At 47.3% G+C, this 271,350-nt stretch overlaps 13 protein-coding genes and 1 long non-coding RNA gene across 42 annotated transcripts in view; 4 read left to right on the top strand and 10 right to left on the bottom strand.

Annotated features, from left to right (window-relative positions):
- Positions 1-2,334, bottom strand: part of FAM89B (family with sequence similarity 89 member B) — an 11,972-nt gene extending 9,638 nt beyond the window's left edge. Inside the window, exon 1 of the mRNA XM_028710320.2 lies at positions 1,221-2,334. Within this exon, the coding sequence (XP_028566153.1) occupies positions 1,221-1,478 (258 nt within the window). The 5' untranslated portion in view covers positions 1,479-2,334. The remainder of the gene's footprint in view (positions 1-1,220) is intronic.
- A 2,784-nt stretch (positions 2,335-5,118) lies between these two features.
- On the bottom strand, positions 5,119-8,365 carry ZNRD2 (zinc ribbon domain containing 2). Of its 2 annotated transcripts, XM_028710205.2 has the most exons (4): positions 8,231-8,365; positions 7,931-8,079; positions 6,259-6,343; positions 5,119-5,651 (listed from the first exon to the last, which is right to left on the bottom strand). In XM_028710205.2, exons 1-4 carry the CDS (start codon positions 8,247-8,249, stop codon positions 5,257-5,259), a joined length of 648 nt encoding a protein of 215 aa, XP_028566038.1. In that variant the 5' UTR covers positions 8,250-8,365; the 3' UTR covers positions 5,119-5,256. The 2 variants fall into 2 exon arrangements, with proteins under 2 accessions (XP_028566038.1, XP_077776399.1); XM_077920273.1 differs by lacking the exon at positions 8,231-8,365 and having other exon boundaries at positions 7,931-8,224.
- A 21-nt stretch (positions 8,366-8,386) lies between these two features.
- On the bottom strand, positions 8,387-24,159 carry LOC114586574 (RNA-binding protein 4B-like). Of its 3 annotated transcripts, XM_028710197.2 has the most exons (3): positions 23,729-24,159; positions 15,614-16,964; positions 12,687-14,689 (listed from the first exon to the last, which is right to left on the bottom strand). In XM_028710197.2, the coding sequence occupies exons 1-3, from the start codon at positions 24,075-24,077 to the stop codon at positions 14,464-14,466; spliced, it is 1,926 nt and encodes a 641-aa protein (XP_028566030.2). In that variant the 5' UTR covers positions 24,078-24,159; the 3' UTR covers positions 12,687-14,463. The 3 variants fall into 3 exon arrangements, with proteins under 3 accessions (XP_028566031.2, XP_028566030.2, XP_028566032.1); XM_028710198.2 differs by lacking the exons at positions 12,687-14,689; positions 15,614-16,964 and adding an exon at positions 8,387-8,526; XM_028710199.2 differs by lacking the exon at positions 15,614-16,964 and having other exon boundaries at positions 14,596-14,689.
- Positions 24,160-26,018: 1,859 nt separating this feature from the next.
- Positions 26,019-35,301, bottom strand: CCS (copper chaperone for superoxide dismutase). 2 transcript variants are annotated; one of them, XM_028710203.2, is made up of 8 exons: positions 35,162-35,301; positions 34,228-34,300; positions 32,677-32,814; positions 30,764-30,944; positions 30,600-30,660; positions 29,530-29,607; positions 28,276-28,379; positions 26,019-27,268 (listed from the first exon to the last, which is right to left on the bottom strand). In XM_028710203.2, exons 1-8 carry the CDS (start codon positions 35,204-35,206, stop codon positions 27,115-27,117), a joined length of 834 nt encoding a protein of 277 aa, XP_028566036.2. In that variant the 5' UTR covers positions 35,207-35,301; the 3' UTR covers positions 26,019-27,114. The 2 variants fall into 2 exon arrangements, with proteins under 2 accessions (XP_028566036.2, XP_028566037.1); XM_028710204.2 differs by lacking the exon at positions 35,162-35,301 and adding an exon at positions 34,764-34,910.
- Positions 35,302-35,576: 275 nt separating this feature from the next.
- On the top strand, positions 35,577-38,563 carry CCDC87 (coiled-coil domain containing 87). The gene has a single exon (XM_028710196.2). It carries the CDS (start codon positions 35,577-35,579, stop codon positions 38,172-38,174), a length of 2,598 nt encoding a protein of 865 aa, XP_028566029.2. The 3' UTR covers positions 38,175-38,563.
- A 3,092-nt stretch (positions 38,564-41,655) lies between these two features.
- On the bottom strand, positions 41,656-57,036 carry LOC114586575 (RNA-binding protein 4B-like). Of its 3 annotated transcripts, none has more exons than XM_028710200.2 (4): positions 56,799-56,919; positions 50,843-51,265; positions 44,847-45,504; positions 41,656-42,250 (listed from the first exon to the last, which is right to left on the bottom strand). In XM_028710200.2, exons 2-3 carry the CDS (start codon positions 51,252-51,254, stop codon positions 44,855-44,857), a joined length of 1,062 nt encoding a protein of 353 aa, XP_028566033.1. In that variant the 5' UTR covers positions 51,255-51,265; positions 56,799-56,919; the 3' UTR covers positions 41,656-42,250; positions 44,847-44,854. The 3 variants fall into 3 exon arrangements, with proteins under 3 accessions (XP_028566033.1, XP_028566034.1, XP_028566035.1); XM_028710201.2 differs by having other exon boundaries at positions 56,804-56,912; XM_028710202.2 differs by lacking the exon at positions 44,847-45,504 and having other exon boundaries at positions 56,799-57,036.
- Positions 57,037-59,359: 2,323 nt separating this feature from the next.
- On the bottom strand, positions 59,360-154,468 carry SPTBN2 (spectrin beta, non-erythrocytic 2). Of its 4 annotated transcripts, XM_077920272.1 has the most exons (39): positions 154,339-154,468; positions 127,684-127,787; positions 118,516-118,702; positions 113,440-113,450; positions 110,435-110,528; positions 103,197-103,348; positions 97,811-97,984; positions 96,383-96,474; positions 96,018-96,098; positions 95,550-95,665; positions 94,607-94,719; positions 93,297-93,484; positions 90,750-90,867; positions 89,652-89,810; positions 88,493-88,795; positions 87,692-87,845; positions 86,538-87,408; positions 85,650-85,787; positions 83,239-83,995; positions 81,442-81,644; positions 80,711-80,801; positions 79,997-80,143; positions 79,269-79,532; positions 78,824-79,048; positions 77,807-77,896; positions 76,808-77,080; positions 75,862-75,992; positions 75,129-75,333; positions 73,294-73,668; positions 72,566-72,810; positions 71,908-72,046; positions 71,090-71,174; positions 70,429-70,625; positions 68,842-68,981; positions 67,939-68,014; positions 66,159-66,394; positions 65,148-65,321; positions 63,829-63,871; positions 59,360-62,869 (listed from the first exon to the last, which is right to left on the bottom strand). In XM_077920272.1, the coding sequence occupies exons 3-39, from the start codon at positions 118,670-118,672 to the stop codon at positions 62,636-62,638; spliced, it is 7,251 nt and encodes a 2,416-aa protein (XP_077776398.1). In that variant the 5' UTR covers positions 118,673-118,702; positions 127,684-127,787; positions 154,339-154,468; the 3' UTR covers positions 59,360-62,635. The 4 variants fall into 4 exon arrangements, with proteins under 4 accessions (XP_077776398.1, XP_028566028.2, XP_077776396.1 ...); XM_028710195.2 differs by lacking the exons at positions 110,435-110,528; positions 113,440-113,450; XM_077920270.1 differs by lacking the exons at positions 110,435-110,528; positions 113,440-113,450; positions 127,684-127,787 and having other exon boundaries at positions 154,339-154,447.
- Positions 120,454-121,013, top strand: LOC144325805 (uncharacterized). The gene is made up of 2 exons (XR_013390987.1): positions 120,454-120,540; positions 120,787-121,013. It is a non-coding gene; the product is annotated as an uncharacterized LOC144325805 (long non-coding RNA).
- Positions 154,469-158,763: 4,295 nt separating the features above from the next.
- On the bottom strand, positions 158,764-192,280 carry LOC114586219 (acylphosphatase-2-like). 8 transcript variants are annotated; one of them, XM_028709349.2, is made up of 6 exons: positions 191,909-192,280; positions 183,513-183,633; positions 166,220-166,418; positions 164,042-164,058; positions 162,801-162,910; positions 158,764-159,413 (listed from the first exon to the last, which is right to left on the bottom strand). In XM_028709349.2, exons 3-6 carry the CDS (start codon positions 166,272-166,274, stop codon positions 159,299-159,301), a joined length of 297 nt encoding a protein of 98 aa, XP_028565182.1. In that variant the 5' UTR covers positions 166,275-166,418; positions 183,513-183,633; positions 191,909-192,280; the 3' UTR covers positions 158,764-159,298. The 8 variants fall into 8 exon arrangements, with proteins under 8 accessions (XP_028565182.1, XP_028565181.1, XP_077776904.1 ...); XM_028709348.2 differs by lacking the exon at positions 191,909-192,280 and adding an exon at positions 191,283-191,421; XM_077920778.1 differs by lacking the exons at positions 164,042-164,058; positions 191,909-192,280 and adding an exon at positions 191,283-191,421.
- Positions 170,198-190,420, top strand: TOP6BL (TOP6B like initiator of meiotic double strand breaks). Of its 10 annotated transcripts, none has more exons than XM_077920771.1 (15): positions 170,198-170,230; positions 172,449-172,593; positions 173,672-173,725; positions 175,085-175,185; positions 176,823-176,906; positions 178,759-178,814; positions 180,804-180,875; positions 182,266-182,457; positions 182,742-182,896; positions 184,292-184,429; positions 185,971-186,092; positions 186,320-186,430; positions 187,329-188,248; positions 189,426-189,694; positions 190,292-190,420. In XM_077920771.1, the coding sequence occupies exons 3-13, from the start codon at positions 173,716-173,718 to the stop codon at positions 187,443-187,445; spliced, it is 1,158 nt and encodes a 385-aa protein (XP_077776897.1). In that variant the 5' UTR covers positions 170,198-170,230; positions 172,449-172,593; positions 173,672-173,715; the 3' UTR covers positions 187,446-188,248; positions 189,426-189,694; positions 190,292-190,420. The 10 variants fall into 10 exon arrangements, with proteins under 10 accessions (XP_077776897.1, XP_077776898.1, XP_077776894.1 ...); XM_077920772.1 differs by having other exon boundaries at positions 170,209-170,230; positions 172,479-172,593; XM_077920768.1 differs by lacking the exon at positions 170,198-170,230 and adding an exon at positions 170,381-170,504 and having other exon boundaries at positions 172,479-172,593.
- Positions 191,433-199,336, top strand: RCE1 (Ras converting CAAX endopeptidase 1). 3 transcript variants are annotated; one of them, XM_028709343.2, is made up of 8 exons: positions 191,433-191,569; positions 192,387-192,489; positions 193,898-193,981; positions 194,851-194,929; positions 195,694-195,861; positions 196,906-196,977; positions 197,748-197,810; positions 198,745-199,336. In XM_028709343.2, exons 1-8 carry the CDS (start codon positions 191,433-191,435, stop codon positions 198,990-198,992), a joined length of 954 nt encoding a protein of 317 aa, XP_028565176.2. In that variant the 3' UTR covers positions 198,993-199,336. The 3 variants fall into 3 exon arrangements, with proteins under 3 accessions (XP_028565176.2, XP_028565177.2, XP_028565178.2); XM_028709345.2 differs by having other exon boundaries at positions 191,548-191,569; positions 193,902-193,981; XM_028709344.2 differs by lacking the exon at positions 195,694-195,861.
- A 1,825-nt stretch (positions 199,337-201,161) lies between these two features.
- ACTN3 (actinin alpha 3) lies at positions 201,162-242,917 on the bottom strand. Its single transcript, XM_028710022.2, has 21 exons — positions 242,604-242,917; positions 222,739-222,853; positions 222,268-222,387; positions 221,447-221,533; positions 220,229-220,316; positions 218,309-218,387; positions 217,632-217,713; positions 216,283-216,368; positions 214,133-214,225; positions 213,483-213,713; positions 212,589-212,736; positions 211,575-211,725; positions 210,158-210,266; positions 209,914-210,054; positions 209,174-209,356; positions 207,742-207,876; positions 205,902-206,081; positions 205,032-205,178; positions 203,381-203,446; positions 202,901-203,059; positions 201,162-201,929 (listed from the first exon to the last, which is right to left on the bottom strand). The coding sequence occupies exons 1-21, from the start codon at positions 242,736-242,738 to the stop codon at positions 201,771-201,773; spliced, it is 2,694 nt and encodes an 897-aa protein (XP_028565855.1). The 5' UTR covers positions 242,739-242,917; the 3' UTR covers positions 201,162-201,770.
- A 6,828-nt stretch (positions 242,918-249,745) lies between these two features.
- On the bottom strand, positions 249,746-255,672 carry CHCHD10 (coiled-coil-helix-coiled-coil-helix domain containing 10). Of its 2 annotated transcripts, none has more exons than XM_028709634.2 (4): positions 255,520-255,672; positions 252,268-252,493; positions 250,662-250,812; positions 249,746-250,045 (listed from the first exon to the last, which is right to left on the bottom strand). In XM_028709634.2, the coding sequence occupies exons 1-4, from the start codon at positions 255,564-255,566 to the stop codon at positions 250,026-250,028; spliced, it is 444 nt and encodes a 147-aa protein (XP_028565467.1). In that variant the 5' UTR covers positions 255,567-255,672; the 3' UTR covers positions 249,746-250,025. The 2 variants fall into 2 exon arrangements, with proteins under 2 accessions (XP_028565467.1, XP_028565468.1); XM_028709635.2 differs by having other exon boundaries at positions 252,268-252,490; positions 255,520-255,666.
- Positions 255,673-258,229: 2,557 nt separating this feature from the next.
- LOC114586330 (phosphatidylethanolamine-binding protein 1-like) lies at positions 258,230-264,577 on the bottom strand. The gene is made up of 4 exons (XM_028709633.2): positions 264,335-264,577; positions 261,726-261,835; positions 260,680-260,780; positions 258,230-259,122 (listed from the first exon to the last, which is right to left on the bottom strand). Exons 1-4 carry the CDS (start codon positions 264,467-264,469, stop codon positions 258,905-258,907), a joined length of 564 nt encoding a protein of 187 aa, XP_028565466.1. The 5' UTR covers positions 264,470-264,577; the 3' UTR covers positions 258,230-258,904.
- Between the last annotated feature and the right edge of the window lie 6,773 nt (positions 264,578-271,350).

Raw genomic sequence — 271,350 nt, forward strand, 5'->3', positions numbered from 1 at the left:
GGATGGGTGAGGTTTGGCCTGATGGGGTCACACACCTCTAAAGGAGCAGGCGTGTTGAATGGGGCTACTTCTGGGTCCACCAGCGTCACTTGAGCTGATGTCTTTCGTCAGCTTCAGCCGATGGCCCAGCTTATATTTCTCTCTCTATCTGGACAGGGATAGCCTAACTTCTGTTGTCTGGTAAACCTCTAGGTTAGATCACATTATGCCTACATGGGAATGCCTTCAAAGAGAGTACCGAAATGGTAGCTGGTGCAGCATTAGGCAACCAGATTGCGGACAGACGGCTTTCTTGGTACAACTGCATTGACTGGCATTAGCTTCTCAGCTCAATCCTGAGTACTGGTATGACCTATAAAAAGTTCAGGACCCCAGTGCCTCAAGGGCTGCCTCTCCACACATGAACCATCCTAGGCCCTGCATTCCTCATCTATGAAAACAGGCCTTCTCCGTGGTGGCTCCTCATTCGTGCAATGCTCTCCCTAGTGAGGCATGCCAGGCACCATCACTATGCATTTTTAGGCACCAGGCAATACCATCCTTATTTCACCCAGGCTTTTGGCCCTTACTTTTGGAAGTATGTTTGGGACCTGTGTGGGTTTTTTTTTTTTACTCATCTTTTCAGTGGAGTGCATTTTAGCTTTGTTTTACTCTTGATCTTAGTGTTTATTTTGGTACATCGCTTTGAGTCACTTTTGTGAAAAAGAATATGCGTAACTGCGCACTCATCTGCCCTGTGTTATTTATTCAGGTTCTAAATGGAGAACAAAATTAAGTTGTGCCCTGCCTTGCAACCAGCTAGAAACCTTATTCAGTGTCTTTCTGGATTCCTGCAGACACAGTCATATCCTTGCAGTCAATGAGGACTAAAAAACCTGCAGAATTTCGTAGCCCAATGCCACTATCTATGCAGGTGGCTTGAAAGGACCCGAGAAATGCACATTCTGGTGGAACCCAAAACTTGAGTAGACCAAGACAATTTGTTGCCCAAGGCAGAATAGTAAATTACCCCCTCCAGTGACAAGGGACACAGCACCCAAGGCTGGCCCAGCTATGTTGGCACGTGAGCTCGAAAACCCCACAGGTGCATCTCCCTGCTGGCACATACACAAAAGTAATACTACATCAGATAACATAACAACTTCCTCCTCTTTCATGCCATCCCAAATCGGCCTGCTCCTTTTGCCCCGTACCAGGTCCGCCTGAGGGTCCCGACTTACCATCTCCTTGCGCAGCACCGCCAGGGCCGAGTCGAGGTTGGCGGGTTTGCTCCGGAGCAGCAGCTTCTCCGAGGCGGCCTGGGACTTGCTCAGGTCGTCCTGGATGCGTGTCTTCTTGCTGTAAACTTTCTCGATCTCGCGCCACGAGCCTCCGCTGGAGTTGAGGATCCCGCTGAGTCCCTTGGGCAGCGGGGGGAGACCCTCGATGGCGCACACGTTCCCCGCCAGGCTGTCCTGGGAGGACTGCAGGCAAGTCATGGCGAAGGAGAGGAATATGTTTGGGGGGTGGGGGAGGAGAGGAGAGAGAGAAAGCGGGGGGGGGGGAGTCGAAATCAGCCCCCACCCGCGCCCGGGGATGGAGAGAAGAGGCCGGAGGCCGAGAGGGAGCGCCCACCGGACGGCAGAGCTAGCCAGCCCCCAGCCATATACGGAGGTGAACAGAGATGGCGGGTGGGGGCGACGCTTCAAAAAGGAGAGGTTCGGGGGCCCAGGCCTACCGGTCTCCACGCCGATTTGGCTGCAGAGAAAAGGCACTCTGGCTATGCTCAGAGGCCCCCTCGAGACTGCTGGCTTAGGGACCTATGCAGGCTGGGCAAACAGGCCCGCGCTGTCCTGCTCTCCCTCGGGCCGGCTAGCTTACCGAGGCCGGCTCGGAGGCGACCCAGCTGGCTCCCCGCATCCCGCGGCCCTGCCCCGGCCGCTCCCGACACCAGACGGCGGTGCCCTCCCGGCCGACCCGCTTGGCGCAGGAGAAGCGCCCCGGCCGCGAAGAGAGCAGCTCCGCCCGGCGCCCGTCTCCGCCTTTGTTCACGCTCTGCCCGTGGCGGCGGCCACACCCGCAGCGCTCCTGCCTGCCTCCCCGCTCGCTTGCCTGCCGTGGCGGCGCGGCGCGCACAAGGACGCCGCTTAAAGGGGCGGCCGCCGCAGCGGGAGGCAAAAGGACGCGGGCCTCCTTCGCCGCTTGAGCCCGTTTTCAGGGCCGGGAGGAGCTCTCGGACGTGGAGCACGTGCAGAAGTCGACGCCCTTCCCACTGGCGGGGAGAGCGCAGGTGCCGCGTCTCCAGGTTGGCAAAGGGGCTTGCTGAGCGCGGCAAGGGACTGCAGGGGCGCTGACGCAGGGCTGCGTTTGCTTGGAATGAAGGTCAGCGGAGACCGTGGTTTCTTTAGCTTATATACCTAGGGTGGCAGCTTGAATAAAATATGGGGGGGGGGGAGGTAAGCCCCGCCCCGCATAATCGATCACAAGACGCGGCACACGCACACCATTTGAAATACTTTCTGGGAAAGGGGGGGGGGAGGGACCTCTGCCCCTAGGAGTTGGTTCCTATGCTATTTCAGGCCCTCCAAATCCCAGATTTACAGGAATTGTCCCAGTTTCTGATTGGATCCCGGAATGTCCTGCTTTTCCTTAAGACGTCCCTATTTTCATCGGAGAAATGTTGGAGGGTATGGAGTTATGCGACTCCGGAACCAAGGGAATAAGTAATTATACAACCTTTAGAAGACAAGCTATATTAGGGAAATCTGACCTGGTATAAGCAGCTTCTTAGATTCCTAAGAAGTCACTGAGGATGCACAGAGTACCCCAAACCCTCAGGCTGCTTCCAGCATCGCTAAACGCATAGTTCTCTCTGCCTCTGTGTGGCGCCAGAGCTCTGATCTTCAAACGCCATCCCTGCAGGTACCGTATATCACTTCTAAATATTGTCCTTGCCTTTCATGGAGGAAATATCAACCCATCTCCCCTGAGCAAATAATTTGCTTTATCAAGAATGGTCAGTTCAGAATTTCCCACCTGTTAACCATATTCACTCTGTGCCATCTGTGAGAGGCTACTTTGCCTAGCCAATGGTAGAGCCCACCCTGCTTTTGGCAATGGCTAATGAGCTAAAAACCAAGCCATGTTCCTTTTCTCCAGCACTGCTTTACTGGAGTCTGAGACCTAGTGAGAAATCCGCCAGAGGTTACCATATCCTTGTTGTGTCCTTCCAAATGACAAGCTAATATTTTCACCATTGTGCTTCACACATCCTGACCCTATGTAGAATGCTAAGCCTGCCGATTTTGATATGCTTAGGTCTGCCTAACTCTGATTAGGAAAAACGCAGTTTGTTTTTATTGGTGGGGAGAGAAGCTTGGCACCTTTCCGCTATCAGACTGCAGCTCTGGAAGACTGCCACTGACTGATCGTTTCTCAGTGCATCCTTTCTCTTTCAAATGACACCCAACTTCCCAACAGGAATCATGATAGGGCAGGCTACGGTTGCCTGCTTGTGGCAACATTCTCTACTGGATTTGTTTACTTCCAGTGCAGAACGCCAGGGTATTACGCCAGGCTGGGGCTTAGTGTTGCGTAACTGGGGAGGACCATACTTTGGTAGCAGAACACATGTTTGTATGGAGGCTCCATCTTTGGCAACTCAAGAGAGAAAGCATCAGGACAGTCACAGGAAATGCTGCTAGGAAGCAGCTCATAGTCAACATAGGCCAACATAGGTGCCCTCTGTTTCTGGCCACAGACCGGGGCAGCTTTAAAATAGGATTGGCCAACTTCAAGGACAAGGCCATCAGTGGCTACTAGCCACAACAGGTATGTTCTACCTCCACTGTCAGAGGCCATACCCCTTGAACGCCAGTTTCTGGGAATCATGTATAGGGAAAGTGCTGTTGTGCGAGGGTTCTGCTTGCAGGTTTTTCATAGGCATCCAGTTGGGACACTGTCAGAACAGAAGGCTGAATTAGATGGGCCTCTAGCCTGCTCCATCAGGGCTCTTGGGTACACAAGGCAGCTTCTGTTCCTGTTGCATTTGTCTGTTGTCAGGAAGCATAAAAACAGACGCATTCCAAATTCAGCCCCAGACTCATAATGCAAATGCAGAGAAACCTTGGTTGAATACTGTTTCACATTAGGAAACCCGTATCACTTTCCCAAGGGCTACATTATGCCAGCAACTATCTTTGGAGCAGGCAAGAACCCAGAATTCTCACAGCAAGATGTACAGTGGTGCCCCGCAAGACGAATGCCTCGCAAGACAGAAAACCCGCTAGACAAAAGGGTTTTCCGTTTTTGAGTTGCTTCGCAAGACGATTTTCCCTATGGGCTTGCTTCGCAAGACGAAAACGTCTTGCAAGTCTTGCGATTCCCCCCCCCGCTCCCCCCCCCTTTTCTAAGCCGCTAATAGCCTTTAATAGCTGCTAAGCCGCTAATAGCGCTAATCCGCTAATAGGGTTGCTTCGCAAGACGAAAAAACCGCTAGATGAAGAGAATCGCGGAACGGATTCTTTTCGTCTTGCGAGGCACCACTATATGTTCATGTTTCTCTGCTGTGTATAAGGATCCAACTCTGCCAGTAGAAGAGGACTAGAACATGCTATCTTCAACCCCCTCATAAAACCACCCAGTCAGGGAAGATGCCAGATTTCTCCTGACTTTCTGCAGCTTCCAATAAGCATAGGTGAAGCTATTAGTTTAATTGATCATTCATGAAGGAGAAAGCAAGGCCTATCAGAATCCACATGGATTTAGGGATCAGGAACCAGCAACATATGGAGAGTCTTAAGTCTCATCCTGACCACATTGTCTTGCCTAAAAGCAGTTGCTGAACAACACCTGAAAGGCCATGGGTGTCCTATCTCTGCTCTACATTAATGTTTGTATAGCTTGTGACTGCCCCCCTCCCCTAAGCTAAACCCTTGACAACCCTAATTTTAGAGTATCATGCAGGCAACAAGACCAGGACGTTTACTGAGTGGGCCCAAAGTTCTGCAGGATGGTTCTATGTACCCTTGTCAGAGGGGAAGTCTAACTCATTTCCCTTCCTCATTTTGTCCCAAATGAGACCCAAATAGTTCAACAAAGATCTCCAGGAACCTTTCCCAAACTTCAAGACAACCAGAATGAGACAAAAAGCAACACATTTTAATCGGAAGAAAGAGCACAGTCTTGTTTGAACTGCTCAGACTCTAATCTAGCCTCTAAGAGACACATTGCTTGGTGCCATAGGCAAGGCTGTGCTCCTATGGCTTGCCAATGCTCCTATACATCAGGGCCACCTCCCTGCAACAGTTCCTTAATTCCTTTGAGGGATTCTGTGCAGGACCGGATAAGTGAGCAGAGCTGTATGCTTGTTTCAACGCAAGTGCTCTGCTGGAGCTCGTGGACAGCCCAGTTGATCTTCTGTAGTATGGCCTCCTCTGCTGCAGCCAGGACACCAGTGGAAGGTGGGCAGGCAGGCACTGCAACAGGGGCTGGGAGTGCTGGAGCAATGGCAGAAGCTCTGAGTCCTGCTGCTGCCCCTTCACAGTGTTCTGGGCGTGGCACATGGCGAGGAGTTGGCAGAGAGGAGAGGTACTCAGGTGAAGTGGAATCATCCGAGTTAGCAGCTAGCTGTCGTTCACGCACTTGGGATAGAGCAGCTTGAGCATTCAGGGCTGCAGAGAAGAAGCACATAGGCATCACCACAGGGCCCTGTTTCTCTTGGGCCTCCCAGAGCCCCTGCCCCAGTCCTGCACACACACACAAGCCTCCACTGGAAGATCTAAGCAGCAACTAACTTGTTAAGTGAAGCAGAAAAGGTTCTTTCCTGGCACACCCAGAGGCCCACTATAATAATTTTACAATAATAATATTTTTATGATTTATATGCCGTCCATCTGACTGGATTGCCCCAGACACTCGGGACAGCTCGGGACAACATTTAAAACTTCCCTGTACAGGGCTGCCTTCAGATGTCTTCTAAAGGCAGAATGAACAATACAAACATGAATATAGGGATTATCCCAAGTTGCCAGAGCATCAATGTGTAAGCATTAAACAAGTGCTGCAGCACCAGTTATGGTTTATAGCAACTGCAGCATTTAAACTGCCAGAAATGGAGTCAGGCTCATGAATTATTTCCAGCTAATTAAGAAATACCTCTCCCCACCAACATATAACGGGAGGAAAGCCCTAGTTCCTAATTCCCACCCTCTAGTCCAAGACTCCTGCCCTTCCCAATCCATCCCAGTGAGGCAACCTCCACACACTGCCAAAACATACCCGGATTGTCCTTGTCAACATCAGAATTAAGTTCTTGGCAGGCAACACAGTACAATTTCTTCTGCTTGTCTTGCAGCAAAATGGTCTGAAAGGGCAAGGTTATAGCAAGGAGAGAAAAGTGTCAGAGCCTGCAAAAGGAATGTGATGTGTGTGAGAGAGAAAGAATGGTGTATGGGGGTGGGGAGGTGAGAGAAATGACACCAGCGAAATAAATAAAAACCTGGATTCTAGGCGCCAAAATTCTAACTGTGAGCTAATGTTTGATAGAGAAAAGATTGTCACAAGATGTCAGGTGCTGAGGAGAGAAGCAGGAGCTTCCTCCACTTTAAAGACACAGATGCAAAATACTGGGTGCTAACCTGGGCACAATTTACCTCATTGTTTTTGCAATTACATTCAGGGACATATAAAAAAGCATTCTGCACTTGCTTAAGACCAACAGATATCCCTTCTTCAGAAAGCCTCCAGCTCTCTCCAAGGAAAAGATTAGGGCAAAACTATTGTGTGCATGTGTGTGTAGTGGTGGGGATCACGAATGATATGCAGGTGCTGCTTTCTGGATCCCTCCTATCTTCTACTGACCATATGACTGCATATTGAAACCAGTGCTCTGATTACTGGAGAGAGAGGAGCTGTCTTGGCTCCTGTTTTTAGAAAACTACAGGAGAAAAAGATTTGGCTAAAATCTGGGTGAAAACTCAAAGGCTTGTTGATCTCATTATTCCCACCCCAACTTTCTCATCAACTTTCTCAGGCATCATATTTTTTCCCATGGTTTGAGCATAACTTGCCATTTCTCACGGTTGTTGCAGACTTGCTGAGCCTATGTGTGGCCCTCTCCCACAACCTCATAAATAAGACCCAAAAGTCTTAGTTGCCTTCTAAAAAATAGTTGGCAGAGGCTAGCTAAGGAAGGGCAGAGAGCTCTGTTTCTCCCACAACAGCCTTTCTTTGGATGAGTGGCCTTTTCTCTCCCAGTAGCCCACTTACCTTTTATGCTGGGATCAGAGGAAGGATGGAACCTTCTGTTTCTCTTCCACCAGCCTACTCGCTAGCCTGTGGCACCAGGTGAAAGCTGAAATATGCTTTGCAGGCCAGTGACTGCCATAAAAACAGCATATACAAGCCATAATAATACTCAACACTGCCACAAACTATTTCAAGCATTCAGAATGCTTCTCATATGTTATCTCGCTGTATTCAACAGCCCTGAAAAATGGAAAGCATATTGTATGAATGAAGTGCAGCTAGGAGACATGGCAGTGCTAAGATTCAGACCAGTGACTCCACAATTCAGAGCTCAACCTCAGCTCAACCTTCAGCAACCTGCTACCCTGATGCCTTCGTGTAGGCATCAGGTTGGCAAAGGCTGTCTTTGCCAGTCACTACACCAACTCTTCATTATTATATAAAAGCACCGCACTTCAGGGAATTCTCCTGCCTTTAAGGCGCTTGAGTTTAAGAATGGTTTTTTATTATTATTTATTAGAAGCCCTTAAACTCCTCTCAGATGTTCTGCAGCTCCGACCTGCCCAGAAATTCTTCCTTGGCGGAGCAGGGAGAAAAGGATGACAGAAGATAGGGCACTCTGAGCGTGCTCAGAGGTCCCCTCGTTCTCCCCCTCGGGCCTCGCGCTCTGCAAACATGACCAGGCGCCTTCGCCTCCTCTCACCCCGCACTCCTCGCAGCAGTCGCCCAGCATGCGGTAGCCCTTGAGGAGATAGTCGCTCATCAGCTTGCTGATCTTGTCCTGCCGTTCGCGCCGGGCCTGGATCACCTTCAGCTCCGCCTCCGACGGCGGCTGCCACTCCGGTTCGTCGCCTGGGCGAGGGGGGGGGGAGAATGGGAACAGCGGCGGTGGGGAAACAAGCCTTCGCGGTCCCCGTCCCGCTAGCCGATTACTGGGCCAGGCTCGCCTCTCGCCAGGGCCTGCAGGCCCGGTTGCCATGGTGATCCCTCCTCCCTCACTTACCTGCCGCGTTCAGCGCCATGATGTTTCCCGGACGCCGCAGCTTCCGGCTTTGGCCACGCCTCCTCCCTGCTCGTCCTGCGCAGAAACTCCGCCTACAAACCTCTCTGTCCTCCTTTCTTTCCCTCCCCGCACGAAACTGAGGCGTTAAAACGAAGGTTCCGGCGGGACGTTTGCTTCCACTTTACGTGCACGCACGGAAATTGGCTAGCGGGCAGCGTAGAGTCTAGTTTCAAGCTTGCCTGGAATCCGTAGGTTCTGGCACGCACAGGCTTCCCGCCCATAAACCCACGATGTGTCTGCGGAAGAAAGTTTGCAGCCGCTTCAAGGGAGAGAAGTCACTCCGCACATGCTCAGTGGGAGGCAAGGTTCAGTGGTAGAGGACATGCTTTCTATGCAGAGTGCCCCAGGATTTGGCAAGGCATTTGAATGAGAAAATGGAAAGCTGCTGCCCAGTGGAATACACAGTGCTGGTCTAGGTGAATTAAGTATGGGTGGGATCATAGTTCACATCTTTGCATGCAAAATGTTCTAGGTTCAATTCATGGCATCCTCGGTGAAACCAATATCAGGTGACAGGTGATGTAGAAGAGCAGCTGCCAGTTTGTGGGGGCAATAATGGGCTAAATTGTTGCTTCTTTTCTTTCTGACTGGGGTTTCCCAGAGATATATGGCCATCTAACCAAAACACAGATATCTTGCAGTACGATTCTCTGCATGTGTACTCAAATTTCACTGAATTTAATGGGACATACTTCCAGGTGTGTATAATATTGCAGCTCAACACTAATAACTCATTTACCTGCAGGACTTACAAGTTCCTCTGGGATGCCCTTAAGTTCTAATTAAAGTGAAAACTACTTCTGGAGATGGTGGAGAAACCCAGCAGTTTATTGTTGCAGTCAGTTGGCAGCAGCCTGGGTATGCTGACCTCTCGCCCTCAAGTAAAGGCAAAAAAGAAAGGAGTTCATGCTATTCAAAATCAACTTATTTGGGATAAATGTGCCTGAGGGTTTTAAAAAAACTGAAATGCAAATATAGGGCAGATTTTTATCTCCATACAGACAGTGTGCACAACGTATATTTAAATCACATTGCTTTCCCCAAAGAACCTCAGAAACTAGTTTGTTGGGAGTTGTAGTTCTGTAAGGTGGAAGTTTCAGTTCCCAGAACTCTTGGGGGGAAGCCATATGCTTTAAATGTAGGGCATGTATGCAGTCCAAGTGGTGGGGTAGGAGGGTGTGATGTCTATGACAATCCAACAGTGTATTCCCCCGCTATGATCCCCAATCTGCACGTTGGGGATGAGGTCATAACCATCTTGTTTCATGATGCTGATACCAACCCGGTAGATGGGAGACTGAGCTTGATACTCTCTAATAAAAGACTTCATATTATTGCCATTTTGCTCTTTATTGATGAAATGCAACAGAACAGATCACGGTCTGCAGTGAAATATTACAGAGATCACTCGCTATTAATTTCCAAATAGAAACAATAATGTAGCAGGATATTAAAAACATTTCAAGTGTACTCTTTCGGCTAGCTTTGTTCACATGGTTGTATCTTCAGACAGACCCAGTTCCCGGGGTTCTTTTCTTTGCGGGCGGCGGGGCGGGTTGTCCCGTTCAAACGAGACAGGGAAGCAAAAACCAAGCGATACCATGTCAGAGGCAGCAAAAATAAAATTGCTTGGTGGTTTTCTTTCTCTACCTTTCCCCCTCCGGTCACAGCAACGCCGAAACTCTCTTGATTTTCTTGCAATAGGAAGCCCTCGTGTCCCGCGGGCGACTAAAAATGATTTACAAAGCTACCCCGGAAGTTTAAGCTAACGACAATTCAAGAGCGCCCACTAAAGGCGGGCTGACCCCAGAAAGGAAAATACAGGCTGGCCCAAAGCAGGATTTCTGTTTCTCGGTGGACTTTTCTCGCCCCACTATACAGAAGCGAACGCTGGGCATAGAAATCATTGGGAAAATCCAGACTTAAGTTGTGGTTGGTCAAAGATTGCAGCAAATATGAGTAATTTTTGTCAATTCTTATTTTTTTAATAATTTCAGGAAAATGTGAAAGCGCAACTCTTCTATGCGCGAGGTAGCGGAGCGTGAGACTCCTGTAACGCAACTGATTGCTGAATTAGGGCTGTCAGAGACTCAGTAAGACTGAAGCAACGCTTCAAGCAACATAACCACCATGCTGGCATTTGCACTGGCAGGATGTTTAAAAGCAAGCAAAGCAAACAGTGGGGTTTTTTTCATACGAAGACTCAAGCTGGAAAGAGGACGAAGAGGGCTAGAGTCGCACTTACAGTAAAACGCCGGATTTTGCAACACAGTTCCAGCTCGGCATGTAGTAGCTGTTTAAAATCCATGCGAGGTGCGCTTCTCCGTTTTGTCGTTCTGTGGTTACGACCAATCGCGACTAGGGAGCGCTGAATTTTAATACCTCCCCACCCGCGCGCCCTCGGCTGTCGAAAGGACCAGAAAGCAGCTAATGGCGATTGGCTTAGGTCTCGGAGAAAACCGGCTTCTACCAATCGACGTAGAGTATGTTAATGAAGGCGGAACTTCCTGCCACCGTTAAAAAGTATCGCCCGTTTCCGCCTCTGAGGCGGTTGCCGTGGCAACGGGTGGCACGCGCTGCCGCTGCTCTTGCAGCGGCTGCGGGATACGGTGGGGATGGCCTAGTGGCGGCGTCTACCTGGGCCGCCGCCAACCTGTCTGCACGCCGGCCTCGGGCTCCCTCCAAGCGAGCACACATTGGCCCGCCACGACTAAATGCATAGCCCGAGTGCAAGAGGCTTTGCAGCGCCTTCTCGGCTGCCTCTCCTCTGTTCGCCGGCGGTGTGTAGTGGGCGCCCAGCGCAACTGCCCCCTCCTTGAAGACGCATTTGGTGTGCGACCCGCGAAAGCAACCTCATCATCACCCGCCGCCGCCACCCTCAAGAACTCCGTGTTGGCTCGCCTCTCCGAAGGGGCCGAGCTCCACCAGCTGGGGGCGCAGGGCGAGGCGGGATTCTTAAAAAGGCCTACTAAACTCTGCCAAAGGGCTCGAACCTAGTTTTATGCTGGAATTTCTCGCAGAGACCTATCAGACGGGGTACAAGTCTGACGCCGCAAACGGGTTGACACCTGGAGCTGCAGATACCTGTGCTCCATTTGTCCCGCAGTCGCAAAGCTTCCGGGGGGAAGTCGGTAACGGGTCCTAACCTCTTAGGGTTCCCAAGGGAGTCGGCGTAGGAAGGGCAGGTTACAAAGGGATATGTAGTGACACCTGGGAAACTAGGCTTGATGATGTGTCTGCTTAAGTGACCTGTGATGCACAATATTGACACCTGATCCGAGGTTTGCTGAAGGGTAAGTGTAAGCAGGTGTGTGACTAATCAGTCTTTTCAATAAAGTTTGGCTAGCACAACAGGCCAATTCATGCTAGAGGAAGCAACAGAATTCTCTTCAACACAGAAAGTACAGCAGGCCCCTCTCAAAGCTACGATTTCAGTGTTCTTTAAAAGGAAGCCGATTCAACCTAAATGAGATTAAACCTGAGGTTGGGACACAACCCAGGGATGGACACACTGCACTGAGTGAAATGGGCAACTTATAAGGTACATACTATTTTAATATTTAATTCAGGACGTCAGAGTGCTTAAGGCTACAAACCCCAGAAGGAAACAGCAATTGCATTCGTGTTCAGGAAGCTGAACTGAAAATCCTTGGTTCAGCAAGGCTTGACCACTTGGATATAGGTTTTCTGCAATACCTCTAATGCACTTTTTACACACTTAACACAGTTCACATTTCCTCTTCTGTCTGCAGAGGAATGGAGCAGACTTGTACTGTCTTAAACTACTTCCCTGAGGCAGTAGGGAAGTGTTAGATTGTTTTCTAGACCTATTTTTTAAAATGCCCCACCACACCATTTTTAATAAATGGGAGAAGAGACACGGTGTAGATGGGCAGTAAGCTCTTGAAGGATAGAAACTGAACATTTACCAGGAGAAACACATGCTGTCTTACTTCTACCACAGTAAAATCAGAGATCTGTTCCCTTTGCATTGATGCACATCTTGACCAGCCCATCGACTCTCAAGCCCATAATTACCTTTCCCCCAAGGGGCACAGAAGGCAGATGATTGTGTAACTACAGGCAGCATAAAAACAAAGAGCGCTGCTCCTTTTTAAATTTCCATTTGTGGTCTCATTGGGAAAGTTCAATGTAGGCCTAATTATATGTAAGACTGTGCCCTTTGGTTTTAAGGAGCAATCCACTCGAGACTGGAATTGCATCTCATCTGACACAAAGGGACCAAGCAAAACACTATTTAGAGCTTGTTGATGTGTTCTTGGGTGATTCTGTCTGTGTCATAGGGAAACTAAGAGGGCAGATCATGCAAGTCACAAGAAGTATTTGCCCCAAAACTCAAGAGCCTTAAAAACATGGAACAGATTCAGGCCAGGAATACAGCAAGTTTGCACATTTTAATCAGTTGCCCAGAAAGCATAATCCTATAAAAAGCAGTACAATTATTTATTAACTACCTACTTGGAAAAACACAGATAAGATTGGCTTCACTCCAAGCATTTTTGTCAAATTATTACTAGAAAATGAGCAAGCGTTCAGCCAACATTGTCAGTTGACAATGCTGCTTTTTGCTTTGTGTAGCCACGCTTACTTAAAACTCTGATTAGATTCTAATTGCTACTGCTGTTCATAAACAGTTGTAATGAAATGGAAAAATATAAAGAGGGGGGAAATGTCTCTTTGCAGTTGCACTGTGAGTTAACAGTGGCAGAAAAAGCCATTCATTAAAAAAACAAAAAAAGTTATGCTGCAAGAGATGAAAACAGGTTTCCTGCTACAAAAGCAGCAGCACTTGGGGAGAGTACAACTACCTGCCAATAATGTTCTGGAAGATGTCCAGCTGTCCTCACCCTTCAGCATTCTGGCACTATATTTTGTGCAGAGATAGCAGTAGTAGGACATGGCACAATCTAACAAATATAGTAGGCAACATCAAGCTGAACTCCACACTTGCTCCTGACAGAACCATCACTTCAGCCCTTCACGGCTTCATGAACATCTCTCTCAATTTCTCCTATATCTTGGGGTGTGGAGCCCTCACCTATCCATGGTATTCCTCTACTTGAACCCCTGTGAGAAACCTGACTTCTCCCACTATCTGAAAAACTTAACACCATGAAAGACAAAGAGGACAGATATATTGGTTGAAGTGGGGAGAGAGAAGGAGAGGTTCCCAAAAAGATTATAAGGGAGCAGTCTTAAATATTGCAGGAATAACAAACACTGGAGACAGAGACCTCCCAGTTCTAGGCCTGAAGAGTGTTCCAGGCCTGTAAATATCCTCTGCAACTAAAAAGGGGAGTATTTTGATAGCATTGATCACTTATCATCATCACTGTGTGATGATCACCCACCAGCAGGGATGGTCCTGAGTTCTGCTGTTTACATACACACTTGTATGTAATATGAAAGGAATAACAGCAACACACACACCCCACCAAAACCACCAGGCAGCTGGATTTCCTAAACTATCAGTCTGCCTACTTTTTATTTACAGTTAATACAAAAAATAAAATCTAAACTCACTTCTAACTTCAGGTTTACTTGTGCACTCTATATTAGCAAAAATCAATGGATGCTGTTACATAAAAGCAACTGAGCTCACTTGGAAAGGATACAAAGTGATCCTTTCAACAAGCACATTAAATGAGGATTTCAATGCTAGAACAGTTTCCTTTCTAACAGGTGGGACATGGCAAGAGGCAGGACCAAGGAACCAGAAGCAAACGTTCACCATGTTGCCATCTTCACCCAGGGACTTTGGTTTCAAAATGACTGAATATACAGCAATTTACAGCAGTCCTGAGGCTGAGCACAGAGCCCTAACATTGAAATTAAGATAGCAACCACAAGACTCTCCTAGAAAACTGTTTATCTTGGATGGCCCCATATGGCTCGCTAAAGTAAATAACACCCTTTACTTGGTATAGGAAAAGACAACAACAACAGAAGATACAGGAGCTACAATGACAAGCTGCTAAGGGCACTGTGACAAAGGGTGAGAAGAAATGTAGTGACTAAAAGGATATTCTGAAATCAAATGGCAAAGACTTCTCATCAAGGATGCAGCAGCCGGGGTTTATGCTAGACGTGTTACAACGGCGGGCGCCAGAACAATGACGCAGTCCCACCCCAGGAAAGACGGGGGAAATCCTTTACAGGCGGCGCTGGTAACTAGCATGCAGCTGCAGTTGTGCGTTACGCATGTAATCGCCATAGGCACCCGCATATCGGGCATAATCAGACTGTGTTTCTGGGAGACGGCGATAATCCAGTTGAGCTTTTGTCGGCGAATGGCGGTACGCGTGGGGGGAGTCTGTTAAATGGCGGAAATCTGAGAGGTCAGATAAACGGCGGTCATCTGAGAGGTCAGAACCGTACCTGGTTAAGAGAAGAGACATTAGATATTTGATAAATAATAAAAACCCTCATGGCCGATGCCTTACATTATATACACACTATGATTGAGATGGCCCCCCCTCCACCCGCACAGAAGATGACTGCTGAGCTGTAAGCACAGAAAAGAGCCTGCTAAAGGAATCCAAACAATAATCTTTCCTCCATTGCCTGGCTGCAACTGGGGCCATTTTACATCTCTCAGACATGGGGAATAATCTCTCAATGGTTCAGCTGTCCTGTAATACTAATTATACTTCACCATTTAAGCAGAATTTTGAGCCTCCCATCAGAACAGTGATAAAGCACAGTACCATGCAGGAGGCCCAGACCTCACAAAACTACACTTAATAGTTTCTAAGATGGATACAAGAGCTAAGGCGTATCAAGGCTCAAAAAGACTTGGAGGTGTTGGAGGTGACCGAAAACGATGGATTATGCTCATCATTGCCAGGAATTAAAGCTGGTGCAACTCTTATTTGCAATCTCAGTCAAGTCTCAAAGGTCTAGTTTGCCATCTCTGTGGTGGGATCTGGTCAGGTAGCAGAGCCTTCTCGCAAACACGTGCTCACAATTATCCAGAGATATGTGCAGGCGGGGGGGAAAGGTAAGAGCGCAGCCCATATTTGCTCCCTTCCCCACAAACAGTAAAGCACAGAAAAGATTTGAAAGATCTGATAGAGAGAAACTAATGGCACAGCCAGTGTAGCAAAGGTTAAGCAAGCCCCACTCCTGACCCATCCTTGCTTTTGAATAAATGCCAATTTAAAGGCATAGCGGGAACTCTGCTCCCTCCCATGGAACCACAGAATGAAGTTGTCCTTTGAACCCCTCTGAAAAGTTCAGGAAAATCCTTGGGCAGAAGGTGCGATTGGCGTGAAAAGCATTACAACTGGTCTAGCTGCATACCTCTTATTCATTGCAGCTGCTTTTCTGTAGAGATCCTCACGGTTGCCACGCGGTGGAGAGAGGCGAGTGCGTTCATACGGCGGATGGAGAGCTGCAGCTTCTGACTGGGACAATGCTGTATATGAGGCTGCCTGTTGGGCAGATTGAGTCAGCCCATTGTATGATGGCTGAGCTCTGTAACCTGCAGCTAAGGGAACAGAAGTGGATTGCTGTGCAGCATAAGCTGTCTCTGCTGGGTTTGAGACTTGTGCTCTGTAGGCTGTTGACAGTGAAGCAGAGAGCTGTGTTTTATAGGAAGCAGCAGCTGCTGCTGCTGCTGCTGCTGCATCCTGCATACCATAAGCGGCCGCCAAGTTTGCTGCAGCCTGTGCCCCATATGCAGCTGGCAGGGCAGATGCAGCCTGGGCCCCATAAGAAGCTGCATGGCCAACAGCTGACTGGACTCCGTATGAAGCTGTCTGTGTTGAGAGAGGGTGGGTACCATACAAGGCTGCTTGGTTGGCTGCAGGTTGGGCCCCGTAAGATGCTGAGAGGGCAGCAGCGGCAGCTGCTGCCTGGGCCCCGTAGGAAGCTGCTGCATATGTTGCAGCAGCCTGGGCCCCATAAGTGGCAGCGTATGTTGTTGTGGGCTGGGCCTCATAAGAAGGGACTTGAGAAGCAGCCACTTGTGCTGCTCCATAAGCAGCTGCTTGGGCACTGTAGGATGTTAGTGCTGAGGCTGCTGGCTGGGCCCCAGAAGTTGCCAGGGGAACAGAGGACTGGGCTCTATATTGATTTCCAAGCATGGCTGAGGACTGGGCTCTGTACATTGCAGCCTGCCCAGTTGTAGGCTGGGGTCTGTAAGCCATCCCAAGTGATGCTGCAGGCTGGTCTCTGTAGGCTGTCCCGAGGGAGGCAGAAGCCTGGTCTCTGTAGGATGCTTGCTGGGCTGCCATAGGAATTACGTAACCTGCTCTTGTTGGTGAGCGTCTAATGGGGCTTCTGTCCCTTCCAAAATAGGAAGGAGATACCTGCCTAGCCTGACTGTCTTGGGAATCAATTTTGGTTAAATTGTTGTTCCCCAGGCGCTGCTGATAGTCATACTCCAGTGAAGAATAAGTTGATCCTCCCGCTGGGAAAGCAAGATTACTGGATCTCAAAGCGTCATTCCTGGGCTGGAGTTTATCCAGGGTTGGTATTTTGTTCTTTTCAGCTCTGTTGCCCAGCTGGCCGGTGTGCCCAGCTGGCCCCCTTTTATGAGCCTTATTAGAAAGTTCCACATTAATTCTCTTGCCCTTGACTTCCCTTCCATTAAGATGTTCAATGGCGGCTCTGGCATCCTCATCCTTCTCCATGTGAACGAACGCATAGTCTGATAAAGCAGCAGACAGAAGGTTATCAATAAGGAACATATGACATTTAATTACTGGAACCCACTCATACTTCGATGTGCCCTAGAAAGGCTTCAGCCTGAAACACATCTGTTTGATACCAGAAGAATGCAGAATGAATCAGCTGATGTGGCTTGCTGGGCAACTCTTTAAGCGCCACAAGGAAGGAACAGGCCACTGGCACCTATTAAGGTACAAGGAACTGGCCCCCGTCTTAAAAGTTTGAAGGCTAAGCATCAAACTACCCATCCTATCCCACAGCTCACTCCGCCTCCTGCATGATTTGCACATAATTCACAGTGTGCCAAAGCATATCAAACTCTCTCTGTGCTGCTTGATTTCTCATCTTCAACGTATTAATCCTCAGCAGGACTTTCCCCCACTGCCCCCAGTCAAAATGCTGAGAACATTCCTGTTGCGCATTAAAATGTTACAGTTTCATTTATACCTGAACATCTTGCATATGGATACTACCCTACACAAATGTAAATATTTTCCCCGCCCTCAATAGTTCTGGCATTCTGCTTCTAGAAGCAATATGAAAAACTGCATTTAGGATGGTGGCTTGAAACTGAAATTTAAGGAAAAGATTAACTCTGATAAAACCAGAGGCTGAACTTGTAAAGCCAGTGAACCATGATATTTTATATGATTTTAAACACCAGAATTATGCACTACTTTAGCAAAGGTGGGTTTCAAATGACAGCACAAAATATACAAGGACAAAGGCCACAATTTTATTCTGTATGGTTTCCCTCCACCCACTGAATTCCACAAGTTGTAACAGAATGGAGAACATACTAACAGCTTTCTCAAGGTGTGTTCCCTATTGCATCTTTTCCATAGCAGGCAAAGGACAAGCACCTCTGTTGCAAAGGTTGCTGCCTAATGGACTCCGATAAGAAGCCTAAAGGACTCATGGTTATAAGAACTGCTGGAGCAAACTGTCAAGACTGTTGAATACATTTAAGACTTTCTGATGTTTCAACCTAGTACTTATTATAAATCTACATGGCTGGATCCTGCTGATGCAAAAAAGCAATTTAAATCTAGGGAGCTTAAAATAAGGGGAATGAATCTGAGGTTCTATTCTCTAAAGTTGCTTCTTAGCTTCAATAAGCAAGTCTGTGCCAGTTTCACAAACCACACACTTTTCTTTAACTGCAAATCCAGACAATGGAAACAGGCTGCTATGCGCACATCCCCTCATAGATCTGAAAAAGAAAATATTAATCTGCTGGTATATCTTTGGGTGATTTGAAAGGATTTCTGGTTCTGTGTTTAACTACAGAAGCAACAAAATTCCTCTCCCCCTAATTATGGCTGCTGAAATGAAGAAAACCTGGGGTAACCAGGAGAGGATTTTTGTGTGTAAGGACTGAGCTGTGTCCACATACAATCAGAATTCTTTGATTCTAAGTTTGTCTTTTGCACCAGGTTCCTGGATCTCAAGAGTCTAGTAAAAAAACAAACTCAAAATAAACAGATCCTGCAAGTTTGAAGTCTGCTCATCCCTGCCCATTCAAATAGCTAGAACAAATAAAGCTGAAATATTAGACTACTATTTCTTTAACTGTATGCTCTATGATATCAGAAAAGCCCTATCTAAAAGGTTTTCGGTTTGGGCCAGTATGAAGAAAACGGGAGCACTCACTGTTGATGAAGACTGTGATGTACTTACTGTTATAAGAATTTAAGGTCTCAAATATATAAATTAAATGTACAAGGCAAACATGTACATAAATATATAAACCACATGTCTGAAACAGTACAGGAAGACAGTCCTGAAACCATTTTGACTCTCCCAAACTGACCAAATGTTTCTCTGCAAGGAGGGAGGAAATGAAAAAACCTCCCCATTGTCTCTGTGCTCACAAAGCCTGCCTTAAGGGCACATTTAAGGCGTGAATAGGGTGAGCCTGTGACCTGGATTCAGGAATTAAGTAGTTATAATAACAAAAGAGTGGCCAAAACCCAGATAATGCAATCAGGTAACCTGGCAGACAGGAGATGAACAACACACAGGATTCTGTTTTAGACTGCCCTTTGATGTATTTCTGCTGGAGAAATACTTCTATACTTCTATACACCTCTTCTATACACCTCTTTCTGTGATGTATTTGGGGGGGGTCCTGGGCTACACCCCTTCCATGATGTACATATGATGTTTCTGGGGGTGGTCTTGAGTTTGAGGGTGTGCAATTTCAAAAGTCTATATAAGGGCTGGCACACCTTTTTTATGGGTCCTCCTCCTCTCTCCTGCGTGTGTGGGGAGCACCCTGTTGCAACAGTTTTAATAAAGATCGGGCTTACTAGCTGCTTTGCTTCTCAATATTCCCTGGTTGGACTGTTATTTCCTCCTACCGATGGAGAACCTACAAAGAACTCTATATGGGCTCTTGTGTACCCCATTAGGGAAAAGGAGTAGATTTTGTTTGCAACATTACAAATAGATGTATTTTACATATCTGGCTGCAACAACTAGCGCAAATTTCTTGACAATGCTTGTCAGTTCTATGAGTGGCATTTCAGTGTTTAAGCAGCTGGATTTTGAAAAAATATAATAAAATGGAAGACTGCTAAACCAGCAAGCCATTCATTCTGCAGCACACAACAGATTCTGTTCTAACCCTCCCTATCAACTGGAATGGAGATGCACACAAACATAGAGGAGTATGTATCTGTTTTCCCCTGGTGAGATACATTGCTGACCTAGCCCGAACGCAAACTGAATTTTCATAAGTCTTCACGTTCTCAGCCAAAGTACTTAAAAAAAACAAAAAACTGATCCAGAAGAAGAAACAGAAGGGAGGAAATGATTAACAGAGCTGACAGAGACAGAGTCAAGGAGATAGCATTAGACCAAACAAAAGAATCCATCCAACAACAGTTTAGAGAAAGAGAGAGAGGCAACCATTCCTGGGGATGTGAAACCCAAACCTCTGACCAGTCTCTGAGGAAACCCTATATATACTACCCTCCAGAGCACTCAGTTGAGTCTCCTGAGGTGCAGTCTGCTTCTATACACCCCAGCCTACACAGGAGGCTAATGGGAAAACTTCAGGATGGGTTTAGCTGTCCTGGAACAAATGAGATGTTGCATTTGATTACATGCTGCAAACAAGACCTGAAAGTGGCATTCAGAAGGATGTGTAGACGTAAACGCAAATTAAAGATACTGTCATACGACTTACTGGAAATACAGGAGAGGAACAAAACATGAACCTTCCTCCTGACCCACTTAAATGATAAAGTTGGGGCTGAAGAGACAGTTGCCTCTGACTGACAGCTCTGTACAGCATGATGCACCGCCGGGTCCTTTAAAATTATGGAAGATTCAGGAAAGCTCTAAGAGGAATGCTTGACACATCATAGCTCAAGTGACAGAGAAGAGGAATATGCAAACTCTTTGAAGCCAATGACTACCCAAAAAGCACGACGCAAGTGCATTTGGCAGTAATAGTTGGGGCTATAAAGGAGAGAAAGGTGGGGACTGCAGCTTGGGGTGACAGCTTCAGATTTAAAGAATTTACTTACCAGCTTTAGGACTAAACTACTTGGTGGGGAAAACCTCTCCAACCATAACCATTAAAATTTTTTAAAGCTCTGTATAGCACACGTTACTATTAAAAATTACAAATTAATGTCGACTAAGAAATGAAGCGAGGGCTTTTAGTTGCAAACAAAGTGGCTGAAAAATGTGTTTAAGAAACGGACATTAAAGCTACACAAACTGTGAGGAACAGTTCAAGACTCACCAGCTACAATTGTGGCAACACCTGATACCTTGGTTCAGTTATCAGTTGATACATTTGCCCATGACTGAAACGCTGGTTGGCACTCAAAGAATTTATTATGTCATTTTTCTTAAATATCTGTTTACTGTATCTATTTTGATTTGGAGATACAAGTAGTCTCCACAGGGGACCCATCAGATTGAATTTTATCCCCAGATTTTTGTCTGGTATCACTGGAAAAAATTCTCCTTATTTACAGATACTTGCATATAAATTTTAAAAAGGGGGAAAAGCCAATAGAAACCTAAACACTAGACCAGAAGAACCCTGGCTTATTAGAGGCTGCACATATGGGCATGGAGTCTCAGACCTGAGGAGTAAGGTGCGACTGCCTTAGGCACATCAGCAATAAGCACGGCAGGGATGTTTACCAAAAGTCTAAGGAAAATGAAGTGGGGTCTTTTCCTGCCTAGGCAGAGAATATAAATGTTACTCCTTTCTAACACAGCAACAGGACCTTTTCTTTTTAGCACTATAAAATCCTGCCAATGGATACTTGGGCAAAGGGATACCCATGACCACACCACACCACACACAGTCCTAGCAGTATCCACCACGCAAAATTCTACCTTTGACTCTGCTCTAAGAAGAGCACTTCTGGTATCCTTATAGTACAGAAGGAGTGTATTGTACTTATTAGGCAGTACTTCTCACAGCATGGGTGTACTGGAGGGGGGGAATAAACTTTAGTACTAGCAACAATAACTTAGAAGCAAGTCTCAGAGAACACAGTGAGACTTACTTTTGAGTAAAGTGGCATATGATGCGGCTGCTTATGTCAAATATAAATCTATGGTGCACCTGCATTTAGAACAATGTAAATAATTCTGGTCATCTGCTGTCAAAATGTATAGAAAAGTATCCATTGAGAAATAAATCTCTCAATTAGTCATAACAAATGGAACTTGAAAGAAAATGTTCAGTGTTGAGTGCTGCTGTTCAGGATTCCAGTCACACCATCTCATCCCCATATATCCCCCTTTTCTACCCCTCACTGTGTGCCTACCAAGCATTGAGTTGTTTGGAGGGGATTTTTTTCAGGGGTGTGTGTGTGTGGAAGAACTTTCTGATGGAAAGAGCTGTTTGACAGTGGAATGGGCTGACTCGGAAAGTGGTGGACTCTCCTTCATTGGAGGTTTTTAAGCAGAAGTTGGATGGCCTTCTGTCACTGATGCTTTAGTAGAGGTTCCTGCATTGCAGGGAGTTGGGACAGATGACCAGCAGGGTCCCTTCCAACTCCACAATTCTATGATTCTACTGGTGCCCAATCCCTGCTTCATTAAAATCTTGGATTTCTCCATTGATTTTTATGGGCAGCTTTACAAATAGTTTCTCAGCATGAACCAAAAGACCCCAATTCAAACAAAGAGATAGTTCTCTCTACACTTTTTATATCTATGTCTCTTCCTTCATGCTTCTTTTTCAGTAACTCCCATTAAATCTTCCCTCCCACCCAGTTTCTCCCATCAAATACAGCAAGTTCTCCACAGACACAAGGCACGCTCAGTTCTTATTGGACTGTTTTGGGACTTCTCCCACTTAGGCCTTTTTCCCTTGAAGTTTTTGTATTTGGTACTTTTGCAAGGCTTATCCAGAGTCTGCCAATACCCCCCTCTTGTGCGTGTCTGTTGCCATTTTGGCTATATAAGTGGTAGCTGTCGATGAACTAAATATAATTTAGAATACAGGATATTTAAGAAGGAAATGTTCATGTTTAGAGATTTTGGGGATGCTGAATCCTAGTGATAAACAGTTCCATGGTACTTTGCTTGTGAAGTTCCCAGGGGCCAGTTGGGGCTGGAGAAATGTTTTAAAGTAGATGGACCAATGGTCTGATCCATCACAGTAAACTATATACTGGTTAGGAAACTTAATGGACTTGCTGATAGGCTACATGAGGGTCAATGAACTGAAGCTCAGTCCTGACAAGATGGCAATAATGTGGTTAGATAGTTCCCTACTCAGGAAAAATTGTGTCCCACATATTGCACTTGCCCCAAAGGGTAAAGTGATACTTTTTTCTTTTTTTACACTAGACTGGTATGCCAACTGTGACCACCTCTGCTGGACAAGAATAGTCTAGCTACAATGACCCATGCTCTGGCAACTTCCCATTTACACTACTGCTGGATATTGTGCATGGGGCTGCCTTTAAAAGACAATCTGGAAATTGCAAGTGGTAAAAAAATGCAGCTGCTAGCTGAGCTACTGGGTGCATTACTGGCCACGTTTCTGAGCCTGTTCAACATACCAGCCTGGCTCTTTAAAATACTGCACAGCAGCTTGGGATAAACATACATTATGGAAAGCCCATGCCTCCACCATCCTGTCGTGCGAGTACTACCCTTCTTCACATTAGCCCCACCGTCAGGAATAAGGCTTCTGTCAGCGGTGTGCGCGTTACAGAGTTGCCTTCCCAAAGCATGACGCTTTTCATTTAGGTGTCCAGGAAAAGAACCCCAAGTCTACTGTCCCGGGCTTTTCAGCTACCGTTAAGCGCAGCAAGTTAGTCTTTGCAATCATTTAACAGGAAAAGGCGCGCTCCGCACACGTTTACAGGCGCTCTTTACCTTCTCACTCAAACCAACTTTTTTACGCTCTCACGAGAAGAACTAGGCGATTTCTCGCGGAACAAGCCTACCGAGAAGCATTAGCAAGGACCAGAACCTCCCCAGCTGGAGGCAGTCTACCTCCAAGTACCTCCAGCTACTGAGGAGGCGGGGGCGGGGAGAGAGATACAACGGCAGCGGACGGGGGACGTTGTCGCTTTCAACACCTGGCGAGCGAGGCGGATCCGGAGCGGCGGGGGCGACTTAGGAGGGGGAGAAGCGGCCTCCTTCGCAGCCGAGAAGGGGAAAGGCACACGCCGCCCGCCTCCCCGGCGGCGCCGCGGTTCGGGCGGGGCGAGGCGGACGGTGGGGTTTTGAGGCCGAGGCCGCCTGCCGTACCTTTGACGACGTCGCACTCGACGACGGGCCCGTACTCCTGGAAGAGGAGGCGGAGCTCGCCGCTGGTGCAGGCGGCCGGGACGTTGCCCACGAAGATCTTGACGGTGTGCGTGGGCCTGGGGCGGGAGGGCTCCACGACGACGCGGTGCCCGTGCAGGAACTGCCCGTTGAGCTTGAGGATCGCGCGCTCGGCCGACGCGTCGTCGCGCATGTGCACGAAGGCGAACTGCTTCATGAGGGCCACCCGCAGGACCTCGCCCGGCTCGGCCGCCTCGAACAGCTCGCGCAACTCCACCTGCGAGGTCTCCTCGGGCAGGTTGCCCACGAACACCTTCACGCCCGGGTGCATCGGCTCGCCCTTCTCACCGAGCGGAGCCAGGCCGGGACAGAGAGAGAGAGAGAGAGAGAGAGAAAGAAAGAGAAAGAGATAGGAAGGAAGGCGAGAAGGAAAGACGCGTAAAATGGCGGCCCCGGCGGTGACTGTGGCGATGACCCACAGGAAAGGAGGGGCCCCAAGTCGCCGCGCGTGCGCAGTGTGCTCCGCGCATTGGCGCTCCCCTCCCCCTCACAAACCGTAAGGCCCTGAACTCTGAGGAAAGGATGCGAGGCGCGTGCGTAGTGTTCCGCTAACGTCGCGAGGCGCGTGCGCACGAACACCTCCCCGGGGAGATAACAGCAGTGTCTTTTAACCCTTAGAGCGTCGAGGCTGCATCTTTACATGAAATGCGTACACGTGTCTAAGGGCGACATGTTATATTGATGGGTCCCTGTAAGGCATGGGAGTAGCCAAGGGGGGGCAGCTGCCCCCCAGATCAAGTAGAAACACTTAACTAACTTGACCAATCACGTCGTTTCTGCCCCCCCAACAAAAATCCTGGCTACGCCTATGCTGTAGACAGAGCACAGACTTAGGTAAAAATATAAACTACACTGTGGGTTGCACTTCTGAGTTAAATGGAGCATTTCCTCCCCCCGCTTACCTAAATTCCCCTTGGATGGAAGTTAGAACTGCAAATCGATGGTTATTTATCACATTTATATGCCACTTTTTCCTTCAAAGAGCACATGGTCCCCATGAACCCAGTCAGGTAAGTTAGGCTGATAGGCTGGCCCAAAGTCACCCAGTGCACTTCACAGGCCAAGGCGGGATTTGAACCTTGGTCTCCCCAGGTCATAGTCTAACCATTACAGCACACTGGCTTGTGACTGGCCTGCTGAAAAGTTAGTAGCAAAGATGGGAGATTCTATTGTTTCTAAAATGGGTTAAACTTAAAAGTGCAACGTGTCCATTTTCAAGTTAATGTCAAACTAGACGACCGGGTAGGGTGTATGCCTGAGTCCTCTCTGATTCCTGCACCCAGCAAGGATTCAATTGCTGGAACAGATTTTTGTTGACGTAGCGGCCCCCTAAGTATGGGTCCTTAAGGTAACAGAAGGAAGTGGCTCTGAGCCAGACTCGCTGGCAGTTAGAAAGACAACAGCCAGAGTTGAAATGTGCATATGAGCTAGCATCATAGAATTGTACACTATTACTTTTTCCTCTCTAGAGGAATAGCTGTGTTAACATATTGTAGTGTGATACCTTAAAGACCAACAAAGTTATTATGGCATAAGCTTTTTTGAGTCAGAGCAGAGTGGAAGCAGCTTTACCCCCCAAAATGAGAAATCCAAGAATGTAGCATACCTTTAACTGCATGTCCTCCCCCCACCATAAGACCATTCTCTGATGCACTTTATAATTTGCACCTTACTAGTGGGACCTTCAACAGAATGTTGCAATGTTCCCTTACCTCCTAACAGGAGTTCTGCTCAAGGTTCTAGCCATTCCTTACCACAGGATATTCCAGTCAAATTCCCAACCTCCCCTTTCCCCCAAATCAGCATGACATTCTTCAGCTACAGCAGGCACTGTCCTCAATGACATTTTGGGGTGCGGGATTCTTCTGCAAACAGGGTTCCTTAGGGCATACCAGTACCTCCATCTTGTTTGTTTCTGAGTTATTAAATGGTCTCAAACTCCTTCCCTTCCTAGCTCAAATTCAGTGTTCAGCTGAAAATCCCGCAAACTTGAGTGACTTCTATGCAAGGAAATTCCTGATAGGTAGAGTTGAAAGGGTCCCAGACCCTGCTTCGCTTTGCACATAAGGCAGACATGTTATGCTCCTGTCCCAGGCAAAGCATGAAAGAAAAAATGCAAACTTCAGGAATTCTCTGAATACACCACAAAACATTGCTCTCATGCCAGATATACACACCAATGAACATGTCAAGCCAAATAAGACTGGATAGCTACTAAAAATAATTTTAAGTTTTAATGGTTCTATTAAGAGCATAATGGCACGGGTCTAGAGTATGCACACCTCAGAAGTCATGGATCCCCCTTCCCATCTCCCCAAAACATGCAGTGTAGCACATAAGGCAGCCACAAACCCAACATGACAACTACTGTGCATTTATTTATTAATTCACAATAACGCCCCCTGTGTTTCCATACAATTATTAAGCTGGATTAGTTTCCCTATTCTGCTCATTAAACATGCACTGAAAGAGGGGGGGATAGCCACCCATTACCTTTCCCAACTCTGTGTCCCAAGGGCAAGGATGGGAAACCTGTGGGTCCCTTCAGGTGTTCTGGGACTTCAACTCTCTACAGCCCCAGCCAGCACTGGCCAATGGCCAAGGCTGATGGGAGTTGGGAGTCCAACAAGACCTGGAGTACCAATGGTTAAGTGTTGTGTTCATTTACCCTGTATTATATACAGAATCACAGTGAAGGTTTATCGCAGGAAACACCACCTCCAAAGTTCAACCAAGATCCTTAATTGGCAACAGAGAAGGTCAAGAAAGTGAGAAGCAGCCAGCGAAGTCCTACCAGAGTAGACCCATTGAAACCAAGGGCCATGATTAACTTAAGTCCACTGATTTCCAATGGATATACTTGAGAGTAGGACTCATTGGCGACAATCAAAGTGAGTGTGTCTGAAAATAAGGCACTTGAAACACCCAAAGATAAAGCTAGCAGACTTGTTTATGGGTGGCCCAAAGACACTGGAAGAGCAACAACACTTTCCAACAAACTCTTTGCTCATAAATGACTATTTTAGAATTCAGACAAGGGATATAATTCATATGAAACATACCTCACAAGGACTGATGCTTTACCATGTCACTGCAGAATAGGCTACATTTCCTCCTCCAGTGCCTTTTAAGAACTTCACAATTAAGACATTCAAAGGGCTAAGCGCTTGCCATTACTACGCCACTACAAAGCAGCACCTGTTGAACTCCTGCCTAACACATTGCACTTAGGACACACAGGAAAATGAAAGCAGCTGGAACCCTTGGGATGTCCTAGCCCAAAGAGAGCCTGGGCAGAACTTCAAAGCCTAGAGATGAGGGGTGGGTTGGCCAGCAGCTTTCCGGTCTGGCCTGGCTGCAGGCCGCTCCCGTTCTTCCCACAGCGTCACTCCATCGCAGGTGCATATTTTCTTGGGGTTCTGGAAGAGGCTGGCAGAGCGCGCAATGATTCCACAGGCCACTCTAGGAAGGAAAAGGAAGGCGGCTTAAGTCCTTAGCTGCAGAAAGGACCACTAGACCAGGTCTCTGCATCCCATTATTGCAGCCTTTCTCAACCTGTGGGTCCCCAGATGTTGTTGAACTACAACTCCCATCTCCCCTAGCTAGCAAGGCCAGAGCTCAGGGATGGGAGTTGTAGTCCAACAACATCTGGGGACCCACAGGTTGAGAACCGGTGCATTATTGACTTAAAATAGTTTTGCAGCTGCCTTCCCACAGCTCAAGCTCTGGAAAGACTTGGGTATGTTTAAAAAATGATATTAAAAAACCATCCACACACACAGAAGAAGACCCAGCAGACTAGACACAGTCAAATCCAACTCCAGAGATGCACTGCATATCGTGGTGGGTGGGAAAACGATCTGGCTGGCAAGAACAGGATCCTTATCTCCCCTATACCTCCTACCCCCGCAACAAAATTTTACAAGTGGTTGGGGACACCTACTGGATGTCAGAATGTTATCAGGTGCCCTGTTTTTGCAAAGCAGAAGTTTGAACCGGTGGGAGGCTGTGGGTGTGAAGGAGCACTCTTATGGGTGTACCTTGCTTGACCAAAGAACAACTGGGAGCTTTAAGCTCCCGATTCCTCCTCTGAAGTTTCGCCCTTTGCCCATGCCATATGGGTGGCGTGGCCTACTGAAAATGGCCTCATGGACCGAATGGGGAGGCCTGGAGGTCTACATGCTGACGGTTCCTCATCCTGCTGTACCTGTTTAAATGGAAAACCAGTTGTGCGATCAATCACTGGCTAACCTTTTCCTCTAGGCTCTGAGGAGTCCAGGCAAGCAACACCTCCAGGTAGCAGGAAAGACTTGGGTCTGCCAAAGACCCTGTTGGTTTTCAGTGAGCCAGAGTAGGCAATGCTATGTCTGATGGACAAAGAATCTGCCCTGGTTTTAGACAGCTTCCTAGGTCAGGTGCCCCACCTTGCAGCAGACAAAGAGAACTCAATAAACTCTAATCCTTCTTACCTCTCACCCGAATTTCCAGTGACTTTTGAGAGCGGGTGGCTTCCGCGGCCCAAGTCGTCCTGCCCTGCATCTACCACCAGTGAGCGGCCGATGATGTCATGAACCTAAAATGGAGCATAGCAATGCATGTGCAACCAGTCCTTATCACTCTAGTGATGGTGGCAGCTCCCAGCAATGCTCCCCCCCCCCAATTTTTTTTATTGGTTTTCACAATATTATAAACAAACAAACAAACACACAAGACAAACAAACATAACAAACATAAATCATAGCCTTATTGAAAATTACAGTTATTAACTTTGTTAAGTGACTTCCTCGCTTCCCCTTGGTTGAATTTCATTGCAGCGCCCAGCAATGCTGGCCGTGAAAGGGGCACTATTGTACTTGATCCTAAACTGAAAACAACTCTGCCCAAACTATTGTGTCATAACAAAACTGTCTGGCCACTGGATGAAGTGCTGCAACACGGTGTGTTCCTGACCACTCTCAATGCTCTGAGAGAAGCTGCCAACAACAGAAGAAAACTGACAAGCAAAGCAGGTTTCATGAGCAACACCACAGAAAGGTCATTTTGACTGGGAAGTGCGTCACACAAAGCCTTGAGGCAGGGGTGGGTGTGATGTGCATTGATAGGAGGGAGCTCAGGAAAGTCTGTTTAATACAGCACAAGGTTTGCTCTGTGGAAAAGATACTGGAGTTTGTAGACATAACAGAGCCGACACGGGAGTTGGGATGCAAGTGAGCTGTGCAGGACCAAGCTGATTGCTAGCTTAGCAAAGGCTCTTTTTATCAGCATGATATGCAAAACCAGCAAGATACATTCAGGGCTTTGCCCTTTATACTTCTCCAATCCCGAGCCTCCTGGGTGTTGCCTAGTTATCTACACAACTTGCTCCACTATGCCATATTCCCATTACAGGGGGAAATGAGCGATACCTTTGCAAAGGAGGTAAAGGTCAGGACATGGAACACTGTTGAGGAGACAAAAGGTCAAGGAGTGGGCATGGCGGCTAGACAGCTGTGGCTTGTCTTATGCTGCAGAGGAGGGTGTGCCCTCACCCTGCGACGCCATCCCTACAGGAATTAATGAACAATCAAACTATAAAATTTTCCTACACTGGAAGAAGGGATCTATTGATTCTGAAGAAAGGGGAAGGGAAAAGGAATCAGCTGCCCTAGTGTCCTGTTGTTTTCATCAGTTTTTTGATCACAAGCCCACTCACTGTGCTCCTCACATCCTCTAGGAAGCCTCACCTTCAGCTGGTTGTCTTCCATCCGGAAGGAAGCCCTTCCATCATCAGCTGCCAAGATATTTCCAAGATCCCCAGCATGCTGCAAACAGAGCCCCAGGAAGCACAGTTAGATTCTGGGCAGCTCAGCCCAAAACCACTATGTTCGTTCCCTTTCTCTCTCCCTCCCTCTCATACACACAACACAATGTTAATCCCTTGCCTCCCTGCACGCCTTTCTCCCCATCACAACCATGCTCCCAGCCAGCCCATCAATTAACAGTTGGAGGAGTGCAGTTTACATGGCGAGGGACCATGCATGGGCTTAGGCAGGGATCTCCCCATGAGCTTGGCAGGGAAGCAGAAAAAGTTGTTGGTGGAAGTCAATTTGGCAGCCCAAGGGAACCTGCGAGTGCTACACCAAATTCGTCTGATTCTAAAGAGCTTTCCCCAAATGTTGCCTTTCCCTGAAGAAGGCAAAAGGTGCTTGCCTCTCCTTCAACGCTAACCCTCTGCCCACTTCTTGGGTTTTTTAAAGAAATTAAAGTTCACACCACTGGATCATACCCACAAATGGATGCTTAGCCTGCCCTTAACTCCCAAAACTGGAAGTGGATCCCAAATCAGGATTTCATTTCATTCAGTTACTTTATTATTAATTGGTGCGGAGTAAATTTTAAATCACTATGGGCAGGTTTTAACTGGAGACGAGAGTTCAGGACACGGTTCTTTATTTTTGAGGTTATTTCTGAAAAGTTATTGCAATAGGGAATGAAAGAAGGATGCCCCTTCTAACAAATGAGCAATAGCTTGTATATTATCGATATTCAATCAGTTACACGCTTGGTTACCGTAATTAATCAACTGAAAGTTCTTTAAACTGGCTCATGGTCCTGGTTAACAATTAATTTAATTTATCAGTCAGCTAGTTAAAAAACAGTCTTTTGGTGACTTACGAGCAGAACAAAAATGCAGATTTAGAGCACAGCACTCATCAATATGAAAACAAGACAACCACCTCAACACCAGGAGGAACCTGGAGGGTTCCCACCCCTGCCTTAAGGAATTTAATACCTGGCGATGCCACAAACTCACCCTATGAACATCCTGGGGCCCCCCGTGACATTCCCCATGAGGATTGAAGTGGTCTCCACAGCTGTTTGAGACACAAGAAAAGTTTTGATACCGAGAGTCAGTGAAAGAAAGGGCTCCCTAAAGCCGAGGAGACGCCTCAGAAGGTGCCCGTCAATGCCTCTCACCTGTCGCAGGAATTGGTGACATCCCCAAACTCATGCACATGCAGGCCGTGCAGCCCCGGCTCCAGACCATCAATGGCGCCATCAATGAGGCAGCTTTGTGGGGACAGCTGCAAGAACCTCACCACACCCTGGACCAACCCTGGGCCAGACACCATTGCCACAGCGGCAGCACCGAGACTCCCTATAAAGGGAAGAGGTCGCACAAGTTTGCTGCTTGCTTCGAGGAGTTCCCTTGCACATGTCACTCTCAGGACCAAGAGACTTCCAGGGGAGGAAATGGTGGACTGCCTGCCTCTCTGTCTACTCTCTGCTGACAGAGGTTAATTTTGTGGTGACTGATGGTAATCAGACGAAATCACAGTGGGATAAAGAGTGATCAAGGGAGTAACCTCAAGTGCTCTGATCAAAACTGTTTTCTGCTGTCTGAACTGACACTGCATCCAAACTCATAAGAACCCTTCATAAGTTCTGCATCCTCCCTTAAACATTTTTGGGACAGGATAGCCTATAACTTAGCGAGATTTATCAGCCGGCAGATGAAAACTCACTGTCGGAAAACTTGCAAGAGCCACTTTCTGTCTTTAATAAGAGAGAGAAAACTGGTCGTTAAAGTGTCTAAGGCAGAGCAAAAAGCCCAATTTATGGTTGACGATAAAGATTAAGCAACTGAGGGAAAATCAATCTTTCTTTTTTTCTTCTTGTGGCTGGGAAACCGAAAGTAAATTGGCCATCACTTCCTCTGTGGGGGGAAAATATTGTGGAAAAACAATGTTGCTGTGACTGTGATCTTAGGGTGGAACCTTAAGGCAGAAATCTTAAGTTAAAGTTGGAACTTATAAAGAAACTGTGTTGTTAATAATGATGCTTTTACACATAAGCAGGGAGGGTGAGAGAATCTGCAACTCCTGCAATCACGACGAAGGCTCTAGAACAGGGGTAGGCAGCCTGTGGCCCTAGGACAGGGGTGAGAAACTTCTGACCCATGGGACACCCTTAGCTTGCTAGGGGTTCCCATTTTTGCCTGCAAGGCTGTGGTGGTTAAACCACGGCTACCTGTCAATCAGGTGACATCATCACAATGTTTGATGGGTGCTGTCAACTCCTGTGAAAAGCCTATGGGTACTGAGCAGGGAGTTTTCTCTTGCTTGACTTTCCAGGACTTAAAGTGGCACGCAGAGCTGATCCCTGCATCTCACTGGGATGAACCTGCAGATGGGCAGAGGATTCAGTCCTGCTAAGTTCAGCTGCATATGCCAGTTCCTGGTGGGGAACTGACACATGCAGCCCATCTGTGTAGAAAGCAGAATTGCAACCCTCCACCCATCAGATGGTGCACAGGGAGTTCAACCCCGCTTGGTCACTATCTTCCCCATCCCCACTTATCAGTTTTGGTGGTGGTGGGCAATCATGGGTGGTATCCAACTAAGTTCTACTTAGAGTGGATTGTTAAAATTAATGGCCTTAAATTAGTCATGTTAATTAATTTCCACGAGTCTACTCTGATCCAGTGATCTAGCCCAAGGCCTAAGGTCAAAAGTCCTCTGCAAGTTACCCATTTAGGCCTTTGGCAAGGATGGCTTGTCGATCCCCCACACAGACTGATGGGTGGAGAAAGAGAGATGGCAGACAGCCACTGACAAGTTGCCCATGAGCAAATGTCACTCTCGATGGCAGGAGGGGAGGTTGACAACTCCTGCTCTAGCCACTGTTCTTCTCTGCACCAGCACATTTTCTGATAAAAATCCTTAGCCCGCCCCTCCCCCAACCCCCTGGTTAGCTAAAATTGCCAATATTCGTTTGGGAGGAGATGAAGAAGCCATGATGCTTGGCACCTATTGAAAACCAGTTTTGAAGTTTGTTGTGGAGATATTCTAGGTGGGAAGCTGGAAGGAGGTGAGGCAGAATCAGCTTACCAGGCACAGCAGCCCCCATCCCTTTCAGCACAGCACTGCGTCCGGTGCTCTCCAATAGGCTTTGGACCTTCTCAGCACCAAGGCTAGTCTCCACCAGCACACTCTGTGATTCCAGCTGGACGTTAAGCACCTGGAGGCCTGGGGAAGAGGTAGGAGGTAGAAAGAGATAGGGAAGGAGAAGGTGAAGTGCAAAGACAGAAGTCACTGCCATGATGCAACTGTTGTATTCCACACTAGTCCATTAAACTGCCCTGCTCCCCTGACAAGCCACCACTTCTACTCATAACAAGAGCCTCCTCCTTTATCCTTAACACAAAACATTCAGAAGACCTTCCTGATGGCGTAGGTGTTCTGGCTGTGGAACCAACTGCCTTGGAAGGTGGTGGACTCCCAACTTTGCTGGAGGTTTCGAAACACAATCTGGATGGCGAGTGATCAGGGATGCTGCAGTAATAAATTTCCTACACTGGCAGGGGGTTGGACTAGATGACCCCTGAGGACCATTCCAACAGTATGATTCCTCCCACACAAACCTGCCTGTTGAGTACCACCAATCTGCTATATATTTTAGAAAGTGATTTGTCTGTCTTTCTATCTGTTCTCCATAGGTCTGGCTACCTCTTTTGCCAAATTTGGCACTAGGGTTCCCACGCTGGGGGTAGGTGTTGTTGTCAATGTTTGGGCATTGGCTGCCATTCTGAAGCAAGACAGCAGACCAAAATGTCACTTTGGCGTGACTTTGTCTGGATTTTTTTGGCATAGGTTCAGTGGCCTTATGAGATATCTTTACCCCTGCTTCTTATTCTCACTGTTCCTTTTTTAAATGGATAGCCATATGTTTTAGCAATGTCACAAGGTAGCTAACAATTAGAATAAAAAACAGCACAAATCAAGAAAATGATACAAACACCTGGTGGGGAGAGTGGGGAACAGTTTATCAGAGAAAAGAAGAACAACCCAAAAACTCAGGAATTAACCTGGCACCTGAAGCCAGGGAGTATCTAGGTTTGATGGACCTCCCTGAGTATATTGTTCCATTAAAAAGGCCCTTCTGCCAGAGGAGGTGTGGGAAACCTTTGGTTTTCCAGATGTTGCTGATCAACAGCTCCTATCAGCTCCAGCAAGCACAGCCAGAGATGATGGAAGCTGTAAGTTCAGAGATATATGGATGGCCAAAGATTCCCCACACTTATCTTGGCAGATTTAGACAGAAGAACCTGGAGAAAGGCTTTTGATGTTGTCTGGTAGCTGTAGACAAGATGAAGACCTAGATGGACAATTGTGCTGATATTGTAACACATTTTTTTAGTACTGCTGCGCTTTCTGAGGAGTGTCAATGTCAGCAGTGGGGAAAAATAAAATTGCAGTGCGCCCAAGGAAGAGGAAAAATGCCCACTCCCTGGACAGGGTTTAGAATTGTCACTTCAGATGTTGTTCCAGCTTCAACTACCATAATCCTTGCTGGTTAGGGCTGATGGTAGTTGGAGTTCAACAGCATCTGGAGGGCCATAGGATCCTGACAAATGCCACAGGCCTTCATCATCTGATCACCTGGTATTCCCTGCAGAGATGACTGAATGGCCTCAACACAATTCTGACACACCATCTGGACAGCAAACTCCAGCTGTAAAAAAGCGAGAGAAGCTCATATGAGTCCAAAGCTGCTTATTTAAAAAAGGAAAGGAAGAAAAATGTCGTTTTATGTAGAATGCAGAATATCTCTTACTGATCTGCAGCTGGAACATGATTTCAAATTACCAGACACTATTCAAGGAAAGCAGGGGGAACAGTGCTGAACCTGGTGGGCAGGTGGTCCTCCTTAGCACATTATGTTCACAGGATAAGGTTAGTACTATGTTAGGAACAGTAGTTTGAATCCTTCACCCATTCAACAGTCTTTCTGCTTCATACCCTATCCATGGACACCCTAAACCTGCACGTTTATCATCATCATCTTTATATCCCGCCTTTCCCCCAAACCGGTAATCAAGGCAACTTAAAAGATAAAAGCATGAAAAGATATTCATTAAAAAGCAATTAAACACTAAAGCTATATCTTTATTGTGTATATGTAAGCTGTATTTCACCATGGCAGATTATGTGTCCATCTAGTTGAGTATTGTCTCTTCTGACTGGAAATGGCTTTCCAGGGCCTCAGGCAGAGGAGGGCCTTTCCATTCCTCGCTGCGCGATCCTTCCTAACTGGAGCTACCGTTGGAGGAGGACTTTGCACGTCTGTTCTGCCGCTGAACGATCCCCCGCCCGTTTCTCCAACCATCCGATAAAAGGTAACAATTCCACCCACCCTCACGGAAGGCTTCCTGCATGTTTGCCATAGCAGGCAGAAACACAACAGGGGCAGACGCGGCGAGGAAAAAAACTTCCCCTGCTGGATTTCTGCATGTCATGCCTCTGCTTTTTAAGGCGAGATAACGGCTGGGCAAAGAAATTAATGGCCCACCCCCGGCGGGGGATTCTATCCCACCTTGCAGCTGCTGCTGCCTCCACCGCTTCCTGGAGGTGCTTCCATCGCCGCCGCCGCCTCCTTCTTCCTTTTCCTTCACGGGGAAATGTTGCCCACCGGACCCGCTTGTACAAACACAAAACAGGAACCCGGAAGACGCTGACCTGCCACTCTAGCTCATCTCTATGATCGGCGACCGACTCGTCCTGTAAAAAGAGCAGTAAACGGAGTTGACAACGTCACTTCCTGCCCCCTCCTCTTCGGAGTCCGCGCGCCCTTTTCCCAGGCCCGGAACCAAACTCTCGCGCTCAGCGTCCCTCGGGGAAGCCGATTGGCGCCGAGTAGTCCGTTGTGGAGTAACCATGACGACCGCTCCATAAGCCACCCTGGGGTTGCTGTCGCTGCTGCAGCTGCAGCTTCCGCCGAGCTCCCCGCCATGAATTCGTTTGTCGCGCTTCCCCGGCGCGAGGTGTACGCCCTAGACAACACGGAAAAGGCCAACCAGCAGCTGCATGACCACTACCAGCGGATCCTCGCCCCCCTGTCCCTCTTCCCGGCCACCGTCTCCAGGTTGAGGAGCTCGATCGACAAAGGGTCCTCTGCCATCTCGTCCCTGCAGAAGCCTGTGCCTGTGCCCATCTCCCTGGCCAACCTCATGCAGCTGCTAAAAGGCCGGATGGAGATGGGGACCCAGTGGCAGCAAATACCCAGCCCACACCAGCGGGCCTTCCAGCAGGTCATCCTAACCGAGGTCAAGCACATCTTTAAGGATGTACAACGTTCCCTGTATGACCCAGCCTTCAGTCCCCAGGAAAATAGGGAACTCTACCAGCACCTGGTGACTTACATTGGATTGGTATGCCAGCACCTTTTCCGTCGCTATCTGTCTGTCATGGAGCGCCATCGTGCACTGTCTGTCTTCACGGACTGTGCTAACGTAACTCGCTTCTCTGCCCAACTCTCTCTGGACTGTTCCAGGCTCCTCAATGTAGCAGCCGTCCGCCACCGTCTAATAATGGACACGAAGACCTTGCAACTCCGCCAGACCGAAACGTCCAGGAAACGGATTAGTATGGCGGGTTGGAGGTCAACGCAGATGGACACATGCAATCTGCGTTTCAGCATTGACTACTTCATCAGGCTTATGAAACCTCACATACCAACGATGAGACAGAAGATAGCGAAGGATATCAAGGAATTGGAGGACTTACCTTTGTTAGACATGAACAAAATAAAGCAGTTAAATCTACCAAGACCGAGCTCTAGTAGCCACTTTAGACAAATGCAGTCTGATGTGATGACAATGCCATGCTCACGCACCAGTACTTTAGGAGATTGGCCTAAACTCCAGCGGGTTAAGCATGCCATTTCCAGCAGTCTCAAGAGGAGCCAGTCGTTGCCCAATATGAGAGTTGGACAGCTCCTAGCAGATGAACTTGGAATTCGTTTATCTGTGCGCCCTATCAGCCCTGATCTGCCTTGTCATTATGGTGAGACCACTGAAGATGAAGGGCTCAAGGGAATGGCCGGGCTGGCTGAGGACCTCCGAAGGCTAGCACAGAGAACAGTCCTGAAAAGCAGCCAGCAGAAAGGAGAGCAGGATGAGGATTTAGAGCTCCCTCCCCTCATTAAAGCCTTGACACGGCGCAAGACTAATGAGGTTCGCCTTGAGCAGCTTCAGCGAATACTTTGCTCTCTGCAACGAGAGGAGTCCTTTGAGATGTCACGGAAGAACACCATGATTGCTGCCCCAGCCACACATCCTCAGGCTGCAACAGTGAACTTTAAAGTCAACGAAAGGATGGTTGTGAAGGCAGCTGATATGCAAGTGTCAGAAAGAACCTACGTAGAAGCTGTGTCTATGGAGATATGCCCAGTAATTTACAACCACCTCCTTGGAGAGATAGATAATGCTACAGTGAAGTCTCTGGATGCAAATCTTTCCACTGGTGAAGAGGTCAGGGAGATGTACAAGGAACTAATGAATACTATCCCAAAAGACCACCTGAAATTCGACCTAGGGCCCATGATAGAATCCCCTGCAACCAACATTCAACTGGCTGGGTGCTTTGCTTCCTCAACATTGACTAGGGGGAAAAGTGAACAGGTCATTAATAAAGAGCTGAGTAACATCCTGCCACCTGGACCATTTGTCCCTGAGGAAGTGTCAGAGAGCCCAAATGTACCCTTCAAAAAAAATACTGGTAAAAAAACCTCTTGGCTTAAATGGTGGAAAGCAACATTCAACACTGATGATTACTTGAAATACATTGGCACCAAGGAATCTGACTATTTGCCAGTGATATTTCATTTATACAGCGTTAAGGAAGATGAGGAGCAACAGCCTGTATTAGATGAGGTGCAAGTAAAGAAACAAGTGAAAGTGAAGAGAGACGTGATAAAGAAAGCTGCTGAAATTCAAACCAAGAAGGAAGAGTTTGAGCATGGGAAGTGGAATTCCAAATGTGCCATGCTGCGGGGGTTGGAAAATGTTTTTTGCTCTGACCACACATCTGAGGATCTCAAGGTCTTTCAGAGAAGGCTGGAAAGACTGTGGACAGTTCTTCATTTCTCTGAACAGGAAAGGCTGGATATGGCAATTAAGTACAGCTCCAACCCATATTACTGGCTGCTCCCAGACATGCTCCAAGCTTGGGAGACAGCAGCACGGTCTATCCAGGACCGAGAACTCCTGCTGGCTGATTTGGAACAGTTTGAAGAAACTGCTTCGAATCCAAACCGCTTGTTTGACCTGGCCCCCCGCTCCTTCATAGCACGAATGAAGGAATCCAGAACCAGGAACCGCTTGCGCTCTGAGTTGGCCCAGTATGACTCAGAGCTCTATATCATCCTGAACAACATCAAAGAGTCTTACAATGACACAGTGACCTACAAGGGACGCCCATACCTGCAGAAGATGGCATGGGACACAGTGGAGATGCTCTATTGGCTACAGCAGGAGCGACGTGCCAATACATTGAGGAGAGTCGTCCAGAAAAGGGGCCTAATTAGAAGACTTCCTCCTATCCCTTAAAGACTGGTACCACTGTTTAGCTCAATGGCCAACACACCAAGATGGCAGTGGAGAAGACATCTTTTCTGCACATGCACCAAATTCATCCACATACTTTTCCAGCAGACCTCTCCTTCAGCCAAGCCAAAGGTTGAGAAACATGGAGGCAGACCCCAACAACCTAGATTCAGTTTGTAGTGCCATGGTCTATTGGTGGAATAAGGGAAAAAGCAGAGAGTGGTGGTGGGGAAAATGTGGGCATGCACCAAACGTCCAGAATATGTTTAGCTCATTCCAAATTTCAGAAGGGTTGTCAGTTTGTGAGATGTGCCTTATCCACAAATGAACTGGATCCTATGAAGAATTTAAGGTTCCCGATATCCTCAAATTAAAAACATTTCTTGTCCTCATGATTTGAAGTGCTGCCATGATCTTTGAAGTACTGGTAATTGCTTACAGACCACATTAGGCCTGCTATGAATTTATTCCCTATGGCTTACCTTGCCATCTTATCCGGAATTCTATTAGACCATGATTTTGCAAAGAATCATGATGTGCCTGCCATGCACATTCTCTTCAATCCCCCAGGGCCTCTGGCACAGGTTGTGTCCAGCCTATGTCCGTGCCCCTGAGGGATGGAGGAAGTGGGATGTGGCAATTTAGTGTGTCTTCAGAGTTTTGGCTACTGTACTAAAGGTTCTACTAAACTGCAAGCATACAGTACAGGTTGCCCTTGATGGAGCTGGGGTGGTGGGGTTCTGTTCCATAGTTGAGTAATGGGGGACCTGGCTTACCCATCAATCTTACATGGCAACTGGAGGGTAGATGTAGAGCAACGATTATTATTGTTGTTGTGGTGGTGGTGGAGGGTAGATGTAGAGCAACAGTGGTGGTTGTCAGCAACTAGTTTTCCTACAGTAGGAACCAAGACCACAATATTCATTCCAGAGTGGTTTTCAAGTACTGTACAGTGGTGCCTCGCAAGACAAAAAGAATCCGTTCCGCGATTCTCTTCGTCTAGCGGTTTTTTCGTCTTGCGAAGCAACCCCATTAGCGGCTAAGCGGATTAGCGCTATTAGCGGTTTAGCGACTATTAAAGGCTTAGCGGCTGAGCTGCTAAAAGGCTATTAGCGGCTTAGAAAAAGGGGAGGAAAGCGGGGGGGAAATGGCAAGACTCGCAAGACATTTTTGTCTTGCGAAGCAAGCCCATAGGGAAATTCGTCTTGCGAAGCAACTCAAAAACGGAAAACCCTTTCGTCTAGCAGGTTTTCCGTCTTGCGAGGCATTCGTCTTGCGGGGCACCACTGTAGTTACGTTATCATATGAAACTATTCATACCTGTTAGTAACAAAGAGGCAGCTAAAATCCTTTGGGGGGCTGGATTGGCAGAGCTGCCAGTTGCGTATCTCTATAGTAGACACCCAACTTTCTCCCCACTCAGTCCTCTTCAGTCTTCTCTGGCTATTGCAAATGGATTCCAGGAGAGGTCTGCAGGTTGGTAACATGAGAGTGGACCTTTTCTGCAGTGGCTCCCCATTTGTGGCATGCTCTCCCCAGGGAGGCTTGCCTGGCACCTTCATTATACACCTTTAGGCACCAGGCAAAAACATCTCTTCAATCAAGCCTTTGGCCAATTAACTTTCTATGCACTTTTAAATGTGTATGGGGGGTGTTGTTTTGTTTTGCTTTCATTCTTGTTTGTGTCTTTATGCTGTGAACTGCCCCGAGATCTTTGGATGAAGGGTGGTATACCGATGTAAGAACAGATAAATAGCTTTGTGAGGTCTGCCTGAAAAGCAGTACAACTTACTGCACCCTATTGCCCTGTAGAAATTTTGGATTACAACTTCCATCAGCCTCAGCCCCCACCAGGTGATGATGGGTGTGGTATTTAAGGCTTAAATATTCAGTATTGGTGGCCAGTTTGGTGGTTGAATAAATGCCTGCTGATCCTTCTATGAACTACTGTATCAATTGTTGCAAATGAAGCAGGATGACAAAACCACAGGCCAAAGTTGCTGGTTAGAAGAAGAAAGGGTATGCCATGAGCACTTCAGATAGAAGTTTATCATTGACACCCAAAAGATAGCTCCGTTGGTTACAACATAGTGCTGATAACACCAAGGTTGTAGGTTTGATCCCCATAAGGGACAGATGCATATTCCTGCATTGCAGGAGGTTAGACTAGATTATCCTTAGGGTCCCTTCCAACTCTACAGTTCTAAGATTCTATGAGAAAACAGTTGAGATGCCAGCAGAATAAAACCTCTGGTAGGTGACTCAGAACAAGCAGCTGGGGAAGCACAATAGGAAAAGGTCCAGTTTGACCTCAAGGAAAGTTGCTTTCTGGGTCCAAATGTGGCTTGTAGTATAAGCAGGACCAGCACTCCACCCTTTCTGCTTTGCTGTCCCTTGTTGCTTGGAGGTGCCTCTCAGAACACCTACATGATGTAAGCTCTCTTCTAATCCATCATCAAAAGCAAGCTACATAAAGCCTTTGGCCCCCAACTTGTGCTGTATCTCAGCAAAGACTACAAACCTAGTCCTGCTTACCTGGGAGTGAGCCCCACTGTGTTTTGAGTAGACGTGGTTAGGATTGCACTGTAACCAACCCTTAGCATGAGGCAACTGGAAAATGGGATAGTGGCGGAACATGCATGTTGTTGTTGTTTAGTCGTTTAGTCGTGTCCGACTCTTCATGACCCCATGGACCAGAGCACACCAGGCACCTCTGTCCTCCACTACCTCCCGCAGTTTGGTCAAACTCATGCTGGTGGAACATGCATGTAGAGATCACTAAATCTCACATCTTGCAGCACCTTGCGGTTGCTATTTGACATCACAGCAGGGTTTCTCTCAAGTGAACAAGTGGCAGCTAGAAAGTGAGAAGGGTGGTCCCCACGAGGGATAGGCATATCCTCCCACACACATTTGCAATTTTAGGCTAAAACAGGGGTAAGCAACTCAACACTAAGGACTGCTCTGTATTAACTCAAGAGGCTGTACCTCTATGTTAACCATCACAAAGCAGCTTTTTGGCCATATGGTTAACTCAGCCTTTGTTTTATGGGCTGCAGTAATATGCACGTATGGGCTTGTGGGTGCGGGGGAGAGGGAGATGTATGGAATTACGAAATGATGCTCACTTCAGACCAACCAATTCCTGCCGGGAAGAAACAGCAGATGGGATCGATTTCCCTAGGCCTCAGATGATAGTTCTTGTGCAACTGACAAATGAAGCAATAAATAAGACATTTAGACATCCTGCTGTACAATGAAGTGAAATAGCCTAACTCAGGAGAGCAAAAAGAAATCAACCTTCAGTTTTGCAGGGGGCTGAACTTTGCAGCTGGCCTGTAGCAGAGAGAATGTTCGCTCATCAGGTGCCTAAATAGCTACACTGTCCCATTTCACTTTAACACATATCATAGGGCTTCACAACTGCTTTAAGTTATCGTTTTTTCTTTTAGTCTATAGTACAGCAGACAAAAACTCTCAGGCATCTGTTACAAATGTTTTATTTTACTGGGGGGAAAGTTTTGTCAAACTTCAGAGAACAAAAGTCACAGGTTAATTATCAGTATAAGAAGGACTCCACAGGAGGGAATAAACTGAGGAAAATACCAAATATGACAAAACAAACAAAAAGGAAAAAAAAAGGGGGGGGGGAGTACTGATTATTCACTTCCAAAATTAAGCCACAAATAGGGAGACAGAAACTGAGCTGGGAGGGAAGGCTGTGGCTTAAAGTAGGCTCCAGAAGGAGAAGAGCTTGCCTCCTGTTCCACCCAGGACCACCCTAAACTTAAAATCCAGGTCTAGGCGGGGGGTGGGGTGGTGCAATGTCAGTTATTGCCGAACTCCCCACAACTCCTCCCTCCTGCCCCCAGCCCCCAGCCCCGCAAAAATCCTTGGGAAAGGTGTTCTATTTTTGTTTTTGTTTTTAAGGGGAAGTTAGTTGTCACTAAACTTTGAAGAGACACAAGATGTCCATTAGTGAGACCATGCTAAACACAAATTGACACATCGTGAAGCCTGGCACAGTTTTGTCGCGGATGTACCACAGGAACCCGACGTCCAGCCCTCAAATAGCCTACCTGAAAAATAAAAGACACAATTCATTTGAAGGCTCAAAGGTGGATCTCTGCCTAGAGTGCCTAGAGGGAACCCAGGACCACGTCGCACAGGATTCCAACACAAAGATCTTCACTTCTAAGGATGGTGCGTGAGTACCTACCCAAACTTCTGAATGTCAAGAAAGCTGTATGTGAGGCTGGTGGAAGGAACAGGCATCAGGGATAGAAAGAGAAAGAGAACTCAGAATTGTAACTATTTCACAAATAGCTCTGGAAAGATAATTATCAGCATGTTCCTCAGCGGTTTACAAAGCATCCCACTTTGGCTGGGAGCCATAATACAGGATGAGCAGTTTAATGGGAACATTGGTCCCCGCAACCCCAATTAATGTGAAATATTTATTTTGAAAAGCAAAAGAACCTCCCTATTTATAGGAAATTCTCAGTTTGTTCATTTTAGTTACAGATTTCCTGAAATGTAAGCAACTAGTTAAAATGCACATTGGGGCAACCACTTTTGGGGCACTGCTTCATTTGTTGGCGTTTGCAATCCACCCTGAAGCAGGACTAAGACTGCCTTCTCTCAGCTCAGACCAGTGACTGACACTGCCTCCCAAGCTCCCAGGCAGAGGTCCTTTTTTCACAACCAGGGATCCTTTTAACACGAGATGAAGGGTACTGAACCTGAGACCTTCTGTATGCAGAGCTCTACCAGTGAGCTGCGGTCTCTTCACTGAGCAAGCTGCCTTACTCCAATTCAGATTACTTCTCCATCTAGTCTTATGTTGTCTACTCTGACTGGCAGCAGCTTTCCAGAGCTTCACTGAGAAAATGGGTTTCTCCAACACCTGTTACTTAATCCTTTGGGGGGAGACTGCGCCTGGGACCTTCTGCATTCAAAGCACAAGTTCTACCAGTGATACAGCCTGTGTCAACCGTAGTTAAACCCTGGCTTGCATGTGAATTGCCCATCCATTCTGACACTGCCGAGGAGCCTCAGGCTATCCTACTGTGCACTGGGGACATAGATACCCTACAAACAGCAAATGGTGGCATTTGCTATTATTGCAGTTGGTTGCAAGTAAAACACACCTATGGGACTCCTCGTTCCCCTGTCAACTGCACACAATTCAACCTAACTTCCAGATGAATGCATGCTAACTACCCAAATAGGGAGCTGTTGTGTATTTATGTGTGTGTGTGTGTGTGTGTGTGTGTGTGTGTGTGTGTGCTCAATAAAAATGTTGCAGTTAGAAAAAGGGGAGGAAGAAAAATCCCTCAATATGGGGAATTATTAGGGTGAGATTGCAAACAGAATTACAAGTGTAATAATATGCATCTGTGGTATGGTAACATTTTATAATGCTGCATATTGTCCTATCCCTCAAAGGGCACCACACAGCTGGAAGAAATACAGAAAGGAAGCAATTAAGATATCAAGGGTGTGGAGTGCTTTCATTATAATATAAGGCTTTTAGTTTTTGTTTTAGAAAGACGACAAATGGGATGGATGGAGAGAGGTTTATAAAATAATGAACCACATGGGGGAAAAGTGGAAAGAAAATTATTCACCCTCTCTCATACTACTAGGACTCAGTGTTACCTGCCAATGGGTTTAGGATAGAGAAAATCAGAGTATTCCTTCATATAATGCATGATTAACTGAAGAAATTTACTATCAGAAGATGGGGTGATGGCTACTGAATTATGTGGCTTTTAAAAAGAATCAGACAAATTCATAAAGGAGGATATCTTCTCAATGGCCACCTCCATGAATTGAGCAGGACAACTCTGAATGAATGCTGGAGTAGATGAGGGAAGCTCAACTTTATGCCCAGCTTGGGACGTACCTAATTAGCCACTGCTGTAAGGAGAAGGCTGGTCTAGGCAGATCTTGGTCTGATTCAGCATGGCTAATCTTGTGTAAGGAGATGTTGAAACTGCACCTTTGACAAGCTGTCATGTTTGAAAATTCACAGGCCCTCTGAGAATGACCCTCCCAGCACACAGCTCAGAGATGAAGCTGGGGAATCTTCTGGATGCTTAAAGACTTGCTGCTTATTTCAGAGCAGCGTTGTCCAAAGGCCACTGCATCTCCTGCAAGACTGCTACATCTCAGCCCCAGCCTCTATAGTGCATACCAAGCTACATATGCAAGGGGGATGCTGGAAGCCTTGTGAGCAGATGGCAAAGGTACAAGGTCAATGGCAACAGAGGGGGAAAACAACCGAAGCACTTGGGCTGGAGAGCAAGAAATTGACAGACTGGGCCAGATTTTAAGAGCAGGAGAGTGGAGCCTATTCTTCCCACGGGAAAATACTCTCAGTCCAGCTATGCAGCAAAACCCTCAAGGAGCTCACTTCTCCTCCCTCTATTGCCGGGCTGGTGACAGTGGTCCAAACTACACCTCCCACACCCAGCTGCATCGCTTGCTCCAGGTTGCTTCAGATGTCCTAAGTGCTAGGCCTATGCTGCTGCCAGCAGCTTTGCAATCCAGAGCACAGCAGATACCAGAAGGTATCCCTCAAGACACAGCAGACCATTTCCCCAAGTCTCACCAGCCACGCTAATGTGCCATCCCCCTCCTCCAAGCGACTCAGGAAAAAAACGCTCTCACCTCCAGACTCAATATGCGGAGTATCGCAACCTGTCCGCGCCTGCATCCCGCCCGAACCGCTGGACATCGTAGAGGGATGATCGCGGAACGGGAGAAAGCTGAACACGCTCGTATCCGTACACGTCTCCGACGGTGGAAGCCGCAGCTGCCGAGCGACGCAGGGGGCTTCTATCCCGGGTGTAAAATGAGGAAGTCGCGGCCGCCGCCGCAGCAGCTACTGCTGCTGCAGTTCCCGAGGCAGGCAGCAAGGCCCTCTCGTAGGGCTCTAAGGCAGTGGAGAGGCGATTGGCCATGGCCGTGGCTTGTGAGTACTGGGCGTACTGGGAATACTGGGCCATGGTCTGCTCCGCATAAGCGTCGTATGCAGAAGCCCCATACGCCGCGGCGGACCTCGCGCGATACCGTTTATAGTAGTCCACCATTCCGTAAGGGTCATCATAATACACGGGGTCCCCATAGCCCGTAGGGTAGGGGGTGCGCACCATTCCGTATTGCTCGCTATAAGTTTCGGTCAACTCGGGCACTTGCCCCGTGCGATCTACCGGGCACTCTTTAGACCAGTGACCCTCCTTCCCACACCGGTAGCAGCCACTCTTGTCTCCCATCCCGGGTGCGGTCCTGAGACGGCTGGTGGACAACTGCACGCGCATTCGTTTGCCTTGAAGAAACAGACGCAAGAAGGGCAGCTATAAAGATTTGTTAAAAACAGTTCAAAGCAAAAGCACAGCAGGTCAGGTATGTTTGCTTGTTTATGTCATGACAACCAGCTGGCCCAGTCTGCACAGCTAACAGTACAAGAGGCAAAATAAAAAGTGTTTCTGGGATCAGTTGTCCCTGGCAGCAGGGAAAGTGGAATCCTGCACCTTCTGACTTGGAATAGCCCACCAATTTACCTGAGGAGCAGAGCATACAGCAGCAGAAGAGTTGTTCCAGCCTGCTTAGGAATGTGAATTATTTCATTCAATCCCCAAACATGGTTCTGGCTGCAGTAACACAAAAATATTTTGGCAGGCCTGCAGAATGTTATGGTAAAGCCCGAATGAGCCAGCAGACCCAGGAGGCTTGGGTTCAAAAACTTTGCTAGCTTACTTAGCTAGCTTACTGTATGGCTGCATCAGGAAACATACAATATCCCAGTATGTGGTCCTGAACACTCCAGAAAAAACTGTTGCTGTTATTTTGTTTTAAAATAACATTTGTGACCCTTATGAGGGGATGAAATGCTTATAGGGGCATAGCAATGTATGCTAAAGGTTCTAAAAGGATATGAAGAAAGTTCCAACTCTGGTTTCACACTGAATTAATCCTTACATTCTTGATCCACTCTTCCTTGTCTCTCCATTTTCCAAAGGCAACAGCACTTCCCTGACCCTGACACCAATAAAGCTTGCATATAATGAATCAAATGTAATCTATTCATTCTGCTCAGAGGGATCTTGCAGGATAAGGCTTCCTGAGCTTTCAAGACATTCAGTTAGTTGAGATCCCTGACTATGGCCCTGTCTCTATTCCTGACCTATCACAGACAGACAGAACTTTCCATGTCCAGAGAAACCACTAGCACAGCAACTAAATGGAAGCCAGAGAGGTTGCAGGACATCAAGGAGGAGGACAGTGACCCCCTACGGAAGTCATAAACTAAGACTACCCATTTCCTCAAGCCAGACCAGAACCAGACATGCACCACAAATGAAAGATTTACACTTGGCACACAGCCAAACATAGCATGGCTTAGTTCTTACAAGGCCAGCCAAGTCTTTTTCTTTCTGCTGCCACTTGCCTTAGAATCATAGAACTGGAAGGGGCCACGAGGGCGACCTAGTTCAATCCCCCGCAATACAGGAATCCTTCAGCCTTGTGGTCTTACCATGCACAGAGGCTGATAACATCCACCCAGCAATGTAGGGCAGGTGTTGCTCACCAAACTAGCCTAGTCCATCTTTTAATTGAGGGCAACTGTTTACAGTCCATGCCCTCATATTTCAGCAGTGAAAAGGTTTAATGTTCAACCCAGCTGATTTCTGCAACATTCATCCAAAAGGCTACTAACAATGGCTATCTGATACCTGTAGTGGCAGCCTGAATACCAGTCACGAGGAAGCACGAGTGGGAAAGGGCTCAGGTTCTACCTGAGGGCTTCCGAGAGGCATCTGGATGCTCACTACGGGAAACAGGATGTTGGTCTAACACAGCAGGGCAATTCTTACATATGAAGCCCCCTACAAACTTGCCCCAAGACCACTGCTCCTTTTCAGCTCTCCTTTATTCCAACACGCCCCCTGGGAACAGGGGAATCTCAATACCCCCACCCCTACCCCGCGCATCTTGTTAGGATAGTGGAGAGGAAGGGAACCTTTTTGTGCCTGGGGTTTTCATGCACAGTTCAGCAGCTGCTTTTGCTCCTAGACAACAAGCCCTGGATAAAACCTACCTCCTGATGGAAAGAGGCCAGGTCATCCTGAGAGTAGTGTTTGAAATTTCCCAGGTGCCTTTTGCAACTGGCGTGGGTCCAACTGCGACCACGTGGAGATTTCTGGATGCCAGGTTGGCAACTGACCTCTCCATCTGGCTGGCCCCTCCAGCTATCTTAAGCAGGTAAGCAGAAGAGCTTATTTGTTGCATTTATATCCCACCTTTTCCTCCAAGGTGCACATGGTTCACCCCCATCCTCAGTTAATCCCTACAACAACCCTGTGAGGTAGGCTAAGAGGCTGTGACAGGCCCAAGGTTACCCAGTGAGCTTCACAACTAAGTGGGGGTTTGAACCCTGATCTCCCAGGTCCTAGTCCGACACTCTAGCCAGTACACCACACTGACTTCTTAGAGTGGGACAGCTATATAAATTAAGTAGGTAAATAAATAAATATGGGAAAAGCAAAATGTCACTCAGAAAAGGATCTGAAATATTTTCCTTGAAGTCTGAATTTGTTCTATTCTGGATTGTTTTATCTGATGTTGTAATGTGTTGTAAACTGTTTTGAATGTTTTTCTTTAAAATATAAAGTGGGGTAGAAATGAAATGAGTAACCAATAAAAATTCCACTGGGGGTGGGGGGGAAAAGGCACCTAGACATTCTGTTGTGGCGACTGTTACCTAGGTTTAAGGTGCCATTTGGTGATTAGCTTATATATCTTTCTAACTCTGCCTGGGAGTACATGTGGCTCAGCTTCCAAAGTTATCCTTCTTGCCCACTTTTGTCCAATGGATCAGGTTGCACAGCTTGGTTACTGGGAAACAGCTTCTGTGTTCCTGATCTCACCTTTTGGGGTTTATGCTCCATTGCATGTCAACCCACAACTCCAAATAAGCAGCAGGTGGGATCCTGTGCCTTAAAAGCTGCATGAACAGGGCGGGCACTGCTCACCAGACCCCACTTTTAACTGAGTAACACCACTGAAGAAGCTTCTCTCATCTTTGCATGATCAGCTGTGTTTGCAAAAATCCCTTCTGGTTCAGGCAATTTGTACCTTTTTTGCTGCTACTTAGTTATCTTCCTGGAATTCATAAACAATCACTGTTACTAGCCTCGCAGTCTTCAGGGAGTATGAGTGAAGCACCTTGGCACAGAGAAACACACTTCGCTGCCAAGTTAGCTACAGTGGCTGAATTTAATTGTATAAAGTCTTCAACACCAAATCCAAGACTATATACAACTACTCTTTGGAGCCAAAAGGACCGCAAGTAGGAATTTCTCACCTCAAAGTGTGGCTTAATACTGCCAGATTGGGAGATGAAACAAGCAAACAAATAATGGGCATTGGTCTGCAAGTCCTAAAATGCTGAAGCAACAGAGAGACTGAAAAGGTGGAGGCTTGCCTTAATAGGTAATAAATATTATGGCTTATTTCAGCATATGTTTATCCCTGTCTTAACTCTATACAGGCTTCTCCCCGCCATGAACACAGCTCAGCCAAACAATTTCAAATGAACCAGGCCTTTGCTCACATGACTTACAACCCTACCAATTCCTTGCCTTGACCACTCCCTAGAGACATCTAACTTTATATACAGAGTTACATCTTACCTATCAGCATGATATAGCTAGATTCTAACCACTTTCCAGACAAGCTAAAAGGAAAATGAAAAAAACTGTGCATTTTAATTGTACATTTTGGTTGTTGTTGTTTTGTTGGAAGAAAGAGTACTTTAACATATTATCATGCAATTCTCACCTGGAAGGTATCAACCTCAGCAAAAATTGACATGGATGGTTATTTTGGATTTCTTCCCCCACCCAAAAAAAGCTCCAGATTGGAGAAATTTGTTTTGTTAACACATTTTTGCAAACACTGTACTGAAGAGTTTTAGTAACCAACTAAAGTACAACTCAGATGTTCAACATTCTCAAAATTAGGTATATATCCCTCTCCAAACCCCCGAAAAGTGGAAGTAAAAAGAAAAATAAAAATAAATAAGTAAATAAATTACTAGAATAGAAATAGTAGAGTACTAGAACAAGCTGAAAAAATCAATCTTTGCTGCCTGTCCCTAGCTATCAGATTTGCTATGTTGTCTTGGATCTAACAATGACAATCTAACTGCTCGGCAGGAAGCTGTTAGCAACAGAATGTTGATAAATATTGCAGCTTCTAAGAGAGAAGTAAAAGGTCATGCAGGCCTTGGGAAGGAGAAGCCATGTGTTGTCAGCAATAAAAGGAAAGGGCGGGGGGGGGGTCAGTTAAGAAGGCCTGGAAGTAGAAAACACAGGAAGTGCAAAAGTAAACTGGCTGAAGGAATGGGAACAGAGCAGGCAGTGGGCTGGGAAGCATGGACTTAAGTGATTGATAGCTATAGAGGCGGGAAGCGGGAAGAAGAGAGGCAGTTCTTGTTTTTAAAAAGGATCTACTTGCTGAAAGGAAAGTGACAGGTAGGTAAGGAAGCTGGGTGAGGAGGAAGGGTAGGATTGCACAAGGTCAAAAGGCTGATTAGGTGGTGGGCGGGCTCCATATCGCATGGATTTGAGCCGATCTTCAATCATCAGTGCTGAATGCTTATAGCAATTCAATCAATAACCAACTAACTAAAACTTTAAATACACACTGAACATCCACAAACACCACATAACTAGTAGGGCTAACAAGAAGCAGAGACCTGGGAACTCTGAAAGACCTGGGGGCTTTTTCATTGCTGTTCTGTACTGGATGTAAGAGAAATTTAAAGTCATTTTTAAATTTAAAGTTAGAAAACTTCTTTTGGGGTGGGAGGATACATTGAAAGTTTTTCTTCTGATACGTTGGCTGTTCAGCTAAAATCAATTTTTAAGGCATCTTTCTGGGATTTCATTAAATTTACTTGTATTTGAAATTGTTCTGGCTCTACAAGTGGTATATACAAATTTGGATGCAAATGTATTGAGGAGGCCTTCCTTTTCAGAAAGCAGTGAGCTTTGGTTCATTAAATTTCTCTCACAGAAAATAAAGTACCCACTTTCAAATCCTCAAACAAGGCCTTTTGCCAAGAATGTACAGTGGTGCCCCGCAAGACGAACGCCTCGCAAGACGGAAAACCCGCTAGACGAAAGCGTTTTGGAGGCGCTTCGCAAAACGAATTTCCCTATGGGGTTGGTCCCCGCAGGGTTTTTTCGCTCCCCCCCCCTTTCCTAAGGCGCTAAGCCGCTTATCAGCTGTTCCGCTGATAAGCCGCTTAACAGCTGATCGCTGAAAGCCACTAGACCGCTGTAGCGCTAATCCGCTAAGCTGTCAATGGGCTTGCTTCGCAAGACGAAAAAACCGCTAGACGAAGAGAATCGCGGAACGGATTCTTTTCGTCTTGTGAGGCACCACTGTACATGTATTTAAATCGAATCTATTTAAGAAAATCATTGGTTAGAAGCAAGTCTAATCAAATATTAAAATCTAGCCAGCAGACAGCCCTCCTAGCTGCTGAACGTGGCTGGAATAGTTTGAAACTCTGGTCAGCCCCCGTGGGAGAGGCGAACCCGTACATGGGTCTTTTTCCTTCCTGTTCCTAGCCCACCTGGCTCCCCCTTTCCCACCTTGGAATTCTGTGTTGTCAAGGCCCCTGATGGCCTCCACGGCATCCTCTGCTCTCTCCATGTGCACAAACGCGTAATCCTTAACAATGTCGCATTCAAGCACCGGCCCATACTCCTCAAACTTGGTTCGCAGCTCCAGGTTGGTGCAGCCGGGGCTGATGTTGCCTACGTGCAGTTTGGTGGAAGCCTTGCTCTTGTTCTTACTGGCCTCCACGTTGATGCACACCCCGTGCAGCTTGTAATGGTGCAGGTTGCGGATGGCATCCTCGGCTGCCGTCTTGTCCTCAATGTGCACAAAGCCGTAGTTCTTGATGATGTCGCATTCCAGAACCCGTCCATACTGCTCAAAAAGGGAGCGGATCTCCTGCTCCGTGGCCTCCCGAGGAAGATTGCCAATAAAAAGTTTCACCATGGTGGCTAATGCTGAGCGTGGGGGACAAGAAAGAGGCTGCATTTCAATGAATGAAGACAAACAGTATTAAGACACTTACGCAAAGAAAGAAAACCAAACCGGGATTCACTAGTCAAAGAACAATTCCTCACATCAAGATCAAGAGCATCTAATGAATTTCACAAGCCCCCTTCAAGTGCTATCTTCCAAGAGATCATAATCTTGTTGAGAAGGCCCTCACTACTATGGCTCTACCCCCATATGGTGGTGGTGGGGATATCTGTACAGAGAAGCAAACTCTAGGTAAGTAGCCTTCCCATGGTTTGCAAACTGGTGTGATCAGAGCTCTAAGTCACAGGTACTTCAAGCAGACTCTCCTCTTCAGAAGTTCTTCTCTTATGTGTGTGGATAGCAGTGCGCAGGCACAACCCCCCTCTTTCACCATGCAGCAGATGGACTGCCTGTTTTTAGAAATATTGTTATTAGGCTTATGTACTTGCTTCCCTGAGCTCCTTTGGAAGGAAGAATATAAACTTTTAGAGTAATAATAGCTGAAGGATCTAAACCTGGATTTCCTATATATCCAAAGCAAGTGATCTATCCTATTTACCACAAACTGATTTTCTAGGATGATTCACTTATTCAACAGATTTATATTCACCTCTTAAGCATTCAGATATTCAAAGCAGCTCACAATAATGTCTTAATTATGTTTAAAGTCTCTGTAAAAGCAGACCTCTGCATACAAACCCAAAGATGCATTCCACCCACACGCTGCAACATTTATTTATACAGTCGTACCTTGGATCCCAAATGCCCTGGAACTCAGACATTTTGGCTCCAAAATGCCGCAAAACCTGGAAGTGATTGTTCCAGTTTGCGAACGGTCTTTTGGAACCCGAATGTCCTATAGGGCTTCCGCGGCTTCTGATTGGCTGCAGGAGTTTCCTGCAGCCAATCAGAAGCCACAATTTTGTTTTCAAACATTTTGGAAGTTGAACGGACTTCAGGAACGGATTCTGTTCAACTTCCAAGGTATTACTGTATACTGCTTGATGGTAACAAAACCTATCTAACCTATCATAGGTATTGTCATTCCCACTCTCTTTTTTCAGGCCCTTTATCTGTGCCTTTAACAGCGGCTTGGCATAGAAAAATTTAGAAAGTGACTATTTTACATTCACTTCATGCAAGAAAAGCTTCCCCTACAGAATTTCTGGGCAACAGATTGTTGCTATAGCAGAAGATCAGAACATCTTTTGTGAGGTACATCCCTCTGGAATTGCCTTCCACAAAGCAGCATCTCTCCTAACCTTTGGGGATTAAGGCTGGGTTGGTTTATTCAATTTCTGCTATTGAATTGGAGCTCCTTGTGTTGGTGCTGCTTTGTGGATTTGTGCCACACCCTCTTGAAGTGCTCAGCTCTCTACCGTCAAATAAATCCCTTTTCAAAAAACCAGTCTCTCCTCAGGGCCTTTGGATTACATCCCCCCACTCTCAACACTGCAATTATAACCAAGATTGACATTGCATCTCTTTTCATGCTCTTTTAAGGTGTGTGGGTTTTTTTAAAAATGTATTGCTAGGACTCTTATTTCTTATATATTGCAAGCCACCAAGCACTCTATTGAGGGAGTGGAAAGATGGCATATAAACTTCTGAAATAAATAAAAAATGCAAGTACATGCATTTAATTGCTTTTGCTTCCTGCTTACCTCACCGTCCTCTCATTTTCTAATTTAGATAGTAAGTTAACAATGCAGTCCTTTGCATGGCTCTATAGAAACAAGCTTTTGAGTTCAATAAGACTGAAGCCTAAATATGGCTGCATATGCACTGTGCTTTTAAAGCACATGAGCTCTCCTAAGGAATCTTGGGAACTGTAGATTGTTGGGGTACAGGGAATTGTTCAATGAGGGGTAAATTATAGTGCCCAGGATTCTTTGGGAGACCCCAATTGCTTTAAATGTATGGTGTGCATGCAGCACGAGTTTAAAGGTAAAGGTACCCCTGCCCGTACGGGCCAGTCTTGACAGACTCTGGGGTTGTGTGCCCATCTCACTCAAGAGGCCGGGGGCCAGCGCTGTCCGCAGACACTTCCGGGTTACGTGGCCAGCATGACAAAGCTGCATCTGGCGAGCCAGCGCAGCACACGGAACGCCGTTTACCTTCCCGCTGGTAAGCGGTCCCTATTTATCTACTTGCACCCGGGGGTGCTTTCGAACTGCTAGGTTGGCAGGCGCTGGGACCAAGCAGCGGGAGCGCACCCCGCCGTGGGGATTCGAACCGCCGACCTTTCGATCGGCAAGCCCTAGGCGCTGAGGCTTTTACCCACAGCGCCACCCGCGTCCCATGCAGCACGAGTTTAGTTTAGGGCAAAACTAGATGTGACATTGGTTTAGTATTGCATAGTTGTTTTTAATGAAATAGTCGGTGTGTGGGGTGGAAACTGAATTGTGACAGTAGTGTGGGCTAAGGGGAAGTTTTATTATTGAGATTTATACCCTGCCCTTCACCCAAAGGTTGTAGGGTATGGGTCACATCAATAGAAATAAAAAATAAAATTAAAAAATTATACAACTAAAACTAACACAAACATTTCTGATAGGATAAAAATACATTTATTCTTCTGCCACTACCCAAAGGAAACAAAAATGGTTTCAACCATCACTGAAACCCCTATGGCATGGTAGCCCCATGTAGAGTGCATTGCAGTACTGTAGTTGGTTTGGAAGTTACCAAATCGTGGGTTACTGTAGCCACTCTATCCCAGTCCAAGAAAGGCCATAGCTGGTGAACCAAAAGTAGCTAGTAATAGACACTCTGTGACAATGTGGCTACTAGAGTTTACATACCTGAACTTTTAATGGGAGTGCAACCTCTCCAGAATAAGGTGTGAACCCACTTCCTGAATATAGGACCAAAAAGCCACAGAATCTCCATCCTTTCAGCTCAGTGCTCGCCCCCAGCCCTCCATAACTTCCAGGCAATCAATTCACACCCAAAAACCTTCTGATTCCAATGCAAAGAAGGTATCATCAGCATATCGATGCCAACTCATCCCACATCCCCTGATGATGGTACCCAACAGCTTCACATAGATGTTAAACAGCATAGCAGACAGGATGGACCCCCTACAAAGCTGAACAGCGCAATTACTATGGGGTCAAGCAGGAATCTCAAAAGGCTATTCTCTGAATCTGGTACCCCGAGTAGATGAACTACCATTGCACAACACTGCCTCCAATTCCCAATTTACAAAAGCGGCCCAGTAGGACACCAGAGCTAAGTATATCAAAAGCTGTTAAGTGATAATCAACAGAGTCATACACACTCCCATCCCTCTCCCAATTCAAATAATCAATAAGGGCAACCAAAGCTGTCTTTGTGCCCAATCTAGGCAGTTGACTGAAATAGGCCATGATAACATGCTTCTTCCAAGCACACCTGAAGTTGAACAGCTATTACCTTCTCAATTGCCTTGCTCCCAAAAGTGGGTATCACATTTCTCGGTCTAAGGAAGGCTTCTCCAGGAGGGATTGCACTCTCCTTCAAGGCAGCCAACACAGCACAATCCTCCCTAAATGAAGTATTCAACCAGTCAATCCCTTTCAACTAGATTTTATAAGCCAGGATGAGCAAAGGGTCAAGATTGCAGATGGTAGGCCAAACCTCTTCAACTATCTTCTCCAGGTCATTGGGGCACAACAGCTGAAATTGATCCCATTTATCCAACCTTGACACTTGCCAGAGACTTCCCCTTGACTTGCAGAAATATGCTGTCCATGTCAGACCAAATGCAAATGATTTTGTATTAAAAGTGCCTTGCAAATCGCTCACAGCAAGTGATAACCATAGTTCCCCGTCATGAGGGGTGGGAAACCTTGAACTATGTAGAACAGCTCTGCTAAACGGCTATTTGAGGATACCATGGTGGCAAAGTAATAAGCCATCACCACCACATGGTAGGTATGAACATACACTCTTACCTTTGCTTGGCCATATTCCATGAGAGACTTGTGCCACTTATGTTCAAACCAGTGGCCAGTCCATTTCACTGATCAAAGGTCCTCCCAAGAACCAGTGGGCCCCATCACATCCATGGACTGAGAGAGGATGCTCAGCAGCAAATTGGCCTAGTGTCCCCTCCATCAGAGCATTTGACAGGGAGACCAGGGCCTCAGCCTTTAACCCATTGCTCCTGTCACAGTCCCAATCAGAAGCAGACCCCCTCTACCCCATTTATTACCATGAGAGGAATGTAATACATAACATTTAATCCCAAGAATAAAAGTAGCACACATCCATTGTACTCTGCCACAAAAACCCATTGAAATTAAATTGGATTTCACTCAGAAGATGGTGCAAAAGCACAATACTTCAGTTTAGCAAGCACCTTTACATAGCTCACTTTCAAATGAGGTAAGCTAAACAGGATAGTAGAAAGCAAATAAAGTATTTTTGTCACGCAATGACTTAATTGTTTTTCTCTCCCCCCCCCCCAACTTCACCACACTAGCTGAAATGTCATAAGTAAAATGAGAAGGGGTGATTTCAGCCCCCCAATCTATTTATTGTTTGCAAAGATCTATACCCCACCTTGTTAATTTAATTGAAAGATAGGGTATACATTTTAATAATAAACTTCTTGGGACATAGTCCATCTGCCCTCTCTCTTTACACTTAAGACTTTGTAAATTTGCGTGTACACAGTGACATTGATGCAAAGATAATAATAAACTGCAACAACAATAATACTAACAAAACCATTATTTTGTAAGCAACCTGAAGAACTTCTTGCAGCTCAGGAGAGTGCCCTCTCAGCGATGCCCCCAAGAACTGATAACTCCTTCTCCACAGAGGTACAAGAGGCACCATGTCTTTACAGCTTCCATCCGTTGCTGAAGACACACCTCTATATCCTGGTCCTTTGAGTAATGCGCTGTGTGGAATTATTTTGGCGGGGTTATGGATGATAGAGCTGTTTTACTGTCTCATGTTTTTTAAATGCTGCAATTCTACCCTGGAACTGTGGCAAGGGGTAGGCAAGAAACACAACAGCCAACAACAATAGCGCACGTAACGTAATACTTTCTTCATTATTTGCTAGAAATGAACGCTAACATTGGAATAAGCTTATTGTTAAGAGTATAAACACAATGTGCTAACAATATATAGCACGTTATGGATACTATTAAGATCTTATTAAGTTTACATTACAGTATTGAATCTAACGACGTGTCAACATCAATTAGGATAAAACTGAAAGGGTTCATACTGACCACATAATGCTTTTTAAAAAGTAACTGCTAGTATTGTATGTTATCGTATTCGCTGTTTTCGTATACGCAACCCGGAGAAGTTGGTTATCGGGTGGCATATAATTAAAAAATGCTAGATATTAAAGTATCGATATATAACAGAAGAATAAGGCGAGGAAGAATTAATTAATGTCAATAACATAACAATTATTACCAATAATATTACCAGTATTATTTAATTCCACAAAACCCACCCAACCCCGCTTTACACTTCAGCCAACCGCCCAGAATTGCACCTCGTTACCTTGCCTTAGCAGCAGCAGCAGCGGCAGCGGCAGCCCACGGCACAAAATGGCGGCAGAGACAACGGAAAAGCTTCTCACCCGCCCTCCGAACTCCCTAACCCGCGCTCCGCTGTACCCTAATTGGTCCCACGAGGAACCGCCGCGCGTGGTGAGTGGGCACGGGCGAGAGTCTATCAAGGAAGTCTAGCCAATGAGAGCCCTCTTTGAAAAGGCAGCCATGTGGGTTGGTTCCTAGCATCTGACGTCGACGACGAGGAGGAACAGGGGGGAAATTCTCGCCCCTTGGCGCGCCCACGCCCAGCTTTCTCCTCTTCCCCCCCGCCTACGTCGGCTGATCCTTCGTTCTCAATGACGACTCGCGTCGTCCAAGAGCGAAGGGTCGTACCATTTTCAGGAGCGTGGGGGTGCTCAGTTGGGAGGTGGGGGCCACCGAGTGTATGTTGCTAAATGGTAGGCTCGTGGATTTGGGAAGTCCCCCCCCCTCTTGGGTGATACCACGAAAAGGCGGGGGTGGTGTCGGAGTGAATATGGTTTGCTCCAAGGGAAGGTGGCGGGGACTATTCCATAGGGGCTCGCAGCGAGGTGGTGGTGGATGAGAGGTACTTTTTGGGAAGGAGTGCCTGAAAATAGGGTGGGGAGAGGAGCCTCGGAGTACCTTTATTAATGTTTTCCCCATCTATCCATGATTAACGCTGTTACCCCACTTACTTTATTCTGTTCCAGGCCCCCCTCTCCGTGTTATTCTCACAACAACCCTGTGAGGTGGGTGAGGCCAAGCAAGGAGGACTGGCCCAAATTCACCCAGTGGGAGCTTCATACCGAATGGTAGAGTACATGCTATGCAATGCAAAATGTCCCAGGTTCAATTCCTAGCATTGCCTGGTAGGACTCGGTAAGACTCCTGAAAATTATCTTGAGAGCTAGTGTGGCATAATGGTTAGTGTTGGACAATAACCAGGCTTTGGGTCTCCATTCAGTCATGAAGTTCACTGTGTCACCATCTCTCAACCTAACCTACCTTCCAGGGTCACTGTGAGGATGAAATGAGAACACTGAGTAGTATCACCAAACATAGCCCTGATTGTGGGGATTCTCCGTAGGGTGTCTGAAGTAGAATATAAACTTTTTTATTTTCAGTTGTTCCCCCCACCCACCCATTCACAGCTCACAATATGGGCAGAAATCCAGTAGGGAAAGCTTTTTTCCAGTGGGCAGATGCAGTGTGTCAAAAGGGAAGTATGCCAGATAAGGTCTGTCCAAGGGGGAAATGGGGCTGTACTTCTAACTAAGCATCACAGAGGAGATGCCTACTGAAGGCTATGGACAGTGATAGTTAAGTGGAACCTCCATGGACAGGTGCAAGCTGAATATCAGTTAGCAGACAAGACATAATTCATGCTTGTGAGTCTCCCTGGCTGTTAAGATCTTAAGAAGAGCCTGGCTGCTGGATCAGGCCAAAGGCCCACCTAGTCCAACACCCTGTTCTCTCATTGGACAACGAGATGCCTATGGGAAGCCTGCAAGGAGGACCTGAGTGCAACACTCTCCTTCCCCCACTTTTGATTCCTAGCAATTGGCATTTAGGCATGCTATCTCTTGGCAGTGGAGGTAGAGCACAACCATAATGGCTGGTGGCTATTGACAGAGATGGGCTCTGGTTTACTAGGGCTCCTTTTATGCTAAACTTTTGCCTGTGCTATGTCTGTTAAAAAAGCACTGTCAGCCTTTTTTAAAGGAAGCTGATGGCAGTAGCTGGAGACTATAGAAGGCTGCAGTGGGGGTGGGGGCGTCTTTGGGTTAACAATACTTATCCAATCATGTTTCCGCTTCAAATGACGGGTCTCCTCTTGGGGTGCACCAGTTAAAGTGCTGCATGCTGCAGACTCAGGGTTTTTAACAGGAGGAGCTGCCTTGCCCCAAGTCAGGCTTTTCTAGCTCAACACTGACATTGACTCTCCAGGGAAACCCTTGGGCAAGATGCAGTGCATGCGTCTCTCCTCATCCCTGCAGCCACTCATTCTGAGCCCAATCTTCACTGTTCCCCAGAGAGAAAGGGCAGGTGAGTGAAAAGAGGTTTCCCGGTGACAAGGGTGAGAATTGCAGCAATAGGCTCTGGTGATCAGCAAAGGGTGCCTGAAAACGCCAACTCCATACATGTCCCTGCATTATCACTTTTTGCAGAGTGACTAGCAAGACAAGGCAAAGCTTTTCTCCGTGTTGGAAAGCTTCACCTGCCTATATTTTGGCTCATCAGGCAGCTCTCTCCATCTTAAAAAAGCAACTGACCAAGCAGACTTGTTTTAAAACTTTTTGCTTTTAAAATTGTTCTAACTTTGGGACACTTTTATTATATGGTTTTTATATTTTTAATGTTGTGAACCATTGCGGTATATTTTTTATCATTTGGTGGTATATAAGTATTTTAATAAATAAGTAAATAAGATCCTGCTCAGCCTACAGTATTTGCCTTTTAACACAGAGACAGCAACACGGGGAGCGGATTTCAGATTTTGCTGCCGTCGCAACAGTTGGGCAGGAATGAAACAGGCTGGCTACTCTCTACACAGATTCTTTTTATTTGTCCAAAAAGATCGGAACAGATGCCACTGCAAACACGTGAATAACGGTCTCCCACAAGCACGGATACACCACCGGGACGCTGCTTGGGAGCAGGGACCCCTGACAGGTGTGCTGGGAAGGCACAGAGTGCCTTGCTTTTAAAAGCCAGGCCCCATCCCTCAGAAACAGAACCTTCTTCCCAAGTCACCTCCTGTAATCCAGATTGTCGGAAGACAGGCAATGGCTGCTCTCTGGGTTTTGCGCACCCTGCTGTGGGCCCTGTGCTGAGGCAGCCTCTGCATCCTTTGTGGCAAGGGTGATGGCGCAGTGTTATCTTCACATGGCAAGGGGGTGGGGGGGTGGAAGTGTAGCAGGCAGGGCAGCATATGATTATGAAAAGGAAGGCACACACAGGTCAAAAACCAGAGCTAGAAAAATGGGAATGGAGCAAAGACACAGCTGTGCGGGATGTGAAGATCAGCAGTGGAATTCCATGCCTGCGGAGATCAGGCAAGCTGGTGAGGTTTCGATGGACATCGAATCCAGGTAGACCCAACAGAGCAACCTCAGTTCCTACAACCGGGCAAAGTAATGTGATTCTTGTAATACCCAACCACCACCACCCGAATACACATGTTCCAGCCGTGTAAACTGGCTCCCTTCAATATAGCCTTCAGGAACAACCTTTCCTGCTTCTTTTTCTTGAAAAAGGGCCCAGAGAGGAGTTATTTTCAGGACAGGCTTTGCAAAAAAATAAAATACAACCACTGCCCAGAACACAATGCATTTGCTCCCTTTTGATTCCAAAGTCTCCCTTTTAAGACAGAACAGAGTGACTCATGGCCACAGGATGTGGAGACTGGACCTGCGGCTGGGGAGTATAGAAGCTGCTATGAGCCACGGTAGTGCAGAAAGAAATGTCTATGTTCACAGGCAGGATACTTCCATGTACTGTAACCTCCTCCAGCATGGAGCCTAAGTGATTTAGACCCCGAGACCCATTAGCCCCAAGTAGCATAGATGTGTTACCTGGAGCTGATGGAAGTTGTCGTTCAAGACATCTCCAGTTGGAGAAGGCTGGTATAACAGATGCTGAGAACTTACAAGAGGTGCTGCTTGAGAGTTTTGCTGGATTAGATGTTTGAGCTCATAGAAGATGAGGAAATCAAGGCCAGAAAAAGGCAGGGGTGTGTGAGTGGTCTTTATAATAGTGGCATGGATTACCAGAGCCATAGATAATTGTGATTGGCAGAAGGTGTCTCTTAGGATGCAGCTCTGCTCCACTGCTGTAGAACAAGTATTTCCAATCCTGGTGACCTCCAAATGTTCTGCACTACCACTTCCATCAGTCCCAGCCAGCAAAGCATGTGTGTGTGAGAGAGAGAAAGTGAGAGTGAGTGATAGAAGGGGATATGATCTAAAGTGGAAGTGATGGGTGCCTCTGGCAGACGGCCTACCAATCAGCAGCAATGCCTGCTTTGGCCCAAGTGGTGCCAACATCTGGTTCAGCCCCCCCCCCAAACCATTGGCAAACCAATGACGCCTGCCATTTTAAAATTTCCCACAATGTTCCAGGGGCATCAAGAGTATTGTGGGAAAATAAATGTGGCTGCTAGTTTTCAAGAACCAGCTGGCCAATAAGCCTGGGTCCAGAAGGGTACTTTGCCAGCCCCCACTCCCCAAAAACATGGAACTGGCCTTGGTAGACAGAAGAAAGCTAAATTTGTCTCATGCAAGACTTTTGCCCCTCTCCTGTAACCACCTGTTTATCCCGGTTCTGCTCCCAGTCTGGAGGCTTGCGAAATTGTAAGAATCACAGTGGAGGAGGCAGTTTCAAAGACTGGGGGGGGGGGGGCTTTGCCCCCTACCTCGCTCACCCACAATGTCTCCATTCAAACACCCTCTCCTTGCTTAGGTAGCATAACCCTAATCCAGGCCTGGGCAGAGTGTAGGCCTGAGGGATCTACTTTGTTTTCCCCCTATAACCCTGAGATCTACCACCTGGAGCCAGGTGCAACAACAGGAGCTCAACTGAGCAAATGTACTGAGGACTTAATAAGAATTAAGGATGAAAGTGTGCCCTCTGAGCACGTGCTGAGTCCAGGAAGTAGTGATAAGTATCCAGTATCAAGATCACAAATCCTTTCATACAAAAATCCACTCCTGCTTACTCCCTCCCAAAGCAGTACGATTTGAGGGAGGAGGCAGTTGCTATTGTCAGACCATTAGGAGTCAAAACCTCTTGCCGATCTACCACAAAACAGCCAGAGATCTACTAACAAGATTCCAATCTAACTTCTACCCATCCCTGATGAAAGCCAAGGACCGGGGTCCTTAATTAAAGGGGAACTCAATTCCTTGTCCATTGAGAAGGTCGCTTAGCTACTGTTTTTAGACAGCTGATGGGGACATGATTTAGCTTAAAAAAAAAAAAAATTGGAGGGGAAAGACAGAGAGCAAGGTTGGGTCCAGCAGTGCACTGGAAAAGAGGCTTTTCTTCAAAACCAACCATATCTTGTTCCTTCCTGTTAGCCTTCAGGACAGGGCCCATTTCAGGAGGCTGCAAAAACGTGAAGGAGCATACCAGGTATCGCAGGGAGGAAAATGGGGTGAGGTGGTGGGGCTCCTCAGGCAGTGGAAGCATTTCCTGGCTAGGGATGAGATCATAGGAGAAGATTCTCAACGACAAAACCCTGAACAGTCCATTTCACCTCCGACAAAGTTTTGATGGCACCTGGAAACGGAAAACTTTCGCACAGAGCCCATGCCGTTGCAATCCCAGAAAGGTTGGGATCCCTCTGCTCCTATTGAATGGAAGTAGCGGGCCATCCTCCTCCCTCTCCCCATGACCTGCGCAGCACCCATCACTTGATGACCCAGATGTGCACCCCTCCCATCACACCCAGAGTTCATCAACCCCCTCCCCTCCCATCTCAAGGCAGCCTGCCCCCCACCCTCCAATGCAGCATCTCTGCCAGGGGCTTCTGCAAACGTGATTCGATAGAGGCAGCATGGCTTGTTTAGTTTTTTTTCTTTTGTTGGAGGGCGGGGAGGCAGGAGGAGAGGCATTCCTCATAAAGTTTGAAGATGCTTCATGCAATCTGCAGTACTAAAAAAAGAAAAACAACTGTGGTCTCCATCAGCTGTGTCATGCCCTGGCCCCTCCCTCCCTCCCCCCCCAGTCCAAAGCCCCTGCCATGCCCGCTCTGATGATCAGTTCTGTACAGATTCGGCAGCTGCAGCCCCCACCCTGCCCCACTTCTCCGGGTGTGGCCCCTTATTTGTTCTTCTTGAAAAAGCTAAAGCGTTTCTCGCGATCTTTTTCCTTGGACTCTTTGCTACGCAGAGTGACAGTCCCTTCCGGGGCGCTGTTAGGCGAGACGGGAGGCATGGTCAAGGCCCGGGTCATTCCTTTGCTGATGAGCTGTGGCTGGTCCTCTGCAGGGCCTTGTGGTGTTGGGGCGCAGGCAGCTGCAGCGTTGATGACTCTCATCCAGCTGCTCATCTCAGCCTGGGATGGGGGAAGAAGTGGGAGAGGGGGCAAAGCATGAGCCGATAGTCCTTCTGAGCATGTGCGGAGTGTTTTCCCCCCAGCATGCCCCTGAGAAATGGCACCATTCCCCCTCTAAGGGGTATATAAGGGAGGGTGGATGTTAAGGGCTTTGGAGTCAGAGGCTGGGCTGGCATGGATAGGCGGCTCCTTTCATTTTATAGACTCCAACTCCCATCAGCCTCACCCAGCACAGCCAATGGCTTGAGTTGATGGGAATCCCACCCTCCACCCCAATCCTATTATGACCACCTTTCTTGTACATGGCTACTTAATCTTTCTTCTGGCTACTTAATCTGTGGCACTTGACTCTTAGCACTGGAGGCATGGGTAAAAAAGAGCACCGAGTGAGGGCAAGAAACATCTAGAGCCTGTCCCAATCCTGAGATTAGGGGGGGGGGGACCCAGGTCAAAGGGTGTGGCTTTTGAGCAGCACATCCGCACTGTACATTTAAAGCACATTCGGCACACATTCAAAGCACCTGTCTCCCCGCAAAGAATCCTAGGAACAGCAGTTCATGCCCCACAGAGTTACAATTCCCAGCACCCTTATAAACTACAGTTCCTAGGATTCCTTGGGGAGAAGCCACGCACCTTAAACGTATCCTTTTCCCCCATACACTTTCAGAAAAATTCTAGCCATTCAGATGAAAGTGGGTAGGTGCCCCATAGCCAAGTGCTGCAGAACATCCCCTATCGGATACCCCAGAGAGCCACTGCCACTATATGTGCTAGATGGACCATCAGTCTGATTCAGCAGCTCCCAAACCAGGCTGTTCCTGATGCTATTGTAGGAGGAAAAATTGGAGCTGAAATGAGGGCCGCAATTTGGCTTCATGGTGGTGGTGGGGGTGGGGTCGGAGGCCTTGGAGCCACCTGTTCTCTAGAAGCAGGATTTGCAGAATTAGACCTCTACTCACCTCATCCTTGGCCTGGAATAAAAATTCTTTGCCGTCCGCTAACCTGCAAGGGGAGAGAGAGAGAGAAAAGGAAGGTAAGAATCGCCCTGGTGCCTGTCTGTGGATCAAACTCCAACCCCTCCGCTAACAGGAGCTAGGAATCACAGCAGTGTGGCTAAAAAACAGTCACATTCCTTTGTGCAAAACACAAAGTCCTACACATGCTTGCCTTTTCTTTTTTAAAAACATATATATTGAGAAAAAGCCAGTACACAATCGTAAGATATTACTACAAATAAACTACCAAAAACACCACCCACCCGCCTTCTTTACAGGAAACAGGACCCCTGCCCACTGCAATTCAAGGTGCAATATAAGACAAGACAGTGCAATACAAACTTAATAAGCTGTCAAAAGCAGAGTTTGAATATTTAGATGTCATCTTCCCCCTCTGTTACCTTTTTACACGTTATTAAATTTCTCACTGGAAATTACAAATGAATGAATGGCTAAAAAATAAAGATACCCCTGTATGTTTCTGTATATACTGTTGGGACCATCCTGCAATGCTCCTCTATGTTCATTTATTCAATAAAGGGAAACCAAATGGCCCAAAGTGGATCTCTTTTCTGTTGCCTCCTCATCACCTGTAGACAAGCTTACCTGACATTAACAGCTTCTGAATGCATGCATGGGACTGTGCTGTTAGGACAGTACTTTTGCACTGTGGTGGGTGCTGAAAATTATGTGAACTGATCTGCAACTGCTTTCGCTACAGTTCTGAAGATTCCTAGGGCTGAGAGCTACAACAAGATTCCCCCACAGCTCACGTGACCCCCCCAGGGCTGTGAGAGACATTCCGTTCAGTTCAAATTTAATGTTGAATTTTTCAAATTTGCACTTTCTGAAACAATATGAAAACCAAAGCACAGCCATCCTTCAAAATCTGCACTCATCCAAAATTTGCTCTACAGTTCTCCCACCAAATAATGTTTACACAAGAATGCATGCATTAGAGGAAGCGTGCATAAAAGCAAATAACATACAAAGCATGCATTATATTAGGAGAAACTGCTTGCATATATGCGTGGTTTGGTCAAAGCTGTGTACAGAAGAAATGCTCACAAAAATGCTGAAGAAACGAGTGGATAAGCGAGTCTGAGATTGGAAAAATGAGAAATGGAGGGAACCAAAATGGACAGATCCTCTCATCCACAGCTGTGAGTCACGGCAGTTAAGCTGCATGGGCAGAGAGCATCCAGTGGTACATTCAGAAACAAGGAGAACATAAAAGTAAGTGTTGTCAATGCCACTTGGCTGAAAGAACCTTGCTGACCTACCCAAGCTTAAAAACGTGCTTGCGCTTCTTGTAGTCCAGAGCGACATTGCACTGCACCCCTTGCAAGCTGATGGGCACTTCGCCATGGTAAGGGATGCCATGACTGGCACTCTTGCTGTCCTTGTAGAAGCCCAGGCTGCCCTTCCGGACAATGCAGTAGATGTTCTGCCAGGACCTGGCAAGGTGGGGAAAGAAAGGAGCTGTGAGCATCTCTCAATGACCCCCTTCACGCCCAAGCCACCCAAAGCTGCACTTCCCCCTCCCCACAGTGGGCTAGAAGCAGCAGAAGTTGTGTCTGTTTAAGTCCGGAATGATTTGCAAACTTTATTCCTGTGTATGAGTTTTTATTTTAGGGACTTAAACCACTGTGGCAACTTCTTTGGATTCAAGTCTTTTTATTTTACTTCAGCAAGTGTTTTAAGAAAGTTTTCGGACTTTATGGTTGGTTGTAACTGATTTTATGTTTATTGTATCTTTTTAACATTACTGTACACTGACTTAGAGGTTAGTGTTGAAATGAATAAGGAAATCATTAGACAGGGGCACAGGAAGCTGCCCTTTGGTCCATCCAAGCTCTGTATTGTCTACACTGACTGGCAGCAACTCTCCAGAGTCCTTCCCAGCCTAACCTGGAGATGTCGGGGACTGAACTTGGGACCTTCTGCATGCAAGGCAGATGCTCTGCTGCTGAAATAGGCAGATAGATAGATTTTACTCAATGGCCTTGTCTTATGCCCACAAGTAGAATCATTCTCCAACACTAGGGTTTACTTTCAAAAAAGTAAAATTCCGGACACCCGCAAAGTTGTTGAGCTTTATTTTAGAAAGACACAAAAATTGTTGAACTTTCCCCATCACATTGCCATACGTTCCCCTGACATATTGCCAATTCGACAAAAATCCCCCAACGCCATTTTGACACCCGAAAACCAGGACATGTACAGAATTTTCCTGACGTATGACAAGCCTATCCAGCACCCCAGGTTCACACACACAAACATGCAGAGCTCACCTGTTGGCTGCCTTTTTGCCGTGTGACTCCATTTCCTGCTTCCGACACAACATCCCTTCCATCTGCTCTGAGGCCGAGGGGTCTGGTGTGCGCGGGGCCAGTGTGGCCAACTGAGTGGGATCGCTGTGGGCAGGCGGTTTGGAATGGAGCTGAGGTGATGGGGTTGGGCTGGGCTCCTTCCCCTTGGACAAGGAATCCATTCGTGACCCGTTTACCGTACCAGAGGTCTCTGAAATCTGCAAGAGACAGGAGGCGCTGAGTTATGGGGTTCTAAAAACACACACACCCTTTTTAGTTGTTGTATCCTTGCTACTGACCACTTTCCCACCAAGATACGAACAAGCTTTGTGCAGCTGCTTCAATTCTTCCTTCATGCAAGCGAAGAAACTAGAAAGCCACAGTTAACCATAGTTTCCTGTTGCATTTGAACTGGGAAACAATAGTCCAGTAAGAGTATGAACCCAGAGTTTTAAGCTGGCTTCCAGATCCTGGTGAGTTAGCCACTAACCTTAGTTAGTAAACAATGCCAAGATTTCAATTTCTGAACATGCCCATTGGCCTACAAAGCTGTACAGGGCTTCAGCTGTGGCTCACAGGAAGAGAGGAGTGGGAGTAAGTAAGGATCTCTTTCTCCTCATCTATTTCTGCAGAGCTGTTATAGCTTTATTTGGTGCTTTGCAGAGTAATGTAAGCTTAGATATATAAATGACAAGCCTCAGTCCCAAGGAGCATACACTATAAATGCTGTCAGTGGGAGGAAACAATTGAAGAAGAGGAGTAAGTGGCATGGGGAAAATGCAAATACTGCACAAGTTCCTTAATGGGAGAATGGTGGGGCATGAATAGAATACATCATCATCATTATTTACAACATTTATATTGTATGCTAACAAAAAATAGTTTGGAAAAATTATGTAAAATTAAGAAAATTAGCCTTGTACTGGACTACCTCCCTGATCAGGAGAGGGGACCAGGAATTCCACACCAGTGAAGACAGGAAATTCCATCCAGCCCTCTTCTGCCAGCCTATTGTACTTCTATAGCAGATGTGCAGGAATTGAAGCTACTTCCTGCACATCCAGCATAGAAATGGCATCAAGAGCCACAGATCGCAACATCCCACCACCACAGCTCTCCTGTGCTTCTCTGCTGAACAAACTAGGACACAAAGCCATTTAAGTTTGGTTATAGCTGGGAAAGAGTGAAGCCAGAAACTTTTCCAAAAGCTGGATTTTGAAAGGAAACACATCTGCATTGGCATAGGTGTTTGGCGGGAAGGGGGGATAGTAGTAGGTCTAAGGGGCAGCTTGGGACTTGGACAATTTATTGGTATTTATTTATCCAATTTATATCCCACCAAGCTTTTCTCCACCTTCCCCAGTTTTATCTTCAGAACAACCCTATGAAGTAGGTTGCATTGATGACTGGCCCAAATCACCCATTAAACTTCCTGACTTTGCCCCGGCATCTCTCAAGTTCTAGTCTGACTTTCTAAGCAAAGTGCCACACCGCTAAGAGATCCTGTGTCCTCTTTCTCCTTCCTCTAAGCCACTGGGGGCTTCCAAAACTACACAATGGTTGATGAATGGTTTAGAACCCAATGCAATTTTTTCTCTTCGGAAAAATAAGTGGAATTTTCTTTTTTTAACTCAGGGTTGACTATCCATCCCTTGCCACTCTATGGTTCTAAGATTCCACCTCCGGCCTTACTTGCCAACCAGTCACCTCTGTGTCTCCCAATCCCTCCCCCAGTCATCACTCCTTAGTATCCATGCCTCACCTGTGGAGACTCAGAATCTGGGTCAATCCCGTTCAGAGATGGTAACTCCAGCGACAAGCCTCGCTCTCCAGGGCTCCTGGGGAAGACAGGTGTGTGAGTCTGTGCTGAAGTTCAAGCACACCAGGTCACAGTACATCTGTGGAGAGACTCTCACCTCTTTATCTCCCATGTTGCATTTTGCTGCTACAACGCTATGGCTTGCTGCCAGCGTTTTGCAAATGCTTGTCTTTTGGGGGGCTCAGAGGGAGTGCGTGCCTCTACAGAGAAGGCACAATAGTTTGACGATGTTTCATTTCTGATTTCTGCTCTACAATACTGTTATCGTCCTTTCATACTGTGTGCAATTTTATTCAAACCTATGCACGCTGACCTGAATCTCTCATCACAGAATTGCAGGGGAATTGGAAGGGACCCCAAGGGTCATCAAGTCCAACCCCCTAACAACACAGGAATCACAGCTGAAGAATTCCCAGGAAGATGGCTATCCAACCTCTGCTTAAAAGCCTCCAAGGGAGGAGAGTCCACCAGATTCCAAGGCAGTCTGTTCCACTGTCAAATAGCTCTTACCACCAGAAAGTTCTCAAGGGAGGCTGGTTAAATAAAATAAAATAAATCTTTCCCCACCCACCCAATTTATCTTTCCATTAAATATCCAGGTGGGTAATCAACCATTTCCTTTAACAGCCTTTTCTTCTCTCCGCTATCCCCAGTTCCTGCAAATGTAATTTTCACGATAATCACATACTAACACACTTTCCTCCTAATTCTTAAAAATAGTGTTAGAACAATGGTTGTGGAGTGGATTTAATTTTGCATTCTACTTTTCTTCTGTACTGAATCAGTCACATTCTGCCTGCTTTGCCACTCCAAATGTCCTTCTTCTTCCCCTGAAACAACTCTCACCGGGCGTCACTGGGAGCATGTGGCATTTCCAGATGTTGGTTCTGTGGCATCGTGGCAGTGGGTTCTGGCACAGGCGGAGTCAGGGGCCTCTTTTTCCTCGCTTCCTCCTGCTCACGTCGGCGACGTTCATTCTCTTCCAGCTGGCGGAAAAGAAGAAAAAACTGATGGAACGAGGTTGTCAAAAATAAGCTAATGTTGGGTCCTTTTTCTTTTCTTTTAAGTTTAGGTAAGGAGACCATTTTATTGATGTACTCATATTTCTTGCCCACCTTTCATCATTAAGGTCCCAGGAAGGGTTACAATATAGAAAGGCAACATTAAACTCCTTTAAAACAAATTACAATCAGAAGGATAGGGCGCGTCTGAAAAATATCTCTAGTATCGAAGGCCAGGGTAAAGGCATGGAGCTACATGAGTCATGTGGGAGGTGATAAGAGCCAAAGTTAGACGGCATGCAAGTTTAAACAAGGGGGTGTGGACATGTTTTCTAATGACTTATTTAGCGAGATTTCTGCATTGCAGGGGGTTGGACTAGATGACCCTTGGGGTCCTTTCCAACTCTACAGTTCCACGATTCTCTGATTCTGTTCTATGAGATGTCTAGTTTGGCCATGACAGAAGTTTTAAGAAAACATGAAGAGAAATCATGGGCTCCATGTCAGGATCAGGCTTGGGCTGGCAGGCCCCAACACAGATGGAGGAGAAAAGAAGTGGGGGGTTGTGATTTGTGAGAACACAGGCCAAAGGGGAAGTGCTCTGCCTGGTGTGCTTCAACTTCGGCCACTTTGGAAGGGGGGCTAGGATGTCAGCTCAGAGAGTTCTGGCTGGAAAAAAAAGTCCTGCCTGCCATGGGTGGTGCACTTTTAATACACGAAGTCAGCCGCTTGAGGCAACCACATCTCTCTGTGTAAGGGGAGGCCTGGCACAAGTCCTGGCTAGAGGCACTTTCCTTGAAGTGGAAGAGGGCCAAAGCAGAGGTTGCCTTTGGATCATGGTGCCTGTCCATAGCAGCAGACCCTACTGCAGGACCACACATCAGGGGTGAGGAACCTTCTCTTATGGGCAACTTTTTGAGGGCTGTACACAAGGGGTCAGCAGGGACAGAGGCAAAGGTTGGGTGGAGCAATGAATGTAAATGTTACCTCTGTACAATAGTCTAGTTTCTACAAGAGGTGTTCAAGGATGTGTTCCAGCCAGGCAGAAACATTCAGGGCGTGCAGTAGGGCTGGAGAGGGGATGTGGCCTGGGAAAAGTTGTGAGAGCCAGAAACAGAGGCCTGGAGGGCTGCATTTGACCCCTGGGTCTGGAGCTGAGGAATTCAGGAAGCAATTGCCTTCGCCTTATTGCCCTCATTGTGAGATGGGCCTTTGGGAGAACAAAAAGGACCGAACAAATTCACGGAGGATTGGCCTAGGAAGAGATGTTTGCTGGAAGCAGAATCTTCATGCTGAGGAAACGTACGTCTGAGAACCAGGCTGCTGTAATGTGGTACCAAGGGGCAGTGGCTAACAGCTGACTTGGGCACTTCCCACAAGCCTCCCAGGGATTCGCCTGAGCCCCCCGCCCTCCCTGATCTCACCCACTGACCGTCGTGAGCTTCTCCAGTGCCAGGAAACGCTCCTCCCAGGCAGCAACTGATTTCTGGAAGCCCTCGTGGCGCTTGATGAGGTTCTCCACTTCGTCCACGTTGCCACCCAGCTCTGCAGAACGCACAATTGGCTCTTGGCTGGAGAGCCAGGCCTCCGCCATGCTAGCATCCCGCCCAAACATCAGCACCTCCATGACTGTGGGCAGAGGGAGGGATGAAGGGAAAGAGAGAGAGAGTAGTCAGTGGTGAGGACCCCAAATCTTGAGCCTCAAGTTCTTGCTTTTAGTTCAGGGATGGTGAACCTTCTTCAGCCTGAGGGCCATGTTCCCTCATGAGCAGTGATATTTTTCTAGAAAAAGAGGTGCCAGAATTGACCATGGACATCTCCCTGGTTCTCTTAGAATGGCAATAGTGCCTGAAGCAGAACCTCCCTCTTGGGACCACGGAGGCCTGAACTTAGCCATGAAGTTCTGCTGGTGCCCTTGGTTTAAAGTAACCACCTCTCAGAAAAACCTACTCAGAAAAAGTTGTTGTGGGGATAATGTGCGCTGAATCCACACATGCCATCCCCGAGTTACTTAGGCCTGCCCCAAAATGAACTATAGCCCTCTGAAGCCGCACTCCCTGAGTCCTCAGGCCCACACACCCTCACCCACTTACCAATTTGTAACCAGTCCATTTTGTCCCGCCACTTGTCATTGATCTCCTTGCGTCGGTCCTGCAGCTGGGTCAACTTCTCTGCAATCTGAGCAAAACAAAAGCAGAGAGATGCAGAGGGAGCTTAGCTGGGGGGAAATAGTAATCCAGAGTCATCCCAATTAATCTGAACGTTGGGCCATGTACAAGCTGTACATAGGTTTACCTGTGCAACTCTCTACCATGAGGACTAGTATCCTACTTTATTTCTAGGGGAAGGGTTAGAGCTTATTGGTTGAGCACCTGTTTTGCATGCAAAGGTTTGTTAATTTGCGGCATCTCCAGGTAGACCAGGCATAGGCAAACTTGGCCCTCCATATGTTTTGGGACTACAACTCCTATCATCCCTAGCTAACAGGACCAGTGGTCAGGAATGATGGGAGTTGTAGTTCCAAAACATATGGAGGGCCGAGTTTGCCTATGCCTGAGGTAGAAAGTGGTCGGCTAGATGGGCAAATAGCTTGAACTAGGCAGCTGCCAATAGAGGAAAAATGTCCCTGATCTTTAACGATTGTGTGGCTGCAAAACATCTCAGGAGGGGAAAGCTTATCATCCAGCTGTGATGCAAGGCTCAGCCAAAACTGAGCCCTAGTCTCTTGCTGCATCTCTTCATAAGGCTCTTTTTGTTTCATTTAAAGGCAAGAGGGACTTACCTTGCCTATCTTAAACTGGAAAAAAACAACCACCATACCTGAGCTTTAAAAAGTGCATAATTCCAAAATCACTACACCTTTCCTGCAAAACAAGCAATAGCTGCATCAGTTCAGGGGAGGCCTTCTCACCTTGTCAGAGGCATAGTGTCCTTTGGCCAACAACTCGTTGCCAATGGCAATGCAGGCGTTGAAGCTGTCTGTCCGGGCCTCAACTTCGGCCTTGATCCCTTGGTGGTTCTTGATGACCAAGTCTGCTGCTGAGACGTCCCTGTGGGGGAATGTAGGAAAGGCCGGCTACTAGGCTTTCCCCCTAGAAATCACGTTTAAGCAGAGCAAGAAGTGGGGAGCTGGAGAGCGGGCAGGACGAGACACCCAAAGGCCCAGTCTGGTCCCAGCACATCATTCCACAAGGACACATCGAAGGATGGCCACATTCACACTACTTTAAACACTTACAGTTTCCCCCCAAAGAATTCTGGGAGCTGTTCGGAGTGCTGAGAGTTGTTAGGAAGCCCCTATTCCCCTCACAGAGCTACAATTCCTAGAGAAACCACTCTAACAAAGAATCTGTCTTCACAGGGATCTCTGGGACCTCTTAGAGGGAAATGGGGATATCCTAATACCTCTCAGCACCCTTAATGGACTACACTCCCCAGAATTCTTTGGGGGGAAGCCATGACTGCTTAAAGTGGCACCATAGTGTTTTAAATGTATGGTGTGAATGTGGCCTGGGTGAGTTAGGGACTAGACCTGCCACCTATGGAGACCTGCTCCTATTGACCCTTACCTGGGCTTCTCCTGGGCATCTATCTGGAGGTTGACATCATCCATCCACAGCAGGAGGTCACGCACCATGCGGAAGAAGCGGAACTTGTCAACAGTGTCAAGGAGGAGGTGCCGGCGGCCGCTGCTGCTGCTGAGCAGGTCAGACCAAGCTTCACTAACAGACTGCTCATGCCTCCGGATGTCGTCTGCCTTCTCGCCGGCATAAGCCTTCTGCAGCCGCGCCGCATCGTCCTGCACCTGCTTCACCTGCCAAGCCAAGCAAGCCACAGGTGATTCAGGGTCCCTCACTATCAAGAGTGTCCCAGGTGCTCCCACCAAGGCCCTTGATCAAGGCAGGGCAAATGATGTTTGCATTTTGACCACTGGAGTTAGGAGACTTTTTTTTGCAGAAACAAGGTTTCTTTGTACAAATTGCTTTGTACAAATTTATCTCCAGATTTTTGGTTAAAATGTGTAATTTCCTAATTAGCAATTACTCAATAAACAGTTTTGTTGTTGTTGTTCAAAAAAATTTTTTTGAGTAATATGTGATTTTTTTGTTAAATGATTTAAAGAAATAGTGGTTTACAAGTATATAAAAACAAGTTACACAAGCATTAAAGAGTAAAAGCTCATTGGAAACTGCTCCACTGTTCTCCCGATGCTCCTCCGCTTGGCTTCTGCCCCCTCAGTAGGCAGAGTCTGGACCTTGCACTGATTTTATTCCCTTTCCCAGTCCCCCAAGTGCACCTGGGTACTGAGCGCCTGGATGTCGTGCTCGTATGCGCTGTGCATCCGCTGCATGGCCTCTGCCGTGTTGAGGTCCCGGCCCACTTCATCGGGCAGCTGCTTCTGCTTGTTCTGGACCTGGCTGAGGGTCTCACGGGCGTCGTGGTAGAAACGGTGCAGCTCATAGGACGCCGCCAGCATCTGGCTCCGGGTGTCAATGAGTTCCAGGAGGTCGGCCCAGGCCTCGTTCAGGCTGTCCTTCCACTCGGCGATGGTAGCGTTTTCGGAGTGACCGGCAGAGATCATCTCGTCCGCCAGCCGGTTGACGGCATCCACCCGCTCCTGACCAATAGTGCTGGTGTCACGTGAGAATTCCCGGAACTTGTCCCGCAGCATCTGTAGGGAAGAAGAGAGCACTGTGTCAGGTGTGCGTGCAGGAGCCAGGCCCAGTGGCCAATAGGACTCTGCAGGACTGAGGCCTTCCTAAGTTTGTTCTGAAGAGGCAAAGTGAGGCCGATTGGTAACTCACAGCACCTGGTGGCAAGAGCCGGGAAAGGGATCCAAGGTCAGCATTTCCCCTTCGGCTCTTTGTCACAGCAACACATTCCCTGCCTTGCTGCATTTGGTTCTTTGACTCCTTGCTTCCTGACCCTCGGACCCTTGGCTTCTTGACTCCCGGCTCTCTGACCCTCAGACCCTTGGCTTCCTGACTCCTGGCTTCTGGACTCCCGTTCCTGCTCCCACCCCGCCATCTTGCCGCCCGGTCCCGGCATCCCCAGCCAGGACTTTGATCGCCTGTGAACCCCAGGGGAAGAAGGCTCAGAGCCAAGGGATTGGTGGTCGGACAGTGATGAGTGGTCAGAGGGAAAAGTGGGAGACTGGGAGGAGCAGGTGTCAGAAACTGAAGAGGTAGCTGGGTTTGGTGAGCAGGAAGAGTCTGTGGCCGAGAGCAGTCCAGAATCAGAGGCAGAAGTGGAGGCTGGAGAGCAGGGGGGCCAAGAGGCAGAGATGATGCAGGCTGCCAGGGAGTCTCCCCCTCTTGCTGCAACCAGCTCCACTCCCGCCTGGTCTTCCAGAACATAGAGGAGGAATGAAGAGGATGGAGCAAAGAGAGACAAGACAAGGGAGCCTCAGATTGCCGGGGAAGGACCCAGGGCAGGAGCAGCCTTAGAAAGCAGTATGAAGGCAATTGCCTCACTGGGGCAAGACCTACTAGATAGAAAGAGTTGCTGCGATCACTAGGCCTGCACTGTTTTGGTTTCTTTGAATAAAGAGTCCAATTCTCTGACAAAGGGTGTTTTATTGCTGACCTGCTCCTGACTCCAGCTCCTGGCACAATGGTGGGAAACAAACAAGAGTGTAGAGGGCAAAGGGGCAAAAAAGGCAGAGGGATGATAGCACAGAGGCAGAGCACCCGCTTTGAACACAGAAGGTTCCTGGTTCAGTTCAAGATATGTCCAATTAAAACAATCAAAAGAAGTAGGGGATCAGAGAGACTGTTCTCTATCTGAGACCTTGGAGAGTTGCTATCAGAAGACACAACAGTGGATAGTTGGATAAATAATCTGACTCCACAGCAGGCATTTCCCTATGTTCCTATTTAAATCAGCCCTTTATTCAGAACCATGACGACTGGAATCTTACTGGGAAGGGATGTAGCTCAGTGGAAGAGAACCTGCTATGCATGCAAAAGGGCAAATAATGCACCATGGATATGGGGTTTCCTGGTGCAGAACTAGGATCACTTGGGTGCCCTGTTCACCCTCCAGCCACCTCAGTGAAGGAGGTATAGAGATCTGGAGGGGTGCTTCCTGCCTCTGGGTATGTTAGGGATCCCTTGGGAGGGGGAGACCCACCGTGACATGTTCGTAGTCCTGTCCAAGCTCATGAGAAGCAGCCACCACCTCGCGCTCCGAGATCCACTGCTCAAGGTCGTCCACTTCCCTCTTCAGCTGGCAGAGGCGGAGCTGTTCCTGCAGCTTGGCCCGGCGCTCCTCAGCCAAGTCCTTCAGGCTGGCATAGAGCTTGTCCACTTGGCCCTGCCGGAGATTGATCCGTTCACTGCAGGAAAGGGAAAGCGAGAGGGACAGACATCATCCACGGATGTCAAGGAATTCAGGTCTCCAAAGCCCTGACCAGTGCTGGCTGGCCCACCAGGTGTCGTTATTTGCATGGAACCCCAGGCTCCCTGATTGGCTTCCACCCCTACAAAAGAGTGGTGCAATAAGCTGGTAAACTGGTTCACACTATAGGTGCATGCCCTGAGACCTCTAAGAGGAATGACATCCCAAGAGGACTGGGGCCAAGGAGATCAGGCCTCAAAAGCCCTGGCAAGTGCTGGCTGGCCCAACAGCTGTCATTGTTTTGCATGGAATCCTGGGATCCCTGATTAGCTTCTCCCCCCACAAAAGAGTGGTGTAATAAGCTGGTGAACTGATTCACACAACAGGTGCGTGCCCTGAGATCTCCAGGAGAAAGAGGGGTATAGTGACATCCAAAACAGGACTTGGGCCACAGCAGGGAACTTGATGGGGCATGTGGGGAGAGGCTCCCCAACTGTCTTGGTAGGGGAATGGAGGGCTTCCTTACCTCTCGGGATGCCCGTTGTTTATCATATCACGGCTCTGGATGGAGAGCTGGTGGATGGTCTGGGCATAGTCTTCCAGAGCCTGCTCCATCACCAGATGTTTTTTCACCATGGCCTGAGCAATCAGTTCATCCTGGTGAAAAGAAAGACGTGTGTTCCTGTTTGTTTGCCTTCCCCCCAACCCTTCAGAAACAGAAGCAGGGGTAAAGAGGATGGGGTAGGCGACATTAAAATTTGAACTAGGATTGAGACCTGTTATTCCACATCAGGATTCAGTCCCAAAATGTTTATGTGAAAGAAGGGTTCATGTGGGACTGTGCAGAGTGCCTTTCTCCCCACTGCTGAACAACTGCAACCAGCCTGTGTATATCTGGGGTTGAAAGGGGACAGAACTTTCAATCACAGAGAAATGTGACTTCTGGCAAGTCCTAGAACTATTCTTACTAATCATAAAGGACAACCCCAGAGCAGATTTGTCTCTAGTGGGAGAGGAGTTAAGCACAGTTCTCAGGCTTTCCCCTCCCCCACTCACTCGTTTTCAGCATGCAGCCTTGGAAAGTGTGATGCGATAAGGAATAGATTTGCAGAGTGCATTTTTGAATGCTACCAAATGAATTCTCACACATCTAGGATTAGTGAGAAGGGCACTGCTCTTCTGAAATGCAAGGCCCAGGAAAGAATGCTAGAGAAATTAAGAATTTTGCGAATTCCAGTATGAACCAGCATGATCTGCACTTTCCCCAGCTAATATGTGTATATTAGAATTTTGCAATGCTGTTTTTGGCTCCAAAAAATATTTTTTAAAAGTTTCTTAGTTAAAATACATCTAGAAATGCTCCTTTAAATGAATGAGTATTTTTGGATGTTTTGGTTTGGTTTGTTTTTTTAAATGCAGAAATAGGACAGAATGTGTTTATGAATTAACACAGGCAAAAAAATAACACAGACCTTGGCCTTCTCCTCTAATATCATGTGCAGCTCTTGTTCGCCCATCCAGGCCTCGGCCTCTGCAACATCGAAGTAGAATTGTTGGGCCATCTGCGCTTGCTCCAGGCGCCCGTGTCGCTGCTCCACCTGGCTCTGCAGCTCCTGCCACATCTCCTGCAAAGCCTCCACACGCCCCTGCAGCTCCGCTTCCAGGCCGCTGCATGCCAGCCCCTGCCACCTCCCCAGGATGTCATTGATTCGTGGCTGGTGGCCCTGGATCTCCTTCTGCAAGGTCTGGAAGTGTCAGGAAGAGGGAAGAAGAAGAGTGCACGGTTAAAACTCTGGAATTTGCTCCCCCAAAGAGGTAGTGATGGCCACCGACTTGGATAGCTTTAGGAAAGGATGAGTCAAATTCCTGGAGCAGAGAAGGCTATCAGTGGCCACTGGCCTCAATGGCTATGTTCTCCCTCTGCCGCTGGATGCAGTGTGCCCTGAATGCCAGTTATTGGGCTTGCAAGCTTCTCATGATGGGTATCTGGTTGACCACTGTGAGAACAGGAAGCTGGGCTAGATGGGTGTTCGGTGCGATCCAGCAGGGCTCATCTTGGTGTTCTTTTGAGCAAGGGTGTGTGTGACATGACAAAGGCAGGTAAAAATAAGTATGGTGATGTGCAGAGAAAGTGGAAAGAGATGTTTGTCTCCCTTTCTTATTTTATTTATTTTATTAGATTTACATACCACGCTTTATCGTAAGATCTCGGGGGGTGGGGGGGGTTTCGCAGAATAAAACACAAGATGAAAACAAGGAAATGAGTTAAACAAAACAGCAAAACAATAACCCCCACTACCCACAGGCAGATTTAAAAGGCTGTAGAATATTCATCAGCCAAAGGCCTGGTGGAAGAGGAACATTTCTGCCTGGTGCCTAAAAATATACAGTGAAGGCGCCAGGCCCTGGGGAGAGCATTCCACAAAGGGGGAACCCCTACAGAGAAACCACCACACCCAACTAAGCTTTACCTGATTTTTCTTGATCAGTAGTTGGACAGTGGGAAGATCTTTGCCATGGTCAGTGGAGACTGCCATGGGCATCCGCTCCTTCACCCACAACTGCAGGAGACAAGGCGAGAAAAAGGTTAAGAAATGCCAAGAGGCTCCATAGCAGAAAAACTCAGTGCGGCAAGAGTCATCTTACTGCTCATTTGAGGGGGGGCAGGGCAAGGGTTGTTATTTAAAATAAATAAATCACACACACAATATCCCACCAGTTAAATTAAAAATATATATATTCCAGGGTGGTATACAATATATGAAGATAAAGGACACAACAACATAAAATATACATGTAGAACCAGAAAATTTGTTAAGCAATTCAAAGGCTATGGAGAAGTGAAAACTATTGACTGCACATGAAGATCGCACAGGTGTAAATAAATTCACCACCCTGCATTTGTGAGGAAATGCTTATAAGCAGGTTTTTAAAAAATAATTTAAAAAATGGCAATGTTTTCTGCATGTACTTATGTTGATGATTATTTTGGCTCTGTGAAATGCATATTACAGGCAACTCCCCATTTGCACTGGGGTTGCATTCCAGGTCATCATGAGAATAAAGCTGCCCCATCCCTTTCCAGGACAGAAAAGGGCACATGCGCCATCCTGGACCAATTGAACGTGCACAAAATGGTCACTGTCTGTAGTGTGAGTGTGTTTATGCATTAGGCCTGGTTGGCCAAAGAGCAATAAACTATTCAGATATCCTGAAAATACACATTCTTTAAAAATTACATAAAAGCAGCATAAAGTCTCTAGCATCCTAAGACATTCCAGTGCCTGCAATGGAGCCCAAACAGGCACCCCTCTCCCATTAGGTCCAACCCTTTAAAAAGTCTGGCTGTGCCATTCAGGTGCAGTCATCTATCTGATAGTGCTGCCTGAAACAGGTTGCTTCTCCCTACTCAGTAGTGCTAATTTCCCTGAAACCCTGGCTCCCTGCACAGCAGCTCTCCCTCTCCTCTGATCCCTCCCCTGACTCACAATTTCATCCTCCAGGTCGCGGTTGAACTGGTGCTCCTCCTTGGAGGCCAGCAGCTTCTCGCAGCGCTCCCTGAGTGGTGCCCGCAGCTCTGCAAACCTGTCTTCCACTGCCTGCAGCTTGCCATCCACCTCCACGGTGTTGGAGTCCTCCGGGCTGAGGGCCAGCGCTTGGGCTTTGAGGCCCTCCACCTCCTTCTCCCGCACGTCCATCTGGTTTTCCAGCATCTGGGAGTGGAGAAAGAAGGTGTCGGGAATGCAAAAGGATCGCGAGGTGTTGCAGCTCTGCAAATGCCTGCGACATCATTACCGCTTCATCCCAGCAGCCTCCCTCTGCTTCTGCTTCTGCAGATTTTGGCCCTTTCCTCCGAAGAGGCATTTGGTGCAGGTGGAAATTCATCAGAGCCACAGCCAAGCCCTTCACCCCTGCCGTACAGCACGCACTCACCTGCTGTTTCTTGAGCAAAATGTTGACGCTGGTTAAGTCCTTCCCGTAGTCGTCAGAGTGCAGCTGGGCCTGAAGGCCGCTCAGCCAGGCCTCCATGGCGGAACAGCTCTGAGTGAAGAGCTCGGCGCGGTTGGCGTCAAAGAGGCACTGAGCTTTGCTCTGGGTGCTGGATTCCAGCTCCTCCCATAGCTTCTGCAGGCTGTCCAGCTTGGCTCTCACCACGGGCTCCAGCTCTGGCTTCTCGGCCACCAGCTGCTCTCCCTCCTGCCGAAAGGAGGACACAGATGCTGACGGAAATGTTGCAGGGGGCGGAATGGAAAAGCGTGAGTGGAGGTGGAATGGGGTATCCTGGAACAGGTCATAGCTGATTAACTGGACCCCTGAGCAGCAGGAACACTCCACCCTGCAACATTTTGTTACAGGTCCCCCATCATCATCATCTGCTATGATTCAGCCTGTTTACGTGAAAAAGGGAGTGCTCCTTTAACTTACCAGCGAAGAAACCACAGGAATAATAGAGATTGCCTCCAAGCTTTAAGGCAGGCTCAGGGCCCCAGCACCTCTCCGATAAAGAAGGCGGGGCATGAAAACAACGGGCTCCCCTGAGCATGTGCAAAACATGCATTTCTACACAGCCACGCCTGTTATTAATTAGTGGGCTTCCAAGGCTGATAACGTCACTGCAAGGAGGTTTCAGCACCAGCTCGGGGCTTGGTAAGAAGACCCACCTTCTGGATCTTCTCCAGCCAGCCCTTGTTGGAGGCCAGCTCGGCCATGAAGGCCTGGTGCTTCTGCCACTTGGTGTGGAGGTTCCGGGCTTCATCATACGACATGTCCTGAGCTGACAGCATCTTCTCATTGATCCACAGGGTGAGCTGGAGGAAAGACAGGAAGAGAGCATCATTGGGTGAGGATCCCCTAAGGAGAACCAACAACCCTAAGAACACGTAATGCTAAAGAACTTTCCCCTAAATAGATCTCAGTTCTCAATGTAGGTGGGCAGGAGAGCCAGCCATAAGATGATGCAATTGAAGACTTGCCTAGCATGGCATCCTGTTTCCCACCACCGCCCCACAAGGTGTCCCTGGGAGGTTAACAAGAAGGAAATGAAGGTCACTAGCCCCCTCCCACTCATGTTCCCCAGCAACTGGCATTCAGGGACTTGCTGCCTCTGATCCCAGAGAAAGGATATGGCTATCCTGAGCTCTGCCTTTTTAAAATGGTGGTGGGGGAATATGACTCTCTGGCTGGGGGGACCCATGCTGACCCCAAGCTCACTATGGCCACAATCACGCACCATACATTTGGAGCACGATGATACCATTTTAAACTGCCATGGCCGACATATATTATGTTTATAAATCAATGCAGAAATAAATGTAACTTGTATCAAATTCACATTGGCTGGGCATCCATCATCTGTCAAAGGCGATCCTGCTCACCTCTTGACAGTCTTGCAGAAAATGCTGCAGTTCCCGATTGTCACGGAGGCGGGCCAGAAGGTCCTGAGCTGCCTGCTGGTTTTTCCTATGCCTGGAAGAGAGAGGGAAGACAAGGCGTAAAGTAACCAGAAGGAGCTGCTTGGCAATACTGCCCACAGCCGTTTTCCTGGGAGAGGAAGCAAGGAGAGTGCCACACTTATTTATATAGCCCACCCTTCAACACTAGTGTTACTAGAAAGGCCCACAAAGCAACAGCTATAACGAAATGGAACAATACAGAATAAAACAGAGGATTACAGCATTTAAAAAACTGAGCAGAAAGTAAATGATCAACAGGGGACGGGAACGGAAAGGGTGATGAGCAAATGGAAAGGGGAATCCTGGAAAATGGGGTGGCTGGCAGGCTGGAACCCTGAACACTGCAATATTTTGCTGCAGGTCTCATATGCTGTTTTACTTGCAACTTTGAGGAACAGAAAGCGGTGCCAGCAGTCTTCCAAGTCCCATTTTACAGCTGGTGATCAAAGCTGAGGTTCAAAGCCTTAGCTTATGGATAGGACTGCAGTCTGTCAGTCAGGAATCGGAAACTCTTCCCTATATCTACTGCAAATAACCCAAAGATCTTCCTCGTCGACCTTCTGCCATTACCTGCTCCAAGTTGCTAGATCGTGCTCCCTTTTCCAAATCAGATTACCGCTACCAGTGTTTCCGCACAGAGTAATCCCCCTCACCTGCTGTCAATGGAATTGACCTTCTCCTGGATCTTGTCAGAGTGGAGCCCGTCCTCCATGATAAGCTTCCGGCCAGAGTCCACCAGCCCCTTGATCTTCTCCCCGTTGGCCTCCATGGTGGTCATGAAATCCTCATGTTTTTTAATGGCAGCCTCAGCAGCTTGGAGGGAGCTGGGCATGCTTGTGTGAGTCAGCACATATTCCTGTCCAAAAAAGAAAGGGGGGGGGGTTGATCATCCCAAGAAAGCATCATCAGAGAACACCCTGGATAAGGAGAGGCGAAAAATGGAGACTGCATAAGCCCTGGAGTCGAAGTGGGGGACTTTTAGGCTGTGAGCCTAATTGTTTATTTCATTATTTTATAAAATTTATATACCGCTTGACTGTAGGAGGGGGGAAACCTCAAAGTGGTTTACAAAAAGAATTTTAAAAATATCAGTAAAAAACAGTTGTTTAAAACATTCAAAAAATAATGAAAATCAGCAATCAGAGATCATTTAAACATGTGTCAATATTCTACATGCCTAAATAAAAAAGGTCTTCAACAGAAATAAAAAAAGATACCCTGAAGGAGCCTGCCTGATGTCAATAGGCAGGGAGTTGCAAAGTGTGGCTGTTGCCACACTAAAAGATCAATTTCTTACAAATGCAGAAGAAGTATTACACGGCACCTGGAGCAGCACTGGTTCTGCCAATCAAAGTGGTTCACTTAAAAAATGTGGATGAAGCAACATCTTCCTCCAATCTCTCTTCTCCTCAAATCCGCAGAATGCAAGGTAGACACTTGCATTTTCTCCTTTAGGGCAATAACTGCAGTGCTATTTTTCTTAATAAAAAAGGTTCCGGGACTCACCATGAACACCTCCCTCATTCTCTTAGAATGGCAATGGCGCCCCCACCTGAAAGGTGACGGAACTGAGTTCTGGCAAGTTCCAGCTGGGGGAAAAAAGCCCTGCCTACTCTACCACTGTTCACGTCCCAAGTAGGTACCAAACTTCTGGCACTGCAAGGTTATGGGTCAATGCTGGCACCATCGTTGTTCCTACAACCCTTTACACCTCAGGGGTAGGGAAGGCTTTACCAGCCCTAGAGCCTCATTTCCTTCTAGGGGGACCACATGCCAGCGGTAGGCGGGGCCAAAGGCAAAAGTGGGCAGAGCAACAAAGGTAAAAGTTGTAGTTTCTACACACACTCACACACCCTCTCCCTGCTCCATCCAGGCGAATGTTTCCCAAACTTGAGTCTCCAGCTGTTTTTGGACTACAAACCCCACCATCCCTGACCACTGATCCTGCTAGCTAGGGATGATGGGAGTTGTAGTCCAAAAACAGCTGGAGACCCAAGTTTGGGAAACACTGATCCTGGCAAAGAGGAGGCATTATCAGAGTTCAAAGACGCATTCCAGTCAACCAAAAAAAGCCATAAAGGGTAAAAAAACTGGCCACTGAGGGGTGTGACCCGAGGAGAGAGGTGGCGGCTTAGAGCAGGGGTCAGCAAACTTTTTCAGGAGGGGCCTGGTCCACTGTCCCTCAGACCTTGTCGGGGGCCAGATTATATTTTGAAAAGAAAAATGAACCAATTCCTATGGCCCACAAATAACCCAGAGATGCATTTTAAATAAAAGGGCACATTTTACTCATGTAAAAAACACTGATTCCCGGACTGTCTGCAGGCCAGATTTAGAAGGCAATTGGGCCAGATCCAGCCCCCGGGCCTTAGTTTGCCTACCCATGGCTTAGAGGGATTCTGGAGGGCCACATGTGGCCCCCGAGGCTGTGGACCCCAACTGTGCCTTACCTGGTTGCTGAGCACCCCTTCCACCTGCTTGGTGTCCCTCAGGAAGATCTGGAAGCTGTAGGCTTGGGAGAGCAGCTGGTGCCGGTTCTCCCACATCTGGTCCAGCTCACTCCAGCCGGTGTCGAGGGCCTGGAGGCGCTGCTGCAGGAACATGTGCTGGGCATCGGTGTGGCCTTGCGTCACCTCCTCCCCCATGGCCCGCAAGCGCCGGTAGTCGCCCCTGTAGTGCTCCACCTCGTTCCGGATGGTCTCATGCTGGTTCAGCAAGCGCTCTGCCTCTGGCAGGGTGGCCGGCACGTCTTCCGAAGCGATGGCCGTCTGGGTGCGCAGAAGCCACGCCTGGAAGTCGTCCAAGTCCCGCAAGAAGCCCTGAAGCTTGCTGGCTTCTCCCAGGGACTCCTCTCGTCGGCGCATGGTCCCCCGTAGCTCGTCCCAGGTCCCGTCGACTTCGGACAAGCGGTCCAAAATGGCAGGAGCCTGCTCCGGGTGCTGGTCCGCCAGGCGGGTGGCCTCCTCCCGCAAGTCCCGCACTTTGCCCTGGATGGCCTCCAGGTCCCGCTCCATGCCCGCCAGCTTGCGCTGCAGGGCCATGACCCCTGCCAGGTCGTTGCCCAAGCCTTGGGTGGACTCGATCACTTTGGTTTTCTCCCGCATCCAAGCCTTGGTCTCATTGCACTCCAAGTAGTAATTCTGGATGCTGAGAGCCGAGGTCAACGCATCCTTCTTGCGGCTGGCCAAGGCTTGGAACTGCTGCCACCTGAGAGAAGGGGGAAGGAGGGGAGATCCAGTTCAACGCTACCGTGGCTGCCACCTCCATTTTTAATGTGAAACTCGTATATTGAAAGACAACATTTGATCTTCATTTCCCACTCAGGTCCAGGGCCCAGTGGTGGGGAACCTCTGGCTCATGTGAGGAATCCAGCCTCCTCTTTTGTCAGGTGGGCAGGTCAAAGTTGGCTCACAGGGGAAGTAAGGCTCTGGCCCACAGATCTAGTCCTCACCCCCAGCCTTAGTCAAAGTGAGAGAGCAGTTGCCTCAGGGAGCTAAATACGATGTCATGAAAAGGCAGGAAATGGATAGCTACTGGTTTGGACCCTAAGTTAGCTTACAGAAGTCAGTGGAAGGAAAGCTTCTCGTTCCCTCTTACCCCCTGCAGCCACTTCAACCCCAAAAAGCCTTTCGGGAGGGGGGTTGGTCAGGGACCCTCCAGAACAATGTGAGATGATAGGGCGCAGGTGGAGGAGGATAAGCTTTCCTTCGACAAACTTCCTTAAACTTTAGGATCTAAGGCTGAGGTTGGGTGATTCCCCTTTCCCGCCAGCAGCCGCCCCAACCACATTGTTCAGGTGTCCACCCAACCCACCAGAAAGTACAAGATAATGCAAAACCACATGTCATTGGGTATATTTCAGAGTCACTGTTATTTCTTTCTTATATTAGTTCTTTTTTCTTCTTCTTCTTCTTCTTCTTCTTCTTCTTCTTCTTATTATTATTATTATCTGATTTTCTCATGCATGATAAATTGTTAATTTATATTCCCAATAGGAACTTTATGCATCTAATACTTAAAATCATTGATATATTGACGATTACGTATTGTTTTCAAAAATAAAATGAAATAATCGAATGTCAGCTACTTTCTACAAAACAATGTTGTTCTTTAGATCTCTTACCCACCTTTCAATAGGCAGGTCACAACTTTTTACAAATGAAAGAATAAGGTGGTCCTAAAAACATATATCAGGTTAAAAAAGGGGGGGGTAAAAAGGTCTAGACAAAGGCGACTATGGGGTGGGGCGCTTATCTCTGAGGGAGATAAGGGAGCTGAGGGAGCCAGCATTTGTCCACAGCTTTCCGGGTCATGTGGTCATCATGACTAAACCGCTTCTGGCACAACAGAACACCATGACAGAAGCCAGAGCGCAAGGAAATGTCATTTACCTTCCTGCCACACTGGTACCTGTTTAACTACTTGCACTGGCGTGCCTTCCAACTGCTAGGTTGGCAGAAGCTGGGACAGAGCAACAGGATCTCACCTCGTCAGGTGGATTTGAACTGCCAACCTTCCAATCAGCAAGCGCAGGAGGCTCAGTGGTTTAGACCACAGTGCAACCCACGTCCCTATAAAATCTCAGGTAAGGAGCATATGACAAGAACTATACAATGAAGCTGCCAGATACAGCTCTGCAGGAAAAGAATTCTAGTTTGGGGGCCGTCACATACACAAACCACACTTCAGAGGGCCCTCTCTGCCAATCTTAACACCTGAGAAGGTCTGTAGGGAAGGAGGTGATCTTTCAGATTTCTTGGGACAGGCTTGTCAATCACTCAAACCATTGCACCATCTCCCTGTTCACACACACACACACACACACACACACACACACACACACACACTTCTAGATCCCCACCTGGCATTGAGCTGTTCCTGAGTGGCCTGGATGCTGTCCTTGTTCCTGTGGTCAGTTCCCAGAAGCCGGCTCGCAATCTCATTCACTGCTGCAATGCGGGAGGCCAGGTTATTCATCTCTGGCTCCAGAGTCTCAAACCTGAGACAACAAGGACCGAACGAGAAGTGGGCAAGAGAGTGGATTAATTTATTAATTAAATGCATTTACATTTCATCTTCTCCCCCCCCCCCCAGCTCCGCCCAAGGAAGGTCAAGGCAGAGTACATGGCAACCACACCCATTTTATCCTCACATCAACCCTTTGAGGTAGGTTAGCCCAAGAGACAAGAGCAACCTGGCGCAAGGTCACCCAATAAGATTCAGGGACAAGTAGGGCTCTGAACATGGGTCTCCACTCTCTCACGACCACACAATACGTTTAAAGCACTACTTTAATCATTTTAACCATCATGGGGGAATCCTGGGGACTGTAGTCAGTTAAGGATACTGGGAACTCTGTGAGGTCAGCACCCTTAACAAACTACAGTCCTCAGGATTCTCAGTGTCTGCTAAAATGGTGTAACAGTGCTTAAAACGAATGGAGTCACATATGACACGATACGTAATGCTATGATGTCATATAGTACTGTGATGTCATGTATGATGTCAGGTGTCAGACAGGTGGCTGTGATTTGGAGAATGGGCCTCATGGGCCAAACAAAGACTTGTGCTGGCTCTACTTAAACCCACAGACTGGATGTTCCCTAGGCCTGACAGAGTTTAACTGCAAACAATATGAAGTATTTAACTGCAAACAATATGAAGTATTTACTTTAAAGAACCCACCCACCGACCCTCCACTCCTGGGCTAGAAGGGGGAACAAGGTGGCTGCTGGTTGAACCTACTCACCTTTGCTGAACCACTTCAAGGTCTTCCAACTTCTCAGGGACATCCATCGTTTCGATCCAGTACTCCCTCTCCCCAATCCAGAGCCCACACGCATCTGCCTCGCTGAACATCTTGTAAAGGTTGAGAGCGTCCTGCAGGGCTTGCTTGCGATGCTCGGCGAGCGCAACCAGTTCCTCGTAGCGCTGCTCCAGTGCAGGGAGCCGCCCGTCCACCTCAGGGGCATGGGCAAAGGCAGGGGGCAGGCTCCGGGCCTGCTCGTGGAGGGCGTCGAGGGCAGGGCGGTGGTTGTGGATCTCCTCCTCCACATCCTTGTGCTTCTTCACCAGGCTCTGGGTGGAGTACTCATCATGGCCCACCTCAGAGCTGGACACCAAGCGCAGCGCATCCAGCAACCAGGCCTCCATGTCGTTGGCGTCCGCCTGGAACTGGTAGAGATTGGAGGCCTGGAGAAGACGCTGCTCCCGCTCTCGGGACAGCGCCTCCAGCTGATCCCACTGCTCCTCGATTTCCCGGATCCGTTCGGCCACCTCGGCTGCCCCAAAGTGGCCCTCGGCAACCAGCTGGCGCCCTTCGGCTATGCTCTGCTGCAGCGGGCCAGCACGGCCGCTCATCTCGTCGCGGAAGGCGTTATGCTTGCTGGTCAGGCGCAGCACACTCGTCAGGTCCTTGCCAAAGTCGCCCGACGACAGGATCTGGCTCTGCTCCCGGATCCAGGCCTCCTCCTCACCCATGTCCCAGAAGAACTTCCAAAGGCGGCGCGACTCTTCCAGTTTGGCACGCCTTTGCGCTGCCAATGCCACCAGCTCCCGATAGCACCGGTCCAGTGTTGCCACGCGCTCTTGGACAAGGTGGGGGTCACAGGGCTTGTAAGCTGCAGGCAGGAAAACCGAAGTGAAGCTCCCTACTTGGGCTTCAACCTGCTCCCTACACCTACCACTTTACCCACAATAAAGCAATGATAATTTGCAGTGGAGTCACACTGATCATCTTAGCAAATCCCATGTTGCGCAGAGAATCCTACAACTGCTGTGGAAGTCTCAGGGAACAGCAAGACAGAAAGAAGGGATAGCTGGGAGATAAGGTTTTGAAATGGGGAGCCCCAATCCATACCCTCCCCCATCCATACTTCCTCCTCAAGCTCCCGAGGCTCTCACCTTCCCCAGGGGTGGCAAAGCGCTGGGCAGCGGCACTGATGGCTTTCACCCGTTCGGCCTGGACGGAGATGTCGGCCTCCACCAGAGAGTGGATCTGCAGCAGGTCCTCCACACCATGCAGGTGTTTCCCGAAGTCCTGAGACTGAAGGCGGCCCTGTGAAGGAAGCAGCACAGGATGAGGGAGACCTGACACCTGGCCTCATCTCAACCACCCTGCTTGGGGATACAATAGAAAAGACGAAGGGGGTTCCTAGTCAAAGCTGCCCTTCCCTCTCCACACAGGGCAGGTGAGTCTCTAAACATGAAGCTCCCTCACTTCTATTTCTCGGTCAATAGAAATAAATATTAACCTGTGAATTCAGAATATCAGAATTGGAAAGGACCTCAGCAGTCATTGACTCCAGGACAATTTACTACGGGGCCCAAATGCAACACTCCTGTTGGCTTCAGAGGTTTCTGCATCTGGTAGCGATAGGAACCCTGGAAACTGCTTCACACCAAGTCAGACCCATTGGTCCATCTAGCTATGTGTTGTATACACTGACTGGCAGCAACTCTCCAGGGTTTCAGGCAGGGTTCTCTCCTAGCCCTACCTGGAGATGCTGGAGGTTGAAGCTGGGATGCTCTGTGTGCAGGGCAGGTGGTCTCCCATGGACCTATGGCCTCTTCCCCTATTCTGATGCAATCCATAGCACTGGACACGACCTCAAAGGTGGCTTAGTCCAACACACACACCCCTCCATTGCAGGAAATGCACTCTCAAGCATCACCCCTCTTGCACACCACAGCCTCGCCAGCTACCTTCATCTCTTCCAGCCAATCCATGAGGTAGGCCAAGTCCTGGAACATCTTCTGCAGCTCGAAATGGAGCATCAGGCGCTCCCGGCGGGCAGCCACCAGCTCGCGCAAGTAGTCCCAGAGCCTCGCCACGTTGTTCTTGCGCGCCAACACCCGCTTGATGTCATGGTACCCCTCTGCCTCCAGCTCAGCTGCCACCGCATTCACGGCTGCCACACGCTCACTGTATGCCACGATGTCCGTCTCGATGGCTTCATGTTTCCGCACCGCGGCCTCTACCGCCGAAATATCCAAGCCAAAGTTATCCTGCAGATTGCAGAGCAGGAGAGAAAGAATCTCATTCTTCAGGATGCTGGGGTAAAGTTGTCCGTCCCCCCCACTCTCCCAGATCAGACAGAGAGACAGATACTTCAGGTTCAGAAAAGTGCCACCAAAATGATCAATGGAATGGAGCAATTCTCCTCAATGCATGACATGGAGAGAGTGAATAGAGTAAGTTTTTCCTCTAATTATTATTGTTATTAGTAAATATAATAATTTATATTATATTATATTATATTATATTATATTATATTATATTATATTATATTATATTATATTATATTATAACACACTAAAACATCAGACATTTTAAACTTCCCTATACAGAGCTGCCTTCAGATGTCTTCAAAAAGTCAGAAGATTGTTGTTTATCTCCTTAACATCTGATGGGAGGGCATTCCACAGGGCAGGTGCAACTACCAAGAAGGCCCTCTGCCTGGTTCCCTGTAGCTTCACTTCTCACAGTGAGGGAACTGCCAGAAGACCCTTGGAGGCCGGGCTGAACGATGGGGGAGGAGATGCTCCTTCATGTATGTAGAACCAAAGGGCTTTAAAGGTCAACACCAACACTTCGAATTGTGCTCGGAATCTACTGGGAGCCAATGTAAGATCCTTTAGATGGGTCTGGGAAGTCGTTCCCAGTCACCAGTCTGGCAGCCGTATTCCGGATTAACTGTAGTTTCCAAGTCACCTTCAAAGGTCCCAATGAAGCTGAATGCAGTTCCCAAGATTCTTTGGGGGACGTCATATGCTTTAAATGTGCATTGGATGTGCTTTAAATGTATGGTGTGGCTCTGCCCCCTGACACAACCTAAATGCTCCTCCTCCTCCTTTCACTGACCTGGGAGACGAGACGCTGGTTCTCACTCAGCCAGGTCTCGCGCATGGCTGCCTTGCGGTCGAAGCGTGCTGCCAGCTGCTCCAGCTTCTCCTGCCGAATCAGCTCATTGCGCAGTGCCAGCTCTCTCTCATGCTCCGCTTTCTCCAGCCGCTCCCAGCCCTGTGGAGGAGGAAGGAAATCATGGAGACAAACATTTCCAAAACAAGTGTTTTAATTTCTTTAAAAGGAGAAGGGATTCAGTTTGCTTTGAAGCTTTGGCTGCAGAATTTTCAAGGCATTCTGCACATGCTCAGAGGTAATGCCCCCATTATTATTCTAATTATTATTGCAGTGCTCAACTGGAAATGAGTTCATGAGCTGATCCTTGATTAAAATTAAATCCAGATTCCAGGAAATTGCCCAAATGAATGGACTTGCCTATTAATCATTAATCTTTGTTAGCTGACGGCTTCTATTTGGAATCGACAAATATCAGCTGAACCTGGACATAACTATTTGTTTGCTTCATCGTATAATGTGTTTCCAGCCTGCATTTCTTTAAAATCAAGGTGGTTCTAGTAGATTCAGACACCAAATACAGCACACATATTTAACACCTGCAGATTGGTAAGCACTAGGCCTCCGCTACCCAGGAACACCAACAAAATAGACTCTCAAGTGTGCTTCTTTGGGCAAAAGGACAGGTCCTAAGTAACACCACCCTCCCACCCCACAGTTCTGCAGAGGAAGCTCAGCGGTGGAGCTCAGTGTCAATAATCCTGGCAATATGAACAAGTTGCCGGACTCAGTCTAAGGCAGTGTCCTAAGTTCCAGTGGTGGGAGCACAACTCAGAGCACATGCTATGCATGCAGAATGTCCTAGGCCCAACCCCCGACCAGCCAGCACAGGGACCCAGAAAGTTGCCTTGTACCCTAACAGCCCAGTTGGGCCATCAAGTTCAGTAGTATCAGTGGCTCTCTGACCCCCAGTGTTCCACCACCAATCCCTTGGGCTCTGAGCCTTCCTCCTCTAGGGTTTTCTCCTCTAGGGTTTCCTCCCTCGGGGGTTCCCTGGCCGGAGCCTCCCACCTCTTCGTCCAGCCAGTCCATGGCACTCACCTTGTTGATGTCAGAGATGAGCCTCCCCTCTCGTGGCATGTAAACCTTTTGGTTATTGGCTCTCATCTTGCTCTGGATGGTGAAAAGCAGAACTTCAAGATTCCCTTTCTCTGTGAACCTGGGAGTAGGATAATGCATGCAGAAGAGGTGGGCAGAGGGAGAAAGGAGAACAGCAAGCCAGGTTTAGGAGAAAGAATGCACATTTCAAAACTACTTTGCATGAGGCCCCTTTCTCGTTGTTAAGAGCATGCAGGATCTTTCAGGAGACTTTGTAAGTCAGAGAATTCCACTGGAAATTGGAGCAGAAATTTCAACAATTTATATGGAAATCACACACAAATGGCATTTGCTGTGATTGTTTTCGTAGTTTGCAAATGTTACATTACACTATTTTCTGTATTATTTTTTACGTTTCCCTTCCCTCGAAATTAATCACGCAATCAATTATGTTAGCTTCGGCCTTAGCAAATAGTGAGATGAACAGTGTACATTTTAACAGAAGCCGAACTGCAACAGAACAGCAACAGCACTGACTGCGGTGAACACGGGATGGAAATCACTGCCTCCTGACATCCCTACAGAAGACGGACACACATTCTTCCAGCACCCACGACAATAGTGCATGTTTCCCAGCACTGTGGTGGAGGGGCTATGCAGGGCAAGCAGCTCTGGGACTTTATTTAGAGCTGAAGTGATGCCACCATCTGCTGGAGCACCACAGTAATTGATGGAACTTCCTTCTTCAGGCAAGTGCCTGGGTCTTTCAAGTTTGTTTGTGATAGCACAGAGCAGCAACAGGGAACCTCCAACCCATGGTCCAATTTAGGCCCACCAGATCACCCCATCTGGCCCATGAGGCCATTCTTGGCCAGCCACACACCACCTGTCACTCACCTGATGCCATAGGACACTTGATGTGAGACAGGTAAAGCTGTGGTTGCCCAGGAGCAACTGGGAGTTCATGGTTTAAGAGTGCGCCCTATTCCTTTGCATTTAATTTAAATTTGGCACCAAATGTAAGGCCCACAGCTTAGGGTGAGATCAATTATCTCCTGTGAAATGCAAAGGATTGGCTGGCTTCTGATCTGGCCCACTGGTCCCCCACCCCTGGCATAGATAAAGGTAGAGAATGAGGAAATATAATCAAGCAGAGGCAGGATATTGTATCCCCCCTCCTTTGATGGGGTTGCTATTTCAGGCTAGCAATTGAAAAGGTGGTAACGCTTTTTTGAATGATTGTTTGCTTTCCTAATTAGAAGCTAAAGGTAGTATTTCACCTGGCTAAAAATCTTCTGTTAATGTTCAATGATTTTTACTTATTCTGTTCTATGACTGCCAGCTAATCCTAACAAATTGGGCACTGTGCTGTAAATTGCAGCTCTTGCGGGATGCAAGCTTGTGTGTGTGTGTGTGTGTGTGTGTGTCTGCCTGCACTTTGGGCTCTTCTTGTGGGTGTGGCTAGTGTGGCTGCCATGATGAGTTCTTGCACTTCAATCATTAGCCACAGGAGCCTTTTGCAGCCCCAAGGGCCACCTTCCCTCCTTGGCAGGCTTCCAGGGCCCACATGCCAGTGGAAGGTGGGGCCATGGGTGGAGCAGCAGGTGCGACTCCTGCCTTTGTAGAGTTTGCAAAGCCACAGACGAGTCACAGGTTTCTACACACACACACACTCCTCCTTCCTCCATTAAGACAAGCGAGTAATATTACCCCAACTCAAGGACATATCCAGGCGAAATGCTCTTGAGAAGGATGCAGGTCAGCAAGCAAGAAGCAGTTTGTCAGAGAAGTTAACTCTTTATCCAAAGAAACGGCATTCAACTCAGCAACACTACCCAGCTAGTCTTGCCCCTATACAGCAGTTGCCAGGACTAACGGCCCCCGCCTTCAACCCCCTCTAAGAATCCTCCTCTGCTGGATGTTTCCCAAGCAGTCTCAAACTGAATCTGGGAACCTGTAATCTCTGTTCTGCTGTATGCATCATCCTGCGTGTCCTTAGAGATGGGGGGGGGGGGGAGGGGAGCTTGTTGCAGCCGGAGAGACAGACTCCTGGGATTCTTCAGCAGCCCCTTGGTTCCCGCCCCTCCTCTACTTCAGCCTCTGAGTCTGAACTACTCCTTGTCACAGGCTCTCCTTGCTCACTAAATCCCATTGCCTCTTCAGCATCCAACAACTCCCCCTACTGGGGTTCTAGATTTGGGTAGGTAAATGTGTTGGTCTGACACAGTCAAAATATATTAATAAATTGTCCAGCAGCACCTTAGAGACCAACTAAGTTTGTTCTTGGTATAAGCTATCATGTGCATGCACACTTATACCAAGCTAATAAGCTTATACCAAGAACAAACTTAGGTCTCTAAGGTGCTACTGGACAATTTTTTAATTTTTTTATATCTTCCCCCTACTGGGGTGTGACCTGGGAAGAGTTCTGAGAGCCTGGAGGACCACCTCTGTCCCCCTGTGCCTGAGGCTCCCTACCTTGATTTACCATGACCCCACTGAATATTTTCTTCCTCGCTCACCGCCAGGTCCACGAAGGCCAGAACTTACTTAGGGGGTTTCTCCACAGTGCGGTAGGTGTTGAAGGCCTGCAGCTGGTTCTGCACTCCGCTCAGACAGTTGGCCAGCTTCCGGTCATTCAGTGTCAAGATGGTCTGCTCAATCCATTGCAGAAGGTCAGAGGCCAGCGTCTCGTACTTCTCTATCAGCTTGTCGGCCTCGATGGCATGGTCCAGGACCTGTTGCGGGAACCTGCATCACTCAGACACCCTGGGAAGGGGCTGATGGCCAAAAGACCCGCACCCCTTCCTCGAAGCATGTTGGTCTAGACTTGCCTCACCTGCAACGGCTGTCTAATGTGCATCCTGGCCCAATCTGAAGTGCCGGCAGTTTTTGGTTATGTCACCTCTGGGTGCTACAAGCACCTTTAGGAAACAGTGACTAATACTGCCTTCTCTTACCCAGCCTTTCTTGAGGGAGAATATGGGCAAGGGTGAATGTTTGAGCATGTCCAGACCTGGTGCTGTTTGGCTTTCCGATTTGTTTCATTCTTTTTAAATTTTATAATCCACTTTGGGAGTCTTCGGGCTAGAAAAGTGGGATTAAATAATCCAATCTGATCTAAACCAGGCTCTCTTGCAGACCAGCTGCTCCAAACAGTCCCAAAATGGATAAAACAATCTAATCTTGCCTATAACTCTGCTCCTTATAGCTCAGCTGTGGTCCAGTCCTGCCCTGGATAGATGGCAGAGCTGAGTTTTGAGACAGAGCAAACCACATGGCAGGGTAGGAAAGGGGACCAGAGATGTGGGACTGTGTGTCCCTCTAGATGTTGCTAGACTACACTTCTACCATCCCTGACCATTGGCTGCAGGTCCAACAATATCTGGAGGGACACAGAATAGACATTCCTGATGTAAGATCTGGAGTTGTGCTTTTAAAAGCACCTAAAATATCCTTTTAATGTTCTGCATTGTTTGCCACCCACTCACCCCACCTTGAGGACAAGTTTGGTGAAGACTGAAAGCTTTTTCTGCACTTAAGAATAATAGAATTTTAGAATTGGAAAGAATAATAGAATTTTAGCGTTGGAAGGGAACCTGAGGACCATCTAGTTCAACCCCCTGCAATGCAGGAATATGAAGCTGTACCGTATAGGTGTCAAACCTGTAACCTTGGGGTTATCAGCACCACGCCCTAACCAACTGAGCTATCTCCTGCACACAGGTTGTCCCAGCAAAATATATCACCCTTCTCCTCAAATGCCTGCCCTTCTTCCTGCAATCCCGGTGGCATTGGAATCCAAGTGCATTTCGGCTCCCAGCGCTCCCCAGCTCCCACCACAGCCCTCTTCATGGTACCTTCCCAATCCGTTTCCCTTCCACAGCTAAGGCTTTCATCTTGGAGAAGTAGTGGTAGTAAGTGGCCACATAGGTGATGATGGACTTCTCATCAGGCTGGTCCACGTTCACATCTAGGGAGAAGTGGAAGAATAAAGAGGAGCAAGAGAAACAGGACAAAGAACGGCTATTTTTCCTGATGATCACCACCATCATTTTAGTTTGTTCAGCGTCACTGGAGGCCCAGGGAGCCTCGGAGGCTAGAGGTGCCTTTTACAATGGTTGGCTGGCATGGCAGCTGAGACTAATTCCTGGACCAGGAAAGCTTGATCGCAGTAGTGCAGCCACTGATAACTTCGATACTGGATTACTGCAATGTTCTCTCTGTGGGGCTTCCTCTGCGCTCTGCCTGAAAACTGCAGTTAGCGCAGAATGCTACAGTGTTGACAGGCACGATATCCAGTCAGCATATAACACTCCAGCTCAGAAATCTGTACTCACTGCTGATTTTTTGCTTGTCCAAGTTCAAGGTGCAACTGTTAGTATATAAAGCCCTTCAGACCAGTTTACCTCGTATGCACCCACTCATTCACTTTCCTCTGCAAAACCAGCACTTTTACAAGTTCATTTTGCACTAGTAAGGAACCAATTTTAGGCTGTGGCAGTTCCTACGCTCTGGAACTCCCTGCCCAATGACATGTACAAGCTGACATGTGTTTTAAGCTATTTAAACTGCTGGTTTTAATTCCATTTTGACTGTTTTAAAAACTGCTTTTAATTTTCACTTTTACTGATAACTTTAAGGTAAATTCTTTTTTTTATTATTACTGCAAACCACTTAGGAGGTTTGATTTTTGTGTGTGATTTTTTAAAAACAAACAAACAAACAAACAAACAAACATGTGGCCAAGCCAACAGAGACAAACAGGAACAGAGATCCAGGTGCCCTCCCTGCTGAGCTCACCTTCAGGGTCTAAAAGCTTGGTGAGGCCCAGTTCCTTTTCGGCAATGTTGAAGGCATTCTGGAGGTTGTAGTGTGCGTTGCATTTCTTCAGGGTGTCGATGTCTATCAGGTCTGGCCTGATGAGGACACCAAAGTAAGCATAAGAACATAAGAACAGCCTGCTAGATCAGCGATACTTGCTCACAGAATCACTACTTCATGACAAGGCCAGTGGCCCATTTAGTGCAGTACCCTGTTCTCACAGTGGCCAGCCAATGGGAAGCCCACAAGCAGGACCTGAGCGCAACAGCACTCTCCTCACTTGTGATTCCCAGCGACTAGTATTCGGAGGCGTATTGCCTCCAACAATGGAGCTGGAACATACCCATTGTGGTTGGTAGCCACTGATAGCCTTACCCTCCCCCAAAGCATACAAGATGGAATGAGCTGCTACCAAGCCATGACAGGCCCCAACCAACCTTCACTGACCTGTGTTTGTGGACAATTGCGTTGAAAGCCAGGCCGTCCCTCCAGCTGGTGGTGAAGTTGTGGACATTCACATTTGGGTACCTGTAAACATACAGCGGGGGGCAGGGAATAGGCTTATTTATTTTGCTTTGTTTCATGTTCTTGAACCCAGCCCTCCCTTGAATGTTCGAGACAGGTCACTACAACTGAAATGCATATTTCCCCTTCGGGCTTCTTGAAACATCCAAGTGTAGTAATATTAAACCTTGGTTGTGTCACATCTAGCTGAGCTGGATTTAGCCTGAGAGGCAGCCAGCTCCTAACCTCAAGCCCAAACAGGGAAGGGGAAACCCCCTGGGCTCACAGTCCCCCACTTATTCCCTTACCCAGCTGTTTTCATCTGACACCAAAGCAGCAAGGCATCCTTGGCGGATTTCTTCTCCTTGTTATCTTCTGTCTCCACACTGATATCCTGGATCTGCAAAAGAAGACAGAATAACAATATCTCAGTTCTCCTTTCACTATTGGAGGCAGAATGTGTATACAGTGTTATCTCGGGTTACAAACACCTCAGGTTACAAACACTTTGGGTTACAGACTCTGCTAACCTGGAAGTAGTACCTCAGGTTAAGAACTTTACCTCAGGATGAGAACAGAAATTGCACGGTGGTGGCGCAGCGGCAGCAGCAGGAAGCCCCATTAGCTAAAGTGGTACCTCAGGTTAAGAAGGGTTTCAGGTTAAGAACAGACCTCCGGAATGAATTAAGTTCGTAACCAGAGGTACCACTGTAAATATCATTTGCGGGGAGTCACCAATGGGAAGAGTGTGCTTGCATGAGGGCTTCCCATTTGGGCTTATGATTGGCTAGTATGAGAACAGGACGTTGGACTAAAAGGGCCTTTGGTCTGATCCACCAGGGCTTTTCCTACGATTAATCAGAGCTGAGGATGACCAGAGCTGCATTTATACATTTTACATATATTCAAATTGTGATTTTTTTTTTAAAATAAAACCTGTGCAAAACCAATCCAAATTCTGCACCCAAAGAAGGTAATTCTGCAACCTGTGTGACTTATGCAAATTAAGGAACGCTGTACACATCTCTTACTTTGCACAGCAGGCCTGAAACTTATGTGCAATTCACTTACAAGATTGCATCCTTGCATGCTTCATCAATCAATCAATAGATAAATAAATAAATATGAAGGGAGCAGGAGAGCAAAGGAAAACGGTCAAAAGCGGCTGTGCGATATCTCACAAGAGACTCCAGAGCCCAGAAAGCAAGGCAAAAGGGCTTTAAAAATTCTTTCCACGCTGGGTTTTTCTGCTTCAGGAAGGAAAGCCCTCTGCCTTGCTTACCGTGTTCTGGAAGCTCCTATAAGGCTCTTGCTGCTCAGCAAGCCAGTTTGGACAGACCCCCAGAACATAACCCCTGTATAAGTTTCAGGCCTATTGCAGAATTTGGCTTTTTCGCTAGCTGCTGGACAGAACGGGAGAACAAGACTGATGCCCCTTCTGCTGCCTGCCAACTGCTGAAATTATTATTTAGCTGTTTTTCTGCACGCATGCTTCTAAGATAGTATTTGCAGCCATGAGGGCTAGAAACCTGCTCCCCATCCCTTTTGAGAGGAAGGTGGAGGAGCTGAAGAAGTGGACTTCTGCATCTCTACTATAACACCCTAGTTGCAGGGAATGGACAGCAGGAGAAAGGGGTCCATCTTGAGGCTGACATTTCAGGGAGCCAGTCAAAGGGAAATCAAGGGAAGTTCCTTAAGGGGGAGGGAAAGGGGAAAAGGCATGGCTCAGGTTGTACCTGGAAGCGGAGAATGATGGTCCATATGAGGCCCAGGGTCAATCGGTGGTTGCCGTCAACAATATCGTGTGAGCCCATGTTCTCCAGGTGGACGCGCTGCTCCTTTAAGAACTGGAGGGCCTTGTCCACGTTCTCCAGGCAGTGTATGCGCATCCGGCCCTTGGTCGGCTTCGGCTAACAAAAGCAGGGTGAGAGGAGAAAGAGAGAGAAAGATAGGCCTTAATTTTAACCAGTAACTCTGCCAGGGCATGAGTGTAGTACCCATGAGCTGGTGCAGAGTGCTTTTCCTCTGCCACCAAGCACACCTACCGTTTCTAATCCCAAGGATGCAAGACCACACTCACACCAAACATTTAAAGCAGCACACCATCACTTTAAAGAGTTGTGGCTTCCCCCACAGGATTCTGGGAGCTGTAGTTTGTTAAAGGTACAGAGTTTTGCCAGGAGGCCCCTATTCCCTGCACGGAGCTACAATTCCCTAAGTTCCCTGGAATGAAGGATTGATTGTTAAACCACTCTGGCAATTGTAGGTCTGTGAGGAAGGGCTGCCAGAGAACCCAGGAGAGCTGCTGCCAGTCAGTGTAGACAATGCTGAGCTAAAAAGATAAACCAGTCAGACTCAGTATAAGGCAGCTTCTTATGTTCCTAAGGTCTTTCCCAGCGCTACCTGGAGATGCCAGGGATGGAGCCAAGGAGCTTTTGCATGCAGAGCAGGTGCTCAGCCAGTGGTGGTGTCGGAGGTTAGAGTGTTGGGCTATGGTTTAGGAGAGTAGGGAACAAATCCATGCTCAGCCACGGAACTCATTTGGTGACCTTGTGACAATCATTGCCTCTCATCCTCAACTAACTTTCAGGGTTGGTGTGGGGATGAAATGAGGAGAACCACACACATTGCCTTGAGCTCCCTGGAGCACAAGGCGGAATATAAATGCAACGGATAAAATAAATAAGGCCAGGGCCACCCAGTCAGTCACAGAGACCTGTCTTTCTTTCGGGTTCATTAGCTCATGCCAGCTGGGATAGCTCGTGTCAAGGTTACAGGTTCGATCCCTGTTTAGGACAGCTTCATATTCCTGCGTTGCAGGGGATTGGACTAGATCAGGGGTAGGCAACCTAAGGCCTGGGGGCCGGATGCGGCCCAATCGCCTTCTCAATCCGGCCCACGGACATTCTGGGAATCAGCGTGTTTTTACATGAGGAGAATGTGTCCTTTTATTTAAAATGCATCTCTGAGTTATTTGTGGGGCATAGGAATTTGTTCATTCCCCCCCCCCCAAAAAAAATATATAGTCCGGCCCACCACATGGTCTGAGGGACGGTGGATTGGCCCATGGCTGAAAAAGGTTGCTGACCCCTGGACTAGATGATCCGCAGGGTCCCTTCAAGCTCTACAGTTCTATGATTCATTAGGAATCACATGTGAGATGTTTTAGATGCCAATTTGTGTTTTTTTTTAACTTATTGCTTTATTAATAAACAAGAAAAAACCAATCAGCTTTTAGTAGCTCACTTATTATTTGATCGGCCACTTTTATCTATTTGATTGTTTTCATTCTACTTTACTCTTTACCACATATTTTGCAATCCTGTAATGGAAGGTGGGGCAAAAAGGATACTTTAAAATAGTTAGTTAGCTAGCGACTGTGTGTGCAAGAGAAGGTGCACCTCCCTTAGCCAGGATGCTGCTGGCATGTACCAACCCACCGCCGCCGCCTCCTCTTGGAAAGTCCTCATTGTTCCTTGCAACCCAGTCAGGTGCTTCCACCACCACCCCTCCCAGCATGCTCTGCCGCCTGCTTCTGAGTATACCTGGCGCGAAGACACCAGGGTTGCACCTGCCAGGGAGCCGGTTGGACTGGCACCAGAGTTGCCTTCCTACACGACATTCCCAGACAAGAGTTGCCCGAGGAGTCGCTGAGGTTCAAAACCCCTGAAGGAGGGGCAGAGAAAGGGCCCTGCCTATGAGAAGAATGTCCTCTCCTTTTGCAAAGCAAACCTCCTGCCCTTAAACAGGCTGTTGCTTGGGCGGGTGGAGTTTGAGGGGAGAAAATGACAGCGCAGGCCTTGAGGATGGGAAGAGGAGCGGAGGTTGGGACATGAAAGGGAGGCTCTTAAGTCACCCACTGATGCCATTTAAGAACTTTGCTTTTCATCTCGCGCCCCTTCTATTTCTCCCTTCCCCAAGGGTCATTTGCGGATGCAATGCACTGCTGATTTCTCTCCGATTAGATCAGGATTGTGCCTTTCATGGACTAAAATGAATTCATTGGTCTTCTACTGATGTTGAAATCTTTCCAAACACGATTGGTGCCAAGGGATGGGGAACCCACTGGGCCCTACGGAGGTTACTTACTGGACTACAACTCCCTGACCACTGGCCAAAGTGCTGACAGCTGGGGCTGATGGGAATTGGGAGTCCCAACACCTTCTCATCTCTCCTGTAGCCTCTCAGGTATCGTTAGGTCACCATCCTCTCGCCCGCTGCAGCAAACTAAGCACAGTGGTGCCCCGCAAGACAAATGCCTCGCAAGACGAAAAACCCGCTAGACGAAAGGGTTTTCCGTTTTTGAGTTGCTTCGCAAGACGATTTTCCCTATGGGCTTGCTTCGCAAGACGAAAATGTCTTGCGATTTCCCCCCCCTTTTTCTAAGCCGCTAATAGCCTTTTAGCCGCTAAGCCGCTAAGCCTTTAATAGCCGCTAAGCCGCTAAACCACTAATAGCGCTAATCCACTTAGCCGCTAATAGGGTTGCTTCGCAAGACGAAAAAACCGCTAGACGAAGAGACTCGCAGAACGGATTATTTTCGTCTTGCGAGGCACCACTGCATTTCACTTTCAGGATTCTCAGTGCCACCACTATCCTTTCAGAGTGGTGTAGTGGTTAGAGCGCCGGACTAGGACCTGGGAGAGACCAAGGTTCAAATCCCTACTCAGCCATGAAGCTCACTGGCTGACCTTGGGCCAGTCACAGTCTCTTAGCCTAACCCATCTCACAGGGTTGTTGTGAGGATAAAATGGGAAGGAAGAGAACCATGTACACCATCTTGAGCTCCTTGGAGGGTCCAGTGCTGGCAGCAGACTCCCCAAGTCCTTTCTAGCCATACCTGGAGATTCAAGGAACTGAACCAGGGCCTATTTGCCTGGAAAGCAGGTGCTCTGCCACTGAGCTGTGGCCCTTCAAAACCTTGGTTAAACCTGCTCAGTTCCCATAATCCCTCAGATCTCCAGCATCTTCTAGCATGCTTCAGTGTCTCTCTGCTAATACTGCCCAGGGAATTCAGCAGCCATAACAGAAGCACCTGCCAAGCTGCCAAGCAGAGACAGTCTAGCTGCCAGGCTGCTTGGAAACCGGAAAAACTGCCTCACTTAGGCTGCGAACGGGCTGTTTTCCTTTTGGCTGCGAGGGAGGCGAAGCGTGGAATTCTGGGAACAGGTGCTTGGCTCTCTATTCAGGGGTGGGTGGGGGCTGAGGTTGGCCTAGCCTGGAGAGGTTTAAGGAGACGTGGCAGAGACATGGGAACCAGTCATCACTAGGCTTTATCCCAACAGTCTGGCAAGATTTGTTCCCATACAGCAAGCCATTCAAAGGATCCCCTATTAATTCAACAAAATAATACATTTCTCTGAGACGGTGCAGCACAAATAATTTGCCACACCTGTGGGCATGCACAGTCACAACCACTGGGTGATGTCATTGCAGTTCACCACTTTGTGTGTGTGCATTGTAGACACATGGTTTAAGGTCCTCGTCAGTAATGGGTGTCTTGAGCAAAGCATTTATTTCCATGAGTCGGCATTTAGGAAATGAAAGTTTTGGGGGGCTACGAATCTGTATAATACACCTGAACTGAGTTTTCCAATAATTAACTGTATTTGAGGAAATGCCAAGGCATTCTGCAAAATTATTTATCCAGTTTGTTTGATGCATACCAGCACAGCTGGAGGCTGCTATATTCATTTATATTAAAGCATAAATCTTCTCTCAGCTAGATTTGTACACACAAACACAAAATTACAGTTGAGGCCTCAGAATAGGAGGAGCCTCTAAGTACAAAATGATCACCCCATGTCAAGTTTTACACAATTAAAAAAATAATGGGGAAAACAGACTCAAAAACAGACGTTCTCATACTGGTAGGAATAATAATGGTGACAATGATTTTTCATATTGTGTTGATGAATCGGTGCAGAAATAACTAATTTATATCAAAATTTCATTAGGCTGGGTGCCCATAAGATGTCAGACAGCATCAGTAGCAAGTGAGGTGTATTTTAGGAAAAGTACAGACCACACTAGCCTTCTTGCAAGATAAACATTTTAGTTAGGCCACATTCACACTATACCTTTAAAGCATTGTGATACCACTTTAAACAGCCATGGCTTCTGGGAGTTAGTTTGTTAAGGGTGCTGAGAGTTGTTAAGAAAAACCCTATTCCATCCCCTCCCATCCTTCCACAGTGGGGACATAAGTTTCCGGACAGGATTTGCTCATGGTGAGAGTTTGCCAAATGTGCCTTCTTCGTGGCATGTTTCTCCCTTTCGTCTTGAGCGTCTTCAAAGCCCATGGAACCTTTGGTAAAGGCTATTTTCCAACTGGAGCGCTCGCAGGCCTGTGTTTCCCAATTGTCAGTGTTTATACTACATATTTTTCACATTTGCCTTGAGGGAGTCTTTAAACCTTTTCTGTTGACCACCAAGCATTACTTTCCATTTTTAAGTTCGGAATAGAGTTGTTGCTTTGGAAGATGAAAATCAGGCATTCAAACAACATGATAATACCAGCAAAATGGCTGCTGTGAGAATGAGGAGCATCAACACTTTGCATTCTTACTGCCAACTGACACAAAAAATCACTGTCAGTGAAAGACAGGCAATCCCCTGGGGAGATGACACATTTTCAAGCCTATTGTTCTAACTTAAAATGTGCTTGCAAAAGTGTTGATATTCTCCTGGTTAAGTCATTAAATTTCATGAATGTTTCATGAAGAAGCCTTTCCTTAAAATAAAATAAAAAACCAACCCTAATTATATTTTTTAACCAATACTGAATTTATTGCCTATCACCTTTCCTAGGAGGAAGCCAGCAAATAGATGAGTGGATAGAAAGTTTAGGAAACGAAGGGGAGGAACAGATGTAAAGTATTGGATTTGGCATGTTACTACTTTGTACTACTGCTTAACTTTTGTTCTTTGAAAATATATCAATAAGCCCTTGAGAGGCACCATCTTTAAAAAGAACCCTGCCAAATATATATATATATTTAATTAATACATTGACAATTTTTCTTACTGCAAATTTGAGGTTTTGGTGCACTGTGTTGCTCCAGTTCTAGGAAGCTGGCCCCCAGCCCCCAGCCCCATGATGCTACTGCTCTGACCACTCACCAATTGCTCCCCTGAGAGCACCTCCAGCAGGCGCAGCAACATCCGCCCATCTCGCAAGTCGCTGTACAAATCACTGATCCGGCACGTGACCCGAGCCAGGTGAGAGTTGACCCATTTGGTGAAGGTTTTCTTCTGCACGGCCTCTCGCTCATCTGCAAGATAAAGCATGTGATGCTCAGAGTAGGAGAGACTTCACTGCAGCCTTCATGAGAACCAGCTGCCTCAGGGCTCCTCACAATAGGCTGCTTCCAGAGTCTTCCTTCTCTACAGTACAAACCCCTTCCCAGTAAGGAAGCTAATAACTTCTGTGGCCCTCTCAAAATCTGCCTTTTGCCTGCAAGCCCCCAGCAGCCATTGGCTGAGCTGCTTCTGATGTCACAGAACGTCTGCAAAACATTCCATCGGCCCAAGAGGAAACTCTCAGCTGCAGAACATTGAAAAATGGAACCAAGAGAGCATATTGAATGGAAGAACCAACAACCTGGGATACATGGTGGAGGATCAGTTGCTATCAGTTGCATGTTGCTATTTTAAATGACAATGTTGGGCTGAAACTCCCCACAGATGTACCTAATTCTATTTGCAGGAAGGGACTGTAGCCTTTACATGCTGAAGGTCCCTGTTTCAATCCCTGACACCTCCAGTTAAAACAGTTGGGTTGGAGGTGAAATACCTTTCTCAGCCTGAGACCTTGGACAGATACTGCCGGTCAGAGTAGACAATACTGATATAAAAAGTCAGATCTGGCAAGTGGCAGTTTCCTGTGTGCTCTATTGGCTAATATCAGGGATGCAGACCTTGTGGCCCTTCAGATGAAGTAAACCATGGAGTTCAATGCAGCTTAGACTCAGATAATGTGTAATCAGAAAGACCAATAAATCCCTTAATCCCCAAGCTCTGTAAGTGGTGCACGTAACTATTGATCAAAACAAAGCTGAAATGTGCAAAACAGTTTTTTAAAAAAACAAGTATACATGAAATGAGTATCAATAAAAACACGGATAAAATCAGTAAAGCTTTTAAGAACAAATATAGATAATGAAACTATATGTCTGGGTAGGCCTGCTAGAATTTAAAAAAAAAGTATGACAGCAATGGGGAACCTGTAGCCCTCCAGATGTTGAACTACAACTCCAATCAGCCCCCACCAACACAGGGTAATGGGAGCTATAGTACAGCAACATTTGGAGGATTGCAGGTTCCCTACCCTTGGGTTAAGTTTACCTGATTGAAGCTTTTGACTTCATTTTGCACTATGCAAGGAAGAAGAGCAATCCTTCAACTTGTATTTATTTCTGTTTGTGTATAGGCTGCCTTTGATGGTCAAATCCTAGTAGCATGCACATCAAGCTGTGTCCTCCATTTTTAAAAAGGAGATTCCCTGCTCACTGTTGACCTCCCTTGGGCCCTGTTTGCACTGAACTGCTCGTGGTGTCATAGCAGTTTCTCTAGAGCAAGCTCCCAGGCCACGCAGTGTGGTTCACATTTAAATAAAAGTGGGCAGGGGGCAATCAAATGTTCCCTTCCCTCCAACTTATTGACATCCCTGGGGAAATGGGCATTTCAGAAAGAACCACACACTTGAGTCCACTCACTTGGTCCCTGTATTTGGATACTTACAGCAGTGACAGAATATCTGCTTTATATTCAACCTGTGGCTAAGGATTGGGCCCAGGAGGGGGGGTATACAAATGGAAAGCAGTGGTGGCGGGAAGGAGGAGAGGGGCCACTAAAGGAGCCCTTCAAGCCGCCCCACTCCCCAATAAACCTGGAGCTGGCACTGGTAATTTCCATACTGTTTGCAGACTATCTGAACAAGGACTTAGTGTGATCCAGAACAAGAGATAAAAGTCCTGCAAGGTTTTATTCTGCTGAACCAACCACATGTGACCATTGCTGTGTATATTTTAAAAGTGCCCTGTATCTGCACGATAGCACAGAATGAACCTGCATTATGGAAAGTTTTCTGTAGAAAGAAAATGCGGGTAGGGTGGGGTGGCCTGTCTCGTACAGGAGAGAAGCTGCCTTCTCCAGAGCAGGGATGGGGAACCTGGTACCTTCTCGACCATTGTTGGGCTATAATTCCCATCAGCCTCATCCAGCATGGTCGACAGACAGGGATGATGGGAGCTGTAGTCCAGCAACATCTTGGGGGATGCGAAGTTATCCATCCCAGGTCTGGAGGAAAACCCCAACGTTGTAGAAAGCAGGTGATAAAAAAAAATACAAGAGCCAAGCTATCAATAACGCACAACTCGTAAGAACCAGCTCTTACATGGATTTAAAAGCTTAATTTCATTCTCTGAATTAAAAATAATCACTTTTTTTGGGGGGAAACATGGCATTGAGGACATATTTTTTAAAGAAAAGGAATGACACAGAAACATGCACATACTGAGAATTTAAGAAAAATATTTGAACTGCAATCCTAATGCACATTTATCTGGATGTAAGTTGGACTGGAAATAGAGCTTACATCTGAGTAGGCATTTATAAGATTGCACTATGAAAAACAAAGTAGAACCGCAGGCTTTTCCATTGGTTCAACCAGCAGGTTAGCTATAAAAGCTTTTCTTGATTAATGGAGGGGGCAGTTTAATTGCTACATGAATTTTAATCTGTGTGTCTGGAGAAGGGTACACTTTTTGAAGCTATTTTGGTTCTGGTACATCACAAGCCAAAGAAAAAAAGGGGGGGAGTTAATTGTGGTATTTCCTTCTAGCAAAGGCCATGTACACATTTCTGTTGATTGTGAACTCACAGCATTTCCAGTGCTGGGTTTTTAATCTGGGTTCACATGATGTTATCCAAAATGCATATGTATATTGTACAGTACTATAAGATACTACTGTTGGAGGAGATGTTTCTAAAACAAGCTTCACACACAGTCTGTAAACTGTTCTGTCTCTAGCCAAGGTGTGAACACCTTTGAATAAGGTAAATACATCCTTACTCCCTGATGTGTACACAAACAGAAAAAGAATTGAGGCCAGTCTGTGCTGATGTGAACAGCTGGGGAAGGAAGAAGTATGAAATGCGGGGGGGGGGGGTCACACACACAACTTCTTCACTGTGCTCTACGGCACTAATTCGAACATATTCATAGTGTGGACATTTAGTTTGATAAACCAAGTAACTTCTTGCACAGTTCCTTCAATATCTCCATAAGGAATCTGTTGATGATTTTGTAATACGCAGGTTTACTTTATCTGCCTTTTAAGCAATTCATTGATTATCAGATCAACTAGAAAAACAAGTTAATTGGTTGGCAGCCCACGTTGCTAACATCTCTTGGCTTGCAATCTTAGCGTTCCCAGTAATCGTTAACTAACTTATCTGGAAGGGCTTTGGTGCTAACTTTTAGGAGCCACTAAAGGATATATTCTGCAAGTCTTTATACACCAGACAACCCACCCACCCCCAATCCTCTTATTCCCCACCCCCTACTTCTTTTGAGCAAGCTAGGCCTCGTTCTGCTGTTCTACTTTGTTTTGCTGTTCAGAACTGGTTCAAATCTTGCTCCTTGCCTTAAGCTAAGAAGGGAACCTTAGGTAATATACTCTTTCTCAGCCTCTTCTCTCCCCAACCCTCAATAATATCAATTTACCTTGCAGCAGCCCTACAGATATTTTGGGCTAAACCTCCCATCATGTTTGCCCTGCTACCAAAAAACACAAGCAGCTCCTGCCTGTTTCTACTCCACCGTGTGTGTGTGTGTGTGTGTGTGTGTGTGTGTGTTCCTGTCAGCTAGGGATGGTGGGAGTTGTAGTTCCAAAACAGGTGGAGGGCCGAGTTTGGGGATGGCTGCCCTAAACTTATGTGGGAAAAGGAACTACCAAGAGGGCCCCCCTCTGTTGATCTTGACACCTGGGAGGCTGTGTAGGGAGAGGTGCTCTTTCAGGTATTTGGGGTCTAAATCATTTAGGGCTTTAAACACTAATGTGAGCACCTTGAAGTAGCAGCTGGTGCAGATCTGTAAAGCTCAAGTGCAAGAGGGCTGTAGCAACTAGAAAAGGAGGTGCATTTTTAACCCTATAAAAGGGAGAAAGAGCTTTTGCTTCTGCCTGCACATCACCTTTCTGGACCCTAACCTTGGGCTGAGAGACGCCAGCAGTCCTGCCTCCAGCTCCTCTTGCCCGTCCACCTTGTTTGCATAAAATGCAAAGCAACCCCAGCAAGTGTTTGGCTCCAGGGTAAGAAAAGTGAAGCCGAAAGGAAAGGACACAGGCAGACCTCAGTCACTCCACCCCTCCCTGGCTTATCTTTTATTTTAGAGGGTAATTTATTTATTACATTTACATCTCTCCTTTGCCCAAAGAGCTGAGGGTGGCACACACTGTTCTCCTTCTCCTCACTGTATACTCACAACAACTCTGTGAGGTAGGTAACCGTTAGACTGAGTGATAGTGAGTTTCATGGCTGAGGGTCTCAGTCCTACACTCTAACCACTATACTACACTGCCACTGGTACATTCTCTCCAGCGCTCTTCTCTCACATCCTCCAGGGCCAAAACCTCCTGGCCACTGCAGAAGGAAGTACCCTAAGCTGAGTCCTGGCTCAGATTAGGGCCACACCAGCCTTTGCCAACCAGGTGCACTTTTGGCCAAGATGTGTCTTGGCCAAAAAGTCCTATCAATCCCATTCAGCACAGGATGATGGGAGTTGTAGTCCGATGGCCTGCACAGTCGTCCTGCATTTGGGGTTTGTTGCTGTTGTGGGCATGTGCTGTTGGGTTGTTGTTTTTAACGATCTTCTCTGCAGCTGGCATTTGCCCTGCAGCCCAGGCAGGTGCTGCTCCTGTGCTTCGACCCAACAGACATTATGCATGCATGCACGGTGCATGCAGAGGCAATGGAGGGCTCAGCCTGCCCTTCTGCCTGAGTCACCGGGACGTGTCAGAGCAGGGCTTGTTTGCTAACCCTGAGCCGAACAGCAATTCAAGAAGCCTCAGCTGTCTGCAAGCTGCTGCATACTCCCCCAATCACCCCCCTCACCCTAGAGACTGATAAAGGACCCCCTCCAGCTGTTAAGACAGAAGTATATTCTGTGATCTAAGCATCCTGGACAATGATCCTTGTCTCTCCCCAGTGCAAAAGGTGGGGAGCGGACGTAGGAACATTCCTTACAGAAGTCAGATCACTGGTCCATCTGGCTCTGTGATTTCTACACTGACTAGGAGTAGCAGTCAAGAATGAGAGCCAGTGAAATGTGTGGGTTTGAGCACTGGGTCACATTCCCACTCGGCCAGGAAGCTCACTGGGTGACCTTGGGCCAGTCACTTGCTCCCAGCCTACTGCACAGGGTTGTTGTGGGGACTGACTGAGGAGGGGGGAAAACCACACATGCCACCTTGAGCTCCTTAGACAAAAAGGAGAGATATAAATGCAACAAATAAATAAATTCCAGGCTGTGATCTCCCTCAGCCCAACACCTGCAGATGCTGGGGACTGCACATGGGACATCGAGCAGGCAAAGCTATGACCTTTCCCCAAAACGAAACAAATGCAAGACTCCAGTCGTCAAAGTTCAGGAAAATGGCCAAATTAAACAGGAACATTAGAAGCTGCCTTTTAATGAGTCAGACCAGTAGTTCATCTAGTTTTGTATTTGACAGCAACTCCCCAGGATAGCAGGCAGGGAGCCTCTCCCACCCCTACTTGAAGATGCTGGGGACTGAATCAGAGACTTTCGGCAGCCCCTTAATCTAAAACACCTTCCCACCAGCAATTCAGTCACTAGATGCTACAGCAATCCTCGACACCAGTTCTGCCCCCCATTTCCAATCAGGCAACACTATTGCAGACTCTAATAAAACTAGCCATATACCGTCAGGGACTTGCACACCAGGTCATCCTCCAACATGATATAAGCCACCACTTCAATATGGGCCCATATTAGACACTGAAAATGGCAACATTCAGAAACCAGTGGGAGACAACTTCCCTCTCCCAGGATACTCTGCTGATGACCTCAGTCAGCCACCAGGCTTCAGCATAAAAGACTTCCAAAGGGAGGCTGCCAGGGGAAAGTGCTGAATGAGAATTGATCAGCAAATCTGATTCTATTCAATTTGGGCTTAATCAGAACTCTGGTTTTCTTTCCTACCGCAGGTGTTGAATTAGCACAGTATATAGCTGGTAATGTGGTATTACTGTCAGTAACCGCTGCTGCAAAAAGGACCCTTAAGTTTGTGTAATTTTGCGACAAAGTTCACAAGAGCACATCTTTGTACTCTGCGATAACGAAGCAGCGAGTGAAAATAACACTGACCTGTTTTGCTCACATAGAATGAAGGAGGGTGGATAACATTTCAGGGGAATCCAACACCAAAAAGAGTTTGGGCCCAGATCATACAGTGGATGCTGCCCCAGAAACCTGGGGGTAAAACCTTGGCAAGGTAAAGAGGCTGGGGGTGACAGCGGGGACTTCACAATGTGGGACAACAGCCCTACCGGGTGGGTGATAACTTTTTCAGTTATGTGGACTACTCTCCCCAGAGACACACAGCTGGCACTTACTTTGCTTGCTTTTTTGGTGTCGAAAGGAGGTCATTTTATAGCTCCCCCAAGAAGGATTTGTTTTACTTTTTTATTGCTGATTTTACTGCAGTTTCACTATTTAGAGATTTTTTAAAATTACAGTTTAATGCAACGTAAGTTTTTGAATTATTCTGATTTTTTTATTATGGGTAGCCGACTTGGAACCTTTGATTGAAAGGCAGGGTGCAAACCTTTTAAAAATAAGTAAATGAAAGAAATTGTGACTCTGTGTGTTGAGGGGGAGGGGGAGTTGGGGTCAAGGTGAGCATTCCTAGAACAGTACTTCCCACCAAAGAGGGGCAGGGTGTAAAACAGAGAAGTCCTTGGAGTCACAGAGGCTGTATCTGTCGGTGTGTACTGTGGACGGCTGCCTGTCAAGGCTCCTCTCTCTCTTGACAAGGTCTCCTGCCCTCAGCTTCCAGGAAAATGGGGAAGAAGGGTAGCTTTGGCAGGGGGCAGCTGGGCACAGCCCCAAAGAATCTCAACCACGTCGCTGTGTTTGCCCCATGCAAATCCAGCGTGCGTTCAGCTAATTCCTGGCATCACTGTGCGGATTAGGGTCCCTGCCGCCACCGCTTAAGTCAGGCCAGAGAGATCTTGCAGGTTGGGGTGGTGGGGGGAAGACTCCTAGCCAAGAGCTTGCCCCCCAAATCTCTACTGATCACCCCCCCCTCCCCGCAATTCTCCAGAGTGCCTACCTTGAAGCTGCTTGAACCTGCCCTCCAACACGTTGGCATACTGGACTGCGTTGATAAATGCGGCCGGGGAGAGCTCGGGAGGGGGAGAAGGACCCTGGATCACCTCCAGCAGTTCTGGATCAGGTTCATACATCCTTGCGGCTGGGGTACCTCCACTTGGACCACCACGGCAGCCCCCTGCCCACCCACCCACCCCGGAAAAAACCAACCGCAGTTGGGCCCAGGTAGCAGGAAGGGAAGCTCCAGCACCTTGGTGTGAGTTGAGCGTTTCAAGAGAGTTTTGCTGCCCCCTTCCAGGCGAGGGCGGCAACCCTGGGAAATTTACATAAAAACAGGTTGGGTTGCTCTGAATGGTGTGTGTGTGTGTGTGTGTGTGTGTGTAGAGTACACTCACTGAGCCCAGGCAGACATGGAAAGGGGAGGGGAACGGGTTGGGCAGTCTGCCCACACACACACAATTCGATAGTCTGAAAAACTAGCAAATCTCAGCATTGGGGGTTAGCCAAAGCTCTTATTGAATAGGGCTCAGGGCTCTACCCTCAGCTCCAGACCAGGATGGGTGAAAGGGGGCTGGGGCTCAGGACTACTGGATCCTTTCTTTCTTCCCCCCTCCTCACCCTTCTAAGAGGGGACTAATGATTCTGGAGCTTGCCGAGGTAAGTTTATAAAAAAGATAAGATAGGGTTGTATCCAACTAAAGTTGACTCCGAACCAAATTTAGCCATGCCCATTCATGTCAATGGGTCTACTAAGAGTATGAATAACATTAGAAACAGCCCATAGTGGGGGGCTGAGGTCTCTTCTTCTCTCGCTTGACCTACCCTTGACCTCCAGCCTCAGGTGTGCAGTTTCTTTTTCTTTTTAAGAGACCACTACGACATTTACATCCCTCTTTTCCTACAAGGAGCTCTCCCTACCCCAAACATTTTATCCTCACAACAATCCTGTGAGGTAGGCTAGGCTGAGAGACAGGGAGTAGTTACCCTGTGAGTATGCTGGCTGAGTGGGGGAGATTTGAACCCTGGGCCACCCAGGTCCTAGTCTGACATCTCTAACCACTACATCACACTGGCTCTCATGCAGTACTTTTTAAAAGAGCAGGTAATAATCTCTAGTCCTGTCTTTGTCTCCTGTATTCTCCTGTATTTGGGAGAGCTGGGTTTAAAGATGCCTAGAACTATCCCATGGCCTTAGAGAAGCCCCTCTCTCCCTCTTTGCCTGTTCCTCTTCCCCAGTCTGTAAAATGGGGAGGGTTAGCTGGCCACCGTAGTTTAGTCCCTAGAACTGTTTTATCTGCAGAACCCACAGGTGAAACAATAATATAAAAACTTTTGAGCATGTGCAAAGTACCTTCTTCTGAGATGTGAGGTGGGATTTGTGGATCTGGGACTGTGGGTTTCTGGCCTTCATAGCAAGAAGCAGGTGATCTTGTGGGCACACAAGTGGGGGAAGATAGCAAGCAGGGTAGGGAAGGAACAGGACAGCTGGTTTCCTAGCTATTCAAAAAAGGGGGGCGGGGGGCTGAACAGGGACAGATGAGCTCAGCCAGCCGCCAGGGTCAAACAATGCAGGATTTGCATCCCATTGTCTGTTTTGTATGGCTGTCAGGCTGGGCCGTGAATCCTCCAGGCCTGCCAGTACCCTTGTGGGGCCAGCAAAGTGACTCTTTGGCCCTATACCTGCCTCCCTGTTTCCCCCTCAGAACGCTGTTTCTCCCAGTCATCCAAACAGGAACAAGCTGAAAAGGTCTAGTGTGGATTCACAGTTTTGTTGTGTAAGCTTCTGGAGTTACACAGGACTCTTCTTCAGGTCAGATGTGGAAATTTGACAGTTAGAAGGCATGGCCATCCGCTAAGTTTCACCTGTCATTAGTTGGGGCCTTATTCATCTGAACCACCCCTGCACTCCAGAATGGGCTTTTCAAATGCAAGACCCAGCTTTTGAGCCCTTCACACAATCATCAATAAAATAACATCTCTGAAGAAATGCAGACTGTCTACTCTCCATACCCAGCAAGCACAGGAAGCTTTTACAGGGACTTAGGAGGACAGACATCCCAGGCCAGGCTACTGAGAGCAATGGGTGGTTGACGCCTGCCAGCCTCCCCACCCGATTATGTTCTCCAAACTCTCCACAACAACGCTGGTTCATCCGTTTTATGTTTTCTTGTATGATAGTTCCCCACCACTACTTTGAACATCTCTGCTTGCAAAAGAGCTCTGTGGAACTCAAAGCAGTTAGAACGGCAGGCCACATTCACACTGTACATTTTAAGTGCTATGAGCCACAATTCCCAGAATCCCCTGTGAAGAGCCATTGTTGGTGAAACCACTCAGAACACTGTAGCTCTGTGAGGGGAATAGATATCACCTCACAACTCCCAGCACCCTTAACAAGCAACATTTCCCAGAATCCTTTGCGGGGGCCCCGAAAGCCATAACAGTTTATGAAAGGGAATCATAGTGCTTTAAGTGCACAGTGTGCATGTAGTCCAGGATTTCAATCTCTGCTCAACCACCGGGTGACCTTGAGCCGGTCACTGCCTCTCAGCCTAACCTACCTCACCGGGTGGTTCTGAGGGAAAATGGGGGAGGGGTGGCAGCCATGTAAACCACCTTGAGCTCTTTGGAGGGGAAAGTGAGATACGGATGTAGTTAAACGATTAAGAACAAAAACAACAATAAATTCCTCCTCCGGCAACCCAAAGCAATTTGACAGAGAAACAACTGCCTTGCCCTTGATCTTCAGCAATGACTGGAACTCCCCACACGCATAAAACACACACCCAGGGTGCCCCCCACCCGCCCCCGCCACCACTGGCTTCCAGTATTTCCTGCCTGCCTGGCCGCCCCACCCTGCTTGGTATCATCCCAGACTGTCATTAAGTGACTGTTTACTGACTCTCCCAGGCCGCCTTTCCCTCGCAATCCTCCCCCAGCCGTTAACAGGGCTGGAGACGCTGAGGTAGCGGCAGAGTTTAGCAACTGCAGGAAGCTGCTGGATACGAAATCAGGCTCTTGGTCCATCACCCAGCAGCTCAAGATGTGGGCTGGCAGAGGCTCTCGGGATGGGGGGGGGCGCGTTTCAGATGGGGAGACAGCCCCAACTGGAGATGCCATGCCGTTGGGGATTGAAGCTAGGATCTTCTACAGATGCTCCATTACTGAACTATGGCCCTTCCCCCCTGATGCTCATTTTGGGATTACTCAAGGCCACACTTGCTCGCGCTATCGGAGCCCAGGCCCAAGGCCGGCCTGCTGCGTCCTTGGCTTCTGCCTCCGTTTGGCTATCTCATGTTTGCTGGCACTTTCCCCTTGCGGGTTGTGATAAATAATGATCCCAGTCCCTCATAAAGCCAATCTACCCTTCACAAAAAAGTGCGGCGGGGTGGGGGAATCCCAGCGTCTAAATACAAATACACAAGGCAGCACCACGGGCAAAAGACTACAAGTTGGAGGTCTGAGAAAGGGGCAGGACCAAAGGGGGGGAAGAGTACCCCTACCCCAGCAAAGTTTGGGGTTGCTTTTAAAAGCTAAGGCAGAAATACGATTTTCATCAAAATCACCCCAGCAAAGTATTGGGGTTGCTTTTAAAAGCTAAGGAAGAAATACGATTTTCATCAAAATCACCCCAGCAAAGTATTGGGGTTGCTTTTAAAAGCTAAGGCAGAAATACGATTTTCATCAAAATCACCCCAGCAAAGTATTGGGGTTGCTTTTAAAAGCTAAGGCAGAAATACGATTTTCATCAAAATCAGGCTGTAATGCTAAGCATGCTTACTTGACAGCGAATTAGGTTGAGATTTAATCCAGAGAAAATCAATTTAGGATGGGAGCATTCATTTTAAATCTTCCATTACTTCTCATTCAGAAATTTGGGGGCACCTCTGCCCCAAAATGCCCTGTTTCCTCCTCCACAGTCTCCCCCCCCCCCACGGAACATTTTACATATTGCATCTTTGCTGTTATTATTTTGGGTGCTCATAATGATTATAAACAATTTATTGTAAGTGTTGGGAGCAGTTTTGTTCCATTGTTTTCCTATGTTTTGCTAGTTGAACTTCTCTTGTAATGTTGGATAAAAATGCATTGTTATATTTTATGGTAATTGATTTTAACTGTTCTGCAATTGTACTTTTCATCGTGAATTTTCCCCACTGAATCCAACTGTTATACCACAGGGTCACAAATGTGGTGCCCACAGAGGCCTTCTCTGGTACCCACGGGGCGCAACGCCCCCCCCCCCAAAAACCCTGGCTTGAAACAAGTATTCCATTGCAACCAACAGAACAGGATACACTGTGTGAATGGCAACCATTTATAGTTTGCAAATGTCCCCGTGGGCCCAAGAACGTTGGTAACCCCTATTTTACGTGATTTTCCATTGTATAATGTTGTTGTTTATGTGCCCTAGAAAAGTAGTATAGAAATGAAAAGGCAGGCAGGCCAGTCTTACATAGTTTCTGTTCACTTCAGTAGGGCTTGTGCAAGGAGGTAGAGGACCACCCTGGGGCATTCTGCCCTTAGGGAAGGGCTTTAGCTCAGTGGTAGAGCATACAGTGGAACCTTTACTCACGTACGGAATCCGTTCCGGAGGTCCATTCGTGAGTCGATCCAGGTTGCTGGGAGAAGCACCTTTCTGCACATGCGCATTCAGTAGCAGCACCGTTCTGCACATGTGCAGACAGCAGCAGCAGCTTCTGTGCATGTTCAGTCGGCAGAAGCCGCTTCTGTACGTGCACGAATCACAGCAAACCCAATATTTACTTCCGGGTTTGCTGCGGTCGCGAGTCGGATTGTTCGTGAGTAGGGGCAGTGGTAAGTCGAGGTTGTACTGTACACCAATTCATAGAAAGGACAAAACAATATGCATTCATACCTTGGGTTGAATATGCTTCATATTGAGCATGTTCGAGTTGTGCTCCACGGCAACCTGGAAGTAACGGAGCGCGTTACTTCCGGGTTTCGCTGCTCGCGCCATGCGCTCAAAATGACGTCACACGCATGCGCAGAAGCAGCGAAAAGCGACGCACATGTGCACGGACATGCCGTCGCTAGTTACGTTTGCTTCTGGATGCGAAAGGGGCTCCGGAACGGATCCCGTTTGCATCCCGAGGTACCACTGTATGCAGATCAGCAAGCAAAGTACCAGAATTAATTAGATAAAACCACTACCAATAATTACAATCAATCATTTAAATCAGGGGTTTCCAAACTGTGGTCCATGGTGTGTCTGTGGATTCGTGATTAAAGAGTCGGCACATCCATCACATTAAATGTTCATATTGCTTTTTAACTGTATTCTTATGGCTTTTGAATATTGTATACAATTTGAATATTGTATTACAATTTGCATTATATGGAATTCAAACTGTAATCCAAGATATAATAAATAATACAATTAAAAATCATCCAGCACCTAGCACAGCACATTATAATCACTACAACAGGCAGAAAAACCATTAAGTGTCCTCCAAGACCCTCAGCAAGTGGTCTATGGGGGGGGGGGGTTGGGAACCACTGATTAATAACTGGGAACCACGGATAAATAATTATAAGCAGCTAGTGCAATAATGGCAAAAACATGATATATGAAATGGTTCCACCCCAAGTTAGTGGTTGAACACCCACACCCAAATAGCAAGAGCAGGTGAAGAACTGGAGTAAACACACTGCAATTAGGAGTTAACTAAGGAAAGCTGTAACAAAATGCTACAGTGGGGAATGCTCCTGTTTAGCATTTCTGCCAGTGTGGGTGGTGTGGTTTTGGCCATGTAGTGGCACTCATCCCTGAACATCACCAATAAATGGAATGCCCTGCTGATATTCCTGTGGGCCGATGTCCCTGTCTTCCTTGAGGAAAGTACCCCCAAGCTGAGACTTAGACTGGATTCATGCATGTAGGAGGTGCCTCATTCTTTGGAGCTGGTCTAAGCACAGCAGCCACCCACCCAGCCAGCCAGGTAAACAGAAAAGCAAGGCCGTTTGCACTGGGAGCAAAGTGCAACAGGCAACCAAGAGTGACAGACAAGAAAAGGGAGAGAAGGAACACCGATTTGGGCTCTTGGAGCCAGAAACCATCTGGATTCAACTGCTGCGTGTTTCAGTTTCCCCCGAGACAGAACAGTACAATCCTGCAGAGAGAGCACTGGGATTGGATCTGGAGAACCTCCCTTCCACGTCTCCAAAGTCTCTGCCACAGACTCTTGGTATAAAATTTGGGCAAGCCAGCCTCACTTTCCCTATCGGACAAATGGGAGGAAGAGAAACCTGACTTTCTGGTGCTAGGTGAAAGAACAGAGCCAAGTGTGCTAGAAAACTTTTTCAATTAAAAGGAAAGGAAAGCACCACTAATATAAGTAATCAAAAACATTTTAGCAGTGCCAAAGAAGCTGTGTGAAATCTGAGAGCCACGATCCATTGAATGGTGCACTGGAGCATGAGCTGAGTGCCTCTCCACAATACAGTGGTGCTTCAGGTTACAAACACTTCGGGTTACAAACTCCGCTAACCCAAAAGTAGTTGCTCCAGATTGCGAACTTTGCCCTAGGATGAGAATGGAAATCGCACGGTGGTGGCGCGACAGCAGTGGGAGGCCCCATTAGCGAAAGCGCTCCTCAGGATAAGAACAGTTTTGGGTTAAGGACGGACCTCCGGAACGAATTAAGTTCGTAACCCAAAGTACCACTGTATAAGCCTAGGAAGACTCTCTACCTAAACATCAGTTTGCAAGCCCCTGCAAAGGTGGAGAATATACCCATAGCTCTGTCTAAGGAGTTCCTTCCTAGGAACACGTGGCAGACTTAACATTCAAACCACCCTGTACAATGGTGTCACTCTGCCGTTCCAAAGGCTGCCTACAACTCCCATCATACTTTGGGGCACTGTGTGCTTGTTACAAGGCTTCCCCTTGCAGCAGCTGTCAAGACTATTCTGTTCCTGTGCTGCAACCACTATGACTCAATAACTTTATTTGTGTGTTTTGGAGAGAAGAGGACAGAGTGGCATGAAAGTTCAAGAGCACATGGGTCGAAATTTATTTTACTCCTTGGATACTTTCCAGTAAAAGCTGGACAGAAATATCTCCCCCGCCTCTCCCCTTTTCAGTGTCCCTGAGATGCTAGGATTTCTCGACCTATTTTTCTATAGTTGTCCTGCAAGTATTCCCTATTTTTCCTGGTTAGCATGCAGTCTCAACTCAGTTGCAGGATTTTATATTGCGTATCTGTTTGCCACCCTGGGCAACCTGAGGAGGAAGGATGGATATCAATTCAGTAAATAAAATCATCTTCATCCATTCTTACCCTGCTCCTACCCCAATCTACATTTCAGCCTTCAAATGAGTGAACACAGTTGAGTTGTTAGCCTGGCTTGCACTTGCAAAGTATTGAGGGGGGACTCTCAAGCAACTTTAAAAAATGGTTTCTGACTTTGCTTGACTTCCCCTCCATCTAGTCCAGCATCCTGTTTCTCACAGTGGCCAAATAGGTGCCTGCAGGAAGCCTGCAAGCAGAACGTAAGGGCAAGAGCACTCTCATTTTTATATATAATTTCATTTTTCATTTTCAGCTTTTACAAATATTTTGACAAGAAAAACCTCATCTTTACAAATCTACTTTACCTTCCCCTCGACTTCCCTCCCTTCCTTTCTGCCATTATTTATTTAATGCCTTTTTCTTCAATTCAAACGTATTTACAAAAATTTCCCTTGTTTTCCCTTAATTGCTGCAAGAGCACTCTCCTGACCGGGTACTCCAGTGACTGGTATTCGGAGTCATGGCGCCTCCGATCCTATAAGTAATACACAGCCAGTATGACTTGCAGCCTTTGACAGCCCCGTCCCCCATGTATTTTGGGGGAGTACCATGTACAAATTTAATAAATAAAATAAAAATAAATAAGCCCACCCACTTGCCTCCACTTTATCTTCACAGCCACCCTGTGATGTGGACTAGGCAAGAAAAAGTTACGCTCTGCACATGCTCATTGCTTCCCTTGTCACAAGGCCAAACTGTCGCAATGCAAACAGTGCCAGGGAAGCTCAGCCTTGGCAAAACGACAAGCTCCCTGGCACCCCTTTACCTGCCAGCGCCTTGATGCGAGAGCGCTCGAAAAGCCGGGCCGAGCTGTTCTCATTGTCCCAGTCTTCGTCAGCCACTTCCCAGCGGTTGTTGATGTCGTTGTACTGCTGCTGGATCTCCAGGCTGTCGTAGTCGGTAGGGGAGAGGGTGCTGCTCATGGCGATTTCGGCAATGGGGCCAACGTCCGCCTTGAAGTGAAAGAGGGAACAGTGAGAGCCTTCAGGCACAAGGCCAACTCATACCTAACCAAGTATTCTTTTACGTCCATTCTAACAAATGTATATACAGTGGTACCTCGGGTTACACATGCTTCAGGTTACATACGCTTCAGGTTACAGACTCCGCTAACCCAGAAATAGTGCTTCAGGTTAAGAACTTTGCTTCAGGATGAGAACAGAAATTGTGCTCCGGCGGCACGGCGGCAGCAGGAGGCCCCATAAGCTAAAGTGGTGCTTCAGATTAAGAACAGTTTCAGGTTAAGTACGGACCTCCGGAACGAATTAAGTACTTAACTCGAGGTACCACTGTACAATGGTACCTCGGTTGTCGAACGTAATCCGTTCTGGAAGACCGTTCAGCTTCCAAAACGTTCAACAACCGAGGCGCGGCTTCCAATTGGTTGCAAGAGCTTTTTGCACTCAGAGGAAGCCATGTCAGACGTTTGAGTTCTGAGGAACGTTTGAAAACGGAAGCATGTACTTCCGGGTTTTCAGCGTTCGAGAACTGAAATGTTCAACAAGGAGGCATTCGGAAACCAAGGTACCACTGTACGTTGTTCTCTAACCATTTAGGAGCCACAGATCCTCAGCTTTCTTAGGTGACGTACACGATATCCCGTTAAAGTACATTCAAACCACATTCCTTCTCTCAAAGAATTCTGGGCATTTTAGTTTACCCCTTGCATACTTAAAATTCCCAGCAACCCTGAACAAACCAAGTGCCCAATAAGATACCTATCCACAGGTCACTGACACAAAAGCTCCGTTCACATACTATGTAAAAGAATGAAAGTTCACTGTTCCCCCTCCCTTCTTTCCATTTCCTCCCCTCTTTCTCCCCACTTCTCTTCCCCCCTCAACAAACTGAATGCCATTGACCTGTAAGGAGGACTCTGCGATTTGAAAACAGAGACACTGAATGTACTTTGGTTACTCGTGAAAAATAAAATATACTAAATCACAAAGCTCAGAACTCTTGCTGGGAGTGAGGAGTACTTTGAATGTGCTTTGAAGGTATAGAGTGTACGCAGCCTTATAGGGAGTCACCTTATACCTGGTTCCTGTAGCTCAATTACACCCACACTGATAGCAGCAGCAGCTCTCGGAAGGGGGGGGGGGGGTTCTGACTGCAACACAGATGCTCTACCACTGAGCCACAGCCCTTCTTCCCCTGGCGTAGTATTTTCTACACTGACTCTATCCTGAGGACAGCTCAGTTGGTGGAGACTGTTAAATCTCAAGGTCATGGGTTTGAGCCCCACATTGGGCATAGGATTCCTGCACTGCAGGGGGTTGGACTAGATGACCCCTGTGGTCCCTTCCAACTCTACAATCCTATGATTCTTCAGGAGAGAAAAAGGAAAGGGAGCCTGAAAAGCTGCCTGCTAAGATTTAGGGGGGATGGGGGGCAGGAGAGTAACAGTCACAGCTTCACCCAAAGGATCCTGGGAAGTGTAGTTCATTAAGGGTGCTGAGAATTGTTAGGAGACCCCCATTCCCCCCACAGAACTAGAATTCCTAGAGTCCAGGGTGCGAACTTGAATAAAATATTGGGTGGGGTCCAGTAAGCCCCGCTCCATATAATCAATTACATGATGTGGTGCACACACACCATTTGAATGGCAATGCCCATTATTGGGGGGGGGGCTTACTTCTATGGGCCAGATCCTTGAAAGGGTCCCTATAGGCATCACAGCACATAGGTGTTAAGATCCATAGGATGGCATCAGCTCTCCAGGGTCCCAGCAGAGTTCCTTCCCACCACCAGATTCACTAATGGAACGGAGAACCTTCAACATGCAAAACAGGTGCTCGGCTAATGAGCTGCAGTTGCTCTCTCCAAAGGCCCTTTGTGCAGTTTTATTATTAATAGTAATTGGATTTGTTAATTGCTTGTTGCTCAAAGGTCTCCAAGCAACTTACATTTGAAAACATAAGCATAAATATGTTTGGTGGTTCTGCTTGGGATAGCGTCAGTGAAGGTGCCAGGTGGATCTTACTGTTTCCAATCTCTCTCTCTCTCTCTCTCTCTCTGCCCCCCGCCCCGCATTTAGGAAAAATGACTAAGGTTTCCTGAAACACCTTCCAGATGAACAGATTCATCACATCATGCACCGCCATTCATCAGAAGCATCAGATGAAATGAACTCTATCCCACAAAAGCTTTTTATGCCATATAAAATGTTTGCTTGTCTTCAAGGTACTATGGGATTCTCAGTTGCTTTTGCTGCAGCAGAGAAACACAGCTAGTCTTCTGGAAGCCTTTTAGAATGTGCACATTTTTTTAAAAAAAGTTGTAAAATCAGCTTTTGGCGAAGAGAGTGTGAGTGAGTGAGTGAGAAAGAGAAAATAGAGCTTGCAGTGATGCGGAAAATGTTTAAATCCTGCTCACAGCAGCCACAGCCAGCATGCAAAGGGATTTTTGTGGCGCTGCCACAAGCCCCCAAAGTTAGCATATTCTCAGATGGACACACACAAACACAGAATACTCAGTGAAACTTTTAAAGGAAAAGTCTCAAAATGCAACATAATCTGTGTGTGTGTGTTCACAATCCAAATATGCTTCAATTTTATCTGCACTTACTACTTTACAAAATGCTTCATTGCACTGCCAGTAATTATTTAAGCCAGGGTGGAGAATCTCTGGTCCAGGGGCCAAATGTATCCTTCCAGACCACTCTACTTAGCCCACAGTGGCCCTCCCCGGGCCACATCCCCTCCTCAGCCACATCCCTCTCTCTCCAGGCTGCTCCCTTAATCAGCTATTAACCACCCCCTGGACCAATCCAACCAGTCTGCTCCTACTAATTTCATCAGCCATGATGTGCAGGAATCAAGAGGGCACGATGTCAGCCTCACTGCCAAAAACATTCTGCTCACATCCTCCAGCTGCAGCAACTGAAACTGATCCCGTAATAAATTCTTTGATGGTGCAGCAGCGACCTCCAATGGACCGGGGCCAATTGTGGCATCCAATTCATCATGAATAAAAGTGATGTCGCTTTCAAAATGGCAAGCAAATCTCACACACAAGACTGCTTTCCTTGTCCGAACCAGCTAGTTTACTACTCTAAACAGCTCTGCTGGGCAATTCCCCAAGAGTGCAGTTGACCCCATGTAGCAGGACCGGCTGTGTGTTCATACCTGTTCGGTCAGACTGACTGCGCTCTAGCCAACGCCCAGTCCAATTCATTGCCTGGAGTTCCTCAGAAAACCAAGCAGCATCCTGGACTCCATGTGGCTGGAGCGAGTCCTTCTGTGCAGTCCTGTCTGCCTGTCCCCAGGCCACACACCCAACCAGTCTTGCTCTGCACCATCTTCAAGTGTTTTTGCCTGGCTGGAATATGTCCCTGAATAGCCACGGGCAATGTATCAATACATTGCCTGAAACCAGATTAGAGTTAAAATCACGGGACTAATTTCAGAAATTTCCCATCAGGCAATGTATTGGCAATCCCCGGCCCCACTTGCTGCCAGCATCGCACAGTTCAATAAGGCGGCCCAGCGCTTGCCCACTCCCTCTGTGGCCCAGCTGCTGGCCTTGGGAGTGGGGCTGGCCTGCCTGCCTACCTACCAGCCAGAGCCTTAGTTTCCTTCTCTGGCCGCACAAGCGTTAGTAGGCTGCTTCCTTCCTCCGTTCCTCCTCACACCGAGAAGAACAATGTGTTCGGATATATCGATCTGGCCCTTGATCGATAGAGCCGCGACTTCAGACAGCTTTACGTTCCCAATCAATCACTTACAGCGGTCCGGCACGCTTCCTCCTTCTGTCTCTTCTCAGTCACGGCTTTTAGCAGAGTAGAAACACAGCGTGTAAAGCAGTCTTACTCCTTGTAAGCACACATAGACAGGTTCGTCTATTTACAGCTCTTTATTACAACATTTCAGCATCAAAGTCCGTCACTGCTGGCAGCCATTGCTGCAAACATGTCTCCCTCTCAGATACACAGAGGGAACATCCTTCTCCCCTCAGAGTCACAGGGGGAACTGAATGCCGGATGTGGCATTCACCAGCCTGGGAGAGGTGGAGTTGGTGCTGATGAAACCCCGCACAACAACGCTTGTCCTTTCTCCACTGGTCAGCCACACTCAGCTTGGTAGCCAGGTGATTAAGGACAGCCATGCCCACACTATGGCGGGTGCCACACAATGGCTCCTGGTAGCCGCCGCTTGCGCAGCAACAGATCATCAGGGCAAGCTGCGTTTGGTGGGTCTGGGGAGGATGGCAGCTCTGCGGTGTCGTGCCATGTGGCACATTGGCTGATGCGCTCTGCCTGGACAGCGCAACCCGCCCAGTCTCAACAGGAAGAGGCAGAAGCTTCATACAGTGACGCCAATTGTCTCTGTAGCCAGCAACTGCCTTCTTCCTTCCCGACATCGTAATATACCACCATATCGTGAAGTTTCGCTGGCAATGCATTACGATGCTGAAAAGCAGGTATTGCCCAACCCTGCCCTTGTTAATAAACACCCGTTGCTCGTTTGGAGCTAGCCTGCTGTACAGATGTAAAAATCTACATTTGTCACTCTGCCCCCACTCACCACGGGCTCACGGACTCCGGAAGGTTGCCCAGCCTTAAGGGAATGCAGAGCTCAGGCTGAAAATGGCTCCTCACCTCTGCCTTGGAAGAACCTCTCCTAAACCTCACCACCTTCCCCAGCTCTGCTTTGCATCTGTGGCTCTCATCCGCTCCCTTCAGACAGGCCTCGTTTGTCACGACTCCTCTGCTGAAACAGACAGCTTTTCTATTTACACTTTCACAGGGTGGCGGGGGGTGGGGGGACAGGACACCGTGGCCATCTGGCCTCCTGTCTGTCTGGTCTTCTTCAAAATGATGGATTGTGACGCTGCATCCCAAGTCCACCCAGAAATTCTCCAGCAGAAGGACTTTTGCTTTGCTTCTATTCAAGCTCACTAACCGGCTCGGATTTTGGCAGGGAAATTAAGATTTATCCGGGGGGCCATTTCAACACTCTTTGTTAAATGAAAATTATCAGTTCACAGAAGTTGAATTCGGTCACTCTCGTCTTGCAGATTGTTACCATGAAATGGAAGGGCTTCATTACAAATCTTGTACAGGCAACCCCCACTGCACACCGGTTTACGCATGTTCAATATGTGCGCAATTGTGAACACACGCATTGCGCCGAACCAGGAAGTGACCCAAAAATGTCACAAGAAGGAGTGGAAGGGGGTGGGGTAGGGGGCAGAACAGAGTGTTTGCAAAGCTCTTCTAAGGGGGTTTCAAATATATACCTTTTCCTTTAGTGGGACAAATCCCAAGAAAGGTTCTCTTATGATAACCTCTGGCTCAGATATCTCAGTATCTGATGGTTTGATTACATCCATATAACGTACAATCAAAGTCATTTGTTCCGTATTGCTGGCAGTGAAGAATAATTTTATACCAATCTGCGTAAAACTGTTCCCCTCTGAGGTGGTTGCCTAGCTGGCCTAAGGATAGCACTGGCCCTGGCTGCAGTTGAATCCTGCACTGAGCAGGGTATTGGGCTTGGTGACCTCCCAGGTCCGTTTCAACTCTTAGGATTCTTCCGCCAGGTTTTTTTTACAGATAGATAGCCCTTCTATGGAGGTGTAGTGACTGCGGGGAGGGTGGGGAAGAGAAGCTTCAACAGCCGAATTTCTCTGCATTGCAACTCTTATAAATTCTCTGAATAGCTCAATCAGGGCAGCATGAGACATGTAATCTCAGGGTTGTGGGTTCGAGCCCCACATTGGGCAAAAGATCCCTGCATTGCAGGGGGTTGGGCTATATGACCCTCGTGGTCCCTTCTACGATCCTGTTATGGTAACTCAAGCAAAGTGGAGGAACAGCAACGGCAGAGGCCAGCACCATCTGCACAGCAGATGTGGGGAGCCTTTGTCTTCCTGATGTGGCTGACCTACAACTCCCATGATCCCTGGCCATTGGGGATGCTTGCTGGGGCTGTTGGGAACTGTAATATGGCAACGTCTGGAGAGTCAAATGTTCCCCACTCTTAAGGTAAAATGCTCAGGAGCCACTTATATACCTCACAAGCTGGGCAGCTGACATAATTTGTTCCCAGGGACCGTTCCCACTAAATCAGGGGTGGGGAATCTTTTATTTACTGGGGGTTGCATTCCCCAGTAAATAAAAGAAATCACAAACTGGGGGGGGGGGGGGGGTTTGCATACCAGCAGAGGGCGTGGCCAGATGCCAAAGTGGGTGGAGCCACAGGTGGAACTCTTACCTTTGAATCGTAGGCTACATTCCAACCATGGAAAGTCAGAGGTATCTACACACAATTAGACAAACACAAACCATCTTCCTTCCAGAGAAGCAAGAGACATTGTCACAAAAGCACTAGCGGAAGATGTGGCCTGGGAGAGTCTTGAGAGACCTGTAGGGTGACATTAGGCCACCTGGGCTTGAAATTCCCCACTCCTGCCTTATAGTTACCGGTTTGTTTGTTTTTTCATTTATGGAAGGACAAGGTGTGAATTTAACAAAATATGCCCCACATCAAGTCTTTGGGCTATTGTTCTGCTTGCCAAGACACAGCCGTGGGATGGTGCCCACAAGTCTGCAGCCCTGCACGAAGGAGATGTATCCATCAACGGCAGCTGTTTCCCCTAGGACAGGTAGAACCCATTACGGCTGGCACCAGGAGCAAGTGAGCGGATCTCAGGTTGTGGTGTGTGAGTTGGCAGGTGGCCTTCAGCCCCAAACACCGCTCACCCTGGGAGAAAATTACTTCTCTTCTCTGTGCTAAGTGGTTTTCCAAGGAGAGAAAAATCTAAAAGCAGTCCATCAGTTTCCCAAAGGACCATCAAGAAAGCATCGCACGAGTTTATGCAGGCTGCATTCCTTAACTCCCAAAAAAGAATGAACCAAACTGAAGTTTTGTTTTCTTTAACAGCACCTCTGAAGCTGTGGCATTTGCTCTCCAGCTCAGGGACAGGCAACCAGTGCCCCCTCACCGGCCAATTCTTGCCCACAAAGCAGATATTAAAAGGACTACTGTATTTTTTAATCCAAGGTGTGGCCACAATCTTGCAGTTTTATTTGCAAGCAAAGGACCAAGTTTTCCAGTACAACTTTTTGGTTCCTGAAATTCATTCCGATTGTGCAGATAAAATATCACAGATAGAATTCCAAAGGATGTGTTGTTAGTGTGTGAAAACAGGCAAGACCCAAAGACCCCAGGCATGTACCTCCAGATGGTGGAGACGTTAGACGCCATCCTGGTGCCTGGGCATCTTCACTTGGTTGCAAGAGGCCGATAGCCTGGTGCAAAATGTGCCTGGCGAATTTTGAAAGCTGCTGCAGAACACTGTGGTGGTTAGGTACTCTAACCACTACACCACATTTTCCGACACCTTAGGAATAATAGAAGCTGCCTTGCCCAGAGCCAGATGACTGGTCCACCAAGCTCAGCACTGTCTAAACCATGGGGAGGGAGGGAAACCTTGGGGCTGGGAGGCAAATGCGGACCTCAAAGCCTTTCTATCTGGCCCTCGGGATGCTCCCTCCTCAGCCATAATTCTTTCACTCACAGAGTATCTACAAGCATTCCAAGGCTCTACAGGTTAAACTCTCAGGTGGTCCTGTTTTGCACCTTCCTTGAGTGTTTTGACCTGGCTGGGATGCACCCTTGGACTCTGATAAGGCTTCTTGCTTGTCTGAATGGAGGACAGAGGGGCGTACAATTCAAACTGCTGGTTTTGACCTATAAAGCCTTAAACGGCTCAGGACCGCAATACCTCAAGAACCGCCTCTTTCCATATGAACCTACCCAGACCCTGGGATCATCTTCTGAGGCCCTCCTTTGTGTGTCCCCTCCTCTAGAGGTTCAGAGGGTGTCAACACGAGAACGGGCCTTCTCTGCAGTGGCTCCTCCTCAGGGAAGTTCACCTGGCGCCTCCCTTATACACCTTTAGGCGCCAGGCAAAAGGTTCCTTTGTCATCAGGCCTTTGGTTGATCCGAATTACCTCCTATGCCCTTTTAAAATGTGTTTTTTTTGGGGGGGCAGGGGCTATTGGGTTGTTGTTTTTATTTTTATTAGGTATTTTGTGGTTTTATATCTTGATTTTGTGGTTTTATATCTTGATTTATAAGGCGGTATATAAATTCAAATAATAATAACAATAAGTGTGTGTAGAAACTAGCCAATGGAACCAAGGAAAAAATAGCACTGCCTCTATCCCCTCCCACCACTGGCATGTGAGCCCCAGAAAGCTGTCCAGAAGGGAATATAGTCTACACTGCCTGGCAATGCAGATTTAGAATGGACTACTTCCCACTCCTGCCAAGAGATGGCAGGAAGTGAACCAGGGAACTTCTGCATGCCAAGCAAGGCGTCTACCACCATGCTATGGCCCTTCCACTTCTTGCAAAAACCCTCTCCCCCGCCAACAGAAAACCCCCACCTGGAGCCAGCACTGTTCATTTGACTCTACACTGACTGGTAGGGATTGAACCCCTCTGAATGCAATGCAGCTCCTCCCATGAGTTTCAGGACGGAAGGGGGGAAATCTTGAACTAACCGTACAAATCCATGCATAACATGTACAGTGGTACCTCGGGTTACAAACGCTTCAGGTTACAAACTCTGCCAACCCGGAAGTAGTTGCTCCGGGTTGCGAACTTTGCCCCAGGATGAGAACAGAAGTTGCGCAGCAGCAGCGGGAGGCCCCATTAGTGAAAGCGCGCCTCAGGATAAGAACGGTTTCGGGTTAAGAACGGATCTCTGGAATGAATTAAGTTCGTAACCCGAGGTACCACTGTACTCTAACATTGTGCTATGACCCTGCCCAGCCACACACGCAGGAATGATGAGTGAGCCATTCTCGCTCCTGGCCTGCCCCACCCTGCAGGGCTGTTGTAATAATTCTTTAATAAAAGGAAAGCATTGTTTCGTATCCACCTCATCCAAGTTTAAGGCACAGCTGCCAGACCCCACTTACACAGAAAGTCAGCCTGGTTCTGCCAATCTGAATGCCACGCTGTCCGAGTATTCAGCTCCCCCTGGCTGGGTGTCTGTTCGAGAGCTTGTTCTTTATACAAGGACCTGTAACACACAAACACAGAGAGGAGAAATGTGTAGCCTCTTTACTTGATTATTAACCCGCACCATTCTCAAGGAGGTCGGCAACAACGCACTTTAAACACATTACGTACAATGCCCAAATTCGTTTGCTTCACAAGAGTTGTTGCCTGAGAGTCCCTTCCTTCACTCGCTGAACGGTGGATGTCACAGAACATCCACAAACATTTTAAGTCTTCATGGGGAAGATATCAGCAAAAGAATGTTAATAAACAGTATTGCTTCTGTGTGGCCAAGTGAAAGGTCAGCTGCCCACAAAAGGATTTGTTTGGGGGGCAGGAAAAGAGAAGTCAGGCCTGTCTACTCAGAAGTAAGTCCTACTGAGCTCAATAGAACTTACTCCCATGTAAATGTGTATAGGACTGCAACCTTAGAGCTTAAGAGAATGGAGGTCAGGAAACCAAGGAGATAATGTTGCTGTGTAAGAACGTAAATTTCATATTGGAGTACTGTGTCCGGTTCTGGTTAGCACATCTGAAGGAGGACCACCACAAACTAGATTGTGTCCAGAGGATGATGACATGTATGGCAAGGAGTCTGAAAATATGGCCCTAATAGTTAAAATGTATTGGTACGTTTAGCCTGGGGAAGAGAAGATTAGGCCTAGGGGTAGGCGATAGCTGTCATCAAATATCTGAAGGGCTGTCACACAAATGGTGGAGCAAACAGGGCCCTTCCTGCTCTAAAATTCACCCGTCCTGAATTGATCCAACCAAATATTTAGCTGTAGATTTGCAGAATATATTGATTATAAACAGAGACAAATAGGCTGTGAGCTGAAACGCAGCTAGGTTCCTTTTCTCAGTTTTGATCTAATCTCATTTGGGGAGGAAATGCATCAAACTGCAAGTATTCCATTAAAAAACAGCAGGATAAATATGGATTGTCGCTAACACCCTGGGTCCGCTGCTTCCCAAACCAGCAATGGAAGCACACTGGGAGCAGAGAAAACAAAGAGTCTGTGCACACATACCAGGAAGGCAGCCGTTATATACCGGTACACAAGAGGTATGTAAGAGGAAGAGAGCCATTAAAATATTACAAGTAGATTAAACAGCATCATATCTTGCATTGTATGAGGAGTAGCTTCCTCCCTGCAGCTGGGCAGGGCCCACAGGCGATGTTAAGCAAGGCTGCAAGCAAGACTTAACAGGGCAGGGTGCCTTTTTACATAAATGATGGGAGGAGGGCTCAGCTACACTTCCAGTTGTCCCATGCCTAGAAAGCACAGTCAGAACAATTTTCTGCTTTCTAGGCAAGGGTCTGAGCAGTTCTTCCCTTTGACCTGCTGTTTTCCCCCCAGAAAACTCGCTCTTTCGTGATAAATTGGAACAAACAGCAGTCCATGGAAAACCCAGCATTAAACTGCAGGTTTCCCCGGGAGAAAGTGGCTGGGCAAATGGAAGTGCGAGTGAGCCCACAGTGTGATCTGGGTTCAGCTGTTCTGGGAAGCAATCACAAGACAAATAGATTCCCCTCCTTCTGCTTTCGCTGTTTTAAGCATCACAGATAATCCAGCAGTGCCAATAACTGATGCTGTTGTTGCTGCTGCTCGGAGGCAGAGAGCATCCCAATAGGAAATTGCAGGTGGTCTCTCCACAGAGAGGTGGCGGGACATGGCTTGATATCAGAGAAACCAACATGGCACAGTACGGTTGTACACGGCTGGCTCTGCCACGACAAATTTGATTCTGTTTGGTATCTTTTGCATTTAAAATGCCAACAGATCTTTACCCTCACCCCAAACCCTGACTCAAATCTGCTTTGGCAAAGCTCAGCAATAGACCTGGGATAACTCGGTAGGTAAAGCACGAGACTCTTAATCTCAATCTTAATCTCCCAAAAAACAACAAAATGTAGATAGGAATAAAATACCCAGAGGGCAGGGCAGGGCAGAGGGCATGGATTTATCAGATCTTTTTATTTGAGTCCCAAGATCTACCAACCACTCTTCCTTCCTTCTTATAGCTACTACAAACTGCAGACCAAGGTTTCCATCAGCCCCATAATTTTTTCCATTCTCCTGGCTGCCTCTTCCAGGTTTGGTTTCATTGCTCAACCAACCAACCAACCAACCAACTTGCAGATGAGTTCCAATTAATCAAAACCTTGCATACATCCTTTGCAACTGCCTAATGAAATAACCATGTTGCCTAAAAAACAAAACACCCATTGCCACCCCAACAGAGCCAGCGCCTTCCTTCCCCAGAAATATCTGACAATCGGAAGGTTTGGCTGCAAAGGATACACTGGGGCTGCCAGTCAGCAAACCAGCAAGCAGTGTCCACCCCTCCGGAAAATGGAGATCTGGGTCACAGCCCCGATGACTCAGACTCCCTGTGGCAGTTGTGGTGCCAAATCCGGGTCAAGCAGCCAAACCAGGTCACTTGGCTTGCCCTGCCTTCTTATCTTCTGGGGGCTCATGTGCCCGCCAACTCTGCTCCAGGCAAGAAAGAAATCAACACAGAACAGACGGCAGATGCAGCCTTTTGGAAAAGTGACAGGCGGCAAATGTACAGCTGAGGCCGAAAACCGCCGCTGGGGAGTCCGGAGGTAAGTTTTAAGCTGCGATGAAAATGCAGCCTTTGCACAAAGAAAATGCAGACATGCCCACAAGTATTTACAAAACCATTTGCTATCTTCCCGTGTTGCATGTAAACAGAACCCTGCCTTGTTGCAGACAACATTTACTGAATTCTTCGCAATACTAGAATTTGGGGACATCCCATGAAGCTAAATAGCGAATGATTCGGAACAGACAACAGAAGGTAGTTCTTCACACACAGAGTTTAAACTACAGCATTCCTGCCCCTAAGACACAGTGATGGTCAAAACCATCCTGCAGAAACAGGATGCTAGGCCCAATGGGCCTTTGGCCTGGTCTAGCAGGGCTTTCACATGCTCTTGTTTAGGGTTCAAGGGTGCCTAAAAGTGAACTCTTTGCCTGCAAAATGACCCCCAGGTTCTATCCCTGGTATCTCCAGGTAGGGAAGAGGAAGAAACCACCTGGGGTTGTGGCCAACTAAGTTCTACTCAGAGTAGACCCACTGAAATCAATAGGCCTAAATTAGTCAAATAGAACTATCATTGGCTACAGCCCCTCGCCTCAAGCTGTAGGGAGATGCTGGGCTAGAAAGACCCATGAGCTGACTTATTAGAAATCTTAAAACAGTGCAGCCGATGACCCAGACTCAAATACGCCACATTTTTAAAATCCATTTGTTCCAATGCCTCACCCAGGGTCCAAGTCCCTGGAGTCTTGTTATCAGTAGCTAGGCTAAATCCTGGAGTATGAATAACATATTGGGAACTATACTGACGAAGGGCAGTTTAATTTTTTTAAAAAAAATGAATAAATAAGAAAGCTACCTCTGAGCATGTGCAGAGTTCCTTTCCTCCACCACCACCCCTCAACCCCAAGCAGTCCCCTGCCTCAGCACACATTTTGGAGTTCAGGGCAGCCTGCTTCTGACAACACGCTTAGGCAGGCTTTTCAGTTTAAGGATTAAGTCCACGATCCATTACCTAAACACACATGCACAAATCTGATTTCCTCCTTCCCACTTCACATGTTCCAGCTAATTCACAAAGTAGATTTTTAAAAAATAATAATAAATAAATGCTTTTTTAATTTATTTATTTTTAAAAAACGCACCGGCACATTTTTAGCATGTTCACCTTGAGATTTTATCGCTCAGGGCTTTAAAAAAGGAGGCAAGGACTTCCTTTTTCCAAACTGTTCCCACCCTCTAGACTTCGCCTCTGCAAACTTCTGACTGCAGGTCCAGTTTGGCTGCTCGCTTCCCACCCACCCTGCAAAAAAAAGAAACCTTCAGAGGGCAAGAGAGAAAGCTAGCCAATAGTCAAAGCATCCAATTTTGCATTTTACACTGAGGATTTGGAGAGGAAAATTCAGAGTGGGAGAAGCAGAGACAGGAAATCAGCAAACGTGTTCAAAAGTTTAAATACTGTACCAATTTCTTTGCTTATGTTGCCTGATCAACAATTACTCTTTCCGGAATCACCACAAAGCAAGTGGCTTGTGATGCCTTCCCTGGATTTCAGGTTTAGCTAGCTGCCTTATTGGGAGGGGGGAGGAAAACATTAATGTAACCTTCCACACCTCTGGCAATAAGAAATGAGATTTCCCGATACCAGCCGCTATTGTGCCCTGGCTATCAGAAGCATCGCAACACCAAACCTAGGAGCATCAGAGTGGCTAATCCGCAGATTACGTGGGCCAATTGACTAGTTTATTCTTAGCTTTGGACTGCCAAAGGGAGCTTATACTCTTAAGGACTCCAGCTATGGACCTGTACACTGCCTGTGTTTTTTCAACAACAATAAAAAGGACTCCTCCCCACACACCCCGCTCCCGACAACAATGAGGACTAGAATCCTTTTGTTTGTTAAAACAAATAATAAAAAATAGGGATTTTGATTTCACAGGCAGCCAGATTCTATACAGCCCAGAGCTTCTTTTTCAAGGTCTGGAACACAGCAGGGGAGAGAGTCTCCTGAACATGTGCAGAGTGTCCACCATCAACACCTAGTGAGCACTTTAGGGGGAGCAAAGTTACCAGGCCAAAGAGTACGGCTTTCAAAGGAAGGCTTAAGTTCCAGCACTCTTTTTGCAGAAAATGTGCAAAAAGCCTCATTTGATATTTTGCATAAAAGCTACAAGCAGCACATATGTCGCCACCCCAGCAGAGCGGGATTTATTAGCTATGTCCAAACAAATACAGGGATTTCTGCCAATATTCTTCATTGCTGCCCCCCCCATCACCCTGAAAAACCCTTCTCCTTGCACTGCTAATACCATGAAGACTTAATCCAGACACTGATTGGATTGAGAGCCAACAGCAGAAGGGGCCTAAACAGGCACATGAGCCAAGAATGCAGGACATGTTTGCACCGCAAGTGTGAACTCTGCAATCGTTTGCGCTCCCCACTCCAGCAACCTCCAAAAACAAACCCAATTTGAACGGTGCTGCTGGCGTATATAAAATGAAATCCTTCCCCACAACGTCATATATACAACTTTTAATGCAAAAGAGAACACCAAATCAAAGTGTGTAAACCCTTGTCAGTAGTGTCCAGCTCTCCATTGCCAAAAATTTCCCGAATATCACCCCCCCCAAAAGAGGGGAAATAGTACTCAGCCTCAGAACACCTGGAAAGGCAAAGATTCAAAACCTCACTTGAGGTAAGGGGAAATGGTTAACAGCCTATTTTGTGCCACAGGGACACAACACCACAAATCTAGGCCTGAAGGAATACTAAGATGGGCTCGTCGTGGCACGTGTCAGCCCATATTCCCAAAGACGACATGGCGCAAATGTCTGAACGACTGTGGCAGTTCAAAAAAGATTTTAGGGAAGAATGGCTGGCTATAGATACAAGGGGCGTTCATTAAAGATTCCCCCTGACGTACTTCCCCATGGACTGAGACAAATAAAACTGGGCACACTTATTAGTCCATCTCTACATAGCTACCAGCAAGAGTCAAACCCTTCTCCCATCGCTTTATGCAGCTGTGGAGACTTCGTCTGCAGAAGTCGGCAGGTTGCCTCAGAAGCCACAACCTGACCTCAGAAATCAGCATTTCATTGTCTGGAAAAAGCTTGCCCTTCAAAAATACAGTAACTTCATGGTTGGAAAGAGGTGGAAGTCCAATGGTGTGAGGTCAAGAGAATAAGGAAGGTGAGGAAGGATTTCATAGTCACAGGACCGTGCTTCCATCAGCGCATTGTGCGAGTTGTGAATCAAGGCATTATCCTGCAGGAGGCAGACACCTTTGGTCAGCATACCACGCCTCTCGATTTTGATGGCCTTCCACAATTTCTACAGCAGTGAAGCGTAGCATAGCCCAGTAATTGCGGTACCCTTTGCCAGGAAATCCATCACCACTACTCCACGCTGGTCCCAAAAGACCGTGAGTATGACCTTGCCCGCTGGCGGTTGGACACGTGCCTTCTTTGGAGGTGGCGAGGCAGAGTGCTTCCATTGTTTGGACTGGGATTTAGTCTCTGGGTCATAAAGATGGATCCATGTTTCGTCCTGAGTAATTAGTCTGGCGAAGAAGTCATCATGGTTTTCGTGACACATTGCCAAAAGAGCCTGTGAGCATGTGACTTGTTCCTGCTTCTGGAAAGGCGCCAGCAGCGAGGAACCCACCGTGCAGACACCTTTCCCATGTGCAAATGGTCATGGGTGATTTTTTTCTACAGAGCCCACTCTGATCTTGACATCTGCAGCTAGTTGGCGAATGGTTACATGGCGATCCTCTAAAATGGTGGCCTCCACATGCCAGATGGTGTCTTCATCAATGACGGACTGTGGTCGCCCAGGAATGGGATCTGTTCCACCAAAGTCTGATCACACTTGAACTGACAATGCCAGTGCTTGACTACGTCATACGATGGGGCATCTTCCCCATAAGTCCCTTTCATCTCACTGAACGACTCCCGTGGTGTGCGCCCTTTCAAGTACAGGAACCTGATGCTTCAACTGGTTCCATTATCAGACGCTATTCCACATTAGCACCAGTAACAGAGAAACTGTTAGGAGTTCAGAGCTACAAATTACCATGTTACCTATGGAGAGATGTATCATTATACATGTGCAATTTCATCCTCCTACAATAACCGGAAGTGGGTCAGGAGAAATCTTTAATGAGCGACCCTCCTGAAGGTCAATATTAAGGACCTTTCTTAAAAGATCAGTTGGGGGGGTATTTAAACTGCAGGAGTGACCCTTAATCTTGGCCTAAAGCAAAAACTGCCATTGCAGGACTGGAAAAAGCAAGCCCAGAAATCCAAAACCAGGCAATGGACAGCTGGGAGAATCGCAGCTGGTGAAATAATCCGAGGGCGAGAGAGTTGCCGAAATCTGCAGGAAGCCAGGACCTCCTCCCCATTTTTATAACCTGGGCTAATGAGACTTTCACTGAGCTTCAGCTGGAAAGCAAGGATATTGATCGCATTCCTCAGGCAAAAGGCCATTATAATTCCATTTCATTACTTCCAAGTAAAAGAAGATTTAACACAGTTCTTCACCTTACATGGGAAAACCAAATGAAAAATAAAAAAAAAGTCTCTTTCAGGACTTGAGTAATGAAACCCTGGGACGCGGGTGGCGCTGTGGGTAAAAGCCTCAGCGCCTAGGGCTTGCCGATCGAAAGGTCGGCGGTTCGAATCCCCGCGGTGGGGTGCGCTCCCGTTGCTCGGTCCCAGCGCCTGCCAACCTAGCAGTTCGAAAGCACTCCCGGGTGCAAGTAGATAAATAGGGACCGCTTACTGGCGGGAAAGTAAACGGCGTTTCCGTGTGCGGCTCTGGCTCGCCAGATGCAGTTTTGTCACGCTGGCCACGTGACCCGGAAGTGTCTGCGGACAGCGCTGGCCCCCGGCCTCTTGAGTGAGATGGGCGCACAACCCTAGAGTCTGTCAAGACTGGCCCTTACGGGCAGGGGTACCTTTACCTTTACCTTTAATGAAACCCTACAAAAAAGGCTCGAGTTCAAAAAATATATACTGTACTGAAAAACTATGAAACGTGGATATTCAATACCATTTGTTTTTCCTTTTTAAACCGGCAGTAATCAAAGAAGGAACCATGCCAACTGCTACTACTCATGATGAGGGAGCTAGGAAAACGCTTACAGCCCTAAATCTGGGCCAGGATGAAGAGGCAGAACTGGAAATAATGACCAGAATGATCCAGAGAAAGCACAGAACCATCCATACAGCTGGCAGAAGAAACCAAAGAAAAACAAGAAAGAAAAACAAGAAAGAAAAACGGAGAAACGGCAAAAACAATGGCAACCTGAGGAAGCCATACTGTCTGAAACCCAAGCTGAAAGGAAGTGTTTTTATGTCTTCCTCAGAACTGGAGAGTTTAAGTACTTTCTCTTGGTCAGTAAGATGTAATGCAAAAATTATTAAATTCTGTTGAAATAATGGTAAAGTGTCCCTGTAAGTTTACAAGGGACAGAAGAATTGTGGGTACTTCTGTTCTGTCGTTGCTGCTGCCGCTGCACTTATCTTCTTCATTGCAGTAGCGTGCATGCAGCAGAACATTGCTAAATTTTGGTTAAAAGTACATGTGTCATACTTGCTTTCATGGGGTTCTCGTCAACCTAAGAAGGAAGGTCAATCCAGGAGAAGGAAAACTCTGATCCAACCTCCACTGCCTTGTGAGAAAAGCTTCAGGAGTAAATCCTGAGGAAAAATCCATACCCTCATCCAGCAACAGTGCATTGCAATTGCTACAAAAGGCAGGAAACAATATTTTGGGGTCCCACAAGACTCTCAGTGATTTTGAAGCAGTCCATGGGGGGGAAACATTTGGGAACCACTAATCAAGATTACTATTCCCCCCCCCCCACACACACACACATTATCATAACTCATACAGTCTAGCTGATCCAAAAGTCTAGCTGATGCAACTGTTATAAACCAGTAAACTCTCCAGGTCCTTTGGACCATGCTTCTGTTTTCACTACCGTACATATAATGGACTCTCCTCTAAAAACCAGAACACGGAAACTAAACCTGAATCCACTACTTAACATACAGTCGATAAATTGAAGGAAGATTTTATTCTTTCTTAATCAATGACGCTGGAGGCCTTTCTGAATGAAGTCTTAGTGGAGGACTCAGTGAGTGTGGTAAGAGGCCATACAGTATTTGAATTTAATTTCTGAATGAAGTCTTAGTGGAGGACTCAGTGAATGTAGTAAGAGAGGCCATATTATAATTTAATTTCTGAATTAAGTCTTAATGGAGGACTAAGTGAATGTGGTAAGAGAGGCCATATTAGAATTAAATATGCACATCTTAAAAGGTCAAGAGAGGCATCAAAATTTAGTCTCCAAACAGAAATAAAGAAACCTGAAGACACCCACAAATAATCAGGCAACAACAATAAAAAATATGCAGGACATTATTACAAAAGAACAGAATTGACAGGTTTAGAAATTAGGAAGATAGCATATGCAAGGCAATATACTAACCAAAAATTCTATGAGCACACTGATAAAAATTCTTGCTTTTCAACAAGTTCACAAGGACATGATGGAGAGCAACAATACTGAACAGAGACAGTGGGAGAAAAATTGCAAGCATTCCTTTCAGATTAGATGTTCAATCAGATATTCAGATCAGAACAGCAGATATTATGCAAACGAACAAGTATTTAAATGAAGCGAAACTAAATGCTCCAGAAAGGAATCAACGAAAGAAATGAAATAGAACCAATATTGGATGGAGATACTATGAAAGCCTTAACAAAATTAAAGCTTTATAATCCAGTTCTACAAATCCAGGTTTTATAATCCAGTTCTATAAAACATTTAAAGAGTAACTGAGCCCTAGACTAAAATTATTCAGTTCTATACTGCAAGGAGACCCAATCCTTACTGCATGGAAGAAACCTGGGAAATTTCCTATCCAAGAAGACTATAATGCAGACTCATAGCTCTCATAAACCAAGATGCTAAAATCTTTAGCAATATTTTAGCAGGTAGATTAGCATTATTAACACCTTTGATAATAGATAAAGACTGAATATGCCTTATTAGACACAAATACATAGCTGACCCAATTATATGGCTGATATAGTTCATAATACCAAAAGAATGAAGAACCAATCTCTATTGCTTCATCGGATTCCACCAAGGTGTTTGACAAGTTGAGCTGGGATTTCTTGTACACCTTGCTGGGGAAAATGCATTAATGGTCTGAAAACACGTCTAGGCCATGCTAAGGTTAGGTTAAATGGATGGGACACACCTTGGTTCCGGGGGGGGGGGGGGCATGAAACAGGGCTGCCCCCTTTTCACCACTGCTTTTCTTTCTCGCCATGGTAAAAAGGTAAAGGTAAAGGACCCCTGACAGTTAAGTCCAGTCGCAGAAGACTCTGGGGTTGTGGCACTCATCTCGCTTTACTGGCCGAGGGAGCCAGCGTTTGTCCACAAACAGTTTTTCTGGGTCATGTGGTCAGCATGACTAAGCTGCTTCTGGCAAAACCAGAGCAGCGCATGGAAACGCCTTTTACCTTCCTGCCGGAGTGGTACCTATTTATCTACTTTGACGAGCTTTCGAACTGCTAGGTTGGCAGGAGCTGGGACCGAGTAACGGGAGCTCACCCCGTCGCGGGGATTTGAACCACTGACCTTCTGATCGGCAAGCCCTAGGCTCTGTGGTTTAGACCACAGCGCCATGGTGCCAATAGCTAGTACAAAAAGATAAAATGGCTCAGTACAGGAAGTAAAGTCTGCTGCACCGGCACATAAAACAAACCTCTTTGTGGACAATGTAGCCTTGCTGGTCAATCCCAGGACCTATTTTCCAGGGACAGTCCCAGATTTACAGAAGCCGTCCTGGTTTCTCATTTGATCCTGGAACGTCCTGCTTTTCCCTAGGACGTCCCTATTTTCATCAGATAAACGTTGAAGGGTATGGAATTCTAAAACCTCTGTACCAACTGCTCTTGAGGAAATTACAGTGTGTCGGGAATGGAAATCAATGATTATTTTTTTAAAAAGGAAAATGATGTACATCAGTCTCTCCCCCTCATAACAATTACATCTTATAGCATCAATCTAAAGTCAAGATTTGTCCTAAATAAATAGGGTACCTCAGGAACACTTGAGAGTATCGAATTTAACATGGTGTCACAATGCAGCACAATAACTTCGGCCCACTATAAATAATGTTAACACTTGTTACAACCCACTTGGATTTCCTTGGAACGAGATGCTTTTAATTAAAAAAACGTGCAGCAGCACTTCTATTCCTGACACACCACCCAATTGTTCCCCCCAATATACTGAACACTTGCTAATTTACAAATCTGAACCAAAAATCTCGCACCAACCATTTCACCAATTCTTATTCCCTTTTGTCACTGTCCCATTTGTTTTAGAAAAAAAATATTTGTAACTTAAACTAGGGAACAGCCGTTTAAAGGCTGGAAACAGAAAGGACTAGGAACAGTTGGGAATTTATATAAAGATATGGCACCTCTCTCACAAGTATGCAACTAAAAGGAAAGTTGGGAAACAGACTGTACAATTTTATGCCCAATTCTACAATTTTATCTGAAGCCACCAGGGTGAACCAGAGCGAATCCTAAATACTGTTCTCAGGAACTGCTATCAAACATACGTAAGCTCCTGTGTGATTCAATGACAAGTGGCCTTAGCTCCTTAAAATCAATATGGCAAAGAGACCTGGATTGCAACACAGAAATGTAGGATTGGCAAAAAAAAAATCAGAGGAAATGGCTATTCAACTCAGTGTCAGCAAACACAGGAGAACATAGTATTAATTTTTTAACACAAATAGCATTATGGGCTGTTTGAGAGGCTGCCTACAAATGGGGTCCTACAATTCTAGCTAATGGAGTCACAAGAAAGGTTCAATTTTTTAGGAAGCTAATTATGAGCAAGTCTCATTACAGACCAGGAAGCAGATCTGTTTTTTAAAAAATATAAATTTTACTGAGCTTCAGGACACGCATAGAATATATACAGAATAAAACCGTACCGCATTCAGAACTCAAAAACATCTGTCCCCTTCCTTCCCAGCATCCTCTCTCTCTCCCTCCTCTCACTTCCCCAGAGAGTTTAATGCCATCAGCACATTCTAAGCAGATTCACAATACTTGGTTGCAGCACAGACTCAGGAAAGAAATCTAATGCATATACAGTGGTACCTCGGGTTACATACGCTTCAGGTTACATATGCTTCAGGTTACAGACTCCGCTAACCCAGAAATACTACCTCGGGTTAAGAACTGTGCTTCAGGATGAGAACAGAAACTGTGCTCTGGCGGCGTAGCAGCAGGAGGCCCCATTAGCTAAAGTGGTGCTTCAGGTTAAGAACAGTTTCAGGTTAAGAACGGACCTCCAGAACGAATTAAGTACGTAACCAGAGGTACCACTGTACCTAAAAGAGCCAAGTAGATTTGCATTGGGTTGGAGGAATTGGTCTATTGCTGCCTTGAGTATTCACATATTAAATCAAGCAATGAAGTTCTGACGTTGGGTGCACTTTATGGGGAAGAGGTTCTCTCAAGCAATTCTCATTCACATGACCCACAATGCACAGAGCAAGTCCATGCACTGAGGAAGGGTGACGCGTGCAGCTGCACATACTAAGATCTGCATGCACATAACAAGTGCTTCTTTCTCCATCACTCTGTCTGTCTGTCTGTCTGTCTGTCTGTCTGTCTCTCTCTCTCTCTCTCTCTCTCTCACACACACACACACACACACACACACACACACACACTTGAGATCCTGGAAATGCAAAGTCACCAGGAGATCAGTAGATTCACATTAGGGTCAGCAATCAGCTCAGCATCACTGGGCATCTGCTGAGGTCCACAGCCCAGCAAGGGTCTCGCTGTTGACTTTTGCTGCTGCTGCTCCTCCTCCTCACAGCACCCTGGAGAACCACTGCCAATCAATGGGAACAAAGCTGAACTAGAAGGATTAAGTTGTCCAACCTGGTAGAAGGCATCTTCCTATGTTCCAGTTTAAATCAGCCCTTTATTTAGAATCATGAGGACTGGAAACTTTCCTTTCGGCAGCTGAGCACTTGCTCTGCATACAAACTGTCCCAGACCCAATCCTTGGCATATCCTGCGTGAAACCCTGGAGAGATGCTGCCAGTGTTATAAGAAAACAGGAAGCTGCTTTATACCGATTCAGGATGTTGACCCATCTATATTGTCCAAACGAGCTGGTTTCAATCTTCTTCAAGGTTTTAGGCAGGAAGGCTTTCCCTGTCCTCCTTGCAGATACCAAGGATTGAACCAGGGACCAGTGCTTTTTTTTTTCCAGCCGGAGTGCACCAGAGCACAGTTCCGGCACCTCTCAGGTGGGTGCCATTGCCAGCCAGCACTCCCTTTACGCGCTTGCCTTTACCTACTTCTGAGAAGCCCAAAACAAACATTTCAAGCCAAAACAGAAGTTGGCCAGCATGTGCAAATCTATACTTTTTATTAGATCTATGGCTCCACCCAGCTCCTAGGTACGACTGGTCATGCTACAGGGCAGGGCCAATTCATATTTCCTTTTCTTCTCCCGTGTAGTAGTGGCAGGTTTCAAACTTTCCAGCCAGGCCTCTCCCTCTGCATGTGTGCGTGATTGTGCGAGGGCCCTTCCGAGCTGCCGTAGCTGTCCGCCTGAATCTAAGAGAATGAGGAAGGCGGGGGCACATTTATTTTACCTGCACCAAAACCAGGGATGACCACCACCCCCAACCAGCTAGTGAAGCAGCTTGCTGTAGATTTTAGCACCTCTGCGGGCTGTGAATGCAGCTGTTGTCAAACTGGTGTCTGTTTGGGGCTGCTCCGAATCACCCAGCAGGTCACTGTAATTTAATGAATTTAATGGTGGATTCCGGCCTCTATTTTTCTTGGAAAAAAGCACTGCCAGGGACCTTCTGCATTCAATGAATGTGCTCAGCCCCTGAGGCACGACTCTCCTAAGTTAGATGGACCAATGATTGGACTCAGGTAAGGCATCTTCCTGTTCCCCAAGAGACCCCTAAGATTTAGAGCAGGCACGGATTTAAAAGGTAAAGGACCCCTGGACAGTTAAGTCCAGTCAAAGGCGAGTATGGGGTTGCGGCGCTCATCTCGCTTTCAAGCCGAGAGAGCCGGCGTTTTACCACAGACAGCTTTCTGGGTCATGTGGCCAGCAGGACTAAACTGCTTCTGGCCCAACGGAACACCGTGACAAAAACCAGAGTGCACAGAAACGCAATAAATACCCACCACAGTGGTACCTATTTATGTACTTGCACTGGCGTGCTTTTGAACTGCTAGGTTGTCAGAACTGGGACCAGGTGCGGGATAGCCACTCGGGTGCCCGGAGCAGCCCATGCGCCCTGCAGCCGGGGGCGGAGCGAGCCGCGCATGGCGGACATTCGACGTGCCGCCTGCCCGCGACTCCCAACCCTCCCCCAAGCTGTCAAAATGAAGGGGAGAAGGGGGAATGCTGCCGGCAAAGCAGTGCAGCTCCCCACTATAACCCGACAGCTCAGAGTAGGCTTGGGAGTCGCAGGCGGGAGGCGCGCCAAATGTCAGCCCCCTCAGTGAGGGCACCCGGAGCGGTCTGCCCCCCCCTTTGCCCCTGGCTGGGACAGAGCAACGGGAGCTCGCTCCATCGTGGGGATTCAAACCACTGACCTTCCGATCGGCAAGCCCCAAAGGCTCAGTGGTTTCGACCACAGCACCACCCGCGTTTGTATACTCAAACACACAGAGGACGGCATTCCACGCCGGTCCTCCTCAGAGTAGACCCACGGAAGTTATTGGACATGACTCATTTCAATGGGCAGGGCTCTGCTGAACACAACCGGTAGCATCCTGGAGGGAGGGTATATAAGGCTGCATGTCCGCAGACTTACATGTGGGGCACCAATCCACATCTACACACAGAGAGACCAGTAACTGTAGAGGCACGGATCTAAAGGAGCCACAGGTAAAAATCCAGACGCCCAAGAAGACACAAAAACATCCTCCCCCTCTCAGAGAGGAGGGGAAAGAGTTAAAAGCCCTATTCACAGAGGCATCAGCTCCTACAGGTGGCTAAGTGGTTTCGCCACTGCAACCCTGATCCATTTGCCAATGGGATCCAATCCTTTCCCTTCCCCTACATTCAAGTGGGGTGGGGGTGGGGGGAGAGGAGAAAGCTTCCTTATGCCTGTATTACAAGCCACCCTTTCTCCCCTCCCCCTGCCAGGCCAGCTGGCTACAAGCAGTGGGGAAGGGGGGCGGGTGCCGAGTGGGTTGATCTAAACAGAGCAGGCAAGCGGAGAGTTGGGCGTTTTGCAAAGGGCAAGGGACTAAGACAATAGCAAGCGTCCCAAGGTACCCCCAAGGGGTGTCCACCACAGAGAGCCAGCTGGAGCGAGACAAAGCTGGGGTGGCAGAAAGCCCTCCGAAGACACACAAAGAGGAAAGGAGCCAGCAGGACAGGATTTCTCTCCTCTCAGCCCCCTCACCCCAATTTCATTGCTGGGGGGCATCCAGTCATGGATAGGGCTTTTGGAGATGCACTGTAATAACACAAGCCAAGCTGGCGGCGACTACCAAGATCCCTGCCACAGCCACAATGGAAGGCTCAGGACAAGGCATGTCTACATTAACGATCTGACTCAGTGACACATACACAAACCCTCCAATCTCCAAAGCTTCACCCAGCAAGCAGGATAGTAAAGGGACCCCTGACCATTAGGTCCAGTCCCAGACGACTCTGGGGTTGCGGCACTCATCTTGCTCTATTGGCCAAGGGAGTTAGCGTACAGCTTCCGGGTCATGTGGCCAGCATGACTAAGCCACTTCTGGCAAACCAGAGCAGCGCACGGAAAAGCCGTTTACCTTCCTGCCGGAGCGGTACCTATTTATCTACTTGCACTGGTGTACTTTCGAACTGCTAGGTGGGCAGGAGCTGGGACCAAGCAACAGGAGCTCACCACATCACGGGGATTCAAACCGCCGATCTTCTGATCAGCAAGCCCTAGGCTCTGTAAAAGGTAAAGGTAAAGGTACCCCTGCCCATATGGGCCATATGGGCCAGTCTTGACAGACTCTAGGGTTGTGCGCTCATCTCACTCTATAGGCCGGGAGCCAGCGCTGTCCGCAGACACTTCCGGGTCACGTGGCCTGCGTGACAAGCTGCATCTGGCGAGCCAGCGCAGCACACAGAACGCCATTTACCTTCCCGCTGGTAAGCGGTCCCTATTTATCTACTTGCACCCGGGGGTGCTTTCAAACTCCTAGGTTGGCAAGCGCTGGGACCGAACGGCGGGAGCGCACCCCGCCGCGGGGATTCGAACCGCCGACCATGCGATCGGCAAGTCCTAGGCTCTGTGGTTTAACACAAATAAATGTGAACAAGCAACTTTGTGAACGGATAAGGTGGACCTCATAGTGGAACCCCGATGCCCGTGGCTGCCCCAATTTGTCTGTTTACCTAATGCAATGGATCTCCTAATCTGTGCTAGCATATGCCATGCAATTGGACCCATATGAAAAGGTCACATTTATCAAATGGCTGCAAACTGTCACCGTGCTGGCTGGGGCTCATGGGAAGCTGTAAGCCAAAAGGAACTTGGTTGGCAAAGGCTGATCTATGGGCTGCTGATGTCACCGATGACGACTCATTCCTTTAGCTTGGCAGTGGGTTTAGTTTTTTTAGCCAGGACGTACCAGAGCTGAGCTCCAAGGCATATGAGAAAGAAAAGTGCTTTGTAACATGTGCAAAATGCATTTTGTGGAATCTCAGTTATGAACATAAGACGAGCCCTGCTGAATCAGGCCACAAGGGGCCCACCTAGTCCAACATCCTGTTCTCACAGTGCCCAACCAGATGCTCCAATGAGAAGCCCCTTAACAAGACCTGAAGAAAGCAGTAGCAGCCCTCCCTGGGATTCGCCCACCACTGTGGCTTTAGCCCCTCCTCGCTTGTTTACGCACCCATTTCTCAAACGAATGCTGAAGAATTCTCATTTTGCAGTGGAATAGCCCAATCCAAGCATTTAGAGTCTGCCACCACCAGAATAAAAATGTCGAGCCCCATCGTCTCTCTTGCTGCTTTTGCCACCATTCAGCCTTTTACAAGATCCTGGAATGCCTTCCCTTCTCACTTCCCCCTTCAGAGCAAGTTCACACACAGCGATTGTAACGCCAAGTGCCATCTGCGTGTCTCAAAGAGCCATCGCAGGTCAAACACTGCAGAGTAAGCTTCTGTATCACCTCAACACACAAGGCTAGTTCTCGGCGGCCAGTCACCAAGGGAGGAGACACTCAGCAGTCTATGCGCAACTGTGAATCAGCTTTAAAATCCATTACAAGAATGCTGGGGTGATGAGGGAGAAGAACATGTTCTAAAGAGGTTCCCAATCACTACTACTTTCAGAAGAAGAAAGCAAAAATGAGGAAATCATTTTATTAAAAAATGAGAAAATTGTTCCGTACAGTGGTGCCTCGCAAGACGAAATTAATTCGTTCCGCAAGTCTCTTCGTCTTGCGGTTTTTTCGTCTTGCGATGCACGGTTTCCCATAGGAATGCATTGAAAATCAATTAATGCGTTCCTAGGGAAACCGCCTTCAGACCAGGTCCGGGGACAGTCTGTCCCCCGACCTCTTCTGAAGGCTGGGGGGGGGGGGGGACAAGGGCTTTTCTTCCCACTGCCAGCCTTTAGAAGGCTGTTCTGAAGGCTGGCGGTGGGAAGAAAAGCCCTTCTTCCCACCTCCTGCCCCGCAAGCTCCGGGGACAGGAGGGCTTTGCTGCCGACCGCCAGCATTTTAAAAGCCCCTGCTGTCCCGGGGCGATTTTAAAATGCTGGCGGGCGGGAGCGAAGTCTCCGCTGCCCCGAGGAGATTTTAAAATGCTGGGGGTCGGCAGCGAACGCTTCGCTCCCGCCCGCCAGCATTTTAAGATCGCCCGGGGCAGCGGAGAAGTCTCCGCTGTCCCGGGAAGGCAGGCGGGGGGAGCAAAGACTTTTGCCCCCGCCTGCCTTCAGAAGAGGTCCAGGACCTCGTTCCGATGCCCGGCGGCGGGGTGCGAGGTTCCCGCCCCACCGCCCGGCATCGGGGCATCGTTCCGATGCCGGTCGGCGGGGGGAGAGGTTCCCGCCCCCCCGCCCCGCTTCGGAGCAGCGTTCCGAAGCGGGGCGGCTGGGGCAGGTGTTCCCGCCCCCCCGCCCCGCTTCGGAGCAGCGTTCCGAAGCGGGGCGGCTGGGGCAGGTGTTCCCGCCCCCCCGCCCCGCTTCGGGGCAGCGTTCCGAAGCGGGGCGGCTGGGGCAGGTGTTCCCGCCCCCCCGCCCCGCTTCGGAGCAGCGTTCCGAAGCGGGGCGGCTGGGGCAGGTGTTCCCTCCCCCCCGCCCGGCTTCGGAGCACCGGGAGAAGCGATCTCCCCGCAGCCCCTTGCTTCAAAAGAGGTCCCGGGGCAGCGGGAAGTGCTTCCCGCTGTCCCCGGACCTCTTTTGAAGCAAGGGGCGGTGGGGAGAAGCGATCTCCCCGCAGCCCCTTGCTTCAAAAGAGGTCCGGGGGCAGCGGGGAAGAAGCGCTGCGCTTCCCGCTGCCCCCGGACCTCTTTTGAAGCAAGGGGCTGCGGGGAGATCGCTTTTCCCCGCAAACCCTTGCTTCAAAAGAGGTCCGGGGGCAGCGCGAAGCGCTTCCCGCTGTCCCCGGACCTCTTTTGAAGCAAGGGGCGGTGGGGAGAAGCGATCTCCCCGCAGCCCCTTGCTTCAAAAGAGGTCCGGGGGCAGCGGGAAGCGCTTCCCGCTGTCCCCGGACCTCTTTTGAAGCAAGGGGCGGTGGGGAGAAGCGATCTCCCCGCAGCCCCTTGCTTCAAAAGAGGTCCGGGGGCAGCGGGAAGCGCTTCCCGCTGTCCCCGGACCTCTTTTGAAGCAAGGGGCGGTGGGGAGAAGCGATCTCCCCGCAGCCCCTTGCTTCAAAAGAGGTCCGGGGGCAGCGGGAAGCGCTTCCCGCTGTCCCCGGACCTGGGGCTGCGGGGAGAAGATCGTTTCTCCCCGCCGCCCCTTGCTTCAAAAGAGAAGACCCGCTGTCCCCTGGGCAAGCTTCGTTTTGCGAAGCAAGCCCATAGGGAAATTCGTCTTGCGAGGCAACTCGAAAACGAAAAAACCTTTCGTTTTGCGAGTTTTTCGTCTCGCGAGGCGTTCGTCTTGCGGGGTACCACTGTATTGGAGTCAATTAATTAAGCCATGATCAGCAAGCCAACAAACCGTGAGTTCAGGTTGGGCAGCAACAACAAACCACGATCGTTGGATCAGGTGCAAGAGGAAATGGAGGCTTCCTGGTTTATTTACCATGTCTGAGCCAGCAAAGCAGCAGCAATCAGGTGGCATGCCTCACGAGCAAGTTACCATTCCACAGCAAACCAGAATAAGCTAGAAACTCATGGCTCATGATGTGCTAAAACAGCCGTGCAGGGAGGGGAGGGGAGCAAACTGACTGACAGACACAAGACCCTTTCTTCAGATTTTTACTAGTTTAACTGACACAGAGAATCCTGGAAATGAGTTTGGTGAGTAGGCCAACCAGGTGGGCTGCAGTTTTAATAGCTGTGCTACACCCTGCTGAAATGTCCTCTTCCATATTATTATTATTATTATTATTATTATTATTATTATTATTATATACAGTCCTACACCCATAGATCTCAGGGTGGTTCACAACATAAGATTCCAATTTACTATTGTACTACTAACCTGTTAAATATCCAGGAGCCCCATTCCCTTTTAATTTTATTTGTATATAAATATATTTGTATGCTGCTATATCATAAAAAAAAAAAAATCAAAGCCGTTTACAGCAGTAAAGGCATAAAACCACAATTCAAAATGCAGGCCCCGTGACCCCAACACAAGGAGCACCCTCAATCTTGCTCCTCATTGACCCATGTGGTGGTGGGGGGCCACAGACCCATCCTCGGCTGATGCACCAACAACATATAAGAACAGCCCCTCTCGCAATTCCGGCCCCCCACTCCTCTTGCAGCCAGCACTGCGCATGCACACCCGACACACTGCACCAGGGTGCTACTGTTTACGCACGTTTCCATGCCTTCTCCTATGCTTGCCAGGCCATAATTCAACAGATGCTGCACTCTGAACCCACCATGGAGGCCCCTCATGTGGGGATGCAGCCTTGTGACCATCACCCACACCCTCTCGGGTCTCATCTGCGCATGGGTCGTGACAGCAAGGGAGATCATATTGCCACCACTGGAACCTGCTGTGAAGCATCTTTGGACTCTGCCTCCGGACCACAACTCCCAGAAGCCCAGCAGGTTGGAGAATCAGTAGCAGCAGGGGCGAGGGAGCAGCCATCCAGGACAGGTAGTTTTAGGGCTCTGTCTTCATTCTCTGGGCTGCTGCTTCTTGTTCCCCCAGGAACATGGGTGGTTGTTTACCCTAGGAGTGGAAGCAGGAAGCACACAGCATACCCTGATGGAGCCCCAATGCTATAATACGCCCCAGAGACTAGGGGAAGGAGATGTAATTTACCCATAGGGATAGGGAGGCAAAGACCAGGCAAATGGCTGCATTGCAACTGGAGGCAACAAATGGAAGATCAGGGTTCAAATCCCCACTCAGCCATGAAGCTCACTGGGTGATCTTGGGCCACTCACAGCCTCTTAACCTACCTCGCAGAGCTGCTGTGGGGATTAACTGAGGGTGGCAGTGGCGGCAGCAAACCATGGACTCCTTGGAGGAAAATGTGGAATATAAACACAATGCATAAGCTCATCTGCTTACCTGCTTTAGAAAGCTAGAGGCGCCAGTCAGATGGAGATGTCAGTCGCCAGCCTGGCATCCAGAGATCTCCATATGGCTGCAACTGGCCCAAAACACACCTGGGGGATTTCTAGCACTGGCCGTCTGGCCGTTGCCAGAGACACTGTGTGCACTACATCACCCATTGGCATTCTGGGCCTGGTGACTGCGAGGTCCATGTGGCATCGCAGTTTGTACACATCCGACTAGTCGGCTCAGGAACGCTCCCGTGTGTCCACAGGTGGCCCCGGTCGCCATGGGGACACCAGCCAAGGCGGCTCTGTGTTTTGGTGGGATGTCTCCCCATTCTGCTGGGCAGCCAGGATTTCCCTCCCCCCTCGGCCTCCTGGGCAGCTTCTCCATGTGCCATATTTATGCCAGCTTGATTTATGCCAGCATAACTTCCACCAGGTACCTGTGCTCAGGATTGTTCCCTCAAATGCTGGTGGCATCCTATGGGAAACGGGGGCTCTGCTAAGGCCATGCCAGCAGGCCTCAAGCAATCCAACTCGGTAGGACAGCGGCTACAATTGGCTCAGGTCCCCATCCCTCCCTGACACTTTCTGGACGGCTCTGAACAAGCTATCATATCTTCCCCCAATCAATTTCCAGCCTAAACTTAAGCACCAAAATCCCACTAAGGGGGACATTTAAGCGGAGGCTAAATAATCGAGGGGACATGTACACAACAATCCTAATTGTGTTCCAAATAAAATGTTATTTACTAGCAATTTACTGTACTTTTCTGTGTATAAGACTATACTATTTTATTGAAAAATTATGCAAAAAAATTGGGTCGTCTTATACATGGGTAAGGACGTGGATGGAGCTGTGGGTTAAACCACAGAGCCTAGGACTTGCCGATCAGAAGGTCGGCGGTTTGAATCCCGGCGACGGGGTGAGCTCCCGTTGCTCGGTCCCTGCTCCTGCCAACCTAGTAGTTCGAAAGCACGTCAAAGTACAAGTAGATAAATAGGTATCGCTCCGGCGGGAAGGTAAGCAGTGTTTCTGTGCACTGCTCTGGTTCACCAGAAGCGGCTTAGTCATGCTGGCCACATGACCTGGAAGCTGTACGCTGGCTCCCTAGGCCAATAAAGCAAGATGAGCACCGCAACCCCAGAGTCGTCTGGGACTGGACCTAATGGTCAGGGGTCCCTTTACCTTTATACATGGGTAGTGAACAGGCTGGACGTTTGATTGGTTGTTGCTGCGGCTGTTTGCAGCTATTGTGTGTGTTATTGGTTGCTGCGTCAATGGCTGGTGTTGATTGGCTGACGCTGCGGCAATTGGGTGGGCAATCGGCAGCAATTGCAATTTTTGGCAATCCCCCCTAAAAAAAGCTCAGCAACCGTGGGTCACCCCTCCATAAAAGCTCAACAACTCTGTGCCATCTCCCCACATTTCCTGAAACTTGAGTCCCCCAAAATAGGGGGTGTCTTATCTGTGGGGGCATCTTATAGACAGAAAAGTGTGGTGTGTTTAGCAGGGCAGCACTAGATTCCAGTAAATACACTATGAAAGTAAGGTCCAATGTAGCAGCTAAGCAGGTGGCAATCTAATCACCCCCCTTCAAAGAGTGAAAGCATAGTTGCTCCCCATTTCTGACGTTCAGAAGCAAACGTTGCTGCTTACGCAACCACACAAGAGGGGAATATGAAGAGGCCAGAAGGGGGGACTCCAAGGTTTGCATTAAGTACCAAAAGAAATCATTACAGTATACTGTAGACACAGAATATTGATAGTTTTTGAAGGGGGGTGGAATATCCTGGAAAGGGGCTTGGGTGACTGGCATAGAGCACTCAACACTGCAATGTTTCGTTGCAGCCTGCATGCTAATAGCTTTTTAAAGGATTCCAGCCCGATCCTATTTATGTTGACTAAAAGTAAGCCACGTGGTTCAATGGGATTTACTCTTAAGCACATATGCATAGGCATGCAAGCACCCTTTAAAATCTTTAACATTAGGGCCGAATCGTGCCCTAAATAAAAATTTGAAAGGGCTCAGTACCGAAAGGTTATATAGAGAATATGATTATTAGTAGAAGACTGATGGAAGGAACTAATTATATGTTCATTCCCTCTAAGAGCAAAATCAAGTGGTAGAGGACCTCAGTATGGAAGTGAAATGGGACCACTCAAAAACAGGGCAATGGTTTCTGCATACTTGGGGGGCCTTCCTAGTATTTCAAACTATTTACTGTACTGGCCTGAATATAAGCTGCACCCGCAAATAAGCTACACCTTTAAAATTGATAGGGGGGGGGGGGAGGAGTAAAGAAAAACAATACCCTAGCTACTTCCTGCAAGGGGGGGGAGCCACATTGCTTTGCCGGTGGCGTAAGGTGACGAGTATAATCCGCACTTTGACATTTCAAGGTTGGAATTTTGGGGGGAAAGTGTGGCTTATATTCAGGCCAATATAGTAAGTGCAAAAATTGCAAGAATTTTTTTTAAAAAACTTCCAAATACCAGCCTGACAAGGAACTTCCAGGCCAAAAAAGAAAAAACTAGTAGAAAGTGCCTTGTGTTGCTTGGGAAATGAAAAAAATGCTGTTATTTATATTTATAGATAACAATGTAATGTGTTAGTTTCTAGGGCTGTGCACTGCCACCTTGACCTGCCCCAGCGGACACACAATCGGAATCCTGCCCCGAATCAATCTGGGAACAAGGCTCATGTTTACTTAAAGAGTTTTTAAAACCCTGTGTGGTCAGAAGGGGGAAGATGATGCTGTTTCTTCCTACCATTGCCTTGATGATGTTGCTGAGAGAGGGACAATTGTTCGATCCTGCTGGGAGCACACAGGGGACCAGCAGGTCCGCATCCTTGCTGGGTACATGCTACAGCTCTGTGCCACTCACGCCCCAGCAGTCATTGCTGGCACTGCCACCACCTCCCAGCTCATGGCTGCCACTTACAGAGCTGCCACAGCACTGTAGCCACCCACCTGTGCCAGACCCACCTCACTCATCATCGCCCCCCCCCCATCATATTCTGCTCCAGCCATCACCACGGGGGCTATAACCAACAGACCCCAGGCACTGAGCCAACACAGGGGTGGTAGATGGTTCTCCTCTTCCCCCAGCCCCCTGGTCCTGGGGTTAGGTCTCCTCCGCCCGCTGTTTGACCTCTGCGGTCTCAACTTTCCTTTTTTTTCAGTTCCGATGATATCTGCTTCGCTGGCACATTCCCTGAGGCTAACGTACGTACTAGCAAAGCTTAACCCTGCAACCAGCAGGATTTCACCCACTAATCACCAGTGGCTGAGCAAGGAGCTCGGCCCTGCTCAGTTTGACAGCACGTGTGTGTTCCCCTACTGGGGACAAGTATGTCCCATCCTGCTCTTTGCAGAAACTGCCTCCCCTTCTTCCCACCCAGTTCCCCATCTGCTGAGAGCCCTTGAGTGCTCCCAACCTGGATCTGCTCAAATTGGCCTAATCCAGTTCAACTTTGCCATGCTAGCTTCCTGCCGAATTTGGTTAAAATCAGCTTGGAACAGTTCAGTCCTCCATCTTGATTCAAAATGGCATCTAACAGTATCCAAACATAGAGATCATGCATCCTTAATCTCAGAAACTATCACACCAAATTTGGTGATACCTTCCTAGGTGTCCAAAGCAGTGGAGTTTGGATCAGTTTGGTCGGGCTTCTGATTCAAAATGGCGTCTAACAGTACCCAACTGGATGATGATATCTTCCTAGGTGTCCGAATCAGTGTAGTTTGGAAGGTTCTGGTGTGCCATCCTTGATTCAAAAAATTGTGTCTGGGGGTTCTAAACATAGGCCAAAGCCTGCTCCTCCATCTCAGGAACCTTAATGTCAAAAGGGAGAATGATGTATTCAGAGGTTTCCAAATTGGCGCAGTTTGGAACATATCAATTCAAAATGGCGTCCCATGGTATCCAAACACAAGACCAAAAAATGGCTGCTCCACCTCAGGAAACATCGTGCCAAGTTTGGCAACAATATCCCAAGAGGCATCCAAATGCATAGAGAGCAGGCAGACAGGCAACTCAAAATGTATTTCAAAATATATAGTAGAAGAAGATGCTGAGATAGCACTTAAGGGAGGGAGGAAATAATCACCACCACTGACTAGCCTGCAAGGCCTACAAGGCTCATGTTTCTGGCTGGTTGAAGCTCTCAACATGAACAAGATTCTTAGGGACTGTTAAATTTTGCTGAAAGTCCCACTTGTTATCTAATAGTGCTAAATAAACAGCTGATTCTTTCTTATATGCAACAACATAGTCCAAAATCCTCATCCTTTTAAAAACAAAAACAAAAACCCAAGAAGGACTATGAAAGATTGCCATGAAGGGATAAACACGAAAGCCCCAGGTTTAAAATTCTGATTCAGGTATATTAAGCCCCCCCAACACATATCTGGCATTCCCCCATCTCTCCATGAATTTTCACTGATTTTTCCATGTTTCCAGGTGTAATCCTAAACATATTTACCAAGACATAAACCTCAATGAACACAATTAGCCTTACTTCCAAGTAAACATACATAAAGATTGGTTTTGTAAGAAGCAAAAGAAAGGGGTTTTTTGGGGGGGTAGAAGGGGGAATTTCATAAATTGCAGCATCAAATTTTGAATAGTGATTGCATTTTAAGTTATATCATCCAAAAGCTGACTTCTTGTTATTGCTGGCATCAGTCTGTCGGGTACTGGGGGGAAACCCACCCTCCCTTCCAATAATGTTTTTTATTTTTTGCAGTGGCATGAATTTATCCTTCCAAAGAATGTAAGGCATCTTGGGGGAGGGGGTAGAACTTCAAAGAGAAGGAAATAAGCCTTACAGTAAGAACACCTTTGATATCATTGCAGTGTAGCCTTCTTATGAGTTGGGGCTAGCTCAGATCACCTTAAGCAACAAATTTGGCGTACCAGCAAATGGCATCATAACGGGAAGGCACCAAACCTGAACCATGGCAAGGGTGGTGGAGATAATTTGGATTTTCTGCCTCAGGCACCAAACCCAAATTCTGTATTTCCACTGCCTCTCCCTATTGTAACTGACAGAACAATTGCCTCCGTTCTAAAAGAAACACCCACCTGGCCTCTAAGGTCAAAGCTTTGCCTTATATCTAACCCCACAATAATCCCCTGCCCACGTGGCCCTGGGGTGGGGTGAGGGAAAGAGGTTTTTTTAAACACCTTTGTAGGCCAAAGTGGCTTCTTCTCTTTGATCCTCCTGAAAACGCAGCAGCCCCACCACGTTGTGAAGAGGGCATTTTTTGGCAAAACAAAAACCAACAAATTACTACATACGGGGAACACACAGGTAGGCTCAGGAATCAGCCCAGAGGTTGGAATCGAGAAATAGCAGGCACAGGGCCGAGCATAAGGATGACGAGATCCCCCACAACTCCTGCCAATGGGAGCAAGGGAGCCACTAAGCGGTTGCCCACCGAGCCTCGACGTCAGCCAGGCCTCCGCGCCCTCCACACACACACAAAACCACTCTTTCGAACGCCATGCCTTGGGGTGGTTTAATCTGCCACGCGATAGAAGCAGCTAGTTCTCTGAGCAAGTGCAGAGTGCCCCCACCACTGACTTTCAACTGCAGCGCATTAGGTGGTGCAGTTATATGCCAGGGATGGGGGGCTTCCAGCAGCAGAAGCCTCCATTCCCAGGGAGATCCCTTTTTTCGTTTGAAACGGCGAATCAGAGCCCAGGATCTGCTCCATGCTGCTGCTGCTGCTGCTGCGGGGCGCGGGAGAGACCACGCTACGAGAGGAGAGGTCTCGCTGCCGCCCGCTTCCCTTTCTCTGTCTAAAACAAGGGCCATCTGGCCAGGCGAGCGGGGGATGGGGCTGAGCCAGGCCGGCTGTCCGTCCATCCCGGAGCGCGCACGCCCTCCGCCCCAGGGCTTGGACGGCGGCGCCCGCACGCTGCGCTCCCTCCAGCATCGCCTTCCCTCCCCGGGCTCAGCGGCTCCAAAGCGGCCGCCGGCCTCGCCACAGGTCTCCGAGGAGAGCGGCCGCGCGCCCCGGGCGGGCCTCGGGCTCTCCAAGCGCGGCGCTTCTCGCCAGCCAGGTGCCGCACTGGAGAGCTGCGCCCCCGGATCGCGCCTCCTTTGCCGCCAGGGCCCCGCTTGGTTGCCCGGCAGGATCCCACTTGCCCTCGATGCGGAGACAATAAACAGCCCCTCCTCCTCCTCCTCGCGATCGCGGCTCACCGACCTCCTCCACCTCCTCCGGCAGGCGCCCGGCGTCTCCGTCGGCTCAAGGCGCGCCCGGTGCGCGCATCGCCGTCTCCCGTCCGCTTCTCCAGCGTCAGCATCACAGGTGGCGCCGGGGCGAACCCAGGCGGGCGAGCAGTGGGCAGCCTCTTCCTCCTCGCCGCCACCGCCGCCTCCACCCGTCGATGGAGGAGCAGCAGCAGCACCAGCGGCCCCGGCTGCGGAATCGGCTGCCCAGCCCCGGCTTGGCTTGCCGAAAAGCCCCCGCCTTCAGCCCCGATGCTGGATCAGTCATTGGGCGCCTTCCCCGCCATTCACGCGCAGCCGCTGGGGGAGCCCGATGCGCACGAGGTCCCTGCTGTCGGGGGTGGGTGGCGAGGAAGGGGACGCGACGCTTCCAGGGAGCGGGGCCGGCTCTGAGCTCAGCCAGGGAAGGGGTGGGTCTTGTCCCAAAGGAAGACGCATTTTCCTCGTCGGGGGCAGCCCTGAAGTCGCGCAAGACCGACCAGGGCCTTCTCAAGGCGCGCGCTTTGCGCCTAACTGGGAGGGTCGTCTAGTCTAGTGGATGAAGATGTGAAAGATTCTGCGCATGTGACATCGGAGATGCCAAAGTATGGTCAAAAGAGAGGTCTCCCCACCCTTGGGTAGGGGGCTGCAGTGCGAATTCTGCTTTGCTTCCAGCGTGGGAGGCAGGAATGCTTCATAGACTCATAGAACTGTAGAGTTGGAAGGAACCCCAAGGTTCATCTAGTCTAACCCCCTGCAGGGCAGGAATCTCAGCTAAAGCATCCATGACAGGTGGCCATCCAGCCTCTGCTTAAAAACCTCCAAAAGAGTCCACCACCTTCTGCGAGAGACTGTTCCACTGTCAAACAGCTCTTACTGTAAGAAAGTTCTTCTTGAGGTTTAGTTGGAATGTCCCAAGCCCTTGAGATACTTCAAGATGGCGATCATATCTCCTCTCACTCTCTTTTCCAGGCTAAACATACCCATTTCCTTCAACTGTTCCTCATAAGGCTTGGCTTCTGAAGACTGATTGCTGGAAATCACATTCCTATTTATAGGACAACATCTGGAATGCAGCAGGTTCCCCATCCCTGCTGTGGAGCCACTGCCAATCACCCCCAGAGTAGCCAATACTGAGCTAGGTTTGCTAGTGACCTGACTCTATAAGACATTGGCAGTGATGGACCTTGCGGTCTGATATTTCAGCAGTGCCCTGTGCGGCACTAAAATTTGCCCCCCCCCCCCCGTGCCTCTTGTGCTATATTCCACAAAATAGTTGCAGCGTCTATGGTGGCTCCCAAGGTTCTGCACCCAGTGCGATCAAACCAGTCTTGTTCCCCTAAATCCGCTTCTGACACTGACCAGCTTTTTATGCTCTTATGAAGGGAAACCAAAGTGGATTAAGACCCAAAGGAAGTGGTCTTTCTATTTCAGCCTCTAACTGTTCTGCAGAACATCACATGTGACTCTTGTTTCTGCAAACATGTCAGACATTTAAAGCATGTAGCTTCCCCACCCCCCAAATAATCATGGGAATTGTAGTTTACCCCCAGGGCTACAATTCCCATACCCTGTACAGACTACACTTCCCAGGATTCTTTGGGGGGGAGTCATGTGCTTTAAATGGATCGTATGTACACAGCCGCAAGTGCACATTTATGTTCTCAATGCTTATAAGTTAAATATTGATCCTGCAACCCACCACCTCTCTTTGCCTGTACCCCACAACATCCAAAGTGCCAGGGCAACATCCTGTCCTTGCTCTAGATAGCTGGCTCCACATCAAACCACATTAGATATGCTGACCCTACATCAAACCATGATGGATGTGGAAGTATGGAAGGTTTTACTTCTTCACCAGCAGCAAACAAAATCTTTTAAAAGGTGGCACTTTTCATATTGTAAAAACTCAGGGCACATCCACACTTCCATTTCCCCTGCCACTTTGCCTGTGAAAACCTGCAGTTTAGTGCTGAATAAGAACAAACAGCAACTGTTTGTGCCGATTTAGCACTAAAGAGCAGTTTTTCCAAGGGAAAGCAGTGGAGCAAAAGCAAAACCCCTCGGACTTGTCTAGGCATGGGACAAGTGGAAGTGTTGACAAGCTCTCTGTGTAATTCCCTGGAATAAATAGAAAGGCAGCAGTTTACAGAAAGCAACACATAACGGATCTTTGGAACTCCTGTCCAGTGATGCTGAGAAGGCAGGTAGCAGAAACAACTTTACAAAGAATTAAAGTGGAATTTACATTTATGTACATTTCAGTCACCCTCTGCTGCCAGAATGCTCTCCACTGCTTCAAATGTGATAAAATCCACAGACGCTTCCACTATTATAAATGGTTCTTAAGGTGTCGCAGGACTCTGTTGGTTTTGGCTTTAAACTTTCTCTTCTTCATCTGCAACATTCACACTTGGGGCAAAAGGAGAAGAAACGCACAAGCCTGCTTTTTAGTGTGAGGTGTGAAAAAACTGTCTTTGCTGAATTGATGGATGAGTACTAGCCACAATAGTGCAATATCCATGTTCCTAGACACAGGATTACTGATTTCTAGACACTGGGGACTAACAGCAAGGGATGTCTATTGCCTTAAGTTGGTGTCTTGTTAATGAGCATCCCTGGAGCTAGCTGCTCGGGAAGACAAGATGCTGAGCCGGGTGGGGGGTGGGGCTGACCCATTCATTTTACCCAGCGGGAGGATTAAACTTCCTTTCTTGGTTTTGTTGGGAATCCATCTTTCAAGGTTTCATGATATGTTAAGCTTCTATCTTAACATGTTACTTTAAATGCATGTCTTAATCCCATGCTAGTTGTTGTTACCCATCCATACTGGGACGAGTTTAACCCTCCCTCCCCTTTAAAGCTTCAGAAAGGGACCAGATTATCAGTTTTTGTCCCTTTCCTATACTGTATTGCAATTTTGTACCATGTCTTTGTTTTATTTATGGCTGGGCGAATTTACTACTTCAAAAAGCCAAAAGCAAACCCTGACTAATAGAACGAAGTGCTCAAAGTATATACAAAATCAGGCTTTCCCCCCGTTCTATAACTATCTATTCCACAAAGAAGCAATTTCAGCAAAAATCTGATGAAGACGTATTTCAACATAAACAATCCTATAGAGCAAGTAAGGTCCTACTCCCCATTGGACATCTTTGCTAGGCTGTCACCCTGTGACGAAAGTGTGGATCTTTAATGAAACATGTTATGCCAATTAAAAACCCTCGATGCCCATATATGTAATTGAGAGTCAATTCAAAAGCATCAACCTCTACCTGCTCAACTAGCCTAAGCAAGCACTACACCCACAGCCCATGTCAAGAGATTCCAAATAATGTTTGGCATTCATTTTACCTTTACCGCCTTGGCAACTTCCCAAGCAGCAAGTCTAATATACTCAATTTGTTATTTCAGGCTTAATGAAGAAAGACCCTAAAAGCACAAGACTTTAAAAAGAGAGCATCTGCAATCATTGTGGCAAAAATTGTCCTGCTGTTGCAGGGAGTTCATACATAACTTCTGTGATGGGTGTACCCATTTTGAAAATCTTCATAATCTATGGCTAGTATAAGAGAAAATGGAATATAAGCAGCTGTCAAGAATGGGAAACAGTTTGCTAGTTGGGCTTTTCTCTTACTACATCCACTTGTTGTGGGCAGAATTTCTTGCCCTAGGCTCATCACCAGGGACAGCCCACCAAGAAGACAAAGTGAGGTGATCACCTCAAGCAGCAGGATTCACAGGGGCAGCAGATCCCGATGTAGATCTTTATTGTTCCCTTGTTCCTTCTTCTTTCCAGCAGGGAGGGGCACCATTTGGTGGCATGCTTGGGCCACCACTGCTCACCACCATCACTTACCAGTTGGCACAGGTGCACTGCGGCATTTTGATATTTCTTTCCTTTTCACATTGTAGTGAATCGTTTTAAGTTCTCCATAATTCAAAAGCACCAGCAATCAAGTAGTTGCAGAAAACTATGCACAATTACCAAAGTATGTTTTACTGGTGCAAGCAGGGATGCGCAAAGACGCTTGTGTCCTAGCATACAGATATTCCAAGGAAAAACCTCTTTTATATCACAGAGGCATGGATAGGATTATCATAATGGGGATAACTCACAAAAGCATGCAGGTTCTGCATTTTAGTTGCAGCACAGAAGAAATGGGAAAGTACATTAGTTGTTCAGAAAAATATATAACACAGCTGAGCCTTAATGTGTCGAAAAGTAGGCCACGCCTTGACGGGGGAAGGCCTGCATATTGCCAACACTAGACCATTGCATTCCCCTAGTCACCTTCTGCCTAACTCTATCTTCAGGTCTTTCAAAAGGATTTTCCAGAAACATAAATTGTCTTCCTTATCCAAGAATGTCCTGCACACACCTGACCTTACCCAACTCCCAAAAAGAAGAGGCCATTCGTTTTCTTTCTTAAGATAATATTTAATGAGTCAATATTCTTCTGAGTGGGGCACTGATGTGAAGGGGAGAACAGCCTGGCTCTAGTGAGCAAGTGTGTAACTGAGGAGCTACCTGTTATTCAAAAGCCTTTTATCCTGATGGTTGTCCAAAAGAGGGTTTGAAGACCAGCCAATAGTGCTCGTGAACACATTGTGAAAGTAACATTGTGGAAGGTCTCCTGGAGAGACGGATGTAGGCAAGGCCCCTCCAATTGATTTTTCTCTTTTCTGCCTCTGCCACCCTCACAAATGATGGAAAGCAACAAAAAGAGCTTACAACCTCTTTATAGACACCAGTGAGCAACTGGTACTTTCCAAATAGCTAGCAGCTGGAAGGATCCAAAAGGGTACTTGAAGTGCCATGGGCCTAGAACACAGTCAAATTCGGTCATCAGCAGCACAGCCTGTCCCAGAAAGGGAGAGTGGTGCTTCCTTCTGAGCGGAGTATCCCTCCTTGTTCTTGGAGGTGGACATCCCATCCTGACAGCCAGCAGGCTCTAGTATTTGGTGGTGAAGGACTGGAACTCAAGGGTGCTGATCTCCCTCTCATTGGAGAACACAGCCTGGTCAATACGAGACATGGGACTTCCTACGCTGCGTAGCCAGTTCTTCCTACGGAGGAAAGGAACACAAGTTAACAACCCACCCATGCTACCCTCCTCTCTCTTTTAGCCCCACCTGTGCTCTCTGCATGGTCATAAAAAGAACATGGCTATTGACGGAACCAAAGGATAATCAAATCTAGTGTGTACACACACACACACAGTCTCTCTTTCTCTCGCAATGGGACTTTCCCATAGGAATTTGGTTGACTGCTATGAGAACTGAAGGCCTTTGGTTTGATCCTGCAGGACTTTACTTATGTTCTTGCATTAGGTACACTAAATAAAGATTCAGGCAGAGAAAATGGCTCCAGCTGACACAAGAAACTAAGCCATGCCAGGGCAGATGAGGGGTAGATTCATGACATAGTGACTAGCCAATCTGGGCAGAATAAATTCATTTCCTGCTCCAATTTTAGGGCTCAATCAGGCTCATATGCTGAACAGTTAGAGCAGGGACTTTTTGATAGTTGCCCCAAAACAGTGGAATCCTTTCCTCCTTGAGATTAGGCTAGTATGTTATCTCTCTTTCCAAGGGGAATAAAGACCTTTCTGCTTTGCTGTGCCTTTCTAGTTTGGAACATATTCCATAACTGTTTTCCTCTTCTGTTTGTTCTTTTGCTTCCTTTAGCTGGTGATAGTTCTAAATTACTTTAATTAGTATTTTACATTATTTTTATTACTGCTGCATTGTTAATTTGAAATACTTCAAAAAGCATAATGTATACCAATGTCGTAGATGAATAATGATATGCTGGACAATGTCTATGAGGTATGTGGTGCTTTGCTGATTAAACTAAAAAGATAGGCCCCTGACCCAGTGAGCATTCAGTTTAAAGTAACTGCTTCCAGAGAGGTAGCTGCCTTAGTCTGTTGCAGTATGAAGAACACACAAATGCTTGTAGACTGAGGACTAATTCAGACTATTATTGCAACTAGGTTGTTTGGATATCACAAACAGGTGACTGGTAACAGCTTTTTTTTTTTAAGTATCAGGTTTTTCCAGGAAAGGGTAAATCCATATTAATGGGGGTGGGGGCATTTTCATGCCAACAACATCATGTGGACTCTACAAACAAAGAAAAAACACCCCATCATTGCATGCCTTTGAAATATCTATTCCACAATAAACACCTTTCTAGAAACACTCAAAAAATCTGCTGGGAATTTTAACAGTTTTATTATGGGATAAGCTTTCCAGTCCTATGGTCATCTGACAAAGCAGACTCTAATCCACGAAGGTTAATGCCAAAATAAAACTGCTAGTTTTTAAGGCGCAACAAGAATCTATTTGTTTCGGATTAAAATGTAAGCTGCCAATTTACCCAGCCTCTAATGGGAAATAGTTGCCCACATTTAGCAAAAAAATAATAAACATGTTTGTTTGTTTGTTTGTTTGTTTGTTTGTTTGTTTGTTTGTTTGTTCAGGAAGGAAGCATCTGAGGAACCTGGAGGAAAGCTTTTTCATCTTCAAAAAGTCCAAAGAACCCATGAATGAAGCTCTCCAGTTAACGAAAAAAGAAAGCTGTTCAAACACTGCCCACGCACGATAAACTTACTCAGCTGTTCTTCCATTTCAAAAATTGAAGTGAGTGCATATGGGGGGGGATACACATGTGTGGGGGCGCTACAGATTCCCACCTGATCCCTAATTGAAAAGGGGTGGGGGCTCAATAGATGGCTGTACACTTTTGCTTTGTTATTCCCTGCCAGGATCTGAAAAAGAGAGAGCAGGAGGAGGAGAGAGTAAATGTGGGGTGGGGTGGTGGAATACATGTTGCTATGGATTATCTCACTCCTGCTTATCTCCTGCAAGGGATGGAGTAGTATGGTTGCTATGGAAGCGGCCCCAATTTCCCCCTCCCCCCTCAAAGACATGAAGGTGGAAGAAATGGAGAAGCTGGTTGCTATGGAAACTGTCCCAGTTTCCTTGCATGTTCCCTCTCTCTATGTAACTTCAAGGTGATGGGGGGGAGACTTGTCACTATAGAAACTGCCTCTGGTTGTCATCTCTCTGAAGGTGACAGAGCCCGTTGTTAGAGAAGCTGTCTCACCATCACCACAAACCCCCAGGGTCGCCCTGGGAGCGCACCATCCCTCTCCCCACCCCCTTCTCCACTCCCTTGCTCCACCCCCACCTCCACCCGCTGCTGCTGCTGCTCACAAATTCATAAAGCAATTTTCTCCATCTCCTCCTGGACCAACTTCCTAATTGCAAGCTGACCCAAGTCCCAAATTTACAGGGTGTCAATTCACTGTTGAGGGAGAGTCTGGGGAGGTGCCCTATTTAAACACTTCAGATGGAGAGGGGAGGGAGGGGTGGAGTGGGATTGAAGGCTGTACAGATTGCCAATGCCAGGCTCTCTTCAGATAAGGATAATGGAAACCATTATTACAGGCCATTTATCCCTCTTCATCCCACCAGTTTTCCTCCAGATAAGAACCAGGGGTGCCATTTTGGAAGGCCAAGGGGGCAGTCACCCCCCTCCCATGTTTCAGATCACAGCAGCACCAACATCTCTGGATATTAGAAAGAATATACAAGTAACCATGACAATCACTTTCAAGATGAAATGCTCCCTCCTCGTTTCTTCCTTTGCAATTTAATTTTGAACATAACAAAGACCAGGCTTTTGAACTTTGCTATAAATCTTGCCCTGTCTCTTTCAGTGGGGAGGGTTATTCACCTGAAGTGGTACATTAGTTCTGTATTCAGGCAGGGCACTAGATATTTAACAACAACAAAAGAGATGGCTCAAGAGAGACTCTGGTTAAGGGAGGAGTTTGCCTGACATCTATATACTACATGCCCAATGCCTTGTGCCTCACTCTGCTGAGTAACATTAAGTGTCAGTGTTGAAACATAGATGTATGGGGCCAGTTGTGGTGGATTCAGGGTACTGTGTCTTCGATCTAGTCCAACAACAGCCCTGTTGGACTTCTTGGATATTATGGGGAGCTCGTGTTCCAAGGTTTGTCTCCAATTTCAATCTTGTTAATGCCATGAACAAAGCAGATTCCGCATGATGCATGAAGTTGTGCCCCTCTCCCCCTCTCCTTCACCCTGACCTTTTCTAGTCAGTTAAGCAAATGAAGTGGTTCCCCTTTAACCCTTTATACTCTGCTTAGCTGGCACCATCCCTCACTCAATCCCCAAAATACAGGCCCTGAAGCTGCAAGTCAAAATGCATAGTATCCAAGGCTGGCCAAGTTATTTTAGCACCCAATACAGAAAATCCCACAGGCACCTCTCCCAGGCAGTAAAAAAATATATAGCAACAATATATTAAATAACTAATAATTTGCAGCCCTTTCATAACAAACCGAATTAGCTGCCTAATTGTAAGGTCAGCACTTCCCTCAGCCACTGCTGAAGGAGCCCAGTTCACATACTTACATGATCTCCACTTTCTCCTTGGGCCCTTGCACTTGTCCAGTCACTGTCCCGTGGGCAGTGTTCTTCACCCAGCCAACCACTCCCAACTTCCTCCCCTGCTCTTCTGTGTACTGGTGAAAAAAGCCAGAAAAATAGTGGTCAGGGAAGCTTGCAAGGCTGATTCTCAATGGCACATACATTGCTCAGTCTCTTCATTTGATGACTGGTGGCTGAATGAGTGAGCAGCCTTCATTGAGTTTTGTGATTATGCCAGGTGACATGGAAGCTCAGTCAGTGGTATATGCTCTGTGAGGTCTCTTTTCAGATGGACAAATGTTTTCATTCCTGGAAATGTTGATAGCGCAAAGTGAACAAAGAAGTATAATTAGGGTTCTGCTTCATTTCCCCACAGCATATGTGCATAGTACCTGTGGAATTATTATTGTTCTTTTATGCACTGTGACTTGCCGTTGTTTTATTGATTATAGTTTAGAAATTAATTATAATTGTTAAGAGTGGATTTCTGTTTAATTTTTATATGTTGATAGTTAATATTATTCTATACTATTCCAATGGATTGTTGAATATTACTTTATTTGATATAAGTTGCTTATTTTAAAGTTATGTTTTATTATCACATTTTCATATTGGATTAGATTGTTATAAGGTGTACATTCTTTGTTTCTTCAGCTTGTAAACCACCTTGGGTATTGTAAAATAGAAAGACGGTATACAAATTAAAAGTGAAATAAAAAAAATGAAAAGAAATAATATCTCTGCCTGTTTGTACCCTGGTGTGAACAAAACCAACAGTACTACTATGGCAAAACCAAGCAGCCCGCAACATCAACAGCAATGAAATATTTCTCTTTTCCTACAGAGATTTCTAAGGCCCTAATTGCCTCCCAGTCTTGACATCTCATTGGCTGGAAGAGGTATATAAACCTCCTAGGTTCACACTGACATGGATGCTTGCTACTAGCAAGTCAGGAGTCAGACTGCTTTGTTCTTTACAGTTTAGTTTGCTTGAGTTTGCTTCCAAATGCCATACTCTCCTCTCTGCTCCTATGGGCAGCTTCTCTAGGTATCCATTACCCTACACTAGACTTGAACCTATATACAGGAAGGGTACAAGCTTTGGAAGCTGGCTTGAGAAGTGCTCTCTCCAGCTATTCCAGTAGAAACATCAGCCTTTGCAGTCTTAAGCGCTACAATTTGGCTGTAAAATGCCTCACCATATCTCACACGCAGATATATCCTACCTTTCTAAAGAAGACACCTAGAAGATGAAAGAAAGATAAATCAGTCAGCGATCATATTCATCAAAGTATCAACAATCAAAGTCCTATAGCTACATATTTAGTGTTTCTATAGTCCAGTCTTCTGTTCCCTCCAGTAGTGATTGTGTCCCATCTACTACAGCATCCTGTTCTCACAGTGGGCAGCCAGATATCTAGCAGGACAGCAGCACTCCTCATGGCACACCTCCTTAATGAACAGGCTGTGTTACATTGTCTCTCTCTTCCCAATCAAGCCATGTGGCTTCAACTACCAACAATGTGTTGAAATTTTAGGGATTTTGGAAAGGGAACTCCTAGGACACACACAAGTATTTATCACACCTGCAAGTATACAATTGCTAACTGGCCTATGCTTCCATATGATCTAGTGACACACCTGTGAGGGACTGGTCCCTCACTCTGAAGAAAAGCAGATTTTGTAATTAGCATAATCTTAATATATATTGCCTTAATATAGATTTTGGAATTATTCTCTTCTTCTTTAACCCCCCCCCCATTCTAATAACTTGGTGATTGCTTGTTTTTTAAAATGCTTGATTATTTGATAACATTTGAATGGTCGGTTGCCCACAATTTCTTTGACCGGTCAAATACTGACTTTCATTCTGGACTTAATACTTTCTCATTAGTGGTGATTATGCTTTTGCCTTCAGCAAGCTGTGTTCCAATCTTTATGCCTGATTTCCCCAGCTTTTCCTCCTGATATTTATGTATTAGTTTATTCCCTATTACACTTCTATCCCACTTTTCTTCCAGGATGCTCAAGGCAGCACATGTCCTTCACGACCTATTTGCCCTCACAGCCCTGGAAAGGTTAAGAGAGTGCCTGGCCCAAGGTTATTCAATGAGCTTCATGGCTGAGTAGGGTTTGAACATGGGCCTCCCTGATTCTTCCCCAACGTGCTAACTCTAGCTCTCAAAACGTATATGTTTTATTTGTTTTAGTGGTAAGTTGTCATTTTTTATTACTGAAAAGGATATCTTGTTGTGTCAATCCATCACATCCTAATCTGCACCTTCTTGTTCCTAACTGTTGTACCTGCCACCTGAATCTCCCTGTCCTATCATTTACCCATGAAATCATGACCCACTTGGCAGTTAATGGAGTGCCTTCAATCTGAAACTTTGCTTATATCACCTCTGTAGCCTTACTTCCCCCTTAGTTCCCTGACCCACCTCCCAGCACCTTTATTTGCCTATGTCATTTCTCTCAACAGCACACATCTCTTTTTGGTATGTCCCACGTGAAGTTAATTCCATTCAAAATCATCTTCCCTTATTGAAGCTGCATTCTTTTTTTAGCATACTGTACTATTCAATTTGAGCAGTTAGATCCTGCAAGGATATTGTTGAACATTCCATTAAATCACAGTAACTCAGCTACTGTAATAGCTAGGGCCTAGAGGTAACATGATTTTTTTGCCCATTGTATGACCGATAATGTGAAAGTAGCTCTAGCTTGCACTTCAAAGGGCTGACAGTCTAAAAGGCAAACCTACCACATCCTGTCACTAAGACCTAAGTGACAAAGGATGCAGCACAAGAACCCAAATTTCTTCCTTTTTGCCACAGAAACAGCTCTTTCGAGTTCTCAATTCTGTACTATGGTGGCTTAGGCTATGCTGCATCCTGAATGTTACAGATCACGTTACAAAATTGCTATTTTTTTAAATAGAGTGGGGTGGGGGAGTGGATTAAATCAAGAAAATGAGGTTGAATCAAGGATGCTCAGCCTCCCTCCCTGTAATGGCCCAGATCTCCACACCGCAAAGATACAGCACCTTCCTACTGTGCTCCAGGATATGCAGATCCAACACCCAATTGCATTAATGTTCCCAATTAGTCTCCTCCATATACACCCCGTGTGTATTAGCTTCAATTAAGTTCCTCTGGAGTCCTTGCGGACTGTCATTCTAGCTGCACAGCAGCTCCAGCCAACCTAGCTGCAGTTAGAGCCGAATAAAGATTCTGCAGTTGGAGGAGAGGGCTCTGCTGCGAGCATCTTATTTCAAGGGCTATACTATTTGCAGCATGAGCCGCAGGGGAACTGAGCAACCATCTCCATAGCCCATGCACAAAAATCCCACCCAGAGCAGCACAGTAGCAGTACAAGGGGTGGGGGAAACTAAACGGACTCACCCTGGACTTCCCCATAAACCTCATAGTCGATTGCCCAGAGGACAGAAGCAGCCATGGTTCAGTGCAGGCCACGGGCAGTGGTTAGGAGCTTCCACAGAGACGGAGAGGGGTGTGCTATTCGATCTGCTTCACACTGCAGTCAGTTTGGCCAGCCTGTGTTACTAAATTCAGCCGCAGAGAACCAGGGGATGTGGCCTACCTGGAAAAAAGAAACAGGAAGAGAGTTTCTCTCATCTTTCAGCCAGACAGGTACATAGAATCCTCAAGCCCATAGCAAAAGGGTTGTGGGGGGAGAGAGAAGGTTAAAATCTGAAGCATAAATCAGATCCTCAACTCTCCTCTCCTAGGTGTGATCTAATGTGAAGGAACCTGATCTCGTGTTACAATTGGCTGCTGTACCTACAGGTGACATTTACTGTGCAAGCAGAGTTAGGAATACCTCCAGTGCCTAACGTTTTATTCAAACATCTAGGATTTTGACATTTTTTTCAACCCTGCCTGCAAGGTTGCCTTGCTCCAGTGCATACCGGTAATCCATAGGACAAAAATAAAAACATTAGGGAGGCAGAAGGACAACAATCTAGCCTGCTTCCGACTAGTATTGTAGAATTCTGCAGTAGATGCATTTTTTAAAAATGCTAATGAAAATTCATAAGCAAATTTCTCCTTACATATTTTTATATGATATTTTGTCTGATTTACACATTTTTCAAGCAATTTTCCCTAACACAATGCATTTTATATACTATTTTCACTACTATATAAATTTTTGTACACATTTTCCCCTGAAGTATGCATTTGACATGTATTATTTTATTGTAGAACTGCACCACAAGATTTGGATTTTGAAGGATAGCTGTGTTTTGGTTTGCATATTGTTTTGGAAAGTGCAAATTAGGTAAGGTGAAGGTAAAGGGACCCCTGACCATTAGGTCCAGTTGTGACCGACTCTGGGGTTGCGGTGCTCATCTCGCTTTATTGGCCGAGGGAGCCAGCATACAGCTTCCAGGTCATGTGGCCAGCACGGAAACGCCGTTTACCTTCCCACCAGAGCGGTACCTATTTATCTACTTGCACTTTGACGTGCTTTCGAACTGCTAAGGAGCTGGGACCGAGCAACGGGCGCTCACCCCGTTGTGGGGATTTGAATCGCCGACCTTCTGATCAGCAAGTCCTAGGCTCTGCGGTTTAACCCACAGCGCCACCTGCATCCCACACAAATTAGGTAGGTTTGCAATAAAATAAAACTGAACCAGATTAGTACCCATCCATAACTGTAGCCCATGGTACATTAACAAAAAAACAGAACACACAGAAAAACAGAACATGCCACGCCAAACTGAACCCCCATGGAAATGTTTGGCTGTTTCACAAAGGGTTGCCACATCAAAATGCAAAATAGAAGTGAGACTCAGGATCTATTTCTATGCATTATGAAAGAAGAAAAGGGGGCGGGGGAAATGCCAGGCTTCTTTAGGCCACACTTGCACCGTCTTCTTTTCCTGCTGCTTTGACATAGCAGGAAGGGTAAATAACCAATTTGAGGTGCTTTATAGTTTACTGTATACCATAAGATGTAATGATGAGACACAGCAAAAGCCCAGGGGGCAACACTGCTTCTGAAACTCAGAGACCTTGGAGGGCTGCTGTCAAAGTAAACATTACTGCTCTCAACAGACAATTACAGTAACCTGACCTGGTATAAGGCATTTTATTATATTCCTATTTAGGATTCACATAACACATATTATGTGTTCAGGGCTTATTTTCTGCAATGTTTTGGCATTATGTATGATCCAGCCCATTGTTTCTTCCTTTTTATTCCTGTTTCTAGCCCTCTGGAAGAATGCTGCAATTAACAGGGTCAACCCAATACATTTTAATCGTCTATCTCAGGCACCTGCACCTGCACAATCCAAACGCCTTCTTCCCAGATTCCTTGCATTGTTACAGGGAACAATGGGTGCAGCACCTGGTTGGCATGTGTGATCATGTGGTACAGATGACACTAACAGCTTCACAGGTGATTTGTGTGCTCATGTCAGCCTTGGAAGTCAGATATTACCCTTTTTTCTTGTTCTTTTTAAAATTAGGAATCCCAAATGCCATAGTTACAGACAGAAGCCATCTGCCTGCCCTAAACTAATGCATTTGAGATTCCCTCTCCGTGATGCAGTGGTTAATCTTGAAGTGTAGGAGCTCATCATGACAGCCCCCATAACCAAACCTCCAAGGAGTGCTACAAAATGCAGACAGCTGTGTTGATCCCAAATGCATGCATACACAGACATCAAGGAGCAGAAGTATCTAATGCATGAAGATCAGCATGACTGCAATCCTATCCATAGTTTATTGGAAGTAAATATCACTGACCTCAGTGGTGCTTACTTCAGACTGCATTGGCTCAGCTTGTAAAGCACACAGAGATCTTCAGCCAGCTGAATTGCAGCCTTTAGCTTTTACTTAGGAATGCAAACAACCTTGCAAAGAATTGCTGCCATTTAAACTACTGGTATGAATTAGGAACCCCATCTAAGAAAAGGAAAGACGTATCCAACCTCTGCTTGATCATTTCCCTCATTCTCTGACTTCCTTAGTTTCAAACAAACTTGAAAGATGCATTCACTTTCCAGGTGCTTCAGCATACAACTCCATTACTTCTGACCTGAAAAAAAAAAGTCCTGGAGTTCTGCCACCCTTCCTTCCAGCACACCACTATCAATGACCCTCGCTGCCCCATTTTGTTTCCTCCACAAGGTTTTGGAAAAAATACCCACTTTCCCCTTCAATGCCAGGAACCCTATGTTTCAACCAAAACAAGTTTGACCTCAAACTCCTTACCTTGCCATTTGAAGGGGTGTGGGTGGGCAGCATAATGTGCTAGCTTTAGGGGCGGAAAATAGGAGATCGAACAAGGTTGGCAAGGAAACCAATGTCTGTACATCCAGTAATTTGAATAATGGGAATGTTGTAGGAGTGGGTAGGTGTGTTTAGCTGGGGTGGCCAAACTTTTTTCAGAGAGGGCCAGATTTGATGAAGTGAACATGCATGAGGGCCAACTAAAATGAAATATGAGTTTGGAGATAAAAGTGGCTGTGTACTAGGGGAGACAGAGGGCAGCTTCGATGAGCACAGACCCAGCAATCTGGAAATTGTATATAGGAAGACAGCCCGCTGGTGCAGAGGTTAAAATGCTGGACTTGGACTCAAGAGAGACTGCATTTCAAATCCCCACTTGGCCATGAAGCTCACAGGGTGACCTTGGGCCAGTCACTCGGTTTCAGCCTAACCTACCTCAAAGGGCTGTTGTGGGGATTAATTGAGGGGAACCAGGTAGGATGCCTCGAGCTCCTTGGAGAGAAAGGTGGGATATAAATGCAATCAATCAATCAATCTGGAGTGGGTGTTACTGAGATTGCTTGATCTGATGAGCTCCTGGGTGGGGGTGTCAGTCAATTCTTTTGAGGACAAAGCGTCTTTAAAGATATGGGGGGGGGGATCCGTTGAAGTCCCTTTTAACCAGGGTTTTGATTGATTGGACTGACATCCTACGTCCTTTTAAAATGTGGGGTGTTTTTTTGGTGGTGGTGGTGTGTTATTGGGTTGTTGTTTTTCTTTTGATTATATATTTTATGGTTTTTACCAGCATGAGTTTGACCAAACTGCGGGAGGCAGTGGAAGACAGGAGTGCCTAGCGTGCCCTGGTCCATGGGGTCACAAAGAGTCAGACACGACTAAACAACAACAACATTTTGATTTTGTTCTGTGAACTGCCCTGAGACCTCTGGGTATAGGGCAGTATATAAATTCAATAATATATAATATAAGGCTAGAGGTGGAACTAAAAGTGTGTTGCTGGAGTGGGGGGCGGAAATGTTCCTGAGAGAGACATAAAATGGAGATACTGTAATTATAACCGGGGAGCGTCACCTAAACTTAGCAATATCGAAGGACTGATCGATATAGGTAAAGAGGGTTATAGTGAGGGTTGAAAGCGAGTGGACGTGAAGGGTCAGTAAAGACTAATCATCATTACTATCATCATCGTTATTGTACCTGGAGGAGGAGGATGGGGGGGGGTTGAGGGAGAAAGGGGGTTTGAAGAGGGGGAAGGAACGGGTCTGGCTCTTGACTGAAAGAGGGAGGAGCCGGGGACGCGCTTGGCGAGGGCGCGCTTTCCTGTCCCCGAGTGGGGGGTTGGGGTTGGGATGGTGTCCAATTTTGCGCGGGAAAAGAGACGGCCGCGCGCCTAGCCATGGGGGACTTGGCGTTGGCAACTCGCACGGTGAGCGCGCGCCCCCTGGGATGGGGCGGGAAGGCGTTTCATGTGGTTGAAATGTGTGATGGATTCAAGTGAAAAAGGAAGGGGGGGGTTGACAGTAGTGAGCTATGAGGGGGCTAATTTTAACACACACTTACTCTCTCTGCCTTGCTAATTAACCCCCTCATAGCTCACAACTATAATAAGTATCACAAACACAGCCTCAAGATGTGTGAGGATGAGGATGGGGAGGTTGTTGAGGGTGCTGGGAACCAAGGAGGAGCAGGTGGGCTTGTAGGTGTGAGGGGGTGTTGGGATGGGGGGTGGGGAATGGGAGGCCTGGCCTGAGGTAGGAAGAAAAGGTGGCAAGCTGATAACATTGGGAGCAACAAGCTGACCTAAATTTTTGAGGTCAACTTGTGGCAGCTTGTGTGAGGGAAGGCAGAGGAAAGAACTGTGGAAGAAGGGGGCAGAAGTTTGGGGTCAGGGGTTTTCCTTGTTTGTTGAAATGTACATAACAGGCTTTCCCCACACATCTATGAGGTAGAAAAAGAAAAGCAAACATCACATCGTTTCAGGGATATACTGCATGGATAGGCACCAGGACTAAATAACAATGGAAACTATCCAGTTCCCTAAATTTCTGGCTGAAATCCACACCATACATTTAAAGCTTATCTGGTGCACATTTAACGCACGTGACTTTTTCCAAAGAAGGGCTTGGATTTAACTTTAACTTCATTTAATGTCTCAAATTCCCTTTCTGTAAAGTCTGGGTAGTATAACCTACATGGCCAAAGTGTTCTAGTGCTGAAGACCAAAACAGATAATCTGAACAGCATCTTTTAGTGGGGGAGACTACAATAATTGCATCTGAATACAATTTATTTTTATCTGACCTGTGAAGCAACATGGCCCAGAGTCAGCATTACTGTATATTATAGCCTCTATGCTTAATTGATGTACATGCTCTTATTCTACCCTCTAGTGGCCACTGAGAATACATGTATATTGCTCAGGGCCTTGTGGCTTTCAGGTTGAGGGAAACTTCTGTTGAGCAAAATCTTCAATGGTCAAAATTAAGCTAGGGTTTTTGTATATCATGTAGAGAAACATTAGGGGCTAAAACAAAGGCATTCAGTTGATGTGAGGCATTTTGGAAACCTCCCACCTGAGGGAAAAACTCTGTGAAGATATAATGATGCTGGCAGTGGTGCTGCCTGATACATTCTAATCCACTTTTTACCTTGCTGCCAGGGATTACAGAATCTAGGGCTGCTGGAGGAGAAAGGCTTTGCTATTCAGTATACTTTGCCAGTGTTTTCCCCAAACATTTTCTTCGCCTAGGACAGACAACATTTGTTGTTGCAAGCTGTTTTCTTCCAAAGGACTTTCTCCCTCCAGGTTTGCTGTGATTCCCCAGCCAAGATTTCAGAATTTACTCCTGGATTAAGAGCGCCTGATCCATTCAGCAGTTTCAGGGAGCAAAAGTAGAAAAAACCCCAGTAGCAGATATTTATTTCTAAGACTGATAACCTTTATATAGAACTGGTCTGGATGAGACCTCTATCCTAAAAATAAAACCTCCTTATATTTATTTCTGATTTTCAAACCTTTTAGTGAAAGAACTCTGCTTGGCAATTCAAAATAGACACAGTAAAAAAATCATACCATAATCCTTGGGATGAAAGAAAAGCTTTGAGTAACATTGGCATTCTAGAATTGTGTGATAGCAGTAAGAGAAATTGAATGCCGCCTTGGACCCAGAATTGCCTGTAATCCTACTGAAGCTTTTAGGGCATGACACCAGACCATCCCATTTCCAAGGCCAGGTGGTGGTTTCAATCCTGCCAGTGCTCAAATTAGTAGAACAGGATACTGTGTGTCCACACTCTTCTTTCAGGACAGAATTTGTGTATATGATTACATGTTTTATTGCATGTTTCACAAGGCTCTTTACAATTTCAGATTCTAGAATATCTATTTGTTCGCCTTCAGTATGCAAAGGAAGAACAGTCAGAAGGATTTTCCACATTAGAACGGATACTTGTAGTTTCAGTGGACATTGAAGATTCTTTCCAGCGTGTGCATCATTCCCACTGTACTACTACTAGTGAGTATAGTTTAAATGGTGCCTTCAGAAGGACTCTTACAATGTCTATATTTTACAGAAGGGTAAAAAAAGAAGGCAGGTGGAACTTGATAATGCCCTCATATTTACCAACTAGGAATAACCCACCCACCCAGGCAACCATTTTCAGGCCCTCTTGCCCTCTGCATGACTACCAATAGTTTGGATGACTGTTTCCAGCTTTCCCATTGTACTGTCATGTTACTCAGCAAGGTTAAACTGATTTGTGTTTTCATCACAGTGCCAGCCCAATACATTTTGCTGCTTGGAGCAAAGGATAAAATGTCACTCCCTCCTATTTCATACAAAAAAGCTGACTTGATTGGCAGTTAAATCTTACTAGAACACTGGCTACAGGTCTGCACTGTTCACTGTACAGTGGTACCTCAGGTTACAGATGCTTCAGGTTACAGACTCCACTAACCCGGAAATAGTACCTCGGATTAAGAACTTTGCTTCAGGATAAGAACAGAAATTGTGCGGTGGCAGCAGGAGGCCCCATTAGCTAATGTGGTACCTCAGGTTAAGAACAGTTTCAGGTTAAGAACGGACCTCCAGAACGAATTAAGTTCTTAACTCGAGGTACCACTGTACATGTAGGCAGGAAGCTAGCTTAAGAGGTGCAAGGCAGGCCACTTGACGCACATAGTCCTGTCCTCCCAGCACTTACCACTTGAGGTACTCACTCTCCCTCATGCTACAACCAGTCTTGAATCTCCTATTACTGCTGTTGTGAAGCAGATTTTACATACATTTTTGCTGTAATTGAGTTGTCACAGACCTTACTTTTTGCTGCCATTTAACTCTGACTTTTGCCTTTTCCCCTTGACACCTGATCACACTCCATGCATCAGATGAAGAGAGCTCTCATCCACAAAAGGTTATATGGCATAATAAAAACAAGTTAGCCTTTAAGGTGCCACAATACTATTTGGTGGTTTTGGTGCAATAGACTGCACGTCTGGAAGCTGTATTTTGATATGTCATTATTCATAGAAATTAACAGAAATCTGAAATAAAATACAGTAAATAAAAGTTGTCCATTGTTTGTTCCTTGCAGTTTCAGCAAAAGGTGACTTCTGCTACAAACCTCTCAGTGATCAGATGTGTAGAGGTAAATAGCCTTTCAGTTACCAATGTCTGAAGGTTCCAGATTGTGGCTGTAGATTTCCTGATCTTGGAGACAGCTCAGGCTTAAGGCTTGCATCCAATAATAATGTCCTAAGTTACAGGTAGCCTTAGAAGGCCCAGACAGTGCTTGAATTTATGGCAGGGGGAGGCAGGGGCAATCTCTTACCTTTTTTTGACATCTACTGTTTTTAGAAGACTACAGTGGGGCATGATTTGTCTGAAACGGGGTGATAGGAATCACAAGCTGGGCCTTGTGGAATCAGTTCAGGCCTGTCCTACCTTACTCCACATAATATAACCATGGCCTTAGGTAGGAAATTGTTCACATGCTATTCTAACATCAGTGTGGGAGAGTTTTAATGCCTAGTTGCTTTTCTTCCCATAATGAAGTTAGTTGGTGCCAGGTAATTTCACAGTTTCTGCGCAGCAAGAACAGCAGTGTTCCCCTGAGATTTATCTGTGTCTCCTCCTTCAGACTAATAAAACATGGTAAAGCTGTCCTAAATATAAACCTTGCTAGTTTCATTTTAGAGCCAGAGTTGGAAGAGACTAAAAAGGCCAGTCCTCATATGCCCAAAGACAGGACCACCCACCTCCCCTCCCTTGACCCATACAATCCTGACCACCACCCACAGAACAGTAACTTGGGATGCTTCAGGCAAGTGAGCAAAGCCACAGATTGCTATAAGCAATCAGTCAGACATAGGGATTCCCTCCTGAGTCCTAATATTGCAAATTCACCCAGCGCTTATTGGTCCAGACATAATACTGGCTCCCTTTTAAGCATAATTAAGAAGCCAACTGTGTGAATGTGTGCTCCATCCTCCCACCCATTCCCTTCACAAGACTGAATTCCCCCTGCCTATCTTTTTTGGGTGGCTATGTGTTCTACTTTGTAAGCCAGATAGTCTTCTGTAAAGGGCAGACCTTGGTTTGAAAGATTACCTAGTCAAAGTCCTGTTTAAAGATAAAGAGCGATAAGAAGGGAGAGGGGCTTTGAAATTACCCATCACCAGTTAGCTCCTGGAGAGCAGATTGACCACTGGTCACTAAATCTTCCCAAATATACTGTAGTGGTCATCTCCCTATGCCTTAAGCACCATTAAGGGAAAAGCCAGTACCAGTCTTATTCACTGTTAATGCTGGGTTCCTGTTAGCCAGCACCTGGAACCAACATTAAAAGGTCTGCACCATCCCCGAGTCATTGTAAGGAAGATGTATTGTGGACAGCTACATACAAACCTACGTTCCATGTCTTCTAACCATAGTTTCATCCAGAGAACAGGATTTATTTGCTGGCCTTACAATGTTTGTCTTACATTAGTAATTTTCCCTCCTGCAGAAATGAAAGATTTGCTGCCTTTATGCCAGAGCAAAGCCTTGAGTGGAAGGGGGTGTCCCCATGAATGTATAGACATCATGCCTTTTCAACTCTCCTTTGAGGTTAGACTCTTGTGTGGACTTGGACCTTAATTCTCAAACCTGGTGCAAATTATCCTGCAGAGCCTGGATGATACTTTAGGTTGTGCACATATTACCACCTTAAAACACAGCTAGGTTGTTCTTTTTCTCAATTTGGATCAAAACAGGATGGGGAAAAACACATCAAAATGCAGTATTTCATTAGAAACTGCAAGAAAGATATGGATTGTGGCTAATGACTTGTGTTCACTTCTTCCCAAACTAGCAGTTGGAACACACTAGATGCAGTGTAAATGGGAATGTGTACACAACGTGGACAACCCATGCAATGGCATTGGACATATCAATGCCAGCCCTGTGAACAATTATGAGGACATATTGGCCTGTCTGCAGTTTTGCTAGCTATAAATCTCTCTAAAATCCCTGCTGCTGCTTTTCCTCAAACACTGATGCCCTATAAGATCTGGCCTGCAATATTTCAATTAGATTTCCTGTGAGGCCTCTGGTTAGAAATGTACTGCAACTGCATCTAACAGCAAGGTGTTATATCTTTCCATGTAACAATGAAAGCTTCATAGCTCTTTGCTGTAAGATCAAGCCCCCAGAGGGTTTGCTAGTTCTTTTTTTTGGGGGGGGGGTTCCTTTTTTTCCGCAAATGCCTGAACTTGAAAGTTGTCTCCAGTTTTATTACTAATAGTTGCTTGCAAATAAATATGTTACCTCTGTTCCTGCAGAGGACTGAGGGCCAAACTAGAGGTGATGTTAACTGTTTTGTTTTGTTTTTTTAACAACCATAGTCTAAGTCCATGTTTTCATTTCTAAGAGTCTTGGGCCTCTGAACTCACATCTCCAAAAGCCTCTGGCTTTTATGGTGCCAGTCTTCACAACTGTGAGAGGGTGGCAATCTGCAGCTGTCCCTTTTTCATGTACTGTATTTTGGCCTCTTGCCTTCTCTTCAGAGAGATGTTTAGGTGGGACAGCTTTGTAGACCAGCCCTACTTATCTGCCCTACAAAACTGAAACCTGCTCCAAAACTGCCGTTGCTGTCACAGTGTTTTCTAGAACATATGTACAGTAAAATATAGATGCCTAAAATCCACAGAAAACTGCTGGGAGGCAGGGAGTTATTCCTGCACCACCACCATAAATGAAAAGCACATTAGTTCTTCTGGTACAACTATCCCTGAAGTTAAAGTCAGTGGCCTGATTTTTCTTTACAGCATAATGACAGGTTCAAGGACCTAGATTCCAATTTGAACTAGTGAGTGAAGAAAATCCCCTTGCACGGTCTCTCTTATGTAAGGGAGTGGGTTGTGCCATGTGCAAACAGATGTATTAAAAATTTATTGGTTCCCACATTTCACAAAAGAGACAGTAAGAGGAAACGGGAGTCTTGTTTGTTTGAAATATAAAGTGCTGCACTTCACAGGTCCTGGCTGGCTTAAAGTGCTTTACAGTAACAAAGAAAGAATTGCATGCCTTCTCCTTTCCCTCACCAGTGTTTTCAGTCTCTAAATTGAAACTGAGGATTTGATGGCCACGCAAAGCGGTGACGTGAAATAAATTGAGATCTTTGGTAGCTTACGGAATAAAATACTGCTTTAAGGCAAAGTTTTTGGAAAGGGGCTCTTAACATGGTGCATCTTGTGGCTTTTCAGCTTGATGAGAAATCTGGAGCTATTGAGGAGGACTGTTTGGCATTGAAGCAATTCATCCACCGGATCAGCCTTACACACACAACAGTAAGATTCCACTTCTGCATTTGGTTTTGTAGAATATCATTCCATCTGAAGCCTCCTCAGGACTAGTTTGTTGAAAACAGGGGTGCTAAGTTGGGGGGTTAGGAAGATGTTCAAGGAGCTGAATAAGAGGATAGTTCTCATTCTTGACCTTTGAAGCAGTCCAGGTGCTAGACCAGGGGTCAGCAAATTTTTTTAGCAGGGAGCTGGTCCACTGTCCCTCAGACCTTGTGGGGGGCCGGACTATATTTTTTTTTGGGAAATGAACGAATTCCTATGCCCCACAAATAACCCAGAGATGCATTTTAAATAAAAGAGCACATTCTATTCATGTGAAAACACACATTGATTTCCAGACTGTCCACAGGCCGGATTTAGAAGGCAATTGGGCCAGATCTGGCCCCCAGGCCTTAGTTTGCCCACCCGTGTGCTAGGACCCCCCCCCCGATGTTGTTTGACTTGATTTTATTAATTTTATTTTCATACAAGGGAGGAAATGCATATTTTGCAGTTCTTATACAATATGAAGAATGCCAACATGGGGCCAGGTGTGTACACACATTGTGTCTAAAGGTATTTAAAAGGGAATGAGATTAAATGGGTTTAGTGCCTGCCACATCTGCCATGCTTCATTGGTTGCTGGCAGAGCTAGGGCGTGAAGTGGACAGAACTAGGCATGCACACAGCCATTGTCTGCATGTAAACCTATTGTTTACTCTGGGTTTCATGCAAAGTTTACTCTGCATTTCTTGAGGAGTGATTGCTTAATGACAGCATGACAATAAGCACAGGTGCAAAGTTAATTGGAATATATGAGGGCTGTAGGTTGATTGACGAAAGAACAGGCAGGAAGGGGAGAGACATAGCTAGTACTTCAGTATTACTCCCAGCCCCCAGTCAACACACCACCTAGACACTGAAAACAAATGTGCACTAGCCAAAGTGTGTTTTGTAAAAGTAGAGATTGTTGGGGATGAGAACCTCATGGAAGCCATATCTCCAACTCAGAAGCCATGCCTCCCAATGTCAGGATTGAGGACTAACATAGCACTTTCTGAGAGGTATTTTCCCTTCAGCCCACCCACTATGCTGCAGGAAAGACGGGGGGGGGGGGATTAAACTCTTGGACGTAGGTCATACTGCAGGATGCAAAATTGCTTTGTATTTCGTATGGCTCACCTGTACTTAGTTATAGCTATAAATATATTGATTACTGTGGGGATCCCATCTCTTCTTACCCAGTCTTACAGGCAAAGGCTGTAGCTCAGTATACTATGCATGCAAAAGTTCCCAGGTTCAGTCCCTGCCATCTTCTGGTGGGGCTGGGAAAGGCTTCTGTCTGAGACCTTGGAGAGCTACTGACAGACAGTGTAGATGAGGGATGGTTAACATTTTCCAGGGATTGACAGGTGGCAAACCCTCTGGAGCCACATGTCAAAGTGTCCATGGCTGAAGTGCAAAAGTGAGTGGGTGAAGTGCAAAGGTTGGGCATGGTAGAAGCCAGTATTTCTTGCCGTTACAATTTTTATTTTTTATTTTTCACCACTTATTCATTTCCCCTTGTTTCTTATGAACTTCCATCACAGCCCCCATATTCCTTATTAATTTTCACTCCTTCTCTACTAAAACATTGTGCTTTTTACCTGGCTTACCATGGGCCCTGCAGTCTCTCAGCACTTCTACATCCTAGCACAGATCAGGATGCAGATCTTCCCTGCCCATCCCCTCCATCAGATGACACAAGAGGCAAAACTGAGCTTAGATGGACCCATTGTCTGTCTTGATAGAAAGCCACTTCCTATGTTTCTTTGCTGTTTTGAGTCTAACTTGAATTCTCTACTGCTCTGCTCTGTAGGTAAAATTTCATTATTGTGTAAAAGTGAACGGCTCAATCTCTGCTGAGACCTATAAGTGAGTAAATGTTTCCACCACGAAGTAATATTGATAGCTGTAAAAGGATTATAAGGTTCAGTTGTTCTGCCAGTTGACATGAAACAATAGTTATCATGCCTGCTGAAAAGGGGGGGAAAGAACCCAGCCCCTGGCCGGGCAACAAGAGAGCTGAGGCATGCCTTTTCTCGATAGGTGTGGCAGATGCCTGAAACACCTGCTATCCATGACTGAGTTAACCATGACCCTGTATAGCATAATCATTGTATGATACTACAAGGGACCTGAACTTCCACCTCCCCCAAAATAAAAACAATATTGCCGTGCATCCTTTACCTGCTAGCAGGGCAGCTCCTGCTCAGGGTTGCAACCCAAACATGTATCCTGAGGTACTTGGGGCTTTCTTTCATCTGCATAAGTCCAAACTGCTAAACCTAGATGTCTTTATTGTCTTTTGTTGTCACTTCAAAAGCCAACAGGCACACTTCAATCTCAAATGTATATATGGTTTCTAAACTAAACATTTTAGGGCCAACGTACTTACAGGTTTTCCTTGAGAACAGGAGAGATTGTGAGAGTCTCTGTCAATCTCATTTGGTCTGCAGAATTGCCCGTGTTGAATTCTGCAGGCAGGTCTGTCCTGGTGGCTTTGCTGTCAGTTCCTACTCAGTGTGTGCCAAGAACAAAGGATGTCCTGTTCTCCTTTCAATGGCTTCAGAAGAGTCTGAAATTTCACTGCCCTGAATAAGTTGCCAATGATTTGGCACTTGGCAGTGTGGCCTGTGTTAGGCTGAACAGGCTCTTATTTAACATTAAGGCTGTGTGCGCACTCCTGTTTACTCTGCATCCAATGTGCACCTGCTGCTGGTTTGTCAAGTGTGCACACAATGTTAGCCACAATCCGTAACTATCCTGTCATTTCTTAAGAATACTGCATTTTTATGTGTTCTCCTCCACACCAGCTTTGATCTGAATTGAGAAAAAGAATGACCTAGCAACATTTTAAGGCAACAATATGTACATAGCCATGCACATAGTCTTGCAGCTCTAAAGCCCAATCTCATTTTTCGTGTAAAAAGTGGGGCAGGGGGGGAAGATGGATAGTACTGCCCAGACTTCCTTTATCTTAAATTGTTTGTGTTAGCATTTTTGTTCCTAATCTCAAAACATAATCTTCATCTCGCTTTTATCAATACCTTTAAAATCTCATACACCATTTTGTTGAATATAAAGGACAAAGGAAGAGTTGTTTTGATTCTCTATTTTAGCTTAAAAAGAAAAGGTCCATAAGAAAAAACTGCAGAATCCACATTTTACAGATACTTTTGGATTTTTCTATGTCTTGCCTGCAGGTCAGAGTGTTTTCAGTAGTGCATTTAGTTAGCTCCTTTTCAGGGAGGAGTTGTTATTCCCTTTTGGCAAGTGGCTATCAGCAGTGAAGTTGTAAGCATTTACACCCCAGTGTAATTTGTATGTTAAAGGTCCTGAAACTGTCAGAGGAGTCTGAACAGCGTTAGTAAATTATCTTGCACTCTCTATAACTGAAAGCTAATGAACTTCCCAATCCTGGGAGAATCTGAAAAGCAAAGCAAACCCGCTGCTGCTGTTTCATTTCTCTTCAGTGCCCTAAATGGTAGCACTCTATTCTGTGACATGTTGTTGTAGGTCCCACTCATTTATATTATTTATCTCCATTTGTCTCTCTCTTTCTCCTTCAAAAGATGGATATGGTGTCCAGGTCCAAGCTATTATCCCTAAAGTTCAAGTGCCTTAAAGTTCTTGAAAATTGACTGGCCCAGTCATATAACTTGGTCGTGCTGCAGCATATTCTATGTTGCTCCTTTTAGAATGGTGTGCAGTGCCAATTGAAAATTGTGAGCATTGGTTGCTAAGGAAAGGGTGTAGAAGGGGGTCTTGTTTATTTTTTTTTATTGGTGTTCTGTTTCATGATAAAACAAAACAAAACAAATGCAGTAATTGTTCAAAATATATATTCCTTCTGCTGTCTAGCACAGAGAGGGGAGCTGCCACATGTTTGCCAGGTGGGACAAGACTACTGAGTGAAGGGAGTCATTTTGTGAGGTGAGGTGAGGAGTTGGAGGAAGGGGTCTCTACTGCAGGCACTAAGTTAGCAGTTACTGTTGAGCACTAATAATGGAGATGGGATTCAGGGACACTAGTGGAATGTTTGGGATTGTATGAGGCATGATGAAAAGATTAAAAGGGGGCAGAATGTTATTCTTCCTGTTTTACAAAACTGGAGCCAAAAGATTTTGGGCACAATGGACTGGAAGTTCTTTTGTACAAGCCGTGTGTCAGTTTACAGGAACTCTACTAGAGCACTGTTGTAGGTGACCTTAGTAAGTTTCCATTGCTGGCCGAATTTGAATTTAGGATGAATGCCAGACATTGAGAGGGTTAAGCAATGCTGCTGCAGGGTGAAGGAGTCTGGGCGCCAGAATATTTCCTTCATCTCCTTAATCTTCTGGTCACAAAGCCCTGCTTTAGGCACCTCAGTTATTTGCTTGCAAAAATACTGGCTGAGATGTTTTTTTAAAAAGAAGTAGAAGAGAACACCTTATCTCATAAGCAGTCTGTGTTGCCATCTGGTGGACATGGGAGCAGAGAGCTGGATGTGTAGTAAGGATCCCTGGCTTTTGTCAAACAAGCACCTTAGAAAAACCAAAGCTAGCCGCCAAGTGGGACCTGTCATAGGCACCTACGAGACAGTTCCACATACCCACAACTCCCTAAATAAGTATGAAGATGGAATGTCTTCAGATGCCCTCCAGGTGGCCATGGAAAATTAAGGGACTTTGAGTGGATAATTGTGGGGGAGGGCGCCATGGCAGGCTGGATGGCTTGAAACCCTAGACAGAAGGATTCCCATTAGAAAACAAGGATACACTGCAACATTTTGTTGCAGGCTACACTTCTCTTACTTACTGTAAGAGATTTCCACCATGCTATGCTACACAAAGTGGTGTGTGTATACAACTTAGCCTGTGGCAAAAAGAAGGTGCTATGCAATCCCATGTATGTTTGCTCAAAAACAAATTAGTGTTCTAATGAAATTTATGTGAGTCTGTGTAACTTGAGCAAATTATAACCAGTCATAAAATGTGGGTTTTTCCCCCTGATTGCATAATTTGAATTTGTTTAGCTCACAGATGTGACAAACCTAATAGAGTGCTGATTGATACAAAAGTATCTGAACTGTCAACGCAGTACAGGTCTGTTAGCTGCAGGTGGATGTCAGATGTGGCCTGAAAACACTATGGTTTAGCCCTGCCTTCTTCAAGCTGGTGCCCTCCATGCTGGCTGGGGCTGATGGGAGTTGCAGTCCAAAACACCTGAGGGACACTAGGTTGGAGAAAGCTGGTTTAGCCCATGGCCAGTCTTGCCTTCCTCCTGCTATTTCCTTGTTTTCTTCCTAAACCCCTTTATCCCTTTCTTTTGTGTGTATGACCAGATCAGCAGCCAGGGATGTGCCTTCATCTTGTGACAAAATCCACCCCATGACTGGTGAGCCAATTTGCCTCTTAATTCCAGATGAGGTAGCTGAAAGAGGCTTCAGTGGAGAGCTAAGGCTCATGCCTGTTGTCTCCCTGTGTCCCTGCCAGAAACCATACCCTAACAAGCCAGCACAAATAGCTGCTGTCTCTGTATCCTTTGCTGTGATCAGTGAGTGGAAGGTCAAAGTGGATCTATATGGAGTAAGGTTTACTGTTTGCAGGTCTACTGTAACATAGGTGTAGCTGCCCCCCCCCATCAAGTAAAACAATAGAAATACTTAACTAACTGACCAATCATGTTGGTTCTGCCCCCCCCCCCCCCGCAACAAAAGTCCTGCCCGCCCTAACCAAGTCCTGCTTCCTGGCTACGCCCATGTACTGTGATATCAATACCACCATTCATTTGCTGATTTTTTTCCCTTAGCTAGTAATATATCTTTCTTTATGACCCAGCAGGTCTGCCTGTATTGTTCTCCACAAAGGAAGCATCATGTTCTTTTTTTAAAGATCCTTCATGTCTAATAACATGGGAGAAATATGGCTATCAGGCAACACTGAATTCAGATCCCCATTGGGAAGAAGGTAAAGGTGATATATTTGTCATTTGCACAACTACTTGTGCCCAGTGTGAACATGAAAAATATATGCTATCCATGTAAATTCTTGGGGGAGTCTCATGAACTCCTGGGACTGAAAGCAGAAATATTTTGTATATTGTATTTTCAGTGCAAATAACAACTTTCCTAATTACCCTAATTAACTCCATAACTTAGGGTTGCCAGCAACTCATGCATAGAAGTAACAAGTAAGAAAAGAAAAATGTTCTGGTGGTATCTGGTGAACAGAAATAGCCAATGCAAGTTGTTTTTTTTAATGAAATGCAAGAGAGAAGGAGGGATTATTTGGCTAGAATGAAAGAAATTAAGCAGAAGGTTGATGGGATATCATCACTGGTTTAGGAAGAACATATGGATATTTGCATGGAAAAGCGTGATTGGACAGTATTTGGGAATAATAGAATTGTAGAGCTGGAATGGACCCTGAGGGATAATCACACAGGACTGAACAAGCATTCATGCTTGGTGAAAACTCATGCAACAACACATTTGGTGGTGGGGAAACTAGGGACCATGCAAGGAAGCATGCGACCAATATAACATGTAGTTAGGTCTCTAGGTATAGGTGAGAGAAATGAGTGGCTCACCTAAAGCCATCCACTGAGCTTCACAGCTTGAGGTTGGAATCTGTGTCTTCTGCATTCAAACTTAACACACTGCTTCTTGGTCAGTGGAGGAGTGGAACACAGAGGCAAGGGTTAAGTCCTCCTGGAGGCAGAGTAAAAAAAATTCAGTGGCCAGCTGGAGCAGGAAGTAACTTTCCACTGACTTTTGGTTTGTGATACAGCTTGACCATAAGAGGCCAGCCACTTTCTTTAAACTGTAAACAACTTGAAACATATAACAGAACAGGTTAGAGGGACAGGAGGGTGGTCTCCCTCCTGCAGATAGCATTAAAAAAACCTGCCTTGATGATTCACTTGGGCTTTGACTATACAGTACAGTATGACATCCGTCCTCACGGGACTATTCCAGGATGAGGTGGGACTTGAGGGCTTGTCAAATGGCCCTGCGCTCCAGCCTCCTTTTAAAAAGAGATGCTGGCCCTACTTGATTTTTTTTATAGCTTTGCAATACAAATCTAAATAATTTTTTAAAAAATTATTGCACAATCATTATATGCAGGTGGACATAAGTACAAAGGTGGAATGTCTTCATTTGCCCTCAAAGTGCCTTCAAATCTGCCATCTTGCACAGCAGGGGTGTTAAACTAAAGAGTTTCAAAACAAAAAGATAGGTATTTTAAAAACTGGGGGTGAAGCACATACTGGGGAATTAGTTTACCTGACACCATCCAATTGCTTTGATACAGTCATTCATCCTTGGTGCTATCTATATATGCCATGTGATGTGTTCTGTCTCTTAGATACTGCAAAACCTGATATCAGATACAAGCTTCATGCCAGCCACCAACAGGACTCAGATGCTCAGGAACAAACGCTACTGCTCTTCCTCTTTCTCAGCTACTCAGATCAGTTTAATGACAAGACAGTCTATAATTTCTGTACATGCTGCTATTTATTTATATTTCTACCTTATTCTGGGGAGTGTAATAGAATAATGTACCATATGAGTTTTGGAATGATCTGCCATCTGAAGACTGGCCAGAGATGATGAATTATTTAAACTGAGATTTAGGGTCATGTTTACCCCACACTAAAAATACAAATTCTGTGTGGATGTGGTTTTTAGAACATTTAGTGGGGCCTCACAGCTATTGTCTTTAGAAACAAAGCAAATAATAATAATAATTACTATTATTATTTATATACTGCCCTTCTTTCTGAAAAGCCCAGGGCGGCAGACAAAATGCAAATTGCCAGGGCGGGGGAAAGTGGTTTAGAGACCATTTCCCTCAAATAACTGCCCAGTTAAAGAACAATTTGCAACATTGGCTGTGAGCAGAAGGGCATGCACACAGATTCAGAATCCAGGGCATTGGAGAAGCAGAGCCAAAACAAGTGTATGCACTCTTTTAGCTTTTCACTGCTTTTGGCCCTTTACGTGCTCGGATCCTAGAACAGATACTCGTCAATTGTTCTGGATTCCTTACTATGCATCATTATACAATTCTCAACATGTAATCCCCTACTTGTTTTTTCATGGTTTAATAAAGCAGTCTTTCATATTTGAAGAGGATACTGTCTTTGCTATGAAAGTTTCTGCTTTGGGGGATTTGCTGAGAGGAACAGCTCCAGCTAGGTAAAGCTGCCTAGTTTAGCTACTTCTGACTTATTTTTATCAAGCACAGCACTTAACAGTTATATTTTTAATAAACACAAGGAACCTGCATGTTTCCCCTGAGGATGGAGACAGATCTGAGCAGTGCTTTCCCCCCTAAAAATGTTTAGGGGTATTCTAATTTTCCTACTCATATTGAAATACTGCCCCTCAATGAGGCAAAACTTAAGATTCACAAAATGTTTAGGTGTATGCACACCCCTGCGTCCCGTCCCCCCAAAATAGCACTGGATCTGAGTAACAGCTGCCCACCCAGAGATGGGGAATCAGTTTTTGTTTCTCCTCAAAGGTGACTTGGTGCAACCTAAAACCTGCAGAACTTTGTTTGCTGCCTCCTCCTCCATTGCAACCTAAGGCTCTTAAAAGATGCAGACCCCCCTCCCCCAGCACTCTGATGAAGAGTTCTGGAGAACTCAGAAGCTTGCACACTATTTTGTGACATTTTAGTTGGCCTAACAAAGACATTGCCCTTATAGGTATTTTGGAAGTCCAACCTTTTCATTTGCTAAGTATTCCTACATTCAAACAGTATAAAGCTCATGAGTAAAAGGTTGGTCCCTATCTGACATCCTGTTTCCTGGTTCTTCTCTAGAGGGCCAGTCAGGTCGATTTGTCTCTATATCAAAAAGTGTATTTGTTTCTTTAAAACATACCTTACTGTGATCTCTGAGGTTTTGGTACATTCCTCTTGTACTAATTTTTGCGTATAATATTTGCAGCTTGACCACTTGGCATCCACTGCCCTTTACCTAGATTTAATCCTTAATTTAATCCTTTGTCATTTTCACTCTTTGTGTGATGCAGGGGACCGGCAAGTGATCCTATCACATCTCTCTCCTATCCTGTTGTGCAGCAAACAAGCTGTGAAAGGCTGCATCCAAGGAGTGGTCAGTAGGATCCTGGAGCAGCATTACAAAGTGTCCCGGGTGAGAGTTCACTGCAGAAGACAAGGACCACTGAGGCTAAGAGTTGTGGTGAGGGGCATGGGGCAGAGAGTAGGGGATCTTCAAATTCTTGTCACAGATCTCTCTCTGGAGAAGTGGTATGATATCCAGTGCTGACAGTGAGTCGGGACAGGATAGGGAAATCTTGCTCTGATTTTTATATGCTGTAAGACACCCAAATGCCATGCAATGCTCTTGGGTCTTCACAGGAACAGCAGAAACTGGCACAGTCTTTGCCCATCATGGCAGGTGCCATTTCAAGTATAGTTTCAAGCAGCACTGACAGTGAGTTCAGAAGGAAATGCCTCCAGTCTTTGCAGGTATGGCCAGAGTGATTTATGTTACAGGTACCGTTACAATGCGCCTCTTCCACCAAGCTTTTTTTTTGGGGGGGGGGGAGAGGTCTGGATGAATTTTATGAGTTTCCCCTTGTGGAACTGTTGTTTTATTATGTTTTTGTATTGTCTGTAATATATAGCTTATTAAGTTTGTCCTTGTTTTGTTTCCACATACTGTCCTATAACTAAGGTGAAGGCCGGTATATTCATAATAAAATAAATGTCACTGAGCCGTTGGAATTGGTGGTGTAACAACTGTGCAAATAAGCATAGAATAAGGAAGTGAGATTTTCAAGGTTTATGCCTTGAACTTACTATAGAAAGGCATATGTGGAAGAAGAGGGAAGTGAACGGATGAATTGAACAAACACATGTTCAAGCTATACTGCTCAGAGTTAAAATACAATCTGAGAGGAGGAAGAAGTGGTTAGCACATCAAAAGGCAATGAGAAGCTGGTTGGTGTAGTGGTTACAGTGTTGTTCCTTGACTGGGAGACCTGGATACAAATCCTCATTGTGCCTAGTCACTCTCTCTATCAGCCTCACCTCCTTCCCAGGGTTGTTAATATAAGATGGTGCAGTGGGGGAGGGGTGTGTTGTAGAGGAAATCATGTATACTGTACTGCCTTGAGCTCCTGGGAGGAAAGGTAGGAAATAAATGTAATGAATAAGTGAATAAAGTTAAATTATGCATGCTTCCAGATTACTCCATTTAAGTGAGTCCATTTTATCTTGTGAACTGCCCTGAGATCTTTTGATAAAGGGCAATATATAAATCTAATGAATAATAATAAAGTGACATGCTCACTTCCTCCCTCGTGGAGAGTAAAAGCTACAACTGTTTCTCTCTTTCCCTGTGTTTATATTTATTTATCTGTAGGTTGCAGATACCCAGGAGTTCCAAGTGACCATCAAAGATACCTTCAACAAAGTCATTCTTAACCAGTGGAAATGTAGCAGTGCATGTGACGCCAGAAGGGCAAGTTTCTCTGTTTAAGTGTGTTTGCTGGCCATCCTTAGTTCCTTGTGCTATCTCCATCCATCTTCTGTTCAAAACAGCCCTAGTTGCAACTATTAGCAACAAAGAGTTAATCTTCCACCAAAATATCTATTCTAGAATCCAGTTCAGATCTCAGTCTAGCCTATTTTGTGGAGAAATATCTTATAACGATGACTGCTGACAGGTGCACCACGTTGCCCCCAACGACAGAGGGTGCCTGGGGTGTGCTTATTGAAAATTTGTGAGTGCCTGGGCCCCCGTGGCCCTGCATAGATGGCACCTATGTCTGCTGATGGGCTTGGGCTCTCAGTTCAGCCTTGGACTCACAGTGGGCTTGGCAAATCAATAATTTGAGCCTCATTTGTCCTTCCTATAAAAGGGGTATAATAATAGTGACTGATTTCATGAAGATACATGTGACTAGATGAAATGTCTTCTCAGGTCAGGCCTGCAGAGTGAATTTGCTGAGAGAGTTCTAGTACTGTTGATCTAACACCTCCCTTACATTATTGACTCTCCTTCCTTGGAGGTTTTTAAGCAGAGGTTGAATGGCCACCTGTCATGTATGCTTTGGCTGAGATTCCTGCATTGCAGGGGGTTGGACTAGATGACCCTTGGGTCCCTTCCAACTCTTAAGACTCTATGATCTATTGTGTGTCCCTTTCTTCTTTTGCAGCCATTGCCTAAAAACGATGAGGCAGGAGTAGGGCTGCTTAGTGCAGACCTTCCTTTACCCACCATTCACCAGAAGTTATTGGGCTCGAACTTCAGTTCTGCACAGCTGGAGCAAGGAGGAAAAGGTACATCAGAAAAGTGTGTGCATGAAGTCAAGACAGAGATCCAGTTTGTTGTACATTTTTGGAACGCTTGTTTTATCAGATATACTTAATGTAATTAGGAGAGAGAGAGAAAGGCAGGGCAGAGATCCTGGAGTTTAGATGATGAGAGCCACTGCCCCTCCCTATGCTGCTGCAGGTTTCCCTATAGGCCTTGGACACACACAAAAAATCAGTAGTGGCTCCTTAACAATCTGCAGCTCATTTAGTGAGTTATTTTCAGCAGTAATTACATTATATAATGCTCAAAACACAGTCCTAGCACCAGCTGGTTCTTGTGATGTTGAGAATGAAATGTCTTCAGGTCCTTTTGAAGTAGGATTTTGAAGGGATCAAAGGTGTGGAATATTAACCTTTAGTCTCCTTGTCTGTCTGAATTATATGGAGCTCTGTTATATGTAGTATCTGGACTCCTGATTAAACCTATGAGAAACATCGCATCAGCTAGTCACCTGCCGTACTTTGGCTCCCAAGGCATTCAGATGAGACAACTGAAAGCCAGGGTTGAAGCTGATTATCTTAGGAACAGACTATGCTTGGTGGAGACCAGGGTGTATTTATAATTTGGGTGTACTTGGGGTGGCTAAGGTGGATTGTACAGTCATTTCTTCACCTTTCAGTAGATGAAGCTATTGGGTTACAATGTAAACAAGAAATTATCCAGTTGAAGAAAGGGCATTAGTGGGTGGCCCCCGTTTATTAATAAAATTTTAAGTCAACTTTTGACTTGCCAGGAACCTTCGAAGCAGCAATACAGCCATCACAAGATAATTCAAAGCAGCATAGAAATAGTAAGAATATTTAAAGTAACACTAGCAAGTCTGTAGAAAAATCAAAAGAGAACAATTCCATCTAAGGCAAAGGGACTGTGAAGGCTGCGAAGGCAAATCTGGGTTTAGAAGGCAAAGAAATCCAGAACAGACCCTCACCAGATGCTCTAAGTGAATTTTGCATGTGTGTGACATGAGATTAATTAAAGAATGAGAGAAGCATAATGGTAGTTCTGTTTGGTTGATCTGAGCTTTTGTGTTGTTTCAGCATTGTTAATTGCACCTGTACATGTTTGTGGTTCACAAATTATACTTGAGTGTGTGGCTTCATGAACACCAAGGGTGTCCTGCCCTGGTTTTATGTTCTGCAGGATTTCTGTTTGTCAATTCAGACTGTGGTGGAATGAGCAAAAAAGGAAGCAGGAAGATCCATGTGGAGGATTCAGGAGACCCACATGTCACTGGGGTGGCTAAAAGCAAGGAAAAGAACAAGAGTCTGTTAGCAGAATCAGGCACCTCTTCAAGCTCTTTCTTCTCCTATCCAACTAAAATTGGGTGTGGTGCTCTCCAAGATAAAAGCCGGGTGGTGTCTGCAGGTCCTTCAGTGAAGAAAATCCGAAGCAATGAAAATCTATGGCAGGTTTGTCAAGAAATATTGCACCATGAAACCAAAGCAGAATGAAAAGGCCCATCCCAATTCCAGTTAATAACCAAAAGAAAGCAGTGTAGGGAGTAGGTGCCACTAGTCATATGATTAATTGCCAAAGATCCCCAATACGTTGTCAGAGGAGCACCAGTGAGTTCTATCAACCTATCTGCAAAACAAGGCCAAGAGTGGAGAAGCAGTATTCACAGCTGTTTTGCAAGGCATTTTGAGAGGCCCTTTCCACTTTTCAAAACTGGGTAAATACAGATCTTCAATGGAATCAGTTTCAACAACTCTTAGTTGTCAAAACCTGTTTTTAACATGTAATGTAAAAAATGTACAAAATATTCTGGAAAGGCTGGGAAAATAAGAACGATTTCAATGGGGAATCAAAGGGCATGATATCTAGCACCAAGCAAGGCTCTCTGGTCCTGCATTTAACAATACTAGTTCCCTGGCCCACCACCCACCTAACTTCAGAGTGTGGGAACTCAGAGGGACTCTGAACATAATATTAGGACAGGCTTCTGTGTAAATCTGAAAATAGTCTTCTCTCTGATGTTCTTATTTGATTTCACTTTTGTATTACAGGATGATCACTTTTGGAAACAAGAGGTCTCAAACTTGGCCAAGTGGACATCCTGAAATGGTTGCAGCCTGAGGACATTGTATTTCTGCATTCTGGAATTTCTGTGCAGGCCAATAAAAGGGGGGGAATCATTGATGGTCTCACTTCCCTTCTATTACAAAGATGAATTGGAGAGCAAATATGTAACCTTGGCAAATAAATATCCACCACTACTGCTGGACCCAAGAAAAGTGAAATCTCCCACCTGCCTAATTTTGGAGAGAGACACCAGTTCACTGGAGTGCAGAATCCTGAAAAATTATTGGCAGGCATGTCCTGAGGAAAAGCATTGTCAAAGAGCATGCACACAAGAGCATACAACCACCAGAAGTGCAGGGCAGGAATGTAGTTTGTGAAGGCAGGTTCCATATTTGCCAGAGGAAAAGGGGTGAGGTGGAGAAATTTGCAATGATATTCTGGGCAGGAAAGCTCTGAGAGACAGGGAGAGGCGCAGAGCAGAACAGTTTGGGGACTTTTGCCCTTACCAAAGAAGCATGAGTTTAGGAGGAAAGTTTCAAAAGAAATACACAGAAAATTATGGGGAGCCTTTTTTGTTGTTCTTCAAAAAGTGAGGGGAGCTCCTGCCTTTCGTAGCTGGATGACAGACAGAAATTCAGTAGGTGAAGCTCTCCTCACAATTGTGCATTTGCTGATTGTCTTCCAATTAGTAAAAAGAAATGGTGGCTCCCCTCTTCCTAGGAAGAGAAGTTGGGCGAATGAATACAGTACTGGAAAACAAAACCATTCCGCTTATCGACTTGGGGCTTGAAGTGGGGGGGTGGGTACCAGTCTGTTCGCAGCGGGGAAATGGGGGGGGGGGGAGAGCGCGGTGCAACCGCTGCAATGTGGGGAGGGGGTGGAGCTTGCCGTGGGAAACGCTTGCAAGCCGCTAAGTGGGCGGTGGGTGGAGCCCCCGCCCCGGCGCCCCCGCCTTGCCCCGGCTGGGGGTCTTACCGTCGCACTTGCTTGGCGGGCTGGGCCCGCTCCCTTGCCCTTGGCTGCGCCGCCCGCTCAGCTGGCTTCCTCTTCCGCGGCCTGGAGGCGGAGGCTCCTCCACGCGGCCCAGCCTGCCTTGCCTGGGCAGCCGGGCTGTTCTGATCTCCTATGTCGGAGGAGACGGCAGCGGGCGCGGGGCCGGGGGGCTCCGGCTCGGGGCTCTGCTGGGCCTCGCTCTTCTCCTGCCTCAGCCTGGCCTGCTGCTATGTGGGCAGCCTCTACGTGTGGAAGAGCCACTTGCCCAGGTAAGTGGAGGACAGCCGAGATGCTCCCCCGTGGGGGGGGGGGGGAGCCCCGATCGGCTCCCCGCCGAGCCGGGCGCGCTGCGCCTTTCGCTCGCTCCGACCCCATCACCCACTCGCGAAGTCTTTGCTCGCAGGTTCCCTTGAAGCGCCTAGGCTCCCTCGAGGAGGGGGGGACCTTTCCCGCTCTTTGGGGGCTGGACGGGGAGGGGGTTGCACGAAAACACCACGGCCCAAACAGACGGGAGGCGAGTGCTCCAGGTGAGGCAGAAGTTGCTCTGAGAGTCAGTTGCAACATTTAATGCACCGGGAAAGATTGTAAAATGAGTGTCGTCCCCCTACCCCGCCACCAGATCCGACGCTGCACTCCAAACGTGGGCGCTGAAGGTGGCCGGGCTTCTTTGAATGTCCGCGCTCAGCTATGAACGCCCGTCTTCAATGGGTAGCAGGAACTTCTGGGAGTCAGTAATGTCCAGGAGCCTTTGCTGGCGTAGCCGGGCCCCCCTCCCGCACTATGTAACTTTGCTTATATAATCGCTTTCTTCCTGGATTGAGACATGGGTCAGGCAAGAGTCTGTGGGTTTCTTTGCAAACTCTTCAAACGGGCAGGAAGCTCCGCGTTGAATGGGGGAAGCTGTTGGGGGTTCCTATCCCAGGGTAAAAAACTATGTAAGAAATAAACCCTGTGAATACTGTAGCCGTTCTCCTGCTGCAGTCTTGCCTTGTGGGGATTTGCATCTTTGCGGGGTGGGCAGCCTCAGCCAGGGCCTCTAGAGGTCCAGCTCCTGCAGCTTCTACTGCTGGGCCTTTCTCCTTCCAGGGACCACCCAGCTGTCATCAAACGGAGGTTCACCAGCGTCCTCATTGTCTCCAGCCTCTCACCCATCTTCATCTGGGCCTGGAAAGAGGTGACAGGCATTAAGGTGAGATCATGGCCGGGTCTGGGAAATGCCTGGCCAAAATAAGCAGGAGATTTCTGTCACTTCAAGCTTCTTTAATTAATAAGGTCATTTATATGCCACCTTTTAAAATCCTAAAATCAAAACAATAAAACTTACGAAACGGTCAGCATTTAAAAGCCAGAGAGTTTAAGACGCTGAAGGCACTAAAATGTTTTTAAATATCTGGGTATATTTTGAAAAACCAAAACTTGCCTGGTGCCTAAACGACTTGGGCGTGGGTTGCAGCACAGTAGATGCAAAGTAGAGCATCTGCTTTGCATGCAAAAGGTTTTAGGTTCAATCCCTGGTATCTCCAGTTACTGAGCTGGATGTGGGCTGGTACCCTTTATGTGCACTCAGGTTGATACAGGAGGAGGCTGTTGGGTCCTACTTGGGTCCTAAGCTGTTTAGGACATTGTTTACAGTGAGGCTTTTTATACCGCTTGTATGATGGAAACCATCTACCGTCGCCCTAACGGAAAAGAAAATTGTCCTGGGGGACAGATTGTCAGTTATGTAAGAGTGTCTGGATGTGTGTGGTGTCTGATTTTAGCACAATGTAAGAACTTTGCATTCAGGAAGGTACCATGCTATTTAGATCAGCCCTTTATTCAGAACCATGAGGGCTGGAACCTTAATTTATTTTTAAGGGAAGAACCATAGCTCTCTGGTAGAGCACCTGCTTTGCATGCAGAAAGCCACGAGTTCAATCCCCTGATATTTCCATGTAGAAAGACCCGTTCTGAAACCCTGAGGAGCTGCTGCCAGTCACTGCAGGTGGCAGTGATCTGGATGAGCCAGTGGTCTGACTTGATACCCAGTGGCCTCCTGTATTCCTATGCCTCCAGTTGTGGCTTGGCGTGCTTGTGCAAGCCGTCATTTATTTCATAAAATTTATACACTGATTGATTGTACAAACAAGCAAACATCAAAGCGGTTTACAAAAAGATAATAGAATCAAGGAAAAAAGACAATACGTTAAAACATACATGAAGTTAAAATACTAAACCGAGTTAAAATTCACACCGGCATTTCTAAGAGCCCGGGTAGGCTTGCCTGAACAATCATGTTTTTAGGTGGCGCCGCAAAGCTGTCATGAGCTATTTGTTATATAAGCACCAGGACAGTGCCCCAGTGGGGAGCCCATATTTATTAGCGTGTATAAAGGATCCTAGGTTCAGTTTTTAGTATTTCCAGTTAAAGGAGCTCCAGTAGCCCTGGGCAGTCAAGGGAAGACAGTCCTCAGCTGGGTAGACCTGTGGCATGAATTGATGTCCGGTTGTGCTTTGTAACTTATATGCATTGCACCATTGCAAGCTATGGCAGATTATGGGGGGTGGGCGGTTTGTGCTTCCCCAGGGCTAATGAAGGCGTTTCCTCTTCTGCTCAGCCAGATGCATCCCTTCTTGCCCTGATGGGCTTCCGGCTTGAGGGCATTATACCAGCAACCGTGCTGCCTTTGCTGTTAACCATGGTAAGTGCAGCTCTTGATCAGCCAGCGCTCTGCTAGGATTCAGCAGGGCTCATTTACTCCCACATACTTAAGCCGTTCTCCCTTCTGGGGACCACATACAAGTGCTGGGTGAGACCAGCGTAGGGCGCAATTAGTATACATTTTACCTGTGTACAGCCTTACCCTTCACCCTAAGGTCCCACCGCAGGTTACAACATTGGGACGCAATATTAAAAGCAGTTTAAAGCAACTTACAAGCCCCCAAATAAGGTGGGTCCTAAAGATGTACACCTCAAGTTTCAAAAGCCAGAGTAAAGAGGTTTAAAGGATAGCTCTGTCGGTAGAGCATGAGACTCTTATTCTCAGGGTCATGGTTTTGAGCCCCGTGTTGGGCAAAAGTTTCCTGTGCTTCAGGGGGTTGGACTGGATGACCCTCGTGGTCCCTTCCAACTCTACAAAAATAGGACAGAGAACATCTTTGATGGAGGGCAGTCTCCACTCAATGCACTTCATTTCAAGAAAGATGAAGCGGAAAGGCTGAAGAATAGTTACGGCAATTGGGATGGAATAGATTCTTGTTTATTCTGGAACAGGTGTACTAATCAAAATGTTTTGCCAGGAAAATGGTTCTGATCTTTTATACTTTTAGTTTATACCCTTTTTATTATACAAAATTTTGAATAATGATGTTGATTTGTAGCAATTTATACTAGTTTAAAACTTTTCAATAAAAAGCTTTTTAAAAAGGAAGAGGGGGAAAAGACAACCCTCAATGCCACGCTGACCGATGTGGCTCTTCCATATTTACACACCGGGTGCAGAAAATGCAAGGGCTGATTTTTACATGTGCTTGTGAACATGTTCTTTGCTCCTTCTCCCTCGCCCCACAGGTCCTATTCCTTGGTCCTCTTATCCAGCTCTCGATGGACTGTCCTTGGGACCTGGTAGAAGGTTTGAAAGTTGCGTTTGGTAAGACCACGTAGATTGGCATGTGATGGCGGAGCTTGGAGAGCAACTGCGAGAGACTCTAGGAGTGGGGCTGGGGAACTTTTACAGGCCAGGGGCCACATTCCCTTCTGGAGAAGCTTCCAGGGGCCACATGCCAGGGTGGGCGGAGCCAGGGGCAAAAAGGGGGTTGGAGTAACGAATGTGAGCGTTACCCTTGTACAGGAGGCTAGTTTTTACACGAACTTACCCACCCATCTGCCTCTGTCTTCCGTCCTCGCAAACAAGAAGCATTACCAGAGTTCATAGACATATTCCAGCCAGGCAAAAACACTGAATGGGTGGGGAGACGTGAAGCAGGTCTGGTAAGGGTTGCAGCCTGAGGATCAGATAGACAGTAAAGGCCTGGAAGGCTGCATTTGGGCCTTGCTGTAGGGCAACAAGTGAGTGTCTCCTTGTTTTCCCTCATGACACTCTACTCCCAGTATGCAGTGCGCTCATTTCAGGAAGCAAGCTTTTCATGCTGGCTGGAGCGATGGGAGTTGTAGTCCAAAGCAGCTGGAAGGCTCACAGGTTGGCAAAGGCTAGTTGATGGGATGTCATCCCAGTGCCTGCTTTTCCATGCCTCTGTGGAATGTGTGCTTTAAGCCCCTGGCGAAGTGGTTATAATTGCCCTCCTTCTTGGACACCCATTGACAAAACACCCCCTTTTTTTTTGCTACTGCTGTGCCTTCTCAAGAGGAGGGGTGGGGTGTAAGTAACACTACTCCTCCTCCTCGCCCCCCCAGACCCCAGCTTTTGGGTTCTCTGTCTGACTGACATGCGCTGGCTCCGCAACCAGGTCATTGCGCCCTTCACGGAGGAGCTGGTCTTCCGGGCCTGCATGCTGCCCATGCTCGTCCCTTGCACGGGATTGGGGCCTGCTGTCTTCACCTGCCCGCTGTTCTTCGGAGTCGGTGAGTGCCGTATTTCTCCCCGGCAAGAGGAGACGGTTTCTTGAGGCGGCCCCAACCTTCACCCAATTGCCTGGACTTTCTAGTTCCTTCTTAGCACGAGGCTGACACATTTTTGTGGGCCTGAAAGCAAGGATGGTGAACTTTTCAAGCTGTTTGGAGGTTACCAGAATCCATCTACCATCATCACTTGCTGGCTGGGGCTGATGGGAGTTGTAGTCCAGTGAGGCCTACAAAGCCACAGATTTCTCAGGGCCGAAACTGGAGCGTTTGTTTCTACTACAGAAAGTTTTGGGGCACTTCCTACTCTTTCTGCGGCTTCTTAATTTTTTTTTTATCATTTCCTGCATATTCTAAAGAAACCTCACTTATTCTTTTATTCAGCTACTTTAATTATTTACTCTTATGAAGCTGCAGGTTATTACAACAATCCTACCAATGTCCTTATCTGTTTACAACTCCCCTCTGAAGAAAGGTTACAGCGTTTGTGCCTTTTTAGTTTAGAGAAAAGGCGAGTAAGAGGCAACATGATAGGAATTTATAAAATTATGTATGGCATATTGAGAGCATAGAAAAACATCCCACTTTCATGACACTAGAACTCGTGGGCACCCTCTGAATCTGAATGTTGGGAGATTCAGGGCAGACAAAAGAAAGTATTTCATGCAGCTCAGATTTAAACTATGGAACTCACTGCCACAGGAGGCAGTGGTGGCCACCAAGTTGGATGGCTTTAAAAGAGGATTAGATGAATTCACAGAGGAGAAGTAGCTATCAATGGCTAAAACTTAGCCACAACGGCTGTACTCTGCCTCCACTGGGAATCACAGGACAGGGAGCGCTCTTGTGCTCAGGTCTTGCTTTGGGGATTTGCACAGGCATCTGGTCGGCCACTGTGAGAACAGGATGCTGGACTGATGCAACGGGCTCTTCTAACGTCGCAGGAAGAACCTTGGCGTTTTGCAGGGAGATGATGGGGGGGGGGGGGAGAAGGCCATTCAGAAGGCTGTTCTGCCACATGTGCTGAGATGCGTCTTTGTTTTCTAGCTCACTTTCACCATGTTATTGAGCAGCTACGGTTTCGCCAAGGAAGCACAGCCAGCATCTTCCTCTCAGCAGGTATGGCTTGGGCGGTCCCTTATTTTCCTCACCATCAGAAGCCAAAAGGGTGGCAGGACATTGGCCACAGGGTCCTTTTGAGATACACACACACATATACGGCAGTATTACCATTTCGGGAGGAGATGTCAGCTGAGTGGCAGAGCGCACACTTTGCACCCAGAGGTTCAATCCGCAGCTCCGATTCCTGGCACGTTCCTTTGGAGGAATCAGGTGGTCCCGTCTGTGCTGGAGGGCCAGGGGAGCTGCTGCCTCTCAGAGTACAGTCGTACCTTGGAAGTCGAATGGAATCCATTCCAGAAGTCCATTCAACTTCCAAAACGTTTGAAAACCAAAGTGATTCGAAGCTCCTGCATCCAGTCAGAAGCCACGGACCATCAGACGTTCAGCTTCCAAAATAGTTCGCAAACCGGAACACTCACTTCCGGGTTTGCAGCATTCGGGAGCCAAAACGTTCAACAACTAAGCTGTTTGAAAACCAAGGTATGACTGTACAGGGCTAGATGGACAAAGGGGTCTGACCTGGGCTGAGGAATTTGATTGTTCATTCTGCACAAATGTATAGATTGGCATTTAGCTCAGACTGAAAGGTGTAGATGGCGTTGGCCAAGCAAAGTGGTTTGTAAGCCAATTTCATTATGTGGTGTATCACTGTGTGGGCGACTTGCTCATCCAGAGGATGCTGCCTGAAAAAAAGGATGCTCTCCCCAGCCCCCTACCACCCTCTTCTCAACCCTCCGCCAGCTTCTGACGGACTGCTTCCTTTGCAGTGTTCCAGTTTTCATACACAGCTGTTTTTGGAACATACACGGCCTTCATCTTCATCCGGACAGGTAGGTGGGGAAAGCGAATAAGGGAATTGCACCATTTGGGGTGGGGTTTAGGAATGAGAAGGTGCTGCCTATGTTAATTGGGATCCCCCTGTCCCTCTCCTGCTCAGTTGCACCCCAAGGTAGCAGCTGGCAATCACATTATGCATGTGAGAGAGTTTGAGTATCTCGGGTACCAAAACCAAATGGTTAACGGCACCAAAACTGGGCCACGGAGAATCAAGGGGTGAGAGGTATCGGCATGCATTGGGTGAGTTCCGGTGGGTGCAGCAGTACTGAAAGAGAGAAGGCTTTACAAACAGACCAATGGGGACTGAAATTTTTCAGCGCAGTTTACAGGGGCTGCACAATGTTGAGTGTCAGCCAGAGGAGGAAAGCCGAAAGAGGTGGAGGCACAAGAGAATGTGAAATGATGCCTGTTGTGATGCAAGCCCTTCCCTTAGGGCACCCCTGGTGTGGTGCAGGAATGAATGTCAGAGAGGCACTCCCCTTGGCCATGAATCTTTCAGTGACTGCTGTCTTTCATCCTAACCTGCCTTTACCAGGTTGTCCTAAGGAGAAGTGGTGTGGAAGCAGAGGGCAGGATTAATAAATAGCCTAAAATCAGTGTGTGCTGCTGCTTCTTTTTACTTTAGAACACTGTACTTCCCCTGATAGGCAGATTTAAGCAGATATTATGAGCAATCCAGATTTCTTAGGGCAATAGCATTAAGGTACCATATAGGTTAATTGAATATTCAGTGTGTGTGTGTGTGTGTGTGTGTGTGTGTGTGTGTGTGGTGAAAGGAATTAGGATGTCTTCAGAGAGAACTCTTAGCCTAAGCCATTTCGATTGCAACTCCACATGAGTTCTCTCTCCAGCCCATAAGGACTAGGATTTTCAATGGTTTCTGCTGGAGGCATTCTGCTCATCACCTCCTCCTCCCTCTCCCTACAGGGCACCTCATTGGGCCTGTGCTCTGCCACTCCTTCTGCAACTACGTCGGGTTCCCTGCTGTCGGCGCAGCCCTGGACCACCCACAGCGCTGCCTCGTCATCTTCTTCTACCTGTTGGGAGTGATCCTCTTCCTCCTCCTCTTGCACCCCATGACGGATCCCGCTTTCTTTGGCCACCTGCCCATCTGCTCCCTCTCCAGACTGACTTCGCACACCAGCAGCCTTGGCAGCTTCTCCCTCTGCTCTTGACACCTGCCTGGGACGTTCTCCCAATCTCCCCACACCCCATGCACCCTTGCATCTACAGTGGCACACAGCGCTGACGCTGTACACTTGCGCTGGTTTCTAGGTGGCTTTCTCCTCATGGCCCCCAAGCCTACCTTCCTCGTCCTCTTCTGCAGTTGTCATGGGGAGAGTGGGAAAAGCCATTCTCTGAAACCCGTTTGCGGTGGAAACGTAGCTGTGCCTGCGTTCTTGCACACATCTCCGCCTGAGCCAGCCAGCCAGCCCTTTTTATAGACCCCTGGGGGGGCCTTCTTTTCCTCCAGGCCCCAAAGAGCTCTATTTTTTATTATTAAAGGACTTTAACGAGGCCCTGTTGGTGTTTTAATTGTGGCTGGGGTTTGAAAGTGGTCTGTCCTTCCGCTGTGCCGCTTGGTTATAGACTTGGCGCTTGCGTTTTATTCAGGGCTGGGAGTGGTGGGTGCTTGGTGAAGGGGCAGAGCTTGCTGAGTCTCTGTTGGTTCCGGCAGAGGGTGGGCCACAAGTACTTGCGACCAGGCAACAACTTCATTGGCTGTCAAGGGGATGGGGAGGCCGACCTTCCAGGTGTTGGGAGATTCCATCTCCCGTCATCCCTAAGCCTTGGCCACATTGACTGGGACTAGGAGTTGACAACAGCTGTTCTCCCATCAAGCTCTATCCCAGATGCAGTTCTCTGCTGAAAACAAAGGGAGGAGTGTTTTGCTTCCAGAAAGTAGGGGCTTTTGCCCCAGTCTGCCCAGAAGGTAGCTGGAGCAGGTGAGACACAAGTTTTTAGCATCACAGTCTCTGCTGGACTGATGGAGCCCTGCTCCACCACACAACTCGGAAGGAGCACAGTACGAGAAAATGTTTCTTCCAGGAACCTTTGGACATGCAATATGATCATGGCAGTGACCTCACATGCCTCCACCAGTCGCCTTGCACGTGACAGTATCCTATTGTACGCTATTGCAGACTCATCTGGCCCAAGTTCAGAGCGAGGAAGCTTCACGTTGCTGCTAAGGCTGGTGGGGGGGGGGGAGCCTGTGGCCTCCAGGTGTTTGTGGGACTACAAGCCCAAAGCTGCCATTTGCACCTGAGGATGAAAAAAACATTCCAAAGGTGCTGAGCTCCCACCCACCCCTCCCCAAGCTCCTATAAGAACCAGGGTCGATTTTACAGAACTGTGTGCATAATTTTTCTGTCTCTGGATGTGGTTAAACATGATCCACGGTGTGTTGGGGGTGGGGGATAGCTAGAGAATGAACTGTATATAAAGCAGTAATGGGACACCTTGAACTTCACACTGTGGCTCCTAGAAGCTGTCAGCATGCAGTAGCCGCATCACCCTGGGAAGCTGCTTTGGCCGGCCGGCTATACCTGGTAAAGATAGCCAATGGGTCTCATACCCTCAATGAGTTAGGGACTTCCCCTGCATGCAAAGACAGGCTCTGGTGGATTGAGCAGACAAGACCAATGGTGGATCCAACAGTCAAGAAGGTGGTTTCTACATGTGCTGAGGAGGGAAGTGAGGGACAGATTGGGTTCGTCAACTTGGGAAGGTAGCCCATCTAGGAGAAGATAAACTCTGATCCTAAACCTCCACCGTCTTGTGAGATAGCTTGGGGAGAAGAAAAGGCTAAAGAGTAAACCCCATGCAAATCCAGAGTGGAGTCCCAAAGACAGTTGGATGGCACCTTGTATGCCTCCTTCCTGCAATTCCTGCAGCCAAGTTGGAGCCAAATGTATTGCTCTGCCTTCCTTTGGACCACATCAGCAAGGCCAAGAGGGGGGGGGTGGCTTGTATGGGCAGCCAGGACCTCCATATGCACTGTCCAGGCTTGCGCTCCAGGGAGGTCACTTTGGTGCTGCTAACGCAGCCATTTGACTTCATCCATGGAGGCCCACTCCGTTATCCCTTGAGACAATAGACCAATTGTCCTCCAGATGCTTATTTGAATTTGTTTTTACTTAACAGCTTCCATCACCGCTGGCTATGTGGCTGGGGCTGATGGAAGCTGCTGCCCAACAACATCTGCAGGGCTACAGATTCCCCATCCTTGGCTCCCCATCTATTCCTACACAAAGGTCTAGCCTTCCCCTCTCCTGTACATGCCATTTCATATACTTGTCCAAGTGCAACAGGGTGGGGGGAAAAAAGACTTCCATGCTGGGTGGGCCTCCAGTGGGCACAGTTTATTGGTACAGCATTCCTTCCAAGCCAGCCCTCCCCTGCCTCCTCTGGTACCCGCCTCCTTCCCAGTCCCAGCATAAATCCCAGGAGATGCACTTGGCGGTGGCCCGTCTGGTCAAACGGTGGCCCCTCCCTCTAGGTCAGCAACAACACCTGCCTCTCCTGTGGGGGTGGGCCAAGGGAAAGAGGGGGGGTTCTGGGGAAGAGGGAAGGGAATGTGTGGGACAGAGGGGGAATGTGTGCAACTAGCTCAGCAGCAAAGAACAGACACGACAGCTTCTACAAAGGGGGAGGGGGAACCTTGAGAGACTGTTTCCTCGCCAAAACCACCCTGGATCCACCAGCTGCAGCATGTGGGTGGAAGTGGGGGGAATCTCAGCCTCTTGCCCAGCAGTGGGGGAAGATATTTGGTGGTGGTGGTGGGGTTAGTAGCGGTAGTGCCCTCCCCTCTTCCATGGTGGGCACAAGGCTCTCGATGGCACCAGTTCCCCACAAGCGAGTGTGTGGGGAGTCGCTCTGCTCCCACGTGCTTTTTTTTGTTTCTGGTGAGATGGGGGTAGGTGGGCAGGGTGGGACGGGGAGCAGGGAGATCACAGGTCGCTCTCTCCGTACAGGGCGCTGGAGAAGGAGACATAGTCCAAAGCGCCGGACACAGCGTCAGCTCCTGTGTACTTCGTCATCCTGCTGATGCAGTATTCGGCCTGCTCTGGTGGCAGCTCCCGACGTAGCTCTTCTATCGTGATGTAGTTCTGCAGCAGGGAGGAGGATCAAACAAGGAGGAACAGCATGTTACTCAAAAGACCAAGGGTGAGGCATCTCAGGCTTGGGGGCCAGATGTGGCCCTCCGAGGTTCCCTATCTGTCCCCCCAGACTACACATCCTTAGCCATATTTTATTTCCCTTGACTGCACACTGTGGTGGCGTACTTTGCACCCTCCACCAGCATTTTTGCCTGCCAGGATCATGCCCTCAAACTCAGATAATGCCTCTTCTGAGGCTGGATGGAGGGTAGAGATGAGCTAATAGAAACTAGCCTTCTGTAGAATGGTAAAAAAAATTATTTACTTTGGTTGCTCTGTCCACTTTTGCCTCTGTTGCTACCCAACACAGAAGATGGCCCAGAATGGAATGTGGTTGACGCATTGCGCACTGTGCAGGCCTGTTCTAGGTTGCAAGATTCCACTAACAGAGTCCATGAACCTTTTTTCTGTTAGGGCAGCTGTGATGGAACCTTGAGTTCTCCAGCTGTTGTCAAACTACACCTCCCATCATTCCTGGCTGTTGGTGGCTTGTGGTTCCAGCAACACCTGGAGCACCAAAGGTTCCCCACACTTTCCTTAGGGGCAGTTTGTCAAGGGCTACATGCCAGGGGTAAACAAGGCCTGAGCCTAAAATGGGTAGGATAGCCTTTTCTCCTCTGGCACCTGAATGGAAAGAAGCCATCCCCCACTTCGCCCCACAAAAACACTTTCTAGGCCTGCCAGGAAAGGCTTGAAATGTGCCTGGCGGGAGGAGAGGAGACATAAAGAAGAGAAGAAACAGATTATTGGCAGGCTTTGAATTCTGCTTCAATGCCTAGATCTTAATTTTAACTGCAGAATATCACTCAACCTCAGCATAATGTTGCTGGGTCCTATGAATAAGCAAGAGACACTTATTTTGCTTCTGTGGACAAGAGATAGCTCCACCACTTCTCCTGTTCTTTTGGTGCAACGCTTACCTTGTCTGAAGCCAGGATCTTGAAGGAAGCCACGACTTGCTCGGCGGTGTCTGTCTCAGCCGTCTCACGAGTCATGAAGTCAATGAAGGCCTGGAAGGTCACCACGCCTGTGTTGTTTGGATCCACCAGGGTCATGATGCGTGCAAACTCCACCTCGCCCTGTCAGGAGGGAAGAGCAATAGGGATGTGGGTCAAACAGGGAGGGATGCTCCCCGCCAAGGGACATTCAGCATCCCTGACCAGTTCTCCCACCCAGAGCCACCCTTGGATCATGGAATGGGGCTGAAAACTGACTCAGGGCAGACCCTACCCATTTCCACTCAGGTTTTGCTATCTAGGGATGGCCAAGGATTTGGTTCAGTCACCATTTTCAAGCAAACCAGGAGATCCTTGTGATATTAAACTACACAGAATTTGCCCTCCAACGGATGTTGTAAGGAAAGCTATCCTTCTGGGCCCCCAAAAGCGGCAGCTTCCTACCAAGTCATATCCCATGGAGATCAAGCAGGCCCGGAAGTCGTCAGGATCCATCATTCCGTTTCTCTTCTGCAAAGAGGGGGAAAGAAGCTGTTGATTTGGAAGGAGCCCCAAATTCCGCACTCCTGAAGGGAAACTCTCCTTAAACTGGTGGCACTGGGCGCCCCTCATAGGAACACAGGAAGTGGCCTTACACCGAGACAGACTATCCGGTCCACCTCACCCGCTATTGTCTACACTGACTGGTAACAGTTTACCCAGGTTTTGGGCAGGAGACTCTCCCAGCACTAACTGGAGATTGAACCCGGGACCTTTTGCAAGCAAATCAGATGCTCTGCATGTGAGCTATAGCCCTTCTGCAGTCTGTGAACAAGCCCCACGCACAGCCAAGTCCTCCTTTCTTGTGGCTCGTTAGGAGCTGGCCTCCTCTCTGAACGGTTGCTGAGAGAGAAAGAGACCAAAGCCATGTGTAGCCATTGGGCGGCTCGGGAGTCCCAGCCGCCTCACAGATGGCCACCATGCCTCTCGCGACTCCTTCAAAGTTTTTCCGTTGGCCAGGTTGCGATTAGCTGGCCACACCCTCTTTGTTGCTGGCGTCAAGAGCAGACATGGGCTGGCGATGGTGGCAAGCGAGCCTTGAGCTAGGCCAAGGTGAGCAAAATATAGCTAGGCCAAGGCGAGGAACCTCCAGCTAGGCCAAGGTGAGGAAAATCTAGCTAGGCCAAGATGAGGAAAATATAACTAGGCCAAGGTGAGGAACCTCCAGCTAGGCCAAGATGAGGAAAATATAGCTAGGCCAAGGTGAGGAACCTCCAGTTTGGCTAAGGCGAGGAACCTCTGGCTTGGCCAAGGTGAGGAAAATATAGCTAGGCTAAGGTGAGGAAAATCTGGCTAGGCCAAGGTGAGGAACCTCTAGCTAGGCCAAGATGAGGAAAATATAGCTAGGCCAAGGTGAGGAACCTCCAGCTAGGCCAAGGTGAGGAAAATCTGGCTGCTAGGCCAAGGTGAGGAACCTCTAGCTAGGCCAAGGTGAGGAACCTCTAGCTAGGCCAAGGTGAGGAACCTCCAGTTTGGCTAAGGCGAGGAACCTCTAGCTTGGCCAAGGTGAGGAAAATCTAGCTAGGCTAAGGCAAGGAACCTCAAGGCCTCTCTACCTGGCCCTTGGGACTCTCCCTGAGGCATGGCCCTTCCCTTTCTTCGCTGGCCCTGCTGCATGCCTCCCTCAAGTGCCCTGACCTTTGATCATGCTTCTTGCTTGCCTGTGTGGGCTTTTGCTCATCTGGAGTGTGACCTCTTGTGCAAAGGCTGCACCCATTGCCTCTCCCACTTTTTTGCCTCTCATCCTACCTGCCACTGGGTTGCCCATGAGGGAATGTGGCCCTTGGGCTGAAAAAGAGTCCCTCACCCTTGGTCTAGGACAAGAGACCAGACTCCTGACTCCATCCTTTGATCGGCTCTAGATTGGCCTCCATGGCTGGAACAACAGCAGGGATCAGGTGTGAGGGCTGCGTGAGCAGGAGGTGCAGGCAAGAATTGGGCAGGAGGCTGCCTGTTGCAGGCTTGCAGTTGGATTAAGCTTGGGAGAAGTGTGCAAGCGAGAAGCGGCGGTGAGTCTGTGAGTGGTCAGGGTTGGGTTTGCAAGAGGCCACCTTACCCGGTCGAAATGGTTGAAGGAGGCCCGGAACTCGTTCATCTGTTCCTGGCTGATTCCCTTGGCATCGCGGGTCAGAATCTGGTTCTCAACTTCGTTGATAGTGCGGGCAATGGTGGTCAGCAGCTGTTCCCAGCCCACCCGGATGTGCTGCATACAGTCAAAGACAGTGGGGTTTGCAGAATGAGATCCAGAAGCACTGGGGAAGGAGATGGGGGGCGATCACACCCACCCAATCCTTCACCTACTTGCTGGAGATCCATTCTAGGGGGGGGGGGTTCAGCCAGGAATTATCCCCCCTTTTAATATTCACTTATTGAAAATCAAAATAGTATGAACAAATCAGCAAAAATGCTGTGAATAAATTCAGCCTGGTACAATATCACACTTTGTACAGTTTTGCCTTTTAAGAGCTAAAAGAAAGATAAAATACCGTAATTAAAGGAAAGGAAACAACCCCAACAAATAAGACTACCAACACACTAAATAGGTTCTAGTTCGAATTTCAAATTGTCATGGAATAAATATCAATTTCCCATTTTCCTCATGGTATTCCTTGTAGATTACTACTACTACTATACGTATTATTTATCTGCTGCCCATTTAACTGGGTTGCCCCAGTAAATAATAATAATACTCATATAGTTCTGTAATCTTGCATGCCTCAAAATGCTTATATTTATGTGCACGAAGGCGAGCTGCTACTTGGAAGACTAAGCAACTAGTCTTAAGTTGGCTGGTTTTCACAAACATGAAATTTATAATTTTTACACCCATGCATCATGGAGTTTGACTTTTATGTATCTTAACAGCCCACCCGGGAATTATTTCTGAAAATGCCCCCACCCCTGCAACACACACGCAGACCCCCACCTCCATAGTGTAGCTGGTGTGCTTGTTGTCAAAGATGAGGGCCTCTTGGATGAGTTGGTGGTCTCCCTCCAGCTTGTCGATGTTGGCCTTGTAGTTGATGATGTTCTGCTCATGCTGCTTCAGGTGGTTCATCTGGTCCTCAAGAGACCCGCTGATGTCCACTGAGATGTGACCAATCTCCTGCCAGGGGAGGGCAGAAGGGAAGCCTCCTGTTAGCTTAAGACCCTACAGCCTAGCTCTGATCTCATTTGGCACCCTTCCTCTACAGCAGCACTGGGAGAACCTGTAGCCCCCCAGGTGTGGCTGGGTACCAATTCTTAGTGGCCTCAGAGAACACGGCCAGTAGCCAGGCTGGTGGAAGTTGCTGTACAAAAGCACCTGGGGGGAGCACAGGTTCTCTATCTCAGTGTTTCCCAACCTTTTTTGGGCAAAGGCACACTTGTTTCATGAAAAAAATCTCGAGGCACACCACCATGCCAGATGGGGAAAGGTCACTTTTTACTTATGTAAAAAAAAATAAAAAAATAGTAACAGCATAGAAGGTAATGGTTAGGCTAGCATCCCTCTTCCAAATATGCTAGGTTTTTATTTGCAGGGACTGTTCTACATGGGAAAGCATTCAGCACTGTCATTCTCCCATCTGCCATCTGAATTGGTACTATTCTGGGTCAACTTACTCTGCTGCATGTGTAGATGAAAATGGCACCAAGTGTGGGGGAGGGAGCAGAACAGGTTTCAGATACAGGATATTAAGCATACACGTACTTCAGATTGAACTGGTTGCTTGCTTTGCAAGTTTTCATTTCCCAAATGACTGCCTTGGCAAGCGCAATACCTACCAGGCTCAACGCCGGTCTCGCGCTGCCGCTTCCCGCGCTCTCAAGGACCCGGGAGGAGGAAGGCGTGAAGGGAATCCCGAAGGCGTGAAAACCTCGCGCATGCGCAGGCCTTCCGCCTGCGACAGCCCAGTAGGCCGGCCGAAGCGAGCGGCGATGGGATGTGGGAGGGAGCTCGCTCGCCGCCCCGCGTGTGCCTATGTGGGGCACGTTACAGCCCCGTGACGTCAGCGCCACGCAGGCAGCCAGGCAGGCAGACGGCGAGAGCCCCGCGCTGGGCGGCCTCTCCTCGCCGCCGCCGCCCCGCCTCTCGCCGCCCGACTCGCCCGCCTCCCTCCAGGCAACATCTCGCGGCACACCAGGCAACGTCTCGCGGCACACTAGTGTGCCGCGGAACACCGGTTGGGAAACACTGCTCTATCTCTGCCCTACAAGTGATGGTTTGTCACTGGCAAAGACAGATTCACTATACATTAGCTTTACAGAGCTGCTGCATTTGGTCAGCACTTCTTGGCTAACAAGAGGAGCCATAACCTGTTGAGGGCCATTTCACCCTTTCCAAAGCCATTTGTTGGATCCCTCCTATGGGTGGCGTCCAGAGGGTTGTAAGGTGGAAGGGTCAAGAAATAGCAGTAAGATTCTGACTTAGGGAAGCAGTCCAAGCATCCTGGAGTCTCAAGCCTGCTCTGATGCTCCAATGCCCATCCTGCTTCTAACCCACTAGACAGCCCCCTCACCAGACAGAGCTAGTAATCTCTCCCAGGGGATGTAGGTAGATAGGGGCGTAGGTAAGGAGTTGCCATATATGGAGTCAAATATTTGGTGCACTGTATGCTGATCAGCAGCAGTTTTCAAGCATTTGGGGCCAGAGTGTTACCCAGGCCTATCAGTAAATACCATTGGGGACTGAACTTAGAACCTTCTTCTTCATGCAAAGCTCTACCACTCAGCTGAGGTCCTTGAGGGCATTTTGCCCTGGCGGATGGGGCAGGAGAGGACCTTACCTCCATCTTTGTCTGGATCCAGGGACCAATGATGTTAGCCTGGGCGGCAAACTGGCGTCGGAGGCGTTCATTGGCTTGCTGTCTTGCCAGCTCTTCTTGCAGGGTTTGATCACGGTGTGGGACCAGCTGCTTCACCTGGAGAAGCAAGATAAAAGAGACTCTGCACATAAGTATTGGGGTTTAGAGACCCTACTGGAGGTAGATGTGGGTTGGTGTTTTGTTGGGTGTAGTCCTGGGAGGACAGGAGGTACTCTGCCCCCTCACTTAGAGCCTTTCCTGCCTAGGATGAAAGCAGGACTTCCAAAGCACATGCATCAAGGCAGCTGGAGAACCCAAAGGTCTTTTACACCTCCAGATGTTCCTCTTGGCATTTGTTTAGGGTAGGGGAACTGAAAGCCCACCAGAGGTGTTTCACTACAGTTCCCATTATCACTGGCCATGCTGACTATGACTGATAGGAGTTGGAATCCAATGACAGCTGGAGGGCCTGACAGGTTCCCCACATCTGGTTTAGAGGCTCAATGAATTAATCAGCTACTCCTGGAAAGAGGAGCTCTTGACTTATTGTCACTTATTGAATCAGGGATGAAGGACCACAGCATTGTTTAGCTTCTGCATCAGCCAAGGCCCCAGAGATTTGGAAAACGCCCTCCTGTAACTGGACAGGCAGCTAAAATTCTGATATTTCATCCCTTGCTGAAAACATGGATTGCTTGCTAAGCTTTGTTGGAGAATTAATTTTCTGCACTGTTGGGCACTTGTTCTTCATTTTATTATTCTTTAATGATTTTAACATATCATTTTAATGAGTTGGCATTTTGTAAATCATTTTATAAACAAACGGGGGATGGATCTGTGCCTTGGCAGTGGACTTTCCATTCCTCTCTAGAAAACAATCTGGAGCTGGCAGAGGGGAGGGTGTCTGCTCAGGTCCCCCATAAGAACACCAGGTAAGACCTGCAAACTAAAAAGGCCCCATCTAGTCCAGCCTCCTAGATGCCCCCATGGGAAGCAGGCAAGCAGGAAATTTTTAGTGTTTGATGTTGTATTGTGTTTTTACTATTTTTTGTTGGGAGCCGCCCAGAGTGGCTGGGGCAACCCAGTCAGATGGATGGATGGATGGATGGATGGATAGATGAATAGCCCTCTCCTGCCACCATTCCCCAACAACTAGTATTCAGAGTTGCATTACTTTTGATCCTGGAGGAGGTATATAGTTTTCGTGCCCCGTAGCCACACACCCCATCTGGATGTCTCCTGTGTCTTTTGAGAGGGGGAGCACAAGCAAGGGAGCAAAGACAGTATCCCCAGGAGTCTGGGAGGAGCACAGCACCTTGGGGGTGACCCGAACCAGCAAAAGCCTTTGCCCAAGACCCTCACACAGCTCCCGCAGACACACCATGGGGCTGGTTTCTTAAAAGGATGCTCTCACCCTGTCCCACTTGTTGGCGATGTCGAGATGCGAGAGGTTGGTGTAAGGGTTCAAGCCCGACAGCTTGATGCCGTAGGTCTGCGCAATCTTCTGGATCTCGTTCTGGATGCCCAGGATGGCCATGCGCTCCTTGTCAGCCTCAGGCAGGGTGGCTTTGAACTGCTCGTGGGCTGTAATCAGGCTCTGCTCCAGGAGGAAGGGGTGAAAGTTAGTTGCTGTCCAGGTGAGTACAGCAGGCAGAAGGAAATGAGCTCTCTACTTCCTTTTGCTTTGCCGAAATCTATTGCTCTTCGTAAGAACATGAGGCGAGCTTCCTGGATCCGGCTCACAGCCCACCTGGTCCAGCATCCTGTTGCCCCAGTGGCCAACCAGGTGCCTCCAGAAAACTTGTGATCTGGACACACGTGCATTGGCACCCTGCTCAACTGTGATTCCCAACAACAAGTATTCAGTGGCGGTAGAACACAGCCATCCATCAATAACTTTCTCCTCCATTAATTTGTCTATTCCTCTTTTAAAGTCATCCATGTTGGATAGCTCTCACTCTCTGCATGATACTGTTATAAAACTGTATCATGTTCCTCCTCTATCATAGCTAAGAAGCCTTTTTTTTTACCAACATGAAGTTGCTTCCATCACCCCTTGTTGACCTGTACTGTACCTTCTCCAGCTCTAATTTCAGGCCCAATGTAATTGCTTGGAGTTCTCAAGAAGCATTTGGCCCTGCTGATGCGCCTCACCTGGATCTCTTCAATGCTGTGCACAATGAACATGTCCTGAAGGTCCTCGATGGCCCCATCCATCCAGTTGTTGAAGGGGGCAGCTCTCTTGGCGAACTCCAGGTACAGCTGGTCAATGGTCTCCAGCAGCTTCTCCACACGCTGGGTGGCAAGGAGAGGAAAGAAGGTGAGGATCAGAGAATAAAGTCACCTCCCTCATACCGAAGAAGAAGGGACCAAATCCTACCAGCGCCCCTTTCCTCACCTCCAGGGCATCTCTCCTCTTCTGAGTGAGTGTCCCCAGGGTGTCCCACTGGTCACAGATGGCCTGGCAGCGGGAGTTCACAGAGGCTGCGTCGTGGTAGTCCAGCTCACTGTAGTGATGGGCCACAAGGATTAGGGGTGCATAGCTGAGGCTATGGGCTTCCCCACCCGCAGGAGAGCATCAGAATGGACACCTTTCCTTTCCCAATCACCCACCCACAAGAGGAGGCTGACTTCACCCCAGCCAAGGGACCGCGACAAATGGGAAATCAGCCACCCAAAGGCCATGCAACAGGAAAACTATGTGACCACTTTAAGCGTAGAACCCGTTATTGCTCACACCAAGGTTGTCTTTCAATGGAGCACAATAGTGAAATTAAAAAAGGCCAAGAAGGCATGAACATTTGTGGGGTTGGCAAGACAAGCATTCTGCAACCTGAGAATCTCGGCAGTCCTTTAAGAGAAGGATGAGGGACCTCTGGAGGCCCTCCAAAGACTCTCTTTTTAAATTCTTGCAGCTCTTCCCAAAATTCACCAAAAAAGGATTGGTATGAGAAGTTGAAAAGAGGAGACACTTGTTGAAGTTAAAACTCCACAAAGAGTCAACCTTTCTTAACAGATCCTCACAATCACAGGAGTTTTTGTTGATGGCCTTTCAAATACTAGTTGCTGGCAGGGGTGTCATCTGGGTCAGGGGGCTGAGCCCCCTCGCATTTTCAAGGAGGGGGCTGGACTCCCACAATATTCTGTGATTTGCAGTGGGCTCCGCCGGGCCTTCCCACAGCTACGACAGGCCCTGCCAGGTCTACCTGCGGCTGCAACTGGTCTCCTCCCACTGTATGATGTCACATATGCTTGCCAGGGTCCCCCAAAGTTGGGTGGAACCCAGCGCATTTGGTTGCTGGGTATAACCAGGACTTTTTTCAGCTGCAATTCTCCAGAACTCAGTTCTGGTACCTCTAAGATGGACACCATTGCCATTATAAGAGAACAAGGAAGGTGTTCATGTTGAGTTCCAGCACCTCTTTTTGTAGAAAAATAGTCCTGGGTACAACAAGTGGAGAGAGTTTCTGCTGTGCTCATGCAGGCTTCCTCAAAGAGACATCTGATTGGCCACTGTGAGAACCGGATGCTGGGACAGATGGGCTTTTCTTAGGTGAGTCAAGATTTGGAGTTTTCCTCTCCTTTCCTTTCCACCCCAGTGAAATCAGACATCCCTGGGATTCTGACAGACATGCAATAGAGCTATTGCTGCCCCAGTCCTACACGAGAACTAAGCCATCAACCTCCAGCCTTCAGGAAGTGAGAGGTTGGGGGTGGTGGCCAAGGGTTGAAGTGGGAGCAGCCAGGACCCCTCGACTAGACCCAACCTTCATCTCAAGGGGGAAAGGGCAATGTTCTCTCTCCTCGGCACCCACTTGAGTTCCTGCGCGATGGCTGCGATCTGCTCCACACGGTCCTGGTGGGCGGCCAAGTCGCTTTCAAAGGCCTCGTGCTTGCGCATCAGGGCTCTGATCTCATACAGAGATGCCGATTCGTAGTCCTTCTGTGAGAGCATCTCCTCCTTCCCTGCGGTGGGAGGAAGCAGAGCTGGGGTGAGAGGCTGGGCCGGGAGCAGAGCAACGAAGAGTGGAATATGAAGAGTGGGATGGACACAGGAGGAGAGGGGATCTCCGTCTTTGGATCTGTCCTATGACCTCTCCTCTTAGGCCCCAACCCTCCCCCACAGACCCCCTGCTCCCCCAAAAGGAGTGAAAGAGAACCTTTCACTAACTTTTGGGAAGAGGTAGGTGAATCCTGCCACTACTTATTAAGTACCGTAATTTAATTCAATGGAATTGTAAATACTTTTATGCATTACCATGTGTTTAAATTTGATTGGTTGGTAACTGGATTCTAGAGCGCTCTAGTATTTCTCATGTGATTGGCTAACACTGATCACATGGGAGGTATCTAGTGAAGGAGATGCTCTGTTTTACGTGAAGCGAGATGACTGTGTTTTAGAATCCACTGTGAACACTGCTAAGTTGAATAGAGGGTTGGAGCGCTTCTTCTCTGCTTGAAAGAAAAGGGAGCAAAGCTGCAGGAGAAGGCAAAAAGTTGGAATCTCTCATAGGAGCTGCAAGGCGTGGCCTAACTGAAAACATTATGTTTTAATTTATCTGTATAATTATCTGCAGGGGAAGCTTTTGAATGTTCAAGTCTGGGCATTGGTTTAATTTCCAAAGAAGGGAGTCAGTCATATATACGATTCGAGCTTCTTAGCTATGTTTTCGCTACCCTTACTTCAACACTACTGTCCTGAAAATCTAACCATAATTAGGCTTAAAAAACACGTGAAAGAGAATGTAAGGGGTGGGGGGGGGGAAGGATAGTGGGTTGGGAGGCAGAAAGAAAATGGGTGGCCCACTGCTCAATTGCGGGCAGGTTACCTCTGGTCCAGGTCTCGTGCAGGGTGGCTTTCTGCTTAAATTTCTCAGCCAGGTGGTCCAGGCGCTCCAGGCGCCTGATCTCGGTCAGCAGCCATTCCTCATAGCCTTTCTCAACCTGCTCCAGCCCCTTCCAGGCATTTGCAATATCCTGCAGGCAAACACAGGACAGCTTCAGCCTAGCTCAGTTGGTAGAGCATGAGGCTCCTTAATCTCAGGGTTGTCGGTTCGAGCACCGCATTGCAGGAGGTTGGACTGGATGAACCCTTACGGTCTCTTCCAACTCTACAGTTATTTGAATCTCCCCTCAAAGTGGCAGGACCTGCAGCTGTGCCCACCAGGAGCTGGTGTCCAGGCAGAAACCTGGGAAAGAGATCCTTCCTGGCACTTGGGCTCATAGCCTACAGACACATCTGTGCCCACTCTTGACACCCCCTGGCTCAATGGACACCTGGTTGGGGACCAGGAGTGTGTGCACTCACCCCAATTTTTAGCCTCTGTTAAACAGAAACGTCTCAAAACCTTATAATACCTGCTTGTGCAGAGCAGGGTAGGGAACTGGATCTGGCCCCTGGGCCTGATTCTTAACTTTCCCTTCCCTTGTGAGCCAAGTTTTTGCCTGCTTTGTTGGGAATCAATGGAATGACCCCCCCACCTCAAACCACTTTCCACTCCCTTGGACACAGTTTACTGTCTCCATTGGGACCCCCAAGCTTAATTAAGACCCAACTGACTAGCTTTCACTTGGAACAGCCTCCCAAGGGAAGACTGGCCCCGTCACCGCTTTTGCTTTTTCAGACTGGCAAGCAAGGATGGTTTTATTTCAGCCATCTTCTGGGGCGCTTTGTTTCTCATTCCCCCACCTGCCCTATGCCCACCTGCCACCCTGTGACTTACAGAGACCATCTTCCCCTCAGAGGGCATGAAGGCCGGGCGGTTGCTGAGGCGCAGTTTTGTCTGCAAAGTGTTGAAGTTGATCTCCAGCTGGCATTTCTCCTGCACGCGGGGGGGCTTGTGCACGCGCCGGTAGTCCCGGAAGTCCTCCAGCTTGCGCTGCATGGCGCTCATGCTCTTCTCTGGCACGCGGTTCTCCAGCCATGGGATGGTGCGCCGGATCCATTCCAGGAGCTGACCGGGAAGAAACAGAAGGTGGCCTTAGTTGGCTGTTTGGGGCTGCGGAATCGAGACATGCTGTCCTGTATGCTGCCAACCTCTTGAGACCTAGAAGCCCGCCTTAAGCCCAAACAACCATTTTGGGGGCCCACATCTTAATCTTTTACCATATTTTTGGGCTGCTGCCATGACCCAACTTGGACGCAACAGCAGTGCAAATGTGAATCTGTGATTCCCCTCCCACCGACCCACGAAAGCGTCAAGGGAAGTAAGCAAACAAGCATTAAATGCTGGGACAGATTGGGCCCTGTGAACTGAACCCAGGAATTCTGCTTCTGAGTTCAGTGCTCTGTTTCCTGGTAGGAAGGAATTGGCCTGGAGGTATGAAAGGGGCATTGCTTTTGGGGACTTCCGCGTGGGTAGTTTCAATATACCTCGCTGGCCAGCTTCTCGTACTCCTGCATCAGCTTTTCATTCTCTTGATTGACAGCAAGCACCTTGCAGATCCTGTTGGCTGCCGTCTCAGCCTGGAAGAGAAGTGCACTTGCTGGTTAGAAATGGGAATAGTAAATAACAACACCAAAGAGCTGTGGGCAGGGAGGAAGCATAAAGAGATCATTTAGATTAGACCGGGAGTTGGCGGACATCAGGTGAAAGACATGCCAGGGCATTCAGAGCTTATAAAACTTCCCATGGTTCGAAAATTTGCCTCCTATGTGATTATAGAAATATAGAATCGTTAAACAAAACAAGATAGAGAGTTATACCAGCGACTGACTGACTGAGAGTAGAGGATAGTCAATATCAGGATTGGAAAACTTGGAAGTAATAAAGAAGAAAGCAGAAAATAAATGATGGACATTAGCTCTTGAAATCCAGACCATGGGACGTCCCATTGGAATTATTTAATTCGGACTCTATTGTTTTTTTGTTTTTGAATGTGGTAAGATTTGGCTTGATTTGTTATTAATATGAATGTTTTTTTAAATTGGAAAATGAATAAAGATTATTTACAGAAGCAAAAAATAAAATAAAAAAACAACTTCCCATGATGCAACCTCAAATTCCAGAACAAACTATTTACATTTATCAAATCTACTTGCCTAGGGCTCAGCATTCGTGCCTCATTCTGGCTGCACAATGGGATTAGTGGGGAAGTAGCTTTAATGCAGAGCTTTCTGTGTGTCGCTACATATTAGTGTGTCGGCTGCAGTGTGTAGGTGTGTTGCGTGAACACTCCCCATACCCCTCCTGGGGCTGGAAAGGGGTTAGTTTAACCTCCAGTTTGCTAGTAAAACTGAATTACTATGTCACAAAATGATGCATGTCTAAAAAGTGTATCACCAACTTGAAAAGTTTGGAAAGCTCTGCTTTAAAGGTTTTTTTTGTGGGGGGGGGGGTTTCAGAAAGTTGCAACCCCCCCCCCAAAAAAAAACCCAGACAGAAATTGAGGGACATTTATGTAGAATAAACTAAGTTTTACTTAGAATAGACCCACTGAAATTAATAACCATGACCATGTCAGGTCCATTGTTTTCCATGTGTCTACTCTTAATAAAACATAGTTGAATACCACCCATGTATTTGGATGTATCAAGTTTGTATAGGGCCCTGTGTCCTACAACGCAGCCAAACACTTGCAAGTGAAATAGCTTCATGCTTCCTCAACCAGCCACCACCCATTTCCTCCTGCTTCCCCTTCCTCCACAGCTAATTCCCCCTACAGCAAATTTCAGAGTGAAACCCCTCGAAGCACAAACCTCTCCTCTTGTACTCTGTAAAGTGCTGTACACCTTGACGGCACTACAGTCATCGCTGGTGTAGCCACCAACACTAGGGAGCAATTGTCAAAGGGAAGATGAGCCCTGACTCAAAATTATCTGCTATTTTAAACCTATTTTTGATTTTGCTATAGTCTTATTTTAAAAGGCACGGTCTGTTGTGCATGTATATAAATATGTCGTGGCTAGAACACAGGAAGATGCCTTATACTGTGTTAACCTAGCTTAGCATTACCTACACTGACTGGCAGCAGCTCTCCAAGGTTTCAGGCAGGAGACTCTCCCAGCCACACATGGAGATGCTGGGGATTAAACCTGGGACCTTCTGCATGCCAAGCAGATGCTCTTTCATAGAGCCCTAACCTTTCCCCAAGCTGTCTTGATAATCAAATATTTTGTCTCATGTTTGTGGTCTGTAGATCAAACTGCTACCACCACCATTAAATCCATCAATACTGTCATCTTTGGCTCCAGAAGGCAAGACTGGAACCAATGGGTAAAAATTCCAGCGAAGTAGATTTCAAGCAAACTTCGATATAAATTTCCTAAGAGTAATAGCTGTCCAACCACTAATGCAGGCTGCCTTGAGAGGGTGAGCTCTCCTTTGCTGGAGGCAGTTATGCTGTGTCTTGATGGCAGTCTGTTAGGAATGCTCTAGATGCATCCTGCACTGAGCAGTGGGTCGTCATAGAAGACCCCCAATTCAATGATTCTAAAAGGAAGAAGGGACTGGGCTAGCATAGTTCTCTGCTGCAGATATGTAGACCCAGGGGGAAATGCTGCTACCGCTTCTTTTTGCTTACCTGCTCTGCACCTGCAAAGGCGTGGTAGAAGCAGGAGACGTAAGTCATGATGGCTTTCTCGTCCGGTTTGGGGGTGTTGACAATATCTGTGGGAAGAAGACAAAAGCTGAAGGTGGAGAGCAGCGAGGCGCTCAGTAGAGAGGCCCACTCGCTAGTGCTGCTGAATTATATTGATGGCGCAAATGAAGATACATTGCCAAAAGAATTGGTCTTAAATACAACCCTGGCAGTTCAAAATGGCAATTACAATTCAATGGAAAACAGCCCAAAATCTTACACTGGACGCTAGGTACCACTCGCTCTGGAATACAGCTACAATGGAGAAAAATCACTCTTAATCTGATATTTCGACAAGGGCAAGGAAGCTCAGTTGGTAGAGCTGAGACTCTTAAGCTCAGGGTTGTAGGTTCGAGCCCCAAGCTGGGCGAAAGATTCCTGCATTGCAGAGGGTTGGACTAGATGACTCTCGTGGTCCCTTCCAACTCTATGATTCTATGCTCACTTTCAGACGCTTTTTATATGATTTGGCATCATTTTAAAGACAACCCTAATCAAAAGCCTGACAAATCTGAGACAATACTTGACAATCAAATGGCACTAATATCATACAGCACTTTACGAGAATACAACTTTAATTCTCACTTTTTTCTATCATGACTCTGGCTTGGTTACTTAACCCATAACAGCACTTATTCTATGTGCTTATTTTATGGTCTTGTTTCTCAACTTTTAATTTTCATCTGCAGCTATAACTGCTCTCTCTGCCTTTATATATATATATAAAATAAAACTTTTACCAAAAATTAAAAATAAATAGAGCAGGCACTTCAGAAGAAGGCTACCCAGCATGTGGCTTGCAAGCAGGTCCAGCAGAAACCAGAGATGGGTTTGGCATAGCAGATGGGTCTGGGGAAGATAAGTCTTAATTTGCTCTTGGGCCCTTTGGGAGGCTGATTTGCCTCTCTTACAAAAGACAGGTGCTTTTCCCACTTCAGACCCTTTCATCACCCTTCATCCCTAAACCTCTCTCTTTCTGTTGGTTAGAGCATGGTGCTGATAACACCAAGGTTGCAAATTTGATTCCCATATGAGACATATTCCTGCATATTCCTGCATTGCAGGGGGTTGGATTAGAGCAGGGTTTCCCAAACTTGGGTATCCAGCTGCTTTTGGACTACAGTTCCCATAACCCCTGACCGTTGGTCCTGCTAGCTAAGGATGATGGGAGTTGTAGTCCAAAAAAACAGCTGGAGACCCAGGTTTTGGAAACCGTGGGCTAGAGGATCCTCAGGGTTCCTTCCAACTCTCTCACTCAGACACAAACACACACACGGTGCCTGGCTCCTCACCTTCTGCATCCAGCATTTTAGGGATATCCAGATACTTCTCAGCCACCTCAAAGGCTGTGTTGAGATTCCCAATGGGGTCATCCTGTGGACAGACAGACACAGTTGCTCGGAACGAGTCGCTACACCATGGCAAGGAGTAGCTGGCAGGGTTACAGGTGAGGATGAGTCGGAAGGTGGACAGCTCCTAACTGAGACACTACTTATTGCTGCTCATGCTGAACTTGCTACAGGTATGAAAAGCTGCTTTGTGCTGCCGAGACTCTATTTATCAAGACCAGTCTCCATCTCCTCTGACAGGCGGCAGCTCTCCAGGGTCTTCAGCAGAGAAGGGTCTTCCCTGTTTCTACCTCATCTGTTAAACTGGCGACACCAGGAACTGAACCTACAACCTTCTGCATGCAAAGCAGACTCTCAGCCACTGAGCTACACCCCATAGCAAAATGCCCACCATAATGGCGGACAGGGACAAAGCAGTGGATCTTTGGGCCCAGACACACAGGGGTCGGATTGCTGGCAATCAAAGCCACAAGGGGAGTCCTATTTCCTCTAGCTGGGTGATTGGCGGGGTGGGGGTGGGATGCTGGAAATCACAGGTTGACTCAAAGGACAAAGAAGCCAGCAGACACCACAGAGAAAGGAATGGGCGCAGCCAGGAAGACGCAAGAGGAAGACAGCACCTTTCTGAGCTTGGCGTAGTCAATGAGGTCAGGGCGGTGCCTGTGGATCAGGGCGCAGAGTGCCAGGCCATCCTTCCAGCTGGTGGGCAGCACACGGGCATGGAGAGAGAGGAGGGAAAGAGTGAATGAGTCAGTCCTGGGTCTCTTCAGCTGGGTCTGGGTGGCCTCCAGCTTTGGTCCAACATCCTTTGTCAGAGAAATGGCGGCTGCCCCATCCAGGTATGCAAAGGCACAGGGTGCAAATGAAGAGGAAAAGGGAGGAACAGAAGCAGACATTGCAGAAGGAGCAAATCTAGTCCATAGAGGGGAGGGGAACCTCAGGCTCAGGGAACGGATGCGGCCCTCCAGGCCTCTCTGTGCGGCCCTGGGAACTCTTCCCAAGCCATGTCCCTCAACAGGCCTGCTTTGCGCCTTCCTTGGATGCTTTTGCCTGACTGAAATGTGCCCCTACATATCTTTAGGCACCAGGAAAAAACCTTCCTCTTCTCCCAGGCCTTTGGCTAATTAAACAATTGACGGTCTTTTTTAAGCTGTAGGAAGAGGGCACTGTTTTTCTTTGTCACTATGTTATGCATTTTTTGTGTTTTTATATTGTAAACCGCCCTCAGATGAAGGGCGGCATAGAAATTTAACAAATAATAATAATAGTCATCTAATGCTCCAGCCACATTTGCCTCTGGCTCTGCCCAACATAGGCGTGTGGCCCTCAGAAGGTTGCCCTGAAAGGAATGTGGCCCTCGGGCTAAGGAAGGGGGTCCCCTGGCCAGAACTGGCTTCCTTCTTCCTGCAGGAACATTGGCCCTGTTGCCCTCTGGGCAGAGGAGGCTGGTTGCAGGAAATTAGCCTAGGAGCTAAGTCCCTTTTGGCACCCAGCTCTGGTGTTGTTCCTCCATGCCATGCATCAGTTTCAAGCCAACTGTCAGGCAAACAAATGCTGAATCCAGCTGGTAGGTGTGGTATTTATTTATGCTTAAATGTCCCTATTGCAGAGTTGGGGTTCTGCAAAAGCTCTTTTGCCTCAAAGCAGGCAGAACTGGGAACTGGGGGAGGCTCCTCACACTGAACGGAACCAGGGACAAAGCTCTGACTGCCCCCTACCCCAATCCCACCCCGTTTTCCTTTAGGGAATTCTGTCTTCCACAGACAGAAAGTTTGTTTATTAATTTTGTTGCATTTTTATCCCGCCTTTTTCATCCGAGGAGCTCAGTGTAGTGTAGATGGTTCGCCTCCTCATTGAATCCCCGCAACACCTCCCTCCCATTAACCTAACAGGCAAGTGCCATAGAATCATAGAATTGTAAAGCTGGAAGGGACCCCGAGGGTCATCTAGTCCAACCCCCTGCAGTGCAGGAATCTTTTTGTCCAACGTGGGATTTGAACCCTCAGCCCTGAGATTAAGAGTCCCATGGCTCTGCTGCCTTAGCTCTGCTTTTATATATGGAAGGGTTTTTAAAATATTGGGGTTTGTTTATATACAGAATTGCTTTTCATTTGAACTATTTTACACTTTTTCTTGTTCTGCCATTGTAATTATTGTATTTGTTTCGTAGTTATGCATTTTATTGCTGTAAGCCGCCCTGGGAAGGGTGGGCAAGAAATCCAATTCAACAAACTAACAAAAATCATTTGTCATCATTTTATTTGTCAAATAAAAGCATCTGCCAGTGATGCTTTGGCTGAGATCCTCGCATCGCAAGGGGTTGGACTAGATGACCCTTGGCGTACCTTCCAACTCTACAATCCTATGATTCTATTCTTCTTATTCCTCCTCCTCTTCTTGTATCCTGGCTGCGTAGAAATCTTGTCGCTCCAAACCCTCTTTCGCTATGCACAGCCTGTGCACTTGTAAGTGTGTAGCAAACAATGAATGCAGCTGACCCCAAATTGTGTGTGACCCCCTCCCCCTCCCCTGCCTCATACCTGATGTGGAAGTTTTGCACGTTGACATTCCGGTAGGGAGCAGTCTTCCTCTGGCACCACAGCAGCAGCCCCTCCTTGGCTGAGGTTTCTGGAAAGAAAGGATGGAAGGAAGGCTCAGGCAATGGACGCTCTGTGCTAGCTAAGACCCAGGAGTTCCTTTGATGCCCGGCAGGGACACTGGCTCTTGCCTACTCTTGTCCGCTCAGAGTAAATGGCATTTTCTACTCTCGACTGACAGCAGCTCTCCAAAGTCTCAGCCAAAGTCTCAGCCAGTGTGGTGTAGTGGTTCAGAGCGGTGGACTTGTAATCTGGGGAACCAGGTACGCGTCTCCGCTCCTCCGCATGCAGCTGCTGGGTGAGCTTGGGCTAGTCACACTTCTCTGAAGTCTCTCAGCCCCATTCACCTCACAGAGTGTTTGTTGTGGGGGAGGAAGGGAAAGGAGATTGTTAGCCGCTTTGAGACTCCTTAGGGTAGTGATAAAGCGGGATATCAAATCCAAACTCCTCCTTCTTCTTTCTCATCATTACACCTTCCTGCAATGCACTTGCTCCAGCACCACTAAGCCATGCCAGCCTGCCCACCTATTGCAGGGTGGCCCCGTCCCATTGCCAGTGGCTTTTCAGGATTCCCTTTCCCATCACCTGACATCTGGCGGTTTTAACTGGTAGTGCTAGGAGTTGATCTTGGGGCCTTCTGCAATTGAGGGCGTGGGGAGACCAGCACCAAAGACGGTCATTGCTGATCAGCTGCCTGGGGGGGGGGCACACCAGAGTAGGAGGCTCCCCATTCTGGCCTGGTTGTTGATCTGCCTGGGCGTTGCTCCCTTTTCTGAGCAGAGGCCAGAGTGAGAGATGAAGCAGCCGCTGCCTCTACCTTCCCTGCCTGCTCCCTCTGGGCAGCAGCACATATTGTGGTCAGAAAGAAGAGGACAAGGAAAAGGGCAGTGAGGACCATGGCAAAAAGGACGAGGGCATCTTATCTATGGGACTCTAAGCTGGTCCTGTTCCCTTTTCCACTTGGGTCCTAGGAGCATAGGAAGCTGCATTGTACTGAGTCAGACCCTTGTCTGTCCGGCTTAGTATTGTCTACACTGACTGGCAGATGCCACTGGGGATTGAACCCAGGATGTTCTTTATGCAAAGCAAGTGAGCCAACAGCTCCCCCCTTAAAAAAGCAGACCAGGATGCCGCAAGGGGCTTGTGTGCCCTTGTGTTCACCTTCCACCGAGATGTCCTGGATGGCAAATCGAAGGATGATTGTCCAGATCATGCCCAGAGTCATCTTCAGGTTCCCATCCACAATTTCTGGAAAAGCAGGAGGGGATGGAGGGAGCTTAGAGAACCACAGTGTTTGGGGTCAGACCTGCATCATTTCAGTTGTCTCAACAAAACCGCACAAATGAGACATGGATTTTCACCAAAGGGATTCCAGACATGTTTGGAGATATAATCTCCTTCTGTGGGGGCACAACCTGGGAAGGATGTCTGTCCAAAACATCTGGAGAGCAAGTCTGGATTCAGTCATTATTGGGCTTATTTATGTACCACTTTTTGAGTTTTGCCAGGCTGAATAATTTGGTACTATCCACTCCTTTACCCATTTCGCTGCTCACCCTGACTCCAGATTGTTTATAAATAAGCTAAATCGTACCAGTTCCAGTAAAGATCTTTGAAGGGGACCTTGCAATTTACTTTAACTTATAAAGGTAGTGCTGTTGAGTGGGACATCCATCTGCTCAGAGGGCTGTACTGGTTGCTAATATGCAGTTCAAGCTTTCGCTTTTAGCATTTAAAGCCCTCAACAGCTTAATCTGAGGAACGACCTCATCCCCATGCAGACCTGTTCTTCAGCATCCATGATCATTGGCCGTGCTGGCTGGGGATGATGGGAGTTGGTAAACAACATCTGGATAGCACCATGTTGGCTACTTCTGGCGCTTAGATCACCACACGCCCCAGAGATGTGCTTAGCATGCACTACCAATCAGGCTTTTAGTGTTACATCTCCAGCCCTCTGGAATGAGTTCCCAAACACTCACCCTCAGCACCAATAGATACCAGCTTGACCCCCTTGCTGGCGATGAAGTCTAGTGCCTTGTTGACATTGGCAATCTTGTGGAAGCGCATCTTCCCTTTATCTGGCTTTGGCAACCTTTCACCTTTGGGGAGAAGAGGAGGAGGAGGGAAGATGGAGGACGAGGGAGAGTCAAATATAAAGTATTCGTTCAAAGCAACACCATCAACAGGAAACTAATATATTATCTTAAAGATTTCAAAATGAAAAATCACAAAGGAGGTTGCAACAGACCTACTGCTAACTCCAATTAAATGTAGCAGATCCTGCCACTTGGTGGTTTGGAGTCTTAGGCAGAAGTTGAACAAATTGTAAAAGTTTTATTGTGTCTGTGGCTTGCAAATTTTGCCTCAACCTCCCCGCTCCACATTTCTTGCCCCTGGGCAGCTCCACAGATCACCACCCTCCCCAAAGCTTTTTATATATATATATATACCTGAAATCACCTCCAGCAGAAGCATGAGCTTCAGGCCATTCCGGAAATCATCCTCAATGTTCTCAATCTGCGTTCCTGCCTTCCTCAAGTGAGAGTTACACCAGGCTGTGAATGTCTGCAGGAAACACAATGGCAATGGTCAACTGAGTCACCGAATACCCATACACATCGCATCTCTGTTTTTATGATGACTGCATTGAAATGCTAATGATTAAGCAGCATAAAGATGCCTTAAACCAGGGGTCAGCAAACTTTTTCAGCAGGGGGCCGGTCCACTGTCCCTCAGACCTTGTGGGGGGCCAGACTATATTTTTTGGGGGGGGGGGAATGAACAAATTCCTATGCCCCACAAATAACCCAGAGATGCATTTTAAATAAAAGGACACATTCTACTCATGTAAAAACATGCTGATTCCTGGACTGTCCGCGGGCCGGATTTAGAAGGCAATTGGGCCGGATCCAGTCCCTGGGCCTTAGTTTGCCTACCCATGCCTTAAACAAATAAATAAAACACGCGCACTGTAATTACTGAGGGTTGTATTCAACTAAAGAGCGACTCAGCCTCTGCATATCAGTTTCTGGGGATCTCCAGTGTAAGGAGAACACTGTTGCACATGCTTGTGGACTTCCCTGGGGGGATCTGGTTGGCCATTGTGAGAATGAGATGCTGGACCAAATGGGTCTTCTTAATGATGTCCTTTTCCAGCTTTGCTAAAGCTGCCAATCTATTGTCCTTTACATACAGACTCCTTGCTTACTTAGAATGGGGTGGAGATGCGGGAAGGAATACCTGCCCCTTCTCCAGAATATCTCCCCCCTTCTAGAAGGAGTATTTAGCTATTTCCTGGTGAAGATACTGAAACACTCCATTTAGACTTTGCAGGTGGAAGGTGGACACTAAACTGACACTGCCATGAGACTAGCACAGCTTGGGTGTTGGAGTGCTTTGTTTCTAAAGGGTTGCCATATTCCCCAAAGTGAAAATCTGGACAAAGTTGTTGAGCTTTTTTATTTTTGGCCTTTTTTCGAATTTTCAAATGATAAATATATATATATTAACACCCCCCTTTTGTGTGTCTGGGTTTTTCAGACATTTTGCCAATTTGCCAAAAATCCACCCAGGCACCGTTTTCCTGCACAATTTCCGGACATGTCTGGGAAAACCTGGACATATGGCAGCCCTAGGTAAAAAAATAAATACATCTCCAAGATATCAGACCCTCCAAGTGCCCCTGTTTTCTAGGGACAGTGCTGGATTTACAGAAGCCATCCCAATTGATCCTGGCATGCTCCACTTTTCCTTAGGTTGTTCCTATTTTCATCAGATAAATGTTGGAAGGTATGAGCCAGCGAAATGCGTAACTATACAAATATTAGAAGACATCTGAAGGAAGCCCTGTATAGGGAAGCTTTTTTAAATGTTTAATGTTTTATTGTTTTTATATATGTTGAAAGCTGCCCAGAGTGGCTGGGGAACCCAGTCACATGGGCAGGGTATAAATCATAAATTGATGGTGATGATGGTGATGATGATGGAATAGACCATCTCTATTTTCATCATAGAAAAGTTGGAGGGCATGTGATCATTCAAATAAAGATACTGTACAGGACATTTATACTTGGCAGGCAGGTGTTAAACTGACACTGCTATGAGACTTGCACATCCTGGGTGATTGGTTTCTAAATCATGGTAAAAAATAAATACATCTAGCTATTCGGGGAAGCAGGTGACTGGCTGGGAGTTCCTTGTTTTTGGAGAAGAAGTGGGTATGTTCCTCTGTGTGTGTGAAATATGACTAAACAGGTCCAATTGGAGCATATGGGATCATACATTGCCTTCAGTTCATTCCACAGCATCCTGATCTCAGCTCCCCTGCCTCCCACCCCGGTGCCTGGCCAAATTTAGACCTGGCCCTCAAGGTGCCTGCAATGAAGCAAGTTTCATGCAATGCCCTGAGTCTGCAGAATATATTTATGGCCAGCCACCTGGCGCCAACAGAATGGGAAGGATGGGGGAAGAGCAGTGTTTCCTGACCATCCCAGGGCACTGAGCTTATGTACAGCAGAGAGCGTACAGTGCAGGACGTGGCGATGGCAGGCACACGGCGGGCTGTCACAACAAGCAGCTCCAGCTGGCAATTGGATCAATTGTTGCTGCATTTTGTTTTGTTGTATCATTTTACATTACTGTATCGTAAGCCGCCTTGAGTGGGCCTTTTGCCTAAAAAGGTGAATACGCTGAACAATCTGAACAAACACATACCTGGAAGCGAGAGGGCAGCCACATTTGTTGCTTTGTGTGACTGCCTGGTTCTGGGTTCAGTTTCAGATTAAAATGGGTGTTCGGGTGAGGACACTGAACCCCTTTCTCCGCATTACCTTGTGTGCACTCCCTTGAAACTCTTACCTAGGGACTGACTACACTTCAAGGATTTAACAGAGGTCTCCTCAGTCCAAGGATATTGTGGGGCCCACAGTGGTAGCAATGGGGTTAGGGGAAACTCCCCCCCCCATTCAACAATTCCCAGAATCCTTTCGGAGAAGCAATGGCGATTAACCTGGCATATAGCCGATACTGTATACACATTTGTGTGTGCATGTAACTCAGGCAGGCCTGTAGAATTACACGTCCAACGAACAGACAGAACAGACTCTGGAAAATCTGAACTGAGCAGCGGTTTGAGATGGGAACCCTTGGGGTCAGGGGCCAAATGCAGCCCTCCCAACTTCTCCCCTATTTATTGTTATTTTATTAATTGCGTTTACATTCCGGCATTTTCTTCGAGGAGCTCAGAGTGGTGCACGTGGTTCTCTCCCTCCACAATTAATCTCCACAACAACCCTGTAAGGCAGTAACCCAAGAGACTTTCCTCAGACCGCACCCCTTCTCCCCCAACCCATGCACCCCACCAGCTCTGCTTTGCACCCTCGGTGAGTGTTTATGCCTGGCTGGAATGTGTCCTTGAGCTCTGACAATGCTCCTTGTTTGCCTAGATGAGGGAGAGAGAGGGGGAAGTGTGTTGATAGAAACTACCCTGCTGTACACATGTGAAATGTACACTTGCTCCACCCATTTTTGCTTATGACCCTATGCACCACTGATATGTGGCCCCTCTGGAAAATATATATATATCTCCATCTGTTCTAAGAACTGGGAGTCAGCACAACATTTCCAACAGCTTTAGGGTTTGAGGGGTCTGCTGGCACACAGCTGGTGCTCAGCACCTGTTTCTGATATTTGAATCACTATGAATTGGTCTTGAATTGCATTCATTGTTTGTTGAATTGGTTTGGTTTTTTGCTCTACGCGGTACTGTGTTTTTTTGATTAGGTATAAAATGCCCTTTGATGAGTTGGCTTTTGTTGTGTTCTGTCATAACATGCAATTTCCAAAACCAGGTCTAGGGGGAAAAATATGGGAGGACAACTCATAGAGCACCAGAATCAGGATATTGTCTGGATTCTCCAAAAAATGCACATGAACAAAGGGCGGCAGTTCCGGAGGAACGAACAAATGTGTGGAAACCACATTAGAATGGTCCTTACAACCTGCTGTTGTGCTTTTCTTCAAAAACGAGCAGCTAAACACCAGAAGATGGCTATGAAGCGCTAGATAGTAAAAATGGGTTCAGCCTCAAATCCTTCCTGCCCCCCCAAATGCAATAGAATTTGGGATTCGTTTTATAGACATTTCAGGTTGGGGGCCATTTATTTATTGGAAACAGCAACATGAGGGCTAGAAACCAGGAAGCTGCTTTATCCCGTCAGATCATTAGTCTGTTTAGGTTGGCAGTGCCTACAGTGACTTGGCAGTGACCCTCCTAGGGTCACAGCCCTGCTTGGAGATGCCAGCTGTTACATGCCACCCCAATATCCAAGGAACAACAAGACATCCCAGGGGTGCCTGCGCTTACCCAGGGTTCAATTTCCTTGGAATGAGGGTCAGTGGAGACTGTGGTGTCTTTAGGAGATATGGTTTCATTTATACTTATATACAAACTGAGTATGGGACGTGGGTGGCGCTGTGGGTTAAACCACAGTGCCTAGGGCTTGCCAATCGGAAGGTCAGTGGTTCGAATCCCCACGACGGAGTGAGCTCCCGTTGCTCGGTCCCTGCTCCTGCCAACCTAGTAGTTCGAAAGCACACAGTGCAAGTAGATAAATAAGTACCACTCCGACAGGAAGGTAAACAGCGTTTCCATGCGCTGCTCTAGTTTGCCAGAAGCGGCTTAGTCATGCTGGCCACATGACCTGGAAGCTGACTGCGGACAAACGCCGGCTCCCTCAGCCAGTAAAGCAAGATGAGCGCTGCAACCCCAGAGTCATCTGCGACTGGACCTAATGGTCCCTTTACTTTTACCTTTACAAACTGAGCATAGGATGGAGGGTCTCACATTAACACTCCCATCTTGCTCTCCTCTTTAGGTTTCCAGGGAGAGCTCCAAGTCCACAGACCAAGGCATGTCTCTTCCAACTCTCTCACTCAGAACTCTGGCTTCCATCTACCAGCCAGGTGAGAGGTGGCTACTTGTGATTTATCCTGTATTTTATTCTGTGAACTGCCCTGAGATCTTTTGATGAAGGGTGGTATGTAAACCTTAATAATGATAATGATTTGCTCTATGGCACAGAGCAACTTCTTTGGATATGCTAAATCGCAATGCTTAACAAGCAGCCAAAGTCATTACCTTGAGGAAGGAACTGGTTTGGCAATCTTTCTCTTGCACTTTCTTCTACCCCCCCATAGATACAGGATTGCTCATTTGGAAAGGGAGACTTACAGCACCCAGCACCCTCTCCCGCCAACTCAAAATGCCAGGAATTAAACCAGCGGCATTTTGCATGCAAAGCAGGTGCTCTGAGCTACAGTCCTTCCTCTGTTAAGATTTGTGGGAATGGGATGGAGTAAGCTGAGCATGGAAAGGGGCAATTGGCCTGTTTAAAGTATGTAGTCACACAGCATGCCCAAGAGCTCAGTCCTGCTTTTCTAGATGTATTAGCCTAATCTGCTTCTTGAGGTTCTGGTGGGGAAGAGCAACATTCACTCCACACACACACACACACACACACACACACACACACACACACACCTGCCTCAAAACAACAACACCGTTGCACTTTGTCCTCTCCTCAGATCTTTCCTGAATCCCCTGATTCCTTCTCCCTCCCAGTCCCCTTTCCTTTTGAGTCGTACCTGGCTAAAGGGAGCGACAACATTATTATTATTTTCCAAAAAAAAAGTGCAGACATGCATTTTAAGCGTCAAACAGAATAGAAGGCGCTCCTAAAAATAGGCAGTTTTACAGAGCCATGGGTTCGTCTATTTAAAAAAATAAAAATACAGTTGAGCTGCGTCTGCGCATTAGTCTATTTATAGAGACTCCTCGGAGGCAAGAATTTTGAGACAGGAATGTTGCAGGAAGCTTCCCAGCAACCACTGTGTAACCTGAATTAGCTGGCTTTTGAACCCAAAATAAATTAAGCTCCAAGGCGAGCACTTCTGCTGAGCTTCCAGTGGAACCAATAATGAATTTAATCCTGTTTTATTTTTAAACCCAAGTCTAAACCATTTTTAAAAAAGTGTTAAACTGTCAGCCTTCTGTGGAATCATGTGTAACTAGAAATGGCTGCCCTAAATATTTGCAATTGTGCTTTGGGACATCTGTGGCATATAGCCTCCCCCAAAGAATTGTGAGAACTGTGACTTCTTATGGGTGTTGAGAATTGTAGTTCTGTTGAGGCTAAACTACAGTTCCCAGGATTCATTGGGGGGGGGCACCATGTGCTCTAAATGTGTTTTAAATGTATGATGTAATCTCTTACATCTCAATAACTCCAGCAGGAGAGAGAGATAAACACATGCTTAACACCCTCTTCCCACTGAAACCAATCGGAATTTAAAATATTTCACTTTGGCTAGCATTCTGCTCTATGTGGGGGCAGTATGGCCCAGTGGCTAGTCTTAGACTAGAGAGACGGGTTCAAATCCCCACTCAGCCAAGAAGCTCACTTGCTCCTTGGGATCAGAGACCTAGGTCACAGGGTTACCGTGAGGATAAAATGAGGGCAGGAAGAGAACCATGTACACTGCTTTGTGCTCCTTGGAAGAAAGGTATTATTACAAATAATAACACAAGAATCATATTTACGGCTGCATATTCAGGCTTCAACACAGGGGGGTGGAGAAACCACAGGCCTTGGGTTGGGGGCCAGATACGAACCCCCAGGCCTCTCTGTTTGGCTCTCAGGCTCTCACTCCTCAGTGGTCCTGCTTGGGGTACTCCTGGGCTGCCTTTGCATACCTGGAAGCTCCCTTGAGCTAGGGTGACAACCCATCCTTGCTAGCCTGGATGGATGTGCAGATGTGTAGAGGAAGCACCTCTGGTTTATGTGGGGCTGGAATGTGGGGCTGGTTTAAAGACACTGTTGGATTTTGGGGTGTTAACTACAAACCCCAGGTTGATTTATCAATTACTTGTTTTGAGGGGTGCTGCAAAAACGGGGTTTTCACTGCAAAATGACTGCAGAATTTTGGCACAACAGGATCATTGGGAAGGAGGAAGAGAAGAAGAAGAGGAGGAGTTTGGATTTGATATCCCGCTTTATCACTACCCTACGGAGTCTCAAAGCGGCTAACAATCTCCTTTCCCCTCCTCCCCCACAACAAACACTCTGTGAGGTGAGTGGGGCTGAAAGACTTCAGAAAGTGTGACTAGCCCAAGGTCACCCAGCAGCTGCATGTGGAGGAGCAGGGAAGCGAACCTGGTTCCCCAGATTATGAGTCTACCGCTCTTAACCACTACACCACACTGTAGACAGCTTAAAATTCTCACCAGGCTACCAAGGTCACAGGGTGACCTTAGGCCAGTTGTCCTCTCTCTCTCTCTCTCTCTCTCTCTCTCTCTCTCTCTCTCTCCTACTCTGCATGGTTGTTGTGAGGATAAAGCAGCGAGGAATCACCCCCCTCCAGTTTCTTGGAGGATATAAATCTAAATGCCTGCCTACTTTCCATAGCCCAAGAATGGAAAACCTGTGTGGCCCTTCAAAGGTTGGACTCCAACTCCCATCAGCGCCAACCGGCATGACCAATGCTCATGGGTGATGGGGGTTGGAGTCCAACAAGATCTCAAAGGCTGCTGGTTCTCCCATCCCTGCCATAGTCTTTGAGTGGTTCCCACAGGAATACAAAAAAGTCCCATGACAATTTAAACTGCAGTCCTAACCTGACTTACCTGGGAGTAATCCCCACTGAATTCAACAGGAGTTGCTTCTGAGTAGACATGCTTAGGTCTAGCAGCACTGCACAGCCCTGCTTCCTATCTTCTCAGTTCTTCACTAGACTGAATCGCTGTGGGTGCGGAACAGGACTGCCAGTTCCTTCCCGCCCGCCCACAAGTGTGGTGCACGCCACATGCTTGATCATGGCCACATTCCAGAGAGCCATGCATGTGTAACAGCCATGCTGTTGTAATGAAGAGCAGGAGGCTACATTGCAAAACCAGCCCTGGGCCTCTCAGCTGATCCCTTGTCCCCTTGTCTCTGACATAGAGTGTGCTCAGCAACCTGCTCTTATGGGACAGTTCTGGAAGTCTGTTTGGAAAAGAAGGTGGAGGGGCTGCTTCACAGAAGTTCAGAGGAGGTCTACATGCTTGCTTTAAGCCCACTTTCAAGAGTTACAGATTTATCCAGGTTCCAGATCTACTACCAGATATTGTAGGATGCAACAGAGAATGCCCGCGAGGAACCGTGAACGTTATCTTGATCAGAACATGTACAGTGGTACCTTGGGTTAAGAATTTAATTCGTTCTGGAGGTCCGTTCTTAACCTGAAACTGTTCTTAAGCTGAGGTACCACTTTAGCCAATGGGGTCTCCCGCCGCCGCCACACAATTTCTGTTCTCATCCTGAAGCAAAGTTCTTAACCCGAGGTACTATTTCTGGGTTAGCGGAGTCTGTAACCTGAAGTGTTTGTAACCTGAAGCATCTGTAACCCGAGGTACCATTGTACTGTACTGGGAACCTTGAAATCTCTCGAAATGTTAGATCTTCACTTTTTCTTTTCTTTTCATAGAATTGTAGAGCAGGAAGAGACCCTAAGGATCATCTGGTCCAATCCCCTGCAATGCAGGAATCTCAACTACAGCATCCATTTCTTCATTGTTTCTCCAGTGCAGACTGCTGAAAACATCTTGCCACTCTGCCTGAGCAATATTCAGTAAGTTGTAATTTTCTATATATACGGTATACATCCATGCATCTATTTAGCTTTTAAATGATCCTATGATTTGTTGTTTTATGCTGGTGGATATGCCATTGCAACCATAGAGGGGAGGTCAGACTGAACAATTGATGAATAGTGATTTGGTTTGCCATATTTTTTATATGATGTGTCTGCCAGACAACATGGGCAGACAGGGGGGAAATTAGGTATGGATAACAGCTTTTGCTGCTCAGCTGATTCCCACCCAGCCAAGCCTGATTTTTCTCCAGCAAAGTTCTGAGGATGAGCCTAGGCAAAGTGTCACCCTTGCCTGAAACGTCCAGTGCATCTGAACCGTGGGAGTGTGATAGATCAGTGGAAGGGTATACCCATCTTAAAAGTCTGGAAAAAATCCCAGGCACTTGGTTACCCTGGCACCTAGAAACCTGAAGCTGGCACATAAATGTGCCACAATTCTCCTGCACCTATAATGCTGCACACAAGGGCTGTGGCATGTAAAACATTGATTCTGGCACTTAGGGCAGTTCTGCAGAGTTTTGCTGAGAAATTTGATGCAGTATAAGCTTATGAAATCAACAGACCACATCAGGGGTGGGGAACCCTGGGCCCAGTGGCCAAATGTGGCCCTCCAGCACTCTCTGTCTAACTCTCAGGAGTCTCTCCAGGCCACACACACCCCTGCCCTGTTCCATGAATGCTTTGGCCTGTGAGAATGCCTTGATGGAGGATGCAAAGAGGTGTGTGGTGTCGTGTGTATGTGTATAGAAACCTCTGACTTTTGTCTGGCTGGAATCTAGCAAAGGTCAGATTTGCATCTGTTGTTCTAGCCCTGCCATGTGGCTCCCAAAACGTTGGCCATGAGGGAATCTGGCCCTCAAACTGGAAAAGGGTTCCTCATTCTGCTGGCCTAAGACAGTGCACATTACAATCCTTTCTGCATGCCTACTCATAAGTAAATCCCATTTAATCCAATGGCACGTACTCACAGATAAACTTTTTCAGCATGGGGCATGTCCCTCAGACCTTGTGGTGGGCCAGACTGTATTTTGAAGGGGGGGGGGGAATGAACGAATTCCTATGCCCCACAAATAACCCAGAGATGCATTTTAAATAAAAGCACACATTCTACTCATGTAAAAACACGCTGATTCCCGGACCGTCTGTGGGCCGGATTTAGAAGGCAATTGGGCCGGATCCAGCCCCCGGCCTTAGTTTGCCTACCCATGCCCTATAGCCCCTCAGGATGGCAATAATGTGGCAGCATCAGGGAAGCGTCGCAGAACAAACTAAAGCAGACTCAATCCATCACTAATTATTGTGCCAAGAACATGTTGTGGAATAAACCTGCAATAAAAGACTTGTCTGCAGGGGGTCCCCAGTCTGATTTTCCTGCAGTTATTTGGAAGATTCAGACAAATAAAAATCCTTCTTCACACAGCACATAGTTTAGCTATGGAACTCCTTCCCACATGAGGCAGGGACGGCCATCAACTTGAATGGCTTTAAAATTCATAGCCACAATGGCTATGCTCCACCTCCATGTTCAGAGGCAGCCATGTTTCTGAATACCAGTTGCTGGAAATGCCAGGAGAGCGGAGGGCTCCTGTGCTCAGGTCCCGCTTCTGAGTTTCTCTCAGGCATCTAGTTGGCTGGTGGCTACTGTGAGAGAACACACTGCTGCATACCCTCCAACTTTTTCAGACCAAACAGCAGGGATGTGCTCCTGGGCAAATCACGTGACCCACACAGTGATCTTGCTCCCCAAAAGTGCTTTTTTTTGGGGGGGGGGTGTGATTGCAACGCAAGAACGTGGCACCTGAATGGCTGCCAGGATCTTGCACGAAAAAATGGGGTGTCCTGTTTTTCTTCCGGGACAGTTGACAGGCATACTGCTGGATTGGCCTGATCAAACATATAGTCTTATGTTCAACCCCATAGAGTAATGTAGGATTTTAGAGCTCAACCCAAGAGAGGAAGAGTGCATAGGACTTGAGCACTCCCAGCTTGGAGTTGTTGCTCCAAAATGGCTGTGCGTGTACATACACAGGAGACTGAGCAATCTGCAAAAGACAGTGTTTGTGAAGGTTCCAGCAGATAGGGCTTGAAATATGTTTCAAATGCCAGGGCGCATCTAGAAGGCTGGTAGGATCGTAGAATGCAACTGATTGGCCTGCAGGAAAAGACCAATCAGGCTCCAGGAGGGAAGCAGAATCAGCCAATCAGACGGGACTCATTGTGTAAATAATGCATATAAAAGCCTGAGGTTTGGGGGGCAATTCAATCACTGTTTTACAAGCTGCAATAAAGAACATGAAATCACTACAGGACTCCAAGTATATTACACAGAGCAAACAGGCATTAGATGTTTCTGACGGCGCCACAAGACAAGAATAAGTTTTCATTCACACTTAGGGATTTCTGAACTGGCATGGATACAGACCCAGCCATGCACAACAGGTAATGATTGCCTCAATGAGACCTGGGCTTGCAGGGTCAGGCTGCAGGCTATCACTTGCTGGATCCCGCCGGTCCCCATTCCCCAAGCAGAGACACTGGTGCAGAATTCCAGGCCCAAATGCGGCCTACTAAGCCTCTCTCTGGTCCTCTGGCCTTTCTTTCCCAGGCTACACCATTCACTGGCCCTGCCAGGTGTGCCAACTCTAGGGGGCTGGTGTGTCTCCGACCCCCTCAAATTTTGTTGGAAAGGGACCGGGCCCCCTCAATGTTGAGGGGGCCCGGTGTGTGTTGCGCACGGGCAAGATCATGGCATCACACGTCACACCTCTGTCCGGCTCCTCCAAAGCGCTCGGCCTTCTGCAGATGATGTGCATGCTCACCATTTGCACGATGTCACACATGCGCACTTGTATGCCAGGTGCCCCCAATCTGGGGGGCAACCTGGCGCTCTGGGCCCCGCTTTATAATCTCCTTGAAATTATTGGCTGGAAGATGTCCTTGAACTCCAACAATGGTTGCCAGGATGGAGGCTGGGGAATGTGTAGAAGCTAGCCTCAGCAGCGGGCCTACATTTTTAGGCCTCTGAAACTTGAAATGTTATGGGTGCCCCTTCGCAACCAGCAACAAGGTCTGGGGAACCACTGTTATCTTCTTCAATGGGGTTGTTCCACAAAACAACACCACATAATAATAATAACAACAACAACATCACTGATTTTACTTAAAATTGCTGTCCTGGATTATCTTTCATGTCAAAGTCACTTTTACAGCATCTGTGGTACAGTACTGACTCTCAAACTTTGGGATTGTGGAAATATATACTAGACCCGATTTTTTAAAAGCAATGTGAACTAAAGTCACTTGTGGGGCCCTTCACGGATTAGGGGCCTTGAAGCTAAACCTTCGTTAAGTTTCATAGTAGATCTGCCCCTTACTGCGCAAAATTTAAATCCTCATTCATTGCTCTGGTTGCTTTTGTCTCTGGCCCTGCCCACTGTTGGCCTGTGGCCCCCAGAACGTTACCTAGAAGCAAATGTGGCCCTTGAGCTAAAAAAAGCTTTCCCACCCCTGACGCAGAAAAATATTGAAACATGTAGACAGTATGGAAACGCATGGGACAGGCACCTCCTGGAAGCCTATGCAGAGATATCACAAAGAGCACCTGCTTTCTCGTTTCCTACACTAGTTTGGTGTGGTTTGTTAGAGTTCTGGACTACATCTGAGAAAACCCAGGTTCAAATCCCCCCTTGGCTCTGAAGCTCATTCGCTTTCTTCAGGTCAGTCACAAAACTGATTTAGGTCACGTACATTTAAAGCACATAGCTTTCTCCAAAGAATCTTGGGTGCTGTAGTTCTCCAAAGAATCTTGGGTGCTGTAGTTTGTTAAGGGGGTGGGGAATGGTTGCTCTGTGAGGGGTAAACTTAAGGTCCCAGGATTCTTTGGGGGAAGCCATGTTCTTTTAAACATATGGCATGATCTGAGTGCAACAGCGATTGCCAGCAACTGCAGACCCTGCAAGTGTCCCTATTTGCCACGGACAGTTCTGGATTTACAGTAGCCATCCCAGTTTCTGATTTGATCCTGGAATGTCCCACTTTTCCTTAGGACATCCCTATTTTCATCAGAGAAATTCTGGAGTTTTGTGATACTGAGCCATCTAAAGGCAGCCCTGTATAGGGAAGGTATTTAATGTTTAATGTTTATTATGTTTTTATCTATGTTTGGAAGCTGCCCAGAGTGGCTGGAGCAACACAGTCAGATGGGTGGGGTATAAATAATAATAATAATAATAATAATAATAATAATAATAATAATAATAATAATGGAATGGGACATCCCTATTTTCATCAGAGGAATGTTGGAGGGTATGCAACTGGCATTGAGGGATGTTCTCTTTTTTCTTGGATACACACACACACACACACACACAGATTTTTCAAAAATGATCTTACTGTGTTTTATGTAAACTGCTTAGGGAGTTCACATATTAAGCGTGTTGTTGTTGTTGTTGTTGTTGTAACTCAGCAAGACGCCATGTGGTTTGTCTTTCTGCTCTCAAAAAGTTTGGTGAAGTGGTTGGGATGCTTAGTGTTTATCACATCCTTTGTCTGACTATTGTTCTGGCCTTGGCCCAGCTTGTAGGTTTGCCAAATGGTACTCCACCCAGTATGATGTGTGTCTGGCACTCACAATGGGAAGCTATTTGCAGCCTCACGAGAGGGCATCTCCTCACAGGTGCTTTTGTCAACATAGGTCCGGAATGGCCCTGCCAGATTCACCACCCCTGTTTACTAGGATTAACAGAGCTGGCAGGAGCCCACATGACAAACCCATTCAGTGCGCACTGCTTGGGGAAGCCAAGAGATGATGAAATTGAAAGCAGAGGGTTCGGGGCCCTGAGGAGAGGGGCAGAGGCGGACTCTGCTTCCCTTCAGTGCTCAAAAGTGTCTGTGTGGAACGGATTCACTAGGCAGTTTTGTACATTGCGAGCGCACCACCACTTAGAGATGCTTGAGGATTCCTATACAAAGTTTCCTCATCCACACCTCTCAGGACTAATGTGTGGATCAATACTAAGCTGTTGTGCAGAATTACAGATGTGTTTTATAATAAAATATACATTTAAAAATGCATGTTTGCATGTTTCTGAGCTGAAATTCAGTTACGTTCTGATCCGCACACTGATTCAGAAGGTTCTGTTTGCATCAGGACTTGAAAAGATCGGATCTCTCAAGCATCCCAGTGGATGTCACATGTATGTAGATGTTGCACAGAAGAAGCCCACATGTTTTCCTGTTTCTTTTTTGAAAGGAGAGCTGAAAAGTCATGGCAGGAATCCAAAGTAATTCTGGGGGAGAGGGCAGGCCCTCACAGTGCTTTCCCACCTTCCTCCCCCCCCCCCCGTGGGTTCCTTCACTGCCCTCCTCCTCTTTTCCTCTTGGCCAGCCCAGGTGTGGGCACACCCTTCTGCAGGCCCCAAGGAAAAGAAGGCACCTGCCACTGCCACCCCAGCCCCAAAGGCCCACCCCAGACGCAGCTTGTCTCCCTGTAGTTCCAGCCTCCATGAGGGAGCCTGTCATGGGACACCTGGTTGCGCCCTCTCAGAAATTTGCTCCCGGGGCCCCCAACGCCACGCTACGCCACTGGGACTAGTCAACCTCCCAACAAGTTGAACCACTCCATCCAGCCAATGAATCATAGCCCCAAGCCATGGAAGCCTCTTTAAATAGCTACTTTGTTCTTGAGGAGGCCTGGCCTTGCCATCCGCCTGCCCATCCATCTCTCATGGAGGGTGGGGGCAGAGGAAGACCCTTCTTGTACCCTAAATAAGTTCTGCCCTCTTCCAAAATACTGCCATTAGCTCATCCCCTTGCCTCCTTGCAGGGAGCACAGGCACAGGGCAGTTTTTAGAAACAGCCTTATAAGGGCAAGGCATCTGGAACAGCAGCAGCTACCCGATACCCCGTTGCTGCGAAACCACCCCCACAGATCTCTCGCATCAGCAGGAAAGGGTGTCCCTGGCTCCCTGCAGGAGCAGAGGAACAATCCCATATCAGTATAGCTATACAGAGAGGAAGAAGCTCCCAGGGACAGGAGGAGGAGGAGGAGAAAGCTGATTTTCTCAGGGGTGATCGTTTGCAGGGGGAGAAAATGGCCTCTCTGTGTTCTTGTTCACACCAGGTCCTCCTTGCCACTTCAAATCTGAACAACTCAACAGGTGTGGAGTTACTGCCTTCCTTAATTGGCAGGCGGCAGCTATGTCTCATTCATCCGTATTAAAGCACATTCAGCATGGCCAGGGAGGGACATTGTTGCAGGAGATCCATATTCCCCAAATCCCTGTTTGGACATGGAGCTGCGTTCAGTCCTTTTCTCTCTGCCTTACTATGACTCATTGTTGGATAGTTGTTCATGCAACTGGGGTATAAAAGTGGACGACACCCCACCATGGGGTGGGGAAAATATAGGCTGGCGGGGTCTATTTTGTTTTTCACCTTGTGGCTCAGCAAGGTGGAAGGAAGGTGGTTCCGAGTGCATGCACTCTGCCCAAGGATTTCCTTCCGGAGCTGTTTTTCCATAAGCTTTCTTGATTTCAACAGGAGTGAAGAAAAAGTTTTTTGCTGGTGCTACTCTTAAAGCAAGTGCAGCCAACATGATGCCCACCGCATGTTGTGGACAACATCACCCTCAACCAGCATGATAGGAGTTGTTGTCCGGGAAATCTGGGGGGCACCATGTTGCCTGTCCCTGAGTTAAACCACTGAGTTTGCCAATCTTCTGCAGTTGATTTGGAAATCTACCAACAGATCCCGATCTGAAGTGAAAAGCTGCTTGAAACAGGAGTATGTGCAAGAGAGTGGGAGCATTTAATGATGTGAGATAGGTTGGTTAGTTCAGCACAGGAACACAGGAAGCTGCCGTTATCTCAGTATTGTCCACAGAGACTGGCAGGAGCTCTCCAAGGTTTCAGGCAGGCTGCTCTTCCAGCTCTACCTGGAAATGTCAAGGATTGGACCTGAGGCTTTCTGCACTCAGCGCAGGGGCTCTGACACTACTGGGCTACAAGAATGCCTTTCCCAAAAGCACCATCCATCCATTGGGAACAAGCGCTGCAGGAAATGCTGCAAAAAATAGAACAGGGTTCTCACCCACCCAAGAATAGGACGGCAGCTTAGTCTTGGCCCAAAACCTTTATCTATCTGGAAACCTCAGTGATTTTTTCCCCTGTTGCAAAGTTTGCCACAATCTCATTTACTGCATGTGTTTACCTAGCATACACATGGCTTTGTGAAAGAGGGGCAAAGCTGAAGATGCAAAATTTTCCAATTTGGGGAAGGAGACCAGCCTGTAGGAACTTCACATGAACCCGCTGAAACCAGTGAGAACACCAGAAGAGTCTGGCTGCTGGATCAGCCTCAATGCCCATGTCATCCAATAACCTTTTCTCACACTGACCAACCGGATGCCAATGTGAGGACCTGAGTGCAACAGCTAATCTTCCCACTTGTGATTCCCAGTGAATGGTATTCGGAGGCACGCTGCCTCCAGTGGTGGAGATGGACATGGGACCAAGCAGCCCATGCCCAGAAACGTGTGGTCCCTCTTATCTCATGCGATGCTCAAAACCCATTGGGGATCCTGTTCCGCTCTAAGTGGCGGCTGGTGTCCAAGGATGGTGTGCAACTTTGCCATGAGGTCTTCCTCTCTCTTCTGTCTCTCCCCGACATTGCAGTGGCTGCAGGATCAGCCATGTCGCAGGCCCAAAGGAACAGGTGTGGAAATACTGTCAGCAATGAGATAAGTGGGAACGGTGCCCAGGCCTCAAAAGTGCAGGGTTAGGCAGCCCAGCAGAAACCCCTGGGAAAGGCCAGTCTGAGTCATTTAGGGAGGCCATAGCTCACGTTTTAAGCAGGGGAGATGTTCAAGCTGGCATTTGCCTGCTGGTAAATTAAAGAGACCCTCGCAGACTTAACGTGGCCTTGGGGATGAATTGGATCTGATAGTTCCCCCCTCAAAGCCAGAAGCAATGGAAAAGGACCTCTCAGCCTGGAGGAACCGTAATGTGAAACTTGACTCGTTCCTAAGGCTAATTCAGCCTTAGCAATGAGCAACATGGTCATAAATCTAGTGGGAGCAGGAGATCTCAAGCCACTTAGGTTTAAGTCCCCCAACATAGCGGGAGAGGCTCTGTCCTTAACTCTTAACATGAAAATGCCAGTCAAATACTGTGTAAAAAATCCTCACTGTCTCTGTCATTACAGGGATATAGAAAATCAGACCTTTGGTCCATCTTGCTCAGTATTAACAAGAGTTTTCACCTGGACACACCAAGGATGAAACCAGGGGCTGTTTGCATCCACAGCAGATGCTCTACCAATGAACTACTACAGCACAGGTAGGCAAACTATGGTCCGGGGGCCGGATCCAGCCCATTCACCTTCTAAATCCGGCCCACGGACAATCCGGGAATCAGCGTGTTTTTACATGAGTAGAATGTGTCCTTTTAATTAAAATGCATCTTTGGGTTAATTGTAGGGCATAGGAATTCGTTCATCCCCCCCAAAAATATATAGTCCAGCCCCCCACAAGGTCTGAGGGACAGTGGACCGGCCCCCTGCTGAAAAAGTTTGCTGACCCCTGAACTACAGCCTTCCCCATAAATTTGAACCAAACTAGACCATTACCCTTTTGCTTGTTGATGTTGCAAAAGTTATTTGGCACAGAACATGACCTGAGGGGCAGGGATATCCTTGGGGTACCACAGCCCCAATTTAATTGCTAAGTGCTCAGGCAGTGGTGCTAATGACGGAAAGACTTTGGAGTACCCACCCATCCACCGATGGTCCAGAAAAATGTACAGGATGGACACAGCAGAGCTGGATTATTGCATATTGAAGTAAGTTATAACTTTATTAAGACAGGGACAACCCCCCTCTCATAAAACAATTAAGTCCAGAATCTGAAATGACTTGTGCATAGATAAGCATTGTTCACTCTTTAAATCCTACCTAGGTGCAGAAATCACAACGCAATATTCCCCCACCAAGGGTTTCCTTCAAAGTAGATAGATAGATAGATAGATGATAGGGGAAAATGTTATAATCTTGGACAATTGCATGCCATTTTTTCCTCCACATAGCCATTTCTGCATTATGCATTTAACATGCAGCGAGGCTTGGTTCACTTGCGCAACAACAGTTCTATGAGGCAGACTGCTCTTTCCTCTATTTTAACAATTGGGGAATTGAGGCTGAGAGCCAGAACGAGATGTCTGATGGCCGCTGCCACCTCAGTCCATGAGGAAACAAAGCAAGAATTTAACCCAGAGCTCAAATCTATCACTTTATTCTCTGGATTAGACTCACGTGCTTTGGACCTACCAATCAATGACAGTGAGTGCCTTCTTTGTGTCTGTTTAGGGTGCAGAACACAGTAAGAATACGTTATGTGGAATCTGTGAGAATTTAAGTGAGCACACCTGGAGGACAGCGAGGGAGCCTGTGAAGAGATTGTTTGGTGTTAATGTTTTTTCTGGATGAGACAGACGGGGCGGGGGGGCGGTCACTTGGCACATGACTAAAGCAGTGGATTGATACTTGTGATTAGCCTTTCTCTGTGTCAAGGGGGAGGAGGTTAAGGGGGGAAATCTATGGGCACTTCCAGATGACCCACTTATTGAACAGTCGTCCTAATTTCCTTGCCGCAAGCTTACATGGAGGTTATGCAATGCCTGCTTTTTATTGAGCATTTGTTCTGAATTGTTTGCCTTAAGATTATACTTCTTCCTGATCGTCGATCATTATTGCATTATTTTAAAGTGGACCAGTGGTGCAATGGGTCAGTGTGTCTCGCTGTCAACCAGAAGGCTGGTGGTTCGAGCCCATTCAGGGATGACTGTAGGCAGGATTCCTGCATCACAGGGGATTGGGCCAGATGGCCCTGAGGGTCCCTTCCAACTCTACAATTCCACAATTATGATTTCCCTGTCACTTTCCTAACTGCAAGCAGTTCAGCTTGATTTTAGAAACATGGATTTGTTGACCTGTGGTGTTTTAATTGCAGAATGTGCTTGAATCCCTCCCGCAAAACTGTGACAGCTTTGAGCATGGTGGTCACAGGACCTGGGCAGGTGATGGCCTCCTTGGTAGCTCACATGGGCTTGCAGAGCGGTTCTTGTATGTTTAAGAGTTGCAGGGAAGGCAGAACCAAAGGGTGGAGGTCTGGCCCTTTAGCTACTGTTATTAGAAGATGGGGCTTGCAAATTTCCTTCTTCCCAGCCCTGAGCAGCATTGTCACATGTGGATTTTTCAGTTGCGGTAGCGTCGGTATGGGAAGAGATAAGTCCCAGCGAAACGTCGGCCTTTGATGCAAGTCTTAGAGCAGTTTCCTCTGCATGGGGCCCTGAAAGACTTACGCAGATGCTTTTCATTTGATAATGTGGTGAACGAGTCTAATCTCTTTGCACCTGTAGACCTGGCGCTTTTTCCGCACTCCAAATTCAAGGCGCCAAGAGGTACAGCAGTGGAATGCAGCCCTGAGTTATGTTGCCAAGGTGGAGAAAGGGCCTGGGACTGTTCTGCCTCTGAACATTTGCGATTAGGACATCCCCCATCTGTGGTATTATTTCAAAGCTTAGCTTAGGACATGTTCCCCACTGCCACGCACGGATATATTTAGCCGATTCCTTCCCCTCTCCCTTGGGTCTCCATCATTCCAGGCATAGCTCAGACGCAGCCCGGGCCCTCAATAGATGCCACTGCACTGACATATGCTCTCCTTCCCCCGTTCTTTCTGGACCAACCCCTGGCCCTGGTGCGAGTCTCTTCTGACGTACTCTGCCCAAAATGTCACTTGTGGTTCCATATAGGATAAGGATCTGGGTGATGGCAAGGGACAGCTGCAGCCAACAACATCTGATGCTCCAGGGTGGCAGCTGGCTCCAAGGGGCTGCCCCCTCCCCTGCCTGCAATGCACGGCCTGCTTGTAAGTTTAAAGGCCTGCAGGGTTCTCGAGAACCTCAACATGGTGCAGAATCGGGTGGTGAACATGGAAGAAAACACAGCATTTGGGGGCAACGATTCATTCCGGAGAAGCAAAGACCTCCTCAGACACTTGGAGTAAATTTCTCCACCACAGCCTTCCAGCTGTTTAGGGCTACCACTTCCATCAGCTCCAGCCTGCTCGAGGGGGTCATAGTTCTTCCATCACCACAGAAACCTCTTAAATTTGGGAAGCATCGCTGCCCATCTTCCATCATTTCCATTGAGGCGCATCCAAGGCCTTTCGCTGCCCCACAAGGGAAAGGGGCGTCCCAGAACATCTTGCAATCTTTTACTGGTGTCTCCGGAAATAAAACAACCGTGCAGGGTTGTCCTATTCAGAATGACATCTGTGGAGAGCTGCCCTCTGCATTTTTAGCAGCTTTATGGGATTAATTTTTTAAATACACTCTCTAGCCACACAATAAGTTATTTAAATATATGTGAATGCAACATTGCCACCTTTTTTTAAACAACCAGCATGGGAACCAAACAGAAATGAAGAACCAGCAAAACAAAACATGTCTTGGTAAAAAGTTGGCGGCGTGACCATCCTTGACGCCTCTCCCGGTGACAGAAAGTCCGCTACGGCCTGGTCCTTGGTCCAAGCCTGCCCACCCCGTCCCTTTGTCCCTTGTCCCCCTACCTTTCGCTGTTGCTTCTCCCAGGCTGGGTCGAGCAGCAGGTCGCGGTCCCAGTCTTCTTCCTGTGCCATGTAGTCCTCCGTCATCATGTACGAGTGGTTGTACTGGACGTGGGTCTCTATGTGTGTGGTTGACATGGTGCCTTCTTCCTTCTTGCACCCCCTTTTCTCTCTCCTCCCTTGCTCTCCCTCACGCTCTGCAGCAGCCCCCTTCCTTCCCTTTTGCTCCCCTCAGCTCCTGTTGGAGGACAAGCTTCCCCCCAAGACTGTTCAGGCTGTGCGGTGGTTGTCTGCCTGCTTTGCAGCTGCACCTGTCAAAACCAGCCCACGTGACCAGTCCTCAATAAGTATTATCAGCCCTGGGAAGGGGGATCAGGTTCCATCTTAAAAAGGCCAAGGGGAGGGGACAGCACACATGTCCCTACCAACCAGATGGGGGTGAAGACAGCTGCTGGCAAGCCAAGGACCCCCCTTCAAAGCACAGCCGGTGGGCTCTTAAAGGAGAAATCGCCCCACCGAGGTGTGGGGGACCCCACGTCCGACACCAGCCTCGCTGGACGCAGAGGAAGGATTGGGGGAAAGGGGGAAACGGTTCCTATTTGGGCCAAATGTGTCCGAGGTTCATGGGGGTGGGGTGGGGTTATTTCGATCAGTTCCTACTGAGATACCAGGAAAGATTCCTTGGATGCCATCTGCTTCAAGAATAAGTATATGGCCCATGAAGAAAAGGTTTTGTGAGACTCCGTTTTGGGAAGGAAGCAAGGTCAAAACACTTGGGGTCGTGTTTGGACTAGGACCTGGGGGACCAGGGTTCAAATCCCCACTAAGCCGTGAAGCTTCCTGGGTGACCTTGGGTCTCTCTCTCTCTCTCTCTCTCTCTCTCTCTCTCTCTCTCTCTCTCAGCCCAGGCTGCTTCACAGAGTTGTTACTGGTGTAAAAGAAAAATGAGCAAAATGTTCCTAGATGGACTCCTGTGACCTTGGGTTGGTCCTTGGTTTCCCAAGCACACAAATTGCACAGTAAAGTCGTTTTCCAGAAGAAAAGGCAATGGACTCAAGGCTGGAGCCTTTGAGTTTTTCAGTAGTGGAAGAAAGGCACTCCGTGCATAGAATAATAGAATTGTAGAGTTGGAAGGGACCCTGCAATGCAGGAATATGCAACTGTCCCATATGAGGATCGAACCTGCAACCTTGGTGCTATCAGTGCTATGCTGTAACCAACGGTGCTATCCAGGCAGAAATGTTCAGATGCAATATCCTTTTCACTGCTTCTTTGCATGTTCTGGACTGGAGTCCTGGTACTGAAAAGAAGTTTTGGGATATGAAAAATGGTCCTGAAAGGCCACTGCATCACCCTTCTTATTTATATAACTATTCATTAATTGGTTGTTTCTAAACCACCCTTCATCAGTTGCAATCCCAGTGCAGTTTATGCTCCAAAATCAATACATTAAAGCAATACCATTCCAGTAATAGCAATTGTTAACAATTTAAAACTAATATTAAAATACAAGCAAAATTAACAACACAGTTGTGGGCATTATTTCACGTTTGCTTTTCTCTACATTAATAAACCTTGTGACGTTAATGTAGCTCAGTCAGTAAGAGCATGAGACTCTTAATCTCAGGGTTGTGGGTTCGAGACCCACGTTGGGCAAAAAGATTCCTGCTTTGCAGGGGTTGGACTAGATGACCCTAGGGGTCCCTTCCAGCTCTATGATTCCGTGTATTTATTTTACCTTATTTTGTGACCATTTCTGGTCCAGAAATCTCTCAATAAATGAATAAAACAAATCCCCTCCAAAAGCCTGGTTTAAAAAGAGTGAAGCAACCAAATAATTGTTGTGTGCCACCCCAATCTTTGAGTGGTGCAAGATTCCCGGGGTTCCAGGTGCTTACGCAGATTTCATGTTTCCTTTTGGAATGAGACACAGCAGAGGCTGTGGCGTCTTTATGATACATGATTTATTTACACACATATGATGGAGGGGTTCACAGCATTAACACCACAAAAGTGTCTTATTTCTCCCATAGCCGCAGCCTTGGATTCAAACAGAAATTTTAACATTGTTCTCAAACTTTACCCTGACTCTCTCTCCAGCTTGCTGCTTTAATTCACTCTGCTCCAAATTCTGGTTTTGTCTTCTGACCAACCGCAAGCTAGTCTCACCTTTTCCTTTCTTTCCCTTAATGGCCCATCTCCCAGGCTATCACCTCAACACAGGAAGCTAAGCTGGCTTATATTTCAACCCTTGCTGGGTCCAGGGGTAGAAAGGCCTTGCATACAGCCTACTTCCTCTTCCCCAAACTCATAGCATAATGAAGAAGCCAACTGTACTACCAAGGAAAGGGAGTTTCATAGGCAAGGTGCCACCACAGAGAAGGCTCTAGCAGGCTTCACCCAACAAGCTCCTCCTCCGCCAAGCTCAACAAGCTGGGATAAGTAGAGGCCCTTCTTTCAGTATTTGGGTCCTACATCATTTAGGGCCTTGCAAGTTAACGTTGACACCTCCGGTAGCGTATAAGCAATCTCCTTCTGACAGAAGGGCGATAATCCTTTCCATCGTGCTGAAACCAGAAGGAATAAACTCCTCCCTCCCTCAAAATGTAAAAGCGTCGCCTCTCCACGTTCATCTGCAAGCAATAAGCTCCAAGCGCATTAGCGTGGACAAAATGATTCTGTGTCTCTCACCGAGCTAAAAACCAGCCCTAATAGCACAGGGCAATGGGAGAACCAGCCTGGGTGACATTTCTAGGGGGCAGGGAAACGGCCCTGCAAAAGACTCATTCGTCCTCTCCTGTCTGGGATAGGCGATGAACCCACATTTGGGACAGATTCCAAAGAGGTTTAACCTCTTTATACTCTGCTAGCATTTGCATAACCTGGTGAAGCCTCTGTGCTTCAGCAGGGGGCTTGCTCCTCCTGTTACACTGTGGCTATTCTTAGGAGCAGTGGGAAAGTGCTTGAGAGAAGGACAAGAGGCCCAGAGAACATCTCAGGTTTGGGTGCCTGAAAGCAAAGTGACTTCGACCCGTGCCTTGAAAATTTCATTTCTTTACCACCTTTCCTTCCAAGGTGCTCATCAGAGTGCCATGCAAAATGTTATCCTCACAACAACCCTGCCAGGTAGGTTAGGCTGAGGGCCCAACATTTAGTCTTCATGACAGCTGTCACTCAACTAACTGAGCTACAGGCCTAAGTGGGGATTTGAGCTGCGTTACATCCTCTAAAACAGGGTTTTCCAAAGGTGGGTTTCCAGCAGCTTTTGGACTACAACTCCCATCATCCCAGACCACTGGACTTGCTAGCTAGGGACGGTGGGAGTTGTAGTCCAAAAACAGCTAGAGACCCACGTTTGTGAAACCCTGCTCTAAAACAACCCTGCAAAGTAGTTGGGCTGAGACAGAGTGGCTGGCTATGGTCAGATTTCAACCTCATTCTCGTGCAACAAGACTCTAACCCTGGGGTTCCCAACATGGTGCCTGTGGGCGCAGGAATGCTCACATGGAACTCTCATGGTGCCCAGAAGGCTCTTGATGAGAATTACCGTATTTACTCGAGTCTAATGCACCATCGATTCTAATATGCATGCTAATTTTCGCAACGTAATTTGGCAAAAAAGGTGCACATTAGACTCGAGTAAATATGGTAGAGGTTTTAAACATGTTCCTTACTTCTGGTTCCTGGGAAGTCGGACTGGCAGGTGCATTTCTCTCCCTTGGAACTACATTTCCCAGCATGCACTTGGCTCTCAGCTGTTCAGAATGCGCTCAGGCATTTTCCTTAGGGGCCAAACGAGTTTATAGTGCATTTAGAGTGGTTCTCAGCTAATCAGGGAGGAGACCAGAGAACCCTCTTGTGGCAAAGAGCAGCCATGACAGCTTGTGTAGTTTTTAAGTGAGGGATGGAAGGAATCGAGTGGATTGCTTCTATTCTACCCTTTTGAGAGCAGCCAGAGAAGAATCAAGACGAAAGAAAGAAGAATAAGAAGTGGGGGAGAACAAGAGAGTAATAGGAAGGAAAGGGGGAGCAGGGAAGGAAGAAAATAATATCAGAACCGGAAATATCCACCCAGTTCTGGAATGAGTTTTTTTTTAGAAATAACAAAAGTACTGGGGAAAACCCATTTAAAAAATTTCAGTATATCCAGTGGAGACGACAAAGGTTAATTGCATAAACATTTATTTGCTTACTTATTGGTGGCAATAATATTCTAGCTAGAAATTGGAAAGAAGCAAACAGTTTAAACGTACAAAAGCGGTATAATATAATTTGGGAACTAGCATTTTCTGAAAAACTGATGCAAAAACTTTGTTTCCAGAGTACAAAAAACCAAGAGACCTTAATGGCAGACTAGTGGTCAGCACGTGAACAAAGACTAATTTTACCTTCTGCATTCCAGAATACATTTTCCTTCATATTGATAGCAGCAACTTTCCGTCTCCCTCCAGTTCTGTGTTCGCATGAACTTTACTATTATAGTTTACATTTGAACGATGCCTTTGGGTTGGGAAAAGCGGGGCAGGGCTGGGGCAGGTTGGAATGTTTGATTGATAATCTTTTACTTCTAGTTAGGAAAGAAAGAAGGGGAAATATCTAGCAGCAGTCCAGACAAGCCTTTTTGAAGACCAGGAGCTGAGTATCACGCCAGACTGCATCCCAGTGTAAGAAAGCCTTTCTGTTGCTAGTCTGGCCTTGCAATGGAGGTCACTTGCTGCTCTTGTTCCCCCCAGCCACCTCCAGAAGGCCGCTCCAATTGCAGGAAATGTTGGCTGACCCTGGCCTCAGTTTCCCTTCCTATGTTGACTCCATCACATTCAGTTTTCGATCAAGGATCATAGGGATCAGCCTCCTGGGCCAAATTTGAGAGTTGGGCAGTCTGCGGCTTGAGGTCATTGTGGCATCTGATGCCAATATCCTTTGCAGCATTCCTGCTGAAGCTGCAAGAAACATCAGAAAGAGCTTATTTACGGCTCTTTGGACAGCAGGGGGCTCTTGAGGTGGGGTGGAATAAAGCTCCTTTTTTCTCCTTCACTTTGTCCTCCCCCCACCCCAGGCAGTGAAGGAAGGAAACAAGCCACCACGTGTTGCTACAGTGAGCAGCCTTTGACATCACAACCCTGAGGTTTATTCTGATTTTTATTTTACTAATTGAATTTATATACCGCCCTATACCCGGAAGTCTCAGGGCGGTTCTCAAAAAATATCACAATATATAAAATCAAAATAAAAACAATAACCCAATAACACCCCTCCCCTCAAAAGCTGCATTTTAAAAGGATAAAGGTAAAGGGACCCCCGACTATTAGGTCCAGTCGTGGCCGACTGTGGGGTTGCGGCGATCATCTCGCTTTATTGGCCGAGGGAGCCGGCGTACAGCTTCCGGGTCACGTGGCCAGCATGACTAAGCCACTTCTGGTGAACCAGAGCAGCGCACAGAAACGCCGTTTACCTTCCCGCCGGAGCGGTATCTATTTATCTACTTGCACTTTGACGTGCTTTCAAACTGCTAGGTTGGCAAGAGCTGGGACTGAGCAACGGGAGCTCACTCCGTCGTGGGGATTCGAACCGCTGACCTTCTGCTCGGCATGTCCTAGGCTCAGTGGTTTAACCCACAGCACCACCCGCGTCCCCTAAAAGGTTATAGTATGTCAATCAAGTCAACCAAAGGCCTGGTTAAAAAGGAAATGTTTTTGCCTGGTGCCTAAAGGTGTATAATGAAGGCGCCAGGCGAACTTCCCTAGGGAGAGCATTCCACAGACATGGAGCCACTGCAGAGAAGGCCCCGTTCTCGTGTTGCCGCCCTCCGGACATCTTGAGGAGGCGGCACACGAAGGAGGGCCTCAGAAGATGATCTCAGGGTCCGGGTAGGTACATATGGAAAGAGGCAGTCCTTGAGGTATTGTGGTCCTGAGCCTTTTGCGCCTGATCTCTCTCCTACTTTAATCTCTGCTTCTCTGCTGAGACTAAGGGGCTGCACAAACCATGCAGGATTATACCCTGTTCTCCTGCCCATTAGCTGACATCATCAGTAGTTTTAGGGTTGGGGATTAGTGTTAAAACAGCTCAGGACTGCAATACCTCAAGGGCCGCCTCTCCCCATATAAACCCACCCAGACTCTGCATTCAGCACCTGAGGCCTTTCTTCATGTGCCTCTTCCACGTGAGGTCCAGAGGGTGGCAACTCGAGAACGGCCCTTCTCTGTAGTGGCTCCCTGTTTGTGGAATGCTCTCCCCAGAGAGGCTCACCTGGTGCCGTCATTATATATCTTTAGGCATCAGGCAAAATCGTTCCTCTTCAACCCGATTAATATTCTACAGCTTTTTAAATGTCCTTCTGTGAGGGAGCAGGGGTGATTATTGTTTTGTGTTTTTGCACTTTTATCTTGTGCTTGCATCTTGTGAACCGCCGTAAGATCTTCTGATGAAGGGCAGTGCAATTAATTATAAATGAATAAATGCGTCAGGATTAGTTCTGGGGTTAAGGTTAGGGTTACAGCTAGGTTTGAGGTTACAGCTGTTGTTAGGGTTAATGTTGGGAGTTAAGATTAGGGGTGGGGTTATGGTTAGCATTAGAGATAAATTTGGGGTTTGGGTTCAGGTTCGCGTTAGGGTTAACATTAATATTGGTGTTGTGGGTGGTGACCATGCTATTGTTGATTTGGGGGTTTAGGGTTAAGGCTGGGGTTGCATGCACCTCCAAATAGCACTGTGCTATGTGTCACGAGTTAACAACAAAGTCTAACTTTTACCTCCACGGTTGGAGGCAGTAATGTTTCTGAATACCAGTTGCTGGAAACTGCAGGAAAACTCAGGCCCTGTTTGCGGGCTTTCCACAGGATGCTGGACTAGATGAGCCTCACCTAGCTGGCCAATTTTATAGATTGCATTTATATCCCACCTTTTTCTCCAAGGAGCCCAAAGTGGAATACATGAGTCTCCCTCATTTAATCCACCACAACAACCCTGCAAGGTAGGTTTGGCTGAGAGTAAGTGACTTGCCCAAGGTTGCTCTGTGAGCTTCAGAGAGGTCTCTCCCAGGTCCTAGTCTGCCACTCTGACCACTACAACACACCTCAGAGTGGTTAACGAAAACGTTTATGAGCGCACGTGTGTGTTTTAATCAACAGAAACATATAGACAAGTTGTAGATTAAAATAAAACCATCTCCTTTTATTTTACATTTCTCTACAAGAATTCAAGTGGGACCCAGATCCTTAAAACTCTGCTATAAGAATTTCAACTAGAATTCTCCTTGTTTGCCAGCCTACAACTGAGAACAACACTAGAGAGCTTTTTTTTTGTGCCAATCTGGTCAGATCCCTCATCTGTCTCTGTCTTCCAGTCCCTAGCCCTTCCGGGCTCCTTTGGTTTGTTGCTCTTTCCAGGTTCTTCTCATTTTGCGGCATTAGTGCTAAAATGTCCTCATGGGAGGGAAGTAACCCCTGCAGAAAGGAAGAATAACAGGCTCAGTTTCAGCACAGAATAGACAGCTGGCACCTGAAGGTGATGCCAAACATTTAAAGCACATTTAGCACATACTGCTTGTCTGCAAAGAATCCTGGGAACTGTAGTTTCCCTCCCCTTGCACAGAACTGCAATTCCCAGCACCCTTAACAAACAAGCCCACTAGCACTGGTAAGGTGGAAGGCAGGGAGGCCAACAGTAGGTGGCGCCACAGCAAATGCCAAGCGGAGCCAACTAATTGGAGGAGGAGGAGGAAGAAGAAGCTGATAGGCAGTGTCAACCACTGGCCTGGTTGTAAGTCAAAAGGCAGACTGGTGCAGGCTGCCTAAGTTTGGTGGGGCAGTGAGTGCCCATTTGCTCTTATGGACCCGTCTCCACTGGTTGGACTCTATGACCTCCAAATTCCCTCTAGGACCCTATGCTCTTGCCCAGTTTTGTTCCATTTTGACAGGGCTGGATATGCTCCCAGTGCATAGGTTTCAGAGCAGTAGCAGGGACCCTCTCAGGGTTAGGAAACTCACAGCCGTCTCTCAAACCCCAACGGAGAGCCAGGTAATGAGGCACTTCCCCTCACCCCCATGCCGAAACACTCACCGCTGTTGTACTTGCACTGCTTCAGGGCCTCGTTGAAGCCCTCGCACAACGTTAGGTCGCTCTGGTTGGTAGCGCAGTCGAGGAACTGCTTTATCTCGTAGTGGCAGGGGCCGAACTGGGATCCCTGATAGGCTGGCTGCGGCCTGGACTCCTGTAGACAAGGAAAAGAGAGGAGGAAATAACCGCAGGTGAACCTTTCCGAGAAGGGACTTCACCCAGGGAGGAAATGGTTTTGCAGACGTAACGTCTCCCGATTAACCAAGGACAGCTCTACCAAGCTAATCTTCCAGGCAGGCTTTGCCTTTAATTAAACCCATAGCCAAACGGCTTAGCGTCAAAGTGTCTACTTTTAGCTGGCAAGAGTCATCCCACGGAGGTCAAGAGGATGCCCGACTCTCTCCATCTCCAATGATGGCCACCACCCTGGTCCCACCTTGCATAAAATAGGTTTATATGCATGCACAGACATTTCTCCCCCATGGCTGCTAGGGAAGTCTTTCTCCTGAGTGTGTGGCATGCAACAACGCTGGGAGGGCAGGTGGGTGTGACTTGGCTGGAATGGTCTCCTGGGCCAAATGGAGAGGCCTAGCAGACAGAATTAGGCCCATGGCTGGTGGTTCAAATCCACCCAGAGATGGCTGTGAGCAGGATTCTTGCATGACAGGGGGTTGTTGTTGCTGCTGCTGCTGCTGTAATTATTATAATATACCACCCTTCATCAAAAGATCTCAGGGCATTTCACAAAATAAAATGACCCTTGGGGTACCACCCAACTCTTAGATTCTATGAACACTCTCCTGCGTCAGATTTTAGATTGTAATCTCCTCAGGGCAGGGGTTTATCTTCTTGTATGCTGCTTTACAGTGCATAACCATAAGGCATATCAGCGGTTCTCAAAGGGTGTGGTGCACTACACTGGTATGGCAGGAGAGGATGTGAAGTGTGGCAGGAAGATTCAAGGACAATAAAAGAAAATGTAAACATTTCAGGATAGGATAGGATCAAGATTATTTTGGGGGGATATACAACCAGTAACAGCATCCACAACTCTCTTCAAGAGCATTGGCTATTCTTCTACAGTTCTCCACGGCATATTGTTGTGAACAGGGATTTTCAACTCTGTCAAATATGAAAGATCAGAAGAGAGAAAGGCTTCTCCATGTTGAGGCGGCGAGTTTGTTCATCTCAAATTAGACCCAATATAAATGAGGAAAAGCAAGCTCACGCCTCTCATCGAGTTTGTACACATACTCAAGGTACATATGTAAGAAGCTTGTTTATAATTATATTCTGGGAATGAATCCTGTTCTTATGTAGCTGCATTGTTTTATACTTTCCAGATGCTCCATGATCGTATCATAAAGTGGTTGTGTTCGATGTATTTCTTGTCGGTAAAAAAATTGGTGCAGCACAAACCATTTTTTTATCCTGAAAGTGTGGGCGCAGAGGAAAGTTTGAGAACCACCAATATAGATGAAGAACGAACCCACAGAAAATTGCACTGTTGTGCATTTAGAAGGCTAGCAGTCATTCCTGCACCCTTAGCGACACACACACACACACACACACACACACACACGGAGCAACTTGGCAATTACAGCCTCACCTGGACAGCACTGCTGGCTGGCTTGGCCGGCTCGGCGCTGCTCCCTCCGCTGAAGGCCCCGGTGAGTGCGCCGCCAACCACATGACCCACCGCAGAGCCGACAGCCACACCTGCTGCGGTCGTAGCCATCTGGGCCATTAAGCCAGGCTGTTGGGGCTGAGCTGGAGCAGCCATTGCCGAAGGAGGAGGGTGAGCGGGGGGGTGGGCATGAGATGGCGCTGGGCTGCTGAGAGAAACAGAGGAGGAAAGAAAAGAACCAATGGAAACTTGGTTCAGGGTCTGCAAACAGAGCGGTCTTCTCCAACCTGACGGACTATGACCCCCACCAAACCCATGAAGTGCATCATGTTATAAATTTCTATCAGGTCTATCAAGCGGGGCCGTTACAGTAAACTTTTAATAATAATAATAATAATAACAACTGTTATTTATACCCTGCCCTGAGCAGGGCTCAGGGTGGCTAACACCAGTAAAATTACGGTAAAAACATAATAGGAAAAAAAACACCAATTTAAAATACAGGTTAAAATGCAATTTAAAATGCAGCCTCATTTTAAAAGTAGCCCATAGATCAAAACCATACGAGTTTTAGATGGATCACAGGCCACTGGGGAGTGGCAAGGGGTGGGTTACAATGCAATGGGAGGAATTTGATGTCACACTAAGGAGATCGCTCCATCAACGCAAACGTGACACAACCATCTCTCGTCCCCCCATGCCATTCTGCGGGTGTTCTCAACCAGGGTTCAAAATTTGACAGGCACATTTTGCACCTGTCTGCCGGCCACTTGCGACCAAGTCAACATGCCTGGGTACCAGGATGATTGACACCTGGCGTCTCCACCATCTGGAGGTGCATGCCTGGAGATCCTTGGATCTGGACTGTGTTCACACGCTAGTGACACATCCTGTGGAATTCGACCCATCACATTTTATCTGCACAATCAGAATGAATTTCAGGAACCACCAAAAAGCCGTATTGAAAAATGGCAACTAGGCATTCCGTTTTGGCGACTGTAACCCTGGTCTAAGAGGCTATTGGGCACCTAGCTTGTATATCTGAGTTTCCAACACTGCTCTCAACAGCCCTCCGAATCTATTTTGTGGGGCAGACAGGGGGAAGTGGGAAGCCCCATTGTGCTGGCAAAAGCCCTTGTGTTCAAATCCTCGTGGGTTCCTGCCATCACAACTGGCTAGTTGAATCTGGCACAACTTTTGGTTTGCTTCTGACCCACCAGGGAGCAGAGTTCACTTTCTTTCAAAACAATCTAAACTCGAGACTGACGTTAACCAGCAATTCCAAAAGGTCACCCTGGGATGTTCGGCGATCTTTGCCATCAAGTGAAACAGCAGGTAAATACAACTCATATATTAGATTTGTATCCAGAACTTTCTAGTCCTCCCTCTTCCTAATCCCAAATCCTTGTATAGTGTTTATGTATTTACAGTATCTCTGGCCCGCTCTCTAGTGAATATTTTTAGTCTGCAAACCTAGAGAGCTGCTGCCAGCCGGTGTAGACAATACAGTGGTACCTCGGGTTAAGTACTTAATTCATTCCGGAGGTCCGTTCTTAACCGGAAACTGTTCTTAACCTGAAGCACCACTTTAGCTAATGGGGCCTCCCGCTGCTGCCGCGCCACTGGCACACAATTTCTGTTCTCATCCTGAAGCAAAGTTCTTAACCCGAGGTACTATTTCTGGGTTAGCGGAGTCTGTAACCTGAAGTGTCTGTAACCTGAAGCGTATGTAACCCGAGGTACCACTGTACTGAGCAAGATGGACCAATTATCTGACTCTGTATTAGTCAGCTTCCTGTGTTCCAATATCCTGACCTCAAGCTATCTTAACACCTCCATGAAGCAACAAGTTCAATGCTGGAAATTGATGGGGGGAAATCTAAAACTGGGGGGGGGGATGTTTCCCAGTAAACCACTGAACTGATTGCTGCTGCCTTTACCAGGGAAGGGAGAGGTTATAGAAACAGAGCCTTAGAATGTTCCAGAACAGAGCACCTTGCAAAAACACACACCATAAAACCGAAACAGCCACATATTTTTTTTAGAAAGGAAGAAATACAGCACCCTCACTACCAATATGATTTTGCAGTTCAAGACTTCCATACAGCCTTTTCTCATTCTAAAAAGTGGAATCTCATTATTTTAACCAGGCCTGATCTCACTGATAGCCTTCAGATCTACGAGCAAACCAACAACCTTCAGCTACCCACACTCTAAATCAGTGACGCACAACAGAACCTTCTAGGTGTTGGTTCCTAATTTGTGGAATGCCCTCCCTGCTGAGATGCATCTGTTACGCTCCTTATTATCTCTCAGGAAAACATTCCTGTTTTCCTAGGCATTTGATGGCTGAAAGATACTGTTCCTAAGTGACCTTGAAATTATTACTCTTTTTTTTACCAACCCTTCACCCTAAGGTCCCGGGACAGGTTACAACCCAGCTAAAAAATCAGTAGAGCATGAGACTCTTAATCTCAGGGTCCTGGGTTCAAGACCCACATAGGACAAAAGAGGGTTGGACTAGATGACACTCATGGTCCCTTCCACGATTCTGTGAACTTACAACCACAGGAATAAAGTGCATCCTTTTATAAGGCGGGGGTCCAGCTTAGTGGTGTGACAGTTTTATGTTTCTATTTTAGTTTTCACTGCTACCCTTTGGTGTCTGCTGCCCTGGGCATCTCTGGTAGGAAGGGCGGAAGAAAAATTAAAATCAACAACCTCCTTCCTAATGATTTATTTTTTTTTTGAAAATGTGAATCGGGAGCCACCCCAAACTTCCCCACCTATTTCCAGTGTCAGAACTCGGCGTTTTTGACCAACAAAACACAGTCTGGTGTAGTGGTTAGAGAGTCAGTCTGAGACTAGGGAAAACAGACACGAAGCTCATTGCATGACCATGCCTGGGCCAGCTGTTCTCTCTTAACCTTGCCTACCTAACAGGGTTGTTGTGAGGGGAAAAAACTGAAGGGAGTGAAGAGAGGTCACCTTGAGATCCTTTGAGAAGCGACAGGATATAAACGCAATAACCCAAATACATAAAGAAATGTGCGTGTACAGATAGGTTTTTCTTTCCTCCTGGTACGAGGCAGGGGCTGATAGGGTTTTTTCCAGGACAGAGGGAGGGCGTAACCTCAATAAACCTCGGGTCCTTGCAACTGCTCCTTTGAAAACTAAGCCTTTCTTTTTTAAAGGTGACTTGCCAACCTCGCTGCTCAGACACAGCCCTCGTACCTGGCCACAGTCGACCGCGATCCCACGCTCCTGCTGCCCCTGGGCATGTTGATCCTGGGTCTATTTGCACCAGCGCTGCTCCTGACTGCCGGCCGGCCGCCTCCTCCTCCCGCTGCTGCTGCTGCTGCTGCTGCAAGACACTCCGAGTCTCCTTGAACTCGATCGTTGCGCAGCTAGTTTCTAGAATGGAACCCACGTGGTTCAGCATCAATCATTAGAAATAGAACGCTCGCTCTGAGCAGGCGCAAAGCCGCGCAGCCAATGAAGTCTCTGCCCTCTTCTGGCCCACGCTAGTTTGGAGACACTTCTCCCCGCCCATTCACAGACACCTTTCCTCCCCCTCCTCATAGAGCTATATATTGTAGAGGCGCAGCAACGCCGTCTATTGACGCAGCTTCCTGGTTCCTTTTGACGATTAGGTAGATATATTGTAAATTTGTTTTAAACCTGGAGGTTCTCTTTATCTATCATATCTAACAACTGCTGGTGATGCTCTGTCAGTGTCTCTAGCCCACTTTTAAAAGCCATCCAAGCCAAGGCAACGAAGCCCACAATACTCAATCAAAAGATAAAGAACCCCAGTTGTTTGTTGGACTACAACTCCCATAATCCCTGGCCATTAGCTATGCTGGCGAGGCTTGATGGGTGTTGGAGTCTGATAGCCTCTCCATGCGGAAATCACCTCACCCTAATAGCTGCGTAGTTTAATTGTCTTCCAATGATTAGAGGGAGGGGGTGAAATATCTGCTTGCTTTCTCTGTATCATGCAGAATCCGAATGTCTTTGACTTAAGAAAACCATACAATAGAGCACAGTGGTTTTCCCCATGTTACTGGGAGCAGGGTGGGTGGGAAGACACAAGACAGAGCGACTTGTGTTCAGGCGATTATCACATTGTCCTGACTATAGCAGAATGACGGAGGTGCTGCATAAAAGCAAAAAACAAAACAAACAGATGGCACTCTTCTGTCTCTCTCTCTCTCTCTCTCTGTGTGTGTGTGTGTGTGTGTATATGTGTGGTACCAAGGTTGCTGGTAACCATTATGCAACTGGCAAGTGACTCAGAGAAGGTAGCCTTCATTTCCCGCCACAGGGCTTGCGTGGGTGTGTATTTCAGTGAAAAATAATAATATCAAAGTCCACCTGCCTTGGAACATCTTTCCTGAGTTTTCAATTGAATCCAGCTTCTCCTTGTATAGTTGAATCTTAACACACACAGGTTAGACCTGCAACATGATGTTGCAGCATAGAATGCTATTGGGTGTTTCAGCCTCTTGGCCAGATCTGTTTCCAAAATGTTGTAGCTCCATTCCCAGGGCTAAGGATGAGCAAATAACTAAACTTTTGTTCCCGTGTTTCTAATTTTTACAATTTTAAGTTCAGCTCTCCACATCGGTTTGTGATTTTTAAAAAAAACCCTCATGAAAATTGATTAGCATTTTACTGTAAGTATCTCCTAATATACTCATTTATTTTCCCCAATATAAATTTTCCCCATTTATGTGTGCTATTGTCCCTAATGACTGCCAGTGATGCGTGGATGGATATATCTATATCAATCTAAATACATTCTCCAACAGTGGCTGGAAATATGCCTATGAAGCTGGGAACAGAAGCTGTCTGCAGCCTCTTCTCCACATCTGGTTGTACTGAGGCAAGCTGCCATTGCAAATGGAGGCTCCGTTAAACTAGCAGAGCCTAAGGCTGGATCTACACTGATCTGTAAAACGCGGTTTTTAAAAAAAGTTACCGTACATAGCTCTCAAATGCAATTTCCCATTGACATGTCACTGCTCTACAGTGCCCTCTAGTGTCACATTTTTATAATGCATTTTTACAGCTATAAAAAGAAAAGGACCACCTTCAATTGTAAGCTTTTAATTCAAAGAACGAGAACAGAGTCAAAGCATAAACCACAGCCCCTCATCAACAGAGAGGTATAAATGCAAGTGACAATGTATGTGTGCAGCATTCAAAGATCTCTCAAGAACATCAAAAGGCCTTGTTACACATTGGATTAGGTGACACATTTGGGGGGGTGGGGCGGGGGGGGCAGTGGAGAAACTGTTCCTACATTAGATATATTGGCAAAATGAGACCGAAGGCAGTGGGGTGAACCTCATCAAAAACACATCATGGACAAAAGAAAGCAGACATTTCTAAAATCGACTGCTGACGAGGACACTGGGATCCTGTGGAGATACCAAGAGATACAAAGAGAAACTAAAGATAGCCAGGATATAAGCAGAGGACCAAAGCCCAGGGAGAGGCACCTTCCAGCATCTTAAGCACAAACGATAGAGCTGCCACAGAGTTGGCACTGCCAGGCAATGGCCAAGGCCTGCATTTCAGTCCCCAACTCTGCTCCTCACTGTCAGCACTTGTCCTGAGCAAGAGAGCAGCGTCAGGATCAAAAAGAACACTTCCAACATGCAAATAAAAAAGGCTCCCATTTGTGGTTTAGCGCAACCATTTTTGGTTTTAAGCAGAAAAGTGGCGTTTGTGGTTTTGTTTCCCGAGAAAAACTGGACAGCCAGCAATTCCTGCTTAATGTTATCCCACTCCCTTTGAAATCCCAGTTTCATAGCTTACAAGGAATTCGGGGCTAAGTAACTCAACAGTCCCAGGAAAGACCACCTTGGAACAGGGCTGGGCTGAGCTTATGAATATTTGAAAGCCTAGAGCGATTTGGTTTTTTTTTGCCGGGGGGGGGGGGGGGGAGACACTGCCCCAATGCATTTCAAGGTGGTGTAGGGAAATTTCAACAGCAGGGTGGAAAACTCACCAGCAGCTCCATGCTGCCGACCACAGTGTTTAAACCCCCAGAATTTATGCTACAAGATGATGGGAGCTGTTTTGAGGGATGTGAGAATCTATATAGGTTGGCAGCAAAGAGGATTCTAGAGGTGTGCGAATTCTGTGCATCCCTCCACCCCAAAAAATGTCACCACGCTGCTCCAAATATAGCCAAAATGCCACACACACAAACAAACTTTTGCGGAGGACCACAACAGAGAGATGTTTTGCCACAGTTCCTTTGTTGTTGTAACAAATTCATTTACTGCACTTCCGACTGTCCCCCACAAGAAACTGTCTAGTATGGCCAAATCATCTTGCAGAATCAGCAGAATCTATCTATCCCTGTTTGAGTTTCAGGAGCAGCTTGGAGCGGGGGCGTCACTTATTAGTCTTCAATCCAGTTTACTTAACACTACAGGAAATGGGAGTTCTAAAGACAGCCTCCTTCCATTTTGTGCCCCTCTTGGAATACAACTCGTATCAGCCCCAGCCAGGTTAGCCTATGGTCAGGGATGATGGGAGTTGTAAAGGGCTGAAGATCTCCGTTCTAGGAGAAGAAATCAGAGCAGGGGGAGGGTGGGGGGTTTTATTTCCCAGACAGCTGATTGTAGAGCAACGGCACATAGTTGTCCCACTCGGCCTGGTAGCATGTTCCTGCCACGGGGGCCCCCAGCTTATACTTATTGCGGAAACTTTCCACTTTGAAATTGCCCCGTTTATCCCCGGACCGGTTGCTGAGGATGGGCTCGTTGCATTCCAGCTCCTGGGCTTGCTCGTAGACCAGCCACACGTAGCGATGGAGCCCTGCAGCGTGCGAGAGAAAACAAGGGTTGTGCACCTGCGTCAGGAGGAAGCGATCGCGAACCCCCCATCACACTCAAGTCACAACCATCCAGTAACACAGTGGATCCCAAAGTGGGTGGTGCCACCCCTGAGGGGGCGAAGGATTACCGGGGGGGGGGGGGTGCTTAGAGGCAAGGGGCGGCAGGAGGGTGCTGGGAGGTGTAATAGTTTATCAAATTTTGAAAAGCTGGTATCACTGGATCAAGGCCATTAATTTTGCAGAATAAAACTAAAACGTTTGGATTTCGATGAAATGTGCAACTCATTGTTACTGTTTTGAATTTTATTACAGTGGTACCTTGGGTTACATATGCTTCAGGTTACAGACTCCGCTAACCCAGAAATAGTGCTTCAGGTTAAGAACTTTGCTTCAGGATGAGAACAGAAATCGTGCTCCAGCGGTGCAGCAGGAGGCCCCATTAGCTAAAGTGGTGCTTCAGGTTAAGAACAGTTTCAGGTTAAGAACGGACCTCCGGAACAAATTAAGTACTTAACCCGAGGTACCACTGTATCTTCCTTAGTAAAAAGGTAAAGGTACCCCTGCCCGTATGGGCCAGTCGTGTCCGACTCTAGGGTTGTGCGCCCATCTCACTTAAGAGGCCGGGGGCCAGCGCTGTCCGAAGACACTTCCGGGTCATGTGGCCAGCGTGACAAGCTGCATCTGGCGAGCCAGCGCAGCACACGGAAACACCGTTTACCTTCCCGCTAGTAAGCGGTCCCTATTTATCTACTTGCACCCGGGGGTGCTTTTGAACTGCTAGGTTGGCAGGCGCTGGGACCGAGCAACGGGAGCGCACCCCGCCGCGGGGATTCGAACCACCGATCTGACGATCGGCAAGTCCTAGGCGCTGAGGTTTTACCCACAGCGCCACCCGCATCCCTTATCTTCCTTAGAGGGTGATGCAAACCACTATTCTGAATAATGCTTTTTAATAGGGTAGGGGGCACTGGGGATGAGTTTATCAAACCAGGGGGGGGGTGGCCCAACCTTTGGGGGAGAACCATGGCAGTTAACATATGCACAGGATTCTGATTTTATTTTATTATTTTGCAAATAATTTTTGTTGCTTTATTGTAGCAAAATACGGTTGTACCTTGGTTCTCGAACAGAATGCATTCTGGGAGTCCGTTCCACAAGGCAGGCACCGCTACTGAAGGCCCTCTGCCTGGTTCCCTGTAACTTTGCTTCTTGCAGTGAGGGAACCGCAAGAAGGCCTTCAGAGCTGGACCTCAGTGTCTCAGGCTGATTGATGGGGGTGACAGGGCCGAAGCCGTTTAGGGCTTTAAAGGTCAGCACCAACACTTTACGGATAAGTACTAGCAGCTTGTGTCCTTTTGCTCTTACTTCAGCCATGCAAATTCCTGAAGCAGAACTGTTTAGCTTTGCAGCTTTTCTTCTGCTGTTTCCAACCTGCCCTGATCCAACGGGTCTGCTTTTCCCCGCAAAGTGCAAGCTGAGTCAAGACACTCAACAGACCTTGCCTTAAAGCAATGGAGCCAGCATTGCTGCTTGCTTACCTGTTCCTTTAGGTGGTCCAGATCCCACGTAGTCCGACAAGACGGTGCCGCTGCTGATGTCGTTGCCTTTCATATTGACCACTAGGAAGTGGTGCCACTCCCTAGAGAGAGAGAGAGAGAGAGAGAGAGCGCATCTGCCTCAGTTTCCCCAAAGTAAATCTTGCAGGAACACTAAAAAATTAGACCCTCAAAGCAGTTTAGTAAAAACGTAAAATAAAACCGAGAGGAAAAAAATCACAAACATACTTTAAAACATACAAAAGTAAAAATACTAAAGAGATTAAAATTAGATCAACTTTCTAAGCATCTGGGCGGACTTGTCTCAAGGTTTTTAGCAGGAGCCAAAAAGAGGGCAGTGAAGGTTGCCTGCTTGATGTCAATAGGCAGGGAGTTCCTATTCTTATACCTAGTCTTACACAGGTGCTGCCAGATGCTGACGAGGCTCTTTCTGACAGCAAGCAATCAAGTCTTTACTGCCATCAGGCCAGTCCTGTGGAACTCTCTGGCAAGAGATACAGCAGGAACCTTCTGTTTCCACTTTTAGATGCCTGCTAGAAACTTTTCTATTACGTCAGGCTTATGCAGGCCATCAAGCAGACATCTAATGGTTAACCCATTTCCAAGTTTAGTTTTTTAAAATAGCCTTTATTGCTTTGTTTTTATGAATAGTGGATGTAAACCACTCTGATTTTTTTATGAATAGCAGCATTATTTTTATAAACAAAATAAATATAAATAAAAGGCCTTTGTCAGGCATCGGAACGGCAGGTTCAAATTTTGTAGCGCAGCCACAGACATCTCTGCATACAGGAACAAGTGCTGGGATTTGTCTACTATAGAGTTGAGGTCTGCTTTTCCCTTACCTCCAAGGGAAGACCCCCTGCAACCTCCAGTTCACCTATAAATTGCCTCATTTGACCTTGAAAGGTAAGATATCTTTATATATTATTAAAAACAACAACACACTTCTTTCCTGCAAATCCCGGCTTGCCTTCTGGATCAAATTTGGCATGGACATTCTGGACCTCACAGCCTGCCCCTCTCACCTGAACTTTGGGTTTTTCCTGCTCGGTGCATCAGGGTCAGTAAGGACCAAAGTGTAGAGCTTTTCTGCACTGCAGTTCTCCCAGTCAATCTTCGTCGGGCGATTCTTGACCTGCCAGAAACAAAACGGCAAGACCTTTAGAACCTATTCAAAAATATAAAAACGAAGACAACACATTCACCATCATCCAGCCAATCAAACAAACCATGCCTTAACCAAAGTCACATTCACACAATACCTTTAAAGCACTGTGACGCCAGCAGCAATGGCTCCCCCCACCAAAAAAATGGGGGGACTGTATTTGTTAGGGGTGCTGAGAAATTCAAGGAGGCCCCTATTTGACCCCAAAACGACTCCTGATTTTTTTTGATATTGATACTGCATTTTATGTTGTATTTTATGCTGTTTTAAAGTCGCTTTTCAATCAATGTTTTATATTTGCTGTTAGCTGCCCTGAGCCTGGTTTTTAAACCAGGAAGGGCGAGGTATAGATAATAATAATTATTCTGCTCCCAGAGCTACAGTTCCCAGTGGTTTAACCATCAAATCCTCTTCATAGGGAACTCTGAGAACTGGCAGGGACCTCCTAACAACTCTCAGCACCTTTAACAAACTACAACTCCCAGAATTCCACACGGGGCAGTTATATACAGTTTTCCTGCAGGGGCACCAAGCACAGGCCTGCAGCTGGGATTCATTTAGTTTAGGGATGAGGATCCTGCAGCCCTCCATAAGTTGTTAAGAGCTGCAATCTGTCATTGGACTGATAGGAGTCAGCTGGCGTTGATAGGAGTCAGAAGATCATGTGTTCCCACCACTGGTCAAAATCTAACGGGAAAGAGGGAGTGGAAAGGCTGGATTTTATATAGGGGAACTCAGAGACAGCCCACCTGTCACTGAATATGTGTTCATTCATAAGTGCACCACTGGGACTGGTGTTTTCTGACAGCAAACATAGGAAGCTGCCTTCCTTCTTCTTCTTCTTCAGCTTCCTATGTTTGCTGTCAGAAAATACCAATCCTGGTGGGAAACTTACAGAGTATACCTAAAAGAACAATGTAAATATTTAAATTCTTTGGCAGGTTTGGACTGACCTCCGCATGACAGTAGGAAATTTTACAAAACCATTACAATTGAGACAATTTGAGAGAGACAATGGAAAGTGAGTAGTCGAAAATGTAACTTAGGAATCACAAGTCATAATGGAATCTGTTACGTATGAATCTAATTTTTTTTCTTGGTAATATGTATCGATTGTGGATTGTTTTTGTTGATTGTTTTTCTTTGTAAAATTAATAATGCATTATTATTATTATTATGTTAAAAAACAACAGCATAGTAAGCTGCCTTATACAGTGGTACCTCGGGTTACATACACTTCAGGTTACAGACTCTGCTAACGCAGAAATAGTACCTCGGGTTAAGAACTTTGCTTCAGGATGAGAACAGAAATTGTGCTCCAGCGGCGCAGCAGCAGCAGGAGGGCCCATTAGCTAAAGTGGTGCTTCAGGTTAAGAACAGTTTCAGGTTAAGAACAGACCTCCGGAATGAATTAAGTACTTAACCCGAGGTACCACTGTACAGAGTCTGGCCATGGGCCCATCTTTCTCAAGCTTGCCTGCACTGACCAGCAGCTGTTCTCTAGGGTTGCAGGCAGGGTGCTCTCCCAGCCCCACCAGAAGATAGGAGGGATTTGAACTTGCGACCTTCTCCAGGGCCGCAATCAACTTAGCCGCAAGCAGCAGCAGCTCCGCACCGCTCCCGTTGCCGGTGACGCCTCTCCCGGAGGGTGCAAAGGGCGCGGGCAGGCATTGCTCTGCTCCGACGGCGGGCGCCCGCGCGCTCCTCCCCCTTTGCTGCACGCCAGTCCCGGCACGCGCTCCAGGGGCTCCGGCAGCAGCCTGGCATCGGAGGAGGCGGGGCAGGCCAGACCTGGGCAGGCCGCTTGCAAGTCCCAGCCTGCCTCCCTCGTCCTATTTCAGGCAGATGCCATATTCTCAACGGTTGCGCTTTTGGCACAACTCCTCCGCCCCTTTGGAAAAAAAACAACCCCAAATCTTATCGTCCTGTCTATTCTAAAGGAAACTCTGCAGCGAACAGATGGATGGCAAATTAAAAACCTCAGTCTTAAAATAAATTGCAGAACTGACGCACACAGACCCTTCCAATTGAGATTCCTTTGCCCTCATCCTAAAGTGCACATCTTTCTCGGTGGAGGCAAAAAGCGTTCTGCGCCTTTTCGAAAGCAAAGCGCTTTTAATTCTTAATTTTTATCTGCTTGCAGCGGATCACCAGCGCTAGACGAGGGAGGCCATGCACCACGCGCGGGCCTTCCTTCCTCGCGTGGTTGCAAACGCAGGATATATTTTACTTTCTGCAAAAGGGGGAGGTCCCACTGCGCACCTAGCAGACGTTTTCTTGGGTGATCTCGACCCAAGGAGAGACGGACGCATGCAAAAAACAAAGCAGGCGCCGCTTTTCGCGTTGAAGGGGGAAGGCAGGGCAATTGTAGCCATTGTGCAAAAGGCTGGGGAAGCGTATTGCATCTTGGGGATGGGGGTGGGTTCCAATTTCTTTGCACGGGCCGGGATTGTGGCGGGAGTGGATTACCTGGGTGGGAGTGAGGACTTTGCCCAGCTCGTCGATCTCCACCGACCCGTAGTTGACCGAAAGAGGAACCGCCGGCTTCTCATCCACCTCCAAGAGTTCTAGGGATACGTCCCAGTCAGAAAGATCTACCGCCATCTTCGCAAAAAGAAAACACCCAGAAAGCCGCTTGATCTCTCCCGGGCAAAGATCGCGCGTGCAAACCCCCTACCTCCCCGTCCTAGCAAGAGAATCTGGTGCTAGATGAGTGACAGCGACCTCCTGTAATCCTAGAGGAGGCGGGACATATCTGTCTCATGCCCATTGGCTCTTCGTAGAGGGAGGGGTGTGCCGGTGGGGGGGTGTTCTTTGGAGAGGTGGGGTCGAAGCCTCTGGAAATGTCATAGAGCAAAGATGGGGGGTGGGTCCTGGCATCCCCAGCCTAAAGTGGTCCCCCCAAGCTCCCCATCCGGCCCTCGAGACCTGTGCCGCCTATGGACTTGAAAGTGCCTGCATTAAAAATAGATATTAAAATTTAAAAGGGGCCAACTTTTCTAATCAATCAAAATATTATAATCACCTGAGACGCCCTGTTTGCTCAGAAGTGACTTCCCGTGTCTTAAGAGGGGCAGTTAAGGGCTCAATGGGGCTTACTTCTGAGTAAATAGAAATAGGATTGCTTTCTAAGGACTGCAGTTATTTTTTTAAAAAAATATTTTTATTAAACACTTTTAACGTACCAAATTATCAGTCCAAATAATCAATTAATTACATTATTTTCCCCCTCCCCTCCCCCCCACCAAAGACTTCCCTCAGCTCCCCTCTCTGATTTCTTTGCACATATTGTTCTCTGCATGTTCTCAAATTGTACATATTCTTGCCTTATCTGTCATGTGTTCAACTAATACATTTGTGGATGTTTATTCAAAACCTGCCAAGGAGTCCAATTCATTTTGCTGTCTTTTTAGATAGTTGGCGAAAAGTTCCCATTCTTCCTTGAAGTCAGGGTTGTCCTTGTCACGCAGTTTATATGTCAATTTAGCCGATTCCGCATAGCTCATCAGTCTTTCTTGCCACTGTTCTTCCATTGGGATTTCCTCCTTCTTCCATCCCTGTGCACTAAGGACTGCAATTAGAGGTGTCAGGTGAAAAAGAGAGGGTGGGGCTTCTGCACCTTTAATAGTTGGTTGGAAGAAGGAATTTGGTTTTCTACGCAGCAATTAAAGGTGCAGGAGCCCCAAACTATTTTTCATTTGGTCACCCAGGCTGCAATCCAGAACCCACTTACCTGGGAGTAGGTCCCACTGAACACAATGAGGCTAACCTCTGAGCTACAGTTTACAGAGAGGTCATCTTTCAGGTGTCAAAAGACTTTTTGCCGTTTCTACTTCTGAGCAGACAATGGTGCAGAGGATAGTTTGGCCACTCAGTGAAGTCTGGGATTCCTACCAAAAAAAGAATATCAACATTATTGATGTACCCATTGCACTGATGTCCTGCATTTCCACAAAAGAGCTTACATGGTCCTCTTCCTTCCCACTTTATATTATCCTCACAACAACCCTGTGAGGTGGGCTAGGGCAAGAGTTGATTAGCCCAAGGGCACCCAGTGAGCTTCTGAGCTGAGCAGGGATTAGAATCAAGATTTCTGCAGCCCTAGTCTGATGCAGTTGCCATCGTAGCTCCAGGCACCTTCAGTCTTTTGCAAAACAAAAATAAAGCAAAACCTTAAATATCTACAGTGCAATCCGAATCATGTCTGCTCAGAAGTAAGTCCTACTGAATTCGGTTAAGCTTATTCCCAGGTAAGTAGGGTTATTATTACATTCATTTTCTTCAGGCACACTATCTATGGGGGAGCCTGCGGGGGGGGGGAGTGCTCCCCAATTTTCAATGAGGGGAGGGCCCCCCTCCATATTCTGCAGCTGGGTGGGCCCTGTTGGGCTTTGCGGAGGGTGTGACGGGCCCTGTTGGACGGGTGCCAGGCCTCCCTGATGTTCGATAGAACCAGGTGCACCTCGTTTTGTTATTCTCCCTTCACCACAAGGTGGCAGGACAGAATTCCAAAGCACAGTAATAAAATCAGATGAATAATTTTCAACTTGGATTGCCAGACTCAGCTATTTTCTGGACCATCGCATTATGTTTCGAAGTAATTTAGTATTTGATGTGATATTGTAATTGCATTTTCGTGGTTCTGTTGTCAGCCACTTTGAGCTTGTTTTGTGGCATATACACTTAAATAAGAAAAAGAGAGAACATTTTGCTGCTGTTAGCTCACTTCTGAGCCTGCTGCTTGTTCTCACCCCTTCCCTCCCTGTTCCTGTTCCACACACACACACACACACACACACACACACGCCTACTATACTTTCCTCCTGGAAGGAGCTTGGCCTCACTGTTTCTATACCCTGTTTCCTTGTGTATCCGGTGGAGGCTGGTCTATTAGGGCAAATGAGGCCCTGCCCTACCAATCTGTGGCTGCTTCCAGCCGGCTTTCATCTGCCTGCCTTCTTTACTGACAGCCCCACTGGGCTGGTCCTGCCTGTCAGCTTCCTCCTCCTCCGTCTTAGGGCTGCCCCTGCAGAACTCAACAGGAAGTAGGGTGGGGACAAAACTAGAATATGTTGGCTCCACCAATCATTTGCTCTGGCGCCACCTACTGTGGGGCTCCCTGCCTTCCACCCTACCAGTCCCAAAGGGCACCAGCCACAACAACTCTGCCTAAGAATGTGGAGTACCACTGGGCTACGTGGTTTGGGGCGGATTCCTATGAAGGTGGTGCTGTGGTCTAAACCACTGAGCCTCCTTGGCTTGGCAATCGGAAGGGCGGTGGTTCAAATCCGAATGACGGGGTGAGCTCCTGTTGCTTTGTTCCAGCTCCTGCCAACCTAGCAGTTCGAAAGCATACCAGTGCAAGTAGCTAAATAGGTACTGCTGCGGCAGGAAGGTAAATGGCGTTTCCGTGCACTCTGGACCTTGTCATGGTGTCCCATTGCGCCAAAAGTGGTTTAGTCCTGCTGGCCGCATGAGTTGGAAAAGCGGTCTGTGGACAAACACTGGCTCTCTTGACCTGAAAAGCAAGATGAGCACTGCACCCAATAGTCACCTTTGACCGGACTTAACCATCCAGGTCCTTTACCTTTACCTATGTGGCCTCTGAAGAGGTGAGGCCATGCCTAATAATTTGTCTGGGACACCTTAATCCAAGGATGGAGAGCCAAGGGCCTACTCCAATTCCCATCAGCCCCAGCCAGCATGACTAATATTAAGGAATTGTGGGGGCTGCTACAGGTGCGGGGCTTGGGGCAAACTTTGAGGGGCTAGGCGATGGAGTGGGTGAGATGTAAAAGGAAGGGGTTTGGCCAAGTGTGGGGGAAGGCAGTTTGGCAGATGGTGAGCAGAGCGGGCAAGAGTGATGGCCCTTAGAATATGTTTTAGGACCCTCCTTATGATTCCAAACGGTTTAAGCAGGTTTTCATATTGGATTTTTCTGCCCTGGGACTTTATGGTGAAAGGTGGTAATCAATAATAATAATAATAATAATAATAATAATAATAATAATAATAATAATAGGCAAGGACAGTAAATGGGAGGTACATGCAGGCCTCCACATACATGCTGCTTTTAGGAAGCAAGTGGTGCCAATTTGTATGTTCCCTCACACCCTCAGAAAATAGACAGGCAAAGGGAGATCCTGGAAACTGAGTGTATTTGCACACTCACGTGCACACACAATCCTATATTGCTCCACCCTCACGCATGTTGAAAAATGGTTTCAAAAACGAGTCTTTTGCCCCAGAGTGTTTGCACAGCTGGGATGTGGGTGAGCAGGAGCCCCTTGTTCTCCATTCCCCCAACTTAACTTTAAACACAGCAGCTATTGACTCCACCTGGAAGATGGCAAAAAAAGCAAAACCCCTATTAAACACAGGATCTCAAAAACAGGTGTCAAGTCTTTATACCTTTTGAGCTCGGAATGTTTCCTGGATGTCGTCTTCCTTGGTCTGGATTTCATCTGGCGGCCTTTTCCTCCTTCCTAGTCTTTCTTGAGCCATCTCCCCCTGCTGACCCCTCACTTTCTTCTGACTTTCCTTGCTTGATACATCGACCATCCTCAAGATGTTGATCTCTGTGGCATCGTCTAGGTGATGGCTTTTTGTCCTGCATTTCTTCCTTCCCTTCTTTGGCTTTTCTCTCCTTTTCCTCTCCTTCCTTTTCCTTTTCCTTTCTGCCGACTGTGCTGCGTTGAGAAGCTCCTGGAAGTTTCAAGCATGGAGAACTGCACACAATCGGCTGCATTCCTTATTCGCCCAGCTCCTCTTAGTTGTAAACACCCTGCACCGCTCTTTGTTTATTGCTGCTCAAAATGGTAGGTTTCTCCTGGTTATCTTGGATCTTGTAGGTTGCCAAGCTCCTCCTCTGACACCTCTGGGTTGGCCTGTCTTCCCAGTGGACCTGCAGGCGAGGATGTTTGCAGAGGATGGTGCTACTACAACTTTCCCTCTCTGTGGGTGTGTTATGGGTGTGTACAGTTGTTGCTTATATCTTTGCTTAATGGCATCTGTTCTAGTTTCAGTTTCTGGGAAGCATAATCCTTCCTCTGTGATGGGGAGGAAACTCCCTTTAGGAAGCCTTTCCAAATGCACTCCCGTAGAAAGTGGGGAAATACTATATGTTCAGTGGATTATAATTAACTTGTGCAACAAAAGGTTGGTTGCTTGGTACGTGGGGAGGAGCAGCTGTGACAGGTGGCACTGCCAGGTGTGGAAACAAAGTCCTACAGGGATGGAGGAGAAATGAGATCCAGTGGGCATTTAAAGTCAAAACCTATCTGATCCACATTTTCCAAAACATGATAAAAACTCAGCCATTTTTCAAAATTTGCACCGAATTTTGCAAGGAGGATCTTCAGCCAAGTAACATATACAAAAATGCATATGCTAATGTAAGGTTTCCATAGAACTGCATCTATTAGTGAAAACAACACACACAATTGCATTATACTTGGGGAAGTTGCTTTGCAATCGTGTGGCTATTAGGCAAAACTGTGCAATTTAGGGGAAATTTGCATTCATACTGTCAGGGGCTCAGGAACAGAGGCACAGGGGAGAGAGGAAATGGAGAGCGAGGGGGAGGAATCTGAGGGCAGCGGAGGGCAGAATGACAGTGACCCGAGAGATTCCATGAGCCTCTCCAGTGAATCAGAAGATTCCCAGAAGGGGGCGCCGATGGCCAGGGCAAGGGGGGTCCCAGGGGGGACACACCAGAAGCAGGGGGCCAGCGGAGACTCCCAGAGCAGTAGCTGGAAATCAGGGCCAGCTTCCCCACCAGAGCGTAGTGGGGGGGGGAAGAGTCCCATAGGTCAGAGTCAGCGTCTCCTCCGGCAAGCAGGGAGGAGGAGTCAGGCCCAGCTAGCGTCCCCGAAGAGGGGAGCAGCGACAGGAGCAGTATAACGGTCAGAAGGAAGGTGGCAGGCTGGGCGCGCGCGCCAAGTTCAAATGTACAGGCGCGTGGGACAGCAGGAAGCCCGGATTGGGAACCAGGTCCTAAAGCCCGCCAGAGGGAGGGGGAAGACTCGGGGGACTCAGCGTCAGAAGAGTCTAGAAAGGGGAAAACCCCGGCGGACAGGCGGACCCAGAGGAGGAAAGAACAAAGGAAGAGGTGGAGCAAGGCTAGGGTCTTAAACTGGTGTCTGGGGGGAGGAGACTCAGACGGAGCTTCGGCGGTCTAGAGTTTAAGACATAGAGCTGCGCGCTGTGGCTGTAAATGAGAAACTGAACTTCAATAAAGACTATTTAATATAACAACGGACTGGCGTTGGTCCTCTGTGAGCTGGGACCTGGGGCAGCTCTGACACATACGCTGATGAATTTTCATAGGGACATCTTTTTTAAAAAAATCACAAAATGATGTTGGAATGAAGAGAACTGAAGACTGGAAAAATGTGAATCCTAGGAATTGTGGAGTTGGAAGGGACACCAAGGGTCATCTAGTCCAACCCCCTGCAATGCTGAAAGAAACTGAAACCAACAGATTCACCCCTCTTACAAGGCAGCCACAAACTCTCTTGGCAGAATCAGTCTTAGGTGAACCATCACCCCTCCACTTCTTTTGCTCTCTTATATGCACTTGAATTTTGGACCTACCTTTTGTAAAAAATTATCATGGTATTTTATTTACTTAAAATTTACTTATTTACTTAAAACCTATTTGCTGTTGTAATGATTACCACAATAAGCGTTAGTGCAGACGGCTGCAGCATGATAGCTGCCAGGAGTGAGATCAGAGGTCTGTGCCGGTTCACAATCTGCTACCGAGCCAAGTTCAGCTTGTTACTCTTAGTGTAAAAAGCCCTTAAAAACTTGGGACCAGTGTACCTACGAGATCGCCTTAATCTACATATGCCCACTTGACCACTTTGATCTGCAGAATTGGCCCTGCTACAGGGGCCACATACGGAAGCACCCCTTCTGTATTTGTAAGAACTCAATCATTTGGTGTGGCAGTCCCTACACTTTGGAACTCCTTGCCTATTGAGACCAAGCAGGCGCCTTCGCTGCAGCTCTTTTCCACGCCTGCTAAAAACATTCCTGTTTAGGCAAGCCTACCCAGATGCTTACAGAGTTGAGGTAATTTTAATCCCTTTTACTATTTTCACTTTTCTATGTTTTAAAAGTAGGCTTCTGAGTGTTTCTTGATTGTACTGTTTTATCTTTTGTAAATACAGTGGTACCTCAGGTTAAGTACTTAATTTGTTCCGGAGGTCTGTACTTAACCTGAAACTGTTCTTAATCTGAGGTACCACTTTTGCTAATGGGGCCTCCTGCTGCCGCCGCACGATTTCTGTTCTCATCCGGAAGCAAAGTTCTTAACCCGAGGTACTATTTCTGGGTTAGCAGAGTCTGTAACCTGAAGCGTATGTAACCCGAGGTACCACCGTAGTTTTGAGGTTGTTGTTTTTTTCCAATTAAGCAGTGTATAAATTTTATGAAATATAAATAAAAACAAAAGCGTAGCAGTATGTGCATAGGAGCCA

The sequence above is a fragment of the Podarcis muralis genome, chromosome 16, assembly GCF_964188315.1.
Source record: "Podarcis muralis chromosome 16, rPodMur119.hap1.1, whole genome shotgun sequence".
Classification (NCBI taxonomy): Eukaryota; Metazoa; Chordata; class Lepidosauria; order Squamata; family Lacertidae; genus Podarcis; species Podarcis muralis.

Coding starts and splice junctions, on each gene's coding strand:
- TOP6BL (XM_077920765.1), top strand. CDS start 170,719: ATGAGGATGGGGAGGTTGTTGAGGGTGCTGGGAACCAAGGAGGAGCAG. Junction 173,726..175,084: donor CAGTGATCAGATGTGTAGAG/GTAAATAGCCTT, acceptor TCCCTCCTGCAG/AAATGAAAGATTTGCTGCCT. Junction 182,897..184,291: donor CCATTGGGAAGAAGGTAAAG/GTGATATATTTG, acceptor TCTGTCTCTTAG/ATACTGCAAAACCTGATATC.
- SPTBN2 (XM_077920272.1), bottom strand. CDS start 118,672: ATGAGCAGCACCCTCTCCCCTACCGACTACGACAGCCTGGAGATCCAG. Junction 80,802..81,441: donor GTCAATTCCATTGACAGCAG/GTGAGGGGGATT, acceptor TCTCTCTTCCAG/GCATAGGAAAAACCAGCAGG. Junction 72,047..72,565: donor GATGCCCAGGAGAAGCCCAG/GTAAGGGTCAAT, acceptor ATTCCCCCACAG/GGACGTCTCAGCAGCAGACT.
- ZNRD2 (XM_077920273.1), bottom strand. CDS start 8,206: ATGGCAACCGGGCCTGCAGGCCCTGGCGAGAGGCGAGCCTGGCCCAGT. Junction 6,344..7,930: donor ACTGCTGCGAGGAGTGCGGG/GTGAGAGGAGGC, acceptor TTGCCCTTTCAG/ACCATTTTGCTGCAAGACAA. Junction 5,652..6,258: donor TGTTGACAAGGACAATCCGG/GTATGTTTTGGC, acceptor TCTTCTCTGCAG/CCCTGAATGCTCAAGCTGCT.
- CCDC87 (XM_028710196.2), top strand. CDS start 35,577: ATGAATTCGTTTGTCGCGCTTCCCCGGCGCGAGGTGTACGCCCTAGAC.
- LOC114586330 (XM_028709633.2), bottom strand. CDS start 264,469: ATGGCGGTAGATCTTTCTGACTGGGACGTATCCCTAGAACTCTTGGAG. Junction 261,836..264,334: donor AAGTCCTCACTCCCACCCAG/GTAATCCACTCC, acceptor TGTTTCTGGCAG/GTCAAGAATCGCCCGACGAA. Junction 259,123..260,679: donor TGGACCACCTAAAGGAACAG/GTAAGCAAGCAG, acceptor CGCACGCTGCAG/GGCTCCATCGCTACGTGTGG.
- RCE1 (XM_028709343.2), top strand. CDS start 191,433: ATGTCGGAGGAGACGGCAGCGGGCGCGGGGCCGGGGGGCTCCGGCTCG. Junction 195,862..196,905: donor CCCGCTGTTCTTCGGAGTCG/GTGAGTGCCGTA, acceptor TTTGTTTTCTAG/CTCACTTTCACCATGTTATT. Junction 196,978..197,747: donor CAGCATCTTCCTCTCAGCAG/GTATGGCTTGGG, acceptor CTTCCTTTGCAG/TGTTCCAGTTTTCATACACA.
- ACTN3 (XM_028710022.2), bottom strand. CDS start 242,738: ATGTCAACCACACACATAGAGACCCACGTCCAGTACAACCACTCGTAC. Junction 213,714..214,132: donor ACGAGAAGCTGGCCAGCGAG/GTATATTGAAAC, acceptor CTTCCCGGTCAG/CTCCTGGAATGGATCCGGCG. Junction 210,055..210,157: donor AGAGGAGAGATGCCCTGGAG/GTGAGGAAAGGG, acceptor CTTGCCACCCAG/CGTGTGGAGAAGCTGCTGGA.
- LOC114586574 (XM_028710197.2), bottom strand. CDS start 24,077: ATGCACCCGGGCGTGAAGGTGTTCGTGGGCAACCTGCCCGAGGAGACC. Junction 16,965..23,728: donor CGAGTGCGACGTCGTCAAAG/GTACGGCAGGCG, acceptor CTGCTTTATCAG/ACTATGCGTTCGTTCACATG. Junction 14,690..15,613: donor GCAGCTGCAATGAATAAGAG/GTATGCAGCTAG, acceptor TCTCTTAACCAG/GTACGGTTCTGACCTCTCAG.
- CHCHD10 (XM_028709634.2), bottom strand. CDS start 255,566: ATGCCCAGGGGCAGCAGGAGCGTGGGATCGCGGTCGACTGTGGCCAG. Junction 252,494..255,519: donor TCGCGGTCGACTGTGGCCAG/GTACGAGGGCTG, acceptor TGTTTCTCTCAG/CAGCCCAGCGCCATCTCATG. Junction 250,046..250,661: donor GCAGTGCAAGTACAACAGCG/GTGAGTGTTTCG, acceptor TCCTTTCTGCAG/GGGTTACTTCCCTCCCATGA.
- CCS (XM_028710203.2), bottom strand. CDS start 35,206: ATGGAAGCACCTCCAGGAAGCGGTGGAGGCAGCAGCAGCTGCAAG. Junction 32,815..34,227: donor ATCTCTGCAGGGAATACCAG/GTGATCAGATGA, acceptor CCTCTTCCCCAG/GCCTCCAGGTGCTTAACGTC. Junction 28,380..29,529: donor TGGAAGACAACCAGCTGAAG/GTGAGGCTTCCT, acceptor GCTCCATTTTAG/GTTCATGACATCATCGGCCG.
- LOC114586219 (XM_028709349.2), bottom strand. CDS start 166,274: ATGGCTGCTTCTGTCCTCTGGGCAATCGACTATGAGGTTTATGGGGAA. Junction 159,414..162,800: donor AAGGAGAAAGTGGAGATCAT/GTAAGTATGTGA, acceptor TTTCCTCCGTAG/GAAGAACTGGCTACGCAGCG.
- LOC114586575 (XM_028710200.2), bottom strand. CDS start 51,254: ATGGTGAAACTTTTTATTGGCAATCTTCCTCGGGAGGCCACGGAGCAG. Junction 45,505..50,842: donor TGACAACACAGAATTCCAAG/GTGGGAAAGGGG, acceptor TGTTTCTTCAAG/GCAAACGAATGCGCGTGCAG.